The 246657-nt window shown below is 43.2% G+C and overlaps 2 protein-coding genes, 1 non-coding gene and 1 pseudogene across 9 annotated transcripts; 2 read left to right on the top strand and 2 right to left on the bottom strand.

Annotated features, from left to right (window-relative positions):
- The first annotated feature begins 50503 nt into the window (after positions 1 to 50503).
- On the top strand, positions 50504 to 50605 carry LOC114113340 (U6 spliceosomal RNA). Its single transcript, XR_003588394.2, has one exon. It is a non-coding gene; the product is annotated as a U6 spliceosomal RNA (small nuclear RNA).
- Positions 50606 to 55767: 5162 nt separating this feature from the next.
- Positions 55768 to 183969, bottom strand: WIPF1 (WAS/WASL interacting protein family member 1). Of its 6 annotated transcripts, XM_060409756.1 has the most exons (11): positions 183846 to 183969; positions 137708 to 181642; positions 97570 to 117484; positions 92117 to 92202; positions 85405 to 85492; positions 81532 to 81661; positions 74737 to 74916; positions 71015 to 71785; positions 66686 to 66901; positions 65872 to 65985; positions 55768 to 58845 (listed from the first exon to the last, which is right to left on the bottom strand). In XM_060409756.1, the coding sequence occupies exons 5-11, from the start codon at positions 85453 to 85455 to the stop codon at positions 58790 to 58792; spliced, it is 1518 nt and encodes a 505-aa protein (XP_060265739.1). In that variant the 5' UTR covers positions 85456 to 85492; positions 92117 to 92202; positions 97570 to 117484; positions 137708 to 181642; positions 183846 to 183969; the 3' UTR covers positions 55768 to 58789. The 6 variants fall into 6 exon arrangements, with proteins under 6 accessions (XP_060265739.1, XP_060265736.1, XP_060265740.1 ...); XM_060409753.1 differs by lacking the exon at positions 92117 to 92202; XM_060409757.1 differs by lacking the exon at positions 97570 to 117484.
- LOC105609085 (non-histone chromosomal protein HMG-14-like) lies at positions 108484 to 108938 on the top strand (annotated as a pseudogene).
- Positions 183970 to 211556: 27587 nt separating the features above from the next.
- Positions 211557 to 230845, bottom strand: CHRNA1 (cholinergic receptor nicotinic alpha 1 subunit). Of its 2 annotated transcripts, none has more exons than XM_004004575.6 (9): positions 230757 to 230845; positions 225635 to 225780; positions 225480 to 225524; positions 224338 to 224447; positions 221007 to 221202; positions 218274 to 218511; positions 215447 to 215670; positions 213845 to 214084; positions 211557 to 213531 (listed from the first exon to the last, which is right to left on the bottom strand). In XM_004004575.6, the coding sequence occupies exons 1-9, from the start codon at positions 230797 to 230799 to the stop codon at positions 213400 to 213402; spliced, it is 1374 nt and encodes a 457-aa protein (XP_004004624.2). In that variant the 5' UTR covers positions 230800 to 230845; the 3' UTR covers positions 211557 to 213399. The 2 variants fall into 2 exon arrangements, with proteins under 2 accessions (XP_004004624.2, XP_060267083.1); XM_060411100.1 differs by lacking the exon at positions 230757 to 230845 and adding an exon at positions 226529 to 229543.
- Between the last annotated feature and the right edge of the window lie 15812 nt (positions 230846 to 246657).

The following is a 246657-nucleotide window of genomic DNA, read 5'->3' as shown; positions in this document are numbered from 1 at the left end:
GGAATATTTGTTGAGCTTTGACTTATAGCAAAAAACTGGAAGATAGGCCTGGACATGAAAGGTAGGATGAAACTCTAGGAAGTTTCTTAGGTTAGCCTTGGAGTTTGGACCATATCCTCTGACCACAATAAAACCATTAATTTTTTTTTTCCATGAGAACATTGTCTTAGTGATTACACTAATTTTGGATATGCAATCTGGAAGCTTTCCCAGGGTTAGTTGAAAGACTGAAAGCAAGAAAAACTGATGACTTTGGGAAAAAAAAAAAAAAGCCAAGAGGAAATAAAAACTCTGGGGTGGTGGTAATGAAAAGAATGGAAAAGACCTGAGAGACATTACAAAAGAACTGTTAAGACTGGATTATTGAAAGGGCTAAGAAAAGGAAGGAGATAACCTAGGTATTTGCTCCTCCATTACAATAAAGAAAGTGAAGAAAACTAAAGAGCCTCTTAGTGAAAGTGAAAGAGGAGAATGAAAAAGCTGGCTTAAAACTCAACATTCAGAAAACAAAGATCATGGCATCCGGTCCCATCACTTCATGGCAAATAAACGGAGAAACAGTAGAAACAGTGGCAGACTTTATTTTGGGGGGGCTCCAAAATCACTGCAGATGGTGACTTCGGCCATGAAATTAAAAGACGCTTACTCCTTGGAAGAAAAGTTAATACCAACCTAGACAACATATTAAAAAGCAGAAACATTTTAGCCAACAAAGGTCCATCTAGTCAAAACTATGGTTTTTCCAGTGGTCATGTATGGATGTGAGAGCTGGACTGTGAAGAAAGCTGAGTGCCAAAGAATTGATGCTTTTGAACTGTAGTGTTGGAGAAGACTCTTGAGAGTCCCTTGGACTGCAAGGAGATCCAACCAGTCCATCCTAAAGGAAATCAGTCCTGAATATTCATTGGAATGACTGATGTTGAAGCTGAAACTCCAATACTTTGGCCACCTGATGTGAAGAGCTGACTTATTTGAAAAAGCCCTGACGCTAGGAAAGATTGAAGGTGAGAGAAGGGGACGACAGAGAATGAGATGGTTGGAAAGCATCACCGACTCAATGGACATGAGTTTAAGTAAACTCTGGGAATTGGTGATGGACAGGGAGGCCTGGTGTGTTGCAATCCATGGGGTTGCAAAGAGTTGGAAACAACTGAGCAACTGAACTGTCCTGAACTACAATAAAGTAAAGGAATCAAACTAGGGAAACTCTTAATACCCTTACTAGTTGTAAGGCTCCACCCTTTCCTCTCATTCTATTATCTGAAGATGAAGAAATGTTACAAGTGAGGGAAGTGGTTACAGAAGATAATGATTTTGGTTTTAGGCCTAAAATCTAAAATCTCAAGAAAGTTAGTCTCCTCTCTTGAAGAAGTTATCACCTTCTTCATTTATGGTCCTGGAGATTAAGTCATTGGTCTAAGAATAGCCAGCAAGAGAATGGGAATCTAGTGCTCACTGTTCACAACTAATTGCTCATGAAAGTATCAGCACCTGTAAGATTGCTAGGAGATGCTGGAAGAGAAAACAGAAGCTCAAGACAGAGAAAAAACACAGCCAAAGATGTGGTTTGGAGCTAGCTGCACAGAGTGGACAAGTTTTCCGGTACAAGCAGCTGGCCAGGGGACAATGGCTCTAGGAAAAAAATTGTTTACAGAGGAAGGACTTCATCAAAAATCATTCTTAGATAAGCATTTACTGATGAATGCCATAAGGTAAACTTTCAATTCCATTATCATGTCTGCTAGTCATTCTGTGAGATGCTGACCTATATGTACTATTAACTGAAAATAGGAAGTGAAAAGCACAACAACTCAGATAACTTAACACTTTACTGTAAATGTATCACTTTTTCCTATGCATATAAAAATCAGTAAAGAAAAGTAAGGTCATACAATACACATTACTTTTCATACACATGATTTTTAGTAACCTTTTTCATTTGATAATATTTAACATTTTATGCATAAATAGAGATCTGGCACCCCACTCCAGTACTCTTGCCTGGAAAATCCTATGAACAAAGGAGCCTGGTAGGCTGCAGTCCATGTGGTTGCTAAGGGTTGGATACGACTGAGCGACTTCATTTTCACTTTTCACTTTCATGCATTGGAGAAGGAAATGGCAACCCACTCCAGTGTTCTTACCTGGAGAATCCCAGGGATGGGGGAGCCTGGTGGGCTGCCGTCTCTGGGCTCGCACAGAGTCAGACATGACTGAAGTGACTTAGCAGCAGTAGCAGCAGTAGCATAGATCTCTATCATAACTTTCAACACCCGTTGAATATTCCCTATTGAAAAGTTGAGGATTATCTCCCTTAAAATTCTTTGGACTTTCTCTCTTTGGACTCTGGATCATCCATAGTGTCTAATCAAAGGGAAGTAAAGAAGAGGAAGGTAAAACAGTAGAAGTGTTCAGAGTGACTTAAAATGTGTTGTTTGAAGTCACTACTGTGGGCAAGAATTCCTTAGAAGAAATGGAGAAACCCTCAGAGTCAACAAAAGGATACAGTCTCAAAAGTGACAGAAAGATTTCTATTCATTTCCTAGGCAGACCACTCAATATCACAGTAATCCAAGTCTATGTCCCAACCAGTAATTCTGAAGAAGCTGAACTGTTCTATGAAGACCTACAAGACCTTCTAGAATTAACACCACAAAATGATGTCCTTTTCATCATAGGGGACTGGACTCCAAAAGTAGGAAGTCAAGAGATAGCTGGACTTACAGGCAAGTTTGGCCTTGAGGTACAAAATTAAGCAGGGCAAAGGCTAACAGTTTTGCCAAGAGAATGCATTGGTCATAGAAAACACCCTCTTCCAACAACACAAGAGAAGACTCTACACATGGACATCACCAGATGGTCAACACCAAAATCAGATTGGTTATTTTCTTTGCTGCCAAAGATGGAGAAGCTTTATGCAGTGAGCGGAAAAAAAAAAAAAAGACCAGAAGCTGACTGTGCCTCAGATCATGAACTCCTTATTGCCAAATTCAGACTTAAATTAAAGAAAGTAGGGAAAACCACTAGGCCATTCAGGTATGACCTAAATGAAATTCCTTATGATTATACAATAGAAGTGACAAATAGATTCAAGGGATTACATCTGATAGACAGAGTGCCTGAAGAACTATGGACTGAGGTTTGTGACATTGCACAGGAGGTGGTGATCAAAACCATTCCCTCCAAAAGAAAGGCAAAAAGGCAAAATGGTTGTTTGAAGAGGTCTTACAAATAGCTGAAAAAAGAAGAGAAACTAAAAGCAAAGGAGAAAAGGAAAGGTATACCTTTCCAAAAAGAAATATATTTGAATGCAGAGTTCCAAAGAATAGCAAGGAGAGATAAGAAAGCCTTCATAAGTGAGCGATGCAAAGAAATAGAGAAAAACAATAGAATAGGAAAGACTAGCGATCTCTTCAAGAAAATTAGAGATACTAAGGGAACATTTCATGTAAAGATGGGCAAAATAAAGAACAAAAATGGTATGGACTTAACAGAAGCAGAAGAGATTAAGAAGAGGTGGCAAGAAAACACAGAACTATACAAAAAAGAACTTCATGACCCAGATAAGCACAATGGTGTGGTCACTTACCTAGAGCCAGACATCTGAGAGTGTGAAGTCAACTGGGCCTTAGGAAGCATCACTGTGAACAAAGCTAGTGAAGGCGATGGAATTCCCGCTGAGCTATTTCACATCCTAAAAGATGCTGCTGCTAAAGTGATGTGCTCAATGTGCTAGCAAATTTGGAAAACTCAGCAGTAGCCACAGGACTGGAAAAGGCCTGTTTTCATTCCAATCCCAAAGAAGGTCAATGCCAAAGAATGTTCAAACTACCACACAATTCCACTCATTTCACATGCTAGCAAAGTAATGCTTAAAATTCTTAATGCCAGGCTCAGCAGCATATGAATTGAGAACTTCCAGAAATTCAAACTGGATTTAGAAAAGGCAGAGGAACCCAGAGGTCAAATTGCCAACATCCATTGGATCATAGAATAACCAAGAGAATTCCAGAAAAATATCTAGTTCTGCTTCATTGACTACTTTAAAGTCTTTGACTGTGTGGATCACAACAAACTGTGGAAAATTCTTAAAGAGATGGGAATACCAGACCACCTTACCTGCCTCCTGAGAAACTTGTGTGCAGGTCAAGAAGCAAGAGTTAGAACCAGTCATGGAACAACAGACTGGTTTCAAATTGGGAAAGGAGTACGTCAAGGCTGTATATTGTCACCCTGCTTATTTAACTTATATGCAGAATACATCATGAGAAATGCCAGGCTGGATGAAGCACAGGTGGAATCATGTTTACTGGGAGAAGCATCAATATCCTCAGATATTTACATGACACCACCCTCATGGCAGAAAGCGACGAGGAACTAAAGAGTCTCTTGATGAAGGTGAAAGAAGAGAGTGAAAAAGCTGGTTTAAAACTCAACATTCAGAAAATTAAAATAATGACATCTGGTCCCATCACTTAATGGCAAAGAGATGAGAAACAATGGAAACAGTGAGAGAAGTTACTTTCTTGGGCTCCAAAATTTTTGCAGACAGTGACTGCAGGCATGAAATTAAAAGACACTTGCTCCTTGGGAGAAAAGCTGTGACAAACCTAGAGAGCGTATTAAACAGCAGTGGACTGTGGTGTTGGAGAAGACTCTTGAGAGTCCTTGGACTGCAAGGAGATCAAACCAGTCAATCCTAAGCTGAAGCTCCAATACTTTGACCACCTGATGTGAAGAGTTGACTTATTTGAAAAGACCTTAATGCTGGGAAAGATTGAAGACAAGAGGCTAAGGGGACAACAAAGGATAAGATGGTTAGATGCCATTACTGACTCAATGGACATGAGTCTGAGCAACCTCTGGGAGATGGTGAAGGACAGGGAAGCCTGGCATACTGCAGTACATGGGGTCACAAAGAATTGGATATGACTGAGCAACTGAAGGCAATGGCACCCCACTCCAGTACTCTTGCCTGGAAAATTCCATGGACGGAGGAGCCTGGTGGGCTGCAGTCATAGGGTCGCTAAGAGTCGGACACAACTGAGCGACTTCACTTTCACTTTTCACTTTCATGCATTGGAGAAGGAAATGGCAACCCACTCCAGTGTTCTTGCCTGGAGAATCCCAGGGACGGGGGAGCCTGGTGGGCTGCCATCTATGGGGTGGCACAGAGTCGGACACGACTGAAGCGACTTAGCAGCAGCAGCAGAGCAACTGAACAAACAACAGCAATATAATTTAAAATTTCTTTAAAAAAATATTTAGTTTCTTTGAAACTCCCTGTCCCCTTTCTGACAGCACGAATTTCTCCTTCAGTCAGTTAAGTTCAGTCACTCAGTTGTGTCCGACTCTTTGCAACCCCATGGACTGCAGCACTCCAGGCTTTCCTGTCCATCACTAACTCCTGGAACTTACACAAACTCATGTCCATTGAGTCCGTGAAGCTATCCAACCATCTCATCCTCTGTCGTCCCCTTCTCCTCTCACCTTGAATCTTTCCCAGCATCAGGGTCTTTTCCAATGAGTCAGTTATTCGCACTCCAAAGTGTTGGAGTTTCAGCTTCAACATCAGCCCTTCCAATGAATATTCAGGACTGATTTCATTTAGGATTGACTGGTTGGATCTCCTTGCAGTCCAAGGGACTCTCAAGAGTCTTCTCCAATACCACAGTTCAAAAGCATCAATTCTTCAGCGCTCAACTTTAATTCTAGTCCAACTCACATCCATACATGACCACTGGAAAAACCATAGCTTTGACTAGATGGACCTTTGTTGCCAGAGTAATGTCTCTGCTTAGTATCTTGTCTAGTTTGGTCATATGTTTTCTTCCAAGGAGCAAGTATCTTTTAATTTCATGGCTGAAGTCACCATCTGCAGTGATTTTGGAGCCCCCCAAAATAAAATCACTCACTGTTTCCATTGGTTTCCCATCTCTTTGCTGTGAAGTGATGGGACCAGATGCCATGATCTTAGTTTTCTGAATGTTGAGTTTTAAGCCAATTTCTTCACTCTTCTCTTTCACTTTCATCAAGAGGCTCTTTAGTTATTCGCTTTCTGCCATAAGTATGGTGTCGTCTGCGTTTCTGAGGTTATTGGTATTTCTTGGCAATCTTGATTCCAGCAATCTTGATTCTGGCTTGTGCTTCATCCAGCCTGGCATCTTGATTCCAACTTGTGATTCATCCAGCCCAGCATTTCACATGATGTATTCTGCATATAAGTTAAATAAGCAAGGTGACAATATATAGCCTTGACGTACTCCTTAGAGATTTCTCCTTAAAGATTCATATGTTTCCAGAGAAGCTGACCTCGCTGCACTTTCAAAGGTGATGTAACTAACCTATACTAACCAATTAGTATGTTCCATCCCTTTGTACTCAATGATTGAGTCAGGATGGGCATTGGCACTAAGGTGGTTTGGCAGAATGGCTCTTAGAATGCTGACATTCTCTTTGCTGAGAATGCTGTTGTTCTCTTTCCTGTGTAGCAAAAGGAACATACTTGGTAGCCATCTGGGGATCATGGGAAGAATCAGTCTAAGAATGATGCGGACACCAAGGGAAGCACAGCAGAGAGACGGAAATAAATGGGTCCTTGATGACAGTTTGAGTCATAGGATTAAACCTCACCTGAAGCCAGTCAGGAAGCAACAGTTAGAACTGGACATGAAACAACAGACTGGTTCCAAATAGGAAAAGGAGTATGTCAAGGCTGTATATTGTCACCCTGCTTATTTAACTTATACGCAGAGTATACCATGAGTAAATGGACTGGAAGAAGCACAAGCTGGAATCAAGATTGCAGGGAGAAATATCAATAACCTCAGATATGCAGATGACACCACCCTTATGGCAGAAAGTGAAGAGGACCTAAAGAGCCTCTTGATGAAAGTGAAAGAAGAGAGTGAAAAGTTGGCTTAAAGCTCAACATTCAGAAAATGAAGATCATGGCATCTGGTCCCATCACTTCATGGGAAATAGATGGGGAAACAATGGAAACCATGTCAGATTTTATTATTTTGGGCTCCAAAATCACTGCAGATGGTGATTGCAGCCATGAAATTAAAAGACGCTTACTCCTTGGAAGTAAACTTATGACCAACCTTGATAGCATATTAAAAAGAAGAGATATTACTTTGCCAACAAAGGTCCATCTAATCAAGGCTATGGTTTTTCCAGTGGTCATGTATGGGTGTGAGAGAGTGGTCATGTATGACTGTGAAGAAAGCTGAGCACTGAAGAATTGATGCTTTTGAATTGTGGTGTTGGAGAAGACTCTAGAGAGTTCGTTGGACTGCAAGGAGATCCAACCAATCCATTCTAGAGGAGATCAGTCCTGGGTGTTCTTTGGAAGGACTGATGCTGAAGCTGAAACTCCAATACTTTGGCCACCTCATGCAAAGAGTTGACTCATTGGAAAGGACCCTGATGCTGGGAGGGATTGGGGGCTGGAGGAGAAGGGGATGACAGAGGATGAGATGGCTGGATGGCATCACCGACTCGATGGACATGAGTGTGAGTGAACTCCGGGAGTTGGTGATGGACAGAGAGCTTTTCACTTAGCCCAGGTTTATAGCTTTATATAAACATCCTCTGACATTATGGCTTCTTTTTGTTGTTTTACATGCTATGTGCTTAGTGACTCAGCTGTGTCCGACTCTTTGCAACCCCATGGACTGTAGCCTACCATGCTCCTCCATCCATGGGATTCTCCAGGCAAGAATACTGGAGTGGGTTGCCATGCCCTCGCCTTCAGGGAATCTTCCCAACCCAGGGATCGAACCCAGGTCTCCCGCATTGCAGACAGATTCTTTACCATCTCAGCCACAATTTCTGACCTGTCAAGGTAAAACCCTGAAAACTTTTTTTTAAAATTCAACATTGTATTTTTGTAAATACATAGTGGCTTTTTCCCCTTTTCAATTTGCTATTAAAATATTCTTACAAGACTGAGTTGGTGGACATGCGGATGTACCTAGAGAAGGATTCTTCCCGAGAGAGTATGGAAGCTCCATGCTCTATTCTCACATACTGTGCCCTATGCATCTCTTCCATCTGGATGTTCATTTGTATCCTTTAGCATATCCTTTTATAATAAACTAGTAAAAATAAATCACATTTGTTATTGTTATGACTGGAGAAAATAAGAAATTCAGCCACTATAAAAGAGTTATACCATAGTTGTTGGAATATATACAAATTATATATTATATGTATATTATGTATATATGTTTTTTTCCTTAGGGAAAATATAATTTAAACATTTCACCTTGTTACTGATTCTATTGATGTCAGGTGAGACTCAAATGTAGTTAAATAGACAAGGGCTTTTGTCTGGGCCAGCACTTCAGAAGTTTTAAGGAGAAAAACAGATCATGAAACTAAAAGTTAAATCAATGATTTAGATAAGATAAAGTGCAGAAAGTATGCAGTAGCAACACGATGACTTTGGAGCCCATCTGATTTGCCTCAGGATTTAGCGTCTTGACACGGTACTTGTGGTTTTGTTTTGACCTTTTTTTTTTTTGGTAAAAGGTTAGAGATCAGGACAATGAAAATGAAGAACAACAAAAAATACTCCTGTTTTTACTACTAGTTTTTCAGTAAAAAAAGGTGCTCACAGACAAACTTACATAATAGGCAGTCATTCAATAAAGAATCTTATAAATGTGTAGAACACTTTGTAATTTGAATGATCTCTAAGATGAAACACTGTAAAACTAACCAACTTTGTATGATATAAAGAGGAAGTGGCAAAACCTCAGATTTAGTTTTGACTTTGGAGTAAGGTCTTCAGCTGATTCTTGTTAAAACCTGGATGGAACTTTTGAGTTTAATAGCTAGTTCAAAACACAAGTTATCTATCATACCTTCAGCATAACATTAAACATAGATCTCAGATGCCTTCTTCCAGTAGATTTTGGGTTTCAGGAGTTCTACGTTCCTTCCTTCCTCAGAAGGGTAGGCACTTTATCTGTGTTGATTTCTGTGGTATCCTTAGTACCTGGAACAGTGCTTGGCACACAGTAGGCACCAGGTAAATATTTGTTACCCTGCCAACTGTTGGACTTTGGCCACCTCATGCGAAGAGCTGACTCATTGGAAAGGACCCTGATGCTGGGAGGGATTGGGGGCAGGAGAAGAAGGGGACGACCGAGGATGAGATGGCTGGATGGCATCACTGACTCGATGGACGTGAGTCTGAGTGAACTCTGGGAGTTGGAGATGGACAGGGAGGCCTGGCGGGCTGCGATTCATGGGGTCGCAAAGAGTCGGACACAACTGAGCGAATGAACTCAACTCAACTCAACTCTTGGAATGCCAGCTAAACACTTTTATGAAGTTTCTGTATTTAGAGAACTTAGGACAGAAACATCTGCTCTTTCTTGTGCTGATTCTTTCAAATATCAACAAAAGTAACTGAAGAAGAAATATTAGAACTCAAGTCTCTGAGTGGCAGTAGAGGAACCAGATTGTGTTGTGACTCTCAATGGCTGAAAAAGCCAGATCATGAGGAACTGTCATTCCCCGATGGCTCAGCAGTAAAGAATCCGCCTGCAATGCAGGAGACACAGGAGATGTGGGTTTGCCCCCTGGGTCAGGAAGATCCCCTGGAGGAGGAAATGGCAACTCACTCTAATATTCTTGCCTGGAAAATCCCATAGACAGAGGAGCCTAATGGGTTATAGTCTATGGGTCACAAAGGGTCAGACATGACCGAGCGGCTGAGCACTGGACATAGACTAAATGTGATAATGTCCCGAGAATCAATTCTACAAATATTTAAATGTCCCTAGAATTCCAAAAGTTATTTAGACTTTCCTTTTACCTTAACTTTCATGCAAGCTTTCCCTAAGCCATTCCAAAACGTGGAAACAGGACACAGAACTTAAGACTTCTGAACTGTAAAAGCACTACCCAGACTGAGTCAGAAAGATGCCTGGGCACTAGGTTTGGAGTAAGTTGTTCTAAGACTAAAACTGATAAAAGTGAGTTTCTCAGTGCAGCAGTAATTGGCATCTAGGCTTCTATAGCCTATAGCTAAAAGGACTATTAACTATGTGTCAAGCCTGGCTTACGATTGTTCTAATAGCCTAACTCAAGCCCTCTCCCGTGGGTGTACATTTTGGAGACAAGATGTTTATATAATGCTAACTCAGATATTCAGATGACACCACCCTTGTGGCAGAAAGTGAAGAGGAACTAAAAAGCCTGTTGATGACAGTGAAAGAGGAGAGTGAAAAAGTTGGCTTAAAGCTCCACATTCAGAAAACTAAGATTATGGCATCTGGTCCCATCACTTCATGGCAGATAGATGGGGAAACAGTGGAAACAGTGTCAGACTTTATTTTGGGGTGCTCCAAAATCACTGCAGATGGTGACTGCAGCCATAAAATTAAATGACGCTTACTCCTTGGAAGAAAAGTTATGACCAGCCGAGATAGCATATTGAAAAGCAGAGATATTACTTTGCCAACAAAGGTCTGTCTAGTCAAGGCTATGGTTTTTCCTGTGGTCATGTATGGATGTGAGTTGAACTGTGAAGAAAGCTGAGCACTGAAGAACTGATGCTTTTGAACTGTGATGTTGGAGAAGACTCTTGAGAGTCCCTTGGACTGCAAGGAGATTCAACCAGTCCATCCTAAAAGAGATCAGTCCTTGGTGTTCATCGGAAGGACTGATGTTGAAGCTGAAACTCCAATACTTTGGCCACCTCATGCAAAGAGCTGACTCATTGGAAAAGACTCTGATGCTGGGAGGGATTTCGGGCAGGAGGAGAAGGGGACGACAGAGGGTGAGATGGCTGGATGGCATCACCGACTCGATGGACATGAGCTTGAGTGAACTCTGGGAGTTGGTGATGGACAGGGAGGCCTGGCTTGCTGTGATTCATGGGGTCGCAAAGAGTCGGACATGACTGAGTGACTGAACTGAACATGATAAAATTCCTAGAAAAGCCTTAGAAATTTCATTTCATATATTGCCTCAGTAATTGGTTAAGGATCTTTTTACATAATAGTCTTTGTCAAATGAAAAACTGCTATTAAAAAAGCTTAAGCCCAATATTTGCCATAGTGAATGTAATTGTTTTAGAGGCAAAAGGAGATTGTCCCTGAGGGCAATTGAAACCGTATTTAGAAATCTTCAAACCCAGGCAGTGATCTCAGAGAAATTCAGAAGCATCTCCCTGATTCTTTCTTCTCAACCACTTTAATTTCACTCATCCAACCATGTTGTGTCAAAAACTAGAGAATGAAGGAAATGATCACTCTTCTTGTTTGTCCAAAATTCCTCTGCTAACTTTGGAAGGTGGTAAGCAGGAAAAGTGGTAAACTCCCTCTGCTATAGGGAGTTTAGCCTATGTGAATGTAGAGGGTTCCTGAAAGTAATTATGGAGTAATCGGAAAAAGAGCAGTTTGCCTCTTCCACTCTTGGAAAGGGAAATAAGACAACGTAGTATCAGTCTCTCTGAGGGAAGGTGACCAATGGGAGGCTGTTGCTAAGGAGCCAGCTGGTGCACGGATATTGCTCTAGGTGATGTTCTATAACGGATAGAGAGTGGAGGGTTAGGCTTCAGACACTTGCTCCATTTTGACAAGAGCTGTTCCAATGTTTCCTCTTTTAGGCCTTATTCTTGATGTGCTTTCAGGCACTCTATCATTCTTTCTCTTTCTCAGCATGTTCTCATCTTCTCATTTTACTGTTGTTACAGGCATACTTTGGAGATATGGTGGGTTTGGTTCCAGGCTGCCACAATAAAATGAACATTGCAATAAAGTGAGTCACATGAACTTTGGGGTTTCCTGTTGCCTATAAAAGCGATACGTACAGTGTAGTCTGTTAAATGTGCAATGTGTACAAACGTACATAATGTCTGTAAAACAATTTACGTATCTTAATTAAAAAATACTTTATTGCTAAAAAGTGCTAACCATCATCTGGCAATGCAGGGTTTCCACAGACCTTCAATTTGTAAAAAGCAGAGTTGTCTGTGGAGCACAATAAAACCAAGTGCAGTAAAACTAGGTATTTCTGTACATGCTAGCAATTTGGTGCTAGCGAGCTACCTGCTTGCTCCACACATTATTTGTTCAGTATGATTTTAATGTGTAGGTTACTAATCATGAGCTAGGAGCGTCATGTGAGCAAAAGATGGAATAACATAGGGCAGGGATCAACCATGACTGAGGTACAGAAGGGTAAAAGGCAGAACATTTAATCATAGTCAGAAGTCCAAAGGTCTGTCATATTGCTCAATCAGCTTCACACCGGAATCATCTGGGGAATAAAACTTTTTTAAATTGAAGCATAATTTACATACAATATTATGTTAATTTCAGGTGTATAACATGATTTGACATTTCTATACATTGCAAAATGATCACTTGGGGAATGTAATTTTTAAAAATATAGATGCCAGGGCCCCTGTCAGACTTACTAAATCAACATCACTGGGATTGTGTCCATACTTTTCCCCCTAGATTCTGCAGATGATTCTAATGCAAATTTCTGAAAGCGACACATTTAGGGAATAAACTCAAAATTATAAATCTCTTTCAAGGGCAGGCAGGAATATTTGTCTTGGAGGAAGGCAGAAAAAATTTCCAGAGTCTCAGTCCTCTATGGAGAGAAATGTGTTCTTATTATGGGAAAAAGTGTACACTGAGTCTGGGAACTTCCTTTGGAAATCCATCTCAATAGAATTTTTCCTATCAGGACATATTTCTCATGTGAAACCCATTTCTTTTTTGGTTTGTGGACAAAAGAAAAACAAAATAAAACTGACCCCTGTCTTCATTTCTCATATATTTACACTATTTCCTCACTATAGGGCCATTATCAGATTCCAGTCAAAAAATTTGTATTATGGGTAAAACTGGATGAAGTAATTTTCTGATATATTCAGTAACTCAGCCAATACATTTACTGTATTGTGGATAATGTAGCAAAACCTCAGTGCTTTCATTTCATCATCTCTTAAAGCTTCAGTTTTTTAGAAACTCATAATTTCTTCTTCTATTTCTTCAGGGATGTTATTTTCTAAAATATGGCTTTTTACTAATCTTTTATAGTTTGTGCATTTGGTGTCTTATTTAAGGAATCTTCACCTATATCAGGTCACAGTGATATTCACCTACATTTTCTTTTAAAAGTTAAATGTCTTTGAAAATTGTCCTTCTTTGCACCATTTTCCAAATTCTTATACGTTATTAGAGCCCTACTTGAGACTGCAAGTGTAGAAAGTTCCTGCCCAGCACAGAGAAGAATGTTTCTGTAGTTCTTGCTACAGAGTCAAGATCCAAAAATCCTCTATGCAGAATAAAATAAACTAGGAATGTACAGAGATAAAAATCTATCAAATGTGGTAAAAGAAGATAGCAGAGTAGTATGAGCTAATGGAAATATTAATTATCTTCAAGTCAATGTGTATTTCCCCTAGAGATACCTAAGAGATGAGACCTTAAGCCTTAAGAAGGCTGAGCAAGTGAAGGGCGTGTGGACTAATGACTGGTAATCATGCTGTGGTTATGCTTATTGCATGTCTGTCAGACGTCTAGCAGAGGTATACTTATCAAGTGTTTGCCAATATGTCTAGCACCCTCTAAGATGTCCTTGAGGGAAAGTCATTGTACAGTTCCATGTCAGCTCTAAAAAAAAACCAACTACCTGAAAGAAAATAATCTTTTGATGCAATTCCTGGAAGACATCTCATATCTGAACCCCTATTACACATGCAACTACTCCCTCAGGTTCTTGGCTCAACTTTGGAACTGGCTGCTGGACTTGGGGCTCCAGCTCTTGCACTGCTTTGTTACTGTTATTGAGCTCAGTTGTGTCCGACTCTTTTCAACCCTACGGACTATAGCCCGCCAGGCTCCTCTGTCCATGGGATTCTCCAGACAAGAATACTGGAGTGGCTTGCCATTTCCTCCTCCAGGGAATCTTCCTGACTCAGGGATCAAACCCACATCACCTGCGTCTCCTGCATTGCAGGTGGATCTTTTGGTCACTGAGCTGCCAGGGAAGCCCACACTGCTTTGTGAATGTCTATCATCTAGTGTCTTCCACCTGCCTCTTGGATTGTGTCAGACAGTTTTGTCTACTGTGATTAACTTGGCTCACTTGTATCCTTTGCCCTAGCTAATCAGAATCATTCGGCCTCCATGTAGGATACTTAATACCATCTCAAGCAGATGAGAATAAGCTTCTGGCCCAAATTTCCCAACTGTTACCAGGTGGGAACCAGGACTTGCACTAAGAAAGCCAAACCTTTAGGATACTTTCCACATACTCAAATGATCTAATTGACAATTGTCCCAACAAAGAAGGCATCTCTACTGATAAAAATAGTCCCTTTTCAAAGGTGTGACTGTGTTAGGCCACCTTGTGCAAATTAGCACCACTGTTTGTGGGAGGCACCCTCTCGTTAAGTGAATCTGGTAGTTGGGTGTCCTCAGGGGCTGATTCTGCTTCTCGTCAGGAGCAGCTTTCCCTACAGTCCACTGTAAGAAGACGTGACCTTGCCTAGAGGAATGGCCAGACAGAGCAAAACATGACATTTTCTTTTTCCTCCCAATCACAATCTGTTTCTTTTCTGATTATAATAACGGACAGTATGTTACACACTTTAAAAACAATGCAGTCAATACCAAAATGTATATAGTAGAAAACAAAAAATATTCAGTAATGCCAACAGAAATAATCTTTTATATATGCACTCAAAAGAACACATATATTTATTAAAATGCAGAATTTTATAACCTCTTTTTTTAACTCAAAATATTGAGAATAAATATTTTTTTCATTTCAATTCAATCCTTTTTTTTTTTAACTGCGCTATAGTATTCTATATATGTGTGTCATCGTTCATTTACTTAATTGTCTAATGGGAATTTCAGTAAATTTCATGAATATTTTCTTTGTTTTTTTAGTAGTTACCATTAAATTATAAATGTATGAATTTAAGTAACCTTAACAAACAACGAAAAAAACCACCAAAAACCGAGTCTGAAATTAATCTCTGGACCCTTCCTGGACAAGAAAAGAAATTTTAAACACTTCACTATTGAACACAGTTCACCTGTCACTCTACCATCTTCCTTGTTAATATTGTTTAGAATTTTAATTTTTCCTCTTTGAAAAACAGAATAATTCAATTCTTTGAGGTTTAGAAAATGTATTACCTATACATTACTACTTTCTATGCTTTCTAGTGTTCCTGACTCTAATTCCCACCCACTTCCTCCCCCCCACCCTCTGGACTGGAAGCGGCAGGTACATGCAGAGGCTCCAGAGTCAGACTGCCTGGATCAGACCCTCAGCTCTGCCACTTGAAAGCTGAAAGCTGTGTGGCTTTGGATAAGTGACTTAACTTTCCCATGCTTCAGTTTTCTTGTCCATAAAATCAGGGTAATTATAGTAACTAGCTTATCAAATTGCTGTGAGAATTAAATTAATGCCTTTGAACAACACCTTTGCACTAGTAAGTGGCCAATAATTATTTGCTAATATTATAATTGTAGGCTTTCTAGGTGGCTCACTGGTAAAGAATCTGCCTGCCAATGCAAGAGATGTAGGTTCTATCCCTGGGTCAGGAAGATTCCCCTGGAGTAGGAAGTGGCAACCCACTCCAGGATTCTTGCCTTGAAAATCCCATGGAGAGAGGAGCCTGGTGGGCTACAGTTCATGGAGTTGCAAAGAGTCAGACACAACTGAGCGACAAAGCATACAATATCATAATTGTTAGTTTCCGATAGTAGGTTCTCTCCACGAAGGGTCTTTTAGTTCCATACCTACCTCTACCATTATATTTTATATTTTCATACGTTTTAATGTTTCATTCTTTCATTCCAGCTTGAACTCCTTTCAGCATATCTTATAGTACAAGTCTAATGGTGATGAACTCCCTCAGCTTCTATTTGGCAAAGTCCATCTCTCCATTCCTGAAAGACAACCTTGCTAGGTAAAGTATTCTTGGCAGATTTTTTTTAGTTCTTGTACTCTTGAATATACTATCTTACTGTCCTCTGGCCTGCAAGTTTTCTGCTGAGAAATCTTGGTCATCGCCTTCTGCTGGTTCCCTTTATGTGTGAGAATTTTTTTTCCTCTTGCTGCTTTTAAAATACTCTCTTCGTCTTTGGTTTTAGATAGTTATATCGTACCTTGGATAAAATCGTTTAGGGTTGAAATCTTGGGATTTGTTAGCTTCATTGGGCTTCCCAGGTGGCTCTAATGTTAAAGAACCCGCCTGCCAATGCAGGAGTTAAAAGAGACATGGATTTGATCCCTGGGTCGGCAGGATCCCCTGGAGAAGGGCATGGCAACCCACTCCAGTATTCTTGCCTGGAGAATCCCATGGACTGTGGGCTATAGTCCATAGGGTTGCAGAGTCGGACAAGACTGAAGTGACTTAGCACATGTGCCTTAGCTTCATTGAACTTGGACATCCAAACGTATCCTCAGATTTGAGAAGTTCTCAGTTACTGTTTCTTTAAATAAACATTCTGCTCCTTTCTCCCTTTCTTTTCCTTCTGGGACTCCAGTTATGTGTAGATTTTTTTTTTTTTTGATGGTATCTCATAATTCACATAGATTGTCTTCATTCTTTTCATTCTTTTTTTTTTTTTGCCTCTCTGATCAGATAATTTCAAACGACTTGTTTCTTGATTGACTGAGTCTATTTCAGCTCAGTTGAAACTGTTGAATTCTTCAAGCATTGTATTCTTCAGTGCTAAGGTTTCTGTTTTTCTTTATGGCTTCTATTTCTTTGTTTAACTTCTCATTTTCTTCATGCATTATATTCCTAATTTCATTTAATTGTCTATCTTTTCTTTTAGTTTACTAAATTTCCAATATTTTTATTTTTTAAATTATGAGAGTATGATAACACATTTACAGGAAACTTGGAAAACACAGAACAAGGTTACATATAGTTCCACTATATATTACAATTATTTTTAAAAGTAGCTAAATTAAGATTTTTAGTTGGAGTTTTGATACCAAACTCACAAAAATTACTAGAATATATGTACAGAGAAGTAGAAGAATATAGTAGGCCTGAAAAGCACTATGAACCAATTCAACATAATTAAGATCTAAATTTCTGTAAGAGGATTATTATGAATTCTTTGTCAGTTCACAGATCTCCATGTTTTTAAAGTCAGTCATTGGACTTTTAATAGCTTTCTTTGATGGAGTCATGTTTCTTTGATTATTGATCCCTCAGGCCTTGTATTGGTGCCTATGAATCTGAGGAAGTAGTCATCTCTTCCAGTCTTTACAAACTGTCTTTACCAGGCAGAAGTCTTTCACCAGTCAGCCTATCCAGAGATTCTAGGTAGATTGTCTGGTGTGTCTCAGGGCAGGCTTGTGACTGGATTCCTTGAGCAGGCAGGTCTGCTGCCTGCGTCAGCATGTAAGAAGGCTTGGTATTTGGATAAATAGGGGTCAGCTTGGTGCCTGGGTCCACAGTGGCTCACTGGGCAGGCCTGGTGCTTGAGTCCGCGCTGATGAACCTGAGACTGGGTCATTATGGGCAGACCTGGATCTTGGGTCCACGGGAGCCAACCAGGTACCAAGGACCAGAGGGGTAGGCCCGTCATCTTAATCTGTGTGGGGCTATCTGGTACTAGGGTAGACTGGGAGCCTGACTGCCTAGGAGCTGGCCTGAAGGCTGGGACCACAGGGCTACCCTGGCACAAGGACAAGCCTGGAGCATGGGGATGCAGGAGTCATCCTGCCACCTGGGGCCTTAGGGGCCAGCCTGGAAGTTGTGTCTGTGGGTCCAGACGGGTGTGGTATGGACTGCAAGCATGAGCCCATGGGAACCAGCCTTGAGGGTAGGGCCTCAGGGGCTGGCCTAGTGATGGAGAAGGCTAGGAGCCTGGGTCTGTAGCAGCCTATCTGGAGTCTGCACCCACAAGGGCCCGTGTGACATGAGGTGGCATGGGATCCTGGGATTATGGGAGTTGGCCTGGTGGTGGGTTGGATCAAAAACCTGGTCCTTGGTAGTTGGCCTGGTGCTGGGCCCAGCCAGAAGCCAGGGTTTGTGGAAACTCTTGGGAACCCAGAGGCCACCAGAGCCACTCAGGGCCATAGGAGGTGGCTGGTGCTGGCATGTGCCAAGAGGCTGGATTAGCAGGATTCTGCCAGGAGCCTGGGCTGTGGAAGCCCTCTGGGACTTCTGGAGCTGGCTGGCACCCAGGTGGTCTAGGGCCCTGGGTTTGCAGTTCCTCTGGGAACCTGGAACCATGAGAGTCCCCTGGTGCCACTGGGGCCTGCAGATCCTGGAATGAGCTGGGGCCTATGTTCAAGGCAGCCTACAGAAAGCCACTTAAAGGCTGAAGGAGTTAGCTGGGTTCTGGGGAGGGTGGCTCTGGGGTCCACAGGGAAATTGCCTGCTCACTACTTCACTCTCTTTCTCCGTTGGGGAGGTTGTCTGTCTTGACCCAGGCAGTCTAGATTTGGAGGAGGTGTGATGGGAATAATGTGACTCTATCATTCCTACCCTCCTCAATGCATTTTTTTCCTTATTTCTGTGTTTCGCTCAGGTTCTATAATTCATCACCCAGACTCTTGTGAAGGTATTTTTATATGTGGATAGTTGTTCAAATTGATATTTCCAGGAGGAAATCAGTGGTAGAATTTCCTATGCTGCCATTTTGCTGATGTTATTCCCCTCCTGGATCAGGTTTTTTGATTCACTCTGACAATCTCCATCTTTTAGTTGATGCATTCAAACTGCTGACATTCAAAGTGATTATTGATGTAATTGGATTAATAGCTACCACTTTTGTTACTACAATTGACCCTAGACAATGCTGGTTTCAACTGCATGGGTCCACTTATACATGGATACTTTTCAATAGTAAATACCACAGTATTACATGGTCTGTTGAATCCACAGATGCTGAGGGCCTACAAGTTACGTGCAGATCAACCTCCATTGTTGTTCAAGGGTCAGTTGTATTTTCTGTTTGCTGCCCTTCTTTTCCACCATTTATAGCTTTAATTGACTATTTTGTATTATTCCTTTTTATCTGCTCTCAGCATATTACTTATATTTGTTTATTTTTTTCAGTGTTTGTCCTAAAAATTTCAATATATGGATACATTTGGATTTACTAACCCAAATCCACTTTCAGATAACACTATATACTTCTTCATGTGTAGTGAAAGTACCCTATAATAACAAAATAATCCTAATTTCTCTCTTATGTCCCTTACATCCTTGCTGTCATTCATTTTATTTATACATAAGCATACACACACACACATATATATATATAGCTATATGTAGTTGAGTACTGTGTTGCTATTATTTGTTAGATCTGTAAGAATACAAAAATAAAAATTTTAATTTTCCTTCACTTTTTCCTTCTCCAATGCTCTTCCTTTATATAGATAAGAGTTTCTGACAGGTATCATTTTTGTTCTCTCAAAAGAACCTCTTTAAACCTCTTTTGCAAGGCAGGTCTACTGACAACAGATTCCCTTAATTTTTGCTTGAGAAAGTCTTTATTTATGCTTCACTTTTGATGAATGTGAAAGAGGAGAGTAAAAAAGTTGACTTAAAGCTCAACATTCAGAAAACGAAGATCATGGCATCTGGTCCCATCACTTCATGGCAGATAAACAGTGGAAAGAGTGGCTGACTTTATTTCTCTGGGCTCCAAAATCACTGCAGATGGTGACTGCAGCCATGAAATTAAAAGACGCTTACTCCTTGGAAGAAAAGTTATGACCAACCTAGATAGCATATTGAAAAGCAGAGACATTATTTGCCAACAAATGTCCGTCTAATCAAGGCTATGATTTTTCCAGTGGTCATGTATGGATGTGAGAATTGGACTGTGAAGAAAGCTGAGCTCCAAAGAATTGATGCTTTTGAACTGTGGTGTTGGAGAAGACCCTTGAGAGTCCCTTGGACTGCAAGGAGATCCAACCAGTGCATTCTAAAGGAGATGAGGCCTGGGTGTTCTTTGGAAGAAACGATGCTAAAGCTGAAACTCCAGTACTTTGGCCACCTGATGCGAAGAGCTGACTCATTGGAAAAGACCCTGATGCTGGGAAAGATTGAGGGCAGAAGGAGAAGGGGACGACAGAGGATGAGATGATTGGATGGCAATCACTGACTCAATGGACATGGGTTTGGGTGAACTCCGGGAAATGGTGATGAACCGGGAGGCCTGGCGTGCTGCAGTTCATGGGATCACAAAGAGTCGGACATGACTGAGCAACTGAACTGAACTGAACTGAACTTTGAAGGATAATTTTGCAGAATGTGGAATTCTAAGTTGGTGAGGGTTGGGTTTTTTTTTTTTTTTTTTTCTCTCTCAGCACTTTAAATATTTCACTCCACGGGGAAATGTTTTCTTACTTAAATGGCTTCTGAGAATAAGTTAGTTGTAATTCTTATCTTTGCTCCTCTATAGATGAGATTCCCCCAGCCTCATCCCTCTAGCTTCGTTCAGGAGTTTTTCTATATTTTTAATTTTCTGTACTTTGAAAATGATATGCCAAGGTGTAGGTTTTTTGGAAGCTTTAATTCTGTTCAGTGTTCTCTGAGCTTCCTGGATCTGTGGTTTGGTGTCTCACATTAATTTGAGGGAAATTCCTAGTCATTATTGCTTTGAATATTTCTTTTTTGTGTGTTTGCTGTTGTTGTTGTTCTCCTTTTGGTATTCCCTGATGCATAAGTACACCTTTTGTAGTTGTCTCACAATTCTTGGATATTCTGGGGGGGTTTTCTTCAGACTTTTCCTCTTTGTTTTTCAGTTTTGAAGATTTCTGTTAAGATATCCTCAAGCTCAGAGGTTCTTTCTTCAGCTGTCTAGTCTACTAATAAGTCCATCAAAGGCATTATTCTTTTCTCTTTCAGTGTTTTTTATCTCTAGGATTTCTTTTCAGTTCTTTCTTAAATTTTCCATCTCTTTGCTTATATGCTGTCTATTCACTAGACGCTTAGCATATTAATAATAGGTATTTAAATTATAAGTCTGATAATTCCAACATCCCTGCCATGTCTAAGACATGATTTTAAGGCTTTCTCTGTTTCTTATGCCTTTTTCTTTTTCTTGCTTTTTGTATGTCTTGTTATATACATAGAGCTTCCCTGGTGACTCAGATGGTAAATAATCTATCTACAATGCGGGAAACCCAGGTTTGATCCCTGGGTTGGGAAGATCCTCTGGAGGAGGGAATGGCAGCCCACTTCAGTATTCTTGCCTAGAGAATTCCATGGACAGAGGAGCTTGGCAGGCTACAGTCTGTGGGGTCACAAAGAGTTGGACATAACTGAGAATCTCAGTAACCAAGTGTGATGTACTGGATAAAAGGAACTGCTGTAAATAGGCCTTTAGTAATGTAGTGGTAAAATGGGGAGAGTGGGGGAGGAAGGGAGTGTTCTACAGCCCTCACATTAGGTCTCAGCCTTTTAGTGAGCCTGTGCCTCTGGACTGTGAACTTCACATGTGCTTCTCAGTGCCCTCACCCATACCCTGAAATGGAACAGGGTGACTGCGGGGGCAGGGGTGGGAGTGGGGGGCTGGAGGGCGGACCCTGAACTGGTTATTTCTCTTTCCCAGACCAGTTAGGCTCTGATAAAACCACAGCTGGTTCCACTCTGGTTAAATAGTTTCTCCTGAAGGCAGACCTTGTTAAGAAGAACTGAATGTTCTGATTTATTTCAAAATCGTTCCTGCAGAATAGTCCCAGTAGAAGCATGGTGGAGAAACAGGTTGTGGTGGGATTTTTCTTCAGTACTCACTGTGAGAACCTGGAGGAGATCCAGAAGGTAAAACTCAAGACTGTGTGGAAGCCCTCAATGACCGGGTTCCTCTTGAGTTTTCCGAGTTCTTCACACTGAGCCTCTAGCGATTTGTAAATCCCAGTTCAGGTTTCACTACTTCAACACTGGTTCCCACAGAGGTTGCTGCTCCAGTAAGCTCTGATTCTCTGTATTTGCCTGTTGGTTTTTCCAACTTGGTTAGCAGCATTTTGCCCTGTGACTTCATTTCTCTTTGGATCTAAGATTTGTTGATTTTTGTTTTACTTATTGTTAGGTTGGAGTGTCGAATTCCGAGCTTCTTACATGCTGGACTGGAAACTGACATCTCTTTTTACCTGTTCATCTCAGAACTATGAAAAGTCTCAGTGATTCTTTGTGAATCTTTGCTAGGCCTCTTTCTTCTGGCAGTTTCACATCTGTTTCCCTTATTTGCCCTATTATTTTACTGGGGCTCCCAGAAATTATATGTCAGTAGACTTCATATTCGGAGAAGGCAATGGCAGCCCACTCCAGTACTCTTGCCTGGAAAATCCCATGGATGGAGGAGCCTGGTAGGCTGCAGTCCATGGGGTCGCTGAGGGTCGGACACGACTGAGCGACTTCACTTTCACTTTTCATTGTCATGCATTGGAGAGGGAAACGGCAACCCACTCCAGTGTTCTTGCCTGGAGAATCCTACGGACGCAGAGGATGGCAGAGCCTGGTGGGCTGCCGTCTATGGGATTGCAGAGTCAGACACGACTGAAGCGACGCAGCAGCAGCAGCACACTTCATATTCTATTGACAGAATGTCCTTTGGACAAAAATATGGAAAACTTAAGAACTGGAATGGCTTGATCGGTTCTACCCTTTCCAATAAGATTTTCCCAATCTGTCATCCAGTCACCCTACCTACTTCCTTTTGGTTCTTTATGACCCCTCTTCCATTCCAAAAAATAATCCCAAAGTCCTCACTAGTTTATCTTATTTTAACATGTGTTTATTTTTTCTTTTTACCACACTCATGGTTTTGCACAGTTTTATGGAACCTAGTTGTACATTTTGTGATAAGTACTTTGTTTTAAATACGTCTGGCTTTATCTCTGGCTTTACATCTTTTGTTGCTAGAGTGATAATATCTGTTGAATTGTGTCTTCAAATAAATGTCTCTTTGTATGAGGCTTAGGTGTGGCTTTTTATGAACCAATCATTGTAGAAAGAGGAAGGGTTGACCTGACGAATTTAAATCCTAAGACCATTTCTCTCAGTGAAAGGAGCTCAGTTTCTTTCAGTGCTAGGAGTTCAATCAGCTTCTAGACAAACATGATAGAAAAGTTGACATCTGACTAAAAGACTGAAAATTCTGAGGAAGGAGGAATAGGGAAATAGATATTGAGTAATTAAGAAATACCCAGAACCCTTACATGGTTATTTCAAAAATGGTTAAGATGCCGCTTTTATGTCATTGTTCTGATGCCCTAGTCCAACAAAATCTGTCCCACCACCTGTTTTTATAAGATTTTACTGAAACACAGCCACACTTATTTTTAAAGTATTGTATATGGCTGCTTTCACACCACAATGGAGAATTGAGTTGTGGCAGAGACCCTATGGGCTGCAAAACCTAAAGCATTTTATGATTTGATCCTTTCAGAAAGTTTGCTGACCCTTGCCCTGAAAGGTTAAATCTAAACTCATCCTGGATTTCAAAGCGTTCTATCATCTTTCATCACACTACTGATCTTATTTAATCGGCATTATTCACTGTATACAACCTCTAATCCAATCAGATTGATTTATTTACCTTCCCCTGAAAGTGTGTGTTCGTTCCCCACTTTTCTCTTTTGTCTCTGGCCTTTACAGTTTGAAATGTTCTCCTTCAGTCTTATGTATCTTTGAAGGCCTGTCTCAAGTTCCTGAAATTTTCTTTGTTAACTCGGCCCACACTAAAACCTTGTTTGCTGCATTTATTGCCTCTATCACACTATGATGCATTTTGAATCTGTATATGTTTTATAAATATATAAACACATATCTGTCCAATTGAATGCAAAACTCCTGGATATTAAAGTCTTGGTAATATAATATTTTTTGGTGTGTCTTTTTATAAAAATCCAAGCATTGCTGAACAAAGAGAAGGCACGTAACTGATATTGTCAGACTCTGCCTCGCACACATCCAGGATTAGTCTGTTTTTCTACGCCCCTCTCCCACCCTAATTTGAGCTTCCCCTCTTCTCATCTGGCTCAATGCTAGTCTCCCAAGTGTCCCCTGCTCCTTCTGGCCCCTACAGGCATCTCCCCACATGGCAAACAGACTGTGGTGGTTTAGTCACTGAGTCGTGTTCGACTCTTTGTGACCCTATGGACTGTAGCCTGCCGGACTCCTCTGTCCGTGCAGTTTCCCAGGCAAGAATACTGGGGTGGGTTGCCGTTTCCTTCTCTGAGAGGTCTTCCTAACCAGGGATTGAACCCACATCTCCTGCAATGCAGGTAGTCTCTTGCATTGCAGGCAGATTCTCTACCAACTAAGTCATCTGCCTGGAATATTTCCCTTCCAGGTCATGAATGTCTGTTTTTTCTCCTCCTTGCCTGACCACCCAATCTGTACTGACTTCCCCTCACTTCCAGTATGTCACTTTAGCATCCAGTTTCACTTTCTTCATTGTCCTGATCTTGACAAAAATTGTCTTGTTTTTTTGTTTAGCCATTTCCCCCTGTAAATACAGCTCAAGGAGCTTACCTGATTTGTTTATAGCTGTATCTTCAGCCCCTAGAACAATGCCTGGTGTATGAGGTGTTCAGTAGCTCTTTATGGAAAAAATAAAACCATTCGTAGATTTATTTTCTTTTAAAATAGGAAAAAAGAACTTTTGTTCACTCTCAATAACACGCATTTACTAAGCACCTACTTTCATGGTATTACCATTTAGGGTTTTGCACAAACTGTTCTTAGCGGCGGTGTTAGTTTCCTAGCTGCTGCTGCTGCTGCTGCTGCGTCGCTTCAGTCGTGTCCGACTCTGTGCCACCCCATAGACGGCAGCCCACCAGGCTCAGCCGTCCCTGGGATTGTCCAGGCAAGAATGCTGGAGTGGGATGCCATTTCTTTCTCCAATGCAGGAAAGTGAAAGTGAAGTCGCTCAGTCGAGATCATAACAAATTACCACAGACTGAATGGCTTATATAACCTTATTCTCTCACCGTTCAGGAGGCCAGAAATGTTAGCAGGACTGAATCCTTCTGGAGGCTCGGGGGGAGAATTCATCCCATTCCTCTTTCCATGTCTGGTGGTTGCTGGCAATCCTTGGCATCCTGTGACCCAATCTCTCCTTTCATCTGCACATTGCCTTTCCTCGTGTGCTTCTCTGTATCCTCCTCTGTCTCTTATAAGAACACTCTCATTGGATTTAGGGTTCACTCTAATACAGTAAAATCTAATCTTGATCTTTAATTATATCTCCTGTTACCTTCTTCACAAGATCACATTCTGAGGTTCCCCATGAACATGAATTCTGAGAGGACAAAATTTAACCTGTTACAGGGGTTCATTTGATACAGAGACTAACAATCTACTCTTCCTGAAATTTAGTGCACTTAGGTTGTTATTTGAGTGGCCAGCAATCACCTCCCTTCCCCAGAAAACTCCAATTTCTATTAGGGAATTACTTCTTCTGCTTTGTGAACAGTCTTGGTAAAGATGTAAATCAATATTTCTTGTCCCAGCATAACCAAGGAGCCACATTTGACCCAAAGGAAGACAAATGGACGCCTAGGATTTTCATTTCTCCAAATGGATCTTTCTTTATATTTTGGCAACCTTTCAAGATAGAGTTTTTGCTAAATTTCCTATGAGAGTAGCACTGAAAATCTGAATTGACAGAACACATTAAACAATCTGGACTCCTAGAACTTTTCACCTGGAGTAGGGACACACAGAATGGGAAATAAAGGGCGAGTATACACTGGAGCAGCAGCACCTTGACAAGATCTATAAGTTGTTGCTGCTGCCTAGACTTCAGCAGCCTGTCCCCATTCCTGTCTTGTGTCCAGGTCTGGCCCTCTAGCCCCCTGCCCATCCCATGAGTTCCTGGCTAGTACTCCATGGGAGTCTCTGTTTGCTTGTTCGCCAAAATCCATTCCTATCATTTACAACTAAAGAAACTCAGCTGTTACTCTGAGATCCAGGTTTGTTCAGTATTGGTGCAGTTTTCCTTATTTAGCTCTGAATTCTCACATGCTGAGTTTACTACTACATGAGATACTACCTTCAAAATGTCAATTTCAGCTCAAACCTACAAATTAGTAAAGTTACAAGACAGTATATGTTAGCTATTAATTTATTTATAACCCATCTTGTTACAAAAGGATTGCATTTTGTTAAATTATCCTACAAAGGTACAGCAAAAAAAAAAAAGTACATTTAAAATAAGAAACAAAAATGAGACGAGGGAAAAACAAGGATAGAAGAGTGAGATGGGGCCACAAGAGAGCCTAATCCATAAAATGGTTACCACGAAGGCCTAGACAATAGAGAAAAGAAATAATAACCTGAGAGGGTCTACAAGCTACTGTTGTTGCTATGGTATTTGGCAACTATATTTTCCACTTGAAATAATACCTGCTCAACCCACATTTCTGTTAAAAGAACTTGAAATCTCTTTATAGTAAAATGGGACCATGAAATAGTCAACTTGCCAAATAGGAACTGCCAAATCCCAGAAAAGACAATGAATTTGCTTAAAGTCATTATGCTATCACTTTAAAGATGGTTAAAAAAAAAGTCCTAAAACATCAACTTTAATTAATTAATTAATTTATATAGGTCTAATACTCAAAAAACCCTTTAAGCTATAGTGCCTTATTTTATTTTATTGTTTATTTTTAAATTGTTTTAATTTTTTAAGTTTAAAAAGTTATTGGGGTATAGTTGCTTTCTAATGTTGTATTGGTTTCTGCTGTACAGTGAAGTGAATCAGCTGTATGTGTACATATCTATCCTCTCTTGGACCTCTCTCCCGCCCCACTCCATCCCACCCGTCTAGGTCACCACAGAGCACGAAGCTGAACTGTAATGCCTTATTTTAAATTGTTGATAATTTATTTTGCTTTACATAATAGATGGATCTTGGCAAACAATTTTATAACCTTTTGTTGCAAATTAAACTATTTTAAATTCAATTGAGAAATGCTGTTTGAAAGAACACCTGTAGTCAATCTTTTTGCAAACCAAATATCAGTCCCTTATGTATTATTTTAGTGATGTAGCATTTTCACATACTATAGAAATGCTGGTTCCCCTCTTGCAGTTTTTATAAAAGAGGCAAAGCCTAGATTTTAAATGCAAACACTGCATAAAGATATTGCTCATACATAGTAACATAGTAAACATAATCACAAGATACTGATCTCCATTATTATAATGAAGATTTTCCCATTTTAATATTTACTGCATTTTTTTTCCTACCAAACCTTTTCTACCAAAATGGATCTGAGGCAACTATTGAATACATCACAAGTGCCACCTAGTGCTTTCTTTGAAAGTAACATTTTTTACCTTCAGAAACTAGACCGAGAAACAAGATGTGAAAGGCACATATTCCCAGGGCAGAACCTGTTTAAATAGCTCTGCTTCCTAAAAAAAGAACCTGTTTTCAGCCAAAAAGCAATTTGAAAGACTAATTTGGCAGTAAGTTTGACTGTAGTCAGATCTTCCAATACTGGTTGGTTTTATTTCTACGTAGGTACAGATTTCCCCTCTGTCTGAAAGCAGAGCGTGCCTGTGAAACCTTTTGTATGCAGAAATGAAACCTTTTGTATGCAGAAATGAAACCTTTTGTATGCAGCAATGACATAAAGTAGTTGCCTTAGGACACATCTTGCTAAAGGATGCACAGAGTAAATTGAGGTATCCGATGCTGAGTTGCTGAGTGTATGTAGCTCCCTGGCGGGGAGGCTGGTGCCACTCTACTTGTGTGTGCTACTTCTGTAGTGGCTTGCTGCAAACCACGCACTGAACACTATTTTCACTTTTTTGCCTTGTTTTGGAAAAGTGAAAAATCTTTTTTCGGATTTCTTTTAATTAGTGAAAACAGGTACTAATGTAGGTCTTTCGTAAAGATGAAGTAGCATAGAGCAAACTTTGGAAAAGCCGGGGACACCTGTATAGATGGAGTTAAGTAAAGGATACTACAGAAAGGGAAAATGAAGGCATTTCCATACAGAAGTAACAGCAACATTTTCAAAAGTACTTCTCAACTCCCAGTAGGAGCTGATAATCTCTTGGAAGCTCGAATTCTACCATCATTTATGCCCAAGTCACTCCTCTTCCCCACTGTCTTTAAAGGCACTGAACTGTTGTTACCATCATCGTCTCGCCGCTGCCGCCACCACCCCTAGTCATAATCACAAGCACCATCTGAGTAATTCTTGTCGTAGGACCCAGTGCTGCTGTTAAGGAAGCAAACACAGGGTTTAGCTGCTACAATCAAGGCACTTCAGGCCAACTGGGAGAGAGGAATAGAAGAAAGAGAAAGACATGGAGGAGAAATATAAGTGTAACAGTGAAACAGCAATACTTTTAAAAGCCATCACCGTTTGCCCGGTTCACAGAACAGAAATCACTGGAATCATCCCCGCCCTTCACCCGCTCCCGGTGCCAGAGTTTTGTAGCCTCGTCGGAAATGCCTTTCTGCCTGTTCTCTTTTCCTCCTCTATTGTCTGTTTATTCCTCCGCCTCACGCCTGGAAAATTGCAACAGACTCATCCTTTGGCTTTCTGTCTCTGCTCCTGCCAGGCTAACATCACAGCAGTGCTGCCTTTAGCTTTTCATTTTCTTCCTCAGTAACTAGTATGGCTTTCTGTGCTTATCAGACTGTGGACGCAAATCTCTAAGCCCAGAGTAGAAGAAGGCCTTCCATAATTTACATGAACTTTATCCATTCAATCGGATAGGCCACCATATCCGCAACACTAAAATTTTTATCCTCAAAGGGCAGTTCTCTTTTTACTTTGAAACCTAGTGCCACACCATGCTTTCATTTCCTTTTTTAAATTGTGTGGGTTCCCTCCTGCCCACACCAGTATTTCTACTGTTTTTTTTTCCTTTTGTCTTTTGTGCTGTTTGCCTAGTTTCAGCTTTTCCCAATTCTTTCAGTTCAGTTCAGTCACTCAGTTGTGTTCGACTCTTTGTGACCCCATAGACTGCAGCACGCCAGGCTTCCCTGTCCATCACCAACTCCTGGAGTTTACTCAAACTCATGTCCATTGAGTCAGTGATGCCAACCAGCTGTCTCATCCTGTGTCGTCCCCTTCTCCTCCTGCCTTCAATCTTTCCCAGCATCAGGGTCTTTTCAAATAAGTCAGTTCTTTGCATCAGGTGGCCAAAGTATTGGAGTTTCAGCTTCAACATCAGTCCTTCCAAAGAACGTTCAGGACTGATTTCCTTTAGGATGGACTGGTTGGATCTCCTTGCAGTCCAAGGGACTCTCAAGAGTCTTCTTTAATACCGCAGTTCAAAAGCATCAATTCTTCAGCCCTCAGCTTTCTTTACAGTCCAGCTCTCACATCCATTCGTGACTACTGGAAAAACCATAGCTTTGACTAGATGGACCTTTGTTGGCAAAGTAATGTCTCTGCCTTTTAATATACTGTCTAGGTTGGTCATAACTTTTCTTCCAAGGAGTGTCTTTTAATTTCATGGCTGCAGTCACCATCTGCATGATTTTGCTGCTGCTGCTAAGTCGCTTCAGTCGTGTCTGACTCTGTGTGACCCCATAGACGGCAGCCCACCAGGCTCCCCCATCCCTGGGATTCTCCAAGCAAGAACACTGGAGTGGGTTGCCATTTCCTTCTCCAAAGCAGGAAAGTGAAAAGTGAAAGTGAAGTCGCTCAGTCATGTCCGACTCTTCGCGATACCATGGACTGCAGCCCACCAGGCTCCTCCATCCATGGGATTTTCCAGGCAAGAGTACTGGAGTGCATGATTTTGGAGCCTCCCAAAATAAAGTCTCTCACTGTTTCCATTGTTTCCCCATCTATTTGCCATGAAGTAATGGGACTGGATGCCATGATCTTAGTTTTCTGAATGTCGAGTTTTAAGCCAACTTTTTCACTCTCCTCTTTCACCTTCAACAAGAGGCTCTTCAGTTCTTCATTGTTTTCTGCCATAATGATGGTATCATCTGCATATCTGAGATTATTGATATTTCTCCCAGCAATCTTGATTCCTGCTTGTGCTTCATCCAGCCCAGCGTTTCTCATGATGTACTCTGCATGTAAGTTAAATAAGAAGGGTGAGAATATACAGCCTTGACGTACTCCTTTTCCTATTTGGAACCAGTCTGTTGTTCCATGTCCAGTTCTAACTGTTGCTTCTTGTCCTGCATACAGATTTTTCAAGAGGCAGGTCAGGTGGTCTCTTTCAGAATTTTCCACAGTTTATTGTGGTCCACACAGTCAAAGGCTCTGGTGTAGTCAATAAAGCAGAAGTAGATGTTTTTCTGGAACTCTCTTGCTTTTCCATGATCCAGCGGATGTTGGCAATTTGATCTCTGGTTCCTCTGCCTTTTCTAAATCCAGCTTGCACATCTGGAAGTTCACGGTTCATGTACTGTTGAGGCCTGGCTTGGAGAATTTTGAGCATTACTTTACTAGCATGCGAGATGAGTGCAATTGTGCGGTAGTTTGAGCATTCTTTGGCATTGCCTTTCTTTGGGATTGGAATGAAAACAGACCTTTTCCAGTCCTGTGGCCACTGCTGAGTTTTCCAAATTTGCTGGCATACTGAGTGTAGCACTCTCACAGCATCATATTTTAGGATTTGAAATAGCTCAACTGGAATTCCATCACCTCCTCTAGCTTTGTTCACAGTGATGCTTCCTTCCAGGATGTCTGGCTCTGGGTTGGTGATCATACCATCGTGATTATTTGGACCATGAAGATCTTTTTTGTACAGTTCTTATTGTGCCCATCTTTGCATGAAATGTTCCCTTGGTGTCTCTAATTTTCTTGAAGAGGTCTCTAGTCTTTCCTATTCTATTGTCTTCCTCTATTTCTTTGCATTGATCACTGAGGAAGGCTTTCTTATCTTTCTTTGCTATTCTTTGAAACTCTGCATTCAATTGGGTATATCTTTCCTTTTCTCCTTTCCTTTTGTTTCTCTTATTTTTTCAGCTATTTGTAAGGCCTCCTCAGGGCAACCATTTTGCCTTTCTGCATTTCTTTTCCTTGGGGATGGTCTTGATCCCTGCCTCCTGTACAATTTCATGAACCTCTGTCCATAGTTCTTCAGACACTCTGTCTATCAGATCTAATCCCTTGAATCTATTTGTCACTTCCACTGTATAATTGTAAGGGATTTGATTCAGGTCATACCTGAATGGTCTAGTGGTTTTCCCTACTTTCTTCAACTCAAGTCTGAATTTGGCAATAAGGAGTTTATGGTCTGAGCCACAGTCAGCTCCCAGTCTTGTTTTTGCTGACTGTATAGAGCTTCTCCATCTTTGGCTGCAAAGAATATAATCAATCTGATTTTGGTATTGACTATCTGGTGACGTCCATGTGTAGAGTCTTCTCTTGTGTTGTTGGAAGAGGGCTTTGCTATGACCAGTGCGTTCTCGTGGCACAACTCTATTAGCCTTCGCCCTGCTTAATTCATTCTTTCATTATATTGTTATTCTGTCACTTATTACCATTCCCCTCCTCCACCCCTCTTTTTGCCCCTACTGCTCTCCTCCTGGGCATCACATTCTCCTCCTGTCTCTCCTGGTTGCTCTTTCATCTTGCTCAACAGCAAATCATATGGGAATTCCCTTTCCTGCTCTTTGGATTTATTTTGCTGTTTCCTAGGTCTCTGATATTCCTCTTTTTTTCTTCCTTTTGTTGCAAAATATTTTCAAGCAATTTCCCCAGAATGAGCATGTTAAGAGATAAATATTCCAAATCCTTGCAGCCTGAAAGTATCTTCTGCTTTCACACTTAATTGTGTTTGTCTGGATACAATATTCTAGCTTATAGTTATGTCGCCAAAGAACTTGGGAGCTTTTCCTCATTGTGCGTTAGTTCCTTGTTTCTGATAAGAAGTGAAATGTCAGTCTGACTCTTGTTCTTCTGTAATGTGGACGATGAATTGCTTCTGTTTTGCTATTTTCAAGTCAAATCCTAGCAATCGATTTTCCCATTTTAAACCTGAGCCCCAACAGGTCTGTGTTCTTTTAATGCTAATTTATGATATTTCAGAGATTGACTTTGAAAATATAGAACTTCATCATTCGACAAAAAAAATCTAGTAAAGAGATGAAAAAGATGCTTCTTTTCTGCTGCAGCTACGAAGGGAGAGACATTCTTGCTCATCTTAAAATTTGGTCAAAGGATCTGATGAAGCAAGGTGTTATGTGAACTCTCACAAGGACACCAGTCTTGTTTCCTCTGTGAAGTCTTGTATATCTATTTGTAACTGCTACCAGTTCATCATGTTCTGTCTAATATAAATCTGTCACTGAAATTATTATTTGAACAAAGGGCTCTTGTAGATGCTAGAGATTTTAGAAATCATTGCTATGTTATGTGAACATAACCTTCAGTGACCCCTGCCTTACTTGTTAAGGCTTGTTAGGATAGTTTTATATGTTGTCCTGGTGATAATGCTGTAGTTAACAACTATGTTCCCAAGTGGTCTAAACATTATCAGAGAAGGTCCCTTGGCTCTCTCTTCTTCCTGTTGACATAATGGACAAATAAGTCTGCTTTGTTACAACCTTTCACATGACAGAGAGTTTAAGTCTTGTCTATCTACGTCTCCACGCGGCTGTATATTCAGTTGCTTCGGCACCATAGAACATAGTGACAATTTCTCAAACCGAGAACTGGTTTAATAAGATATTTTACTCTTTAATATCGAGTGCCATTCAAAACATATCTCTTTTTCAGTATTATTTGCAACATATTTGTATCATTTCAGCGTCTCTCGGGAATTTTGAGAGGGGAGAGGCAATTGAGCAAGAATTTTAAAAAGCAAAGTGGCAGTTCCTTTAATTTAAAAAAATGTGACTCCCTGACCTCAGATACATATCAAGGTGCAGGAAGACAATGTCCTATAATATTATTCTAAATACTGTAAAAATCTTTCTACCAAAACCAAAAGTATTCTCTATATTACTGTAATGTTAAATCTTTACTACATCTATCATTCTATAAAGTAATCAGTTCCCGGACATAGAACAATAGAAAAAAATTACATTGTGGAAAAGAAACTTTCCTCAGATCCATGTGAATCTCCGCATCATCACTGAAATTGATCAGATAGATAACAGATGAGCAGAACAGAATAGGGTGCAAAAACAGGCCCACATATAGCCGTCTATGGGGTCACACAGAGTCGGACACGACTGAAGTGACGCAGCAGCAGCAGCAGTGGCATGGAGGATTATTTGATTTATCACAGAAGTGCCAATCAAATTCATGGGGAAAGGAATGACTTTTTTATATGGTACTAGTTCAAAGGATGAGCTTCCCAGGTGGTGCAGTAGTAAAGAATCCGCCTGCCAATGCAGGAGACACAAGAGATGTGGGTTCAATCCCTGGATCAGGAAGATCCCCTGGAGTGGGAAATGTCAACCTCTTGCCTGGAAAATTCCATGGAAACACGCTGCAGTCCATGGGATAACAAAGAGTTGGACACGTCTGAGCAATTGAGCAGGCACGCACTGGTTCAAAGGATATTTGCATTTTAAAATTGGGTAAATAGTAACAGATTATTCACCAGAAAGCTAACAGTAACTTATGCTCTCATCAACATGCTTAAGAGTGCTTCATGACCTACTCAATGTTCAAGGATATTTCAAAGGCTGGATGTTCTGTTTATTGAACACAAAGTGCTCTTTCTGTGTGTGTATATAATGCAATTCATTCATTATTCAAGCAACAAGTATTTACTGGATGCCTCATATATGCTAGGTACTGCTCTAGGCCCTGGGGATTTGGCTGACGACAAAATACTTACTGTCTTAGAACTTACATTCTTGTAGGGAGAAGACATAACAAACAGATATAAAAATACAATTTTATAGAGTTCTAAGTTGTATGAGGAAAAAACCCAACAGGTAAGAGCTTAGAGAGATGAGGAGTGAGAGCTCTAGTTCATAAAGGAGAATCAGGGAAGGCCTCTCTGCAGAGGTGAGGAGGAGGAGGCCAAGGAAAGTTTAAGGGGAACGTGTGTGTGTTCAGGCAGAAGTTCTGAGAGTAGAAAGACCCTAAATCAGAAAAGTGTTTGGTGTGCGAGAGACTCCAAGAGAGACTAATGAGGCTGGAGAATGTATGTGAGATACAGAGGTAGGCGGGGGCTGGTTCATACTGACCTTGTTAGCTATAGCAAGACGTTTAGATTTTATTCCAGGGTAATGAGAAGCCATTGAAGGGTCTTCAGCACTGCTGAGGCATAAGCTGATTAATATTTATAGAAGATAATTTTGATTATTGTCAGGAAATGAATGGGAGGGGAAGGAAAGGGAGCAAAATGATCTTTAGCTGTGGCCAGAGGGACAGTATTGGACTAGGTGGGAGCCAGGGAAGTGTGGAAATGTGACCCAAATTGGGACATATCTGGATGTTGTAACAGTTAGGGCCAGCTGATTATTTGGATATTGCGGTGGAGTGGGATCAGGGGCGGAGAAAAGTCAAGGATGACTCCTTGCTTTGGGACCTAAACTGGGTCAGTGGTAGCGCAGCCAGCTGAGAGAGAGATGATTGATGAGGGAGACAGTAGCGGGCACTGGAAGAACTTTGGTGTGCACAAGTGGAACATCCCATCATGCATCGACAGATGAAGAGATAAACAAAGTATAATATATCCGTACAGTGAAATATTATTCAGCTATGAAAAGAAATGACATACCAATACATGCTACAGCATGGCTGAAACTAGAGAACATTATACTAAGTGAAAAGAAGCCAGACACAGAAGGCTACATATTGTATGTTTCCATGTGTGTGAAATATCCGGAATAAGCAAATCTATAGAGTCAGAAAATAGATTGGTATTTGGCAGGGGCTCAGGGTGGGAGGAAGAACTCAAGAGTGACAGCTTAATGGAGGTTTCCATTTGGGGGGATGAAAAGATTCTGGATCTAGACAATAGAGGTAGTTGTACAACACTGTTAATAAACTGCTGCTGCTGCTGCTAAGTTGCTACAGTCGTGTCTGACTCTGTGTGACCCCACAGATGAGAGCCCACCAGGCTCCCCCGTCTCTGGGATTCTCCAGGCAAGAACACTGGAGTGGGTTGCCATTTCCTTCTCCAACGCATGAAGGTGGAAAGGGAAAGTGAAGTCACTCAGTCATGTCTGACTCTTAGCGACCCCATGGACTACAGCCTACCAGGCTCCTCCATCCATGGGATTTTCCAGGCGAGAGTACTGGATTGGGGTGCCATTGCCTTCTCCAGTCAATATACTAAATGTCATGAAATTTTATACTTTAAAATGGTTACAGCGGTAAATGTTATGTTGTTTGTATTTTACCACAATTTAAAAAAATCTGAGACAACACAAATTTTAGGGGAGTTTTTGTATGTAGGGAAAATTCTTGTATGTAGGGAAACTCAAGCATTCAGTTTGGGACATGTTAAGTTTGAGATGCCTGTTGCATATTCAAGTAAAGCTGGATTCAGGAATCCAGAGCTCAGGGGAAAGTTTAGGACTGGAGAAGTAAATCTGGGAGTCGTTAGCATAGGGATGACATTTAAAGACTGAGAACTGGGTGAGACCACCTAGGAAAGTTGTGTGAAAAGAGAAAAAAGAAGAAACTGAGCCTGGACTGCCTTGATAATGGTCGGGAATAGGAGGAGGACCAGCCAAGCAGCTGTGGGCATGCTGGCTCCACAAAGCAGTAGGAGAGTTAGGACAACACGGCATCTCTGGAGCTCAAGTAGAAAGCACTTTGGGGAGAGGGGGCATCAAGTGTCGATTACTGTTGAGAGACGGAGTAAGATGAAGACAGCTGGATTTTGTGCGATGGAAGTCCCTGGGATCTTTACAAGGTTGTTTGTAGTTCAGGCTTCCCTGGTGGCTCAGACGGTAAAGCGTCTGCCTGAAATGCGGGAGACCCAGGCTCGATTCCTGGGTCGGGAAGATTCCCCTGGAGAAGGAAATGGCAATCCACTCCAGCACTCTTGCCTGGAAAATCCCATAGACGGAGGAGCCTGATAGGCCACAGTCCATGGGGTCCCAAAGAGTTGGACACCACTGAGCGACTTCACTTTCACTTTGTAGTTGGTGAGGAAATGAACTGACAGCACAGAGTCGGTCGGGCTCTCCTGTCCCACTCTCTCGTGGCCTCATACCTTGTGCTCTGTAAACAACGATATTGCTGACCTTGGTAGCCCTGCGCCTGCGGGCCCCCTTGGCCATGGACCACTTTGGTCTGTCTTAGTAGTCTTTGAAGCCTCCCCGTTGCTGTCGCTCCTGCTCAGAGAGAATAAGTATGTCTGCAGTCCCCACAGCTCCTCAAGTCTTTTTCTAGCTTCCCTGGTCACGCCTTATCTACCCAAGGTTTAGTGAACAGTGTGAGCAGCAAGACATAGTTCCAAGTGGCTATATGCATTACTCAAATGCACTAGCTTAAAATATTTTTTTTTGTTTGGTTTATGAATTTCTCAAAGAGATGTATTAAGGTTTTCTAACATCAATATAGATTGATCAATCTGTATTTCTTCTTCTAAAAAATCTTTAGTATTTATTTATTTGGCTGCACTGGGTCTTCATTGCTGCATGAGGGCTTTCTCTGGTTGTGGAGTGAGGGGGCTGCTCTTTAGTTGTGGTGCACAGGGTTCTCATTGCAGTGGCTTCTCTTGCTGCAGAGCGCGAGCCCTCCCAGGCTCCAGTAGTGGGAGCACACAAGCTTAGTTGCCCCTTGGAATGTAGAATCTTCCCAGACCAGGGAGGGAACGAGTGTCCCCTGCATTGCAAGGCAGATTCTTAACCCCTGGACCACCAGGGAAGCCCTAATCTTATATTTCTAAGGCCTTCTGCTTGTTGAATTTAAAAATTCTGTATTAAGAGAAAAAGTGTTTTGACTCTCATGTCTTGTTAGTGAATTGTGATTTTTATCATCTGGAAATAGCCATTTTTCTTTTTAATTGTAATGGCATATAGCTGGATTTTTAAAAATCCAGATCAAAACTTGGTTTTTTAATATGGGAACTTAGCTCATTCACATTTTGTATTACTAATATTTAATATTTAATTTAATTTAATATTTTAATTTAATTTAATATTTAATTTAATTTAATATTTAAATATAGTCATATTATCTTGGCTTACGTTTTCTTTTTTTTTTTTTCCTGTTTCTTCTTGCTGTCTTTTATTAGACTGATCAAGTTTTCTCATGGTTATACATGTTTTTAAAATCAGCGTCTAGAATTAATCCATCTTTATGTCTTCCCATTAAATAAGAAATTTTTACTGACTTCCTCCTTCTACCTCTACATGTATAAGTGATTTTACCAAATTAATTTTATTCTAGTCAAGTTTTACTGTTGGTTTTGACTCAGTTTTTTTCTCTTTTATCTCACAGCGTCTGTTTCTTTGGACTATCTTTTGTCATTGTTGTTTTGTTTGAGTGCCTTTTTGAGTACTGTAATTATTTTAGAGATAGCATGATTGTGGCAAAACTTCTGAATCCTTGTATGTTAAAAATGTCTCCAATTTTGCTCTCATATTTGATTGTGAGTTTGCCTTTATAGATTTCTAGGTATGAAATAATTTTCTTTCAGAATTTAGCACCCAAGATTGCTGATGAGAAGTCTGATGCTAATCTGCCTCTTCTCTGATTATAAGTAACAGAAACTGGCTCTGGCTAATCTGTGTAAAAAACATTTTATTGGCAGGTTATTGGGCAGCTCACAGAATTACCTTGAAGGCTGAAAATCAGGCTTGGAAAACCAGCAGGATCCAAGGGGACGACAAACAAGGATACTCTGTAGGAACAGTCTGGTTAGGTCATTGCTGCCAGTCTTTGTGGTCACTCCAAATTCAGGTCCTGGATGGAACAGTTAGCACTCAAATTGCCAAGCCTGAAAGCAGAGTTATCTGCCAGGCACCCAGTAAACACACGTGAGGGGCAGAAAAATGGCTGGAAAGATGTCCATAGCCTAACGCTTGGACATGTTCCTTTAAATGTTCCTTTAAATGGCAAAGAGACTTTGCAAATATGATTAAGTTGGACAATTTGAGAAAGGGTGATTAGCCTGTATTACCCAGGTGGGCCCAATTACATGATTCCTAAAAAGTAGAGAAGCTCTCCCAGCTGTGATCAGAGGGAGACGTGACTAACACAGAGGGGTCAGAGAGACGCAGTGTTACTGTCTTCGAAGATGGGGGAAGGGGGCCATGAACTAAGGTATGTGGTGGCTGTTGGTAGCTGGAAAACGCAAAAACCAAAGTCTCCCCTAATCTCCAGAAAGGAATGCTGGCACCTTGAGTTTAGTCCTGGACTTTTGATCTACAGAACAGTAAAGTAACAAATTTGTGCTGTTGGAAGCCACTGTGGAAATTCACATAGCAATTTCCTATTTCCTATTTACCAGTGCTATGTGAATTTCTTCTTTAAAAACGCTTTGCGCCTGTCATTGTAAGAAAACTGGAGTGCAAGGGAACATGATCTTATGTGTTCACTTCACCATCTTGATCCAACTGATGCCTGTTACTTAGGCTGATTATTCTGAACCTGGGGCTCAGGCAGAATCTGAAGGACTAGAAAGTTCCCTGAAGGGTGGGCCGTGTGGTCAAGTCTCAGCAGGGAGGCACAGGAGGAAGCCAATGGAATACAGGGTTTAGGAGGACCCAGGTGGTGGTCAGGTAAGCCCCCTAACAGGAAAAGACAGAACAGACCTGAGTTCAAACCCCAATTTTGCCCTTTCCAACCAGGTAAACTTAGGCAAGTTTCACCTCTATGAGCTTCCGTTTTTTCATTTTATAATGGGGTTAACACCATCTATCAGACAAGGTTGCTCAAAGGATTAAATGAGTCAATATTGGCAATATGCTTATCATAGGCTTGGCAGTGCTGGGTATTTACTGAGTGCCTTTACATGGATTAATCTTGTTTAATCCCAACTTTTAAACCTATTACATAGATCAGGAAACTGAGGAATAGGGAATTTAAGTAAGCCGCTTAAGGCTGTAATCATAAAGTGGCAGAGGAGGGATTTTGAACCTGGGCAATCTGGCCATCACGTCTGCGCACACACACACAATCTGCTGCAGATTACCCTGTCGGGCTGAGTGCTCTCCTTTGCCTTTCAAAATTTCCTGTGTGGTTTTGGTGGAGGGAGCCAGATTGATTTTAGGAACTAGAAAAGGATTGAGTCAGCAAGAGAGGATTAAGTGGCCCCAGTAACAGGCAAGCTGAAGCTGGTGGACCTTGTAGGTTATTGTTTAGAATCCAAGTTTGTTGGCTTATTTGCTTTTATCATGCACTTATTTTGTGGAGTTAACACTTGCGTGTCAGTAACGTGTACATATCTTAAAGGCACAGCTCAATGAATTTTCACATGTGTTTACACCTGAGTATTTACTATCTGGATCAAGCCAAAGAATGTTTCTAGCTCCCTTGAAGGCTCCCTTGGGCCCCCTCCCAATTGGTACCTGGCCAAGGTAACTATTGTACTAAACTCTATCATTTTGGGTCACTTTTAGTCCGTTTTTGAGCTTTGTATAATCGAATATAGGGTTTGTGTTCTGTCATGTCTGGCTTCTTTTACTCATCTTATTTATTTATTTTGATGAAGAATCAGATACTTAGAATCTGTGAGCAGATGACCACATTCCATGAGCAGGTAGTTAAGGTCTCTGAGTGTGACCCCAGGGGCTCTGTATACAGTATAGCCTTTTGTGCATCTCAGCAGCTAGCTATGGGGGATGGGAAAGAAAAGGGAAACTTGCCCAGGCAGGGCCACCATTCGCTCCTGAAGGCTCTCAAGGTACCCTGAGCTCGAGGGTGGACATTCTGGGTATACTGTGTGTGTGAAGTGAATGTTAGTTCCGTTTTTCTTTCTGGAATTCCCCTTTGAGGTGGGACAGCTGCCTGAGTTTGGTTGAGGGTAGAGCGTCCTTTGCCTTTTTGCAGCTGTGGTGGTGCAGTGGAAATCTCTGGCTTGTTCTATACACTTGGGTGCAAGTCATGTCCATGCCTGACTCCAGCCTCTGGGAACCCATTTTCTCAGGGTAGGGGCATAGCTATCTTCCCTGTGAAACGCTTCCTTCCATGTCCTCCCTCTTGAGGATAATTCCAGCTTCTTTTCTGGAAGAGCCAAGAATTCTCAACCATAAAGGAGCTCTTAAAGTTCTTCCGCCTAAAGCATGAGAGAGTCCTGAGCTTCGGAATAAAAAGCCAGGTTTCCTTCCAGAGAGGAAAGGAAGGGAGAAGTCGTTTTTCCCTTCTATCTAGTAAGTCTCCAACAGAGGTGGGAACAGGGTATAAGTGACTACTCCAGTAACCTCTCCTGTCCCACAGTGCTGGGTTCCAGATCTGCTCTCTGCAAACCACGGGGGAAACCAGGCAAAATCGCGCTCGAATCATCTCTGCCCCAGGTTTTTCAGCTACAAACTGATGGTGATACCAACCTTGCAAAAATATTTTCATTGGTAAATGAAACTAGCTATTTGTAAAGCTCCATATTTAGAGTCCTAATAAATGTATTATTATTATTATTATTCTACAGGAGGAATCACCTGCTTGCATGGAAGCAGGAATAGCTGAATTGGGCGGCCTGGACTGCTGAGAAGCAAAGCACTTTGTCAGGTAGGTGGAAAGCAGGCTGGGGCTTCTCTGTCTCCTTTATGTTTCTGAGCAGGTAAGTGGCATGACTCAGCAGGTACTGGGAGGTACTATGTGCTCTCAACATAGTACCCAAACCTGACCAATAATAGAATTTCATGGAGAGTTTAAAAACATTCCTACCTCAGCCACTAACTTTCTTTAGCCGCTACTCTGGTTAAGGATCTGATTCAATAGGGCTTCAGGACATGGAGAAAAAAAAAAAAAATCCTAGGTGATTCTGATGACCAGTAAGGTTTAGAGACTTGTTCTAGAATATATTCCTGCCCAAAAGTCCGATGGTTTGAAACATTTCCATATTGTCTGAGAGGGGGAGTATAAAATTAGAACTGGGGGTGTCCTAAGTCATCTTAACCACCGTGAAGGAATAACTTTTGTGGAACTGTCTAGATTACATGAACCTTATCACATACATTGTAAAGCCTGTGTCTTGATTTCTGTGACAAAATTTTCATCAAGGTAAAGGAGCAAAGCTCACCAGTACCTTGTTCAAGTAATAGTACGATGCTCCGTCCCAAGCACTAACCAAACTATTCCTTTAACTGGGAATCGTTATTACATTAAATTAAAATGATTAGGCATGCTTTTCTCTTCTTCGTAGCCCTTCCTTAGCTTCTGTTATTGAAGGCATATTAATAACTACCCCTCTAGGATGCAACCTCTGAGCATTCTGATGAGAAAGAACATGAGATGATGGGCCCTTAGGACTGTGAGCTGAGAATGGCCATTAGAATCCTAACATTAAGTCAGCCCGTGGAGAGAATGGGAATTAGAATTCTGATGGGAGATGGCTTGAGGGGATCAACCAAATCTAAGATTCTAGTAGTGATTTATTACATATTACTGTAATTGAAACCTTAATTTTGCAATTTATAATTGAGTTTGGGAGTATTGAAAATTTAGAGAGAGGGAAGAGATGAGAAAGGCTTGGGGAAGCCAGAGGACGTGAGCACAGCACAAGCCCAGGTAGAAGATGAAGAGGATGGAGACAGAGAGTAAGAAGGTTGTTAAGGGAGAACAATACCCAAGATAACAATTGTCTCCTTCAGCCGTGTATGGTCCTTGCTGGACAATTCAACGTTTATGGTCCTTGCTGGACAATTCCCACCCCAACGTTTCCCTGCCACTGGTTACTATTTCACCCTGGTAAAAGGGAGAACTAAACTAGTTTCTTGAGGTAGTCTCAAGATGACTTAAGTAGAAGTCTAGGAGATGGCTAAGATTATAGCCGAGAAAATACCTACATGTATCAGATCCCAGCTTTGTCCTGTATTACGTAGATGCTTCACTGGGGGCCGAGCTCACGGAACTTTTGCGAACAATCTGGAGTTTAGAGGGTGTCTTCCTCACTCATTTTTGAGAGTTTGAATCCTGTCTGTGCTGTTTATCGTGTGTGTGTCGCATTTGTTTTTTTGAATTGAGTTCCTGTTGGAGCAAAATTGGCTTATTGCTGTGAAGAGGTTTGATTTTTGGTTTTGCTGCACTTAGAGAAAACAAATGAAACCTAAGAATTAAGCTTCTTGGTTCTAGGTGAACTAGATTTATCTTATACCTTCTCAGAATGAAGAGGCTTTACTGCTAGGGAATAAGTGACTATAAATCCTCCTAGCTTGTCATTCCCCCAACTTTAACCTCCACCCCTACTCCCACTGGGTTATTTTGAGGCATTTGAAGTAAATCTCGGATGTCATTTCATTTCTGCTGTAAGTATTTCAGCGTGTGTCTCTAAAAGATATGGATTCTTTTTAAAAACGTTTAACTTTGGTTTGGATTAAGTGACTAGCAAAGTAAAGAGGTATACTTGCAAAACAAAACATAGCAACAATACCTTAATAGTACTCAAAAGTATTGATAAAGATTCCTTGATATGATCAAATATCTAATCAGGTTTAATTTCCTCCATTTTTTGATTTTGCTGATTAGTTCGCTGAGATGTTGCTGAACAAATTCTTTTATTCCCTGTACATCCTGTAAGCTGGATATTAGCTCTAGAAGTTTAATCTGACTTGGCTTGATTTTTTTGGCAAGACACTTTGTAGGTTATATAATTCCAAGCTTATATAATTCCACTGGAAAGCATATGATGGTAGCAGGCATTGACTAGGAGATTGTTCATTTTTGACTGCCCCTCAACTTAACTATCAAGCTATACGTACCTTGGTCATACCTCATATACATACCCTCTCCTTTGTACTATTTTAACTGATTAGGAAATGGTTACTTGGTTGTAAGCTTGTCTCACAGAAGGTTCCATTAACCTTCAATATATGTAAGTAACCTTTTCTCAATTCCCACCTGTGGTGATATTGCTAGCTGTCTGTTCAACTACCATCTGTCTCACCTGTTTAATGCGCAGACACAGCTTACTTCCTGTTAAAGAGTCTGGCCACTTTTTCCGAAGTGCGTGGTTTCTGGGAAACTCTTTCCTTCTTTATGAGGATTATTGTCATCTTTGGTTTTTTATATGAGGTGTGAGGTTGTTATTTGGTGTTCAGTGGCCATCTTCTGACCATAGGGAATAAGCTTAAGGATTAACACCAATGTGTCCAGGATGATGGGATGGAAATGTGGGCAACCTTGCAAATGCCATGCCTCCAGACTTCTTATGTGAGATTATATAAAAGGTGTATTTAAACCATTTTCAGTTGATCATTTGCAGCTATAAATAACACACCAAGTGTATGCAAATAAATTTTTTTTGTGTTTCTGTTCACTATTTAAAGCCCCGATATAGGGGGGAAAACCCCTATAAACTTTGATCTTGAGTCAAAGTCTTTGTTAACCACACTAATAGAGCTAAAATGATGATACAGATAGCACAAATCATTGAATCATCAAAATTAACTTGTTTTGATGTCATATTTTAAATAAAATCAGTTTTTGATTATATACAAATTGAAAAAGCACATAGCAACTTAAAAGTAGAGATAAAGGGCTAAACCTTCTGTGTTGGTGGTAAGAATTGGAGTTGAAATATTTTCCCAAGTCTCATCCTCAAAGCACATAACCAAGAGTTGACTTTGAATGTTGGCAACAAAGGGAAACTTTTCTCCTATTAACATTATGCTGGACATAATATTCGTATTAAGTGGGAGAATTGGAATTTCTGAATCCCCTCCTTTGCAAGAAGACAATTTCCAGCATTCAAATTGAATGCACAAAGTTAGCAGGCAGTGATGAGGATTTAATTTTTTTAAAAAGGTATGATGTTTGAAATCTAAGAAGCAGCTATAGAACTGAAAAAAGCAAAGGATAGCTGATGATCTGTCTTGTGCTTGTTCCTGGTTCTATTTTTTTTTAATTGATAAATAACATGATGCTCCTGCTTGTATTTTGCATTCCCAGACTGTTAGAAGCGAAGTTTTATTGTTTTTCGGTCAGTTGTAGATTGCACCTTTGTCCTTGCGAACAAGGTGGTGACAGTGAGTGGTTTCATGAAACCCTTGGTAACAAACCTCCTTTGTGCTGTGTGAGGAAGCCCTGGCTCATAAGTGGATGACATCAGCAGGCTTCCCACCCATTCCTATGGATCCCTCAAAGTACAGAGACTCATTGTTGATAACGTTCACTCTGAACAGCTGCCGGTCTCACTGGCTTCATTCACTGTGAAGATGGTGATCATACCTCCCAGAATTCAAATAATCTGATTTCAGACCATGTGTCAGGCCATCTGCCCTTGGGTCTGTTTAGGAAAATAGGATCACCTTAATTATGGCGCAACCCCTTCCAACTTCTCTGCCTGCTTGGAGGTTTTCCTCACACGTCTCATTGTTTTGGACACGTCTCAGGTGGTGTCCCTTCTCCTTTGCTAAATAAGCAGAATTACCTTTGTGTTCAGTGGAAGCATCCTCCCATAGGGATCCTGCCTAGAAGGCATTTCAACATGGTCAATACTTATATACAGTAAGGCAGAGCCTACCTCCCTAGGAAAAACTACCTGATCAGAATTCTGAGTAAGTTAAATGTCCATTAGCACAATAAAATTCAAAGCCTTTAAAACTGCATAATGTGATGCATTTAAGCAGGTGAGCATAGCTTATCTTGGAAAAGTCACTGAAAGGAAGAAGGCAGGGTCAGGGTTCAGCTTTGGAGATAGGTAAGAGCAAAGAGCAACATTTGAGCCCACTGGGGGCAGGCTCGCTGGTTACAAGTGGTGGATCAGGCAGCAGTGCCTGGTGGATGGGCCAGGCACATGAAATGCGCTCAGGAGATACTTGCCAAACTGCATTGACACATAACTTTTACTTGAATCTACTGTTTGCTACCCCGGATACATGCACTTGCAACCATCTTTCTGGTTCCGAGTCTCAAAGCGGTCTGAAATGCCATAAAGAATGTTTGTACTTAAGGATAATTTTTCATGGAGGTAGGACTTTGATCTTCTGAAAATTTTTAAATCTGATTATGTAGCCAGAATATTAGAAATAAAGTTTAGAAGAGGACAGACAGTTCTTGGATATAAGGAGATTGGTAATGGCTTGGGACAGGTGAATAGATATATTTATCTGGTTCTGTGAGCCTTACCCCTTTTTATAACTTCCAGGTATTTTATAGACACATTTTTCTATTCAGTAGTCAAGCTGTAAACAGACTGAATCTTGATAGTCGTGTTTCTAAAAAAGGAGGGGAAAAGAGAAAAGAGAATCACTGCCATCATTATCCTAATGGAAATACCTTTTTTGTCTTTGGAAGCACTGGCCCAAAGCTGTGGACCATCACTGGGCCTTCACTCCACTTTCAATCCATCCTGACTCTGGGCTTCCTGTAGGTCTGTCCCTCATATGTAACTGTGGTACTCTCAGAGGAAACTCTACCCATTGTTTCCTTAACTGAATCCCATGGTTGTTTTTTTTTTTTTTTACATAAAATTGTAGGTGCCCAGTAGCTATTTGTTGGGTAAGTAAAACAACAAGTGGTGTTTAGCAATATTGGTGAGTGGTGTAGCTTTTCCTTCACGCTCACAAGTTCCCTGGGCTCAGGATTAAATCTCGCCCACCTAGATGTCTCAGCATACATATGGACACACTAAGTGTTTATGTCTGAGTAAGCAGAGCACGGACCGCGTTCAGGAACACCATGGGAGACTGCGCTGTTAACTTTACCCCCGTGACCAGTGTTGCCTGCTGAGCAACAGAAATGTTCTCCCAGGTCCTTTCAAGATCTCGCAGGTTCATGGTAATAGGTGGGAAAGGACCAGAGAGATTTTTAAGCCAAACTCTTCCTTTTATTGGAAAAGCCCCTGATGCTGGAAAAGACTGAAGGAAAAAGAAGGGGATGGCAGAGATTGAGAGGGTTGGATGGCCTCACCGGCTCAGCAGACATCAGTCTGAGCAAACTGTGGGAGACAGTGGAGGACAGAGGAACCTGGCATGCTGTGGTCCACAGGGCCGCAAAGAGTCGGACACGACTTAGAGACCAAACAACAACTTCATTTTATAAGTGAAAAAACTGGGACTGGAGAGGTGGAGCGACTTACGCAAGAATCATATATAGCTAGTCTTTGGCAAAACCAGGAAGAATCTGAGTCTCCTTGAAAGTCATTTTTCTTCCAGAAATATTTTAAAGCTTTATGTTAAAGATCCTCATTTTATAGCTATATATATGCCATCAAATAGTTATAATCAATTACTCCTCAAGGAAACTCTAAAAGCTTTTAGCTAATTATTTCCCATTTGACACATTTCAGGATGTCAAATAGTTCTTACATCAAGATAAAATACATGACAAGTTGCAAAGAAGAGCCATAAAAAGATAGAAAACTTTAAAGGAGTTATCCAAAAAACTGGTAACATGACTCCAATCCTTTGGGTACATTCAAGGTAAAAGGATGGGCCTCTGAGGAGGGCTTAATAAATAGTACCTATCTTCCTCACCTGATTCTGAACAAATTGAGAAACAACAGGAAAGGTAGCAGACAGAGGTCAAAATATCACCTTTTTTACTGAAAGAAGCTGAGTGGAAAGCAGAACTTAGCATAGCAGCCAAGTGGGCTGTTAACTGAACCCCACCTTCTGGGGTTCAGGACCACCTTCTGGGCAGAACCAGTAATGCCCGAGGGCAGGACCATTGCTAAGAGGAAGAAGGGCCAGGCTAAGCTTTCCCAGTGAGTGAATAGTGTTGGAAAGTGGTGCCAGGAAGATTCCAGGATGTTACAGCTGGTGCTGGATTCAGCTATTCCCCATAATAAAACGGGGATTGCAGATGGGGAAGGAAAATATGCGATGAGGTTTCTCTGGAGGAAGATAATCTGAAAGCCCCTCCCACTGCAAAGTTGCTTTTTCCTGGAAAAGGCTTCTTTCACAGAGCTTTACATACACCTCGTGCAGCTTGGAGGTTGCTGGTGGCTGGGGTTTGGCTCCCGCTTGTAAACTGAAAAGGAAAGAATTCTAACAGTGGGGACAAAGGAGAAGTGGCTGGACTGAGTGGGCCAGTGTTGGCAGAGAGAGAAGTAGGAGGAGCGAGGCGGGATGGTGAGGGTGAAGAGAGGGAGGGAGACAAGAAACTGTGTTACTGTCCAATAGGGCCACCTAGAGGGGCTTTCAGGCTTTTGAAAGGATAAGCTGGAGTTTTGACCCAGAGCTAAGGAAGTTTTAGCTGATCTAGGAGAAGGCAATGGCACCCCACTCCAATACTCTCGCCTGGAAAATCCCATGGACAGAGGAGCCTGGTAGGCTGCAGTCCATGGGGTCGCTGAGGTCGGACACGACTGAGCGACTTCACTTTCACTTTTCACTTTCCTGCATTGGAGAAGGAAATGGCAACCCACTCCAGTGTTCTTGCCTGGAGAACCCCAGGGACGGGGGAGCCTGGCGGGCTGCCGTCTATGGGGTTGCACAGAGTCGCACACGACTGAAGCAACTTAGCGGCAAGGAAGCTCAGGTGAGAAAAGGATGGTGGGTATCTGAAGCTCCCCTTGAGAGCTCCCCATACCACAAAGAGGCAACTTTCAATACACTAGCTTAGCCCCCAAATAGAAAAGCCAGTTAATTAAGACCCCTCACCCCCATCCTCCTTTACTTCTTCCTTTTCCCACTTTGACCCTAAAACAACCATATTTAATGAAATGGGGCAGATAATTGGAAACAGTAGGTAGAAAAAAGGAAAAGATGGACCTTGCCCCTGTCCCTGGCTTCCTGACTGCCTGATGCCCCAGAGAATAAAGGGAAAAGTTTCGCTTTTAAATCTGATTCCGGGATTTGGTTATTACACAGGATTGGTTCTTCTCATTTATTAATTGAGACTGTCGGAGACTTAAAGTGGCTGTAGGACTTGTTACCTGGGAGTGATTTAAAACCAGTCCTAGCATAGGGTTATGGAGGTCTTCATCCAGGGGCAGGGAAAGTACATTCCTTCACTGGAAAATTTTAAAAGTGACAATGGAAATAAAAAAAGTTGCTTTCTCCTTTGAGAAGATTAGTTTCTCCTTTAGACTGAACAGCCTGTTGACCTTACTTTGTTGGTTTTTATTTCTCTTGCCCACCAGCACGGGATTGTGGGTGGTGTCTCTACATTTACCAGGGCGTCCCTGGTGGCTCAGACGGTGAAGCGTCTGAATGCAATGCTGGAAACCTGGGTTGATCCCTGGGTCAGGCAGATCCCCTGGAGAAGGCAATGGCGCCCCACTCCAGTACTCTTGCCTGGAAAAATCCCATGGACAGAGGAGCCTGGTAGGCTACAGTCCATGGGGTCGCAGAGAGTCAGAAACTGCTGAGAGACTTCACTTTCCTTTCCTTTCCTACATTTGAAAAAATGCTGCCTAAACCAGTATTTGGGACACTGAGAACCCTGGAAACTCCAGCTAACCAAGGGCCCCCTCCTACTCATGGCATGTACCGCATCTTCCCCAGGTGGCAGGGCACACGCACGGCAACATGGGGCTACTTCTCTAACGAGTTGTGAACTCAAGCAGGAAAATGACCAACGCGTTAGTCAGTAACAGTGGTCTTTCCATGCTCTCTTCTCTTCAGAGCACTCTGCCGGCAAATAGCACTGCTAATTAAATCTGTTGGTGAGTAAACTTAAGGAAGTATATTAAATGGCTCCCTCCAGTCCTGCCCAAAGTCTGGAAGAGGACGCCAGCTTGAGTTTTTACCACCATCTTCCAACACCCTTTGTTATTTGATCAGAATAGTTTCCCTCTAAGATATTAATGATTCCTAGGATTGCTTTAAAAAGTTTCTTTATTATACATGAAGTGATTGAAAACTGCCAATCATGAATCTGGCAATCCCCTCTCATGAGCTTAAAGACTGTTCTGATTACGATAATTACATTTTTATGAATATCCTACCTAGACAGTAACAATTTTACTGTGTCAGACTATACCACACAAAGATACATCAATTTCATCTGCAATGAAAAATAGATCCTAATAGCTCAGTTATATTTATATGATAGTCAAACATCAAGATGCAATGTAAGTACTTCAACTGAAAGAATTCTGATCATTATTTAACCTTGAGATGGTGATTAAGGGTAAAGGCTTGTCAGCTTTCATGAATTATTTTTTTCATGATTTTTGCTGTTTTGATTTGATTTTTTAAACTCTGTAATTTAACACTTTTAACATTTGGATTCTACCCCCACCCTCCATGATACGTGGACAAGGCAACAGCAATAAAAGATTAATAGTTATGATCGATGGTCAGAGGATTAGGTAATTGTAAGACGTAATTATGTTTCAGGAACAACAGTGCCATGCCAACTGGTTTTCTTCTTGCCTAAGTTTCTTCAACCATGATGCAAATAATGGACACAGTGTTCAGGTTTGATGCTATAAATACATATTATTTTAATGTAAGGAAAAAATTGTTCCATTATTACAGACAGTCAACAGTGGTGGTCGAAGTGTACTCTGAGAACCAGTAGCATCAAGGGTCACCTAGAAGTCAGTTAGAAATGTAAATTCTCCCGCCCCAGATTTGTTGCGTCAGAATCTTTGGCCGTGGGGCACAGGACTCTGTCTTAACAAGCTCTCCAGGTGATTCTCTGAGGTTCAAGAACTGCTGCTTTAGCATCTTGTAGCTGTTTCCTTTGACTACAGTGAAACACTGCCAGGTATGGAGGGGTAATCCCAGCAGCACCGACAGTGTTCCCTGTTAACTGTGGCCATGTCTGTTCCAGGGGAACTCAAGTGAACAAGCTCTTCTGGTCAAATTCCTCTTAAGTGGGTTTTTTCTTCTCTTCAAATCCCCAGATGTCACAAACCATAGGTTCTTCCTGTTACCACTTGTTAGTTCATCCTCCCTGGTAGAGGTATGTTTGTGATCCCTTTCTAACGTCAAAAGCTTTCCGCCACCCTGAACCTCTGCTGATCCTTTTCCCTTTGTTACAAAAATTTAACACCCAACATGATGCTCTTTATATTTCTTATGGCAGTAGCTGCACTATATATTTTGATAGCACTGTTAGTCAAAACTATTTACCAGAACGCACCAGAAAATGCTATGCGGAAAGGCCACACACTGTAAGCACACTTAATTCAAGAAAACACCGAAGAACATGCTTAGTATGAATGCTGATGCAAACTCACCAGGACTGTGCAGGGATGTCAGTAACAGTTTTTCTTTGACTGAGAGATTAAGGAAATGTATTGCAGAGTTTGGTAATAGATGACAGAGGGGGAGGGAGGAAGGGAAACAGTTTGAGAGAGAGAGAATTTTGTAATAAAAAAGTATTTCCAAGACTAATAGTATTCTAATGAATCAACATGTGTGGGGCAGTGTTAAATGGAGTAAATGAGTATGACGAAAGTGAATGGCATCTTATGGTTTAATCTTCATATTACTTTATAAAAATACATTCTTATATATATGAGTGTATGCTTTTAAAGACCCAAATCTAAATCCTGAATGTGCATCAGAATGACCCTGAAGCTTGTCAGAACTACAGATTTCCATGCTTGCTATGGCAGCACAAATACTAATAGTCAAGCCTACAGAGAAAATTAGCATAGCCCCTGTGCAAGGATGCCATGAAGATTCATGAAGCATTCCATATTTTAAAAAAAATTTTCTGGGTTCCAAGAGACTTTTATTTTGGTCGCCTGGAGTCCAGGAGTCTGTGTATAAAAACCAGTCTAGGTGATTCTAGTGCAGGTGCTCCTTAACTTTCATTTTGAGAAACATTGCAAATCTCACTCAGAAAGAGGGAAACCTTTTGATTTGTGATTGTGAGGCAGTAAGGCTCAACCAGTGTCACAGTATCTTTGGATCCCCGTGATGCATTAAGTTAAGCTCTTGACTAGCACATGCTTTCTGTCTAGTTCTAGAGTTATTTGTGCACTTGCCTCCACCCCCAAAAAACTATAAGCTCCCTGAGACACAGGAATTATGTGGTATACTGACATTTGTATCTTCAGCTAGACTCACACCCTGCCTTCTCCTTATTGAGAAGATGCTCAATAATTTGTCAGATGAAGGAAGACACTAAGGGTTAAAATGCAATTCAATAAGTGTGATTGAAACGGATCCTTCCACCCCCAACTTTTGAGACCTTCGAGTCAGGTCTCTGTGTCTCAGCCGTGCATTTGTTATGTGGGAGGTCAGTTTCTTCTTCCTTCCTAGGGCTGCTTTGGGGTAAAATGATGTGATGTATGTGAAAATTCTTTGAAATTGCAGAGCCCCTTGTTTCAGGTTTTTGGAGTATGACTGTCTTTTTTTCCCTCTAAACTTCATTTTTCCTGTGAACGAGTGCAACTAATATGACTGAGACAAAGAACACAGCATTCACTTCTGGCAATTATGGGAAAGCGAATCCTATTATTTGAAATTTGAAAGAACCACCTGGCTTTTCCAACTTCAATACTAAAAATTGTAATATAAATAGAATAACTACCTCACAAATAATGGGGAATACAAAGGAAGGGAAATACGCTGGGGAGCAAATGAACTATTCACACTGGTGTTTGATTCTGAGACGGGACTTTCAGAATCTGAGTGTAATGAAGTGATCTCTGAACTTTAGTGGCTCCCCTAAGATCACCTTAAAAGGAAACAGTTGTCCGATAAGATAAGCTGAAAAGTACAAGTATGTAACATCTCTTTCAAAACCTTAAGATAGAGGTTATGATTACTCCTCAAGCTATAAAGAACCAAAGAGTTGAAAGAAACTAGGCATGGCACCCCACTCCAGTGCTCTGGCCTGCCCTATATATGAGGTCTTGATTCTATGATTTCAAATTGAATCTAATAATTTTTTTGATTACTGAAGCAACAGGAATTTCCATTTCCCAGGCCTGTGAAGTATGACGGACTGACAGCACATGAAGTGACCCCTGTCTAGAGTCTGCTTTACATTTCTGATACAGAAATTCTGCTATAATAATGTATAGTTGTTAATCCCCTTCTGGTCAGTTTGGTTCCAGTTAATTTGGGATTATTATATAAATATCTACTTCTGCTAATAGTGTCTACCACTTATTGAGTACTTAGAATAAGTCAGGCTAAGTATATGGTCTCATTTAATGCATTTATTAATATTATAAGATAGTTTCTCACTTTCTAGATACGGAAACTGAACCTTAGAGCAATTAAGTGACTTGAAGGAAGAGATGAAAGCAGATTTTCCTAATCTCTTAACCATTATACTATATTAAGGTGTGTATACAAACACACAGCAGATAATTTAAAAAGCTGTCAAAGCTGGAGACAAGATGGCAGGTAGAAGGACTTGAGTTCACCTTCTCTCATGATAACACCAAAGTCACAACTGGCTGCTGAACCACCACTGACAAAGAAAGATTCAAACCTACCAATAAAGACATTCCACCCCAAAGAAGCCACAACAAGATGGTAGGGGGGTACTTTTGTGATATAGTCAAATCCCATATTTGCCAAGTGGGTGATCTACAAACTGTAAAATAATTATATTGCTGAGGATCTCCCACAGGAGTGAGAGTTCTGAGTGTCAGGCTCCCCAGCCTACAGGTCTGGCACTGGAAAGAGGAGCCCCAGGAGCGCTTGGCTTTGAAATAGGCTAGGCTTGAGTGCACAAGCTCCACAGGACTGAGAGAAACAGAGATTCTACTTAGAGGGCTCACACAAGCTTTCACTCTGGGACCCGGGGCAAAGCAATGACCCCATAGAAGCCTGGACCAGACCTACTTGTGAGTCTCCTGAGGAGGCAGCAGTCAGCTGTGGTTTTCTGCGGAGGCAAGGACACTGGTGGCAGATGTGCCAGGGAATGCTCATCTGCATGAACTCTCCTGGAGGTTGCCATTTTGGCACTGAGATCTGGTCCCACCCAACAGCCTGCAGGCTCCAATGCTGGGACACCTCAGGCTAAACAACCAACAAGGCTGGAACACAGCCCCACCCATCAGCAGACAGGCTGCCTGAAGTCATCCTGAGCCAACAGCTGCCAATAAACACACCCCTTAACATGGCCCTGCCCATCAGAGTGACAAGACCCTGTTCCACCCACCAGTGGACAGGCACCAGTCCCTCCCACCAGGAAGCTCGCACAAGCCCCTGGACCAAATTCACCCATTAGAGGGCAGACTCCACAACTAAAAAGAATGACAATTCTGTAGCATGAAGAATGGAGACCACAAACACAGAAAGTTAGGCAAAATGACACAGTAGAGAAATATGTTCTAGATGAAGGAACAAGATAAAACCCCAGAAGAACTCTAAGTGAAGTGGAAACAGGCAATCTACCTGAAAAAGAATTCAGAGTATTGACAGTAAAGATAACCCAAGATCTCGGAAAAAGAAGGGAGGCACAGACTAAGAGGACACAAGAAATGTTTAATGAAGGGCTAGAAGATTTAAAGAACAAATACAATAACTGAAATGAAAATTATATTGGAAGGAATCAATAACAGGATAAATGAGCAGAAGAATGAATAAGTGAGCTGGAAGATCGGTGGAAATCACAGCAGGTGAACAAAATAACGAAAAAAGACTGAAAAAAAGTGAGGACAATCTAAGAGACGTCTGGGACAACATTAAATTCAGCAATATTCACATTATGGGGGCCCCAGGAAGAGAAGAGAAACAGAAAGGGCCTGAGAAAATATTTGAAAAAGATAATAGTCAAAAACTTCCCTAACATGAGAAAGGAAATAGTCACTCAAGTCCAGGAAGCCCTGAGAGTTTCATACGGGATAAACTCAAGGAGGAATATACTGAGACACATATTAATCAAATTGACCAAAGTTAAAGACAAAGAAAATATTAAAAGCAACAAAGGAAAAGCAAAAAATAATATACAAAGTAATCTCCATAAGGTTATCAGCTGATTTCCCAGCAGAAATTCTGCAGGCCAGAAGGGAGTGGCTAGATATATTTAAAGTGATGAAAGGGAAAAACCTACAGTCAAGAATACTCTGCCTATCAAGACCCTTGTACGGATTTGACAGAGAAAATAAAAACTTGACAAACAAGCAAAAGCTAAGAGAATTCAGCACCATCAAACCAGCTTCACAACAAATGCTGCAGAAACTTCTCTAAAAACCTTGCTGGTATCAAGTGTTTATGAAGACATGGAGCAAGAGGATGTCACATGCAGTGCAGCACAGTAGAAATGAGCGCAACACCTATTAAAACTGACCAGTCAATTCTATTCCTACACACTTATGGACACTAGCAAAATTCTTGCCCATGTACACCAGCAGACGAAAATACAGTTTATAATAGCATTATTTGTAACAAATAAAAAGACAAAAACAACCTGAAATTTCCATTAACAGTGAAATAAATAAACAAAATGTGATATAATTTTAGCGTGGACTACCAAATAGCTGTGGACAGCAAGTAGCATGAACAAGTCTCAGTAATGCTGAGGGGGGATAAAGTACATCCCTGAAAAATATATTCCAGCAGTCAGGAAAAGATGAAATTTTGAAAACTGAGGAGTAAGTTAGACAAAGAGAAGAAAGGACATTGCAGTCATGGAGACAAGGAACAGCAAGAGCCATTTAGGAACTGCAGATGCATGACACCTCCGCTGACGCATGTGTCCCTGACACGGAATTCTGATATACCTGAATTCACTTCTGGATACTTTTGAACCATGAGAAATTCTGTAAGTGAATTAACGGCTTCTTTGGAATAGTTGTAGGAGAAGAGTGAGGTTGGAAAGTCAATAAAAGATAAAGCAGTTAGAAAAGAAATAGAGATGATTACAATTAATTCCTCTCTAGGAACCTAGGTGGGGGAAATTAAATCTTGTGGTTCTGCCTGCCCTCCAGTAGCATCCTAAAGAGGAACAGAGCAAAGGTCAATGTCAGTCATGTTTCAGTGTCAAGATTACCAAGATTAAAGGTAGCTACACTAACCTGGGGGCTTCCCTAGTGGCTCAGATGGTAAAGAATCCACCTGCAATGCAGGAGACCCGGATTCGATCCCTGGGTTGGGAAGATCCTCTGGAGGAGGAAATGGCAACCCACTCCAGTATTCTTGCATGGAGAATTCCATGGACAGAGGAGCCCGTACAGTCCATGGGACCGCAAAGAGTTGGATACGACTGCATGACTAACACACACACACTAACCTGAAGATTGGAAGCTATACTAACCTGGAGATTGAAGAGAGATTTTTAAAGTCAAAGACATCTAAAGCTTTTCTCTGTGCTTTTTCCACCTCAAGCACTTAAGTTATCATGTCTGAGATCACAATGGGAATGATCAATGGTGTTTTTAAAAGAAAATATTTGTGTCCAGAAAGAAAGGTTACTATAGTAACTTAGTACTCAAGTTATTGAAGCTATAAACTCAGAAACTCAGTTTTTACGACTACTTAAATTCAGTTTGTAAATCTTGCTTCTTTTTTCCCCTAAGAAATAGCATAATTGTCCAAAAACAAACAAAAACCAAACAAACAAAACCCCTATTGGGCCTCCTAAATTTCCACTGGCCTTTCCTTATTTATCAGTGTCAGTGATAATCTTTGTAATTACATCTTCCATTCCTTCCACCACCCATTATTTACCTCAGAGTAGAGGCGTTTGCCTCAGGTAAACAGACAACAAATTTTGACTAAGATGCAAGTTCTCAGGAAATACAAGGAGCTTAGAAAGTGGATTGCATTAAATATTTACTTACTCTATGGACCTTCTTCTTTTTTCAGTTTGTCCTTCTTTACCAGAGTATAAAGCAGAAATCAGACACTTGTTTTTTCACTTATATTTACATAGACAGTACTTAAAATAAAACCCACCAGATGACAGTCTTACCATTCTGCTTTTATTTATTGTCTGGCTAATTTACAAAGACGCAGATATCTAGGGTAGGTTCTACCCCACCATATAAGCGATCCTGATGACACAGGTATCAAAATGTGCATGTTTACATAGTGCAGTGGTATGAAAAACATTTTCTTGAAAACATTTACAGTCCCTCACTATAAATAGGGAGAAATTAATTTCATCATGCCAGAAAATTCGGGGCACTTTAACAGTCATCACATTTCTGCTACTAAAATAACAAAATTGGTATTACAAGTTAAAATATAAAGGCCTAACAGTTTTTACAAATATGCAAATAATCTGCTACTTAGACATAAAAAGTCAATTTCTCTCAAATCACCAAGTAAGGCACCATTGGATTAAACATTTTTCTTGGTTTTTACTAAATAAAATGCATACCGAAATAAATACTGAACACTGAACTTTAATACTGTAATACATTTTCATATAAAATGACATGTAAATGTTAAAATACTGTATTGCATCTTGAATACATTTATCTGGAAATTTTATGGGAAAAAAAACATATGTAACCTCTGGTTTCAGGAAAGGACATATTAATTTCTGTTGTCTGCTATAGTTAAAGATTTTAGCATAGAATTTACTCATTTGGACACAATTAGGTTTCTAAATTTCAAAGAAAGGGTATACATGTATTAATGGAATATTCACTTAAAAATACATTTAAAAACATCTCTATCCTGGATGAATAGCAACTCTGAGCTGTGACCCTGTTTCACACTTTAGGATGGTACCTGCAAAGTTGGAATATATAGAGAAACTGGCTATTCTTACTATCCCTTACAAAATTCAGACCCATTTGTTTGGAGTCAGACTTTTCTCTGCCGTATTTGCTAGGAGAGTTCAACTCCATCTTTTCTGAAGTGGGTCAACACGCTTTTATCATAGGGATTTTTACCAACTATTGATATCTGATCAGAGAATTCAAAATAAAATGATGCCATATTATCAAAATATTAGAGATTAAAAGCTTTTTCCTGAAAATACTTTACCAAGTTTGTTACACCTTGATTTTTGTTATTCCTTGATTTTCTTTGGGGAAAGGGTCCCAAGTGAATGTATGAAAGACAAACGGAATGGTAGAGGAGAAGTGGGGAAAAACCCAAGTTTTCTAACGTATTAATAAGCCCAGGACTTTGGCAAGGAAAGTTATAAAAATACAATATACTCAAATGGGCAACTTCATAATTTATTAGACATCCCATTTATTAGAATTCTAAGTTCTTTTGATTTTATAAAAATGAAACAATTATTCTATAAATATGAATGCTTCTTTCAAATTTTTCTTTGGATTGATTTCTTGTTAGCATCTCCTAGGAATACATGAACAATACACTGAAACCATGATACAAAGTTTAGGTAGATATACATATACATATATAGCTGTGAACTTTTAAAAAATAAGTAATGGTAATTTTAAACATAATCAACTATATAAAACATCTAAATGGAAATAATTTTTTCCAAGTCTATAGCTAGATTTAAAAGTCCCAGTAAAGTTTTGTAAACAAAATCATACAAAAAAGGCAAGGCTGGCTCATCCCTATGGTCCTCTGGGGGATCTTTATCTGCATAGATCCAAGGCAAATGATTCTCCCAGATAGATTCAAAACAAGTTCCCTCCAATTTCCAGCAGCAATCTCTTTCTCTCAACCCCATAAGCATCAGATTTCGAATTTTAGAGTTTTGCCCATCAGTTAAAATCTGTTCCCTTCTTCCACACTTCTGATTTGCTACCTTCCCCTGACTTTCCCCCACAGCTATGGAACCTATGAGCCTCCTGCCCTAAGAAACAAGTTGGGCTGGAGAGGAGTGAAGCCACTTGAAATGCACAAGGCAGGAGGCCAACCAACAGGTGAGCTCAAGGAAGCTGGTTCTCAGCTAGAGAGCCCTAACTGGCTTTCAGTTTCTTTTCAATGGCTTTTATTCCACATGACTGTAAACCCTTTTAGATCAATTTCTGACCTTGGTACTGTGACGCAACACTTGTATACATATTTCTAGGGAAGAGGGAAAATAAGGGAGCAAAATCTAAGGAAAACGATTTGCCAAACAAGGGTCCTAACTTTATTTTTAGCTACCTCTTGAATTGCTATAGCTCATCTGGCCTTTTCTGTTTTTGAAACAAGAGGTGTTTGCACCAGGCTCCATCTTACAGATCTGCACTGTCTAACATGGTAGCCACCAACCATGTGTGGCTACTGAGCACTTGAAATGTGACACATCCAAATGGAGATGTGTTTCAAGTGTAAAGTACACACTGGAGTTTGAAGACTTAGTACCAAAAAATATATATATATATAAAATATCTCATTAAAATTGTTATACTGACTGCAAGTTGAAATGATATTTTGGATATTAGGGTTAAATAAAATATATTAAAATTAATTTCACCTATTTTCCTGTTTTATGTTGCTACTAGAAATTTTAAAACTGTATACCTGGTTCACATTATATTTCTATTGAACAGCTCTGTCCAGGGCTTACCTCAGACTGCCCAAGACTGGACATCTTGTAACTGCAAATATTTTATGTGAGCAACTTGTTTAGGTGGTCTGTGGTTCACAGAAACAGACAGGAGGCCAAACATGCAAAAAAGGCATGGAAACAAACAACTCTCAGGGACCTTAATATTGTGGTTTATAGCAAAAAAGCAGTGAACGTTTGAATTTGGTTGGTTGAAAGCTGGGACACAATTTCATCGCTGCCTACTTGTCACAAAAGCGTGTTGATCCCCAAAGCAGCCAACAGGCTGTAGCTGAAGCAAGCAATAGCTTTAAGGATATACACAATATAAAAAGCGAGGTGCATACCTTTACTGCATACGCACCCTACACACACACATTTCCACATCACCTCCCTTCTTCCCTATTGCCACTAGGAAAGGAACAAGGGGGGACAGAGGAGGAGGGTGCGTGACTTGGACAGCAATGACAGAAGGAGCTCTGGGGCTTGAGTGCAGAAGAGCAGGCGAGGATCACCTCGGGATGGGAGGCAGGGGTGGAGCACCCCTCTCTCTTCGGTTAGATCCACCTTGATGAAAAATTAGACAAAATACAAACTTTGGTTAGAAAACTTATGTTGGCACTGTAAAACTCAAGAATGGCTGCAAAAGTACCCACTACCCACTGCTTACCCAGTGGGTAAGCAGTTTATCAAGGCTGTAAACAACGAGCGCACATGCGTGAGAAATGAAAGGGAGAAGCGGGTAAGGACCTGGACAAATTTTACTAGAGAAGGAGGACCTGCCACTAAACTTGTGGGAAGTTAAAGTTCTTTAAAAATTACTTTTTTTTTCCTCATCACAAACTTAGTATATGTAATTATACATATATATATTATAGATTGAGAAAATATGGATGAGAAAAACAAAACAAAAATTCATTAATGCTTGTACCACCTGGAGAGAACCTATAATGTTATGTGTATATCTGTTCTTTTTCCTTCCAAAAACAGGATCATTTGAACATTTTTCAGTCATTCTTTATAAATACAATTATTAATGACATATTGCATTTTATTATAGAAGTATACTATAGTTAATCTAATCAGTTCCCTTTTGTTGGACATTCAGTTATCTTCTAAATACAGTTATCTTCTAAATACTGCTTTTTTGATAGCAGCCGTCCTAATGAATGTAAAGTGTATTTCACTGTACTTTGATTTGTGTTTTCTTAACGGTTAGTGGTGGGATGACGCCACGATGGTGGAGTAGACAGACGTGCGCTCATCTTCTCCTGCCAAGAGCTCCAAAATTACAACTCGCTGCTGAATAACCACTGACAGGAGAATGTTGGATCCCCCCCAAAAAAGTTACTTCAGTATTCTTGCCATGATAACCCCATGAACAGTATGAAAAGGCAAAAGATAGGACACTGAAAGATGAACTCCCCAGGTCTGTAGGTGCCCGATATGCTACTGGAGATCAGTGGAGAAATAACTCCAGAAAGAATGAAGGGATGGAGCCAAAGCAAAAGCAACACCCAGCTGTGGATGTGATTGATGATGGAAATAAAGTCCGATGCTGTCAAGAGCAATATTGCATAGGAACGTGGAATGTTAGGTCCATGAATCAAGGTAAATTGGAAATGGTCAAACAAGAGATGGCAGAGTGAACGTCAACATTTTAGGAATCAGTGAACTAAAATGGACTGGAATGGGTGAATTTAACTCAGGTGACCATTATATCTACTACTGTGGGCAGGAATCCCTTAGAAGAAATGGAATAGCCATCATAGTCAACAAGAGAGTCTGAAATGCAGTATTTGGATGCAATCTCAAATATGACAGAATGATCTCTGTTCATTTCCAAGGCAAACCATTCAATATCACAGTAATCCAAGTCTATACTCCAACCAGTAATGCTGAAGAAGCTGAAGTTGAACAGCTCTACGAAGACATACAAGATTTTCTAGAACTCACAGCTCTATGAAGACCTACAAGACTTTCTAGAATTAACACCCAAAAAGATGTCCTTTTCATTATAGGGGACTAGAATGCAAAAGTAGGAAGTCAAGAGATACCTGGAGTAACAGGCAAATTTGTCCTTGGAGTATAAAACGAAGCAGGGCAAAGACTAATAGAGTTTTGCCAAGAGAATGCACTGGTCATAGCAAACACCCTCTTTCAACAACACAAGAGAAGACTCTACACATGGACATCACCAGATGGTCAATACTGAAATCAGACTGATTATATTCTTTGCAGCAAAAGATGGAGAAGCTCTATACAGTCAGCAGAAACAAGACCGGGACCTGACTGTGGCTCAGATTATGAACTCCTTATTGCCAAATTCAGACTTAAATTGAAGAAAGTAGGAAAACCACTAGACCATTCAGTTATGACCTAAATCAAATCCCTTACAATTATACAGTGGAAGTGACAAATAGATTCAAGAGATTAGATATGATAGAATGCCTGAAGAACTATGGATGAGGTTCGTGACATTGTACAGAAGGCAGTGATCAAGACCATCACCAAGAAAAAGAAATGCAAAAAGGCAAAAGGTTGTTTGAGGAGGCCTTACAAATAGCTGAGAAAAGAAGAGCAAAAGGCAAAGGAGAAAAGGAACAATATACCCATCTGAATGCAAAGTTCCAAAGAATAGCAAGGAGAGATAGGAAAGTCTTCATAAGTAAGCAATGCAAAGAAATAGAGGAAAAACTATAGAATGGGAAAGACTAGAGAGCTCTTCAAGAAAATTAGAGATACCAAGGGAACATTTCATGCAAAGATGGGCTCAATAAAGGACAGAAATGGTACGGACCGAACAGAAGCAGAGGGTGTTAAGAAGAGGTGGCAAGAATACACAGAAGAACTATACAAAAAAGATCTTCATGACCCAGATAACCATGATGGTGTGATCACTCATCTACAGCCAGACATCCTGGTATGTGAAGTCAAGTGGGCCTTAGGAAGCATCACTGTGAACAAAGCTAGTGGAGGTGATGGAATTCCAGTTGAGCTATTTCAAATCCTAAAAGATGATGCTGTGAAAGTGCTGCATTCAATATGCCAGCAAATTTGGAATACTCAGTAGTGACCACAGGACTGGAAAAGGTCAGTTTCCATTCCAATCCCAAAGAAAGGCAATGCCAAAGAATGCTCAAATGCGCAAATGCACTCATTTCACATGCTAGTAAAGTAATGCTCAAAATTCTCCAAGCCAGGCTTCAGCAATATACGAACTGTGAACTTCCAGATGTTCAAGCTGGATTTTTTTTTTTCAAGCTGGATTTAGATGTTCAACCAGAGATCAAATTTCCAACAGCCACTGGATCATAGAATAAGCAAGAGAGTTCCAGAAAAACATCTATTTCTGCTTAATTGACTATGCCTAAGCCTTTGACTGTGTGGATCATAACAAACTCTGGAAAATTCTGAAAGAGATGGGAATACCTGACTACCTGACCTGCATCCTGGGAAATCTGTGTGCAGGTCAAGAAGCAACAGTTAGAACTGGACATGGAATAACAGACTGGTTCCAAATTGGGAAAGGAGTATGTCAAAGCTGTATATTGTTATCCTGCTTATTTAACTTTTATGCAGAATACATCATGAGAAATGCTGGGTTGCATGAAGCACAGGCTGGAATCAAGAGTGCCGGGAGAAATATCAATAACCTCAGATACGCAGATGACACCACCTTTATGGCAGAAAATGAAGAACTAAGAGCCTCTTGATGAATGTGAAAGAGGAGAGTGAAAAAGTTGGCGTAAAACTCAACATTCAGAAAAGTAAGATCATGGCATCTGGTCCTATCACTTCATGGCAAATAGATGGGGAAATCACAGAAACAGTGAGAGACTTTATTTTGAGGGGCTCCAAAGTCACTGCAGATGGTAACTGCAGCCATGAAATTAAAAGATGTTTGCTCCTTGGAAGAAAAGCTATGACCAACCTATATAGCAAATTAAAAAGCAGAGATATTACTTTGCCAACAAAGGTCTGTCTAGTCAAAGCTATGATTTTTCCAGTAGTCATGTATGGATGTGAGAGTTGGACTATAAAGAAAGCTGACCACCGAAGAATTGATGCTTTGAACTGTGGTGTTGGAGAAGACTCTTGAGAGTCCCTTGGACTGCAAGGAGATCAAATCAATCAATCCTAAAGGAAATCAGTCCTGAATATTTATTGGAAGGACTGATGTTAAAGCTGGAACTCCAATACTTTGGCCACCTGATGCGAAGAATTGACTCACTGGAAAAGACCCTGATGCTGGGAAAGATTGAAGGCAGGAGGAGAAGGGGACGACAGAGGATGAGATGGTTGGTTGGCATCACTGACTCTACGGACATGAGTTTGGGTAAGCTCCGGGAGTTGGTGATGGACAGGGAAGCCTGGCATGCTGCAGTCCATGGGGTCACAAAGAGTCGGACGCAACTGAGAGACTGAACTGAACTGAATGATTAGTGATGCTGAACATCTTTTCATGTGCTTATTAGCAATCTGTATATCTTCTTTCAAGAAATATCTATTCAAATATTCAACTCATTTTAAAAATTGGGGTTTGTTGTTGAGGTGTAGGAATTCTTTATATATTCTAGATATTAATCTTTTATCAGTATATGATTTGCAAATATTTTATCTAATTTCATGGGTTGTCTCTTCTCTGTCTTGATGGTGTTGTTTTATTTTATTTATTTATTTTTTGATGGTGTTGTTTTAAAAACTATGCCTATCTGTGGCCTATTAGCACACCATAACTTGGTTTAAAATCCATTCAGAACTAAAAAGTTCATTTGTCCCATGCACATTTTTTTTGAGGATCTTACAGGTGTCAGGCATATAGCCAGGTGCTCAGATGCTGTGAGAAGGTCAATCAGGGACTCGTGTCAACTAGGTAGGTCTGCTGCGGCCACTGTTTTTAGACTCAGGTGGGCTGGCACTGACAGATTCCTCAGCAGGCAGCTATTTTTCTGACAGAAACCAAAATAGCCCACTGAGGGATTTCTGAGTTAGGACAAATCTCTGACCAAGGGGAGGAGTTAGAGGAAAACACTGGCAGTCCATTACCTCACCTCTTCCTCTTTCTATCCCAATCAGGTCTTTTTTTTGGGCAGGGACCTGAAGAAAGACTGCCTAGATGTAAGCCAGCCATCTGTCACGAAGCCCTGACCATCAGTTGAAAACACCACAAATGGTTAGCACATCGAGGCTGGCCTTGTGCAGAGCTGCAAGTAGGTTGTGCTATTTAGGGCTGTCTGGGTGCCCTACCAGGGCAGCTCTGCTTGGAGGCAGAGGCAGGTTCAGGAGCAGGGTAAAACCACTCCACGGCACTTTGTGTTAGAGATATGATCAGTTATATTATAAAATATTAAACATGCTTAATGCTAGAAATATTAAAGGTACAAGAACATTTTTTTGAAAAATTGGTGAAATTAATTCACCAGTTTAAGACATGTTTTTAAATGCCTGCCGTATTTCAAGCTCTGTGCCACTTGCGGAAGATGCAGTAGTGAGCAGGGACATAGTTCCAGTCCTCAAGTTGCAGATAGTCATGAAGACAGGAGGCTGGAGGAAGGAATGTGTTCAGCTATTAAATTAAAAATCTAGAGGGGCTAGAGAGGATGGTTCTGTTACTGACTTAAATATATAAATAGCACAGATAAGGTGGGGTGAGGAGAGAGCAAACTCAATATTTGTCACACGTGAAGACTTTTTTGCCAAAAATTTCAATCACCAACTCCTGCATGATAATTTGATTACAGTTATGCCTCTTTTATTAGGCATTATCTAGAATTCAGTATTCCACATTACTTTTTATAGGACTTAAACTGGTCTTTTCAGTAAAATATTCTGTTTACTTTTGGCATTTTTTCTTAGGGAAAATTTTCTAAAGTATTTTCTAATTCTTTGAGTTCTTCAACAGAGGCACAAGACAAAATTTGTCCGTTTTTAATAACCCACTAGACGTATCTAGCGGAGAAGGCAATGGCACCCCACTCCAGTACTCTTGCCTGGAAAATCCCATGGATGAAGAAGCCTGGTAGGCTGCAGTCCATGGGGTTGCTGAGAGTCGGACACGACTGAGAGACTTCACTTTCACTTTTCACTTTCATGCATTGGAGAAGGAAATGGCAACCCACTCCAGTGTTCTTGCCTGGAGAATCCCAGGGACGGGGGAGCCTGGTGGGCTGCCATCTATGGGGTCACACAGAGTCGGACATGACTGAAGCGACTTAGCAGCAGCAGCAGCAGCAGCAGCAGCAGACATATCTGGTGTTGTCTGGTGATACCTAGCACAGCTCTGTCCCTAGCTCCTCCTTTGACCCAAGACTGCCACCTATCATCTCCCCAAAGTCAGTGATTTCGCTTCTAACCAACCTTGACTTCAGCTGATACTAATCTGCTCTAAGAATGGGAACCAACCAAACCAAAATTAAGAACTATGTATTAAGAAAGAGTCAGTAGGCTCAGAGTATGTGAAGGAGTTCTGCTGGACAGTGAGCACAAGGCTAGGGATACATCACAGCTGTTTGACATGCTCATACACTTTTTCTCCACACATTTGTGGCTTGGGAGTTTGGTTCTGAAGTTAACATTGTTGTAAGACAGAGCCCCATCAAAGATATATGTATATTTCATGCTAATTCTTCCTTAGCTGTATACATTTTTTGTTAAAAAAAAATCTAAATGTCCAATAATGGTAAACTAAATTATTATATGCTGACTTAATGGAATCCTGTAAAATAAAAACCACAGGATAAAATAGGGAAGTATTTACTTAGCTGCTACTAAGTCACTTCAGTTGTGTCCGACTCTGTGCAACTCCATAGATGGCAGCCCACCAGGCTCCCCCATCCCTGGGATTCTCCAGGCAAGAACACTGGAGTGGGTTGCCATTTCCTTCTCCAATGCAGGAAAGTGAAAAGTGAAAGTGAAGTCGCTCAGTCGTATCCGACTCTTAGCAACCCCATGGACTGCAGCCTACCAGGCTCCTCCATCCATGGGATTTTCCAGGCAAGAGTACTGGAGTGGGGTGCCATTGCCTCCATCACCCAAAACCCATATTCTATAATATAATCAGAATTAGATAGATAAAAATTAAAGAGAACCTGGTAAAATGAAAATATCTGTTATGTACAGAGATTATAGGCATACTTAAAATTTTCATGTAATGCTCTGTAAATTTATATTTAAAAGATTAAAATAGTTACAGTGAGTTTTTTAAATAACTAACGAGACATTCTGCCAGTCTCAAAACTAGTAGGAATAGAAGAGATTCTAATCGTGCCATATTTAGGAAGATCAAAATGGGGAAAGATTGTCCAAATAAGCAAAATAATAAAATTTAACCTACTGGCAAACTAAAGGTATTTTGAACTTATAATGACACATTAAAATAATCGCTTCTCATATGCATTCTGGATGTCTCCATTTTCCTCAGTGAATGTAGAAAAGTTTACTAGAATTTAAATGGTTCCAAATCCAGGAGTAATTTCCTGAAATCTCCCCACTTCAGACCAGAGACCTGGATTTCCTACACAATCCTCAGTTGCGTATGACCCAGGCTACTCAAGTATGACGCCATCTAAAAGCCCTTGTAGAAATACTCACTCCGGCTTTCATTTCTCGCCAGTTTACTGGGATAACTTTTGGTTGTTGGTACATATGGCTCTGGAGGTGGCAAATCAGAAATCGGATGGAAGTAGAATCTGCTTTCCCACTCATCTGAGGGAGAGAAACAAACAGTATCTTCAGTAACAGACAATCTGCTCTGAAGACTAATATAATGAAAGACACAGAATGAAATAGAACAGCAGAGATCACATCTGGTTTTACATCTAGAAGTTTAGAGAAAACCCCAAAATGCTACCAATGTCACTGATTACCACAGTGATAAAATGTACTGGTCTGCAAATCAAACCAAAGACAGATCCAAGTGACTTTAACTAGAGTGACTAGGACTCAGCCAGTTCCTCTCAGGAGATGGGGGCTGGGGTTTGGGATACTTTTCTTAATTATTCCTCCACCAGTGGAAGCAGTAACTGATAACAATGGTAGGGATAAGCCGCTCAATACCTGCAGGCCATTAGGCCTCAAACCCACAGCAAACTGTTCAGAAAGGTAGGTAATAAGAAAGCAAGCTACAAAAATGGTTCTTTTCAGAATTCTAGAATCTTTGGAAAGTTAACCAAAATGAGACTCAAACAAGGAACAGAGAATAATGATCTGCCTTTTTGCAAGAAAAAGGTGATTACTGTTTTTCATTTGAAATCATAGTGGGCCCTAGAATGCTTAGATTAGTGCTGTGCAATGTGGTAACAATGGAGGTCACACAAACAAGAAATGTTCATGCAAACATACAAACACACCTGCCACTCAACTGCTGCCCCATTATAGCTTCCCAGGAGCTGGGACCACATCTTACCTTCACATGGAGAATCTTGGAAGCCATTTCTAATTGATGTTGATGGTGGAGGTGGGGGAGGTGCCCCAGTGCCAGGCCTTTCGGGAGGAAGAGGAGGCCGGGGCCCACTTCTGGGACTAGAATCTATTCCACTCCTGGACGGCAACTGAGGGGTGGCAGGCAGGGCCCGAGATGTGCTGCCATTTCTGTTCATTGGAGGAGGTGGTGGGAGAGGGCCTGGAGCCAAAGAAAAATGACATTTAGTGCTATACCTTACATACTATGTTACTATTATCATCAACATGCAGTTACTGAGTGCCTGCTGGATACATGCCCCTTTACTTGAGAAAATAGAGAAATGGTGGAGACTTCCTAGGAGCTTCAGCCAAGAAATGAGGCACATATAAACACAAAAATGCACAAATGTACACACATGTGGAACAAATGCACACTGACGGCTAACTGGCTATTTGGCTTTGAGTCAGTATTGAGATTGGAGATGATGTAGTTGAGAACAGGTAGTCATTTGTTTATACTGACAACTGTGTACTTTAAAAACATTTAAAATTCCTTATAAACAGCTACTGAACTAGTTTCTGTGCCATACTACTTATTAAGTAAATGTTTTAAAAACAAGATAGTTATGAACTTATTTTAGGTCTCCAGAGGAATTAACTTTTTAAATGCAGAGTATTATTGCTAATTATACAAGCATGTTTCTGTGATGCTTATGATCTATTTCCAGACAGAAGAGGGATCAGGAAACCAAATATCAGTCATCCTGAGATGAGCAGGAGTTCCTTCTCGGTTCTTCCTCTTAATCTGGGGAGGCAGATTAACACAGGGAGTGACAGTCAGCTAATCAATGTGCATGGTTATCAATGCTACTGCAGGACACTGACCCCACACAGGCTGATTATCCTATGGAACTTGATTTCCTGTCTACAAAAGAGCACCTTTCTCACTGCACTGTTGCCAGAAACAGTCAAAACGCATATAAAAGGAACTTGAGCATTTCTCATGCAAATCAAAATGGCCTTAGTAGTTATGCCTGATTTTCAGCACAGTGTTCCACTAGCATGATGCTGACATTTTATGTAAACACAACATCTCATGGTGCTGTAAGTATAAATATCTTTTGTTAACTACAGAGTCAAAATCCAACTAGAGGACCTTATACTGAATGACCCACCCATGGAAGATATTCCTGCCTGGAAGTCTTGGCTCAGATCCTTAATGGAGGTGGGAGGCACACCCAGCCCTGGTTCATCTCAAGGAGTCTTCAGTGCCCCACCTGGCAGGGTTTATTTATTGCCCCATCTGCTTCTCAAAGCTGGAGTCCCAGTCAGTATAAACAGATTCATTGTGGGAAGAAGTGGCTCATATGCTGTGGGTTTAAAAGCAGTGGTAGTACTACCTCATACTGTCACTACGTGCAAACTAGACTTCCAATACTATGGGGCCTGGTACTGCGCAACCTCAGCAACCCCAGTATCTCTCTTTAAAAGTAACTGTTCATGTTCCTAACTGCCCAACCTTTTAGCCCCTAGCTACAAACCTAGGCAAGCATAACAGAAAAGAAAACAGATTTCTATTTCCTGTTGGCAGCATAATAAAAATGATCACTGACTCTTGGGAGTTCCTTGGACTGCAAGGAGATCCAACCAGTCCATCCTAAAGGAAATCAGTCCTGAATATTCATTGGAAGACTGATGCTGAAGCCGCAACTCCAATACTTTGGCCACCTGAGGTGAAGAACTGACTCATCTGAAAAGACCCTGATGCTGGGAAAGACTGAAGGCAGGAGGAGAAGGGGACGTCAGAGGACGAGATGGTTGGATGGCATCACTGACTCAATGGACATGAGTTTGAATAAACTCCAGGAGTTGGAGATGGACAGGAAGGCTTGATGTGCTGCAGTCGATGGGGTCGCAAAGAGTCAGACAAGACTGAGCAACTGAACTGAACTACATGCAGGGAAATAAGAAAACTACTCTATACATTTGTCTCATTTAATTCTGATGATAACCCTGAGGAGTGTCAGGATAGCAGGAAAGGCCTCAGAGATACTGGAAGATTAAAGACCTCAAGTCAGGAGGCTAGTGAGTGGAAGAATAGGATATGACTCCATTCTGTCAAATTCTAAAGCACTCCCTTAACAATGAAGCCAAACCTCCTCTGAAAATATAGATGGCCCTTGACGACTTCTCATAGGTTCCCCGTGGAAACGTAAATTGGTGGGAATTTTTAGAGGCCTATTTGGCAATACCTATGAAATCCATAGTTTGCTACGCATATCCATTGTCCTAGAAATTCCATTCCTAGAAATTTTTCCAAAAGAAATACACAGAGGTATGCACACATATTTAGCTCTAAGAATGTATCCCTGCATTATCTGCAATAGCAAAACTCTAGAGATGGCCTGTATGATCACATGACTAATAAATAAGCCAAGGTACTCATGTGGGATTTAATATTATGCAGCCATTAAAAGTCAGGTTGTAAAAGAACAGTTAATAATATCAAGAAAATGTTAGTGAGATATTGTTAAAGAAAATTAGCCAACAATGTATGTAGTGTGATACTGATTTTGCAAACTTTTATATACATGCATTTAAAAAAGACAGGGTATCTAAAAAATGTTACATCTAAATGTTGGTGATGGCAGAATTATAGATGATTTTTATTTCCTTTTATTCTTTTATGCATTTCTATAATAAATAGGTATGACTTATGTAATTGAAAGAAACAACAAATATATATCACTGCCTATCCTACTTTGGGGAATATTTAATCTGTTGATTCAGTCATTTGGTAGAAGAAAATAGCTCCTCAACCATGTTGGGGGTTTGGGATAATGAGAAAACAACACACTTCATTCATCTGACTGTTGTTCTTATTTGTTCACTGAAGCATCTGTAATGAGATGACACAGTGTCTAGATTGAATAGACTAGCCACTTTTTGTATCTGTAGCTGACTCTCCCTGGCAAAGTGGTTTGAAGGAGTGGTTCTCAAACTTTGTGACACCTTACAGTCACTGGGGAGCTCCCTCATATCCTGGTGCCCAGTTTTCAACCCAGACAAATGAAACAAGAAACCCTGGGGGTACAAACCCAGGTATCATCAATTTTAAAGCTCACCAGGTGATTCCAGTATGTGGTCAAGTTTGAGGATTACTGGTGAAAAAAAGGTGTTTATTAGGTTCTTGACGTCAGAGCATGAAAAGTCAGCTTCTCACAGAGAAAAAGGTACCCCATTTCCAAATGGTTAAATTTAAAAATGAGATAATTCTTTTGAATCTGTCAATAACCAACAGAAAACAAAAAAGCACCTATCACAAGTAGGAGAGAGATACAAACTCCTCATATACTGTGAAGGTTCTGCCCTTAGATCCAGGTTTCTCCACCCTGGGTGTGGGCACAGATGGACTTCAGTAGGTCCTCAACCTATGAAACAGCAGGCAAATTGAGTTTATGCTTATGAGCATTTTTATGGAGAGAAGGCGGCCTTATAGGCCTTATACCTTTATCTAACTCTCCAAGGGATCTCTGTGCCCAAGATATGAACAGATAGCAAAATGGACTCTGCTGCTGCTGCTGCTGCTAAGTCGCTTCAGTGGTGTCCGACTCTGTGCGACCCCAGAGACAGCAGCCCACCAGGCTCCCCCATCCCTGAGATTCTCCGGGCAAGAATACTGGAGTGGGTTGCCATTTCCTTCTCCAATGCATCAAAGTGAAAAGTGAAAGAGAAGTCGCTCAGGTGTGTCCGACTCCTAGCGACCTCATGGACTGCAGCCCACCAGGCTCCTCCGTCCATGGGATTTTCCAGGCAAGAGTACTGGAGTGGGGTGCCATTGCCTTCTCCAAAAATGGACTCTACTATGTGTCTTTACTGAGCATGGAAGTGGCCTCAAAGCTTGACCAATGAAGAGATGTACTACAGAAGTTCACTTGCTCTTAAACAACTGCCCTTCTTGGAATAATGGGCCCTCCTGCTGGAGATGGGAATTTAGTTCCCATTAAGACAGCAGAAATTCCCTTCCAGGAGAGGAGGTAGAACCTCAGATGGAAGGTGAGTTGCCTATTCTTAATTTAACTCACTTGGGATCACTTCACTTCATTAGTTACTCAGTCACCTCACTTAAAACATGGACAGAAATATTGGCCTGCGCCTCAGAGGTTTAGGGGAGGTCAAGAGAAAATCACATGGACTATGTGTCTTCAAAGGTCAGAGCAGTCTGAGGGTTCACTGAAGCCCTTGTCGGGCGCCCCTCCCCTGAGCTTGCTGGTGGCGTGTGGGCTGGCTGGGAGGCAGGGGAGCGGCTCACCGCGGTCGGGTCTGGCCATACCTGATCTGCCCGGTGGGTCCCTCACCGGAGGAGGGGGTCTCTCAGCGGGCGGGGGCGGAAGAGGGCCTGACCGTCCTGGTGAAGGTAAGGGAGGCGCCGACGACGACAGGGACAAGTTCCTCTGCGGGAGCCTCGGGATTTCGTCGCCACTGCCGCTGGACACGGGGGGCAGCGGAGGAGGGCCCGGCCGGCTGGGGGGCGGAGGCGGCGGGGCCTGCGAGGAGGAGGAAGGCCGCGGGGTGGACGGCACCGGGGGCTTGCTGTTCTGAGGGGGAGGCGGCGGCACAGACTCCCTGTGGATGGAGGGCCTGTTGCCCACCGGAGGAGGCGGAGGAGGGGGCTTGTCATCCAAGGCCCTGCTCGGAGTAGGAGGCAGGGGAGGCCTAGTGGAGAAAGGCGTGGAGGAGCCTGAGGGGGTGTGACGGATGGAGCCTCCTCCGAAAGCAGCACCGCGGTTTCCGGGGAAAGGGGGAGGGGTCAGCCCAGGACTGGGCTGCCGGGGAGCCCCCGGCACTAGGGGGGTCCCCCGGTTGTGCAGACTTGACTGACTGGGTCTTGGAGTATTAGGCACTGGAGGGGGGATGATATCAGGCTTTGCGCCCACTTCGGGTCTCGGGGGAGGCATTCGGTTCCTCTGAGGATCTGGGGGTCCGCTTCTGTGGCCTGCAGGAGGCACAGGGAACCTCCCTGGGCCGCTTGGGGGTGTGAAAGGTTTGGCGGATGTGGCTCTTCCTCCTGGTGGCAAGATTGGGGGTCGGCTTCCTCCAGAATCTGAAGAACAGGAAAAAAGCCGGAAAGTTAGGAACCTGAAAGGAAATCAGAGAACTAGAGTATATTGCCAGCTACTGGAAGCCCTTTCCCAGATGCTGTAAACTATAGGCAACTATGATTTATATAAATGGGGCTTCAGTGTGTCCTTCCTGGAGGCAGAGGAATAGATCACAGCTCTCTGTTTTTCTTCTAGTCCCAGATTCTACAACCCATCAGCTTTCAAAGGGATTCTAGAGCACTCTCTGGGAATTCTGGATGGACAAAAACCAGGATGATGTTGGTAAGAGTTCTGGAGAGATCACTGTTCATTACAAGAGGTCAAGAACAGAACCGGACTGCTATTGGTGGTTTCTGCTAAGGATTTTCTTTTCTCCCCATCACTATCCCAGTCCCCCAACCCTGTATCTCATGTTTGAAAAATAATTTAGCCATCTTAGGTGAAGTTATCCCAATATAAGTTTCTATATGGGAAGGCTTACCTAGCCCCTTTGTTAAAGAAATGTGCAAGAGAGGATGGGAAAAATATAATGGAAAAATTATGGCTGAAATAAGAAACTGCAAAGGAAAAAAGAAGCTGTTAAAGTTTAATTGAAAGAGCTGACACCAGGAAGTGGTCTTAATCTGGAAACAAGTAGGCAATTATACAGTTTTTTCCCTAGTAGGTCGTTCCACTTCAATAATATAGGACAGAACCACCCTACTACATAATTAATGTTCGACTGCTTTGGTTCAGCAAAGGGCAGAACTAAAGAGGAACCAAAGTTATGGAAAAATTCAAATCACTACTGCAGAGTCTCTTGCAACCCAAATTCATTCTTCAAAAAATGCTTAGCCTGGAAACTCCTACCAGTTTAAACATGCACCAATTATTTATTGAGTACCTGCTATACTATAAACCAACCATTATTCTAGATGCTAGAGGCAGAGGAGTAAACAAAATAGAAACAATCCAGTTCTCTTGTAGTTTATGTTCTTACGGAGATGAACAAAAACCCGGTAAACATAAATATTTTCAGATCATTATAAGTACTAAAAATAAACTAAAATAGGCTGATGACATGAAGAGTTCTAGAGAGGCCAGGATAGGTGGACATGGCTGGGGATGGCTCCTCTGGGATGTGATATTTGAGCTAAGGCCAGCCATGGAAAGGAGGAAGAGAGGTGCTTCAGTTGGAGTGTCAGCAGGTACAGAGACCCTGAGGTGGAAGTAAGCTTAAGTTAAAAAACCAAGGCTCATATGCCAGGGACACAGTGAGCACAGAGGAGAACACTGTCAAATGCAGCCTGAGTGGTCAGCAGAAGCCGGGTGATTAAGAGCCTTGTAGGCCAAAAGGAGTTCAGATTTCACCCAAAAGTCCAATGAGAAACATTTGGCTGGATTTATACAATGGAGTAATGTGAACTCTAGAGAGAATTTTTTGTTTTGACTTTAGCACTAGAAATTAGCTATATTTTCCTTGGCTGTGTGGTATGTTTCTATGTCACCAACTTGTGATAAGTTTTATCTTCAAAGTTTGGATGAAAGTGAAAGTCGCTCGGTTGTGTCAGACTCTTTGCAACCCATGGACTATACAGTCCAGGGAATTCTCCAGGCCAGAATACAGGAGTGGGTAGCCTTTCCCTTCTCCGAGCGATATTCCCAACCCAGGGATTGAATCCAGGTCTCCCACATTGCAGGTGGATTCTTTACCAGCTGGGCAACAAGGGAAGCCCAAGAATACCAGAGAGAGTGGGTAGCCTATCCTTTCTCCAGCGGATCTTCCCGACCCAGAAATTGAACCAGGGTCTCCTGCACTGCAGGTGGATTCTTTACCCACTGAGCTACCAGGGAAGCCCTAAAGGTACAGTTATTATCCATAGCTACATCTACATGTAGGACCCAATATGCAAATTGTATGCTGTGAAAGTATATACTTCTGGTACACCATTTTGTGCATTAACTTCAATTCCATCTTCATTTAATTATTTTACTTCCAGTTGTCTCTGGCCTAAATTTCCTCACTTACTATTAGAGTACTGAACGTATGCATATGTCTGCTGCCTCAAAACCTTTCAGTAGGTTTTAAATATACAAATTCTAAATGCAGGCCTAGCAAGATAAAATCTCTTATATTAGTGAGTCTCCCTCTAGATTTTGACAATCCAAAACTAACATAGTCAGCTAACTCTGAGGATTCAGTGCCTTTATCTTCATGTGAATGTGAGAATTTCCCAGTGACATTTTAAAAGACCATGGAATTAAAAATAAAATTCTTCTAGCACAGTAAACATTAAAAAATAAAATTTCATGGAAAACTTTCTTGAGTTTCTGTCACAATCAGGGAAGAGCCTCACGCACTCTATAAGGTTTTTAATTTAGGCATGACCAGGTTCAGTTTTCTTTCTGCCATTCTGTTCACAGACATTCCTATAGGACCCATTTCCATGGCTTCCTGCAGAGAATACTAGAATCGCTGGCCCTGAAATGGCAAATGTCTGCCAGGCAAAATGCCCTTCTAGATTTTTGTGAGATATGTAATTATATTCTCTAAGACATGCTCCACTGTGTGTTTGAAAAGAGACTCACAAGTATTTACTCCACTAGACAGCTAGGTCAGACTACCTCACAAAGAAAGCTGAATCTGCCATGTCACCAGACAGAGTTTCCATGATTTTTCTCTCATTTGCTCCTTCCTTTTCTTTCCAATCTAGCTCACCCTTTAGAAAAGTACAAAAAAGTACAAGTTTCCCCAAGGACACTGGGCAAATATTTAACAGCTAGATGGAGCTGTCTGATCCTGATTTAAAAAGAAAAAACGATGCTAAATAGAGTCCCTCTTATAAAACGGTGTTAGCGTTTCAAGCAATCTAAAATGTTTTAAAGGGCATAGTGCCTTAGAGGGGATGCCAAATCTCAAACCGCCAGATTGTGCCTTAGTCTTCGGTTACTAAGGGAAGAAAATGCTCTTTACCATTCTCCCTGTTGGCTGTGGATCTCAGCTTCGGCATTCCAGCCTGGAACAGTCCTCCCAAACCGGGTGGTCCACCTCCTCCAAAACTTCCACCACCTCCTCCGCCGCCACCTCCGCCATAGCCGCCGCCACCTCCGCCATAGCCGCCGCCACCACCACCACCAGCAGCTCCTTTAGGTTCTGTAGAAGGAAGAAGACACATTCTTTTCACATGTATGAAGACACTGCCGGAGAACTCCACCAGTCCTGGCCCAGGTAAACAATAATGATACAGCAGGAAGCTGGCTGACCCTAAGCCCATGGTGGACAACTGCGATTTCATTAGAGGGTAGGATTTTAAGGACTCACCCTATCTCTAGTCAGAAAAGCAGAAGAGGGTTCTTTCTACTCCAGGGCTATCTCAAGCCCTGTGGTGGAAGAATTGGTAATAGATAATGTCTTTCCTCCACATGGCTCACTGCCATATGAATTAATAATATCTATTTGCTCTGTATCAGAAAATTTGGCAAATAAAAGTATCTTAAAAGAAAGAATGTGTTAAGGGAGGAGAAGATGCAATAAAAGGTGAGAAGAAAGGAACAGGTAAAAATAGAATAAAGTAAAATATCCCATAATTCTGCTTCATGGAAATACCTGCTGTTTTTGTATATTTTTTCCCCTGCCAGTTTTTTCACTGGATATACTTTTTTTCTTAAAATTAAGACCAAATTCACTACATAGTTTTTAGTCTGCTTTTTTCACTCAATATTGTTAGCATTTCCCATGTTATTAAATATTCTCTGAAAGCATGAGTTTAAAGGATTGCATTGTGTTTTAGAACATGAATGTGCTGTAATTTATTTAACCATTTACTTATTTGATGGCCTTTCAGGTTGATTTCAATTTTTTAATATCATAAAAAGCAACAGTAGACTTTAACATTTTAAAAATTCTTTGCAACTTGAGACAATGTAAAGATTGTTTTAGTTTGCATTTGTTGCCAAAAAAAAAAATTGTGAAAGATTCTGAAATGGGCAGACCAACAAAAAGGGAAAAGAAGAAGAAAGAAAAGGATTACCAAGTATCCAGTTAGCCTTCTGGGTCATTTCCCATTGCCTTTGAGGTAGTCTATAACTCTGTAAGTTGTAGAAAACTGAAAATAATGCGTATTTGTCCACAGAAATGCATATTAGCTGTGTTCAGTGTAATTCAACTGATTATTGACCTATTTTACACCTATTTGCAAATTCATTTCAACACTCACCTGCCTGCATACGTGTGGTACTTATAATTCTCCTTTGAATTGATAATATCATATTGGTTCCCTCATTAAATTAATGAGCTATATAAAATATTTGATATGTTTATTTTATATCCATATTAGAGCCATGATTTTACCCTCTTTAAAAAACTATCTCTTACCAATTTATGTATGTATGTTTTATGAGGCTAAGTACTGTTTAAAGTTCTACCCCTGGAAAACTTTGTTGAGTCTTTGATAAATATTACATGATATCTACAAAATAATCTGAGAGAACTGACACTTTTATGATATTTAGACTTTATGGAAACACACTATGTTTTCCCATGTGTTCTGATTCATTCAGTAAAACTTTATAATTTTCGTAATGAGAGTCACCCATACTTCTTTCAGGGTTACTTCATATACATTTTTGTTGAAATGATGAATGTTTTTGCTACTGTAGTTTGGATATGGTTATTATTGGCATCAGGAAATTTCATTTGACATCTAATAAATCACTTTGCATTTTCAAAATTAAAACTTATTAATTTTTTACCTTGGATTTTCTGAGCTTCTCTGGTGGCTCAAATGGTAAAGATTCTGCCTGCAATGCAGGAGACCTGGGTTCAATCCCTGGATCAAGAAGACCTCCTGGAGAAGGGAATGGCAACCCACTCCAGTATTCTTACCTGGAGAATCCCAGGGACAGAGAAGTCTGGTGGGCACAGTCCATGGGGTCACAAAGAGTCAGACACAGCTGAGTGACTACCACTTTCACTTTGGCTTTTCTAATAGACAAATGGTCTGCAGATCATAAAGGTTTTACCTCCTCTTTTCTAACAGTTGTATATCTTATTTCTCTTTTACATAAGAAATTACTTTGATGACTGAGTTTCCATAATAATGTTATTAATGTTTCATTAATTTAAAGATGATTTATTTTAAAATAATTACAAAGAATAAATATACATTATATATTTATCTTAAAAGTAAATTATTAATGTCACTAGTACTGTAAAACTGAGTAAATAATATTTTGCTTTTAATGAGAATTACTGTAATGTTTCAAAGTTACATATTCACTGTTGGTTTGAAATAACTTTTTTTCTTCTAAATATTCATAGTTAGCAAGGATCATTCTACTCTGGGTTTTTAAGACTATTTTTATAGCATGGAATTTTATCAAATGCCTATTTAGGATTTACTGAGATGGGAATACCAGACCACCTGACCTGCCTCTTGAGAAACCTACGTGCAGGTCAGGAAGCAACAGTTAGAACTGCACATGGAACAACAGACTGGTTCCAAATAGGAAAAGGAGTAACGTCAAGGCTGCATATTGTCACCCTGCTTATTTAACTTACATGCAGAGTACATCATGAGAAATGCTGGGCTGGAAGAAGTACAAGCTGGAATCAAGATTGCCGGGAGAAATATCAATCTTCCTCAGATATGCAGATGACACCACCCTTATGGCAGAAAGTGAAGAGGAACTAAAAAGCCTCTTGATGAAAGTGAAAGTGGAGAGTGAAAAAGTTGGCTATAGCTCAACATTCAGAAAACGAAGATCGTGGCATCGGGTCCCATCACTTCATGGGAAATAGATGGGGAAACAGTGGAAACAGTGTCAGACTTTATTTTTCTGTGCTCCAAAATCACTGCAGATGGTGACTGCAGCCATGAAATTAAAAGATGGTAACCCCTTAGAAGAAAAGTTATGACCAACCTAGATAGCATATTCAAAAGCAGAGACATTACTTTGCTGACTTTGCCGACTAAGTCAAGGCTATGGTTTTTCCTGTGGTCATGTATGGATGTGAGAGTTGGACTGTGAAGAAGGCTGAGCACCAAAGAATTGATGCTTTTGAACTGTGGTGTTGGAGAAGACTCTTGAGAGTCCCTTGGACTGCAAGGAGATCCAACCAGTCCATTCTAAAGGAGATCAGTCCTGGGTGTTCTTTGGAAGGATGCTAAAGCTGAAACTCCAGTACTTTGGCCACCTCACGTGAAGAGTTGACTCATTGGAAAAGACTCTGATGCTGGGAGGGATTGGGGGCAGGAGGAAGAGGGAACAACAGAGGATGAGATGGCTGGATGGCATCACTGACTCGATAGACGTGAGTTTGAGTGAACTCCGGGAGATGGTGATGGACAGGGAGGCCTGGTGTGCTGTGATTCATGGGGTTGCAAAGAGTCGGACACAACTGAGCAACTGAACTGAACTGAGATCATTATATAGTTTTCCTTATTTGGTATGATGGATATATAGGCTTTCTAACATTAAAAATGAGATAAACCCTGGTCTTGGTAAATTATAAAATTATTACTTTTAATACGGTATACTACTGAACTAGAGTCTTTGGGTTTTTTAGTCAATGATCATATGTGGCCTTTCATCTATGATCATAAGTGGTCTATACGTAGTAAGGTTTCTTAACCTTGGAACTACTGACATTTTGGGTCAGATAATTCTTTGTTGTGGGTTCTCTGTTGTTATTCTCTGTAAATGTTTACAGCATCCCTGGCCTCTGCCCACTAGATGTCAGTAGGAACCCCTCCCTCAAGTTGTAATAACTAAAGATGCCATTAGGCATTGCCACATGTCCCCTGAGACATTGATACACAGCTGCCTTTGTCATGTTTTGATATTAGGATCATGTTAGTCTCATTACACCTATCAGGTAGCTTTCCTGTCTATGTTTAGGGATGATTTATATAGTGTTTGAATTAGCTATGTCTTAAAATCTGAATTTTCTGATAAAAATTATCTGGCTCTAAAGCTTTGTAGAGAAAAAGTAATTTGATAAAGTTTTCAACTTTTCCCTTGTTCATTGAGGCTTCATGAGTGATTTCTGGTAAATCTGTACTTTTCTTAAAAAATTTATTTAAGATTTCAAAATGTTTTAGCATATAACTTCATTGTAGCTTCCTTAATTTTAGAAAATCTGCTTTGAATCATTTATTTAATCTGCTGAGTTCTGTTTTATTCACTGATGTTTTCTTTTTTTCTAGATTAGATTTATTGTAAGTCTGTGTTGGCTCTGTACCTTTTCTAGGTGTAAGACTTTCTGGGATACTGATGGGAACTCTGCTAATAGAACAAACAATCTGATAATGAGCTCTCAAGAATTACTTCACATAATAAAATATATCAAATTAGAATAAGTTTCTAGAAGTGTGCGTAAAATTGCTTCCATATAAAATTTAAAATTTTTACTAATTTTAATTATTGCCAGTAATATGAATAATGTCCTTGTCATTCAAATGTCATTCACTGATGAAGGATACATTTTGGAATACTACAGTTCATAGGACACCTTTACCTGGAATTGAACAGTCAAAGAGAATGATGTACTGTTCTAACAGACATCATACATTAGCGTTCTTAACTTGGAGCATTTGTGCTGCTTTAAGATAGGGAAACTAAACTAGTTGAGGTTAGCTAACTGGCTCCAGGTCACTTTGCTAGCATTAAATTAAATTGCTGACCTTGAGGACAAGGCTGACCTCAACATGCATAACCATGGTCAACATTTTAACATAGAGCCCAGGGAGGTTCTACCTGCAAACAATACAAAACCATGGATGAACTTTGCCACTTGTAAAGTGCTTGAGACAACAGTATTAGTGTCTAACTAAGTTCATGGACAACAAGGGCATGCATTGGTTGCATCTGGTGTCCACAAAGCACAGTGCATTCTTAAACATCACTCAGCAGCTGAAAGGGAGAACCAACACTTACTTCCATTTTAATGAGAGAAGTGTATCTTGAAGAATATAATGAATTTCCACTAGTGGATTCAGAACTAGGCCCCAGACTGTCCATTCTCCTTCAACATCTAGGGAATTCACGTCTCCAGAGTCTGCGCTCCCTCTCATAGTGAGAGAACCATTGGGCTCTGTTCTGGAGGTTGGCAGTTTGCAGACGGAGTTCCTCTAGCCCCACAGCAGGCACCACGATTCAATGGCATTGGATGTAGGCTCCCCAGACAGAACTGCCCAGGCTGGGCAAGCCCCTGGGAGAACCTCATGACAAAGATAAGGAACACTAAGGGACTGATTATATAATAACCATACCATTTTGTGAGCATTTTGACCCACTATAGATAAGAGTGTTGAAAGTCAAAGACCCCCTAGTTCCACTGAGGTGTGGTACATTCTGATATGTACCACCCTGCCCAGTAACAGAGCAGCACTCAAAAGCCTTTGTCATGACACTCCTCTTTCTACCTTCTTCCCACACCAGTGTTCTCACCTAACTCTCATCTTTCTCTTCTACCCATTAGGACTCCCTGGTAGCTCAGCTGGTAAATAATCTGCCTGCAATGCAGGAAGACCCCAGTTCAATTCCCAGGCTGAGAAGATCTGCTGGAGAAGGGGTAGGCTACCCACTCCAGTTTTCTTGGGCTTCCCTGGTGGCTCAGCTGGTAAAGAATCCACCTGCAGTGCGGGAGACCTGGGTTTGATCCTGGGGTTGGGAAGATCCCCCAGAGGAGGGAACAGCTACCCAATCCAGTATTCTGGCCTGGAGAATTCCCTGGACTGTACAGTCCATGGGGTTGCAGAGAGTCAGACAGGACTGAGTGACTTTCACTTTCACATCTCATAATTCTCATCTTTCTCTTCTACTCATTAGACACTTTTCCTAGAAACTCTTCCTAAAGCTCTTCTAATCCTCCAGTCGGCTAAAATCCTACATCATTATTCCCTTGTCTACAAAGCTCCCTCTGGTGATTTTTGGGCAGTCTATTTTCTGTTGAGTCCAAGTGGGATCCATAGTCTAGGACAAATTCTGGGCATAGCTGGCTGGCAATGGAAATGTCTAGGAGTGCAAGGAGATAGTCTTGAGGCCTGATAATTAACTTCTGGTAGATTCTAGTCATCTGTAATGTTTCATTCTGTTGTAAATGTTAATAAGTAGCCCTGTATGGTAGGTGCTTGTTTGTTTATACATATCCTATCTTGTTCCAGAAAGTAGCTTGGATTTATGATGGATATAAGCAAAGTTGTGATCTCATTTCCTCTCTCTCCAACCTCCTAATAATCATATCTGTACACGTGAATTATACATTCCGGGCAACATAACACTCTCAAGCATTGTCTCATTTGATGCTCACAACAAACGTGTGGGCAGTGAAACAGCTATTATCTCCATTTTACAAATGGAGACAAAGGGTTGAAGGTGGTCAGCGCTTAAATCTACATCCTTTGATTCCAAGACTAGGGCTCTTTACATATTTCATGCTGCCTTTTGCTCTCTGGTAAGACAAGGGGTTAATTTCCAGAAAGTGTTGTAAAGTGTTGTGAATAATTCAGAGAATCACTGCTGTATGTGTCTTGGACAAAGAATTATTATACTGGCTTCCTGCAGCATTAGAGGGAACCCAGGCCAGAGCCATGGCCTACAATGAATGATACAGTCCCTTATTCTGCTAGCTTCACAGCTGTTGTTAACCAGAAAAAAAAAAAAAAAAAAAAAAAACCACACACAAAACTTTTTTGGTGGGAAGGGTAGGGTTGATTGTTAGGTCATAAACCACTATCTCCGTGGAAAATAACTTTTTTTTACTTACTGTCCAATATTGGTGCACTTCTGTCATTGGTGACTGTCTTCTTTAGTTTCTTTCCTTTGCTGATGTCAGAGAGCAGAGCATTTCTCCCAGCCTGCTCTGACTTACTCAAGGAAGGCTTTTCTGTATTGGCCTGAAAGGAAACCATGCAAACACGTATTCATCTTCTGAATTAACATCATGTACTACAGCACTCAATGGGAACAGCTAGAGTATTGGAAGCTTGTTATTAAGGTTCTTGGCAATAGGCTGTAAATTCTCCACAAGTTTTAGACCCGATGTCATTCTTTTTAAGATCCAGACATTTGGGAGCAGATGCAGCAATAAATTACATTCATTTTTCATGCAGGAAGAGTCAGTCCCTGATCAAAGTCTCTGAAAATTCAGACCACAATCTGGCAGTAACTGACAGAGCCAGGGTTGGGTGGCTAGAGACGAGAAGAGAATTTTAAGTCTGAGAGGAATCTGCAGGATACTGTGAGGCTTCATGCTCTAGAATGTTCTCTGAAGAATATATTCTCTTTCTTGTCTTTTGGAACTAAGCTGGTTTAAGGGGACAAGTGCCTTTAGTAAAAAGGGTCAGCTGTATTTTTTAATGCACCAAAATTTTAGAAAATAATTCCCTCTGGTTTCATTGCCAGATAATTTTTTCTTTTTAATTTAAGGCAGATTGGAGGTATAATACATATAGTTTTTACATTTTAGGTATAGTAAAATTGCTCTTTTAGTGTAAAGTCCTATGAATTCTGGCAAACATATACAATCGTGTAGCCATCAAGATCCACAACATTTCCTTTACCTCCCAAACTCCCTTCACATTCTTCTGGCCTAAGGGGTTCCTCATGTGTAATCCCTTTTTACAAATTATTTGTTTGTTAATTCTTTTCCACTATGATTTATTACAGGATATTAAATATAGTTAACTGAATCCTTTTGAAAGCTTACCTCACAGAGGCTGCACAGTAGACAAAGGTGCTACTTTAAAACCTTTGGGTATTTTCTATGATTTCAGAATTTTTGGGAAAGCTCCTTACTGTGAAATTACGATCTTGTTTTTCCAGAATTCTTTTGAGGAGCAGGGACAATAAGAGCCCAGCAAATGGACTCAGAAGTAGGCGTGTGCCTGTGTCTGTCACACTTGGAAACTGGCTTGGTCTAGCCTGGTCCAGGCAGAGTCGTCTTCCCCAAACCCAGAGGTGCTTCTGGCAGGCCTGAGAGTCCTTCGAGGGACTCTGAAAGGCTCTGACTTCAGACATGCCAGGAAAGGCCACAGGGAGTAAACCTGGGCAAGTGTAGCTTGATACCTGACCCAGCTGTTTATTATAGTTAGAGGCAGAGGGAGAGCTCAGAAAACCCTGAAGCAGGTTAAACAGAAATCTCTGTGTTAAGCTGAAAGGGTCTTAAAATAATTAAGGTATTACTTGCTCATGATAATAACAGCTAACGTTTGCATAGCTTTTACTGTGGATCAGGAATCGTTTTTAGCATTTTCTGTATATTAGTTCATTCAGTCCTCATCAACTCTGTGAGTTTATAGAGTTAAGGAAACTAAGGCACAGGGAAGTTAAATCATCGCTTGGGTCACCCAGCTTGTAAGAGAAGGAGCTCAGATTAAAAGCCTGGCAGCCTGGCTCCAGAGCCCAAGACCTGACAGAAGGATGAACATGGGGTCCCGAATGCCTCTTCCCCAAATTGGGAAGATATTAAAGAGTGCAAACTTGCAACTAAAAGATGACTAAGCTCTGGAGATCTAACTGTAAGCCATAGTTATTAAAGTTAACAACGCTGCATTATGCACTTCAAAGCTGTTAAGAGACCAGAACTTAAATGTTCTCACCACAAAAAAGAAATAATAATTATGTAATAGAGGCATTAGCTAAAACAACAGTGGCAGTTATATTGTAATACATAACTGTATCGACTCAACATGCTGTACACCTTAAACTTACACAATGTTATATGTCAATTATATCTCAGTTGAAAAAAATAGATAAAATGCCCTTTGCCTACTGACCTCCATCCAACCCTCCTCTGAAGCAAGCCTGTTAAGAGCTTCTCGGCAGTCAGTTCCAGAAAGGCTCTTTGCATATACAGTTCACTTTTGCTAATGGGATCACCCTCTATTGCTGAAACTTGTTTTTATAACTTAACCATGCCTTGGACATCTTGGAAAGAGCTTTCTGAATTACCTATTGTCTTGAACCTAAAGATAAAAAACCTGAGGCCTAAAGAGGGTTAATCGGAGAAGGCAATGGCACCCCACTCCAGTACTCTTGCCTGGCAAATCCCGTGGATGGAGGAGCCTGGTAGGCTGCAGTCCATGGGGTCACTAGGAGTCGGACATGACTGAGCGACTTCACTTTCACTTTTCACTTTCATGCATTGGAGAAAGAAATGGCAACCCACTCCAGTGTTCTTGCCTGGAGAATCCCAGGGATGGGGGAACCTGCTGGGTTGCCGTCTCTGGGGTCCCACAGAGTTGGACACGACTGAAGTGACTTAGCAGCAGCAGCAAAGAGGGTTAATAACATGTCCATGTTGGTTTTCTTCATGGTTTTGGGTCAGCAACCCTCCTTGGCCTCCTGTTCTGCCTCAAATTTTATTGATAACTCACTATTAAACCTTGAGTGTGCTAGTTATAATTTTTCAAATACACATTAAAATAAACACATGAGCATTTTTTTTTTTTTAATCAAGGCATGAACTACCCAGCAGTAGTACACAACTATAGTTTTCGGGAAATAAAAGCTAGTTCTTCTATGTTCACCAGATCAGAGCTTTTCAAACTCATTTTAGGGAAGGGTGAATTTTTAAGAAAAAAATTTCCAATCCATCATGGACCGATATTTTGTAAAATAACAATGAATTATTAGACAAAAGAATTAGTTTTAAAAAGATACACAAAATACAATCTTAGAAGAAACAGACACAACACCATTATCAGATTGCTCTAAATTACTCTAAATTTCTGTCTTTATTTTGAGGGGACTGTAACCAGGAGTTGGAGGATTACACTTGGAATAGCAATGAGCTAATTAATGGTCTGTTCTCCCAACTAGGGTCCAGCCTGAGACGGGCTAGAAAGAAGCCTGGAAGCCTGGGCAAAAGACTCTCTCTGAGCTTCAGTTTCCCCGAGTGAAGAGTGAAGGCATCGCATGCTAGGGGGTACTTCTGGGAGCCTTTCCGATGACTGCATGGAGGGCTGATTGGAAGAGGCTTCCTGGAAGAGGGTGCACTAACTTCCAGGACATGTCCATCATGGGGCGGACGGGCCCAGAGAATACATTCCTTCGGAAAGTACGCATGGAAACGTGAGGATGGACTTAAAGGGCAAAATAAGGGTGTGGGGGAGGAAGGCATGGGAGATGGGGCTTATTTGTCCAAAACAGAGTGGGAAGAAAGATGGGGAGAGGCAGAGAAAAAGAAATGAGTGAGTCTGGAGGACACATTAATGGATGCATTTTCAGATAGATGGGCAGACCTGGGTTTCTGGACTGTCCTGCCCAGATGGTAAAGGCCGGAAGCTTGAGTCCATTTGAATGGAAAAAGGGCAAACTGGGCATAATTGGTCCTGTGAACCTGTCCTGGGCCAGCATGTTTGAATGAATAGGATATGTCTCCCTTGATAGACGAGGTGGAGCAAACCTAACTAATCCACATTCTGCATGTGTTCTATGCATTGTATGAGACTTCAGACTACAAAACATTTTTTCTGCTGTATCTCAGCATCTGGCTTACTCCAGCACCTGGAGGGCTTAACATATCATTCATATTTAAGCCAGAACATAAACCCACTGAAAACTAACACATGCGTGCCAGGTTCGAGTCTGTTTAGCTTGCTTCACGCATGGATCATAGATGGGGAGAGCCACTCACCAGAGCAAACGTGGGCGGTGGCGGGGGCGCTGGAGGGGGTGGGACGGGCATCTTGAACAGTTAGCTTTCAACAGTCTGGCTGACAAATCTGTAAAACAAAACAGAGAGAAACAAAGCACCGTCACATATTGGATGTCTCAATAATTCTCTGCCCTAATCTTCCTTCCCCTTTCACCTCAAAGGGACAGTCTGAGTTTCTATAAGAGGCGGAATTCCTTTACAACGTGGCTAGGATGTTACTCTTCTGGAAGGATGCAGCCGGAGAAGATTCTCAGCCAGAGTGCCCGGAGATACTGCGAGCAAAGTGCAGCGCCACAGGCTGCTTAATCTCACCACCACCAAAGCAGGTCGGGGAAGGCTCCTGGCCTGCAGCCCGAGGAAGCCGGGAGGTTATCAGGGAACAACAGCAGTGCATCCCAGCCAAGACTGACTTTCAAGTGGCTCCTCTCCCTCACTTGTCTCCCTGGTGCAGCCCTCTCCTGGGCTTGCCCCGCAGCGTTTCTTCTCCATCAAGAGATTCCTGACATCTGTCTAGGTCTGGGTGGCTGCGCAGGAATGTAAAGATAAATCTATTTCTATTCTTGCCCTTGAAGTTCGTCCAGTCCTCCAGGGAAAGGAGATGGGGACAAGGTAAGATGGGCAAGGAGGCCAGGTTCCTACCTCTGTACTACTTGGCACTTCCTTACAGGAGCCAGAGGGAAAAAGAGAGGAGGACTCCAACCTCTGACTTGGAGCTGTTTACTAGAAACAGGGTTCCTTAGAAAGGCTTTCTGCAGAGTGTGATGCTCAGGGGACAGAGGGAAGGCCAGACTCCAGGCTGTAGGACAGTACAGGGAAGCCATGGTGGGCCGCACCAGTAAAGGGGCAGCCTGGTCAATGTCAGGAGCTAAGCAAAGGGAAGGAAGTGCCCCAGGAGTGATGCTAACCACCAATCCTGGCTTGTTTTCCCCCAGTCCTCAGAGTCCTGTCCCTGGGACAGATGCCCCACCCCTCAGCCACTTTCACACCCTCAGCATCCGAGCTTCTCCCACCTAGACCTTGCTACTTCTGGATCAGCAGGCTCCTGGATCAGTCTCAGACCATCACCATGAGAAACATCACATCTCAGCCCCGCTGCCCACACTCAATTTGTTTCAGCATTTTGATAAGATCCCTGGGTGATTCATATGCATTAATGTTCGAGAAGCCCGGTCACGGAACCTTAAACCAAGAGAGCAGCCTGAGACACTGACCACCTGAATAACACTGTTCTTATGTAATGTGTGTCCTGAATTTCAAACAGCGAAATTATCTTTTATTTTCTCTGAATTGCAGAAAACAGTTTCTTAGAATTTAAAGTATTAATTTAGCTCAATCACTAAAAGTTGAGGGAAGCTTACACCTTGAATCAAATATAGATAGCCCTTGAACAATGAGTTTGAACTTCACAGATCCACTTAGAGATGGATGTTTTTCCACAGTAAACATTGCAGTGCGACACCATCTATGGGTGACTGAATCGAAAGATGCAGAATCGGTACAGGGGACCCGTGGATTTGAGGAGCGACTGTGCATGGAGTATCGGTGCCTCTAACCTCCATATCGATGGTTCAAGGGTCAGCTGTACTTTCTATTGAAGTTCTGCTGGATGGCTTGCTTTCTGTGATGTTAACAGAATGGAAAAGCTAACAGGACATGACTAGACTTGTCAAAGCTTCTGGAAGATAGGAATCAAGACAGTTCTGTTTTGAGTGCCTTCTATAAAGTGAAAGTTAGAAACCTCTAGAGCAGCAGCAGCTGCTCTCATTTATTGACAGTCAGCTGGATAATAAAGGGCACTTTATTTCCATCATCTCAAACACATTTTACAGGGAAGGATGCTGGGACTCAAAAATTAATAACTCATTGAAATGATGTGAAAGTCATTTACATCAAGTCCTTTTGATCTCTGCTCTTTTTAGATAAGCATTTTCAGGCAGGTGAAGGGCTCACTAGTATTACAGCTCACCTTAAACTCGGTCAGAATCTGGTTTTCAAAAAGAGCTTGTCTTAGACAGGGGTCTGTCCCTTACTGTCCCTTACTTCTCTTGACAGAGAAGAAATACTGTGGGCCCCAAGTGGGCAAGCCCAGGAGAGGACTGCGCCACGGAGACAAGTGAGGGAGAGGAGCCACTTGAATGTCAGTCTTGGCTGGGCTGCACTATCCCTTACTTTGATCTTTCCTGGGTAACACCAGTCACCCACAGGGCTGCATGGGCATTGTAAACAGAGTTGGGGGCCTGCATTTGGAGGCTATGAAGGGGGTGCTCCAACTGCAGAGTTGTGTTCCAGGACCAGGAGGAAGAACAAGGGTCTGAAACTGGATTCAGGCCCAACTAACTCAAAGATGCTGCGGCCAAAGCAATGGTATTAACAGAGCTGGAGGAGGCGGCTCATCAAGGAAGAGGGTGGCCAGGTCCACCCAGAGGGTGCGAGAGACAGGTTCCACGGGACAGACCATCCATGAGCTCGGTGGATGAAAGGCTCCTTAATGCTCCAGTTCATCGTGTTGGATTCTGTGCTCACTGACTAGCCTGCCATCTTGTTATCCTAAGACGGAGGAAGAAGTGAATTCTAATCACCACCAGGAACCTCTTCTGGGTTTGGTTCTCATGAGTCAGTTTCTGGTTGCAAAGATCAAATTGAACTTCCGTCCTGTACACCTTAGGGGCCAGGTGATGGAGCAGGGGCGTTCTCAGGAGACTGCCACCCTGCAAGGCCTCTTTAACTCTCTTACAGTTTTCTGTTGCTATTGTGGTTCTCTCTGTGCATTAACTGGCTTATAAATAAACCTCTGGACCACAGAGCCGGGCTTTCCCCTGCCCCCGACCACCTCACATAAACAACAGGGCGAGGATCTGCGGGTGAGCGCGCTTACCTTTCCCAGGCTCAGTTCTCCTTTCTCTCCACTGCTGCAGCTCCCACTGCCCCCCTGCCTCACTCTCCTCCAGAAAAACTACTCCTATGCCTGCCTCCATGCTGAAAGCTGATTCCAGAGGCTGCCATGGTTTCCTGGCTCCTTGCTAGCTGAACAGCTGCTGGTCTGGACTTGTCCAGGCTGGGCCTTGAGGGAGGTTTGTGAGAAGCCCCGGACTCTAAACCTGCCACCCCAGCACATGGGTCAAAGAAGATCAATCTCATGTCCCGCATGCCAGGCCCTTGCTGGATCCCCTTCTTGGCTGTCTTTTCCACCCCACTGTGAATACCAGGTCTCCCCAATACATGGGACATAGTCTCACTGATTATGTGAAAGTGAAGTCGCTTAGTCATGTCCGACTCTTTGTGACCCCATGGACTATAGCCCACCCGGCTCCTCCGTCCACGGGATTCTCCAGGCAAGAATACTGGAGTGGGTTGCCATTTCCTTCTCCAGGGCATCTTCCCGACCCAGGGATTGAACCCAGGTCTCCTGCATTGCAGGCAGACGCTTTAACCTCTGAGCCACCAGGGGCTGGCCACTGATTATGTGGGGGGAGTGAAAGAATCAGGTATCACACACACAAGCCATATGCTGGCCACTGAAACAGCTCCCAGCATCAGCCCTGACCACCCTGGAGCCTGGGTAAAGAACCAGTCCCACAGCAGAGGGGCAGGCCAGCTTTTAGTCTGGGCGCTTAGTTTCTTGACTTCACCAGAGAAGTAGAGTCCAAGGCCGCAGGAAAGCCATGTCAGAACCAAGACTGGGCCTGATGGAAGGGCCTCAGTAGCAGCCTAAATCCTAACAGGCAGGCCTTCCTAGCCTGGATCTCCATACCCACAAGGTCTGTGGACAGAATTCAGGGGTTCATGAATGTGGATGAAAAAAGGGACATACTTATTTCCCCTAAATTCTAACTACAATTTAGCATTTCCTTCAATTATAAATGTAGGCCACAAACCACACCTGAAACCTTTTCACCAACAGTTTTTCACTTGATATTTTCACATCATAGTATGCTTACTGCAGATCTCTTTGGAAGCTGGGGCAATGATCTGCTCCTAGGCCTTGCTGTACCTATTGCACTGCAACTGGTTTCCTTGGTAATCCTCTGTATTTTGTTTTACGCATTTAACAGCAGTCAGGGAAGAAGTTAGAGTTTGGGGGCTTTACCAGATGCCAGTGTGGCCTACGGATGAAAACAGTTAGAATCTCTGTGAGAACATGAGTCCTGGGTCAGGAGAACATAATTGTTAATTTCTGCTCTGTGGCTAATAACCTGGGATAAGACTAAGCTCTCTGTTAAATGGGGTTGTGGAAAGGATGAAGTGAACCAGTACAGCAGGGCTGGGCAGAGTAAGCAGTCAGCAGATAGGTCCAGAGCTGTGGTCCCTGAGGTGAGCACAGGTCCTGCTGGTGTGAGAGCCACTCAAGCACCTGACAGAGGGTGGCCAGGCTTGGAGACTGAGCTGAGGCCCTGGCTCTGCCCAGAGTCCTGTGTGGGTGTGGCTGCCCCCGTGGGAATGAGGCAGCCTGAGGGCTTGGCCTCCTGCATTTCCATCTTCCCTCAGGAGATGGAATCCCACAGGAAAGGCAGCTCAGTTCCCTGGGTGGGAGGGGCTCTAGAAGAGAAAGAGTGAGTAGGACAAGGGCTCCCAAAGTGTGGGCTGTGAGCTCTCGCATGGGAACCAGGCTCCCTGGAGTTGGAGGACCGCAGCCCTACCCATTTAATGATCCTTGCTCTCCCACCCTCTCCAGGCACTGAACTTTTAACAATATACACTTTTGAGAATTAGCTGCTTTTACAGAATCATTTCCCTGTTTTTGTGTGTGTGTGTGTGTGTGTTTTGGCTGCCTCGAGGCATGTGGGATCTCAATTCCCTGACCAGGGATTGAACCTGTGTCCCCTGTAATGGAAGCACTGAATCTTAACCACTGGACCTCCAAGGAAGTCCCTCATTTCACTGATTTTAGTTGTTGTTGTTTGTTTTAAAATTAAGACAATATATTTAGTCCACAAATGATAAAGTTTAGTATAAAAATAGTCCTTCTATGTTGTAAACATTCAACACAGCAAACAATACTCTTCACAGTAAAACAATCTATTAAAGAAGAAAATGCTTGAATAAATTAATCCATACGAACATAATTAATTTTCAACAAAGTGATCAAAGCAACTTGATGGGGAGGTCTTTTGAAGGTCTTTTCAATAAATGGTACTGGAACAACTGGATGCGCGTATAAAGGTCTCAGGGCTTCCCTGATGGCTCAAGTGGTAAAGAATCCACCTGCAATGCAGGAGATGGAGGAGATGCGGGCTTGATCCCTGGGTCAGGAAGATCCCCTGGAGCAGGAAATGGCAACCCACTCCAGCGTTCTTGCCTGGGAAATCCCATGGACAGGGCAGCCTGGCGGGCTACAGATCACAAAGAGTTGGACATGACTGAGCATGTGATGGCTTCTGAAGTCTCATTTCACTGTTTAAGTAACATTGATCACAGGGAGAAAACCCAGACTTTTCTGTAATGTTCACCTTGTGTGCTGAATTTTATGTGCACAAAGAAAACCACACGGATGGAAATGGGTTTTTTGTTTTCACACACAGTGTTATGGGTTGAATTTATATGTTGAAGCTCTAACCCCTAGTACCTCAGAATATGACTATACTTGGAGAGAGGGCCTTTAAAGAGGTAACTAAGAGGCCCCCATTAGTCTGGGCCCTCATCTGATATGACTAGGGTCCTTGTGAGAAGAGGAGGAAACACTGGGGATGCGTGAGCACAGAGAAAAGGCCGTGTGAGGACATGGGGAGAAGGTGGCCATCTGCAAGCCTAGAAGAGAGCCCCTGGGAGACACCAAACCTGCTGACACCTTGATCTTTGACTTCCAACCTCCAGAAATGTGAGATAAGAAAAGTCTGCTGTTTGAGACACCCAGTCTGAAGTACTTTGTTATGGCAGCCCTAGTAAATGAATAAACACAGTTTTAACAATACGTGTTACCTATCATGTCTGTTATCCACTGTGGAAATTAGAACAGTTTTTGAATAAAATCTGTCCATTGATTTCTCACCCAAACCATCTCTGGATTGTCTGTCAAAAGTTAAAGAAATTAAAAATCAACCTGAACCCTAGGGTATGTGATTGATTACCAAAGTTTTATTTAGTCGCTGAATGAATCAGTGATTCAAATTTTGGACGTCCCTTGGTGGTCCATTAGCTAAGAATCCACCTGCCAAGGCAGCTGACACAGACTTGATCCCTGGTCTTAGAACTAAGATCCCACATGCTGCACGGTGTGGCCAAAGAACACTTAAAAAAACTGTAAGTCTGAAAAACTGAAATTTTAGGTGGAAACTACTGAGGTGAAAGGAGAGATCTATCAATAAACCTTTTATTAAGGAATTGACTCTGAGGGTTGAGAGAACAGAGTAGAATATCTTATATAAATTATTTCAAAATCCACTAATTCGTTCTTCATTGTCACCAACGCAAATACACACAGTACACATCAATATTTAGAAATTCTGGAATTTCCTAGTTCTGTGAGAGAAATGAATGGTTTTGATGGTTTTACTACAGTTCTACTAGGTCAGCATCATGGTTGAACTCACAGTGAACAGCATCACACACTGACCCTAGATAACCAGGGCAGCTTGTGGCCCCAAGCCATTTGCTGTGTAATATTGGTTATGGGGGACACCTGTGAGAACGAGTGACTTGTTCCCCACCGTACAGCCGCATATTCCCCCAACAGCATGGACAACTAGTCACTCACCCAGAGCCCAGAGGTCAGTCCAGAGCTGCCCCAGGAAACTGAGGCTTTCTTCTTCAGTGTGTTCAACTAAGAAAGCAGAATCATCTCTGAATGTGAAATGACCAGGAGAATTGACGAGTTACTTAAATAAACTGTTTCTTAGTTTCTTGCAACCAACGTCAAGTTCATTCCAGATGATGCCACACGAGGCCCATTTTACAGAACAACAGGAAGAGGGGAGAGATTTCCAGCGCTATCCAGTGAAATAACCCGAAGAAGGCCAGCCTCTAATTCTGAGGATGTGTGTGTGTGTGAATCGGCCAAGTTCTAGCAAAGAAGATAAGAAGCAGGTTTATTCAGTTACGTTTTATCACCTTTTTGGGCTATTCAAAATTAAAAAGCATTTTGCTATGCAAATCTTGCCAAAAGTCACCCTTGAATACTATTCTGTAAAATGAATGAAGAAAAAAGTAAACTTTTTTTTTTTTTTTCCAAAAAGATTGAATTCATCATTGTGGAGGGGGGCAGGGACAGGGAGTAGACATAATAGATATAATAGAATTGAAAAGATGCTAAGGTCCAAATGTTCTCTTGCCTTCATTACTTTCTATTCTGTATCTTATTTTTGTTTACATTCACTGACATTTTATTTCATATATATGTTCTTAACTCATCTTCATGTATGTATTTCTTGTGTGCTCTTGACTTCTTCAGGTTAGACTTTGAGAATTTTTTTCCTGCTTCCAAAATGATAATGCTACTTACCACTTATCTACTTACTAATTTAGAAAACAATAGATAGGGACTTCCCTGGTGGTGCAGTGGATAGGAATCTGCCTGCCATTTATATATCATTTATATAAAATGCAGGGAGCATGGGTTTGATTCCGGGTCCAGGAAAATTCCACATGCCTTGGAGCAACTAAGCTCACGTGCCACAACGACAGAGCCCACGTGCGAGGGCCCACGAGCAGCAATTACTGAGCCTGTGTGCCACAACCACTGAAACCCGTGTGCCTAGAGCCTGTGTCCTGGAACAAGAGAAGCCACTGCAACTAGCGAGAGCCCAAGCAAAGCAATGAATACCCAGACCAGCCCGAAAGAAAGAAAGAAAATAATAGGGAACACTAAAATACAAAGATGAAAATAAAACAGGACACTTGTGTTTAACCACTGAACAAAGCATTTGATGATAATTAAATTTTAGCTGAAAAGGGTTGGAGTTAATAATATTCAGAGATAATTCTTGTCAACATTTTGATGTATATTTTCCAGTGTTTATACACACGCACACGTACACCTCTTTGTATCTATATAAATACACACATGCATAACTGTTTCACCAAACAGTAACAGAAGGAAATTTATAATACATATAACTCAGTAGTGTTTTAATAAGGCCCTTAAATTCATAGAGTTACCACAGCCATAAAAAAAAAAGTGCAAAGGCACTCATTATAAAGGTAATAAATCCACTCCAAGTTACACTGTAAAAATAAAATCATTTAGCAAAAACCCAAATTGCTGCCAATTGTTGTTTTATGATTCCAACTCAGGATTATTTTTGGTTCTATTCTTTGGAGACTCCTCCATGAGGCAAACTTGGTTGGATGTGTTGAAGATCTGAAAACCATCAGAACTAATTAAGATGAAGTCGGCTTTGTTCTTCAACTTCCTGTAAAAATGCTCAACAGGAAAATTGATGCTCACAGCAAACCACAGCCATCCTGTTTCTGTCGCACAGTCGTTCACAGCTGCAGTCGCCCGTAGTTTCTATTTTCTGACACCAGGCCCAGTGCCCCACCCCCAAGCATGGCGTGTCCTTTTGGCCATTTTAGAAACTTTTAATATCTTTGCATAAAGTTTGTTTCTATTATTGTGACTCTTCCTCTCCTCAGTTCAAGCTCTGAGGGCTGCAGGCAATGAGGCAATCAATAGAGGAGGAGAAACAAAAAAGGATGCTCAACCCAAGAGGAAGCCAGAGGTACAGAAAAGAAACAAGCGTTCCTTTATAAGCAAAGCAACTGCCTCACCTAGTTCATGATCATTGTTTTTCTCAATCTGAGCTGAATGTGGCACCCACGCTTACTGTACATGGGACCCTTCATTTCTCAGAACGTACTTGCTCTTTTCTCAGCTGGGCATCAATTAAGGCAATAGCTTAAGTGACTGTTGCTTACGGGTTGTGTTCTCAGTGGTAAGGGTTTGTGTCTCTGTGGTACTTGGAGGGTCCTTGGCTATTTCAGAAACACATTTTTTACAGTTCTTTTAGATAAAGAATTGATAATTCGGGGAGTAGAGGGAAGGCATTTTTCAGAGAAGACATTCTGAAGCATCTACGTCATTATGATTAGTTGGGAGCTTGGGCACAAACTCAGTTTTGCTATAAGAATAACTGCTGGGGAAAATAAAGGTTTCTATGAAGTGAAATTATTTTTAGAATACACAGTCCTACATGTTTAATTACATGAAAAGTCAGCATAAATTCACAGATAGCTAAACCCTCTCAAAAATGAGAAAAATGAAGGTAAGTTGAATGACCCACCTGTCCTTGTTTAACTGAGAAAAGAAGGTAAATCTTTTCTACTTTATTCACTTAATTAAAAAGTACTGATTTTCCTCCCACAACTTCCCATCTCTAACAAGTACTTTTTTTGTCTTTTTTTTTTTTTAGTACTCTCTTTAAGGGGCTCAAATTTTAAAGTTAAATCCTCAGCACCACATTTAGTTTTACCAAATCTGCCCCTTCCTATTCCCCACTACACACACACACACACACACACACACACACACACTCTCACACATACACACACACGCACAACACAGCATATACGTCAGCATACTCAACATATTTTATTAACTTAATCATTGAAAGTATAGCCTTGCATATATATATATATATACACACACACATATATATATGTATGTATATATAAGCAGAAGCGTCACCAAATTTACTTTTAAAAAGGTCAAAAGACTTTAGAAAGGAAATGGTCTTACTTGAGATTATTCACTTAAAGTTATTTACTATTGCTGTGACATTTTAAAACAAAGCATTTGTACAATCCCAGATTCTCAGGATTAGAAAAGGACATCTCATGGCCTCTAAACTGTACTTATGAAAAAAGCTCTTGAAATTACAGTTAATTGTTAGTGGCCTTGGGCAAACTGCTCAGCCTAAGTCCAGTTCCCACAATAAAATGGGGAGAAGGGTACCTACTTAATAGGACCATTGAGGAATTAAATGAGGTGATTGCTGTCAGCCATTTTTTAAAAAAATAAAATAACCAGAAGTCAAGAACCTAACAAATAGTGAGTGCTCAATAAACATTATCTTTTCCTCTATTTAACCATGAGAAAGAGAAATCATGAGTTGATTTAAAGCCTAGCCCACATGTGCATACCCATGTAATTTCTGCATTACAAAAAAATGGCAAAGGGAGGTGTGTATAAAGTGCATTTAAAATTTCTCAGAAAAGGATACTAAGGCATTTCTTACTCTAGTATTCTTTTCTCCAGTCTTAATTTTCAGAACTGAGGGTTGCCAAATTACAGACAGAGGTATTTAGTACTTATGATAGTCCAAGGGAAATGTTCTTTTCAACAAGAGGTAAATAAGTGACAATTTGGAAAAACAAAAATGAGTCAAACCTTAAACCAGAAGTGGATCAAAATTTAAATAGCCAGAAACTCCCAACAAAATGACGTGTTTACGAAATGCTAAGCAGACTTCAAAGAGTGTAAACCTTGAAAGGTCCAGGAATTAGGTAGCTCACTTCCTTTTACATTTTAGCACAGGTCGGGGAACCTCTAGCTTATAGGGCATATCTAGAACTTGATTTCAATAAATGATCAGAGCGAAATTGCTGCTGGACCCCAGGGAAAATTCTTCACCCTGGGGAATTCTCTGAATACTGCTGTTCATCCAGAATATGCATGATATTAAGGGTTTAGTGCTAAATCGCTCCAGTCATGTCTCACTCTTTGCGACCCCCCTGGTGGACTGTATAGCCCACCAGGCTCCTTTGCCCATGGAATATTCCAGGCAAGAATACTGAAGCAGGTTGCTATTTCCTTCTCCAGGGGATCTTCCCAACCCAGGCATCGAACCCTTGTCTCTTACATCCCCTGCAATGGCAAGCAAGTTCTTTACTGCTTCCTAGCGCCACCTGGGAAGTCCCTCAAAGTTCAGACATTAAGAGTAGTTGAAGAGCTGTGAGAAATGAACCAATGGATGAAGTTTTCGAAAAGCATTAGGAAACCTGACTCTGATTTTAGATAGATCATTTAAGTGCTTTAGATTATACAAGGGAGAATTTTGACTAAATGTTATTCTAGTTCAGAAACAACATAACTTTATGAAGTTAATGCATAAGATTAGACCCACAATCCAAGTGACCAGAAAGGGTATGGTTTCCACCCTAATGGTCCTCAAAGTCTTTTTCAAGCTTCTCATCTTCCTCTCTCACTATCCTGACTTACTTTCTCCTGCTTCCTCACTTTCTCTCAACCAAGCTATCCTACTTTTTTTAATAAGAATCTTCCTGCAGCCTTTTCTTCATTTTACTACTTGTCCACTTTCTACTGTACACATTAGTTATGCCATTGAATTATTTAAAAGAACTTATACTTATTGACCAAAGTTTTATGTACCCTCTTTTTAAAGCTTTATTTTATACTTCTTCCTGGGGTAAAAGGAATATAAATCAAGTTGCTTTCTCATATATGCTCCAAAGGAAAAAAAGCATTTTTTTTAAAATACAAAGTTTCCTTAATTCTGCTCTGTAGATATTTGAGTACACTGCTTGGAATATGAAAATTACAATGCTTTGTGTCACAATATTAATTGTATTAAATGTAACTGTTTATAGTGAATGCTGCAGAATTTGATCAGCAATAATTAATTGTGCACTACACTGTATGGATGTTAAGCAGAATGGTTCTAAAAGGCAAACTGTCTTTGTCCTAAAAAACTACTTAGAAATAACTTGGGATTTGAACTTAAGTAACAGGTCTACAGCAACAGACTGGCAAGAGCTGAGTTCCATGGTACTTTCCTTTGAAGTTTCCAGTGACTCCTTTTGCTTTAAAAGCACTTACTGTTGCTGGCCAAAGTGAGAGTTCAAAGGTAATCATGTGGACAAACTGTACCATCCACTGAAAGGGTACAGTTAGCGACATAAATGCCATTTTAACCGGGAGAAAAAAATTACTGTGGATCCACACTTGTCCAGTGGTCAGGAAAAATTCTGCTGAAAATCTCGCTTACATGTTTGTTCAAAGCCTAAGTTCTAAATTGCCCACAGTCACCACAGTGGTGAAACTAGTCTCGTGAGCAACAGGAGGACCACACGGTGCTCTACTGAAAAATTACACAATATTATCTCAGCATACAGTGGTCCACTAAAAGCCGCTTAGTCCTCCCCACTAACTGAATAAAGGAAATACACGGAGTTTGAATATAATTTTCTTACCGTTAAGGGATATTGGAGGAAGGCATGATCAGGGACACAAGCAGGCAGGGATCAAACGAGGAATGAGAGAGAAAACCGTCGCTGTGAAAGCCATCGTCTTCTAACACAAACAAGGGGTCATTTCTGGACCGCCATTTTGGACAAGCTCTGGCCTCTTGTTAAATGTGACATACTGAGTCAGAGGCAGACGTCCTTCTGTGGTTATTCACTTCCTGTCTGATTAATCTGTTGCTTGTTCCTTCCTCCTTTTCTGCAGAAAAAGGAGCTAGATTGGTTTTACTTAAGAAGCAAGCAAAAAAAAAAAACCCTAAATTTGGAAAATTTAATGTTTCTCCTTCTCACCAGGTGTAACATACCTTTTGGTACAGGGACAAGAGGAGATAGCAACTTGAGCTGGTTAACAGCTCAACTTTGTTCTAGACACCTCCACAAAAATAACTGCTCATGGAATGTGAGACTCTTTCAGGAAATTTCATTTTAAAGTATCACTCTTGATATTGATGATAACATTTAGGATTAAGGAAAAGAGTCACTCAAGATCTAAAAGCTCCAAATGACACTGATAAATAAGGTAAGTGATTCTTCCTCATCTACAGAGCAGTCAAGTGTGTAGGAAGTAAGTTACAAATGCCGGTGAAGAAAGCCAGTCAGGTGTATGAAGGCAAATGAGTTTTTGAAATGTGATTCTGGTGCCCAAGCCAGAATACATGATATACAGGCTCACATTTTATTGTGCTTTGCAGATATTGCATTTTTTTTTAAACAAATTGAAGGTCTGTGGCAACCCTGAGATGAGCAAGTCTATTGGTGCCATTTTTCCTTCAGCATTTGCTCACCTTGTGCCTCTGCTTCACATTTTGATAATTCAAGCAATATTCCAAACTTTTTCATTATTATTATATTTGTTATGGTGATCTGTGATTACGGATCTTTGACATCACTACCACAATACCTTGACGGCTCAGACGAAGGTTACCACTTGAATGAAGTTTTTCCAAACTGAGGTATAGTTGGTTTACAAGAGCAATAAAGTAGTTATTAATTTAGGTATGTATGTAGATTAACATTTTTTGCTTTTTAATTATTAGTTTTTGTTCTGTTTTGTTTTTAAAATTTTTGTGCACTTTTTTAGACATGAGGCTATTGCATACTTCATAAACTATAGCAGAGTATATGCACTGGAAAACCAAAAAAATTGGTGTGGTTTGCTTTACTGCAATATTTGCTTTATCTTGGTAGCTTGGAGTAGAATTTGCAGTGTCTCCGCAGTATGCCTGTACAGGTCAAGTCAGGTGAAGATCAGAGTTTTCCACACCAAAATATTTTGTTTCCATCCTCCACACTTAAATGGGGGTGACAATACTCTCCCAGAAGATGCTTAACAGAAAAGCAGTGATGATGAGCAGAAGGAAGAAAGTCAGATTCCTCATTATTAAAGGACTCTGAGAGGTGGGTAGGCAATGGAATATGCATAGAAAATACTATACCAAAACTTGAGGAATGTATAAAAATCTGAAAATGCTCTCAACTTTTTCTCAGTCTGTCTGAATTTATCTATTCAGACATTTTTGTGGCACATGCCGTGTAGCTCTGAGAAAACAGTATCAGCTGAAAAAATGAGAAAGAGGCATATTTTGGAAACTAACATCATTGTAAAATTTGACTCTAGGGTCCTGATTCTGCTGGGTTCAGAGGAAGAAGGTATGAAAAGATCATAAGCTGCCTAATATTCCATTATACATACAATGATGGGACTGGGTGGATCAGGGGGCTGTTGGAAACGTGTGGAGGCATTTTCCGCTGGGTGGGTTGGAAAGGGGTGAGGAAGATTTGTAGGATTCATGGGTGGAGCCAGGAATATGAAGTTTCCTGTGATGCTTAGGACAGTGTCACTCCCAATACCCGAAGTACTCCTAGAGTGGAGTACTGGGATAGTTGACTAAGTACTAAGTACTGGAAGTTAACTAAGGTTCTTTTAACTCTCAATTCTTTAAGATAGGCTGCACAAGGAGTTTTGTGATGCCAAGTTATGGCAGAATTCTTATAAGTGGAGGTGGTATAGTTGCTAAGTCGTGTATGACTCCTGCGACCCCATGGACTGTAGCTTGCCAGCCTCCTCTGTCCATGGGATTTCCCAGGCAAGAACAGCACAGTTGGTTTTACCACTGAGTCAGTGGGGATTCCCACTCCTAGAAATGGAACTTCCTAGGATTAGTGATCTGGACTCTTCTATTTTGCCCAGTGCCACTGGAAGGCACAGACTTTATTCATCTCACCTAATGTAGGATCTGGAGTCCAAGAGACACTTAATACATGAAAAAATACACACAGACGTGGGGCTGGACAAGAGGGGGAGGCCTGCAGTTATTATCTCCTTCGCCCTCCACTAACCTTGGAAAAACAGAAAACTTGATCAACTACTAAGTAAATGCCTGAATGACTCTTTGGGGAAGTCTAACTATAGTTGGGTCTAAAAAGAGAACATAGGTAATATGGTGATTTTGCTATGTGTTTACAGAATTACTTTTTAGTTCTCTAATAAGTAATGCCCCTCAAACACACACACACACACACACACACACACACACACACACACACACACACACACACACACACACACACCCAGGAAATGATAGATCATGACTATCCCCATCCATTAGGAAAAACTCAACAAGAAGGGAGTCCGTCACTTAGAAGTCTGGGGCCCATGACACATTCAAGGGAGTAGTTGTCTAGGGTTTGCGTCTATTCCACCTTTAATGAGAACTTGTAAGCACAGTCAACTTTGGACACATTTATGAGGTGTCTACTATGCACCACAGGACATAAATCAGATAATGTTCCTCCCTGCTTAAAACCATCTGATGGTTTCTCATTTCACTTTAAAAATCCAAGCTCTGCCTAGCCCACAAGGACTCACAAAATCTGCCCACCCACCTGCCCCCAGCTCTCTGACCTCATTTCAAGTAAACTCTGTCTTGCTAATTACCTTCCAGCCCTTTCTATTCCTTAAATGCACAGGCTCATTTGCTTCCTGGGTCTGACACTTGTAAGCCCTCTTACCTTACTCCTTCCTGGTTCCTTCTCATTCTCCATTTGTCAGCAAAAATGCCCCCTCTCGTGTCCCGTCTCTGCTGCTGTTTCCTTTATCCATTGCACTTGTCACCATCTGGTGTTTTTTTTCATTTATTTAATTACTTATTTACTTGTACATCTCTCCCCACTAGAATTCAAGTTCCATAGGACCTTGTTTCCTGTTGTTGCCTTAGTATCTAGAATAGTACCTGGTGGGTGTCAATGAATGTTATTTGTTGAATGAAAGAGAAAATAATTAAAAATAGTACCACAACATAACATTCCTTTAAAAGCCTGAGACTGTTTCCCCTAAAGCAGTGACTGAGAAAAGTTAAGGACAGACTTGAAGCCCCTTCTTGGGAAGGCTTAGGCTAAAGGGAAATCTTCCAGGGAAAGGATACCAGAGACCAGCAGGGAGCCCTTTAGCTCACTGAGGGGCTTGGCAATGCAGGCAGAGTCTCACGCAGTGCAAGTGGTTCATGTCATTGAGCACTGAGGAGAGAAAAATGGGCTGAGAGAGTTGAAGGCTGAGACAAAGGGAAGAGCACGTGGTGGGCGGGGGAGGGTCCGACAGCATCATTGACAAGGCAGACCTGGAGGCCACCCTCTGCAGCAAATGCCTCACAGGCAGATGTGAGACGTGAAAGTGCTTTCCGTCCCTTCCTCTGTGCCCAGGTGTTCCCAGATCAGCGTCGGTTTCTTATAAGGAAGTTTAAGGATGAATGAGACTGCAGAGACCAGAGTCCACACCATCATTTACAGAAGAGGAAATGGGAATCCAGAGAGATTAAGTGGCCTGCCTCTGTCACACAGCGGGCAGCAGCAGAGCTGATGCCAGAAGCCGGTCTCTCTCTCCATGGTCCAGTGTCATTACGGCCTTAAGCTCAGGGGAGGATTTACTTAATTCCTCTGTATAAGCATAAGAAGAGGCGGAAGGAAGAGGGGTGGGGAGAAGGCTGTAACATGGAGGGGAGCAGTTGATGGCAGTATTAGTATTGGTTTTGGGGATGTTTGTATTGATTTTGAGGCTTCCCTGGTGGCTCAGACTATAAAGAATTAGCTTGCAATTCAGGAGGCCTGGGTTTGATCCCTGGGTTGGGAAGATCTCTTGGAGAAGGGCATGGCAACCCACTTTAGTATTCTTGCCTGGAGAATTCCATGGAAAGAAGAGCCTGGTGAGCTACAGTCCATGGAGTCACAAAGAGCTGGACACGACTGAGCGACTAACACTTTCACTTTTTCACTGGGTATGTTAGTATAATGAAAGGCTGAAGAAAAGTGGATTGAGAACCTGAGGCAAATAAAGACAACCATGATTCCAGACTTCAAAGGGAATTTTAAATGCATAGATTACCTTATTCAACACATGGACCAGTCCTAGCATAAAAACAGAGCAGAACAATAATCAACAGTCTCCAGAACAATCAAGTGAAGAATCTTTCATATTAATCTACAGAAACGGAAAATGAAGAGCACACAGAGATTATAGCACAACACTGTGGTTCTCACCTGGAAAAAGCAGTGAAGAATCACAGCCAACGACCCTCCTGTGGAGACCCCAAATCAGCAGAGACTGAGTCGGGCCAACAGTTGCCACGAATGAAATATAAGGACAATTGATTTCTTTTCATTCCAGTTTTTCAAACTGTGTTTCCATGACTACCTGTTATGGTGCAGTATTTCCCCAGTAGTAGAAACATGTTTTGGAGAAGGAAATGGCAACCCACTCCAGTGTTCTTGCCTGGAGAATCCCAGGGACGGGGGAGCCTGGTGGGCTGCCGTCTATGGGGTCGCACAGAGTCGGATACGACTGAAGCAACTTAGCAGCAGCAGCAGAAACATGTTTTAGAATACTGTACTCCTTCCATTCTAAAACACCATTTTCTTCAATAGCAAAACACCCCCCTTATCTTATAGCTTTTTATGGGGAAGAAGAAACAGTACCAGACTAAATGTACGCATTTATTGTAAGAGGAAATCTACTTTCAAAGTATTAAAATATGGGAATCACATGATTTAAAAGAGCAGAAACAAAGGAATTAGCTTCTTGCCCATAAACCTATCAGTAATTATATAGAAGGCTGATCATTTAAAAATAATCTCAGAAACAGAGAAATTGAGAACTAACATCACACTATTCTATGTCCTGCTAATATAAATTGGTATAACCTTACTTGGGGAAACCTTTGCAACATATTTCCTTGTGTTTTGGCAGCTCAGCATCCACTGACCCTACTTACAATGATGTTCTTCAGTTTTTGTTTGGAGACACATCTCTCCCTCCCTCCCTCCCAGACCCTGTGGGTCCAGAGGAATTTATTCCGATTCCAGATACATGAATTGCTGGTTCATGGGAGCCTTGCATTCACACAGCCCCAGAGACTTTTCTTGGCGATAGCCTGTGGCCTCATCAGAACCAAGGGAATTTGTGTCCAGAAGACAGAATTTTTCCTGAGGGATGGAGCTGGGTCTGTGAGGATGGAGGGGCTGAAACTGACTCACTCATCCTCTGATCACATGGGGTCTGACAATGAGACCAACAAAGTGAGAAATGAGGGATGGAGAAAACCAGCTGCTGATGTTATTGGCAGAATCCTTCTATACCTGAAGCTAGCTCTATTTTGGACTTTTAAATTATACTAGCAAATAAATTATATATTTCATGCAAGTTAGTGTGGTTAGGTTTTCTATTACTGGTAATACAAACACTTATGTGATACAGAAATCAGTACTAGAAGTGAATATTGAATGTGACTAACCCTAAAATGTGCAACTGGCTGATTTAAGGTTGGGTGACAGCTAGCGCAGGCTCTCCTGGGCTAGGAAGTTGGCCATCCTGGTTATGTGATGGCATCACTGCTGGTTAGGCTGCCACCTACTGAATCCTGGGTCGAAGACCACAAGCCTACTGAAGGTGCGCCATTAAAGAATTCAGAGAAAAAATTAGAAGGTTGGAGTATGTCGGCTACTTTCAGCCTTCAGTAAGATACATAGGAAAGAGAAACTTAGGATGAAACTTATTGGAAGCCTGGTGGAGAGGGGGGCAGGGAAGAGGTTTGTCAACAGAGGCCTTTTTTTTCCCCTATGATGTGCAACCAAGATGTTTGAGAGTCAAAGAATCTGGAGCCTTGTGGGGTTAAAAACCCCAGTTCTCTACACTATGCTAACATTAGGCAGAACAGGGCCAAAAGATAACAACAATATCAGGAAAGAAGTCTGACATAAAGAAGAAGCTGAACTTCCCACTGTCTCCTCCAAAGACACTGTGGTCTCTCATCTGAGCAGAAGGCCGTTACCTTTCTTGTGATATACTGGGTTCCATCTCAGGAGCAAGGAGTAAATTAACAGTGGCTTCACCACCTCCGGCCACTGTTTCAACACTGTACCTAATCAGAGACTGAGATAAAGGCCACAGAACTTAGGAGCGGAGGGTGGTTCATTTGCTGGGAGACAGAAGTGCCTAGGCTTGGTTCCACCTTCAAAGACTGACTCAACACAATTTTGAGTTTTGTTCCCAACACGATTTCGAGTTTTGTTCACTAGTCCATGGAGCTTGGGGATTCTAGAGAATCTTATCATGTTTTTAAATACTAGAGGATAAAACCCTGGAATGGTTGAAAACAGCTTATGATTGCTCAAATCCTAAGGCAATCCCTAGATCCGTGAAGCCAGAGAACAAGGCATAGGCTGTGGAACAGGTGCGACCCTGCCCTAGAGACGGCTCTGGAAGACAACGGCTAAGGAAGACCCTCGAGGAAGAGCAGAAGGAAGTTAAGCCGCTGACTCACCCAAGTTCCATACCATAGCCACACAGGGAGAATCTGCTCACTGGGTTATAAAATGTGCTAGAGTCAGGTGACAAATGACTCCTCTCCTTTCCCAAATGGAAGTTTAGCTGTGAAATTCTTCTACTGTCCCGCCTCCACCATTGTGCACTGGGTGTTTCATTTATAACTGACCGCTGGACCACGATATACGACATTTGGGCTGACAGACAACATTGTGGAAAGTTTGGTCTTGGCACTGGACTTGGACCTCAACTGTCCACTTTTTGTGGGGAGGAAGGTGAGTGATTTATTCTGTGGGGGCATTTTTGAAACTGTGTGTGTAAGACGTGTGTGTATGCATAGGTGTGTGTGTTGGACAGGTAGACAGAGTACACGCTGGTTGCTTTGGGGCTGCCTACCATTCATTCCCCTAAATTACAGCAGAGCCTCAGACCTGGGTAGAGAGGCATCCACTGACCATTCACTCCTGCTCTTCCCGCTTCAGCAGGAAACTATGTTCAGAATCATGTAATAAACCAAAATGGAAATGAACATAAAAAAGAATATATATATATATATATATATATATAAAACAGAATCACTTTTCTGTATATCTGGAACTAACACATTATAAATTACTGTGCTTCAATAAATAAATGAGATAGCTGGAAATCTGAATATTGATATTTAATAATACTAAGATTATTGCTAATTTTAAAGAGTGATAATATTATTGAAGTTATGTTGTTTTTTATAGAGTCTTTAAAGTTTTAGAGGTACACATTGAAATACTTGTATATGGAAAGATATGATGTCTAGGTTTGCCCTGAAATGAAAAAGGGGGAAAATAGGTACAGGTTTAAAGAACACAAAATTGGCCTGAAATCATCATTCTTGAAGCTGGATGAAGCATACGTGGCAATTCATTATAATGTTCTGACTACTTTTCATATACATTTGAAATATTTCTATAGCAAAAAGTTTAAACAATGATATGAAAAGGACTTGTGGCTCACTCCCAAGAGGCCTCATCCACTAGAGGCTGCTCACTGTTATAATCATGTTCAGACCTGGGAGTTTTACAGAAGTTACCTTTTTCTCCTCAAAATGACCTCTTTGGTTGATGGATGGATGAAACGGAACAGAGACTGAGGGCTCCCTTATACTGATTCAGAACCCAAGTAGTTCTTCCTAGAAAGCATCCAGTTCTCAAACTTGGGGACTGTATTAGAGACAACAAAACAGCAAAAATCTAAATCCCAATATACCAACCAAAGGACAAAAGAAAGCAACCCTTCTCCTAGATTAGAACTGTCCATCAGAAATAAAATTTGGTCTATATGTGCAGTTCCGTATTTTCTACTAGTGACATTAAAAGGAAAACAATATAAAATAGCAATATTTTATTTCACACCCTGTTTCAAAAATACTATCACTACAACATGTACCCACAATAAAAAGCCTATTAGTTAGGTATTTTGCACTCTTTTTTCCTATTAAGTCTTCAAAAACAGGAGTGTATTTTACTATGAGTGACATTCCAAAGACTCAAGAGCCACTACCACACTGGACAACACAGTCCAGATGGTGAGGGCCTGGTGAGAAGAGGCTTCACCATATTCTAGGTGATTTAATTAAAATGCAAACACTTCACCCCACTCCAGTACTCTTGCCTGGAAAATCCCATGGACAGAGGAGCCTGGTGGGCTGCAGTCCATGGGGTTGCGAAGAGTCGGACACGACTGAGCAACTTCACTTTCACTTTTCACTTTCCTGCACTGGAGAAGGAAATGGCAGCCCACTCCGGTGCTCTTGCCTGGAGAATCCCAGGGACGGGGGAGCCTGGTGGGCTGCCATCTATGGGGTCACACAGAGTCAGACACGACTGAAGCAACTTAGCAGCAGCAGCAGCAGCAGCAGGAGGCTAACTACTTTACAATATTGTAGTGGTTTTGCCACATTGACATGAATCAGCCATGGGTGTACATGTGTCCCCAGCCTGACCCGCCCCATCTCACCCCTCAGGGTTATCCCAGTGCACTGGTCCTGAGCACCCTGTCTCATGCATCAAACCTGGAATGGTGATCTGTTTCACATATGGGACTTTCCTAATGGTCCAGTGGTTGGTTAAGTCTCTGCATTTCCATTGCTGAGAGTGTGGGTTTGGTCCCTGGTCAGGGAACTGAGGTCCCACTGGCCCCTTGGCACAGCCAAAAAATAAAGAGAAACTAAAAGCAAACACCGTAAGGCTTCCCAGGTGGCACAGTGGTAAAGAATCCACCTGCCAATGCAGGAGAGGCAAGAGATGTGGGTTCAATCCCTGGATCAGAAGATCCCCTGGAGGAGGGCGCGACAACACACCCCAGTATTCCTACCTGGAGAATCCCATGGACAGAGGAGCCTGGCAGGTTACAGTCCATGGGATCGCAAGAGAATCAAACCTAACTGCATGACTGAGCACACTTCTTCACAGCCCCTGCAAAGTGCTCACTTTTATCCAACAATTGCTTGTATCTTAAGTGAAGGAAATGGAGACAGCATTTATGTCCTAGTGATACTTTATAAAGGATAAAACTGTTTTTCTTAAAAATCTTAAAAAAAATAAATGCAAACACTTTCCAGGTAGTCACCAACATCCAATACACGTGCTCAGACAGTAAAGTGTCTGCTTATAATGTGGGAGAACCGGGTTCAATCCCTGGGTTGGGATGATCCTCTGGAGAAGGAAATGGCACCCCACTCCAGTACTCTTGCCTGGAAAATCCCATGGACGGAGGAGCATGGTAGGCTACAGTCCATGGGGTCGCAAAGAGTCGGACACGACTGAGCGACTTCACTTTCATAGAGGGAAAAAACCACGTGAGATGGAAGAAGTTTCTTACAACTTAAGGGGCCAAAGGGAGGAAAGCCCTGTTTTCACATCCTGCCAAGTATTTGCTTGTGCACACACCCAGAGAGAAGCTGCTGGCATACGGATAGTTGTGTGTGCCTTCTGGATGCTAATCTGGTGGCTTCATCAGGTATGAAGCTCAGGATGGGGTCTCTACCATGATTTGTGGAGTGGGAACAATAGCCATATTGCTCCCTATCCGGTCTTCTCTCCAGCCATATAGCTGGTTACTCCATGTCTACTGCCAGAGGATAGAACCACGTGGACAAGAAAGCCCTCCCCCGACTCCTTAGGAAACAAGGGTCTATCCAGCTCTATGCCTTTGGGCCTGAGGCCACGCAACTGAACCCTGCAGAAGGGCTCACTGACTTGAGACTTCCCCGGGGGCCCCTGGACTGCACGGAAGCTGGGCTTGGCTGGTGCAGCTGCTACCTGGAGAGGCAGACCCAACCCTCCTGCATGTGGGCAGGAAATGTGGGTATTTGTGGGTGTCAAAACAATGGGGAGGCCCTCCTGGGATGCAGGCCAAGGATGCTAGTCAATCTGCAATGTACCAGACTGTCCCACTCAATAAAGAATTGACCCACATAACCTTCAAAGGTCCTGGTGGACATTGATGTAGGTGAAAAAACTGTTTAGTAATCTAAGCTGACAAACTCCATTTTACACGTAATTCCAAGTAAATAAATACTGTTGCATTAGTCCCCAAGTTTCCTAGTAATGCAACTATCATACACATGAAATAATATTCTTTGCACAGCTCTTTACCAAGAGTTGTTCACCTTGGCTGGAAAATGTGTCCCAATGCATTGCCACTTGTGGGAATGAAGTCTCTCTTACCCAAATTAGTCTGCAGTCGCAATGCCCCACTCACGATAATTAGTGCAACTGCAAAACCCTGACCACTTCATTTTGTTTGCTAATGAGTAGTACCTGATTGCTTACAATTGAAGTTATTTTATAATAAATTACATTCCTTGTATTAATTAATAAATTATAATTGTAATTAATCCTCTCCTTAATTACAGATAAAGATTACACAGATTTAGGGAGGAATGATGTGTGAAGTCAGATTATTTCCCTGGTTAAAGTTCACTGACATTTGTGAAGGGGACATTAGAAAACCCTGTTACTCAAAGTGAGTCCAGGGTCAGACAGGGTTGTGAGCCATTGCTTCTGCACATGCCCCTGACCGACTTCCCTTTGAAGCATCGCTGGGGCGGCTGGAGGAGAGGCCAGAGGCTGGGCAGCTGGCTTCGCAAAGGCTCTCAGCCTGGCTTTGCCATGTCTGCGAGGAAGGCCAGTTCCACCGAGGGGCGGCGAAGGAGGAGCTCAAGAAGGGATGGGCGAGGTTGTCCCCTAAACTGGCTCCCGCAAAAGTGGAAACAAAGCCAAAAAATGTGGCAGGAAAGGATACCTCTTCAGACAAAAAAGTGCAAACAAAAGGGGAAAAGGGGAGCAAAGAGGAAATAGGCTGAAGTGGCCAGAAACTAAAGAAGACTTACCTGTAGAAAACAGAGAAACTAAAAACCGAGGAGAGCCCAGCCTCTGATGAAGCAGGAGAGAAAGAAGCCAAGTACGCTGAGTATTATCACACACCCAATCCAATCAGGGGTCCCGTCTCCCTTCTTGTATGATCCAGAGATCTATTTTTATCAACCGTTTGAAATGCACATTTTCTTTACATGTTTTAAATATAAAATTATTTATTTTAATCAAAGGCTAATTACTTTACAATATTGTACTGGTTTTGCCATACATTGACATGAACATTTTTTAAGCAGCTCTAGAAACTTTTTTTAAAATGAAGGAATCCCACCTCATTCCATTTTTTAAGTGTAAATGCTTTTTCTTTTTTTAAAGAGGCGGAAGCATTTGCTGGTGGTTTATTTTTCGGTACAATAAGAAAACAAGTGGGATGTTGAGTATCCGAGGCTTTGATTGTCTTGGGTGTCAGTTTAACATTCCATAGATGAGGGGTTCCTTTTATATCCTATCCTATAATACGAAGCATGGCAGTTTTGTATTATACTGCCATATATAAATTGCGGTTTGGAGTCAGTTGTATATTTAATGTCTTGAACACTTTACTTCTCTTCATGTTGTTTTTGGTAGAACTGTTGCCTAAAGCAGACCACTCACTTCTTGATCTTGGCTCTCTGGGACAGAATTTTGCACACTCTATAACATCTTTGGTCTAACCCAGTGATCGACAATTTAAGTATGTTGTGCATATAATTTAAGCTGTGAATTCATGGGACTTGCAGTGTAACAGCATGTCAATATTTGAAGATATTGGTCCTTGATATTCTGTTAAGGAAAATCTGCCTCCAAATTTTAAGCTGGGAAGTTGCTGGAATAACTGTTCAGAAAAGAATCACAACTGCATGATTTTTTAAGATTTTTCATATGTATATTGAGAATTGTGAACAAACTGAAATGTCTGTATACTGGTCCTCAAAACAACAACATGAATTTTTAGATCTTTGCTACGTATTTTAAGAAGTATGTGCAAACTGAAATGTCTCTGTACTGATCATAGAATCTCAATTATGAAAGAATTTCTAGAAGCACATGAAAAAAAAAAGTCAGGCATGGCAATTTGACGGCTCTGCTCCTCCAGCCTGGGGAATGGGGAGAGAAGCCCGCAGGGACTGTCCCAGCTGCTCACCTACAGTCCTGGGAGGGACTCGCAGACTGTTTCCCAATGGTCACAGCTGCGTGCAGGGCTTCTTCCTGCTCTTCCTTAGCAGCCCCTGCTTCTCTCAGTGGTTTGGCTGAAACAATGTGTTCTACTCGAATGACCCCAGATTCCATCTGATTTTGCCACTTCAAGAACTTTCCGCCTCCCATTTGGCTGCTCTGGAGTCTGAATGACTGACTGGGAAAACAGACTGTTGGAAAAACACCTCCAGGTTGTCTTAAAGGGATGGCTGCCCTCCCCCCAGGCCACTGGAAAGGCAGTGCAAAGTGCCTCCCTCTGGACCAAAGGCATGTACATTGTTCCCCCAAACTCCGAAGACAGGTGGAGGGGCAAGGGATCACAAGAGGTGCGGCTACAAGGTGACCTGCTCTACCACTGTGCGTGTGTGTTGTTTTTGGCTTATTGGGGTTTTTTGTGTGTTTGCTCAGTGCTGACTAAAGGACTCCTCCCCCTGCTGCATGGAAGCTGCTTAATTCAGTCTTGGATCATTTCATCCTGTTGAAACCATTCCAGCAGAATGGACAGAACCATCAGCTGGTGGCTGGTGTAAAAAGCAACTCCATGACTACATTTAAATATTGACTAGTTTGAGAATAGCAAACCACAAAGACGTGAGGTGTAAAAACTACATGTGGTTTATATTTTATAGGACACCCTCAGGAAGGTAAATGGACATAGTTTTAGAAAAAGGCAAAATGGTTTCTCCCTGCTTCACCCCTACCTACCACCATTAAAAAATAATAAACAAAACAAGACTAAGCAACAATTAAACTGAGCCCAACCTGGGTGTTAGACTTGGCTTTGGGATGGCAGCTCTGTTCTAGCAAGGCAAATATGTAGCTGTCTGGGTTTCACGGCCAAGGTCAAACATAACCTTGACCTGTGGCCTCCCAACTCCAGCCACTGCCCGTCCTGGTCACCACAGCTGCCTTCCTTATTCACTGGCCCGTCTGGCCCCACACGCAGCCTCCTGGCCAGTCTTCTGCAGCCAAGAAGAAATACACACAAGGAAGATTATTTTCCAGAAGTAAAATCTTCTAGGAGCTTTTATCTGCTCTCCCTGTGTTCCTGTCTCTAACTACATGGCTGACCAGGAGCGGGAACACCGTGAGGGCTCCCATGCAGTCTCAGCGTCTATGGTGTGCTGAGTGCTGGTTCAGGTGTTAGGGATGCCACAGGGATCAAATGGTGAGATCACACAGTGATCACCACGCTCACGGAGCGTTCATATCGGAGTTGATGATGTGATGGATGGAAAGCAATTTATCTCTCATTCTGTGCAGCACAGGTGTTACACAGAGTAGCCTTAAGGTCACACCCAGAGGAAGGGCTAACTCAGGCAGACTCTAGTGTACATGTGCAGTGCATCAAAGAATGGCGGTAATCAGCTCTATTTGAGAACCATTTCCATACAAACATCCTTGAGGACACCCTGCCAGGCCAGCCCACAAAAGTCTTATTTAATTCACAATCAGTTCAGTTCAGTTCAGTCGCTCAGTCGTATCCGACTTTGCGACCCCATGAATCGCAGCACGCCAGGCAACTCAAACTTTAGTTTCAGTTCTTCAAGGGAGAGGGCTTCATGGCTCTGCTGTACCAACCTCAGCTTCTGCCCCATCCCCAAGCCAGCCCTATGCTTTCCCTTGACCCCACTCCAGATGTAAGGGGTCCTGTCCCTAAGTACTTCTTACCCAGCAGTCCTAACTCCCCTCCATAGGGTAAGATGATCTCATCAAGATGTCAGGAGGAAACTGACTTGCTGCCTTTTACTTTTAAAGACAGAAGAGTTGTTAACCCAAGTTAGTACTCTTTTTGTTCAGAGAAAGGAAGACATTCAGGTGGAGGGAAATGCTGTCTGGGGTAAACTTAAGTTTCTCCTACTTTTTATAGTTTTCTTCCTTAAAATAAATACATATTATAAAAAAGTCATATGTGAAAAGTTTAGAAAATATGAATAATATAATTTTAAAATGACCCATTAATACTCAGAGAAAACCAGTTACCATTTTAGAGTTTCCGTCCAATCTTTTTTCCTGTGTATGCATCTGAAATGGGATCATACTATATATATATAGCTTTATATATACTTTACTACTATATATATGTAGTTTTATATTCATCTTTCTCACACTCCCCCATGTTATCAAATATTAGCCTAACATAATTTTAATAGCTGCATGTTTCATTTTTATGGATGTTCTATTACCTATGTAAATATTTTTCATTGGTAGACATTTAAATTACATCCAATTTATTATTATAAATCCTACTATGACTAATATGACAAATATGAAATGTCTGTGATCCTTTCAGATCATTTCCTTAGGGTATATTTATTAGAGTACAACAACTAGAAATGGAATATATGAAGTTTTTCCTTTTTCCTCTTGATACATATTGTTATACTGTTTTCTCAGTTTTACCATTCTTATTCTCACTAGCACCCATCTCATTTCTTTTCAAAATGCACTACTGTCACTTTTCAAAATCTGCTAATTTGATAGACAAAAAAATTGTATGTATGAGCCATTTTAATTTTCATTTCTTTGATTATTAATGAGGTTGACAATGTTTTATGTATTTACTATCTTCTCCATTTTTAGAATGTCTTTTCCCATTAGCTGTTATCTGGATATTTTTTTAAATTATAGGCTTTTAAATCTTTTATCTTATTTCTTCTGTTTTTGAATTTGAAGACCATCTAAAGGCTCCATGACTTTTCATAGAGAAAATAAACTGTTTTAACCATTGGGAGACTGGGTGGACAGTGGTGACTATTTCTGTGTGTTTATAAAGCAAATTTCATAAATCAAGAATCACCCCTACTCCCAACAGATAATATGCTTACAAAAGAATTCCCTGAGATTGCAACTGTGGCAACTGTGGAGCCTCTGAGAATGTTCAACTTCTAAGCAATGTTTCCATCCCACGTTGAAAGGAAAGAGCAGGACATCCAGGCACATCTGACCACAGTTCCTCCTGTCTCAAAGGCAGAAGTAGGAGTGCCCTGATTTATGTTATACACGTGCAGACATGTGTAAACTTCTAACATCTGAGTCCAAAAAACAACCATTATGACCCTGAGTCACCATATTCCATCTTTCACAAGACTGAAGTTCCCAGGAACTAAGGAGTAATTTAGGCTGCCCTAATAAGCATTGGAGAAGGAAATGGCAACCCACTCCAGTATTCTTGCCTGGAAAATCCTATGGATGGAGGAACCTGGTAGGCTACAGTCCATGGGGTCGCAAGGAGTTGGACACGACTGAATGACTTCACTTTCAATAAGCATCCAAGCTTCCATTATCTTTACTATCTTCCTTAGCCATTCTGTAAATATTCTGGAAAAAGTAAAATCTAACTTAGATTTTTTTTAAATTAAAAACTTGGTGATAAAAACCCTTCTGAGCCTACGTCATTCATTCAAAGTAACTACAGTTAGCTATTTGATAATTAACCAGAAGACCTGGGCTGGAATGACACCCTTCTGAGCCTACGTCATTCATTCAAAGTAACTACAGTTAGCTATTTGATGACTAACCAGTAGACCTGGGCTGGAATGACATCCTTTTCACCTGGGTCTTCCCAAGTCAAGAGCTGTTCCTCACTTCATACAGTTTTCTCTCCTGGACTTTGCAAATGTTCAGTGTGTCTCAGTGAGAAAGGTATATGCTTTGGGGTAAAATGTCTAACACAATACTAAACACTCAACAACATCAGCTATCACTATTATTATTAAGTGAGTTCAACTTCTCCCTAGTTATACTTGGTAAAGGAGGGGACACAGCAGGTGAAGTGGCTCCTTTTATTTCTAGAGGGATAATTCGATGTAATTTAAGGATAAGGAATATATTCCATATCATAGTTAAGAAAGAGCTTCCCAGATGAAACAGTGGTAAAGGATCCTCCTGCAATGCAGGAGGTGCAGGAGATATGAGTTCTGATCCCTGGGTCAGGAAGATCCCCTGGAGGACATGGCAACCCACTCCAGCATTTTTGCCTGGGAAATCCCACGGACAGAGGAGCCTAGGGGGCTACAGCCCACGGGGCTGCAAAGAGTTGGACAAGACTGAGCATGTGTAAAATCATTAAGAAAACCTGGGTACTCATAATTTCAGAGTCTCCATTTTATGTTGGTTCTACAGGTAGTTTTCAGGTCTACTTAGGCCTGTCTCAAAAACTTGGCATCAATCTACACAATTTGTGCTTGTTCCATTCTCATTTACAAATGCCTCTGCATTTCTGTGCAATTTTAAATGTCACTGGACTCAGTGGACACAGACTCAGAAAAAATGCCCCAGAAACTGCCTAAAAAAACAGTTTCTTGTAAAAGTTAAGAAGAAATAGGAACTTGTAAATTGATTTTGTGTTCACTTTTTTGTTTTCATTTCACCTGGAGAGGCTCCCTGCCAGTTGTCAGTTAAAGTTCCAAGAGGAGGACGGGGACCCCAGATCCGCTGTGCAGAGGCTGGACTTGTCTTCAGTGCACTATGAAAGGGTCCCAAGGCCCTTTAAGACTGTCTCACCCAACTGGGGAATGAAAGACAGAGGTTCTTATCAAGCCTGCTTTATTCTAGTGGTTGGGAAGTACAGAGAGAATAGAAATGGTCTGTGAATGTTTTCAGACATGGCACACGATGAACTGAAAGAAAACAGGCCTTGAGACAAGATCTAACGTCTGTGAGCAAGTGAGAAAACAAAACCACGATTCCTATCATTACGCCCAAGTTCAGCCACCACAAGCTGAGGGACTCTGACGCGAAAGCCAGTTGTGCCAAGAGTCAAGTGAAGCTTCAGCAAAATTTAATACCATACAGAAAACACTATGAGGATCCAACTCCTGTTGGCAGGGGATTCATGGAAAACCAATATGAATATCACCAATGGGAAATTTTATTTTCCAAGGCACAAAGGCTTCTGAACACAGAATTTTATATTCATCCAAGATTTGCTCCTACCTCGTTGAAAATACTCTCTGGAGGTATATTTTTAATATTCTTCACTAGTGGGGTCTACTGAATTCTCTTCAATCTCTAATTGCACAAACGTGGAGATGAGGTTTTCTTCCCTTGCTTTCCACCTCCTCCCTATATATCTTGTAAATATAGATGGGAATTTCTCAGAAGTGCTGAGAGACACAAAGTTGAGGTATCTCAAAGTCTTTACAGGCATAAGTTGTACAAGGTTGAGCAATGGAGAACAACATATATCATATCCTGGATTCATTAACAATTACTTAAAAACAATGTAAAAGACAGTGAACAGGGCTTCTCAGGTGGCTCAGTGGTAAAGAATCCGCCTGCTAATGCAGGAGACACAAATTCAATCCCTGGTCCAGGAAGATACCACGTGCCACGGAGCAACTAAGCTCGTGGGCCACAACTATTGAGCCTGTGCTCGAAAGCCCAGGAGCCGCCGCTACTGAAGTCTGATTCCCTAGAGCCCAAGGTCTGCAACAAGAGAAGCCGTTGCCGTGAGAAGCCAGTGCACCACGCTAGAGTGGCCCCCACTCGCTGCAACTGAAGAAAACCCCAAACAGTAACGAAAACCAGAGCAGCAGTAAATAAATAAATACATAATTATGAAAGGCAGTATACAGTATACATTGCTCAGGGAAGTAACTGGGACCTCTTGCTGCTTTGCTAGAATTTGAGCTTTTACAAAAATAAAGTCCATAGCAGGGTTGGGTCAATTCAGTGGTGATTTTCCTTAAGTGTAACTCTCCCTATTCCCTCCCCCTATGCAAGAAAGCAGTAACATTTTAAAAAGTATAAAATCAGAATTGGAGGCAAGTCAAATCAGTTTCCTTTAAATCCATAAATCTGGGAATATAAAATCACTATAAACTTATTATGGTTGTATATTTTAAATCTCTAGTCCTATTTTCCTTAGCATAAGCATAAAAGAACTGAAAGGTTTAGAATTTACTTGTAAGATACTATAAAATATTACTATCCTCAAAATAAAAGAAATGTATGAATTTATGGAAGAGGAATAATATTTATAAAGCATATTAGTAAAAGCACTATATGTTTGCACATCAACATTCAAGAGCATTCAAAGGTCATTTATTTAAAAATATTTAAAGTATAATAAAAGGAAACTTAAGAATGACTTTACTCACACTTGCAGTTTCTAAAAATTTATCAGAACCAGAGAGCCTGGAAGGATCAAAGATTACATAGAAATCCACAGTCAAGAAGGTTCCATGGCATTCTCAGAGAGAGTAGGCAAAGGGTCATCTGAGGACACTATTTCAGCCTAAACTTTGAGTATCATTCAAACAGGGAGCCAGTGCCTGATGTTAACAAAACGCAGTTTTCTACTGGTAAGGTCAGATGACAGCCCATCCTGTCTGCCAAAATTCATGGATGAGGAATCATTTCGTGAAGTCATGCACAAACATGAAATACACCGTGAAGGTCTGCTGCCATCCCTCAATCATCGCTTGCTTGGCCAAGCTGATGGCCAGCAGGAATATCTCCCTCTGCAAAGCTGTTTCAAAGTAATGACTTGGAGGAAGTGGTGTGCTGATACCATGAAAAAAAAAATCCCTCAAACACAAAGATAGTTCAAAAAGCATCTGTATATGCTCAGAGGAAACAAACAGCTCAGCTAATTTCAACTCAAAATAAACCCAAGAGACCAGTTTACCTTGGCCTGAGTCACACACACACACACACACACACACGCAGGAAAACTGAGGGTCAGCAATTATCCAGTGATTTCGTTCTGTGTCAAAGGGGATGAAAGGGGGAAGACTATCCATCCTGGGGCAGGATGGAGTGAGGGAAGACACCCTACCCCCATGGCTTCCCACCCAGATTCCCACGTATGTGGGAGGACTGCACACCATTCTCTCCACGAGACCAGTGGGCCCTGGAGTCTGACTTCTCATGCTGAAGCCAGTAGTACGTCAGAAGCCATTCTGCGCCTCTAACACCTGGTCTGTCCATCGCTGAAGCCTTGCCATGGGTCATCCTTCCGCAATGTTGTCCTTACAGAGCTAAGAAAGGAGCAGGATATCTAAAAGCTTTTTCCCTTTGGTCAACCTTAGGCTGAAATAGATCTACAGTCTTTTAAACTGACCAATACTGAATTTCCAGCTTTCAAGCATTTATAAATATTCTTCAAATTAAGTGAACAAATTAGCAACAAAGATCACATTATATTTGGTTTTGAAAACCATTTGGAATTTTCTGTAAAATCGGCTACTTTTCTGACAGAATAGGTGATGACTACTATGAAAATCTTAAAAAGATCCTAATTTTTTTTTTCAAATAACTTTCATTTGAGAAGATCATTAGATATGTCAGCAAAAATCTTTAATTTTTTTTTTTCAGTCCTGATTCTGTATCACTGTTTTGATGTCTTTTCTTGCTGACAGGGTGAAGGAAGTTCCAAAAGCCCTTCAGTTCTGATCATTTGAGGAAATTTTCACAGCTGAAGACATATTTATTTTATTTCATTTCCATTTTTCTGAGAGGAAGACAGAAAAGAGTGATTGACTTTTAATATCAGAAACATGTGTCACTGACAATCAACTGCGTAATAAGATTTTTAGTTTAAAATATTTAGTACCCAGATGACATGTGGGGACAATTAAAGTATTTTAGAAGATGCTTTCCCCTTCCCCTTCATGATATTCAGGTTGGGAGCAGGAAGCAGAGATTCTGTCTCAGCTCAACAGCCCACCCAAGGGCAGCTCCCCCCTGCAGTTTTTGATGTCTGTCCTTCTAGGTGGAACACCAGTCGGCAATCCTCTGCAGCTCATAAAACCCAACATAACCTTTTGAGCTTCTCTGGAAAAAAACACATTGAGTAACAAGGGATAGAATGCTTTCTGTTCAGTGTTTCCATTGCTATTCTCTGGCCAGAAGAAATACCGAATCATAGGCATCTGGAGAAGAGAGATGGCCCAGAAAGAACAATGGTCTCACACAGCTTGCGAGCTCTGACCCCCTAAAAGTGGGCTTCCTGCTGCCTTGCTTCCTGTGGAGCTACAGGCATTGTAGCAAAGAGCCCTTGCTGTCAGACCTGACTCAGGGACCGACTTCTAGAGCGGTAGTGACTTCCAGGGAGCGCAATGTCATTCTGATCACCTTGAAGACACAGGAAGCGGCAAAAAGACGCAGGTCCACGGCAGCGGCAGTCAGAAGAAGTGTGGTCCATGAGGGTGCATACCATGTGATATTAGCTTCTCCCTATGAACTTTCCTAAAGGCATCATTCAGCTTTTGAAAATAATCAGAACACCCATCACCATCTTCGTGTTTAGTTTATACACCACACAGTGCTTTCTTGGCTTGTCCATGGCACGGAAAGAATTGAATAAGGTACCAGAAAGTTGACATGCCACACTGTGAACTGATGCAGAGGTGGAAAGGGCATGACTTAGAAAGGCATAGGTTCAAAAAAGTTCTCTGAGGTTTCATTTCCACAGTTCTTAGTCACATAATTTCCTTTCTGGATCTTAACAGTGACTAACAGGCCTTAGAAAATGAATCGGCGTACTAGGTGGAAAATGCCATAAGTCACTGGATCTCTTCTACAGTGTGAAGTTTTTTTAACCCTTTCTTTATGAGTCCTCTTTTCAGAATAATTTAAAATTCCATAATTACAAGTGTTTCTCTGTGCCTACATTCCCCTTCTGAGACCAAATGCCGCTAGCCTCACCTTGTGAGTGTCTGCCCAGTTGCTCAGTCATGCCCGCCTCTTTGTGACCCCTTGGACTGTAGCCCTCCAGGCTCTTCCATCCATGGGATTCTCCAGGCAAGAATACTGGAGTGGGTTGCCATTTCCTCCTCTAGGGGATCTTCCAGGCCCAGGGACTGAACACACATCTCCTGCGTCTCCTGCATTGGCAGGCTGATTCTGAGCCACCAGGGAAGTCCAACCCATGGCCAACTATACAAGAACAGCTCCCAGGCCAGGAATGGCCAGTCTTCAGGGTGGGGAGCACTTTGAACTGGCTGGGCATGAAAACCTCCACTCAGATGGGGCAGTCAGGCTCCTCCCAGCCTCAGAATGATGAAGTGGGGGATCAAGGAGAGGGAGGGGCAGTCAGTTGATGCAACCAGACAAGAGACAGAAAGGAACAGCTGAACCAGTTAAGCAGTGGACATGAAGAAAGAAGAGGCGACTGGTCTCCTGGTGCATCATGGTTTTTCAGGTCCTTAAACTGCATCCAAGCCTTCAGTAATTTTAATAGTATTAATACTAACAACACCAACAATAATAGTGAACATTCACTGCACCCTTACTGTGTGCTAAGGAGCATTACAAGTATTGTACAAATATTGATTCAATTGTTTTCTCAATAATTCTATGAAGTAGATGATGACGGCAATGGGACACAGAGAAGTTAAGTAACTTGACCAAGGCTACATAGCTTTTAAGTGGTAGAGACACAGCCCGAACTCAAACGGCCTGGTCCCAGAGTCCATGCTTCCAACCAATATATGCCTCCTTGTGGAGCTAGTCCTGAGTTCCCCCTTACTAACCTTCCTATAATAAACTCCCTTTATTAGTGAGGCCTGACAGAGGGTCTATTTCTTGCTCCCCTACTGTCTCACAATTAGCATTTTCCTTTGCACCACTCAACAAAAATCTTAGTAACTTAAGAACATATTTATTAAATCAAGAATCATTTAATGCTTACTATGTGCCAGGAAATGCTATGAGCTTTGCAAGCTATTCCAGCTTTCTCATGAACTTTTCCTTGATGGAAGGGGACTTGGTCTGCACATTCCACCACACTAGAATGTGTTTCTGATATCTATTTTCTTAGGTCACACTTCCATGACCTTATGCATGATATATACTATGATGCCCTATTTTTGTACATATTGTATTTTCTTTCTGTATAATACTATGTTGTTTCCTGAGCTCATTGATAAAATAATGTCTAAAAAGCACATTTTTAAAAGCAATCAATACTTAAAAAACTAAAAATAGAGTTACCATATAATCCTCCAATCCCATTCCTGGGCGTATAGCAGATAAAACCATAATCCAAAAAGATACATACACCGCCCCTCAATGTTTACTGCAGCACTACTTACAATAGCCAAGACATGGAAGCAACCTACATGTCCATTGAAAGATGAATGGAAAAGAGATGTGGTACACATACCACAGACTATTACTCAACCATAAACAAGAATGGAATAATACCATACGCAGCAACATGGATGGACCATATTAAGTGAAGTAAGAGAAAGACAAATATCATATGATATCACTTATCAGTTCAGTTCAGTTACTCAGTCATGTCTGACTCTGCAACCCCATGAACCGCAGCATGCCAAGCCTTCCTGTCCATCACCAACTCCCGGAATCCACCCAAACCCATGCCCATCGAGTCGGTGATGCCATCCATTCATCTCATCCTCTGTCGTCCCCTTCTCTTCCTGTCCTCAATTTTTCCCAGCATCAGGGTCTTTTCAAATGAGTCAGCTCTCCACATGAGGTGGCCAAATATTGGAGTTTCAGCTTCAGTGTCAGTCCTTTCAAACAACATTCAGGACTGATTTCCTTTAGGATAGACTGGTTGGATCTCCTTGCAGTCCAAGGGACTCTCAAGAGTCAACACCACAGTTCAAAAGCATCAATTCTTCAGTGTTCAGCTTTCTTTATAGTCCAACTCTCACATCCATATATAACCACTAGAAAAACCATAGCCTTGACTAGACAGACCTTTGTTGACAAAGTAATGTCTCTGCTTTTTAATATGTGTCTAGGTTGGTCATAACTTTCCTTCCAAGGAGTAAGCGTCTTTTAATTTCATGGCTGCAATCACCATCTGCAGTGATTTTGGAGCCCCAGAAAATAAAGTCAGTCACTGTCTCCACTGTTTCCCCATCTATTTGCCATGAAGTGATAGGACCGGATGCCATGATCTTAGTTTTCTGAATGTTGAGCTTTCAGCCAACTTTTTCACTCTCTTCTTTCACTTTCATCAGGAGACTCTTTAGTTATTCTTCACTTTCTGCCATAAGGGTGGTGTCATCTGCATATCTGAGGTTATTGATATTTCTCCCGGCAACCTTGATTCCAGCTTGTGCTTCTTCCAGACCAGCATTTCTCATGATGTACTCTGCATAGAAGTTAAATAAGCAGGGTGACAATATGCAGCCTTGACGTACTCCTTTTCCTATTTGGAACCAGTCTGTTGTTCCATGTCCAGTTCTAACTGTTGCTTCTTGACCTGCATATGGGTTTCTCAAGAGGCAGGTCAGGTGATCTGGTAGTCCCATCTCTTTCAGAATTTTCCACAGTTTATTGTGATCCACATAGTCAAAGGCTTTGGCACAGTCAATAAAGCAGATATAGATGTTTTTCTGAAACTCTCTTGCTTTTTCGATGATCCAGCAGATGTTGGCAATTTGATCTCTGGTTCCTCTGCCTTTTCTAAATCCAGCTTGAACATCTGGAAGTTCATGGTTCACGTATTGCTGAAGCCCGGCTTGGAGAATTTTGAGCATTATTTTACTAGCGTGTGAGATGAGTGCAATTGTGCAGTAGTTTGAGCATTCTTTGGCATTGCCTTTCTTTGGGATTGGAATGAAAACTGACCTTTTCCAGTCCTGTGGCCACTGGTGGGTTTTCCAAATTTGCTGGCATATTGAGTGCAGCACTTTCACAGCATCATCTTTTAGGATTTGAAATAGCTCAACTGGAATTCTATCACGTCCACTAGCTTTGTTCATACTGATGTTTCCCAAGGCCCACTTGACTTCACATTCCAGGATGTCTGGCTCCAGCTGAGTGTGAGTGATCACGCCATTGTGATTATCTGGCTCGTGAAGATCTTTTTTGTACAGTTCTTCTGTGTATTCTTGCCACCTCTTCTTAATATCTTCTGCTTCTGTTAGGTCCATACCATTTCTGTCCTTTACTGAGAACATGCCCATCTTTGCATGAAATGTTCCCTTGGTATCTCTAATTTTCTTGAAGAGATCTCTAGGCTTTCCTTATATGTGGATATAAATGAACTTATTTACAAAATAGAAACAGACTCACAGACATAAAAAAACTTAAGGTTACCAAAGGGGATGGGGGTGGGTAGGGGGCACAAGAAAGATAAGCTAGAAATTTGGAATTAACATATGCACACTATTATATTAAAATAGATAATCAAAAAGGACCTACTGTATAGCACAGGGAACTATACTCAATATCTTATAATAATCTATAATGGAAAATAATCTGCAAAAGCTTATATATATGTACACATATCCATATGTATAACTGAGTCACTTTGATATACACTTGAAACTAAAATAATATCGTAAATTAGCTACAATAAAAAATAAATCACCCAAACAAAAACAGATGTGGTAAAGATGGCTCCCCGCCCTTCCCCAGGGTTTGAAACATCCTTCCTAAGTTTCAGAGGTCTTCCTTCCTCGGATTCCGGGTCAGAGTGAGGCCACGGGGAGGGCAAGAAGTGAAGCTCCTGCTGGCTGGGCATGGCTTGGAAACAGTACGTGCCTTGAGGTGGTGCTGCCGTGCTCCCCCCAGACGCTGTAGAGCTGCAGTGGTTCTGGCAGGGCCGCTCAGGAGTGTGAACCATGGCCTTTTCTCTGACCTGCCGAAGCTCACGGGCAGCTACTTGCTCACTGTATGGAACCCCATCACCACTAAATGATGCTCATACATGTCTGTAGCACTCGCAAGACGGGAGCTCCCAGACACTGGGGTGTTACACTGTCTCACCTCTACACTCCAACGGCACCCTGCTCTTCCTACTGAGTAGAAGTATACTCTGCTAACCCTTTGGATTCTCTCTTTTAGGTCCCTGTTTCTCTCTCTACATGTAAATATAAACATGTGTGTGTGTGTATGAAATGTGCATGTGTATAAATCCTAATTAAAATTAGGATTATAATGTATCCAACTCTTGAATCCAGTTTTTCGTTATTCTTTCGTGCCACTAAATATTCTTGGAAAACATGATTTTTAACGACTGCATGATATTCTATGCCAAACTTTATTTAATATTCTTCTGTTGCTGGTCATCTAGTTATCTCTTATTTTGCTTTTATAAATGTGCCAATATCAGGATCATGACATGCAAATTCTTGGGCTCAGCTAGGATTATGCCACAGAATAAATTTCAGAAACAAAAATACTGAATCAAACAGTCTGAACAATTTAAATTCTCTTGAAACACAGTGCGAAGGGCTTACACTTCCTCTGGCATCATAAAGGAGTGCCCTATTCACCATATTCTTTCCAACACTGAATATTACAGTTTTAGAAGAGTTTTATCTTAATCTGCTCTCTTCAATGTGTTAGAACAGAATATATATTGAAACTCTATACTCCCGAGTAAATGTCAGAAGGGTCGCTTACAAACAAGAGTAAAACAAGCCTATGATCAGCAGCCCCATCTTCAAGCCCTTGAAACCTTAAAATGCTTTAGAATTTTAGAAATGGAAATTACTTCAGAGATCACTGAGTAAACTGTTTCGGTTTACAAATAAGGTAACCAAAGCTCCCAGAGGTTATGGACCTGGGAAATGCATTCAAGTTAGAACTAGAATCTAATTGTTTTGCCTTGTGAGTCATTTTTTTAGAATAGGTTGAAACAATTTAACAGAAGCAAAAACCATTGTTACCAGAGTGAAAGCATAAAGGAAAAAAAGCATACAATATTTTTCAAGAAGGAAACCATTTCTGTTCTAGATTCTATTTTATCTTCATCAAGTCAGAATAACTTGTTTTATAGACAAAAGCAAAAGTTCACATCTAAGTAGTACTTTGATCTTGAGATCCTTGCTTAAATCTCCAACAGATTTTTTTCCCCACAAGCATGAAAACATTCAGCATTGATCTATTATTTTCTCATCTAGCCAACATTTGCTAAGAAGATATGCTGGCCAGGGACTGTACTGGTGCTGGGGTAGCAGGGGGAAGTATACCAAGGTAGGAAGAGAGGGGTTTGTTCTTGGGGGATGGGAGGCAGGAAGATATTGTAAGCAGATAATCATAAGCATGTGACTGGGGTGGTGACATGGGACAAAGGTGCCGTAAGGGTGGCAGAGCAGTGGGTATGGAAGGCTTTGCAGAGGAGCTGTGCTTGAAGACAGTCTGCTAAGCAGAGGAGGGAGGGAAGCCTCCCTGGCCATGAGAGAGCAGGGCTGCTCCTGAGACGCAGCTGGCTGGAAAGGTACTCTAGGGTCGGATGGTGTTCAGGAATTTGGACTCCCAAACTGGAGGTGTTGGGGCCCCATGGAAGATGTTTAAGCAGTGGTGCCACAGTCATATCCGTGCTTTATCAGTTCACTCCGACAGCAGTGAGGTGAAAGGCCAGAGTCTTTAAAGGCAGGAGACTCACCTGCACTGGTCCAGCCTTCAGTCTCTGAAGGTGTAAATCAGGGAAGAGGCAGAGGAAATATAAAAGGGGAGATGGATTCAAGTAATACAGCATGTTATTTGAGAAACAGCAAGACACAGAGATTGATTAGACAGGGGGTGCCATTTATGAGATGGGGAAGGCAGAAGGAGGCCCAGGTTTTAGAGGAAGGGCATTGAGCTTGAGGTCTGGCAAGATATCCAGTATATCCAGAAAGCAAATGGAAGCACAGTCTGGAGATCAGGGAGGGACAAGCAGAATCACAGCAGGTTAGCACAATCAGTACAGGGCTAACCACCCCACCCCACACCCCCGCCTCCGCCACCCCCCCGCCTCCGCCACCCCCAAAACCCCCGCCACACACTTGGGTACTTTCTCTCATCTGCAGGCAGGGAGAGCAGCTGCCCATTAGAAATACGCCAGCCACATATGCAATTTACAGTTCTCTACCGGTAGATGAAATTAACTTTAAGAATATGTTTTATTTAATCCCATATATCTAAAATATCATTTCAACGTGAATGAATGTAAAGATTACTAATGAGATATGTTACAGCCTGCCATACTAAGTCTTCAAATCCTGCGTATACTTTACACCTACAGCCCACTCCAATTCTAATCACCCACATTTCAAGCGGTCACCACACGGGACTATGCAGGACTAGATGGTGGACCACAAAGGTGATTCAGGCACCAACATTTTTCTAGGCCTGGAAATTAAGTTACACAGAGCTTGATCTCACAGATGAGAGGACAATGAGGAACCTGTTGGGCCTCCCAAGTCACTCCCCATCCCATCTCCCCCTTCTCATGCTCTGGGGGGCAGCAGCAAAGGGGCAGTGTGACATGTGACTGGAAGTTTGGGAGAGGTGCAGACTACCCCTCTGTTAGGTTATCAAATACCCTGGAAGCAATCTGATTGAACTTACACTCCCCCTTCCTGAACTTGAACTGTTATCTCTTTATCTGTTTATGCGTCTGGCCTCCCAGTAAGTTTCCTAAGGCAGTGGTTCCCAAATGTCAAACATTTGCAAACCAACTTCATAATTCTGGGATGACTGCATACCACCCAAACTAGATCATTCACTCAATATTTTTATTTAAGTCAACTGACCTTAAAAAAATACAAAGCCATAATTTAGCACCATCCTAAGAAACTAGATCCATGAAACCATTCATCTCAGGTGTCATCATGTATTTTTTCTAGCAGACATGATAACTAGGGGAGACTCTCCTTCCAAGCTCACTCACATGTTCCTCGCCGGCTATTGGTCAAAGGTCTCCCTTGGTTCTGGGCTGTGTGGTTCTCTCTATGGGACAGTTTAGAACATGGTAGTTGACCCTCCTCACAGTGAGCAAGAGAGTGAGAGAAAGCCCCCAAGATGGAAATCATATAATTAAATCTCAGAAGAGACATGCCATCCTCTCTGCTTCATCTTGTTCACCACTAATCTAGCTCACATGAAGGGGAGGGATGTAAAAAAGGGTGTGAATTGCAGGAGGTGGGGAGCCTTGGGGACCATCTTAGAAGCTGCCTACCATTCAGTGATGTAAAATGTCGATGACTTCTATCGGGGATGCGGTCACAAATGCTGCTACAACTCCTGAAGTTTGTGGGCTACGTTCATACTCGAGGGAAATGCAGATTTTTTAGTTAGAGGCTAGCGGAAATAAAGATGTATTATGTCCACTGATTTCAGGTTAACCACCCCCCTCCTCCCCTCCCGCAACCCCATGTTAAAGGACTCAGCACACCTCGAACCACCTAAAAATTAGTCTGACGCTTTGTGGATGTGCACAACAACTCCTCACATACCCCTGGAACCACCATGTGTGGGCATTTGCTGTGTTTGTGAAAGAATCCTTTTTTTTTTTTTTTTTTTCCCTTAACCATGTGGTACTGCTAGTCCAACTCAGAAATAAATCTGCTTTGAAAACTGTTCCCACAGCTGCAAAAAGCAAGTGTTTGGCACTAATAAATCAAGATTAGGAGAGCTTGGCTTATAATGAAACTTTCACCTCCTCTGGGCAGGTGGTCAGCAACTGCTCTAGCGGGGCAAACAAGCCATGTTTCACAGAGATAACCATTTTTTTTCATGACAGGTAGGAGAGGAGTAGAAACCAAGTGGAGGAGAGATGTTATATTCCTAAAAAAATCCAATCTTCTGAAACTGGGGCCCCCTGAAAACACTAGACAAAATTATGTTTCTAGGGGCCCTGCGTGACCTCTACTTATTACCTTCCCAATGACAGCCACTGCAGATGCTTTCCTTCTAGATGATAAAAAAAATAGCCTGGGATGCTAACCACAGGCCCAGAGCAGAGAACCAGTGATTTGGGGAACAATTATAATTTCAATGTTGCCCTCCTGGGCCCCCATCAAAATCATCGGACTTCCATGATGGTCCAGCGGTTAAGAATCTGCCTGCCAATGCAGGGGACATGGGATCAATCCCTGGTTTGGGAAGATTCCACATGTCAAGGGGCAACTCAGCCCGCATGGCATGACCACTGAAGCCCATGCTCTGGAGCTTGAGCTCTGCAACAAAAGAAGCCACTGCAATGAGAAGCCCACGCTCCTCAACTAGAGAGAGCCTGGGCGCAGCCGTGAAGACCCAACACTGCCAAAATTAAATAAGTAAATAATTTTTAAACATCTGTCATCACCGGCTCAGTGTTCTGTTTTAGTAGGGATGAGACAAGAGTTACAGTGAAAATATCTAACAGCCCATAAGGCACTAACCAATCTAAACAATGTTAGATTCGGGAGCAGGGTCCTGGGGTACCTCGTGCTGTGCCGGGCACGAATCCTTGGTTGCTGAATTATGAGCGAGGTCTTGGGGTGCTGGGAGTGCACTGGGGTGACTAAGGTTGGTAATGAGTCACCAACAGGTTTTGAAGCATCTTAAGTGTTTTAGTAACCAGCCCAGCTGCACCAGGGCAAACAGTCTGACCATCATCTGCTGAGGTGGGGGCTGTTCTTCCCCACGGTCCCCATGGAAGGTTCCAGTGTGGGAACTGACCCTGTTGCCCTTCAGCCCTCCGTCTGGCTTGCACTGGAGGGACAGAGTCCAGCCCTTCTAAGCCTGGAGCTGAGGTCAATGCCTCCAGTTCCTGGACCACTTCCAAGGCTCTCAGAAGCCCCTGTCAGGCCTCCTCAGGGCTGGCTGGCTTCAGACTCCCAGCTCCCAGGCGCCTTCCAGGAGCAGTGTGGACAGCTGCTGTCAGCTGGCTCCAGGGGACTTCTACTCCAGAGAGGGTGGGGCATTTTCCTGCAGGGCTGATGGAGGGGCATGCTCTTAGCCCACAGCCATCACACCACCCAGGCAGTCCCACCACTGTATGGGGGAGAGATGGAAAAAAGAGAGTTTTTCTCATGTATCTTCTCATTTCAATGACTGCTTTAGCAACTACCTGAAATTTTTGAGAGGAGCCCCCTGTTTTCATTCATGATAAGGAGGTCATTCTGTGGTGCCACTCGGTCTACATTATTTTACTGAAATGCTCTGGTTAGTTTATTTTGCTGATGCTTCTGGAAAGCAGAGTAGGGGAGGCTTTGGATACTGGTAGCCCTGGGTCTGAATTCTGGCTCCAGGGACTATAGCCCTGTCCCTTCCCTTCTGAGGCAATGTATTAGATTGGGTAAAAGTTCATTCATGTTTTTTTGTAACATTGTACAGAAAAGATCGGAATGAACTTTTTGGTCATCTCAATAAATCCCACACAACACCTGGTTGAGGGTCTAAAGAGACACAGCACAAGACGGAGAATAGAAACATTTAGTCTCCGTTCCAGGTGGGAACTGCTAGTGTCATTCCCGTGAACCAATTTAGGTCTCTTAAAAATACACCCTTTATTTCACCCAAGCTGACTAAAAAGCAAACAAAGAATGAATTTAGAGGTCAAAATGTTTGTTTTGTACAGACTTCGATCAAACCCATGAGAACTCAGAATTCTCCACACTGAGTGAAGTTAACATATTTCCTTTTTTTCCAGGAAAACAGCTAACATACTTTCACTCATTCATATTTGTGTAACTAGCTAACATTTGCTTAAATTACCATAAATGCAACTTCAATTATCAAGATAATAGTAATGTATACATAAACACTAAAAGATGCAAAGAACCTTACAAGATTTTCTTCAGTTGTCTTGACAGAAACACAAAGATAAACTTGATTTGTTTAAATACTGAGCATCTGAACAAAAATAAACTTTGCTTTTGCCTACTTTGCTAAAAATTTCTTTTCTTAAAATAAGAATGATGGGGACTTTCCTGGCAGTCCAGTGATCAAGACTCTGCATTTCTACTGCAGGGGGAGCAAGTCTGATCTCTGTGGAACTAAGATCCTGCATGTGGTGTGGCCAGGAAAAAAAAAAAAAAGAAATATGGAATCCCTGAGGCTTAAGCAGTAAAAGGCAAGACCTAAAACAAAAATCCTGATCCTTCCACTCTCATTTACTTAAGTAAACAGTCTCTGATTTCAGTTTCAGAAATCAATGACTAAGTCCTTAAGCAGAGTCCTAGTTCGTGTTTTTGTAGGAGTTGTAGAAGTTGCAGATGTATTTAGAAGTAACATCCAACCATTAAGACCATTAAGGAAGACTAAGTTCCTCTGGAATTCTATCTCCTACGTGTAGACACATATCCAACTGCCTACTCAACACCTCCATGTGTTGTCTATCTAACAGACCTCCATGCTCAGCACAAGCTAACCTCCACAGACCTGCCCTCCACTCCACCCACCTTGCTCTACTTACAGGCTTCCTCATCTCAGTCTGATGGCACTTCGATTCCTCCTAGGCCTAGGGCAAAGTCCTTGGAGTCTTCCTTGATTCCTCTCTTCTACTTACCATCATTCAATCCAACAGTTAATTTTGTTCCACCTTCAAATCAACCAGGCTCTGCAGTATTCACAATAGCCAAGACACGGAAGCAACCTAAATGTCCATCATCAGATGTGCGGACAAAGAAGACGTGGTCCACATATAAATGGAATACTACTCAGCCACAAAAAGGAATGAAATAATGCCACTGGGAGCAACAATGATGGGACCGGGGATTATTATACTAAGCGAAGTTAAGCCAGACTGAGGACAAATACCATATGATGTCACTTAAATGTAGAATCTAAAATGCAGCACAAATGAACATATCTTCAAAGCATTTCTCTATGTCTGTGTCACAGACACAGAGAAGACTTGTGGTCGCCAACAGGAAAGTGGGAAGGGTTAGACTGGGAGTTTGGGACTAGCAGATGCAAACCATTATATATACTATGGAAAAACAACAAGGTCCTATTGTACAGCACAGGAAACTCTATTCAATATCCTGCAATAAACCATAATGGAAAAGCACATAAATAATAATAATAATATATATATATATATATATATATATATATATAACTGAATCACTTCGCTGTACACCAGAAACTAATAAACATTGTAAAACAACAATACTTTGACCAAGAAAAACAACAAACAAAAAAGAGACCTTGATTAATCCTCACCATCTCTAGTGTTGCCCCCCTGGTCCACAGCACTGTCATCTCTCACCAGATATTGAAATGGCCTCTCTCTTCAACTCTTGCTCTCCTGTACTGTATTCTCAACATAGGAGCCAGAGGCATCCTCTAAAGAGCAAAGTCAGACCATCAACTCTCCCTGGCTCAAAGTCCTCCCAAAGCTCCCCCTCACTCTTGAGTGAAAGCTAGCATCCTACATGGGCCTATAAGGCCCTCCAGGACTCCTCCCTACTTCCCTCCTCCTCACTGTGTCCAGTCACACCAGCTCCTCCTCATTCCTTGAATATACCAGATTTGCTCCGCCTCAAGGCCCTAGGTAACTGCAAGGCGAATTCTCTCACCTTTTCCAAGTTCTCACTCCAATGCCACCTTCTCTGTGACAATTACCCTACCTGCCCCAGTTAAATCTGTATGCCCACCAACGCCTTCCCGCCCTTCCTACATTGCTGCATGTCTTCCTCAGCCCTTGTTACTTTCTAACCTTGGAACAGACTATGAAACATCCTATTTTATTAGGTTTACTATTATTATCCACATCTCCCACCCAGAATATAAGAGCTACATGGAAGGTGCTCAAAAAATATTTCTGAATTAAGGGAAAATGCTCCTCGAAAGGCAAACAAAACAAAACAAAAAAAACCCATAAAATATCAAGAGTCCAAAAAGGGCTTGTAATGTTCAATTGCAGGACCTGTATATTACATTTTATTTTCTTTATAATACTTTCGGCAATTTAAAGAAGAGGGACAAAGAAACAGGACTGACACTGAGGAGAGTTTGCTGCTTGCCCAGGAAGACCCTGTGGAGGGGCATTCCCGGGGGCGGCGGAGGGTGGATCACCACACTTCCAGCTCAGGGACTTCACCTAAAGGTCCCCAAATCTTCTTACCTAGAGGCCCCCAAATCTCCTTCTTATTGGGAGCCAGAGGGCTCAGACTCAGAATGACTGACCCATCTTACAAATTTGCGAGAGGCTCCCAGGCACACCAGAATTCACAAATGATGGCATGACTTTCCAGTATGATGGCCACTGTCCAGAATATACTCCTCTGAGATAATGGTATCCAGGAAACTGATGTACTTTTTCTGAAGGGATCTTGGAATCAGGGCTAAGGCTGAGTAAGCCTCTTGAAGGCTACTTAATCTGGGCCATGGTGAGTCCTAATCTTCATCCATGGTACACAAGGGACAACCCCCTCTTACTCTACAGTCCTGTCCACAATATTTAGGGTCTCTCTTTTTGGCCACACCTGGGCAACACTGGGGACTTTTCCTTTCTGGGCTGTCCTTTTCTTCGCTCCATGGGAGCCATCATGCATACAAACTTTCTCCAGGTAGGATAGATTAGGCGTCTACTGTCAGGGTTACACCCATATTACTGTGGCTCCTTCCAGAAACACAGGTCACTTAGCTGGCATTTTGTGAGCTCATAAACTCCTCAGTCTCTTGGCCTGCCCCTTTTTAGGCACGGGTCTGGCCTCTGTAGAGCTCAGAGGGGCACTGACATCAATGTCAAGTCCTTGGGAGTTCTCAACACTGCTGCCCATGCCAGAGTCAGGAGGCTTGACCCACGCCCACCACTGTCACTAACTAGCTCTTTCAACCAAGACAAATCTCCCAGCCATTCTGGGCCTCAGTTTCCAAATCTAAAAATGAGGGGATTGAACCTGTGACTTATGTGTGTTCGTCTCTCAGTCCTGTCTGACTCTTTGCGACCCCATGGACTGTAGCCTGCCAGGCTCCTCTGTCCATGGAACTCTCCAGGCAAGAATGCTGGAGTGGGTTGCCATTTCCTTCTCCAGGGGCTCTTCCTGACCCAGGGATGGGACCCTGGTCTGCTGCACTGCAGGCAGATTCTTCACTGTCTGAGCCAGTGATTGAACCCGTGAAGGTTCCTTCTATTTCTAAAAACCCAGGGTTCTGTTTTTTTCACCTATCTCTTTAAGTTTTGAATAGTGACAACAGCATCCAAAATCCTCTTTCTGAAACTTTCCCCAAGGCCAGATGTTCCTGGCACTGAAGTAAGAGAAAAAAATGGTTTTTGAATAACCTAACATTTTTGTCTTTTGGAGCAAATTATCCTCTGGCCTTTTCAATTCCCCTTCCCCTATTGCTACTTCCTTATGAATCCTTAAAAGCAGTTTTTTAAAAGCAAACTGTCTACCCTTCCAGATTCACCACGATCTATCTTATAATAACATTATTTCCTCCCCAATTATTTTCCCTACATAAAACCTCTCAAACACTTTGATTCTGGCAACTGTGCTTATTCATCAGCCTTGATTTGCAGGGAAAAGCATTAAATGCTCCAAGGAAGTAGAACATAAAGCTTAGAGGCAGGGCTGGGGGAGGAAGTAAGCTGTCCATGCAGGTGAGTTCCTTCCAGAGCCTCAGTTTTCAGGAGATGGTGGGCATTTTAGGCGGGAGTGAGTTAAGCACAGAAAGAAGAGGGGCATACAAAAGGAAGGAAGGAAAGAGTGAAGGCACAAGTCTGCTTTGAAAGAGCTTTCAGGCAAAGCCCTGGTGGCAGCCCATCAAGAATGCTCAGTTGGGTAAATGACTTCTGGAACTGAGACTTTCCTAAGAAGCCACACCGCAGTGAGAGGGCGGAGCTGGCGCCCTCTGTGCAGCTGTCTGCGTAGCAAGCTGCTGAGGTATTGGGCAGCCCCTCCACTGGTCCCACACCCAGTTTCGAGGAGGCAGGATCATTCTACAGGTCTCTAAAGCCTTCAAGGAAGACTAGATCTTTTTGTAGCCAGCCTGGAAATAAAAAATGCTCCAAACCACCCCTTAAAAAGTCAGGTATTTATTGAAAGAATAGCAATTCACTAGCAGACCGTCCAAATAAATCTATAGGCATAATACATGAATAACTTCCTAGCTTGAAGTTAGCAGCATATTCTAAATAATTGTAGGTGCCAAGATATCATCTAATGACTTTTAATTGGGGAAGCATCTCCAGGAGATAGTGAAGGATAGGGAAGCCTGGCATGCTGCAGTTCATGGGATCCCAAAGAGTCTGACACAACTTAGCAACTAAACAACAACAACATGTATGTATGGGTGGCTGCATGTGTGTGTGCAAACATGTATCTTAATATTAAAAAAAAACAAAAGACTGTTTGTTTTTAAGTCACACTATGATTACAAACCAATACAATGAGTGAACCTAAAATATGACATATTATTAAAACCCAGACACAAACAAAAGTAGGAAGCAAGCCTAACTCATACCAGAAAGTATCAAAAACAGACACTCTGGTAAGTATCCAGCTAGTTAGTCTCAAAGCAGTAACTTCTAATTAGTATTGAGAAATTACAATGGTGGTGGTGTATGAATACCTCCTGGTGAAACTGGCATAGGACGTCATGTACACCAGGAAGAGCTGCTGCTGAAGTTTGCTCATTTGTTGCATCATAACAGGGTTCCACCTCCAGGATTCACCTTATTTATTTATTTATTGAGAAAAAGTTTTCTCTGTCTCTCACCAACAAACAAATCCAAGCATTTTGGTCATTTTCCAGTACCCTTTTGAGACGGGTGGAGAAGAGCACCAATTTTCTAACTGATGAAGACGTGGAGGGAAACTGAAATGGCAGAGGCAAGAATCAGCCAGGTACACAGGCAGTCCGTTCCCTCATCTCAACGGTACTTCATTTAGGAGTCAGCGCCTCCAGCAAAAGCAGTCCTCACAGCAGTATTCCTCTGCCCATCACATCTTCCCTACCAGCTCCTTCCTGAAAGTCTGAACTCGAAACAAACACCATGGCCACAACTCCAGAAGAGTCCCACTGCTCTTGTTCCTTTTCCTGGGACAACAGCTTAATTCCTCTTTGGGTCCTTACTACCCAGAAGCAAAATACCTTTTTTTTTTTTTTTTTTTTTGAGGCATTCATGAAGAAAAATGACAATGGTTTTGTAATCTGAGGTATCTTTGAGTCTGTGCATTTGGAGGGAGGGTGGTATAGGAAGACATAATTACTGGATGATTCTCAGAAAGTATTTTTATCCCAGCACGGAGTTCAGTTTTAGTCAACAGAATTGAGGATAAGGCTTTTTCCTGAAGTTTACATAGCTAAAAAAGTATAAAGTATAGAAAGAATAAAAACCACTACCCTAAGCTCTTCCCTTTCTTTCCCTTCCCTTCACTTTTGTCAGTTTTCAAAAACCAAACTGCTTATAAGCTGAGACTTTGTGTAGCACTCTGAAGAGTTAAGATAAAACTTATACTGTTGAAAAAAAATATTATTGAAATTCAAGCTCTTTCCCAAGGGTGGAGGTCACAGGAGGCAGCTGGTGCCAGTAGACGATACGAAAATTAGAACCTGCACATGTAATACTTTAAAAAATCTATTGTCCTCTAAACATCCAGAATATATAAAGAACCTTAAGGCTCAACAACCAAACACCAAAGAACCTCACTGAAAAACAGGCAAGGGGCTTGAACTGGTATTTCTCCAAAGATGATATACAAATGCCAACAAGCATATAAAAGGATGCTCAATATCACTAATTGTTAGAAAAATGCAAATCAAAACTGAGATATCATCTTACATCCTTTAGGATGGCTGCAATGGGAGGAAAAAAAAAACAGAAATTAACAAGTATTAGCTAGGTTTTGGAGAAAAGGAAGCCCTGGGGCACTGTTGGTGAGAATGTAAAAAGGCACAGCTGCTATGGAAAACAGTATGGCAATTCCTCAAAACATGAAAAATAGAAATACCATATGATTCACCAATACCACTTTGGGGTATATATACAAAAGAACTGAAAGCAGTATCTCAGACAGGTATGCATATACTCCTGCTCACAGCAGCAAATAGCCAAAGGCAGAAGTAAGCTAAATGTCACCCACAGATGAATGAATAAAGAAAATGTGGTATATATAACAGACTACACTATACAGCCTTACAAAGGAAGGAAATTTTGACACATGCTACCACATGGATGAACCTTGAGGTCTTTATGCTAAGTGAAATAAAGCAGTCATAAGAAGACAAATATTGTATGATTTATATGAAGTATCTAGAGTAGTCAAACTCACAGAAACAGAAAGCAGAATGTGGGTGCCAGGGGCTGGGGGGAGGGGAAACGGAGAGTTGTTTCATGGCTACAGAGTATCCATTTCTCAAAATGAAGAAGCTCCGAAGGTGAGCTGTACAAGGTAAATACAGCTAATGCTACTGAACTACACACTTAATAAAGATGGTAAATTTTATGTGTATTTTACCACAGTTGAAAAACCAAATCTCTATGCTCCCAGTATGGCAGTGATGATAACAATACCTCTCCCATGCCCAGGAACTTTTCTCTGAAAAAGCCCAGAGCGATAGATGGCCTACAGACCTGCCTGCTGATGCCAGCGCAGAAAGACGGCCAAGGATGAATTCAACTGCAAAGGCTGCACTCATCAGCTTTATTTCCTTCTTCTCTACCAGCATGAATATTTTGTATACCTCACCCTTTCACTCTCTGAAGCCCAAGCCTCTCCAATATCTGTAGATGCTGATTCTGAAGTGTTACCCTGTATTATCTGAGATTCTGGGGAAAAGAGGCCTGCCTTTATGTCAGGGTCCAGGAGAAGAGGGATTGAGAAGTCAGCCCCTTCCTCTTCTTATTTAGAGAATTCAGTGACATGCCCATGTAGTCCCTCCCCATAAAATTCAGCATTTTTCAACTCCAGGTATAAGGTCATCATTTATGTTTCTACTTTTGACCTCCACATTGAAGTGGCGGCACTTCCTGTCTAAGAATTACATGTGAGATTAACATTCCAGGTGTTATCCACCATCCAACAGGATCTAGCATCTTCTGCTCCTCTGAGTCCTTTTTTTTAGAACCACTTTCAGGTTTGGGGATCAGAGACTTTGCTCAATAACAACCCTTTATAAACCTTGTCTTGTATCTCAAACATAAAGGAACACAGGGAATGTGGAAAACTAGAGGAACGGATGGGCAGAGAACAGATGCCCCAAGGAGAAAGGGAAAGAGCTTTCAGAAGGACGCATTCCAAAAAAAGATGTCAAGTCCATCTGGAAAGCATTTAAAGAAATAAAAAACCCTTTTCTGCTATGAGCAGCAGATTAGCAGAATACAAAACTCTCTGAACAATAAACCTCTAGGACCAATTAAAAAATCGAAACAAAACTGAAAGAGCTCCTTCTAGGCATGTCCAGCTACCACGAAGATGTAAGCCTCTTTTTGCTGTTCAGGGGTGCGCCTGGTGCCATATGCAAGAGACCTCCCCACCACAGTTCCCTTCCATGTGGCTCCTCTAGGCATTTGTTTGTGCAGAGGACTCCAGTAGCAAGAAAGTCCATGGAGACTGGAAACACGGGCTGCCTCCCTCAGAGCCAGTATAGGGTTTCTAAAAGCACTAGGCCTGAGATCTCTAACTTCCAGTCCTCCCACAGTCTGTCAGCTTCCTCCCGTCTTCTTGCACAATGTAGTAGCAAAAAATGAAAAAAATGTGGCAATCTGAGGACATCATCAACAATTTTCTCTTGCCTCATAGTTTTGGTTATTTTGCATTCCTAGGATATAAACAACACGTGAGTCCGCTAACCCCTCACCCCACTGTTGTCGTCTTTCAGCAGACCCTTGTAGAGCCCTCTGGGCTGGAAGGGAGACAGGAAACAGGAAGCTCCCAAACCTGGGCTCTTCTCTGCTTTTCTCTCTCTACCTCTATTAACACATGAACGTAGCTACGAAAGAAGATCAGTCTGTTTTCAAATGGTCCAGAAAAGAAACTCGACACTGGCTAACCTGTTCTAGTGCTTAATAAGAGCCCAAGAAGGTAGTGACTTCCTTCCTGTCACGCAGATTTGAGACATTTTCCTTTTTCATTCGGGTCTGAAAGTGGCAGGCCATTGTGTAAGAGCCTTTTATTGAAAGTTCCTTATTAAACTGCCCCACAAGGGCTATCAGACGAATACTCTTGGGCCGTTTAGCTGTATCTGGGCTCTAATGTCCAATGCTTCAACCAACCATCTCTTGGGTTCTGCCGTAGACGCCTTCTTCCTCTCTGGAGAAGTACAGGCTCAAGACACAAAGCTCTGGTGGCAGGCAGACCTCATGGCTCTGCACACCCAGAACGTGACAGCTCCAAGCCATGTTCGCAGAACCCGGGGTGGGGGCAGGGCAGGCAGGGGACTTCCTCATCCCACATTCAAACTGCCCGCATCCCTTTACTTCTATTTTCAATAAAAGAAGGAAATTTTTAAAACAACAGTAGAAGACAAGTAGGAAGGAAGAGAGTAAAAAAAAATTTTTAAGGGAACTTAAGAATTTATAAAGATATGAGAAACAATTTTAACAGGAACTACAAGCCAAAAGATTCATTCCATCAGAAGAAAAAAGTGCATAAAAGCAGCAGACCTTTGCATAGTCTTGTAGCCTGTCTGTCCACACAATACTGCTGCATTTTCTACTGCCCTCTGAACACACTGTGACTGCCTGCAAACACAAGCTGATGTGTCCCGGTTTATGCCAACAGGTGAACTTGATGAGAGGCTTAGCTAAATTCCATGAAATAAGTAATTTAAGGACCATGTAAAGGTTTGTTTTTTAGGGCACAGAAGTTCTGAAAAGGGAAGCAAGAGGCTCTGAGAATTTCATTTTCGTGATAAGGGCTTGATGCTTGTTCCTCTGACAGCGCGTGGCCACCAGCTACACCCTGGCTCCTACATTCAAAGCTGGAGCAAGTTCTTCATGTTGCAAAAAAGCGTTCACGGCAGTTTAAGGAAAGAGAACCAGTTCGGTATTTTAGAGTGGCTAGGAAAGATTTTTCGGGGGGAAAGAAGGAGCACTGACCTGTTCTAATCCGCTGAAAACGGCCAGGTTCTCAAGCTCCCCTGCCGTCCTGCAGTCGGCTTCCTGTAAGTCTTGCATGTGACATCAGACTTCCTCACTGCACCTTCTCTGACTCGTTCAAGGAGCAGTCAGAGACATGTGATAAGTTCGCCTCCCTTCCTACTTCACGCTGGGGTAACCCTGTGTCTCAAGAAATGGCTGTGTCCCCACAGGGGTCCCCAGCTGGCCTCAGACATCCCCAGGGCTCAGGTAAAGAGGAGAGAAGCAAGGGGGTGGGGTGGGGGAGGCAGGGGACAGTGGTGTCTGGGCTCCTGGCTCTTCTGATGCCATAAGGAGGGGGAGAAAGGGACAGACCGAGGCTCTTGTAGCCCCACCTTGGGGAAGGGTGGCCCCTGGGAAGGGCAGCCAGCTCACGGTGGAGCCTGGAGCTTGGGCGCCAGCCTGTCACCAGAATGTGCCCAGCGCCACGGCCCTGGGGACTGCTGAGGAAGGGCGGCCATGTGCTGCACCCAGGGCGCCCCCAGGATCCTCTCTGGAGGGCACCAGCACGGATGAGCATACCCAGGGCCTGGCTCACGTTCTTCCGCCTCGTGCAGCCACAAGGGCCACTCAGCCTGAGTATCCTGGGCCAGTCTCAAGTTCACGTCCAGTCTAGTTAGTCCCGCTGTCGGACAGTGTGCCCTAACTTTGGGTTCAGCAAACAAAGCCACGGTACTCTCTGCCTCCCAGGGCTACATAACTGGTACACATTTCCCCCCTTGCTAGTCTCCAAAATCTGCCAGCCTTTTGGTTTCCCCTGAAAGGGTTGACTTCATCTTCCTGTGGGAGGGATGGGGTTCCTAGTGGCATGTGAGCCCTGGCTGTGGGGGGCCCTGATGCTGGCCCTGCCAAGAGCACCAGGGAGAGTGCCCCTCTGTGCTCCGAGCAGGGGCGAGGCCTGGAGCACAGCCGAGGCAGGACCAAGCAGGAAGCTCAAGGGTACCATTCTAGCCTGCTTGTTCCTGTGGTGAGTCCCCTCCTCTATCCTTTTATAATTCCTCGAGCTCTCTGGAGGGCCAACACACTGGAATTTATGGATGTAGGCAGTGGTGTGTGGAAGTGAAACAATGTCCTGGAGCAAGGGGAAAATAGTCTGTAATTTATACAACCTGACTCAGTGCAGAAACCCCAGTGACTGTTTCTATTTGGCTACCCTGGCGTAATTCTTTTTTTTTTTTTTTTAAATGATTTTAAAGGGATTTTTTTTCTTTTTAGTTGTTTTTTTTATAAAGGTAACTGTAGACAAGCCTACTGTTCCAAGTCTTGAAAATATGACCCTATAATTCCCCAAAGAAGTTTTCCATGTGAGAACACCAAGTGAGGAAATGGATCCTGGGAGTCAGGACTTTGGATAACACGAAACTCTGCAGTCTCACCACATGAGTGCCTTTCTGGCTTTGAAAACACACTTAACTGTTTTTACCATTCTGACAGCTGATGGCTGGTTTTCTGACTGAACTGTACAGTTAGATTAGCCATCTGAGTCAACATGGCTAAAAGCACAGCCATCACTTTAAAATAAGAATAATGGTAAAACTTGGCCATCTTGGAAAAACAAAATACTCCATGGATGATAAATAATAATGAATCAACTTGAATATATTTAGAAGTGTCATATTCTGGGCTAAGCTGCCAGTTCCATTTTTTTTTAACTAAGCAGTTACATATGTTCTACTTCAATCATGCTCTGTGCGGAATTTTCAACGGTCTCAACAAAATACATTCTAATTTCCCTTAAAATTCCCTAACCTGGCCTCCTGTCCATGATTTTTGTTTTTTCTGTTTAGGCATTAAAAGAATTTTAACAACTTTGTCTTTTAAAGCAGTTGTAGATTTACAGAAAAATCAAGAAGACAGTTGGGTTCTCATTCTGTACCCAAGCTCCCTGATGTTAAAATCTTACATTTAATATGACAGATAAATAGCAATTAAGAAACCAAAACTGATACATTATTAACTAAGGACCATAGGTTATTTTAGTTCAGTTCAGTCACTCAGTCGTGTCCGACTCTTTGCGACCCCATGAATCGCTGCATGCCAGGCCTCCCTGTCCATCACCAACTTCCGGAGTCCACCCAAACCCATGTCCATTGTGTCAGTGAAGCCATCCAACCATCTTATCCTCTGTCGTCCCCTTCTCCTCCTGCCCTCAATCTTTCCCAGCATCAGGGTCTTTTCAAATGAGTCAGCTCTGCGCATCAGGTGGCCAAAGTATTGCAGTTTCAGCTTCAACATCAGTCCCTCCAATGAACACCCAGGACTGATCTCCTTTAGAATGGACTGGTTGGATCTCCTTGCAGTCCAAGGGACTCTCAAGAGTTCTCCAACAAAACAGTTCAAAAGCATCAATTCTTCGGCACTCAGCTTTCTTCACAGTCCAACTCTCACATCCATACATGACCACTGGAAAAACCACAGCCTTGACTAGACGGACCTTTGTTGGCAAAGTAATGCCTCTGCTTTTTAATATGTTGTCTAGGTTGGTCATAACTTTCCTTCCAAGAAGTAAGCGTCTTTTAATTTCAGTGCTGCAATCACCATCTGCAGTGATTTTGGAGCCCAGAAAAATAAAGTCAGCCACTGTTTCCACTGTTTCCCAACTATCTGCCATGAAGCGATGGGACCAGATGCCATGATCTTAGGTTTTCTTAATTTTTCCCCATGTCCTTCTTCTGTCCCAGAAATCCTATCCAGGATACAACGTTACATTCAGTCATCGAGCTTACTTAGGCTCCTCTTATCTGTGACAGTTTCTCAGACTTTCCCTGATTTTGATGGCCTCGACAGTTCTGAGGAGTACTGGTCAGGCATTTTGTAGAAGGTTCCACAATTGGGATCTGTTTGATGTTTTTCTCATCATCAGACAGGGTGATTGGGTTGTTTAGAGAAAGACCACAGAGGTAACATGCCATTTTAATCACATTACATCATGCATATTTCCTGTCAATGTAATTTAACACTGTTGATTATGGCCTTGATCACCCAGCGTAATGTTTGTCATGATTCTCCATGGAAGGTTGCTCCTCACCCTCTTCTATACTATTACACTTTGGAGAGGAAAGCTTAAGGGTGGAGTATCTATATAAATTATTTTGAATTTTTCTGCACAGAAGACTTATCACTTCTCCCCATATATTTTCAGTCATTTTTTTATATCAGTATGGTCTCACAGATATTCATTTCATACTTTGGGTTATAATTCAACACAATTTTACTAACTTTGTTGCTCAGATTAATCACCTTTGGCTGGTGGGAGCTCTTTCAGGGGGCTCTTTGTTCCTTTGACATTCTCCTGTCAATATTCTGTTTCTTGGTTTTTGTTTTCAAGCACTTCATTATTTTCTGGCACTAAAATACACTCCATGCTTATCAAATATAGTACCTCCCCAGCTGTCCATGACACAAATGAATGAAAGGAAATAAATCTATGGGCCTGAGAAAACTTTTATGTGCCTTCAAGTTTCATTAGTTCGGTCCTGTGTATTAGTAAACACTTTTTGAATTTTTGAAGGCTTTTTTCATATGTACCATTTTTAAAGTCCTTATTGAATTTGTCACAATATTGCTTGTTTTATATTTTGTTTTTTTGCCACGAGGCATGTGGACCCTTAGCTCCTGGAGCAGGTATCTGACCCACACCCTGTGCATTAGGGAAGGCAATGTCTTAACCACTGGACCACCAGGGAAGTCTCTAGTAAATATTTTAAAAATTGCTTTTATAAACTTAGTCCTATCTTCTACCAGCAAGAAAATACCAAAACACCAACTGAGTGAGATTCTGCATTTCCTTAATTCCAAGACACATGTTTCTTTTTTTCTTTCATATTCTAACATTTCTGGAAACAAAGTGTACATTTAATACCGTATCCTTGCCCCTACCTCACCTGTCATAAATTTAATGGTATACCTTACAGCTGATGGTGTCTTGGGAATGGAGGGAATACAACAGTTAAGTAGTTATTTGGACTATAGACATTATTTAACTACTTTCACTGATTTTTCTTCCCCCCACTGAACAAATACTTTGACTAAAGTGGTTTGATGTGTAGCATCTACAGATTTTTACCTATTTCCAGATCCAATCTAACTTTACCCCAAATCCCAAATTCCCATCAAGTGTTAAATTCTTTTCAACTTTTTATGGATTTAATATCTGACTCCTTTTATGTCTACCATGTCACTTTTTCAAGATCTTGGAATCCATCATCATGCCTGAGGGGCCTGACAGTGACGCTAAGTGGCTGCAGGAGTGATGTCTCACTCCTGTGGATGAGGGCTAAACGTGCTTACTGGTCAGAAGCAGATCAGAAAGGCCTCCTTAGTTCCACCTTTCCACTCAAGGAAGCCACCCAACTACAGAATGGCAAAACTGGCTATTCTGTTCTCTGTGCCCGGGAACTCATGAACTGCTGCTGCTTTGGGAGTGTCACGCTTTATAGTTTTTTTGTTTCTTTTAATGGACAGAAACTTGTTGACCCTATCACCATGGCCATATCTCAGTCTCAGATAAAATGCCCAATCTTTTCATCCAGGCAGTAGAACTTGGATACTCTAAATACTATTTTCTGTCCTGTGCTATGCTAAGTCACTTCAGTCGTGTTTGACTCTTTGTGACCCTATGAATCGTAGTCCGTCAGGCTCCTCTGTCCGTGGGAATCCTCCAGGCAAGAATACTGAAGTGGGTTGCCACGCCCTCTTCCAGGGGATCTTCCCCACCCAGGGACTGAACTCGGGTCTCCTGCATTGGCAGGCAGATTCTTTACCATCTGAGACACATGTGTAAAATGTACTAAGATTCTGATAGTGCCCTAGTCATCTCACTAGCATTCAGAAGAGGTTGGAAGAGTTGCCACACGGACTTTTTAGGCAGCTCTTACCACACACAGTTGTCCCTTGGTATCTGTAGGGGATTGGTTCCAGGACTAACCCCCGCCCCCACCCTACCCCCACAAATCCGAGGATGCTCAAGTCCCTTAAGTCAGCCCTATGTATCCATGGTTCCACATTGGTGCATAGAGAGGGCCTAGTGTACTTTGATTTAATTCTCACAGCAATCCTGTGATCCCCACTTCACAGAGAAGTAGCTAAATTAGAGGGGCTAAACAACTACTCAGGGGCCACTGATAAGTTTGAAGCTGGAGACTCAGAGCTGAATGCTATTCTTAGCTGTAGTTTACCATCTATAACTCACAAACGGGCACTCTACTGAATGCAGTCCTATTCTCTAACTAATTTTTGCACATGCTTTTCATCTCAGCCAAAGCTAAGTGACAGTGAGGACAGAAGCAATGTCTTTTGCTTGTTTTGGCCACATTATGCAGCATGTGGGATCTTAGTTCCCCAACCAAAGATCGAACCTGTGTCCCCTGCATTGCAAGGCAGATTCTTAACCACTAGACCACCAGGGAAGGCCCTGGGACAGTGTCTTTTACCCCATTAACCCTCATTCCAGCAACTGTCCTGTTAACTCTGCACCTCTGCCTTACTGCTAGTCAAATTTGTTATTAGAAAAAATTCAGTTTTTCTAATAAAAGTAAATAATTAAGCTTCATAATTTCCCGCCCCACTACCTTACTGTTTTATTTTTCAGTTATTAGCTTCTTAAATTTTAAACTTATTTTATTACTTTTCAGTCCTTTAAATAAAAGGCTTAACTTTTTATCCAACTATATATTTAGTATAATCCCCCATAATTCAATGTACTCTATTTATATTGTTAATTTTAAAATAGTCTATAGTTGCAGTAGTGATTTCCTTTTTGATCCAAAAATTATTTCAAAGGATCGTATCTCAGTTTCCAAGTTCTCAGATAGAGGTGGAGGTAACAGCCATCTTGTCTAACTTTCAATGCCATGTTTTTGTTATATGTCTACTTTTGGGTTAGTTTAAGTTGCTTTGTGGTATAGTATTTCATCAATTCTTGAAATTATCCATGGTCTTTTGAAAAACTGCATATATTTCCTATTTGTTGGGTTAGGTTAATAACTGTTATGTAGATCTTTTGTTCTGGACTTAATTTTGTTTGCTTGATCAAATTCTGAAAGTATTCTGTTAAAGTCTCCCACTATGATTATGGAAAACTTTATTTGTATTTTTAAATTTTTATTTCATGTATAGTTTTAATTTGCGTTATTTTGCTTGTATCTTTTAACAAGTTTTGCTTTATCTAATTCAGTGTTAAATGTTCAGTTTCATTGTTATTGAAGCTTCTTGTTTAATATCTTTTGTTTTATATCCTGTTCAATATCTGTTTTACATTTAATCCTATACTTTTTAGAGTTAATATTAATACTCCTATTTTTGTTTGTTAGAATTCATCAACCTATCCCTTTATTTTCTGCCTTTCTGTATAATTTTGGTATATAAACACTTCCAAAGACAGCATTTAGCTAGACTATCTTTTTAATCAATCTTATTTTAATAGAGGGATTTAAACGTGACTGAATCACATTCACTGTTGTATGCTTATCTTATGCTTGCCATTTTATCATATATATTCTGTCATATTGTTTTTTGGTTCCCTTTTTCATGATCTTTGCTGACTGACTATGCTTTATATTATGTAGCACCCCTGTCTCTGTAGGTGTATTTTAATATCTAATGGTTTAGAAATCCTCCCTGTTATACTTTTTTCTACAGGTTAAAATATATGTAACCTTTCTTGGTGAACATCAGAGAACTGCATAGTAAGACCCTGTTAATCGTAAGGTCAATCCATTGTTTGGGGAAATTTAATGGTAGGTTCATGTCAAAAACAATAATACATTTTGTGTATACGGGAATGATACTAGACAGGCATTAGAAACTCTTCTAAAGAGTATGTGGCCAGGTCTCCATTCACTTCCATCCCTGCTTCCAACAACAAGAACTGGCTATAGCTTTCGCAAATCATGTGGATGAATGTGGGTAGAGGGGCAGTCAAGAACCTAGTGGCTGGGACGTAGCCAGGAACATCCTGAGGAATGCTTGTGCAAATTTGGGACTCAGATATGCAGGCACTTTGGAGATCTGTAGAAGGGAGGCTCTCACGGTGAACTTCCTGCTGTCTCACTTCCAATCACTAGAAGTCACCATCAGCTGAGAAATCTAATCTAGAATTAGGTAAGAGCACCAAAGTAAGACCACAAGAACATAAACATATCCTTGAAAGACATGAAAAATCCAAATTGAGGAAATAATGTTGCTAGACCTGCTCAAGAGGCTAGAATTCTGTTTCTTAGTGTCTAGTTAAAGAAAACTCAGTATTCAACAAGAATCCACCACTTTTCCCCTAAAAATAAAGTGTTTTCCACTTTTTAAAAACTTTGATGTAGGTGAAAGGGTGATGGGGAAAATTCTGGCCATAAAATACCTAAGCAGGTATTCTTTGTACGTGTTTCTATTTGTGCATGTGTTTGAATAAAGGTTAACATTAAGATCCCATATTTAATTTTTTATGGAGAGTCCCAGTGGGAGGACAGCAACAAGTATAAAGGTGAAACAACTTTTTGAAGACCTGCCATTATTAACTCTCAATTTACTGGACTGAGATCCTGGTTTGAATCACAAGTGATTAAATACCTTAAAAGAGCATTTCTGTTCTAACATAACATATTTAAAAAATTAATTTAGCCACATAAAATTTTATGAAGCAAATCTTTTTTAAGTATTCTCATAATACAAAAGGGGAGACTATGGGATTCCAAGAGTTGAAGGGATTTGTTCAAACAAGTAAGTAAGTGATAGAACTGGGGTTTAAACCCAAAGCTTCTGACTGCAAGACCAGTGTCATTTCCAATATACACCAAAACTTTTTTTTTTGGTTGGCATGTGGCATTGTAGCTCCCTGATCAAAGATTGAACTCATGCCTGCTGCATTGAGAGTGTAGAATCCACCACTGGACCAGCAGGGAAGTCTTACATCAAAACTTCTGTCTCAGAGAAAGCTAAACCCGTGCACACCACACACATGTTGTACAGAGAGAAGCTGCAGCGAGGTACACCCTTGGTAGTCAATGCTTCACGATGTAGGCCAAACAATTCAGCTGGACCTAGAACAACTGTTTCTGCACTGACCCTGAGTGACTTCTGGAGCATTATGTCATGCCAAAGGCTTTCCTCATTAGCAATCAAGCAAAAAAAACACCATGCACCACATTTCCGAGTCCTAGGAACAGCTACAAAGAAGAAGAAAGGTCAAAAAAGTTCTCTTGCTGATGCACCGCGCTTGGTACATTTGATTATGTCCTTGTAATGTAAACGAAGAGTCATACTATAGGGCCTGATATCGACAAACTGACCCTTTCCAATATCATGCAGTTTAATTCCAAATAACTAGGCCCCTCACTCATCTTTGTTATTGATCAAAACATCGAAAAGATATGGCAAACTCCCTTACTCATAAAAAGACTGGCTAGGGACACAAAGAAAGCCTTGCCATTCACCTAGGATGAGTTTTAAGAAGCCTACAAATACAGAACTCCAGAGGTGGTAGACAGTATTGAGAACCAAGACCCTCTCACACATCTGTTGCTCCATTCTTTTAGGTGGAAGAGTGAAAAAAAAGAATGCAAGGCAATTTAAAATTCAAAAGTGAACCAAGGTTATCAGGAGAGATTATGAGTGGGTATTATGCAGATTTGTAGCCCCAATTCAGGATTTGAGTATGGGTACACATTCCCTACACATATCTATAACATAGGACCAGGAGAACAGTTAATTGCCTATTTGTACAATCTTCCTACTCAGATGTAACCCTCTCTTCCACATTTAACAGCATATAGAATAGGGGAGAATTGGTAAACATGCTCATGTCACTCCTAAAAGGAAGGATTCTGGAAACAAACTACCTGGGCTCAAATCCCAGATCCATTACTTACTAGTTGCAGAGAATTACTTTATTGTTTGGGGCCCAGTTTACTCATCTGTAACATGGAGATAACTTTCTGAGTACTGAGTATGACAATGCATTCAAAGAGCTTAGCCAGTGCAGTGCATAAATTGTGGCTACTATTACTGTTAGTAGGTGGAAATCTTATTAGGAAATTCTACATTAAAACTTCTCATAAGAAATGTAATCAGAGTCAAGCAATGGGCTTTATCTCTGGGTACTGTGTAAGCAGGAAATAAAAGATCTTCAGAAATCAGGGGCAGTGGAGTTACAAGTCCTCCAGTCATCCTAGAGAGGCACAGTCCAGCCAGGAAGTAGAATAGGAAGCCTGGAAGTGGAGTAGCATTTATGCTTCTAAATTTGGAAGAGATGGATATATTTGTGTCTGATCAAAAAATGAGGAAAATGGTTTGTGAATTATATCTCCATTAATTTTTTTTAAAATGATGAAGGTTTCGTAACCACTGAAAAACTATGTGGATGAGAAAGAGATGTTTAGAAATGGCCGTGAGTGTAGGGAGAGGAACAGATGGCTACACAGGATTTGGAAGACACTGTTTACGTGGTGCAAAGTGTAACACTTTTAAGCCATGCCTTTGGGAAAAACTTAGATGAAACAGATATGTCACTCTTCAAGGCTATCTGGCTTTTTGATGTTTTCTGTGAATGAGACTCTAAGCAGGATCTGCACCACGTAGGGCCTCAGGATTTATTCAGGTTACAATTAAAGTGTGGGTCATATCCAGCTGAGCAACATCAAACCCAACCACATCTGTTTATCACATATTTTCTGGATTATGATTTGGATTTTGAAGTGGCTACAGACCGGCTGAATTACATAATTCTATAAATGAAGTAACCTTTCCAATGATAAATATCTCTCAAGATTGTATTAATATTTACAGGCATTCTGAATAACAATACATTGTATATACCATTATCTATTATTTTGTCTAGAAATAAAGCTGGTGCTTTGGGAAGTACCTAAAATAAAAACAAGGTGCTTTTTGAACTGGGCTTCCCTGGTGACTCAGTGGTAAAGAATTTGCCTGTCAATGCAGGAGATGTGGGTTTGATCCCTGGGTCGGGAAGATCCCCTGGAGGAGGAAGTGGTAACCCACTCCAGTATTCTTGCCTGGATAACCCCATGGACAGAGGAGCCTGGTGGGTTATAGTTCATGGAGTCGCAAAGGGTTGGACATTTGCTGAATTACTGTTGCACATCTCTCAATGATATACTTCCTGCACTGAAAGCCACATAGCAACTACTAATTAACTTCCAAGCACAAACTGATGTACAACAATGATCAAACATCTCTTTATCTAATAACAGTAGTGTGTTTATTGAAATGTTTCCTGAACATCTTATATAAACTGCATTTTAACCTTAGGGCATAGTGGATCATTAATAACACTGAAGGAAGTGGAGGCAGAATAGGAATTCATGGAATATCACAATGAACTGATTATACTTTTTGTTTTAATAAATTATACTTCCCTTTTTATTGAAAAAATGACCACCATGAACTGTAATACTCATTAAAATACATTGAGATTTTTAGTAAATAGGTGTAAAACCTTCCTAAGCAATAAGGAATATGCAGGGGGCAGATAAGTTGTGACCAGCAGTGTGCTACCAAATGTACCACTAAATGTATAAATTCAGGTTAAAAATAATTCATTTAGCTTGTTCAAGACAAGCATGTAAGGTTACAAAAATAAAAACAAATAAAGCAAGGCAACACCAACACCACCCTGGGCTGTCATTAATGATAAACTGTGTTGCTATCCAAATTGTAAAGGGAAAAAAATCCAGGAATCCACTACCAAACTGTGCTAACAGTGCACTGACACATCTTGGGGTTATGTTTCTCATCTGCAAAGTTGCAATAACAGATATATTTTATTTACAGAAGTCCAACTCTTTATGCTTGAAAGAGAAAGAATAAATACATACACAGTGGCAGCCATTTCACTCACCATTCTGTACAATCTCTCTTGAGATGAAAGCTGCGAAGCTATGGTTGTCACTGGCATGCCATGCTGGGTATAGTACCAGTCTTCAAAAATACGTATCATTCATATTCCAGGGCTGATAAATGGCAGCCGGCCGCTTCATGTGGAAGTCAACCCCCAGTGACCAAGAGTAATTCCCAATAGAGGGAATTTCTACCTTAGCCACGACTGTAAACTTCACTGAACTCTGCTGGACCACAGATGTCTTGATCTCACCGTGGTTCCTCATCCTGACAATGGCAGCTCAGAAACTCTGCTGCTGCAGGGACTCCAAGGCTCAGTTATAAGCCACATGCCTTCCCTCGTGTTCTCCTTACACCAAATGATGAAGTAAAGGCTTGAGACAGAGTTTAAAAAAAAAAAACACAACCTTTTATTGTGGCCCAGTACCTGTGATAATTTCATGTCTTTTAAAAGGAAGTTTGGAACATCATTGCTCCTTTTAAAGGAAAAGAGGAGCAGGTAGGCTCACGGAGAGATGAACGACTATCCTAACACATGAAAATGTCCTAATGAAATGCTCCCCACCAGAGTCTTAAAAAAACATGGAACAATATGTACTGAAATAAAGAAATGACGTTCCACGTCTCAGTATGTCTCTGCAGTAAAGACTGACACTTCAGGCAATAAGCACCTGAGAGAAAGGTGTTCTGTCTCCTGCAAAGCCAATCTTGGCCTTGGTTCAAGGTCAGCCTCTTCCTTCCAGACCCTCCCAGTAGAGGCTTGCCCGCTCCCTGCACTGGACCAGGGGTTCCCTTGACCCCTCCTACCAGTCCACCTGGGGGTCGGGGGAGAGAAACGGGTTTGGCACCTTGCTGGGGTTTACTGAATGAATGAAAGATCACTGCTTCCCAACAACAGAGAAGAGAGGAAATCCCTCATTCTCAAATACACAGTCCAGTTTACTAGTTTCATAAACGGTCTACTTCATGTATGCACAGAGTATGAAAACTTCAAAATGAAAAATGCTGATGCCAATTCTAAGTTAACCTGCCTAGTAACTTATATATCTTAAGGCAAAACTGGACTTAAAAACTCCCTCTGTCCCTCCTTCCGTGACCTCCTGTACTTGCGCTTCTTGGACCTTTTACTTTTACTGAATCATAATACAATCTCAACTGTTCTTCTCAAAAAAGAATTAAACTCCTTAGCTTCTCAGTTTTCTTTCTAGGATTAAACATAAGCAGTACACCTCCTGACAATATTTTTAACAGAGAAACAGGAAGCCAAACAAGATAGAAAGTCTTTGACAAACAGAAGGCAACCAATCTATCTTCAGCCATCCTGTGCTGGTGACCACTATTCTGGTTCAAGGTGCCCATGGGCTACCTTCAGAAGGGTGGACAATGAGGAATGGCCAGGCAGGGGCCTGCCGTGAGATGGCCAAACAGCATGGATGAGATAAGCACTATGGTGAACTTACATGTATATGGACAGCCTAGTTTCCTGGCATCTCATGTGCTGTGAATTGGCTCCCTCTGATCTAGAAACATGAGTTCTGACCCACAAGGAGCACTGAATTTCTCTGTTGCTGGCTGGCTAAAAAGACAACAATTAGAAAAAATAAAGATTTCTCCACACAGCCTCTCAGAAGGGATCTGTCCTGTGATCTGCCATACCCTGATTTTCAAAATTCAAATGGATTTATCTGTTTATGAAAAGACCACTAAACTGATTGTAAATCTAAGTACTATTTTACAGTTCAGCTGCTTCTGAAGCAGTAGCTACCTCGGGCCCTAATAGCCTAATTTTCCTGTATATGCTCAGATTGCTTTGTAAATGCTCTTAATAGCACAAACTACTAGCATTATCCATTAACCTAAAATATAATAATTATGACATTAAATGTTTATGTGTATCAACAGTGTTACCTTTAAAAAAAAAAGAAATCCTAAGTGCTTTCTAATGCACTGCCTAATTCATCATCATTGAAGAAAGCTGCTATTTCTACTTGGAGGTGGTGACATGAACTTATTGCTAAATGAAAAATAGTAACATATTCTCCCGAGCAAACTATTAAATTGCACACATATCTGTTAACTGATTAGCTCACTCTCCCATGTTTTTCTTATATGGAAAAAAGCTAGCAGCAACATGGTACATTTTGATGGGACCAGGTGGTTCTTACAATCAAGATCCTATAAACACAATGGTGTGATACAGTAACTCCCCAAGCTATATAGCCAGGCCACCTTAGTGGGTGAGCGCTCTAGTTATCTACTGCTGTGTAAGAAATGAGCCCAAAACTCAGCTTCATAAAACAACCATTTCATTATCCTCATGAATTTCCAAAAGGCATGATGGAGACAACGCTTCTCTGTTTCATAACATCTGTAGTCTTAGATGGGATCACTGATAGACAGGGCAAGAGAAGACTGGGGCTAGAGAATCTACTTCCATTACGGTTTCATTTATCTCTGTTGCAAGGCTGGGAAAGCTAAAGGGTGGGCTCACCAAGGCTTATATCTGGCCTTTCTAGCATCTAGCTGGACTTCTTACTTGGTGGCTCAAGCATCCAAAAGCAAGTGTTCCCAATAAGGCCAAAGTACAGCCTTTTATGATCTAACCTTGAAAGTCACATGGGACAACTCTGTCTTACTCTCTTAGTCAAAGAAGTACAATCCCCTTTCCCCACCAGAGTCAAAGGAAAGGACACAGATGTATCTCTCACTGGAAGAAGCATCAACATACCTGTAGCCATGATTTCAATATCTACAATGAGTCCAGTTTCCTGTGACTGGTGCAACAACATTTGGGACTTGAACTTTTATTCATCAGCAAGTGTGTTTTCAGAATTAAAACCACAAATGATTGCAATTATATTTCTAAATAATCAGTTTCTCGATTGTAATATAATGCCAACTTGGGTGTTCAGTTCTGTCAGTTCAGTCGCTCAGTTGTATCCGACTCTTTGCAACCCCATGAATTGTAGCACACCAGGCCTCCCTGTCCATCACCATCTCCCGGAGTTCACCCAAACTCATGTCCATCGAGTCGGTGATGCCATCCAGCCATCTTATCCTCTGTCATCCCCTTTTCCTCCTGCCCCCAATCCCTCCCAGCATCAGAGTCTTTTCCAATGAGTCAACTCTTTGCATGAGGTGGCCAAAGTACTGGAGTTTCAGCTTTAGCTTCATTCCTTCCAATGAACACCCAGGACTGATCCCCTTTAGGATGGAATGGTTGGATCTCCTTGCAGTCCAAGGGACTCTCAAGAGTCTTCTCCAACACCACAGTTCAAAAGCATCAATTCTTCGGCACTCAGCTTTCTTCACAGTCCAACTCTCACATCCATACATGACCACTGGAAAAACCATAGCCTTGACGAGACGGACCTTTGTTGGCAAAGTAATGTCTCTGCTTTTCAATATGCTGTCTAGGTTGGTCATAACTTTCCTTCCAAAGAGTAAGCATCTTTTAATTTCATGGCAGCAATCACAATCCGCAGTGATTTTGGAGCCCCCCAAAATAAAGTCTGACACTGTTTCCACTCTTTCCCCATCTATTTCTATGAAGTGATGGGACTAGATGACATGATCTTCATTTTCTGAATGTTGAGTTTTAAGCCAACTTTTTCACTCTCCACTTTCACTTTCACAAGAGGCTTTTTAGTTCCTCTTTACTTTCTGCTATAAGGGTGGTGTCATCTGCATATCTGAGGTGATTGATATTTCTCCCAGCTATCTTGATTCCAGCTTGTGCTTCTTCCAGACCAGCATTTCTCATGATGTACTCTGCATATAAGGTAAATAAGCAGGGTGACAATATACAGCCTTGACGTACTCCTTTTCCTATTTGGAACCAGTCTGTTGTTCCATGTCCAGTTCTAACTGTTGCTTCCTGACCTGCATATAGGCTTCTCAAGAGGCAGGTCAGGTGGTCTGGTATGCCCATCTCTTTCAGAATTTTCCACAGTTCATTGTGATCCACACAGTCAAAGGCTTTGGCATAGTCAATAAAGCAGAAATAGATGTTTTTCTGGAACTCTTGCTTTTTTGATGACCCAGCAGATGTTGGCAATTTGATCTCTGGTTCCTCTGCCTTTTCTAAAACCAGCTCTAACATCTGGAAGTTCACGGTTCACGTATTGCTAAAGCCTGGCTTGGAGAATTTTGAGCATTACTTTACCAGCGTGTGAGATGGGTGCAACTGTGCGGTAGTTTGAGCATTTTTTGGCATTGCCTTTCTTTGGGATTGGAATGAAAACTGACCTTTTCCAGTCCTGTAGCCACTGCTGAGTTTTCCAAATTTGCTGGCATATTGAGTACAGCACTTTCACAGCATCATCTTTCAGGATTTGAAATCGCTCCACTGGAATTCCATCACCTCCACTAGCTTTGTTCGTAGTGATGCTTTCTAAGGCCCACTTGACTTCACATTCCAGGATGTCTAGCTCTAGGGAAGGGATCACACCATCATGATTATCTGGGTCATGAAGATCTTTTTTGTACAGTTCTTCTGTGTATTCTTGCCACCTCTTCTTAATATCTTCTGCTTCTGTTAGGTCCATACCATTTCTGTCCTTTATTGAGCCCATCTTTGCACGAAATGTTCTCTTGGTATCTCTAATTTTCTTGAAGAGATCTCTAGTCTTTCCCATTCTGTTGTTTTCATCTATTTCTCTGCATTGATTGCTGAGGAAGGCTTTCTTATTTCTCCTTGCTGATGCTTATATCTTTCCTTTTCTCCTTTGCTTTTTGCTTCTCTTCTTTTCACAGCTATTTGTAAGGCTTCCCCAGACAGCCATTTTGCTTTTTTGCATTTCTTTTCCATGGGGATGGTCCTGATCCCTGTCCCCTGTACCATGTCAAGAACCTCCGTCCACAGTTCATCAGGCACTCTACCTATCAGATCTAGTCCCTTAAATCTATTTCTCACTGGTGTTAGGTAAATATTAATTTGGAATAGCAACAAAGTATTATTGGAATAATAACAATGAATAACAACAGGCAGATTTGTTGGCTTGTTTTGCCTTTAATTTTATAAAAATTATTCAGTTGGATCAAAAACATTTTCCCCTATTTCCATAAAGGTTTTATAGCAATCAGATGACCCAAGTTATATCAGAACACTTATGGAAACTAAGTTAAAACCAATTTAACTTTATAGAACTAACTTTTCAGCTTGAGGTGGCAAGTCTAAATTTCTATCCGAGCAGGCAGAGAAGTAAAAGCCGACGGTAATACTGCAGACTGGGGTTAACTGGAGCACATGTCCTTAAGACATCTGAGTTCAATTGTTTTAGAAAATACTGCACTTTTCAGAAATGGCTCTTAGACCACAACTTATGATCTTTGATTCAGATTAGGTGCAGATATTTGTTAAGTTTACAGTTTTTTGTCCTGGTTCTATTGGTCTATTTCACACTCCTCTGAGACTGGAAAACAAACACTCAATACACAATTCGCTAGTTAATAATAAACACGTATTGAGCATTTAGCATGTTTCAGACACTGAGCTAAGCTATTGACATTTGTATCTCATTTAATGTGCCACAGTCCTTTGGGGGTATTACTGAACCCATTTTACAAATAGAGAAATTAAGCTTCAGGGAGGTTAATTAACCAGACAAAGGTGAAACAGCTTGTGAGTAGCAGAAGGGGGTTCACACCCAGATGGGGTTTGATCCTAATACCTCTGCTCTCAGGCACTGCATGGTATAATATGGTGCTTTTGGTGAATGTGGCTCCCCTAAACCATAGATGAGTGGTACATGAGAAGGGGGATGTGTAAACACTTGGTTAACACTTCTTTGGCTAGAAGCCATCCAGTTACACTAATTTGGGGATGGAAATGGAAGTTTACCACTCAGAATCCTGTAAAACTGTGTAAAGGTCACTGTACTCCAGCACCCAGACCACATCTCTCTGGACACCTGGAAAGAGATCTGAAGTCTCAGGCTTCTAGAAGATGGACAGTGCCTCCACCACTGATCAGCCTGATAGAATACAATCCACTAGCAAGGCACAACTCACGTATTTATCAAATGAGCACAAGATACGGGATCAAGGAAATCAGCACTTCTGTGCTTAACACCATCTCCTGGCAGATCGTCACTTGATTTTCCCTTTAAAAAAAAGAATCCTCCTCTATTTCCTTGAAGAGAAAATTCAGAGAGTTCTCATACATCAAACAAATGACAGAGGCAGTTTTTAATCATTTAAATTATTTATCCTTCATTGTTTAATGCTTTATACCACTCCCCCATGCATAATTTACTACACCATTTGTGTTTATTAAAAATTGATCACAAGTACATGCTCTCTTCCCATCCTCTCAGGCTACAGATATTTCTCTGTCAGATCGCTTGAGAACAGACAACAATTTTTTTTTTTTTAATTGACTCTAATGGTTTGTATGCAGGTCCTTTTCTAAAATTCCTTTTCTTCCACAAAAGGACTAGACGTTACCTTTATGAATTAATACTCGTTTCCCTTTTTATATAACAAGAATGTTTACCTGAAGACCCACCGAGGCTTTCAGGAAAAAGGTTTATGTTGCTTTTCTAACTTTTAGAATACAGATGTGAAAAGGACGCATGAAAGAACAGGATTCTAAAGTCTTCTGTGACAGAGGTCACAGCTGTGGAGCCGTCTGTTTCTCTTTGCTTTTTCTATTCTGTTCTGTATTTCCTCCACAAATGACTAATTTTCCTTGCCTTAACTGGAGAGCTTTTTTTCTCTTCTCCTTTTCCAATTTCATCCCCAACCCCCTTGCCTTTGCACTTCTCAACTCATGATTTGTGTTGTTCCCAGCAAGTCACCCACCCCACTCCAGTACTCTTGCCTGGAAAATCCCATCGACGGAGGAGCCTGGTGGGCTGCAGTCCATGGGGTCGCTGAGAGTTGGACACAACTGAGTGACTTCACTTTCATGCATTGGAGAAGGAAATGGCAACCCACTCCAGTGTTCTTGCCTGGAGAATCCCAGGGACAGTGGAGCCTAACAGGCTACTGTCTATGGGATCACACAGAGTCGGACATGACTGAAGCGACTTAGCAGCAGCAGCAGCAGCAAGTCACCAACTGTAAATCCTCTAACTCCCCATCACCAGTGTTACCAACCCACTGCCCTAAGAATGAAATGTTCAAGAAGGTGACATCCTTGGACACTCCTGCCTCACACCTGGTCATTCCCCACAGGAGGACAAGAGAGAAGCAGAAAGCAATGAGGAGGGTGAGAGGTGGGGAGGAAGGAAGAAGAAGCAAGGTTCTCACAATGTATCAGTCTGAAAAAGGTTCGCAGTGGACTAAACCCCAAAGTAATCAAACTTGGTACATTCCAGCTGGCTCTCCTTGGTTCTTCCAGCCCACCCCAATGGGATCCAGCCCTGTCCCTCTTCCAGGGATCCCTGCTGAAGCAGATGGCTGGCCACCCAAGCCAAAAACCTAAAGGTAACCCTCACCTCTGCCCTTTCATTCACTCCTATAACCAATGAACCAGTTACCCAGACTTGTAGATTCTCCTTTTCAGTATCCCTGGAGTCATCCCCTGAGCCATCTACCACTCTCCCCGCCTGGCCCCAGAAGTTTCTTGAGGTCTCTAGGCCCAGGTCCTTCCATTCTCAGCATGATGTAGCTATGATCTCTCTGAAAGGCAGATCTGCTTACAGTTCTCTTCCTATCACAACTAAAGCCAAGTCTAACCCTAATATGGCTTACCAGGCTTTCAATATGTGATGAGCCTCCTGCTTAGCTCATGGGCCTTTTGTTTCACAAACCCTAGGTGTGACTCCTCCTCACCCCCACAAACACACCCAGGCAGCTCTACTCTCTACACCCCATTCTCCAGCCACACAGAACTTCTCCAGTTCACAGAGGAGCCATGTTTCCTCTTGTCTCTGGCCTGGGGAGTGCGCCTCCAATGAATGGTGTAGGAGGGCGCCTCCAGTGAATGGTGTACAGAGGGCGCCTCCAGTGAATGGTGTACGGAGGGCGCCTCCAGTGAATGGTGTACGGAGGGCGCCTCCAGTGAATGCTGTATGGAGGGCGCCTCCAGTGAATGGTGCACGGAGGGCGCCTCCAGTGAATGGTATATGGAGTGTGCCTCCAGTGAATGGTGTATGGAGTGTGCCTCCAGTGAATGGTGGCCTCCAACGAAGCTTGGCTCCCGGTATTCACACCTTGTATTGTCCCCTCTCTTGGAACTGGGCTGTACTTGTGACTTGCTTTTTTTGAAAAAAGAAAGTGCAGAACCTACTAGTCATGGTCTGAGACTTAAGAAGGCCTGGAAGCTTCTGCTTTTGTGCTCCTAACTACCATGGAAAAGGTCCAGCAATCCTGCTGAAGAGGCCACATGGAAAGACCACATGAAGAGGCCCCTGGGAAAGTAAGAGGTCCTGCCATTTCCTGGAGAAGAAAGCCCAGCTCAGTTCTGCCCCAGCTAACCTGCCATCTGAACGCAGCCCCCGTCTGACCATAAGCAAGAACAGCAGAAGAGCTGCCCAGGTGAGCCCAGCCAGACTGCAGAATTGCAAGCAATGAAATGATCGACGTTTTCAGCCACTAAGTTTCGGGGAGGTTTGTTACATACCAGGATATAACTGTAATAAACTCAATGTATAAATGAAAGGGAATACAAAATTATTTCACAGAATAAATTTGATGCAATGACCAAGTCAATATTTCCAACAGGCAGATCCAAAAACAAGAGCAGAATATTAAAAGGATATAGAGGAACTCACACCACCAGCTTCCATTTAGAATATATCACAATTTTATTCTGTCATTTTCTTTGGTTTTAAAGACATTTTCCAAAGAAAAATTTTCCTACTTTATTTTTTTTTAAGGATTCCAGGTCTGACATTAAAGCTAAGGAGTCCAACCAAGGCTGTGATGTGAACATTAAGACACAAATGGAAACTAGCATGTGGCCAACCCATCCTGCTCTTCCGTTTTCTCTTACTTACCAGTAGTGTAGCTCCAAAGCTATGGATGAAGGCATGGAGATTGCTGTGTTCAGGGCAGACTAGAACATTGTGGGGGTTCCCAGCTTAGCTGGACTGAACATCAGTCCAATTTCAGCAACAGTTCAGCTCAGCGTGAAAAATCACCCAAAGAACAAAATGGCCAATTTTGACTCATAACTAAAATGATCACTAGAAATAAAACAGCTACCCATAACTTCAGCCCAGGCATCCAATCAATTACATACACACACATACTCACACACTATACTGATGCCCCATGGAGACAGCTGAGGCACTGTTACATAACCCAGGATATGGCTAGATTATTTTCAAAAGCTCTGTAGCTATGAAGAAAGAAGAGAAAGAGTGCTAACTTTGTAGCAGCTTGGTGGAACTTTGGATTGCTGCTTCTAATAATTACTGCTCTTTCAGAAAGAAAAAGGATCATTATATAAGAAATAGGATCTAAGCAAAGTATCTGTCTTTCACAAAAATCAAAAAGCAGAATGTCAAAAATATTTTCTAACAGTTTATACTGGACTGATGCTTTGATGTTTCTGAATGATCTCTTGTAGGTAAAATTATTGATGTATGTTTTGCAATGTATCACATCTTTCAAAACTATCTCCAATTAATAAATCTTACATGGTAGAGAATGAAGAAGTAGGTTTAAGAAAAATCTGGTGGCCTAAATGTCACATGTTTAGAAAGAGAAGGATCAGTTCTCAGCGATTGCAAAGCTGCAGATACTAAGCAGGAGAAACAGAACCTTAAGCATAAACACAAACCTTCAGCATTTATTAAATGTTCTGTCAGCTGATGAAACTGAGCATGAGCCCCTTTTAAACACTACTGAGAGAGTGCAAAATCTAGACTTAAAAATGGGAACTATTTCCCACTCTCTTTTTTTTCCCCCTAGATAAGGGGGCTCAGTGAATAGATGCCACTTGGCTGCTCCCTGTGACTCAGCAACCCCAGAGAATGGAAAGCTTGTTCTCTAACTTTCCCTCTTCTGTGGAGTAACTTCTGGGGGGAGATAGACTTGTGCTTTGACTACGGAGAGAGGACAGGATATGCAGGCAGTGAAAATGAGCCAAGAACTCATTTTTACCTTCAGGGTAAGAGAAAAGGCTGGCTTAAGAGCAATAGACTTCCCTGGTGGCTCAGACAGTAAAGCATCTGCCGACAATGCGGGAGACCCAGGTTCGATCCCTGGGTTGGGAAGATCCTCTGGAGAAGGAAATGGCAACCTACTCCAGTACTCTGGCCTGGAAAATCCCATGGATGGAGAAGCGCGGTAGGCTACAGTCCATGGGCTTGCAAAGAGTCAGACACAACTGAGCCACTTCATTTTCCTTTCCTTAAGAGCAATAGGGTCTCTCAAGAGAAGGGACCTGGGAGATTGTCATGGGGAAGGCAGTCATCTCAGACACAAAGAAAGAAGGGGTACTATGCTTTGTAGTAGGGATGGAAACTCATTTTCCTTACGTGCCAGTTGCTAGGCTGGGCTTGTTCACGTGATTTTATTTACTAGGTAGTTAATAAGTGTTTATTGGTGGGTGGAAGAATGACGAAGACAGGCAAGTCATATCCAGAAAGGACACGTGAGTCTGTAAATGGTACAGGTGGGGCTGGGATTCAGCAGAGCAAAGTGGAAAAACAAGGTGGGGAGGGCCATAACTGAGCCTTGGAGGGTTAGGGGAGTGTGTGGATGGGGTGGGGAAGGAGGGAGTCAAATCTCCTAGCAAAGACTGTGTCCACACAGCTGACACAAGTCCCACAAATGTCTGATCAAATGACTTAGAACCACAGGTAAGCTTATTAAATGCAACACATTCATGTACAACAAAATTGTGCAGGATCCCATGAGCATTCTACACGCTTGCAAAGGGCCAAACAGTGTGAGGCACCTGGGAAAAGTGCAAGGTTGTTCAAACCATGTTCGGTGGGAGCTTGGGGTTCCATAGATCCCCTCACAGAACACCATGCAAGACACCAGAGAAGCTTCCCTTCTGCTTGAGAAAAATGAGTTCTCTGCTAAGAAAATGCAAACATACTGAAAACTACTGGTGCGGCACAAAGACTGTGTGTGCTGCACGTGGGATAAGGACCCCGGGGATGTAAATCTGAGTTGCAGCCCCACTACTACTAACCAGCTGAGTGTCTTCAGACAAGTCATTTTGTATCCTTGAGCCTCTGTTCCAACATCCAGAAAACTAAGGTGACACCTATCTTACACGGCCATTTGAGCATCTAATGGGATAAATTATGTCAAAACACTTGGCAATTATTTCGGAGACACAGGTTTTAGGAAACATAACATGTAAATTTTTTTTTTTTTTAATAAATTTCTCAGTAAGTCAACAGGCACTTTCTATGGAGGTCATTTTCTGTCTCCTATATTTCTATCAAAAAATCCACGGCTCTAGAAGGAAAAGAAAACAGAGCTCGCCACAACTTCACTGACGGCCCCAAAGCAGACAAGGTGATCTTACTCTCAAAATCTACCCTTGGGGTTTGGCTAATAAGCTGGGAGAAGAGCTAAAAACGTCACATTCTATGTTCACGGCTTCAAACACTTTCACTTGCATAGGGAAGATTGACATGGGATCAGAGTTTTAGAACTAGAAAGGACTTCCAGATTATCAACCTCTATTTTACAGATTAGAAAACGGTGAGCCAGGGGTTGGAGGTGACTCATCCAGGGTCACAGGAGCAATGTTGGGACTTGACCTCATACCCAACACTGTTCCATCAAGAAGTCTGACTAATGGCAGGCTCCTGAAACCTGATTTCCCATCAGTAGTGTATCTGTGTAAGCTCAACTTCTCCATAATCCACTTGAACAGACTGCTCAGATGGCACGCCAAGTGGCGGCATTGCTGCTGTGGCCTGGGGGTAGGGTAAACCACTTCCTGGCTTGCCCAGGACAGTCCACATTTATGCCTGTTGTCCCAGCATAATTATTAACTGTACTCCCTTGCCTCTCCCAAGTATCTGGATTTGGATGGAGAATTATAAAGCGCTCTTTGTGCTTTTCTGGGAGGAAGAGGGGGACTCAGAGTAGAACTGCTCCTTGGAAGCTTGGTGTGGTGGTTTGGAACCAAAAGAGATGTGATAACTGTCTTCAAATATTGACAGGTCTGTCCTATGTTAATAAAATCAGACCACTCTGTGGCTGCAAGGGATAGAGTATGGACCACCATGTGGAAACCACAGGGATGGGAATTCTTCAGTATAAAGAAGTATATACTCTAAAGGGTCTCCAGAGCCAACCCGCCTGGGTCCAAATTCTGGTTCTACCATTTACTAGCTTTGTGACCTGAAGCAAGTTGTGCTTTAGTTTCTCCATCAGTAAAATAAGAATGAAAAAGAAAGCCAGGTCCATAGGAAGTGTTTCATAAACACTTGCTCCTACTATTATTACTGCCTGTTATTTGGCAGGTGGTGGATGTGCCCAGAGTGGAGGTTTTCACAGATGGACTCAGAAAGGACTGTGTGGGGCTCATCCTGGAGAGGAGTGAGCACCAGCTTAGCTGGTGTTGGAGATGCCACCTTAACTTGGTGAATTCAACAGGCCTGTTCATTTCTTGAAGTCAAGTGTGTCAGCAGGGAGCGTCTGGTGAGGGCTGCACCCTGGGCTGGCCACTGCGGAAGAGGATGTCGTTCAGGACTGCCAGGTGGTGGGAAGGAACAGCCCTGCCCACTGCATGCAGCAGTAGAATGCAGTGATTTAAGAGCACGGGGCTATCAGGCTATCCACTGTGAACCTGGGCTCAACCACACATGCTAGCTGGGACTCTGGAAAAGTTACTTAACCTCTCTGCGCCTCAGTTTCCTCCACTGTAAAATGGGGATGGCAACAGAGCCAATCTCAGAGGAGTGAGTGTGATACATTTTAAGCCCGACACAAAGCAAGTACCTAACAGATGTTGCTGCTGCCACAGTGCTGCTGGCCACTGAGGCTGACAGCTGGAGAGCAGCTGAAAGAGGGGGGACTGAAGGCAGGAGGGGTAGCAAGTCTGTCCAGGGTCTCACAGCCTGTGAGCACCTCGCTCTCTTCTCTGCCCAGCGCTCAGTCCGGCTCAGGGCAGACTGACTCACCCATCCTCTGAATCCCCAGGCATGGCTGGTCAGTTGGTCCTGGGACTGCCTGAAGTCGGGCGCAGACACGGTGAGGGTGGGGGGCAGTGCACAGAGCAGGGCCAGAGTGCAATGGGCAAAACTGAGGGCACCCTATCCAACAAGTGGGGTGAGTCAGGATGTCAAGCCAGGAGCTCCAAGGCAGGTGGAGATGGGATGGAAGCAAGAATGATTTTACTGAAACACACATCAGGTGGTATCACTCCCTGGGCTAAAACCATATGAGATTCGAGCCTTTAGAGTACCTGGCTGGGCCTGCGTCTCTGACTTCCTCCTCCCCCCTCTCCTCACAGCTCTCTTTCTTTCCCTGGGACCTGTCTAGCTCGTCCTTACCTCAGGGCCTTTGCACTTAGCCTTACCTGACGCATGCTTCTCCCCAGATACTCAGTCTGGCTCCTTGTCATGCATATCTCAACTCTCATAAAGTTCCCTGAACAGCTGTACCTCAGGGAGCGTTCCTACCATTCCATCCCATCAACCTGTCAGCCTCTTCCATAACCCCTATCACTACTAATTAATCTAAGTATTAATTAATTGCTGAAGCATTCACTAGTCTATCTAAGTAGTTGCTTGTTTGCTGTTTCTCCCTTCTAGAACACACATTCCACAGGGACCCTGCCTTCAGCAAGCTTCAACAGTGAGTATAAATGAGAACAAATGCTTGGTGAGTGATGAGATGAAGCAAAAAACAGGCTGCAGAGGAGTGAGGAGGTTTGGGGGTGACCGACCTGGAGGGGGGTTCAACTGTATTGATCAGTGGGAGCCTGGGGTGCGGGTGGGTGTGGCTGCGGCTGCATTAAAGATAAGAGGCCACCCTAGGTGGGGAAGGAGTCCCTGGAAAGAAAGGACAAGTGAACTGAATGGTCTTCGTCTTCTCAGCAGAGCAGGAGGTGGCATCACCCTGGCTGGCACAGGGCACCTTCCTGGCCCCAAGCTAACACTGTACACGGGGGTGGCAGGAACAAGCCTATGCTCAGAACTCTTCTCCTGGAACGTGGTTTCAGACTTTTAGCACCTGGTGGACAGGAGGTGGGTCAGCTGAAGTTCTCTGAATAGTGCTGAAGAGAATCTAGCACCTACAGAGATGGGCTTAAACATTCCTGATTATGGTTCTACAGAGAAGCAAAGTTTAGCTGCTTTAAAACAGGCAGGAAACTCCACAGGGTAGGAAATGTATGTGTGGAATTACAACCCTAGTTTCTGAGTGTCCTGAAACAGGGCGGCCAGGCATGTGAGGTTCCCAGAAGTGTTTCTTTCTTCATGTCATGCTTGATTTCTGGCCCTCCGCGGCAACAATCCCAGATGAAGTAAACCAGAGCCGTAAACATGCTTCCTCTGAAGGGGAAAAAAGGGCTGCTCTGACAAGAAGGCTCCGTGCTTGGAGACCCAGCAAGAGCAACAAAAGAGAATGAGGTCCCCAAACGAGTTTCAGCATGCACCAGCCTATGTCTCGATTTTGAGAGTTTTTTTCCAAAAAAATTACCTGTGATAATTTTAGTGATAAAATTAGGAATTTAGTGATGAATTTAGGAAGTGATAACCTTAGACAGTTATGAGAACATTGATGCCACAGTTTTAACAAGCATTGGTAAATGTTCATAGAGCTTTAATTACTCAGATTTCATTTCTAGGAAGAATAACATTAATAGAATTAATATGCTTTACAGATTAATTTTTAAATGTTAACATTGATGGGGGATTAGGCAGTAGAGAAGTTAAGAGACAGACGGAAAGGGGAACAAAAAGCATTTCTCTATAAACATGTCCTTCTCAGTAACCTTCTTTCCCAAGAACTGAGGTTAAGGGTGGCGAGAAAGAAGGAGGAAATAAGGACCTTAGGACCATTTATGGGGACCAGGACCACAGATGAGGTTTTCTCAGTAAGGTCATGTTCTAGGAAAAGTCGCTCTCCTAACCGCTCCTAACCAAAATTTAGGAGTAAGTGTTTCGTGCCTCCAGTTTACAAGTGACAAGATCTACCACTCAACCGCTACCAAAACCCCCGAGGAGCTCAGAAGAGGAACGTCAGTAAAGGGTTGCTTGGCAGAGAAGGAACTAATAAAACATTTTCCCCTTCAAAGCACTTGGCTAATGTTTCCCAATTCAACTTCACAGAGAATCTTGAAAGCAGCCATTAATAGTCCTCATTTTAACAGACCGGAGAGAAAGATTACAATAAATGTGGGAACAAAACTCTGGAATTTGCACTCCTCCCCAGCCTCCAGCCAGAAGCTTGCAGGGGGAAAAGGCAGGGGCCTTCAGCCTCCAGGGAGAAGCAGTGAGCTCAGCCCTCTCTCGATCTTTATCAGGATTTTATCTGTGGAATGCCCCAAAGCCACTGGCACATCCCCAGACAGCACGGAAAGGCAAATGGCATGAGGGGATTTCAGATGCAAGAGTGCACGTTAAGAGAACGCACACAGGCTTTTTCTTTTCCCATTTTCCACCGCCGCGCTCCTCTGTTTCAGTTGAGCTCAGCAGCACAAGTGCCTTGGATCATCTAGAAATTGCTTCCATATGTGGGCACAGGAAAGAATGTACTCATTGGCTGCCTGAGAAGGAAGCTCCGGGCAGCCTCTCTTTCCTGCCAGAAAACGTTCCCTGGGCTGCGGACAGCCACGGGGTGTTTGAGCTGAGGGAGACCAGGGGGAACATCTCCAACACCCCCACTCCTTAGCCCCCCAATTTGCCAATGAGGACACTGAGTGGGCCAGAGCCACATAGACGGGGACAGAGCTGGAGTTAGAACCTGGGGCTCCAGGCCCATCTTTCGTACTTTGAATGCTCTTGTGCATTTAGATTTGATCTTATCCCAAAATTAAAAATAGGTGTAAATAAAGGCTTTGCCTGCAATGCAGGAGACACAGGAGATGCGGGTCTGATCCCTGGGTCAGGAAGAACACAGGAGACTCGAATTTGATCCCTAGGTCAGGAAGATCCCTTGGAGGAGGAAATGGCAACCTACTCCATTATTCTTGCCTGAAAAAACCCACGGACAGAGTAGTCTGGCCGGCTACAGTCCAAAGGGTCACAAAGAGCTGGATACCACTGAGAGACTAGGCACACACAGGTGTAAATAACTACGCAAATTATCAAACCCAGACAGAGCTTGCAAGGTGGACCTGCCATCCTGCGAAGCCTTTCACACATCTAAGGTCCCAAGCCCGTATTCAAGCTCCTGAGCCAAAGGGGAAGCCGTTCTTTGTGACTGGATCCCAGTTCCCAGTCAACCCGCACTATTCTCTCTGGGGCTGGGCCATGGAAAACTTGAAAAAATGTCTAAGATGAACAGCAATCACCCTGAGGTTGAATTTGTCCACTACTTTCCAGGGTATCTCCTTAGTCCAAGCTCTTCAACTGAGAGGACCTCATTTGGAGGGAAATCATCCTATCCGAGTATTTTTCTCAGGTCACCTGTCATCCTTCCCTCCGTTCTCCTCACACCCCTGCTTCCCTGCCTACTCCCCACTCCCCCACCCTTCACCCCACAACTGCATGGAAGAAGGTCCTGTACCTAATTCAGTTAGCAGCTGGTGGCAGGTTGGGGTCCAGCCCGCCAGGCCTCGCTGGGCACTAACAGGAAGTCCAGCTCAGAGAGCACCAGGGAGCTCCTCTCACTCTGCTGTGGGACCCACACCAGGGTCTCCACAGCCCCTAAACGCTTCTGTCTTAACGCCCAGCTAGTCCAGAACTTCAAACAAACACTCTATTTATGACCTAACACAGTGGGCTGCAAGCACCTTCCTCTCTCCAGAAACCTACCACCCAGGACCCTGGGTGATTCAAGCCTCAGCTACATCCTCTTGAACTGCCCAACCCGAGTGGGTAAACTCAGCAGCTTCAGATGCTCAGGGGTGGAAAGTCAGAATGCACTCCTGCCTGTGGTCCCTGCTCAGCCAGGGCCAGTGACCCCTCACCACTGAGACGTCTCACCTCCAGGCTTGTCCCAAGGTCCACCTATGAGACAGACACTCAGATGTACAAGTCAGGCAGACAAATCACAGCATCTTAAAGGCTTGCCATGTGGAGAACCCAAAGCCTGGTGGGGTTCAGCAGTTCTGCTCTTTAATTTCAACTCTTGGGGGACTTTCTTAACTGTCCTATCCCTTGTGATGCTCGAGTGTGTTAAAGTGCCCTATGAAAATGTTTTCTTTATACTATCAAAGATAATTAGAATTATGACTAGTTTAATTGCAAATATTAATTAGCTAACATGGTCTTTATTGGGTTTCCCTGGTGACTCAGATGGTAAAGAATCTGCCTGCAATGCAGGAGACCTAGGTTCTATCCTTGGGTCAGGAAGATCCCTTGGAGAAGGGAATGGCAACCCACTCCAGTGAGGATGAGATGGTTGGATGGCATCACTGACTTGACGGACATGAGTTTGAGCAAGCTCAGGGAGTTGGTGATGGACAGGGAAGCCTGGCGTGCTGCAGTACACCGGGTCACAAAGAGTAGAACACGACTGAACGACTGAACTGAACTGATGGTCTTTATATCAAACATTTATTGAATACTTATTCTATGTGAGACATAAAACTAGAGATATAACACTGAACATACTCTTGCCTGAAACATGGCTCCTGCTTTTAGGAAACTCAGAATGAAGGGGCTTTGGCTACCATGGAGAATCCAGTTTACATTTCCATTTTACTGCAAATCTGTTGGAGCATGATGAGTGCACGCTCATTCAACTGTGAGCACCCTTGCATGATGAACAGGGTTTGTCTTATCTGTGCCAGGACAAGGCATCACGGACACTCAGTGTCCTCTGCACAAGCAGAAATAAAACTCCACTTCCTCTTCTTCCATCAACCATTGCCCCTCCCCCCTTCCCTGGTTCTCCAGCTCCAACACCACCTCACTAACACCCAGGGATCGGAAGAGCGAGGAAAACCTCTTCTAGGAGCACAAAGCCTGCGTTACTGCATCACCTTCTGCAGAGATCTGACCAGAGCAACAATGACAATTGGTTTCTACATGCCTGACACATTTTTGTTTAAATCAGTTATTTCTCAAACTGCAAGTTGCTGCCTATTCTCTGGCAGTCAAATCGATATTAAATCAATTTGCAATGAGCTGCTGCTCCTTTTTCTTAAAAAAATATAATAAAAATGTATTGCATTTGGTAAAGATGGGAATTGTTTCATGACACTTCTGTTTCTATTATCCATCTATCTATCTATACTAGATATCAAAGAAGAATGCATTTCTTACTGTGGGTTATAATCAAAAAAGGTTTCAAAACGCTAGTCTGGATAATGCTTCTTTATATGGAGTACTCACTGTTCACAGAGATTCCTTTTCCAATACTGCCAGATGCAGTCTTCCCTTCACATCTGATATTCAGGGATCAGGGCACTCCAAGCACGCTTCTTGTTGTTTTTTAAACTCTAAATCACGTGTAGTCTCCAATTCCCAGACCCCAGAATCTACACAGTACGGGGTTCCTGCCTGTGGGCTCTGCACCAAGACCGAGTTTTGTCGTGCAGCTTTCGTGGCTTGGGTCCTTCTGAGGTGCCTCATGGGGGGAAAAGGAGGAACTCACTGGGCTGACTTACGTAACCGGGTCCATTACAGCACACCCTGCCCTCCAGTTCCTCCTGGCAAGCAGGCCATTGCTGGTTTCATGAGAGTTCCTGAGTTCACGCTGGAGCTGGGATGGTAAATTCAGGAGAAGGTGGGGCTGCTTATACCCGTGGGGGCTAGCCCACAGCAGTCCCCTCCGTACCTAGGACCAGACAGAAGGGGCCGGGAAGCCACCTTCCTACTCTGCATACCATCCAGGTGTAAGGAGGGGTGAGGAGCAAGGAGACAGCAGCCCGCACATGCTCGGCAGACAGGACAGGAGGCGGCGGCTGCAGGCACAGCACTCGCCACCAAAGCTGTCCTCCTAACCAAGCACAAGGCACGGAGACCACGGGTCTGGGCACCAGAACCTTCTACGTTCGAATTCCAGCTCTGCCTCTGGTTTCTTGCTTAACTCTACAAAGGGTTCCGGATCACATCACTAAAACACAGAGATGCTACTGCCCTCTGACCTCTGGATTTGAGGTTGGAAAGGCCCTGTGGGGCTCTGAGCAGTGCGCCTTCTCACATCAGACTGCACTTGAGAAAATGGAGGGGGTTCTGTTTTACCTCCTCTCTCCGGAGAACTCTATTCTGTCCTTCCCTGGACTGGAAAAGATGATTAGATAACTGGCCAGCAGAGACATCGGCGGAGCCGACAGCACTGCAGGGCCTGAGGGAAGGGAGGGAATAAGGCAGCCTGGCCCTTGGCCTCCACGAGGAGGGGACCTTGGAGAGCTGCTGTACCAGGTCTCTGCAGGGGCTGAGGGGAACACCCCTCAGTTTTCCCCAGATGCTTTTGCTGAGGGTGTGAGCACACTGACCAGGATTGAAATCACCGCCTGGTGGCTCAGCGGTAAAGAATCCACCTGGCGATGCAGGAGACGTGGGTTTGATCCCTGGATCGGGAAGATGCTCTGGAGGAGGAAGTAGCAACCCACTCCAGTATTCTTGTCTGGAGAATCTCATGGACAGAGGAGCCTGGCAGGCTACAGTCCATGGGGTCGACTCACACACACTTAGGAATTTCACCTTCCAGCCCAGTCTGGGCTTACGTTGAAGGACTATGGCCCAGAGGTGGGGAAGGGAGCTCCGGATGCCCTTCCAGGCTTGGGTTTCTGTCTTTATCTTACTTCCCCCTCTGCATTCCTGCCTGTGGAGATCCCCAGGTCACTGCTCTGCAGTACAAAGGTGACCTGGAGTCGTCCCCGTCCGCAGAAATGTCTGTTGAGCCCTGTGGTTGAGCCCTGTGGTTAGGGCTGCAGACAGGGGCAGGACTGCCCAGCTGCTGGTAATACATGGGGCTCCCCAGGTGGGCCTCCGCAGGCTGCTGGAGCCTCTTCCAGGAAGGGCTAAAGTTCTCCATCCCACCAGTGGAGTCAGCGCCCTGCAGCAGCAGGCCTCTCAGGCTCCAAGGCCGATCAGGCCAGAGCTTGGCTAAGGTCTGGCTGCCTGACAGCAGCAGGGCTTTGAAAAATATTCTTCACTACGGACAGAAAAGGAACCATTTCCTCTTCTCCCTCATGTCCCTCACAGAATTCTGCTATAAACCGAGTCAGTGTGATCCCTTTACCTCCAAACAACTGCCTTGAGCAGAGGGTGCTGGGGACCACCTAGAAAGCAAAGGCTCGGCACTGCAAACTCCCCAGGAGCAGCTGCACCTGGGAGCCTGCCTGGCCTTCTCCTCACCTGGGTTTACTGCGTGCTGTACCTGAAGGAGGTGTCCAGCTGCATCCCTTCCATCTGCAAGGCAATGCTAATCTTGGCCCCACCTCAGAAAGAAACAGACCATTCTATGTTTCATCTGTAATTTGCCAGGAAAATAATTTACAGAATATTGTATGCAATCTCAGGCAGGGGAGAGAGAACTGGACTGGAACTTGGGTCCAGACCTGGGTTCTTATCTCAACTCTCTTACCAACTAGCCACTGGACTTGAGAAACTAACTTCTCTGAGGTTCTCATTCTAATGGAAAGTTAGGCAAAATGGTCTTCATCTTCACTTGGCTTCCCATGTCTAACACTGGAATGAGATGCTGCATTTTATAGTTGAATATTATACTCTTTCCCCACGGGCTGAACATCATTCATTTATTCTTAAGACCATCGTGTCACTAGTCACTGATACTAGGCAGCATTTGTGACACTCTGTGAAGATTTTCTTCCTCACTAGAGACCGCTGAATTCTTAGGGGTCACTGAGAATGTATGGCTGTGACAGGTGTCAGGTATTAAGTTGGGTGATTTAGAGTAAAGTTAAGGTGGGACTCCGAACGCCATGCAAAGAGCAGATCTTTCTGCTGATAGCTCAGCTGTTGGTCTTTATTTTTCCTGGCTGTCCTTTTTGCAATGCATTGGTGACACTAACCCAGAAGTATGCAGAGAAACAGGAAGTCCAGGTTACCTCCCCAGAACACTGTATCAGTGGTCAACCATCTGCATGAAGAAAATGGGGCCACCTAGGTCCTTTACTATCGAATCTCCTTCATTGAAGAGGCCAGTGGGTATCGTGGCTCAGCACAGGCTCTGAAGCCAAATGGACTGGACGGACTCTTGCCTCTGCCACGTTAGCCATGTGAACTTGGGCAAGCTGGCTAACCGCAAATTCCTCATCTGTAAAATGAAGATAATTGTGCCTGCCTCACAGGGTAGCTATGTGGACTCAGTGAGTTAATTCAGAGCGCCAAGAACATTACCTGGCACATACTAAGCAATATCGATGATATTAGATGCTGTTATTATTTACTGCTTGTCCGAGCATCATTACTAGAAATCAGAAGCAGAATAATTCATTCCTGACTTCGTGAGTGAACAAGAGAAGGCAGGCAGCCTGTTGTTTCTGCTTCCTAATGACTTCTTTCCAAGGGCAGCCACAGCCTTCTCCAGCTCCCCATGTTTCCCTGCCCTGCCAGGGCCCCCACCCAGCAACCGTCTTAGGTCAGGAAGCTTCTCACCCTGCAGAGGATCCAAGCTCAGGATCCATGTCCCTTCACTCCCACTGCTGGGGCTTCTTCTCCCTTTAGCTCAGAACCAGCAGATCCTCTTCCTGCGGTCACTGCTGACCTCTGCACTCTCTCCACCACCAGAACTTCCTCCCACTTCCTCTCTCCCTCGGTATTGCTAAGGCTAGAGCTGAAGGGGACAAAGGGGAAGTTTTACTAGGCCTCCACCTTCCCGTGGGCATCTGGGTTGGAACTCAGAAAGTTTCTTCTCCTCGTCACAACCTTATCTGCAAATGGTGGTTGGGCTCCCTCGGACACCAGTACTAAGGTTCGGCTTCCCAGGTAGACGTGTATGGGCTCATGGGTGCATGCTAAGTCACTTCAGTCGCATCCAACTCCTTGTGATCCTATGGACTGTAGCCCGCCAGGCTCCTCTGTCCGTGGGATTCTTCAGGCAAGAATACTGGAGTGGGTTGCCATTTCCTCCTCCAGGGGATCTTTCTGATCCAGGGATCGGACTCGTGTCTCCTGAGGCTCCTGCATTGCCAGTGGATTCTTTACCGCTGAGCCACCAGGGAAGCCCTCCCAAGTAGACAAGTTTGTCTAACCTCTCTGTAGAGCAAAGAGTTCACAGGAGCCCCATTTACCAGTGTGTCAGTCCAGGATCTTTCCACGCACAGCTGAAGGCCCTGGAATGTCAGCACCAATCTCAAGAAGCAAGAGCAGTGTGCAGTTTCTTGGGTGCCATCCAAGATGATCTGCCTCTGAGCCAAAACAGCAATGTGTTGCTCCTCAGACCAGGAGTAAGAAACACAAACAAAAGACTCAACCAGCAGTGGTCACAACCGTCCATCAGTGGCCACTGCAGAACTCCCAAGGCAAAGCCCCACGCAGGCATTTTTCCCCACCCCCTGGGGAATCCCCACCAGCAAAGGGCACACCTGAAGCATACTCGTACGTTCACCTGCATACAATGCTTGGTCTGAGACTATACAAAGGGCACAGGACTGAGCAATAGCCTCTGCCTTCTGAGAATTTGCAAAAGCTGATGATGTATACAAAACTCAGCAATACGTGTTTTCCCAGCAACGTTTAGAATCGGTACTTCCTGGTTCTGTCTGAAGCGTTCTTTAAAAGGGGTAAGCCAAAGACGTGTGTGTGTGTGTGTGTGTGTGTGTGTGTGTGTGTGTGTGTACATGCACCTGTGGGTGGCAGATGGTGAGGACACATGGTTTAAGGGTTAGGACCATGTGTGCACTAATACAGGATAAGGTGCGTATAATGGATGAGTGTAGGCACATGTGAGCTAGTGTGATTTTCACTGGATTTAAGAAAAACAAGATCTGCCAGACATACCTGGATTTATCTGGCTCATATCTCACTCCCACAAATAACATTACAAGATAATCTAATGGTCTTTTTCTAAGAATAAAATAAAATTGGAGTATAAATGAAGAACCCTATGAGTTACACATAATACAGCCACCCTATTAGCTAATGAGAAATATGACATCTATTTCTTTCCCTTATTTATCAAATGCTTAGTCAAAAACAGGTAAAGTAACATTTCAGACTTAAACCGACTTTCCAACTGATGAGTTAAGCTGTTAACAACTGCACTGTTTAGAAGCACCTTATCTGGAGACATCAGGTGTGTGCCCATCACAGGCATTGCAGACATCCTAGCCTCACCCTTCTCCCCATTCTTACGATTTCCTTTACTCTTTGCACAGCACTTTATTGCTGTCAAGGTCATACGATGACTAGGCAACAAAGCTGGGATTATAAAACAAGTGGTAAACGCCTAGCCTATGGCTTCATGGCAACCCACTCCAGTGTTCTTGCCTGGAGACTCCCAGGGACGGCGGAGCCTGCTGGGCTGCCGTCTATGGGGTCGCACAGAGTCAGACACGATTGAAGTGACTTCACTTTCACTCTTCACTTTCATACACTGGAGAAGCAAATGGCAACCCACTCCAGTGTTCTTGCCTGGAGAATCCCAGGGACGGCGGAGCCTGCTGGGCTGCCGTGAATGGGGTCGCACAGAGTCGGACACGAATGAAGCGACTTAGCAGCAGCAGCAGCAGCAGCAGGGCTCCTACAGCTCCTCTCACTTTACTCCTCTACCTTTAGCAGGGGATTCAGTGCAAAAGCAACTAAGTAAATGAGCTAGCTGATATCAGGTCTTAACATGGAAACGACTTGACATTCAAGAGTCTATCTCTGAGGATTGAGGGACATCCAAGAACAGGGGCAGAGTGAAAGTGAAGGTAGGGCAGTAGGGACCCATGCCCTCAGGCAACAGCATATGGGAGCCCCAAGAAGATGAGTGTTTGCAAATCCCCAAACTGTGATCAGTGCCCAGTTCCCCCCAGGCACCACCTTCCCTCACAGTCACTTTGGCTAAAACCTAACGCATTTCCCTACCAAGGCCAAGCAGGTACCCAGAACCAGTCCGGCCTTAGGACTCTGGCAAGTTGGGGGCCAGCAGATTTCTGGCCTCGAGAAAGACCTGTGTTTTTGAGAGGTGGAGAGTTCAGAGTCCTGTAGGACTGGGCCAGCCCTGCAGACTCAAGGTCTAGAGATCTTTCTGTTCTCATCAGACTTCACACGTGACTGCACTGAAGTCCACCTTAAGACTAACAGTGAGAAGCACACGGACGAGGTTGCATTCTTTGAGCTCACTCAGCTCTGGTGGACCTTTGGGCTCTGCAAAGGCACACATTCTGAGGAATTCCTCTGGCTGTGTTATGCCAGGACTTCAGCCTCAGTCTCACTGGGGACCATGCATTTCTCCCTAAGGCAACGAGGCTCCCTCCAGGTAGACATGCCAGTGAGACCATCTGGTCTGTGGTCATTTCCCAGCAGGAGGCCCTTGGCTTATTTCGGCCCTGACAGTTTGGCAGGAAGTACAAACTTATCTTTCCGGGGACACTGATCTGGACAATTCCACCTCATTCAGGAGACACAGCTCTCCTCAGAGGGTCCAATTCAGATGTGTTCTTTCCTAAACAGGACATCCCTTTGTGAAGTTTTCTAGCCTTTAAAACACTCACATTAAAAAGACAGCAACAATTTATTATGGGAGACATCAAGGGCTCGCAAGCTTTCTTAATTTTCGGTTCCAACGTCTGCTGCCCAGACACAATCTTTTTGCCATCTGTGTCAGGTTAGTTACAAAGCACTGTTATTATTCTGGGCTACACAATGTTGGCCCGACCTCATCGAATACAAGAAATTTTGCGGATTGATTTAGCTATTCTGTTCATATAAACGAATCCAGTTGTACAGCTGTTTCTGATTAGTCAATGTACTGCTGGAGTTATATACAAATAATTTTATAATGAACTCAGCAACTACAAGGACAGGAGCAGTGGAATCGAGCCTCACCTCCCAGAAAAACAAGCAGGAGCATAAGAGCAGGGGCTTTCACTCACACTCCAGGTCTAAATTCCTATCTGCCGTGATTCACTTTTTCCTCTTGATGTAATTCAGCATAACTTATAAGTAATGCTCTCAAAGAATGCTTGTTTTCAGACTTTAAGAGTCAAGAGGGAAACAGTTGTGCAAGCTTAAAACTCCTTTAAAATTTCCCCTCTTTGCATTTTATAAGTTTCCATTTTTTCCTGTTAAAACATTTATAGTTCCTGAGATAATTTCTTACATATTTCAAAGAGAGAAAACTGAATCAAAAGATCTATACTGACTTTGTTATATGCAGATATCAAGTATTTTGTTTCATTTTGATACAGAACAATTAAGCTTGGTGAGTCTAGGCTGAAGCTTCTCTTCTCTGGGTCTAGAAGACAGACCATACGCACCTTAGAAACTTCAGGAAAAGAGAGGGCATGAATACTTCAAATGAATGGAATTTTTTTTTTTAAGTGACAAGTGCTCCCGAAAGAAATAATGTGAAACAAAACAGGAAAAAGAGATTATAAAGTTTATACTTCTAAAATGAATTACATTGGCAAGGATGTGGGGAAGCAGATATTTTCAAATAGTTTTAGTAAGACTGAATTACTACAGCTTTTAGCAAGTAAGGACTTCCCTGGTGGCTCAGACGGTAAAGCGTCTGTCTACAATGAGGGAGACCTGGGTTCGATCCCTGGGTTGGGAAGATTCCCTGGAGAAGGAAATGGCAACCCACCCCAGTACTCTTGCCTAGAAAATCCCATGGATGGAGGAGCCTGGTGCAGGCTACTGTCCATGGGATTGCCAAGAGTTGGATACGACTGAGCGACTTCACTTTCACTTTAGCAAGTAATACCACTTTAGGAACTCTGACAGAAATCAAAGCTTCTGTTCAGAACACACGGATGTACAGGGAAGAACTGTAGTAGCACACAACTTGAAACAATTTGAATGGTTAAATTATGGAATATTAATCAGCCATAATATAAATGAACTTTTAATTTGGAGGGAATGTCTGTAATGTTCTGTTATGTGAAAAAAACTCTTGTGGATAGCAAAAAGCTATCTTCACCTCCATGTTTATAGTAGCATTCTTTACAATAGCCAATATAAGGAAACAAGTGTCCACCAATGGATGAATGGATACAGACAATCTCTGTCTTACACCCACATAACTGGAATATTATTCAGCCAAGAGAGAGAAGGAAATCCTTCCATTTGTGAAAACATGGATGAATCTTGAAGGCATTATGCTAAGTGAAACAACTCCAAAAAAGACAGATACTGTATCGTCTCACTTATTTGCGGAAACTGAAAAAAGCTGAACTTGTAGAAACGGAGTCGAATGATGGTTACCGGGGCTGCTGGGGGGAGGGAGTAAGAGAACTGAAGCACGTTGGTCAAAGGTTATAAGGTTGCAGTCGGAAGATGAGTAAATTCTAGGGATCTAATGAACAGGATTGTGATTACAGTTAACATTTCTTTAAATACTTGAAAGTTGCTAAGAGACTAGATCTTAAATGATTTCAACACAAAAAAAGATAATAATTTCATGACATGATGGAGGTATTAGTGAACTTATGGTGGTAATATATTACAATACATGAGTGAATCAAATCAATGTGTCGAATACCTCGAACTTATACAATGTTGTATGTCAATTATACCATAATTTAAGAATCATGTAGCCTAATGTGTATAATGTTTCTATTCTTAATAGAAAGATATATTTACATATATATTTGTATATAGTTTTATAAGCAAAGAGAAAAAGAAGGCCATATCCCAAATTGATAATATCAATTACCTCAAGTGGTTAGATTTGAGAGACATAGGAGAAAACTTATAAACTTTTTCTTTGTATACTGCTTTCTCATGTATCTTACTTACGTCAAGCACATAATACTTTAATAATCTCAACAAGGTAAAAACTATAATTTATTTTTTTAAGTGATAAGAAACATATTTTCAGCAAAAACAAGGAAGCAAAGACCGAATTATAAAGACTGAGAACCTGGCTTGGTGGTTAACAAAAGGGACATGTTTCACCACAGCAGAGATGATGTATACAATAATCCTGTACAGAAAGGAATGCTACAGTGAAAATAATGCCATAATAACTCCTGTACAGTCCTTTAACCAACTTGAGAATTGTTTTTTTCTTTTTGTTCTCCCAGTTCCTCATCAAAGGGAGAAGATTAAGGGGGAAGGTTTACAATATTTAATTAATAAGGTTCTAGCTCCAATAGCTTTGTAAAGTATCACGCAAAGTAAAGTAATTCCCAATGTTAGCAATGATCTAACTTTTAATTTTGTCTCAAATAACATGTGAGGCCTTTTTTTTTTTTTTTAAACAGTGCTAAAACTCTAGGGAAAAGAACAATGTGGAATTTTACCCACAAAATCTGAGATTATCTAAACTGATGCTTTGGGTTGTATCTTACCATCAATCCTCAAGCTTTCCGGTACCAGAGACCAGTTTTGTGAAAGACAACTTTTCCACAGACCGGCAGGTAGGAGATGATTTGGGGATGATTCAAATGCTTTACATTTATTGTGCACTTTATTTCTATCATTATTACATCAGCTACACCTCAGATCATTAGGCATTACACTCCAGAGGTTGGGGAAAAAGTGAAAGTGAAAGTCGCTCAGTCCTTTCCCCGACTCTTTGTGACCCCATGGACTACACAGTCCATGGAATTCTCTAGGCCAGAATACTAGAGTGGGTAGCCTTTCCCTTCTCCAGGGGATCTTCCCAACCCAGGCATCAAACCCAGGTCTCCCAAATTACAGGCAGATTCTTTACCAGCTGAGCTACAAGGAAAGTAGAGGTTGGGGACCCCTGTTTAAAACCATGCATGGCAATCAAATTCTGGCTTTAATAGATAGGAAAAGGCACTGCTAAAGTAAATTACTACTTCTGAAAGATTTTCTTTAAAAAGATCTCAACTCTTTTGCCTTTTTCTAGTTACTCAATTTTTGAATTAGAAATTTCAGTACCATCTGAAAACTCAACTTAGTGTCCCTCAGCCTGCCTTCTGGGGCTTGGGAAAGATAACAGGTTTTGTCTTTTATCCTTCCTGCTCCCCTTCTTTTCTCCCCATCTCTTTCCTGGAAGTCCCTCCCACAGCACATATATGTTCTGCTTACATTATATAAGCCTCTTCAAGAACAGCCCATTTCTTTCCCCTTTTATCTTGGGCTGATCTGACTGCCTCCACTCTTTAAATATCCATCCCCATAACACAAGGCTATTGTGGTTAAGACACTGATCTCACTGTTTACATTTTTTGAAAAAAAAAAAAAAAAAAAAACAACCAGCTAGGGTACACGTTTTCTCAAGATATTCTCCAAAGTCTAAAGGTTCTCTGCTTTCAAAATCTATTCCCCTATGCCTAAGGGAAAAAAAGTTTCCCAGTTTCCTGAAATATTATTTGTTAACATATTCTACACTTTAAAATGACATCATTCTAAGATGTAGCCAGATTTCTTTCTCGGTCCTTCCCAGGCCTAAATCTTCAGTCAAGAGATCTTATCTCCTGCTTATGTCTATAGAAAAATGCTTGGGAAGTTTCAGAAATGGGCTGGGTGACACACAAGTAGTTGAACAGCAAGAAATTCAACTAACTGCTGATTTGGTCTGTTTTATAATTATACTGATGCTGTCACTGAATTGGCTGGTTCTTTAACTTGACTCAGTGGACGAGTTGTCTGGGCATCATTAGCAAGAGCTAACAGCTGGGAAGATGGTCAGTGAACAGGCATATATATTCACCCAACAGTAGAATCCCATGCAGCTACTAACAACATAGTAGCAATATGTCCAAGAAATACTAAAAAAATCAGGCAATCAAAATGCAAATATCCATAAAACACAGTCTCCAATAAGAGGAGTGGAGGAGGGAGAACAGGAGGAATGTAATCAAGCCATGTTTAGCTGTTACAGTGAGGTAAGGTATACACATTATATACACAATATTTAAGGTAATCAAGTACTGTCTATGAGAGAAAATTAAATTTAAATAATGTCAATGTGCATAGATGTTCAATCCTGAATATTCATTAGACGGACTGACGCTGAAGCTGAAAGTTTAATACTTTGGCCACCTGATGTGAAGAGCCGACTCATTAGAAAAAAAAAATTGGCCACCTGATGCTGGGAAAGACTGAAGGCAGGAGGAGAAGGGGACGACAGAGGATGAGATGGCTGGATGGCATCACCGACTCGATGGACAGGGGCTCGAGCAAGCTCCAGGAGAGGGTGAAGGACAGGGAAGCCTGGCACACTGCAGTCCGTGGGGTCGCAAAGAGTCGGACATGACTGAGCGACTGAACAACGACAACAACATAAATATACACAAACATATATAGATGTGTGTTGCCTGGAGAAAAATAGAAATTATATAAAACTAACTTTTATTTAAAACTGTAATTGACTCCTCTGGCTCAGGAAACTATTTGGACCTCAATTTTCCATTTTATTCACAATTTCCTTCCTCCTGCAGACAGCTCTTACCTAAGAGAACTATTTATCTTCCAAATACAAAAGAATCTGTGGCCGTCTGGGGAGAGGCTGGTGTCCTTCAATTCTGCTTATACTCCTTTCTCAAGTTTCACATTGCAACTGATGTAAAAGAAAAAAAGAAACGAAAAAGATGGAAAAATCGGTGGGTGGGAGAGTCCAAAATCTCACTAATGTGGAAGTGAACCACGTACAGGTATTAGATCAGGAAATGTTACTTCTTAAGTTCTACAATAATAATTTCCATATTCCCCACCAGACCACGATCTCGTTTCTTTATTATTAGGATCATTGTTATTATTCACTTGGAAGATATACAGATAAACAGCATTTAAAGATAATTATGTATGTGATAAAAAGTAATGTTGTACACAGATCACTCATGGTGAAGGATGAAATCACTCTTAGAATGAAATGAAACTTGTTCCCCAGCATCTTCAGAAATCAACATCAAGATCTACTTTGCCTTCATAAAAAAATTCACTCACTTCAAATCTCACAACCAGAGTGGTACAGATAAACTGCCATTCAACAAATGTTAACTGAGAACCTACTATTTCTGAGAGAATATTTTTTAAGTTTTTTTAATGTATTGCCTTCAGAGAGTCTCCAATCTAACAAGGAAAAAGAAAAAAAGCATATGCAAATGATTCCAAAACAGAATAAAGTAGATTCTGAGACACAGGTGAGGCCCAGACAGCCAGCCATTAGAATTTACCGAGAAGAGGAAGAAACAAACTTTAGGAGAGCACTTCAGCTTCTGTTAAGCATTCCAGCATGTTTTTACAATGTGAACCACGTTCATCGAAACCACTAAAATTCGTCGGTGATCGTGTCTCCCGTTTATTTTAGCTAATTCTTCTTTTGGGTGGTTTAGTTGCTAAGTCGTGTTAGACTCCTGTGACTCCATGGGCTGTAGCCCACCAGGCTCCTCAGTCCATGGGATTCTCCAGGCAGAAATGCTGGAGTGCGTTGCCATGCTTCCTCCAGGGGATCTTCCCAACCCAGGGATTGAAGCCAGGTCTCCTGCATTGCAGGCAGATTCTTTACGATCTGAGCCACCAGGGAAGCCTGGTGGCTAGCAGGCAATGCTAAAATGTTACAGTCAGCCCTCCACGCCTGCAGACTTTGGCCTCCACAGGAGCTCCTGGACCACCCCTCCTCGAATACCGAGGGATGACTACTCATACAACATCACAGCAACATGGCTTCACAATATGAACCATGTTTCTGAAACTTCTGAACTAATGAAAATTGTAGATGACTGTGTTGCCTGTTTACTTACTTTAGCTATGTTCTTTTACTGATTATTAGCAGAGTCAATTATTTTTGACTTCTCCCCAAGTATGGATGCCTGACCTGAAGCCTGCGATGCCGAGCAGGCTTGGCCATCACAGAACACGAGAGCAGTGCTATCCCACCCTGTGGACGTGGGTGCTGTGCCTGTGACCAAAGCAGCTCGGCCTGGAGCAGGCAGACCCCCTGGTCATCCCACGTGGACAATGACCACTGTGTGACCGACCACCGCAAAACGTTACCCTGGTACTGCCCGGTGCCAAAGTGGCAGGAGGTAGCACTCTCCTCCTGCCCCACTGTGGCCCCCCACCTTAGCTGCCCCAGTCATCTCGGTGAGCAGCTCGAGTGGCTAAGCAGATACCACAGGCTGGCAGCCCCCCTTCCGCCCATACTGACATTCTCCTCTGTAACATCCCTCCTCCTCGGCTGTGAAGAGAATCCATGAGGTGATCACTGTGAAATGCTCCGTTGACTGCAGACGGCGGAGGGATTATTACACGGTAATTTATATAAAAAGCAGTTCCTGTGTTTAGGCTCTTTTTGTAGTTCCATATGGAAAGGAGAATACCAACCCAGTGTTCTACACAAGCTAACACTGATGCTAATAAAGACCCACAGATGCCTAGCAGCAGCACTGTCCTGGATAATCTGCCAAGTGAGGCACACCCATGACATCATCCGACCCTCAGCACAACCCCAACAGCAGAGACGGTTACTCTGATACTACAGATAAAGAAGCATAAGTTGCAGGACATGTAAAAGACAGAGCTGGGACTGGAAGCTCTGCCTGACGTCCTGGCCCATGCTTTTACCTTTGCAGAATTTTGCAGGTGGTATGACATCAGTACTACCTGGGGGGCTTTCAAAAATAGATTCCTGGGCCTCACCCCAGCCTTATAGAATCAAGACTCTAGAAGTCACACCCTTGACTAAGGACCGAATACTGCAATACTGGTTAAAGTGTGCCAGGTGGCAAAGCATTACTCAGCTAACTGAAGGTGTTCTGGGGAACTGGTGAGCCTCAGAGTTTTTATTATTCCAAAGTATACAAGAGACAGTGTTAATTATTTTAACCTGATTACAATCTCTACATGGTAAGGAACAATTGACAGATGTTGGGCTGGGCAATGAAGTGGGTAAGAAAGTGTTTATTTCTTCCAGGAAGGAGACAGCTGCACGTTTCCTTGACTGGAGCAAGGAAGATGGAACACAGCGTACACATGCCCACGAATCTCCCCAGGCCTGGCACACAGCAGACACTTTAAACACTTGTTAGGTGGACAAATGAAGGGAGACTGACTCCCTCCAGCTGGAAGTAATTTCATCCTCCTCTACATTCCCTGTATTTCATCTGTACCTTTTTTTCATCTTATTTACCAAATTCTGCCCTGCATTCCTGCTGTTCAAACCCGTATCTCATCTCCACCAGAAGGTAAGCATTCAGGGCCAAATTTCACCTCCTTCTGAGTCAGGTCTCTTCTTCTCCCCCTGACACAGAACACAACAGTGATCCCCAAAAGGAACCCTCAGCGCCAAATGAGCATCTTACTTGTTTTCACCTGTGACTTGATTCACATATGCGGGTCCTGCTTATTCACCAGGCCCATCAAACCTTCCAGCTGCTGCTGCTGCTAAGTCGCATCAGTCGTGTCCGACTCTGTGCGACCCCATAGACGGCAGCCCACCGGCACCTCTGTCCATGGCATTTTCCAGGCAAGAGTACTGGAGTGGGTTGCCAATGCCTTCCCCAACCTTCCAGCACTGTAGCATAATTGTGGATTGCTGGGGCACGGTGGTAGAGAAACCTCTGTATGAAAATCAGGAGGAATCTGGTAGACCTCATGGGAGGGTGGGCTTCAGGAAGATGATGGCTGGGAGACAGGAATCCAAACAATAGATGCTTAAAAGTGAAGGGGTTACAGCAACAACAACAAAAAGACACTTTGGTTTAATTCTGTTCTCCTGATGTGCAATGTAAAAACCCTATAGGTTCCTAGAATTACAACCATAGTGTGGACCATCCTGAAATATTTAAGGCAGTGACACAGACCAAATAAGAAATACTTCCCAAAAGAGCGGGCTCATCCCTGGCCTGGGCAACTGAGACAGTACAAGACAGTAAGTTTAAAAGGTAAAGGCGCCTCACCTTCTCGTCACTGCCCTGTGCTGTGCTGCTTTCTGCTGTTTCACACGCCATTGTCATTATTCCACTTGATCCTCGCACCAAGAGATAGAGGAAGAGCAAAGATTATCAACCCCAATTCTTGGATGAGATAAGTGAGGCTCAAGGCACACCTAACATGCATGATATGCCGAAAGTGAAAGTGGAAGTCGCTCAGTTTTGTCCAGCTCTTTTGTGATCCCATGGACTGTAGCCTGCCAGGCTCCTCTGTCCATGGAATTCTCCAGGCCAGAATACTGGCGTGGGTAGCCATTCCCTTCTCCAGGAAATCTTCCCAACCCAGGGATCGAACCCATGTCTCCCTCATTGCAGGTGAATTCTTTACCATCTGAAACACCAGGAAAGCCCATGATATGCCTAAGCAACCAGAAAGTGGTTGAACACCCAGTAGACATTTAATTGGTGAAATGAACAAACAAGTGAAAGAAGGCATGAATCTCCACCCCTGGAAGTAACCCCATTGTCTCTAAATGTATCAGAATCTGATCTTAACTTGCTTACAAATGTTTCTGTTAGTCAAACACCACTGAAGCAACTTAGCAGCAGCAGCAGCAGGGAACCAAAGCTATGGCAAAAGTTGGGTAGGTCCCGAGGAAGAAGATGATTTTAATAACATCTGCAGAGTCTAGTCTGCACAGTTCCACTCAACAAGTGACTGAGGATTTAGTCCCTGAGAGACTCAACCAGGAGATATCAGGCAGGTAAAGATACACAGCAAGAGTGGAAGGCAGAGTTATAAGCACCCTAAAGAAGGGTTAGGGCTTCCCAGGTGATGCTAGTGGTAAATAAAGAATCTGCCTGCCAATGCAGGAGAGGTAGGTTCAATCCCTAGGTCCAGAAGATCTCCTGGAGAAGGGAATGGCAACCCACTCAAGAATTCTTGTCCGGAAAATTCCATGGACAGAAGAGCCTGGCCAGCTACAGTCCATAGGGCTGCAAAGCAACCGCCACGATTGAGCACACACACACTGATGGCCTAATGAAAATTCTTTGCAGTTATTTTATCCGTTACAGAAAAAGGCATTTTTGAAAGGGAAAAATATGCCAATGACTCAAACTGAAGCTACAGAATTGTTTTGGAACTGTGTTGGGAAACTGGCAAAAGAAAACCCACCACGGGCGGGACTCTGTCCAGGGTTCCGTGGCTGCACCGCCTTAAGTCTGCGACTAGCCACGGCCGGCGGTCCAGCGACCATCCAAGAGACAACAGTGGCACACACTTTTCAGAAAGAGGGACCAAGTCCATCCAGTTACTGCTGACAACCTGAGACGCATCCCAGAGAACTGAGATAAAGTCAGGAGCCCAGGAAAGAATATGTATTACTCCGGGATCCAGCAGGACCAGAGGATCTAACCAGGCTCGGTTCCTCACAGACACACCCTTTGTTAATCTCAAAAAGTTCAAAGTCTAACCACGAACTGAAGATTTGGGTCACCCTGACTGGGTCAGCTGGTTTCTTTTACTTATCCTTGCAACTTTAACTGTTCTCTTTTTTTAAAAAGAAAAAAACAGAGGGAGTGAGACTGCAGCGAAGCTGTCCGGAAAGTTCGGGAGAGGCCCCGGGAGAAAAGCGCTGACACCGATTGGAAGTCCTCTAAGGTCGCCGCACACATCGAACGCGCGCCCGGGGCGCTAGCAGCAGTCTGGGGCACCCGGCGGGAGGAGAGTTGGGGAAGCTGGATTGCGGGATGGGCACAATTCCCTAGCGAAGAAGGCGAGGCGGCTTCGGAGCAGAAACTGGCCCCGGGGATGCCCGAAAGCCCCCATCCGTCTGAGCTGGGGCTGGGAAGCAGTAGGGGGAGTCGCGCCCCAGCGCATCCCGCGAAGCCCCTGCAGCGGGTACCTACGGCGCGAGCGTGGGGCGAGACCCCTGGGCGGCCCCAGGCTCGACCGAGCCCAGCAGCGCGCCCAACCCTGAAAACGCCCGCGTCCGGAGCCCACCGGCCCGCGGCCCCTCCTTCCCCCACCCGCCGGCACCCGGAGGACGCGCGATCCGCTGGGCCCGAGTCGCGCCCCTCCGGAGACCGCGCGCCCGCGCCCCCGCCCGCAGCGGACGCAGCCCCGACGCTCCCCGGCCCCCGCCCGCGCCCACCCGGCGCCGCGCCGCGCTGCCCTGCCCCGCCGTCCAGTCCGACCCCTCCCCGGGGTCCCCGCGGCTGCGAGGGTCTCCAGGGGCGCTGCCCCGAGTCCCCGGAGCCCGATCGCACTCTCGGCGGCGGCGGCGGCGCGTCCCTTACCGAGCAGCGGCTCCGTGCGGCTCCAGGGCCCCGCGGCGCGCCGGGCATTTTTTTCTGGGAAACTTCTCCCCGGTCCGTAGGGCTGAGCCGGCCGGGCAGGAAAAGCGCTCAGCGCCGGGAGGCTGAGACCATCCGGGAACTTCGCGGGATGTAAACCCTCCCCCTCGGCTCCCCCCACCCCGCCCCGCGGCCCCGCCACATGTGGACGCGCGGCGAGGCCGCCGCCGGCCCTTCGCCCGCCTCTCTGCGCGCCGCGCCCGCGCTCCCTGGGGCCCGCGCTCCCTGGGGCTGAGGCTCTGCGTCCCACAGACTGGCGAGACCCGAGGTACACGGCAGGAGTGGGGCGATTAGGAGGCTGGGGCTCGTACGTCGCTCCGTCCACCTCCCTGCGCTTGCAGAGGAGCGGGAACTGGAAGGGGTGTCCAGCCGAGGGCCCTTTCCCCCGCGGACTGCTAGTTCTCCAGCTTTCCGCTGTCGGGGTGCCCCCTCTCCAACCCCAAGCGGAAGCCCTTTCTCCTCGCCTTCTCTGCTCTCCAAAGAGGGATCGTGCTTCTGGACACCTTAAATTCAAATTCATCTTAAAAATGAATTTTAATATGGAGTGGCACCCTCGGAGGCCCGCATCTGTCTCCCTGACCACTGCGTGGGGAAGCTGTGCTGCTCTTCTCGTGGAAAATGCCCGTTGTCCCCACCAAGAACCAGCTGGGGTTGAGTAGTTTTGCTCCTAGTGGAGATGGATTTATCGTCAGCCACCCACATCTTCAAATACGGTAGCATCCACTGCAAACATCTGGAGAAAGCTGAGGTTCTCCTCTCTTGCTTGAGCTGTTAGTGGCCGGCTCCGAAAGCCGCCACCTCCAGGCTCCAAAGAAAAGTTAACACTCACTAAGACGACCCATGTTAGAACGTGTGCATTTGAAAAGAACAAGTTATCATTAATACAATAACCATTTAATTATAGTGCTAATATATCAAGGCCGTGTATCCCCTTAAATGAAAGCAGAGAAGTTGGGAATATATGCACTTCGGAATTGATGTCCTGCACTAAGGAGGTGGTCGGTCCATCCTTCACTTTAAGCCGTCTGCTCCTATGCCAGTTCCCATGTGTGCACTTGTACCTTGACATGCTCTTAACAGATATAGTAATTCTTCTGACAAAGAGATTAGTAATATGGGAAACTTCTCAATGACAAATTTTGTCCCTAAGAGTACCCATCTTTTAAAGCTTCACTGTATACTTCATCATTCCATCATTGGAAGCTTCCCTTTTTCAACCATTTCTATGATGATATGCATATATTATGTTTTATATAAAATGAAGACAATTGATTTCATATATTAGTATATTATTCCAGACTTGAGAAAAAAAATCATTAGCACTTAATCACAATCATGGAAATTAAGCCCAGGAGCTGCCTCCCATCAGCTCTCTGTCTCAATTTTTGCCCTGGGTTCCCTGGTGGTTTAATGGTGAAAGAATCTGCCTGTAATGCAGGAGACACGGGTTCGATCCCTGGGTTGGGAAGATCCCCTAGAGAAGGGAATGGCAACCCACTGCAGTATTCTTGCCAGGAAAATCCCATGGACAGAGGAGCCTGGCAGGCTACAGTCCATGGTGTCACAAAAGAGTTGGACACAACTTACTAACTAAACAACAAGTGTAAAGGCAACTGGTTCACTGCAGTATTCCCAGCACCTGGAACGTTCCTAGTATTCATTACCATGGGATGAAAGACTAATAAGCATTAACCCAGGTCCTTTTAGCAGTACATCTATTATCTCATTTAGTTCTAAAGGCAAAATTGGCTAACTAGGTACTTGTCACTGTTATACAGATGAGGGACTTCCAAAGGAATGAGGTTTTCCAAGGAGGGGTGGTGAGAAGCACAAGTCCAGAGGAGTTTGATCTGACTGCTAGTTTCTGGTGCCCCAACAGGAGCTTCCATCCAGGCCAGAGAGGAAGGTAAAAGGCCTTAAACTCACAGCTTCTGAGTAAATGTCTCAAGGAGATCATGTGGGCTGTAGGTTTTACTCATGGGGGGAAGGGACTTAATGCCATGAAAGGCATTTGTTCTGATGACTCTGATGGATGATGAAGACTTGCTTCTTGGTCAGGTGTCAGGACAGGTACCTGCAAAGACCTTGTGTATGAGAAGTTGCTTCAGTTGTGCCTGACTCTCTGCGACCCTATGGACTATAGCTTGCCAGGCTCTTCCGTCCATGGGCTTCTCCAAGCAAGAATACTAGAGTGGGTTGCCATGCCCTCCTCTAGGGGATTTTCCCACCCCAGGGATGGAACCGGTGTCTGGAATCTCCTGCACTGATACGCAGGTTCTTTACTGCTAGGACTTCCCAGGTGGCGCTAGTGGTAAAGAATTCACGTCCCAAAGCAGGAGAAGTATGTGGGTTTGGTCCCTGGATCTGGAAGATCCCCTGGAGGAGGAAATGGCAACCCACTGCAGTATTCTTGCCTGGAGAATCCCATGGACAGAGGAGCCTGGCAGGGTACAGTCCATGGGTAACACACAGTTAAACACAACTGAAGTGACTTAACACTACCTGGGAAGCCCCCTGAAAAGACCTTAGGGTCTCCCAAAGTCACAGTGTTTTCTAAATGTCCTCCTCCCATCACAAGAATCCAGGCTCCTAACTTCAGTGAGTTGCGGCTACACAGCTGGAGGACCAGGAGAACCAGGAAGTACGGCAACCCCAGGACTCTGTGGGCCTTTTCCTCCACACTGTCAGCATTCTCAGGGAGTCGTGCACAAGTGTGGCCATGCTGGAATGTATTCCACGCTTTACTCTGTAGGAGTGGAGGATGCTGGGAGAGGGCAGAGAAGGCTGAATTTGTTTGCTTTATTGTGGCAAATTGATAGTTATTTTAAAAAATGCCTTATGAACATGCTGTTAAAATATGATTGATCTGGAAGACAACTCTTTAAAAGGTGAAGTGGGCACTCACTAAAATATCCCAAGAGTATTTTGAAGAATGATAATATGTCATGAACCCAAGCAAATGATGAACTCAAATTTCTGCAGTAGGTTTTAAAAGTTAAAGAAGTTAAATATATATAATATCAGTTAAGCTCAGTCTCTCAGTTGTGTCCAACTCTTTGCAACCCCATGGACTGCAGCACTCCAGGCCACCCTGTCCATCACCAACTCCCAGAGCTTACTCAAACTCATGTCCATTGAGTCGGTGATCCCATCCAACCATCTCATCCTCTGTCTTTCCTGTCTCCTGCCCTCAGTCTTTCCCAGCGTCAGGGTCTTTTCCAATGAGTTGGATCTTCACATCAGGTGGCCAAAGTATTGAAGTTTCAGCTTCAGCGTCAGTCCTCCCAATGAATATCCAGGGTTGATTTCCTTTAGGATTGACTGGTTGAATCTGCTTACAGTCCAATGGACTCTCAAGAGTCTTCCCCAACACCACAGTTCAAAAGCATCAATTCTTCGGCGCTCAGCTTTCTTTATAGTCCAACTCTCACATCCATACATGACTACTGAAAAAACCATAGCATTGACTAGACGGACCTTTGTTGGCAAAGTAATGTCTCTGCTTTTTAATATGCTGTCTAGGTTGGTCGTAACTTTTTTTCCAAGGAGTAAGCATCCTATAATTTCATGGTTGCAATGGCAATATGAAATATTTTGAAATAATGATAATAAAATTAGCAAATGGTAGAATCTATGCGATGGGGTTGAGTGAAAATCTGTAATTTGAGATTTATTATCTGTGTGAAAGTACTTAAAGATATTCCTAAACTTAAAACTTTTAAAAACTCCATGTATACTTCACCCCCCAAAAAAACAAGTGTTCTAAATTTGCTTTTTCCTGTGATAATAAATGGCCATTAGCAATATGCTACCTATTCAATAGTTTAGAAAAAAATAAGTTCTCTTAATCCATCCTTTAATGTAAAGTGACATTTTAATGATGTGAGAAACAGCCTTTGAAAAGAAATTTGTACTCTAGAAAGTATTTTTGAAAATAAATATTTAGAAGTATTTCTATCTTCCTATAGTTTTATTTTTTTTAATGTTTATTATCTATTTACTTTGAAAATTTGAAGAATTTTAGACCTGCCTAAAAATCTTCCTATCAATGTATCTAGAAGAGAGAGGGACAACTGAGTTCTTTGTTAAAATTGTGACATGCATCCAATTCTAATAAGCTTGCAATAATAAATTATTGACCACAGGGAACAGAGAAATTTACCAGCTGAATGTCAATAAATACATTTACATAATAGGTGAGTGAGACTGAAAAAAAATCACTGTGATTTCCGAAGTGTACTCACTGCTGTTCTTTGTGGGGAGTCAGTAGCTGTTTCAAGGCCTCTTCTGCTAGGTCAGTCACATGGTTCACAAGCAAGGAGTGTGCTTTGAACTGGACCTTCAAATCCAATTTTATCACAAAGGGTTAAACCAAAGTTGTAAAAAATAATGGAGCAGTAAAAAGATCTACGGCTGCCAGAGGTTGGGGGCAGGGAAGAGAGATGAATAGATGGAGCACAGAGAATTTTTAGGGCAATGAAATTACTCTGTGTGATACTGTCATGGTAGATTCGTGTCATTATACATTTATCAAAGCCCAGAAAACGTACAACACAAAGAGTGAGCGCTAATGCAAACTATGGACTTCAGCTAATAATCACGTATCAATATTGCAGTGCTCCACGCCTGCCCATAAAACGTATCATCATTTTATAACAAACGTACCATACTCAGATGAGCTGTTATTAATTGAGAAAACCAAAGAGGACACGGTTTTGAGCAGGTATGTAGGAACTCTTTGTACTTTCTGCTCAATTTTTCTGTAAACCTAAAACTCCCCCTAAAAATAGTCTATTATTTTTTAATGAAGCATATTCAGTTATAGCTCTCTCAAAATGGTTTCATTGCGTCTTTAAGTGAGAGCAATATTTTTTGTACTTTAATAAGTAAAACATTTGGAAAATACCGTTCATCTCTAACTCATTTGCTTTAATTTATGCATTTACGTATGTTTGATAATACACCATGGATTAGTACAGTAATACCTGATTATAATTTGTAAGTCATTATCAATCTGTGTGTGTTTGTTCGTCCTCAAACATTTTGTTGACATTACGCACGTTCAAAATGTTGGTTGCTCCCTGAACTAGTGCTTCCCTGTGGAGAAAGTCGGCTTCACACGGCTCAGTGACTGTCTGGCAGCGGCTTAATAAGCACTGTTGGAAGGTGGTGCAGGAACATGAGTTACTGAGGCTGCCTTCCCGGGGCCGGGGTGGCAGTAGCCAGGCAGCCTGCAGGGAGTGTGTCCCACTGAGCAGCAGTAGGATTAGGGGCTGAGGGACTTGGCTTCTGCGGAGAGCATAAAAGAACTGGAATATTCATGACCAGACCAAGTGACAAGCAGGCTGGGAGGCAGGCTGGGAGCACTGCAAAAGCCAGGGCCTCTGGCAGGAGGAGGGGGATGAGATTGGCTTACCCCCAGGCTATTAATCAACATGGTAAGTCATGGTGGTCATGGGTAGGCCTAGCAAAGCTATAAAATAAGTAGATTTCACCAGCAAGGTCAGGTCAGGCAGCATGATGGGGCCTGTCAGACCTGCAGTATCAAGGGTCACTGGAGTGATAAAGCCCTTAGGGCTGGGCTTGAGAGACTGGACTCAGAGGAGCTGGCAGGGCCGATGTGGCCAGAGGAGCCAGTGAGGGCTGAGGGGGTCAGCCAGTCATGCCAGGCCAGCTGGCTCAGCCTTCCCTTCAGTCGGGAAGGAGAGGTGGCTCCCACTTCCTTACTCATCACAGAACTGAATTAGGAAATGAAATGGCCACTTCTTGGGGCTTCCCTGGTTGGAGGTCCAGACAGTAAAGAAGCTGCCTGCAATGCAAGAGACCTGGGTTCAATCCCTGGGTTGGGAAGATACCCTGGAGAAGGGAATGGTTACCCTTTCCAGTATTCTTGCCTGGAGAATTCCACGGACAGAGGAGCTTGGTGGGCCATAGTCTATGAGGTTGGAAAGAGTCGGACACAACTGAGCTACTGATACTTTCTCTTTCATGGCTGCTTCTTGGCCCGTAGACAGTGCTGCTGGGCTATCTACCAGCTACAGAAAACCCCCAATGCAGCCTCTCCCAACCCCTGAAGGCCTGAGTTCCTTTCAGATGATGCCCCATCCTGTACAGCAGTGGTCGGTCACGCCTTTTAAGAGCAGAGCTCTTGCTTTACACAGTTATGCAGAGCACCAAAAGTATAAGGCCACCCAAGGCATAGCTGCCCTGGTGGAAGGGAGCTCAGACGTCTGTCCACGCTTGACTTCCAAAATAGACCCCCAGGTGTAACTTGAGAACCTCGGTCTAGAGAAGCAAGTGCAGGCCCCATGACACTCCTATTTCACTCTCCAGGCTTGTCCTTGGCCACCCCTTGCTTTGCATTTTGTGCTCTGAAGCATAGCACTGTTCCCACACATCCGGGCTCTTTCACGTCTCTGCCCTTTTGCTGTTCTTCTGCTCGGGATGCCTATCCACTGGCTGCCTCTGGCCCAATGTTCAGAATTCTACCTGTGACAGCATCTCCTCTGATAAGGTCTCTGGGCTCCCATAGTGCCTTTGAGGTGTCTACATCTGAGAAGTTACCTCTTTCTACTGAAATACTTCCTGTATCTGTTACCCCACTAAAGTGGAGACTTCCCAAGGGGCAGGAATTCCCATTTCTAGCACCTGGCATAATTGATACTATTGTTTAAACACTCTCAGTCATCAGTTTAGAATGCAAAGCGTCCTTTCTGGAAAGCATGTGGGAGAAGACAATGTGTAATAAAGAAGGGAGGGGGCACAGTGCCTGAAAGCAGAGGAGAGAGGAGCTCAGGGGCTACAGGGAAAACAAGCATGCCCTGTGGGTTTTTGCATAAAGTCACTGGAAGTTTATTCCCAACAGGGCTTGGGCCTGACCCACCTGGCACCGCTGCTACCAATTAAACCTGGTAATAAGTAACTGAGAAGCTGCGCTCTGGTGTGCAGTAGCAGAGCCTTTCCAGGAGTTCTGGAGGCTTCGGATCAGTTCCCTGAGATGCTGCCGGCCTCCAGGGATTCTAACCAGCATAATGGACTTTAAAAAGGGAGACAGCTGAATGAGGAAGATTCGTTCAAGTCCCAAGGGAATGATAATGGTTTGGTTAAGGACTCCTTCAGATCTGTCTGAAGGAAGAAAACTCTTACTGGAATTGTTTGTTCATGGTTAGGGAAGGGGAGAGGGAAAAGCCGTTGGATTTTGTATTATGAGAACCAGATGGATCCCAGCCTTCCTTTAATATATTGAACAATCTCTCTACCTTGATTTTCTCCATATATAGAATGAGCTAGCAATGCTCACCTTCCAAGCTTCCCAAGTGCATTGCAAGAGCAAATAGGACCAGCCCTGCCACTTGCTGGGCTTGTGACTTTGAGCAAGCTTCTTTAAACCTTGTGAACCTGTTTCCTCACACTTCAAACGGGACACTAATTGTATCCTAACTCCTTTAATTAATGAGGTAATCCACAGGAAGCTCTTGATACAGGACTTGATATAGAGTGAGCACTCAATAAAAACTAGCTAAAGTTATTACCCACACACTGAACCATTTGGAGAAGTTTAATTGAGAATAAAAAGGCAGATGAACTACCAAACAGCAAAGTGTTTAATATTATAAAGCTGACCCTTGGGTCAGCAGCATTAGCATCAGGTGGGAGCTCCTTAGCAATACGAGGTTTGGGGCCCGACCCCAGACCTACTGAGTATAACCAGGTCCCCCAGGAGATTCTCATGCACACTAAGCTAGAATGGAGAAGCACGGGTGCGTCTGACACTCTGTCACTGGGGCAGGTTCCTTAATCTCCCGTCTCCTTTGGTCATCTGTAAAATCCTGGCTCACAGGGCCGAGGTGGTGGCTAAACGATGTAATCTGTGCCGAGTGTCGAGGATGGCACCCGTGTAAGTGCCCTTCAGGATTTGCCGCTCTGCTCTTCAGCCTCCCGCACCCGCCCCAGCCCCTGCCCAACAGCCTCTGCGGCTCCGCTCTCCTGCCTGCCCCTGCCCGCAAGAGCCTTGCACCTGGGGCTGAGGTTCAGCAGGAGCCAGACTGCCAAGTTCGCGTCCCGACTTCCCGCATCCAGAGCAAAGTCTGCCTGTGCGGCCTGGACAGCTACCTCTCTGCTCCAAGGCTCAGCGCCCTCTCTAATAAAGTTGGATCAGTGATTGTACCTAGCTCTCAGGGATGCTGAAGCACTGAGTGAGATGTGCAGCTGAGGCTAGTGCTCAGCTTTATCCATAGGCGCCTACTGAGCAGAGTCCACGCTGCAGGCTCAAGGGTGCCCCTGACCCTCTGGAGCTTGTTGCCTCTTGCTGCCCAACCAAAAGGTGCAGGAATTCCCTTGGTACCAGGGATGACAGGACCCACTCCCTACCAAGCAAAGAAACGAGAGAGGGCAGGCTGGCCTAGGTGAGTAGACCTGTCTGACTTCTCCCTCTGGCCTCTAAGCCCCATGGGGTAGGACCTCATCTGTCTAGCTCACCAGCAAGCTTGTGGAGGGTCTAAGGAGCCTAAGTTTGAGGAGCGTTTTGCCTCCACATAATGAATGCATGTTCTAGGTATACCTGTGGATAAAGGACAGAAAAGCATCGAAGGTATGCGTGGCGACTAGCGAGGAGACCCATCCCCACCTGTCTGTCCTGGGCCAGCTAACCTGCTCTGTTAGGACTGAGGGAAAGACGATGACATCACTCCATGTCCTCATTATTGCCTCTAGCACCCTATTGTCACAGCTCCTCTCAATGACTCTGGTGTCACCACAAGAAGCGTGTCCCTTTAAGGAATGAACAGTCTCCTGAAAACCCAGCTGGCTTCTTTGAGGTTAGGTGAGAACTTTTCATCTCTGCGGTTAATCTGGTGGTGGGATCTCATTGCCTGGCGAAGAATCTTGTGTGCAATGAAGGGTGTGGGTTTTTTTGGTGTGTTTTTTATTTTATTGAAATGTAGATATTTATAATATTGTGTTTACTTCTGGTGTACAGCAAAATGATTCAGTTATACATACATCTACATTATTTTTCAGATTCGTTTCCATTATAGATTACTACAAAATATTGAATATAGTTCCCTGTGCTATACAGTAAATTCTTACTGTTCACCTGTTTTATATACAGTAGTATGTATCCCAAACAACTTATCCCTCCCCACTTTTCTTCCTTGGATAATCATGTTTGGTTTCTATGTCTGTGAGTCTGTTTCTGTTTTGTAAATAAGCTCATTAGTATAATTTTTTTTAGGTCTCACATGTAAGTAATGTATATTTGTCTTTCTCTTTCTGACTTACTTCACTTAGTATAATAGTCTCTAGGTTCATCCAGATTGCTGCAAACGGCATTATTTCATTCTTTTTTATAACTGGATGATTTTCGGTGTGTGTGGGGGTGTGTGTGTGTGTGTGTGTGTGTGTGTGTATGCCACATCATCTTTTATCCATTCATCTGTCGACCGACGTGAAGGTTGCTTCCACGTCTCTGCTATTATAAACAGTGCAGCTGCGAACATTAGGGTGCATGTATCTTTGCAAATTAGAATGTTTTTCCAGATACAGGCCCAGAGGTGGGGCTGCTGGATCATATGGTAGTTTCTGGTTTTAAAGAACCTCCATACTGTTTTCTGTGGTGGTGGCACCGATTTACATTTCTGCCAACCATCTAGGAGGGTTCCCTTTTCTCCACACCCTCCCCCGCATTTGACTGTGGTCTTGTTGATGACGGCCGTTCTGACCGCTGTGAAGTGATGCCTCATTGTGGTTTTGATTAGCATTTCTCTGTTAGCGATATTGAGCATCTTTTCACGTGCCTATTGGCCATCCATATTTCTTCTTTGGAGAAATGTATATTTAGGTCTTCTGAAAGTGGGCACAGGTTTGATTCCAAGTCCAGAAGGGACTGTGACTAGTCAAGGGAGTGGGCCCTGTGGAAGCTGGACTTCTGTTTGCACCAGCTCCACGGCCTCCCTCCTGAGGGGGCGGTGTCTGCCCCCGGAAGGCTCTGAGTGGGCAAGACTGGCCACCTCTTGCTTCCTGTGTGACATTAGGCTAATTATTTCTTTCTCTTGAAAATCAACCAGCCTGTCTGCATAATGAAGGTAATGAAATGTTCTTGTGTTGAGTTGTCATGGGAATGAAAATGGAACTCGCTTTTAAGTATCCAGAGTGGAACGCCTGAGAGTGTGAAGAGGGCACTGTTAGCAATTCCCCAGGAGCCTGGCCTGGTGGCAGTTCCCCGACAAAGCGACATATGTGTTCTGCAGAGCTCCATGAACGGTATATCATTTCTATCATTACATCTACTTAAGAAGGATCGCCAGATTTAGCAAAGAAAGGTGTGTCACAGTGCCCAGCAAGTAAGGCCAGGTGAGAATTATGGGGTTAGAGATAAAGAAAATGTAGCCAAGATTCAATTCATGAATCACTGGGTTTATTGCACACCATTAGCATGAAACACAGGTTATCAAAGTAGGGAGGAAAAGAGGGTAGGTCATAAACCAGTCCCAGGAGAAGCTTGGGAAGGAGGTGCCTAACAAGGGCAGTAGCCTCCGGTCCAGCAAGGGGTCTAGCAAGAAGTGTGAACAAGAAGTCACACTGCTCCAAATGGGCCCCCGGTGCCCCTGGATCAGCTCTCAACAGCATGGAGCCAGGTCCTCCAGCAAAGAGCCTTCAAGTCACCGGACGCGGTGATCCCCTGTTGCGGAGTCTGCCAGAGGGGAGTAAGGCTGAGCCCTGGGTGTTCCTGTCCCTACCAGTTGCTCCTTCGTTCCAGTGAAGTTTTCCTGAGCACGTTACTAAACAATTTCCTTATCTAAAGTGACACTCTTAATTTATCACACTAAGACACCACAGTCCTACACCAGATGTTCCAAAACAACTAATAAGGAAGTTCATGTTGGCCACTGTGACTCCATCTTGAATGAACACAGCTCAAGTTCTGCCAGAGGAATAGGAATCATGGCATGAAAGAAATCTCATCATAACACAGGGTCTGAAATATTGCCTGGAATGTGCTTACACTAAAAAAAAAAAATGTTGTTTATCTGAAATTCAGATTTAATTGGCTATACTGCACCTTATCTGGCAACTCTTGTTTAAGAGCCTCGGGTCACAGAGAGTTAAGTGACCAACCAGACGATGTCATAAGAGGGAGTGCCTCTTAGAAACGTCCTGTTGCATCGGTTCTTTTCTCCCAGTAGCCACTGGGGTTGTTTCGGAGCCGGCCTTAGGAGAAAGGGGAAGCGAAACCAGAAGAGGGTGAGGGGAATGGCGGCAGTGATGCAAGGCTCAGGGACACTGGAGGGAAGATGTAAGATCTCCTGAGGAAGGAATGGAGACGGCCTGAGACCCTTTCAGAGCTTGGAGGTTTGAGAGATGAAGGACAGAATGAACCTTTGAGGGAAAGATGAAGAGGGGTTTGAAAAGCTCAGGGTGAGGAGCTGAGCTGCACTTGCAAAGGCCCCAAGGCATGGAGGGTGGTTCCTGGTAACTGGGGTAAAGTTCCAGGCGTTTATCTCGATCCTGACATGTCGGCATGTTGGGTTATTTACCAGAATGTTCAGAGGAAAAGATTGGCAGGTCTGTTTGCTTTTGTTTTCTTTCATTTGCTGTGGTTTTTTTTTTTTTTTTTTTTTTAAGCTAAAGAAGGAAAGAAAGTGAAGTCGCTCAGTCGTGTCCGACTCTTTGCGACCCCGTGGACTGTAGCCCACCAGGCTCCTCTGTCCATGGGATTTTCCAGGCAAGAATACTGGAGTGGGTTGCCTTTTCCTTCTCCAGGGGATCTTCCCAACCCAGGGATCAAACCTGGGTCTCCCGCATTGCGGGCAGACGCTTTATCCTCTGAGCCACCAGGGAAGGTTTGGTGGGGTTTTTTTTAGCTAAAAGAGGTTTAGAAGCGAGGGAGATGAACCACGGCCTCCTACACACCAAGTGCTGCAGGCACTGGTGAGCCGGCTGTGCTGTGGTAGGGGTAGGGCCGGGGGCTGTCCGACGGCCAAGGCCAGGGCTCCGTCTTGGTCCTGTCCGACGCCGAGGGACACCTGCTTGTTAGAGGCAGGCATGTCCTGGGACTCTGCGGAGCCGGGACTAATGTGAGCCCCGAGGCTGTCATTGTTGCAGATGGAGTCTGGGGAGGCTGGCCTCTCTTGGCTGGGACCTTGCCTCGGCATTGACCCCTCCTCGAGGGGCCCTCCGTCTTTGGGAGAGGGTGGTATAGTTAACGTAATTTAAGAAGTGATCTGGTGGATGCAAACAACAGGTTTATTTCGCGTGAGGGCCCACAGACATTCAGTCTGGGTTAAGCCCCTGTGCACACACATACACATACGCATCCCCTTATTCTGGGTGTGAGAGAAGCAGCTGAGCCCTTCTCCTTTCCTAGATGAATCCTGGTGTGGGAGGGAGAGATCTCCACTGTCAGCTCCTCCTGAGATCAGATGGCTTGCTTGTGTGGGGATGAAGGAACTATCTGAAAGCCTTTTGAGAAAGCAGAGCGCTTGCGAGCTGCGAGTTCTTACTCTGCTGTTTTTACTCGTGGTCGGGAGAGGAGAGAAATTTGCTTCCAGCAAGTGGGGTCAAGTCCTTCTTCTCTCCCCTTCCTCCCGGTAACCCACACAAGACTGCCCCAGGCATTCCCCTACAAGTCAGCTAACCAAACCACACATTGACCAAGAAACGGGAGCGAGAAAGCGGAGGGTGGAGCCAACGGCACACACCCGTCGCCCATCTTCCACCCGCCTTTCTCTATTGCATTCAGACTTTCTTTTCATTCGGCAATCCCCTCACTCGAGTTTCAGCATCAGCTCGTTTCCACCTGAGCTCCTGTTCCCCAGGGGTGTGACTTCTTGCTCATTCTCACGTGTGACAAGGCAAGCGTGAGTGAGGGAATTGTCAAATGAAAAACTCCGAAGCCGAGAACGGAGAAGCGCGGGCAGAAGATGGGAGCCCCCTATGCCGTAGTGCCTGCCCTCCCTTCTCTCCCCGGTGTTTGGATTCAAGTGTGCGGCCCAGATCTAGAGTTAAATGTACTCAGTAGGAAAACAAAAAAAAAGCTTATTTATTCTGAGATTATGCCCTTCCTACGTTTTGGTGTTAAAAAAATTTTTTTCCCCATAAAATGAAGGTCATAATAAATGATTTTAAAACTGTTCATAGTAAGCAAATGTTAGCAGCCTCATATCAGTCCTTGGAAACAATTTCTTTAAAACATTTTACTCTTACACCTGAAATCCCAGAGTCTGGGAACCACTGGTTTGGAACCTTGGCCACCGCAGGTGGCTGGGTCCGAGCCAGCGTTCACTTTCAGGTGCCTGACGTGGTGCCCACGGGAAGACCTGTGTGCTGCACTATCCTTTCATGACCGGTGGGAAGGTGATAGGGCAGACTCCTTCTGACATCATGCGTTCTAGGCTAGAACAGATCTTACCTCCCTCTGATGTCCTTATCATACCATCTAAACTGATGAGAAGTTCAGCATGCATTTTGGCAGCCACAAAACGCTATCTGCTCTGGTTGGGGGCTTCCCTGGTGGCTCAGACGGTGAAGTATCCACCTGCAATGCGGGAGACCTGGGTTTGATCCCTGGATTGGGGAAGATCCCCTGGAGGAGGGCATGGCAACCCACTCCAGTATTCTTGCCTGGAGAGTTCCATGGACAGAGGAGCCAGGTGGGCTACAGTCCATGGGGCCGCAAAGAGTCGGACACGACTGAGCAATTAAGCACAGCACGGCATCTCTGTTTTTGAGTTATATGCAGAAAGAACCTGAAATAGCGTCTCCACTGCAATCTGTTTTTAATTAGCTCTGTTGCCTTCTAATTTAAATTGAACAAATATATATTTGAATACTAACTGGGCAAATGTGGAATGAGGGGCTGCGGGAAAACTGGTAGGAGTAGATCAGATGTGGCCTCTGCCTTCCAAGAGGTTACAACCCAGCAAGGCGGTAAGACAAGCAAATGAGCAGTTTCAATAAAGAGAGGACCACGCGGGAGGCATGAGATGAAGCAATCTCAGGAGCGGGGTAGGGAAACAGGGAGCAGTCAGAGGAGACAGAGGTGACGGGGGACTGGCAGAAGCCTTATGAGAAAGGTGACATCTAAATGGACCAAACTATGTGAGCATCGTGGGGGCAGCAACTGTGTGATCACCCTGGTGTCCCCAGATCCCTGTACGCATATTCTCAGTCACCTCAGTCGTGTCCAACCCTGTGTGACCCCATGGACCGTAGCCCGCCAGTCTCCTCTGTCTATGGGATTCTCCAGGCATGAATACTGGAGTGGGTGGCCATTTCCTTCTCCAGGACATCTTCCTGACCCAGGGATCGAACCTGCATTGGCAGGTGGATTCTTTACCACTGAGACACCTAGGAAGCCTCAGGGGTATTTTCTCACATTGCAATTCAGCGGCTGCAGTACTTATTTGCCACCACAAGAGAGAGCTGCAGCCCAGTTTATTTAACTAAAATAGTATTTCTCGGGAGTTGGTGATGGACACGGAGGCCTGGCGTGCTGCGATTCGTGGGGTTGCAAAGAGTCGGACGCAGCTGAGCGAATGAACTAAACTGAGGTTTACCCATACTGTGCCATTTAATTACCCTCCCCCTGAATAGCCCACCAAGCCAAAATTTATCACAATACAATAAAATTATTATTGATGTATAATTTTCTGAAAGGAATATCTCCTAAGTTACATGATTTGTATGTGTGTGTGTGTGTGTGTGTGTGTGTTTATTTAAACTGTTTTATAAACAATTACCTTAGACCAGGCTGGAATGTTCTTCAGGTCCTAAATAATCCAGGGTTTCCCTGTTATGAGAACTTTGCTTATAAAAATGCCTGAGGACCTCATATGTGGGCAACAAATCTGAGTTAACAATCACTTCTAAGTGCCTGAGAATTCATGAGACTCAACGTCTAGGAGAAATGTCAGTTGAGTACAGACTTTTGAACTTAGACGTGCAGTTTCATTTTGCAAAGAGCTACAAAACATAGAGGGCTTCCCAAATGGTGCAGCGGTAAAGAATCCGACTGCCAATGCATGAGACACAAGAGACGTAGGTTGGATCCTTGGGTTGGAAAGATCCCCTGGAGGTGGAAATGACAAGTATTCTTTCCTGGAGAATCCCATGGACAGAGGAGCCTGGCGGGCTACAGTCCATGGGGTTGCAAAGAGCCAGACACAACTGAGCCCAGCCACAAAGTATAGATTACAAAGTAGTCAAAATACAGGTGTGTCTTAAATAAAACCACCTGGAATATATAGTAACCAGAGCTTAGAAAGAAAATTAGCAAGTAATTGTGTATATAATTTCAAAGGACTTCTTGATTTATAAAGGATTCTTTATAGGGCTTTTCCAACAGAAAGCTTCCTAGTACTGTACATTAAAAAAAACACACTTGAATTCCCTAAATCGAATCTACACACTATTTTTCAGCAACATTCTTTTTGTCAAATAAAATGTGTTCAGTTCAGTTCAGTCGCTCAGTCATGTCCGACTCTTTGCAACCCCATGAATTGCAGCACGCCAGGCCTCCCTGTCCATCACCAACTCCCGGAGTTCACTCAGACTTACTGTTATCTAAAAATAGCCTCTATAAATGACAGTGTTTAGATAATTTAAATGTGGGAGGTAGCATTGTTAAGGTAAACTGAGATCGATGTGTTTTTAGCTGCCTGAGAATGAAATAATACAGTTTAAAGTGAAAGAATATTTGCCCAATTCATAACCAAACTCGACCTATGTAAAGAAATCTGAATTTCATCTTCAATAAGGAAAACCACCCCTCTGGTCCTCCCAGAACTATTTCATTACTGCCGATTCTTCTGGAACACTAAGTCCCAGCTTTCGGCCGTCACCAGTGGCCACACTCTCCCTTGTGTGAATGCCCGTGTTTGCATGTCACCTTTTCCCTGTACTGTTGGTCCACACTCTTCACTCCTGGAGGACAAGTACCAGGGCGTCTTGGTTTTTGTGTCACCTGCAGAGCCGAGCCGAGGGCCGGTGGTGGGCTCTTCAGGTGCTTTTAGAAAAGAAAAAAAGTCACAGCCAAGGGTGACTGATTGTTAAAAAGGAGGAAGAGAATGGGCTCTTAAAGCTTAAGGTTATATGTTTGCTTATTTCCTGGGTGCTTGGGTGTTAAATCGTAATGCTCCCGTCAAGAGGCAGCTCCCGTCAAGGAGCACAGACCCGGGGCTCGAGTCCCAGCTCTGCCGCTGCCCGCTGTGTGTTCTCCTGAAAGAGTCCTATCCTTTTCACGTGTCTGTTTCCCGTCATGTAACATGGGATGATGCCGATGTGGATATGAAACTTCCCACACAGGGCTTATTCTTTATAAAACACACAGAACAGGGTCTGACACCTAGTAAATACTACCAGTGATTATAAAATAGAATAATTATATTGATTGAGATGTAGTCAAAGTGTACTTTGATTTATTAAAAGCCGAAATAAAGCTTTTAAAAAATGTAATGGAGATGGGGTGATGAAAGTTTGGAATTATATAGTGGTGATGGTTGCATAGCCTTGCATACTAAAACCCACTGAAATGGATATTTTCAAATAGTAGGTTTTACAGTATGTGAATTATATTTCAATTTAAAAAATGTAGTGGAGGAAAAGTCAACAAATATTTATGGACACGTAGTAGATACTCAGCCATCTCCTGGGCCTGGTGGAGGGTACAAAGCAGTTTAGGACATAATCTTTGCTCTGGAGGGTGTCGCTGATGGAGCACCTTCCCCAGCAACCTGGGTGATGCCACTGTCCACGCTGCTTGCTGTGAGACTCAGAAGGGTTAGATCGATTGCCCAAGGTCCCTCAGGAAGTATGAGTAGCAGGAACCGGCCATCTTCTTCCAGTAGGGACAGTTTTATTGAGGACAGATGACTTACATCTCTAGAGTAACTAGTGAAGCAGACATCACAAGAGGTCGTGCGCCTGTGCGTGCTAAGTCGCTTCAGTCGTGTCCAGCTCTTTGCGACCCTGTGGACTGCAGGCCGCCAGGCTCCTCTGTCCATGGGATTCTCCAGGCAAGAATACTGGAGTGGGGTGCCATGCTCTCCTCCAAGGGATCTTCCTGACCCAAAGATTGAATCCGGGTCTCTCTCGTCTCCTGCATTGGCAGCCAGGTTCTTTACCTCTAGTGCCACCTGGGAAGCCCCACAGTAGGCCATCAGGCCCAATAAGGTGAGATCAGGAAAAGCCGAAGAAGCTGCCAGCGACAGAGAGGATCTCTGGAGGCAAAGGCCTTCAGATGGGTCTCTATAGAAAGGGAAGGTTTGTGCATGTCAGTCACCGTGGGAGTAGGTGTCCTGGATGTGTAAGAAGTGCTCACTGGCCAGCTTTTCCTAGGATTATGCATACTCTCAGGTTGAAAGCCTTACATGATCACATAAGCATGTTGTGGATGAGGCATTCAGATGACATAGCTGAGGCCGCAGGCGTTTGAACGAATGACACCAAGGTCGGGTACCAATGAGAGAACGCGAGGATCTGAACGCAGTTGAGCTGGCTTGACTCACCACCCATATGCTTCTTTCACCATTTACTCAGTGCATTTCGTTGTTGTTGCTGTTGAGCACCTACCTAGTACCTGAGGATAGAAACACACACAAAATACAGCATTTGACTTTGGGGAAGACTCCAAGCAAGGAGTTGACATCAGACAGATATACAAGAAAGCAAAGTGAAGTGATAAGTGATAGATAGCAGAGGGCTACAGAAAGGAGAATGGGAAACACTACATTAAATTGATGTTCAAAAAATAAAGTTGTTCATGAGGTTTATTTTTCTGGCTAAAATGTTTTATGAAGTACCTAAGCAGAACCTTCACCCGCTGATGGAAGGGTGAGAAGGATTTGAGGAGGAAGAGGTGCCCAAGGGCCTGGAAGAGACGAGCGATCTCTCTTCACTCTGCTCTTGTGGGCTCTCTGGGTGGTGGGTGGGCTACTTGCCCCAAAGTGGGTTTAACTGTGAAGTGGGGTGATTTCCCATCCTGAGGGGAAATATGTGCGGGCCTGGTTGGAGGAGGGAGTCAGGCTCCCTAAGGATAGGTGTGGAGAGCAAGGCGGTTCATCTCCCCCAAGAGGGAGATAGTTTCTCTCTCTAGGCTCCATTTCACCCTATCCTCACTCAGGGACTATATGTCAAGGATAAGAAAAGAGCAGTTTGTGATTTAAAAAATCAGCACTTATTATTGTGGCAAAATACACGCAGCATGAAATGTATCATTTTAACCATCTTTAAGTATGCAATCTAACAGCATTAAGTACACTGACAAGGTTATGTAACTATCACCACTCTCTATTTCCAGAACTTATTTAGCATCCCAAACTGTACCCAGGAAGCAATAACTTGCCCCTCCCTCCCCCTCTGGTAATCACACTCTACTTCCTGTCTCTCTGAATTTGACTACTCTAGATGTCTCATTTCAGTGGCATCATTTAATATTTGTCCTTTTGCATTTGGCTAATTTCACTTAGCATAATGTTCTCAAGGTTTATCTCTACTGTAACATGTGTCAGAATTTCTTGCCTTTTTAAGGCTGAATGCTATTCCATTGCATATATGTATCCCATTTTCTTCATTTATCCACTGGTGGACACTTGGCTTGTTTCCACCTTTTGACTGTCATGAATAATACTGCTATAAACATTGGTGTACAAGTGCGTGTTCAAGTCCTTGGTTTAAATTCCATTGGTTTATGCCTCAAAGTAGAATTGCTGGATTGTATGGTAATTCTGTTTAGCTTTTTTAGGGGGGAACCACCAAACTGGTTTCCATACTGCACTATTTCATATTCTCAGTAACAATGGTCAAGCGTTTCAGTTGCTTCACATCCTTGCCGATACCAACTGCAGAAGAATGTGAAGAGGATCCTGAACTTGAGTTGAAAGAAGTCAAATACCACTTCTGGCTTTTTAATTATTCTTCCATACTAAAGGAAAACAGTCCTGAATATTCATTGGAAGGACTGATGCTGAAGCTGAAAATCCAATACTTTGGCCACCCGATACAAAGAACTGACTCATTGGAAAAGACCCTGATGCTGGGAAAGATTGAAGGCGGGAGGAGAAGGGGACGACAGAGGATGAGGTGGTTGGATGGCATCACCGACTTGATGGACATGAGTTTGAGTAAACTCCGGGAGTTGGTGATGGACAGGGAGGCCTGGCATGTTGCAGTCCATGGGGCTGCAAAGAGTAAAGAGTTGGACACGACCGAATGAACTCAACTGAATCCTCCCTTCCCAGCTCTGCTTTTTAAAAAAATTATTTTATCTTTTGGCTGTCCTGGGTCTTCACTGCTGCGTGGACACTTTCTCTAGTTGCAGCAATCAGGGGCTGCTCTGTAGTGGGGATGCACCAGCTTCTTACAGTCGCTTCTCTTGCTGTGGAGTACGGGCTCTAGGTGCCTGGGATTCAGGAGCTGCGGCTCGCAGCTTCTCGGGCTTAGGCTCAATAGTTGTGACTCTTAAGCTTAGTTGCTCTGCAGCATGTGGGATCTTCCCGGATCAGGGATCAAGCCTGTGTCTCCTGTATTGGCAGATGAACTCTTTATCACTGAGCCGCCAGGGAAGCCCCCCAGCTCTGCTTTTTAATAATGTTTACTTGGGAATACTTTTAGATTTACAGAAAGTTCATAAAGGCAGTAAGTAGTCTTTGTCTGTTTGGGCTGCTATCACAGAATATCATAGACTGGGTGACTTATGAACAATAGAAATGTATTTTTCACAGTTCTGGAGGATGGAAGTCCAAGATGAGGGTGCTGGCAGGGTTGGGTCCTGGTGAGAAGGATCCGACTGCAGACTTTTGCTGTGTCCTTACCTTGTGGAAGGGGTGAGCTAGCTCTCTGGTGCCTCCTTAATGAGGGCATCGATATCATTCATGGGAGCTCCGCCCTCATGACTAAGTACCTCCCAAGAACCTGACTCCCCGACACCTTCATATCGGGCATTAGAATGTCAACATATGAACTTGGAAAGACACAAACGATTAGACCATTGTAACAGTACAAAGAGTTCCCACATGCCTTTCTCCCAGCTTCCCTCACTATTGACACAGCCATGGTACATTTATCCAAACTAAGCAGCTAAGATGGGTATAATACTATTAACTAAATGATAGGCTTTATACAGATTTCATCAGATTTCCACTAAAGTGCTTTTCCTGTTTCAGAGTCCAATTCTGAATGGCACTAAGCAGTTCTCCTTTTTAATTTCTTTTTTTTTTTTAATAGAGGTGGTCCGGTGGTTAAGGGTCCGAACTCTCAGTGCAGGGGCACGGGTTTGATCTTTGATTGGGGAAGTTCTGTATGCTACGGGGTGTGGTCAAAATAATAAGTAAATGTTCTTTTATATATTTTTTAAAAAGAAAACTTAAAAAATCATGGTGTAAATGACATGTAGCACTATGTTTCGGGCTCACAACATAATGATTTGATACTTGTTTACACTGCAAAACAATGGCCACAGTAAGTCTAGTTAACATCTGTCACCCTATATGGTCACAAAAATTTTTTTCCTGTGATGAGAACTTGTACGATGTATTCTCCTTAGCATTTTCAAATACGCAGTAGGGTATTATTAACTCTAGTCACCATGCGGCACATTGCATCCCCAGGACTGACTTATTTTATAGCGGAAACTTTGTACCTTTTGGTTCCCTTCACCCGTTTTGTTCCTCTCCCCTCCAACTGGCAACCACCAGTCTACTCCCTGTATCTATGAGCTTGGCTTTTATTATAATTATTTGTAGATTCCATATATAAATGAAATCATTCAGTATTTGTCTTTGTCCGGCTTACTTCACTTAGTATAATAATCTCTAGGTCCATCTATGTTGCCACAAAGGGCATTATTTCATTTTTAATGGCTGAGTAATATTCCATTGTGTGTACGTGTGTGTATAATATATATATATATCTTCTTTATCCATTCATCTGTCGATGGACATTTAGGTTGCTTCCATGTCTTGGCTATTGTAAATAGTGCTGCTACGAATCTTTTTAAATTAGAGTTTTTTCCAGATACATGCCCAGGGGTGGGATTGCTGGATCATAGGGTAGCTCTATTCTTAGTTTTTAAGGAAACCTCCATACTGTTCTCCATAGGGGCTGCACCAATTTACACTCCCACCAACAGTGTAGGAGGGTTCCCTTTTCTCCACATTATCTCTAAAACTTGTTATTTCTTATCTGTTTGATAATATCCATTCTAACAGGTGTGAGGTAATGCCTCATTGTGGTTTTGATTTTCATTTTCCCGATGGTTAGTGATGTTAAACATCTTTTCCTGTGACTGTTGGCCATATGTATGTCTTCTTTGGAAAAATGTGTATTCAGGTCCTCTGCCTGTTTTAAAATAGGAATTTTTTTTTTTGCTATTGTATGAGTTCTTTATATTTTTCGGATATTTCAGTTCAGTGTGTGGCCTTTTCATTTTGTGAATGGTTTCTATTGCTGTGTAGCAGCTCAGCAGCTTTTAATTTGCTGAGACCCTTCTGACACGCTCCTCTCCCAGCCTCAGTTTTCTCACATGTGCAGTGGGAACGAGGGTAGCAGTAACCTCCACCCCGAGGGACCTGATGAGGATTGAGGGGCTAGAAGAGGTAAGCGTGTTTTGTGGGCCATTAAGCTTCATGTCCACAAAAAGGATCGACATTGAAGCGGAAGCATCCCTCCTCTCACCAGCTGGCCTCCCTGCCCTACACCAGATCTTGTTCCTCTTGTTGACTCAGTTGCCAGAGGCCAATGGGAGGGAGGCTGTCCCCTGCTTCCCCCGAGGCCTGCCCTGGTCAGAGGAGTCCTGGTACTCCTGACCCCACAGGGGACACTGACCTGATTGACCGAGGGCTCTGGCCTCCATCAGGGCCTCCTTCCAAGGCTTCCTGTGTATTTAAAAAGCTCCCCCAAGTGCCAGCAGCTCCATGCTTTGGGTGGAGAGAGGCTGGGGTGGTGGGAGGTTACAGACTCAGCTCTCTCCCTGGGTGTCTGAAATGGCAACCTGGGATGCCCCCAGCCACAAAGGGAGGAGGGGACCTTGAGTTGGCTCCGCTGCTTTGTAACTCTCTCCAGGCTGGGGTCTTGGGCTTAGGGGGCAGGGGTGAGTGCTGAATCTGCTCGGAGAGATGTCAGGGGTTGAGCTCAGTGTGCTCCCGCCACTCCTGGCTCCCCCGGGACTTCCTGGGAGGACTCCTTCTTTGCTCACGGCCACTCACTCCCACAAGTCTTCTTGGTTAGTGCTCAGTAGTGGGTTGAATGGTGGCCCCCCAAAATCCGAACCTCTGCTACCTGTCAATCTCACATTCTTTAGAGACAGGATCTTTCAAGGCAAGCAGCTGTTTCATGACTCACCTAACACATTGAGTGGACCTGTTTACAGAGGAGTTCCCCCTTTTTGCATGACATGCAGTTCCAACCCACAGAGAATCCCTTTATTTGTAAATCGGAGGTGTGTATTATGCCTCATAGAGCTTAAATTCAGAAGTTTGTGCAGTTTCAGAAATTCATATCTGAAACAAAGGGAAATAACACACCCTGTTTAAGAGTACATAAATACCCTCAAAGTGTTTATTTTTAAAGATTCTTTCATGTAAACAGTTCTGTTGAATGTCATAAATAGGCTGGGGGAGGGGGAGGAATCTTCTAGAAACATGCATATGTTGTTTACTAGCAGATGACATCTACAAAAGCTATTTGAAAGATACCTGAAACTTGTTTTTTTTTTTTTTTTTGTAGGTTAACTAGCAGGTCTAATATTTTAAAAAGGTAATTCTTCTAAAGGACAATTTTTGTACTTCAGACTATCTTGATTGTCAATGTGTACAAACTATAATTTTAAAATTTATACCATCACATGATTGTAAGTTTTAGTTGTCTTAAGTTAGGAATCAGTGAAAAGCTATGTATGCTGAATATGGGTCAAAAATGACTATTATTTGCAAAAAAAAGTATAAAGAAATGGGAAGAAAAGATACTGTAAGGCTCAGATACTGGTTGGAAATAATCTTCAAGTTACCCTCAATCTCCCATTGTTTTTAGTTTCTCAAAATGAATGAATGAAATGAAATATAGCAAAATATTAACCCATGTAAAGAGGCTCCCCTGATGGCTCAACAGGTAAAGAATCTGCCTGTAGTGCAGGAGACACAGGAAATGTGAGGTTGATTCCTGGGTCAGGAAGAACCCTGGAGGAGAAAATGGCAACCCACTCCAGTTTTCTTGCTTGAAAAATCCCAAGGACAGAGGAGCCTGGCGGGGGCTACGGTCCATGTGGTATCAAACATGACTGAGCGACTGAGCAGCTGAGTACATCGCGGCACAAAAATGAAATGTATCCAAATATTGTAACGTAAGAAAAAAAGAAATAGGATCTTTGCACGTGAAATCGAATTAAAGATCTTGTGATCAGATTGTCTTTCGGATCCACCCTAAATTCAAGGACAGGTGTTTTTTTATAAGACATAAAAGGAGACAACACAGGTGGGGCAGAGGAGAAGGTCACTGAAGACAGAGCCAGAGGCTGAGTTATGTTGCCACAAACCAGGGAACAGCCAGGGCTGTGGAGCCTCTACAAGCCAGGCGGGAGCTGTGGAGCCTGTCCTTCCTCAGGCACCAGGGGGAACCAGCCTGCCGACACCTTGATTTTGGACTTCTGGCCTTGTCTTATTCAGCTCTGAATAAAGCACAACAGACTGGGTAGCTCAAACAACAGAAATCAACTTCATCACGGTTCTGGAGACTGGAAGTCTGAGCTTAGTGTACTGGCCTGGTTGGGTTCTGCTGTGGGCCCTCCTCCCGGCTGGCAGACCGCTGCCGTTTCACCGTGGCCAGCACATGGCAGAAAGAGAGACAGGCAGCAAGCTCTCTGGCGACCCTCCTTAAAAGGGCACTAATCCCATTATGAGGGCCCCACTCTCTGGACCGCATCTGAACCTGAATTCCACAAGGCCCCGTCTTCACATACCTTCGCCTGGGGGGTAAGGGCTTCCACATGAGGACTTTGAGGGGACATAAGGCAGGCCATAGCAGAACTCCAGAACTGTAAGAGAATGGCTGTCTGTTGTTTTAGGACACCCCAGTTTGTGATGGCAGACTTTGGGACCTGAGACAGTAGTCCTCCCAACTCTCCCAGCACCCTTCCTCGGTGAGACCACCAGTCCAAGAGAAGATTTAGGGGCTCAGTGGGGCCAAGGCAGGTTGTGTGCAGCTGAGGCTGTGGGCAAGTGGTGTGACAGCGGCCTGGGCATCCTGGGTCCAGATTCAGTGGCCTCGGGAGGATGGGCACTGGGTGGCTGGGGGCTGTCATCGATGCCCCCTGGCCTTTGGCTATGTCACTGAGGGTGGGGGCTGGGCCGTGCACTTGGCGGTGATTTATCAGCAGGAGCCCTTCCTGGGTTTCCTCCTAGGCTTGCATCCTGGGCCTGCCAGAGGCACTGGGCCAAACAGCCCAACATCTGGCAGCCACCCTGGGGAGGCATCCAGGGTGCAGCAGTCCTACAGAGTGGGTGCCACATTGCACATGGTAGGGCATGGGGCCTCATGGTAGTGCCCGTGGTTGGCCATGGGGAAGCTCCTGTGCCCGTCTGGTACTCCGCGGAGCCCCCCAACCAACCTCACTCAGAGCGTGACCACACACCAACATCAAATGCCTCCTGTAGTCTTGTACCTGGAACCTACCTGGAGAAGAAAGAGGAAAGTGGAGGCGGGGGGTTGGAAACTGCAGCCCTAAGTTGAAAAATTTGAGGTCATACCCCCATCCATGTACCTCCATCCTTGAAGATGGAGAGACAGTCCAGCTGCTCCCAGGAGGCCAAGCTGACCTCAACAAACCAGCCCACATGGGGCCGGAGTCTCCACTTGGCAGTGGAGACCTAAGCAGCTGACTTGTGAGAGATTGTCCTGAGGGCAGGGTCAGGCCCTGCTGCCCCCTTGTAGGCATGTACACACCCCTGTACACAGCACTGATCCTTCACACCCCATCCTCGCCTGCTCCCTCCACTCAAGGAGTGTCTGGATCTGAGAAAAGGATGACAAACCCAGCTTCTGCAGTTCAGTTCAGTCACTCAGTCGTGTCCAGCTCTTTGAAACTCCATGGACTGCAGCACACCAGGCTTCCCTCTCTATCACCAACTCCCAGAATTTACTCAAACTCATGTCCATCAAGTCGGTGATGCCATTCAGCCATCTCATCCTCTGTTGTCCCCTTCTCCTCCTGCCTTCAATCATTTCCAGCATCAGGGTCTTTTCCAGTGAGTCAACTCTTCGCATCAGGTGGCCAAAGTATTGCAGTTTTAGCTTCAGCATCAGTCCTTCCAATGTATATTCAGGACTGATTTCCTTTAGGATAGACTGGTTGGATCTCCTTGCAGTCCAAGGGACTCTCAAGAGTCTCCTCCAACACCACAGTTCAAAAGCATCAATTCTTCGGCGCTCAGCTTTCTTCACAGTCCAACTCTCACATCCATACATGACTACTGGAAAAACCATAACCTTGACTAGATGGATCTTTGTGGACACACTAATGTCTCTGCTTTTTAATATGCTATCTAGGTTGGTCATAGCTTTTCATCCAAGAAGCAAGGGTCTTTTAATTTCACGGCTGCAGTCATCATCTGCAGTGATTTTGGAGCCCAAGAAAATAAAGTCTGTCACTGTTTCCATTGTTTCCCCATCTATTTGCCATGAAGTGATGGGACCAGGTGCCATGATCCTGATCTTCGTTTTCTGAAGTTGAGCTTTAAGCCAACGTTTTCACTCTCCTCTTTTGCTTTCATCAAGAAGCTCCTCAGTTCCTCTTCACTTTCTGCCATAAGGGTGGTGTCATCTGCATATCTGAGGTTATTGACATTTCTCCCGGAAATCTTGATTCCAGCTTGTGCTTGTTCCAGTCCAGCGTTTCTCATGATGTACTCTGCATATAAGGTAAATAAGCAGGGTGACAATATACAGCCTTGACGTACTCCTTTTCCTATTTGGAACCAGTCTGTTGTTCCATGTCCAGCTCTAACTGTTGCTTCTTGACCTGCATATAGGTTTCTCAAGAGGCAGGTCAGGTGGTCTGGTATTCCCATCTCTTTCAGAATTTTCCAGTTTATTGTGATCCACACAGTCAAAGGCTTTGGCATGGTCAATAAAGCAAAAATAGACGTTTTTCTGGAACTCCCTTGCTTTTTTGATGATCCAACATATGTTGGCAATTTAATCTCTGGTTCCCCTGCCTTTTCTAAAACCAGAGATGAAAACTGAGACAACGGGTGGAGGCAGACCTTAGACAGAGGTGGAGACAACGCTCGTAGTGATTGGCAGGCAGAGGTGAGGGCTGGTGCTCTGGGGGAGCGAGAGATGAGGGATTCAGGTGGTGGAGGGCTCGGTGGCTCTGCCTACTGAAGAACTGGAGCAGACCTGGAGCTCAACAACAGCAGTGGGAGAACGACCTTGAAAGTGGTGAGCTGAGAACCAGGAGCAGGAAACTCAGGCTTCAAAGCAGACCCAGTAGCTGGGGTGTGAGGGGAGACCTCTGGCCATGGGCAGGGAGGCCGCCTGAGCTCCCCTGCGCCGCCTCTCACCCCCGGAATGAACATAATGGCATTGTGGTCCACAGTGATCAGGGCCAAAACTGAATACCTCCCACCTCAGCCCCAAAACTTCTCACCATCTGATTTAATTGTTCATACATTTTCCAATTTAATAAAATCCCAGTTCTGACGACTAGAACAGAAAGAAAAAAAAAAAAAAAAACAACAACACAGGGATTCAAAGTCTGAACAATTCCTCCTTCCATCTTCAGTCTGAAACAGCCTCCCTCCTCCCCACCCCCAAGAACTCTTGGCTTGTTCCAGTTTGAGGATGCTCCTTATTTTCTCCAAAGTCACCCCTTTACCCAGACACACCCATCGACAGAGCCACACAGGGGCAGGACAGGGCTGGGTGCTCACCTCTAGAGGGGACAGATCCCAGAACCGTCTGTCTCCCCTCCCATTTCATCAGGAAGGAAGGGAAGGAAGGAAGGGAAAGTCGCTCAGTCTTGTCCGACTCTTTGCGACCCCATGGACTGAGAAGCCTGGTAGGCTAGAGTCCATGGGATTTTCCAGGCAAGAGTACTGGAGTGGGTTGCCATTTCCTTCTCCAGGGGATCTTCCCGACCCAGGGATCAAACCCTGGTCTCCGGCATTGTAGGCAGACGCTTTACCCACTGAGCCATCAGGGTCAGCCCTTAACGAAGGGAAGAGACTCCAAAGGTGAAAGTCCTCAACTTGGTGACAGATTGATGGAACAGGTATTTAGGGGCTGATGGAGCTTCACACTGTGACGTTCATTCCTAGTCAGGGCCTCCCTGCTGGCATCCAGGCCAGGGGGTGAGCAGGGAACATGTTGGAAGGTCTCACTGTTGGGAGACAAATGGGCTATTTGATATAAAGGAAATAGCACGAGAGCAGGAATTTAGAGAGCTGATTTGTCACTAACTAGCTCTGTGACCTGAGGGAAGTCACTGATCAGGGAGCCTCAGCTTCCTTGTCCTTAGAATGGACAACATGACTTTCAAGTTCCTTCTCTGAATCGTTAGTGAACCCTGGGGGACTGCGATAAATTAGGCAAGCAGATTTAGGTACTGAATCTCTCTTCCCCTCTTTTTTATCTAATTGTTGTAAAATATACAGAACATGAAACTTACCAATTTTTTATTTTTTATTATGGTCAAATGCACACAAAATTTACCATCTTAACCATTTTTAAACGTTCAGTTCAGTGGCATTAAGTACATTCACGATGTTGTACACCCACCACAACTATCCACTTTCAGAACTTTTTCATCATCTCAAATTGAAGCTCTACCCACTAAGCAATAACTCACCCCTCTCCCCAAACCCTGGTAATTGCAATTCTGTTTTCTGTCTTTATGAATTTGACTACTCTAGGTACCTCCCATAAGCAGAACCATACAATATTTGTCCTTTCAGATCTGGCTTATTTACTTAGCATAATGTTTTCAAGATTGATCCATATTACAGTATTTATAAAAACTTCCTTCCTCATGCATTTGCTCTTATGCTGATGGACAGGGGTGGTTTTTTACCTTTTGACTATTATAAATAATGCTGCAGTGAATATTGGTATCCACGGATCTGTTCAAGTCCTGCTTCCAGTTCTTTTGGGTGTATATCTAGGAGTGGAGTTGGTGGATTATATGATAATTCTATGCCTCGATTTTTGAGGAAATGCCAAACTGTTTTCCCTTTAGTTTACTCGTAAATCAGGCACTCAGTCCTGCCACGGGTGTGTCACGGGGAATGCCAAGGAGACATAGATTGAAATCGCCTGAGTTCAGACAGGTGGCCTGGTACTGCCATTCCCCACTCTCTCTGGGACTGATGTGGGTCAGCTGTGTTCTGGGGATGATGGTCATTACTGAGCCCAGGGCTGTACACTTGCTAGTACTGGGGTGCACTGCCAGTAGGTTGCTGTGAAGAAAGGAAATGCACTTCCTCTCCTACTCATGTGTCCAGAATTGTAGAAATGATGATATGTGCACACATTTGCGATTTCATTTATAGAACTAGAACCTCAAACAGGGTTGGGATAAAGACTGGGGGAAAGGTGGGGGGTTTAACTGGGAAGGCAGGAAGAAGGCTAATCCTAGGACTGAGCCTCCTCAAACACACTGACCAGAGTCACAGGATGGCCCAGATGCAGCCAGGGTTGATCCAGAGAGCAAGTGAGCGATGAACCAGCCCAGCTCAGAGCTACTGTGAATCCACATGATCCGGGTTCAAAAGTCAGTTCTACTTGCTAGTTTGGATAATGAACTTAACCTCCCACAAGTTCAGTTTTCTTATTTGTAAACTAGGGACATTTACAGAGTTATGAGGATTAAAAAAAAAAAAAAAAAACATGTGATCTCATTCCCACAGTGCCTGGCCCCAGACTCCATTCAGATTAGTTACTCTTTTCCCTCAAATCCCAAACATCAAACTCAGGTGCTGTGTTAGATTGGAAGACATTCCCTCACCTCCAAATTCCAGAACTTCAAAACTTAGGTTTTTGAGGCAGTTTGTATTTGGGTGGCCATTCTAGAATTTTCCTGTTGTCTTTCTATTGCTTTCCTTCTCTCCAAGTCAAATGCTTTTTCTTTGGGGGACTGGCAGATGAGGCTTTTTTAGTAAGTACAAAACTGACTATTAAGCAAAAAATAGACTCCTTGCTTAAAATTTAAAAAAAAATTATTTTTAAACTATCAGAAAACCTCAGTTATCATGGGCAAAATTCTTCCAGATGCTGCTGGAAATGAACGCCTTTTGTAGCAATCCAGGTTCACTTACTGCAGAGGATTCACTCTCCAGGCAGCCGCAGCAGGAGTGAAGGGAGAAGCAATGTGAACACGCTTGGAGGCCATAACCTTATGTAAACATAAACCGTTGCCATGAATAATAAATACAGAAAATTAAATATCTGATAAGTGAGCATGTATCCAACTAGACAGATCTCCCTGGTGCGGAGGTTCAGCCCAGCTTTCCACTCATCCTTGCTGATTTAATTCAATGAGCCGACCTGCAAACACAGCCAGGGTTCCGATGATGCAGACGAGCATGAAGACTGCCAGGAGAATGTGGTCCATCACCATTGCGACGTACTTCCATTCCTCAGCCGCCTGGGAGAGAGGAATATGTCAGAACGTCCTGAAGGTGATGGCGGACTCACAACGCACTCGTGCTATCCGTCATCCAGGGGCCCCTTGACTGTGGATCCTCCCTCCACTGGCACCGTGATCTTTATCTTTTAAAGAGGTTATTCACAATGTGACAACTTGCTGAGATGGCCTAGGGAGTCATCAGGCACATCTTACGTCAGTAGCTGCCCCTTGAATGCCAACCTTCCCATCAAGCCAAACCTGTCAGACACTCTGTGCTTAAGCACGTGACCCTTTAAACCCCAAGGTGTGGATCTCAAGCCACAACGCTTACGTTATTGGACTCTCGGTCTGACTTCATGGTCTCTGCGATGTATTTGATGCCCTCAATGGCACTTTTCACCTCGGGGTGTTTGATCAGGGGAGAGTGGAAACCCATTGGTGGAGGCCCTGGCTTCCCAGAAATGTCAGAAATATCGATGTCTTCTGTAAAAATCTTTGTGTCTTGTTTTTCTCTGGATGGTCTTTTCATCGTGGAGAAGAACATGATATTTGGGATAGTGTCGATAAAAACCTAATACAAAAGAAGTCCAGGTATGGGAATTATTGTCAGCAGGGCAAGCATCAAACTATGATTGTGAATAAGCAATGAGACCTTAGGCAAGTCATTCAGGTTCTCTAGGCCTCAGCTACTTTTGTCCCTAAAACAAAAGGACCATACTAGATTTTCTCAGATTCATCGGTGTCCTGTGGCCTGTTAAATGACTAAGGCTGAGATGATCCTGTAATGCCAGTAGTTGGCCACTGGAGGGAGCAAGTGTGCAGCTATTGGACTCCTAAGAAACCACTGCTGCTTAAGCTTCCAGACCCCCAAAAGCACTTGCTTTCTTCAAAGCCCCTATTCTCATGACCAAAAGATTAACGGGCCCCTCCTGCCAAAAAAATAAAATAAAATAAATAAGGTTCCAACCCCACAAAACAGCTAGACTGTTTTCTTCTGTTTCTGGTTCCTGAAGAAATGCAGCATGGGTATTTCTGCACTCGTGCTCAATCGTGTCCGATTCTTGGTGACCCCATGGACCGCAGCACCCCAGGCTCCTCCGTCCATGGGATTCTCCAGGCAAGAACACTGGAGTGGGTTGCCATTTCCTCCTCCAGGGGATCTTCCTGGCCCAGGGATCAAACTCAAGTCGCCTGGGTCTCCTGTATCGGCAAGCAGGTTCTTTACCTCCGCGCCACCTGGGAAGCCCTATAGGTATTGCTAGGAGTTACTTAACAGCCTTTAGAGAAGCAGAGACTACTTCTCCCAAAAGAATGCATTGCAAGCAGCAGTTTCTCTGTCAGTTCGTGGCAAACCTTTTGCACTGTGCACAAAAGCCGGGACATTCGTGTCTGTGTGAACGTGTATGAAAGAACTGATACACCTGAAATGTTAACACATTTTAAAATTCAGTAAAATAAATATATGAGACCAAGTCCTTCATTAAAACTTAACTTTTTGACAATCTCTTCAAGCCCAGCCACCTCACCCTACCCACCCCCGCCCCGCCAGTCTCCAGCCCTTATTCTAGTCTCAGCAGATGATTCCGCCAGCAAAGAAATTATCAGTCTGTTCACATACAAACAGGTCAAGGTTTCAAGGTATTTGAATTAAAAGATAGTGATTTATTTGTCTTCTATAAACAAAGAGACTCTTTAAGGTTGACATTGAAGTGGGCTTTGTTAATTCTGGTTTTCTTATCTCCCTGGGAAGGCTACATGAGTTATTCATCTTTAGCCAGAGTCCAGAAAAATTCCTCCCCCAAAGCCCTTACAGCCCAAGAAAGCCTTTTTGTTTCCAAGTGTCTAGCAGGGTTACCTAGGACGCCACTGGCCGTGTGGAAGGGCAGACTTGCGGCTGCCCTGTGCAGAGTGTCCCGGTGCCTTGCTCACTCACCTTCCGCACCCACTCGGGCATGACGTGGGTGCTGGGGGAGCGGTGGTGCGTGTTGATGACGATGACGGTGATGATGATGGATGCAATGACGAACACCATGGTAAACAGCATGTACTTCCCAATCAAGGGCACGGCGCTGGAGGTGGAAGGGATCAGCTCCACGATGACCAGAAGGAACACGGTCAAGGACAGCAAGACAGAGATGCTCAGGGTCATCTTCTCTCCTGGACGAAACGAGGAGGAGGCAGACACAGCAACCCACCTGTTAGGGGCTAAACTGCTCTCCCCCCACATCTATAGGTCTTCCTACGTGGTTCAGCCGGTAAGAAATCTGCCTGCAGGGTAGGAGACCTGGGTTCGATCCCTGGGTTGGGAAGACCCCTGGAGGAGAGCACAGCAACCCACTCCAGTCTTCTTGCCTGGAGAATCCCATGGACCGAGGAGCCTGGCGGGCTGCAGACCATGGGGTCACAAAGCATTGAACACAGCTGAACAACTGACAGTGAATTTATATGTTGAAGCCCCAAACCCCAGCACCTAGGGACTGTATTTGGAAACAGGGCCTTTACAGAGGTAATTAAATTAAAATGAGGTCTTAGGCTGGGTCTTTGGTGACTGGCGTCCTTATCAGAAAAGATTAAGACACAGACAGAGAGAAAGGCCATGTGAGGGCGCAGGGAGAAGCCAGTCATCTGCCAGCCACGAAGAGAGGGTTCAGAGGAGACCAGTGCTGCTGACACCTTGATCTTGATTTCCAGCCTCCAGACCTATGAGAAAATAAATTTCTGTTGTTTAAGCCACCAGCCTGGCATCCTTTGTGAAGGCAGACCTAGCAAGTGAACACACCAGTGAAGCCCAAGGGTGAGAGAGGAATGCGACTGGCCTGTTCTCAAAGCCTCACACTGGGAGTTTCTTTCTGCAGTATTTCCTATGAGACCCTGGCACTTAACTCTGCTGACAATGGCAAGTGGCAGGTATTTCCGTCCGATGCTGCCAAGCAGGAAATGCTACTTCATCTCACGCCCCAGAATTCTATTTCTTGGTGGAATCCGGGGAAACCAGAGAGGTTCTGGGTAGCAAGTGAGAACCCAGATGGCAGTTTTTCTGTCTGCAGCAGAACGTCTTAAACCTCACAAAACTGAACCGCAGCCTGGCCTACTTGTTACTCAGCAGATGGATGTGTAGGTCAGAAGTACATGTATCTTTCTCACCATGGAAGCAAGCTGCAAGACCAAAGCTGAGAAAGGACAAAATCAATGATTTCACACCACTCACTTTCTCATATTCTCTAAGGGGATGACTTGTTTTGTGTGTGTGTGTGTTTTGATTTTTTTTTTTTTTTTTTTTTGGTCACATTAAGGGCCAAGGGATTCCCTTTCCCCTGAATCTTTTCCCCAGGCCCTACAATTTCAGGGCAAACAATTCCCGGATGGTGTCTTGCCTGGACAAGTAAACAAGAAAGCCAGGGAGTGAATGACACTGGAATAGTTTTGTGGGGATTGATCAGCTCTGAGGCAGTAAAGAGCCTTTGGAAGGGACTTTCCTTCGGCTGGTCTTGCTGTTTTCGTCCTGGGAAACCCTCGTACGGCCCTGCTTTCCAGTGTGGAACTTTGCCCTTTCTGGACGCTTTCAGATGTTAGTGATACACACAGGATCCAGTGTGGAGGCAACAAGAAGTTGTCAGTTTCTGGTGCATAGGAAAGTCTTCAAAAGTAAAACAGGAAACAGAATTATACATGTAAAACATGGATCAAAGTACATCAAATTTCTCAATTAGTGATAATAGTAGCTGACACTTCTCAAACTGTCTCTGTTCTAAATGCATTCCTGGCATAAATCATCTAATATTGACAGAAACTCTGTTTAGTTTCCATAGTGACCCACCTAGTGTTCTCTCTCTTCACTTTGAGAAACTTCATTTGATTATAAAGTTGAAAAAATATTTGTGATCATTTGTTTAAGAACAAATACAATCCCCTAGAACATACAATCTGTGGGGCAAATTCTGCCCTGTTCTTTACCTTATCCCTGTCTTGCAACAGTTGTTTAAAAGGTATCTGTTGAGTGAGTGAATGTGTAAGCTTTTTTTTTCCTTATTGGAAAGTTGGATTTAGACTTTTGTGGGGTTTTTCCTGTGGCATTTTGATTCAGTTGTTTTCTGGCATAAGTTTGAGGACTATCTTACTATCTTTCTTCTTCTCCTACTTGTCTGCCTTACATTGTTTGAGAGCAGTGATTTGCTGGCAGACATGCGTGTTTCCTTACCCCCTTCTCTCTAGATCGTTGGTGTCTGGTGAAATTATGTCACAGATGTGATTACTCAGCAGGAGGCCCAGGCTGATACAGGGGAAAGAACTGCCACTTGGGAAGTATGGTCTCATGTATAAAGATACTGCCATGTGGAGAAGAGATACACAAAAGCTATTTTCAAGCGGCAAGCAGTAGACGAAAGAGGCAAGACCTGGGTTAGTCACAGAGAGCAAGCGACTTCATGGGGGAAGGGGCCCTGGAGTGTCTGTGGTCCACGCCTTGCCCAGCGTGTCTCAGGGCACACAGCAGGTATTCAGCAAACAGGTGCTGGTGGTTATTCACTTAACCCACTGTGTGTGCGCCTCTTCAGGGTCACATTCAGCTCACACTTCTGCCGGCCCTGTGGTCTGCCCCAGAGGCCTTCACCACGTGGCCAGTGATGCACCCTTCCAGGGCTGGTGCTTCGGGTCTGTCCGCCTGTATCTGTTCATCAGCCATGGTTATTCCTGGCTTCCCCTAAAATAGCAGCGCGAGATCCACCAGCGGCAGCAGCCGCCACCACGGCAACTGCACCCACCTGAGTCTGTGGGCAGGTAGAACACCAGGCCGGTTAAGAAGGAGAAGAGCAGGCAGGGGATGATGACGTTGACGATGAAGTAGAGGGGCAGGCGCTGCATGACGAAGTGGTAGGTGATGTCCAGGTAGGGGGTGGAGGGGCAGCAGGCGTAGAACACCCAGTGCTTCCAGCCCCGCGACTCCTTGATCACCCATTCTCCACTCTCCATGAAGTTGCTCAGGTCCGGCTGGTCGCTCTCCTGAGGACACGGAATGAAACTGTGACATCCCAGCCTTGTCACCATGAGGAGGGGCAGGGTTTCCTAATCAGCTGCGACAAAGCAACAGACTCCACTGCTGTTGCATACCTAGGAGGGGATCTTGTGTATGTTCCTTTCCTGTAAAAGAAGGGGGTTGGGGACTTTCCTGGCAGTTCAGCAGATGGGACCTCACCTTCCATTGCAGGGGGTGTGGGGTTGATTCCTGGTTGGGGAGCTGGAGTCCCACATGCTGCTCTGCCAGGGAACCAAAACAGCACAGAGGTGATTTTGTAACAACTCAGTAAGGACTTTGAAAATGGCCCACATCCAAAAAAAAAAATCTTTAAAAAAATAAAAAATAAGTAGGTTGGGACTATTGGGATTTTTTTCCATGTTGACTATACATTCAAGTTTCCTGGGAGCTTTAAGACTAGCAAGGAGAGACAAGAAAGCCTTCCTCAGTGATCAGTGCAAAGAAATAGAGGATAACAATAGAATGGGAAAGGCTAGAGATCTCTTCAAGAAAATTAGAGATACCAAGGGGACATTTCATGCAAAGATGGGCTCAATAAAGGACAGAAATGGTATGGACCTAAGAGAAGCAGAAGATATTAAGAAGAGGTGGCAAGAATACACAGAAGAACTGTACAAAAAGATCTTCACCACCCAGATGATCACGATAGGGTGATCACTCACCTAGAGCCAGACACCCTGGAATGTGAAAGCAAGTGGGCCTTAGGAAGCATGACTACGAACAAAGCTAGTGGAGGTGATGGAATTCCAGTTGAGCTATTTCAAATCCTAAAAGATGATGCTGTGAAAGTGCTGCACTCAATATGCCAGCAAATTTGGAAAACCCAGCAGAGGCCACAAGACTAGAAAAAGGTCAGCTTTATTCCAATCCCAAAGAAAGGCAATGCCAAAGACTGCTCAAATTACCACACAGTTGCACTCATCTCACACGCTAGCAAAGCTCAAAATTCTCCAAGCCAGGCTTCAACAATACATGAACCATGAACTTCCAGATGTGCAAGCTGGTTTTAGAAACGGCAGAAGAACCAGAGATCAAATTGCCAACATCTGCTGGATCATCGAAAAAGCAAAAGAGTTCCAGAAAAACATCTATTTCTGCTTTATTGACTACACCAAAGCCTTTGACTGTGTGGGTCACAATAAACTGTGGAAAATTCTGAAAGAGATGGGGATACCAGACCATCTGACCTACCTCTTGAGAAATCTGTATGCAGGTCAGGAAGCCACAGTTAGAACTGGACATGGAACTACAGAATGGTTCCAAATAGATAAAGGAGTACATCAAGGCTGTATGTGGTCACCCTGCTTATTTAACTTATATGCAGAGTACATCATGAGAAACGCTGGGCTGGAGGAAGCACAAGCTGAAATCAAGATTGCCAGGACAAATATCAATAACCTCAAATACGCAGATGACACCACCCTTATGGCAGAAAATGAAGAGGAACTAAAAAGCCTCTTGATGAAAGTGAAAGAGGAGAGTGAAAAAGTTGGCTTAAAGCTCAACATTCAGAAAACGAAGATCATGGCATCAGGTCCCATCACTTCATGGCAAATAGATGGAGAATCAGTGGAAACAGTGTCAGACTTCATTTTTTAGGGCTTCAAAATCATTGCAGATGGTGACTGCAGCCATGAAATAAAAAGACGCTTACACCTTGGAAGAAAAGTTATGAGCAACCTATATAGCATGTTGAAAAGCAGAGACATTACTTTGCCAAAAAAGGTCCAGCTTGTCAAGGCTATGGTTTTTCCAGTAGTCATTGATGGATGTGAGAGCTGGACTATAAAGAAAGCTGAGCACCGAAGAATTGATGCTTTTGAACTGTGGTGTTGAAGAAGACTCTTGAGAGTCTCTTGGACTGCAAGGAGATCCAACCAGTCCATCCTAAAGGAAATCAGTCCTCAGTGTTGATTGGAAGGACTGACACTGAAGCTGAAACTCCAATACTTCGGCCACCTGATGCAAAGAGCTGACTCACTGGAAAAGACCCTGATGTTGGGAATGATTGAAGGCGGGAGGAGAAGGGGATGATGGAGGATGAGATGGCTGGATGGCATCACCGACTCAATGGACATGAGTTTGAGTAAACTCTGGGAGTTGGTGATGTACAGGGAGGCCTGGCATGCTGCAGTCCATGGGGTCCCGAGGAGTTGGACGCGACTGAGTGACTGAACTGAACTGGGAGCTTTAAAACCTATTGGTGCCCTAGCTCCACCCTAGGCTGATTCAATCAGAATTATTGGGCCTGAGTAGTCTGGGCATAGGAAATTATGTAAGCCCCAGATGGTTCTCTTACGTAGCATGTCAAGAACTTGCCCAAGCAATTGAAAAGCATGAAGGTAGATGATCCCCGAAGAGCTAGTGGACGCAGCGAGCCTGTGACAATGTAGGGGCAGAGTTGGAGACCTAAGTCTTGCTTTTGCTGCATCCCAACTCCTCCCAAGGGGTCATCACGTACTGGGTTGATGACCACCACAGAGCCGTCATAGGTCCAGGTGCCCAGCTTCATGGTGCAGTTCTGTTCGTCAAAGGGAAAGTGGGTGACGATGATCTCGCAGTAGCTTTTGAAGATGGCGGGCGGTGTCCATGTGATGTGGCCAGTGTAGTCCAGGAGCACTTTGGTGAACTTGACAATAGCAAAGTCACCATCTGCACTACAGTTGGGATAAAAGAAGAACAGGGCTCCAAGTGACAGATGAACCTTCAGTTCTGCTTGGGGATGTTAACAGGAGACAGCTGGTAATTATTCAGGTGCTAATTATAGAAGCTTTCTTTTGAGCAGCATTGCTTTTTATCTATGGCCGTGTTTTCCAAATTTGCCTGATAATAAGGATCATGGGGTGCTTGTTTAAAATACAGATTCCTGAACCTAGAAAATAATACAAGTGAATCTGTATACAAAACAGACTCACAGGTATAGGAAGCAAACTTATGATCAACAAAGGGGAGGGGGAGGGACAAATTAGGAGCATGGGGTTGACAAATACAAACTACTATACTTAAAATAGACAAGCAACAAGGATTTACTGTGTATTACAGGGAACTATACCCAACATCTTGTAATAACCCATAATGGAATTTATCTGCAAAACATCCAAATCACTATGCTGTACACTAGAAACTAACACATTAACTCTACTTCAATTTAAAAAAAAATTAAATATAGATTCCTGAGCACTGAATCTAAGCACTGAATCAGGATATCTGGGGATGAATCTGAGAATCTATAGTTTTAAAAAACTAACTGGTAATACAGATCCGCTGCATCCCAGACTTTTTTTTCCCCCAGTCCTCAGTAGTATTTGTAACATTGAAAAAGTGAAAAGCAGAAGTGTTAGTTGCTCAGTCCTTTCCAACTCTTTGTGACCCACAGACTGTAGCCCGCCAGGCTCCTCTGTCTATGGGATTCCGCAGGCAAGAATCCTGGCGTCGGTAGCCAGTCCCTTCTCGAGGGGATCTTCCCAACCCAGGGATCGAACCCAGGTCTCCTGCACTGCAGGCAGATTCTTTACTGTCTGAGCCACAAGGGAAGCCCCAGTCTCCATCTGTGCCCTCTCTGATATACTTTAAAAGTTGATTGGGGATGCTTCTCTGGTGGCTCAGTGGTAAAGAATCCACCTGCCAGTGCAGGAGACAGTTTCGATTCCTAATCTGGAAGGATCCCACAGTAACTAAGTCTGTGCCACAGCTAGTGAGCTTGTGCTCTAAAGCCCATGAGCCACAATTGCTGAGCCCACATGCCCCAACTACTGAACCCGCTGCACCCGAGAGCCCGGGCTCTGCAACAGGAGAAGCCACTGCAATGAGAAGCCGCAACTAGAGAGGAGCCCCCGCTCTCCTCACCTAGAGGAACAGTCCCTGCAGCAGCGAAGAGCAGAATAATCAATTTTAAAAATATCTTTAAAAGCTCTTTTACAAAAGTTAATTGGGGGAAAAATCCAGGAATTTTAAATAAAAATATGGCTAGTGGGTCATTACTGTGATAAGCATGTTAAAGAGGGTTCTATTACCTTTGAAAGAACTATTTAGACTCCAGTGGAGCAGAATCAAACTCAGATGCCTCTAGGCCAGGCAAGTGAGGAAGGAGGGAGAGGTGAGCCTCACAAAGCAAGAGCCCTGCACCCCGGCAAGGAAGTGTGTCTGCGTGGGAGTGAAGGCTCCATGTTGCCTGATATTTGATCCTTCCTTGGAAGCTGGAAATCTCGATTTCTAATCCAAAGTTTTCATATTTTTGAATGTTGGAATTTTCTAGAGAGGCTAAAGGGTTTCCAAGGTGGCCCTAGTGGTACAGAACTGTAGGAGACGTGAAAGACATGGGTTTGGCCTGGGTGGGGAAGATCCCCTGCAGAAGGGAATGGCAACCCGCTCCAGTATTCTTGCCTGGTGAATTCCATGGGCAGAGGAGCCTGGCAGGCTGCAGTCCATGGGGTCACAAGACTGAAGCAGCTGAGCATGCATGCAGAGGGGCTAAAAATTCAGGTTTTGATGTATTTTCCTATTTTCAAATGTTGGCAATAATTTCTCATTTGAAAAAACAGCATGGCGGATACTGAAAGATAAGAAACTCTCCCTGCAGATCTACTCGTCCCCCAAATGGCCTGTCCCCTAGGGCCTTAGCAGAGAGCAGGATAGTAAAATTAGGGGCTGAAAAGTGAGTGGGGTCTGCCTGGCGCCCCATAGGGGATATGTCATGCCTCATTTTATAAACCAAGAAATTTTCTCCCCATTGATTTTTCCTTGGGACTGAGAAGAGGCTCTATCCAGAAAACTATGCTGCTTTAGATCCTCCCAACAGAGCTGAGGGGGAGGATGGTCTACATTTCTCCTTCCAAGCAGGTGAAACGGGATTCTCTCCCCTGTGAGAGTGTTTATGACTGAGCTGATCTAAACGACCAGAGGGTTTTAATTGCTTCGCTTAGATTCTAAGTGAAAGATAAACTTAACCCTGAGAGATACACACTTCTTCCTTATCAGCACACCTGCCCCAAAGTTTACACAAAATGATGGGATACTTTGGCTCAAGCTTGAATCCCAGGTCTGATTGGAAAATACGCAATAAAATATCAAAGTTGGGGAGGGTCACCTTAAAGGGTGTCATGTCCGCTAACTAGCCCTGGCCATCTTCCCTGGAGAGTCTGCTAGTATGCACAGCCTGCTCGCCCCAGACGCGTGCTGCAGACTGTCAGGCCACAAATCCTCTAGGCCAGTGCTGCTGCCTGGAAGGATGCTGTTTGCAATGAACATTCCCTGACAAATGAAGGGCGTATGATAATAAGCGTGTCATTAAAGCAGAGTGTCTTGAATCACATTATAATTTCACAATGTGCAGTCTGTCGCAGAGCCCAGCGGACGGGCTACACAGGCATCCCGGGCCATCAGCAGCACGCAGCGTCCTGGGATGCCGTGAGGAGGTGACGAATAACAACCCCGCGAGGTTCAGACCTATTGGTCGGAAGGACATTTAATTCCAAGGAACTCAGTTATAGGACGTTTGGGTTCCTTGGATAGTTGCCACATACCCTTCAGGAGTTCTCAGGGATTAAATGTCCCCCACCCCACAGCCCTGGTTCAATTTGGCTCTGATAATTGTTTCTATTCATACCATGAGACACCATATGGCACCCCTAGCATGTCAACTTGGCTGTTGGTTTTTAAGGGTTATTTAATGGGAACAGTGGTGAAACGCCTACGGAGAGCGGCAGCCCTTCCGTGAGGGCACTTGGGCTCCCCCTGCCCTCCCTGCCCCCCCCACCGAATGTCTGCCTTCTCATCCTGGCTGTTTTGCTCACTTGTTATAAAGAACGAAGTCTGGGTGCCAGATCTTTTCCGAAGGAATGTGAATCTTTTTCACGCCACCATAGTCATCTGGATTCCATTTCAAGTTGTAATCCACCCATTGCTAGAAATGAAGACATTTTTAATCGATGAAAAACAATGAAAAAATCTGGGGTTATCAAGAGCTCTGATGGACATGGTAATTCAGGTATGGACAGAAATTGTGCTCTGGTAAGAAGGGTTTGATTCAGAGTTTGGCTTTCACTTGAGTAAGAAGTAAAATCACATACAGAGCATCAAGTACATGCTGGCACAATTCTAGGCGTTTCAACCCATATTCATCATTTAGTCCTCACAATGTTCTCATGGGGTAGGAGTGATTATTGACCCCATTTTACAGATGAGAAAACAAAGGTAGCCCCAAGTCATGCCATCAAGTACACTGCCCACCTTAGCAAAGGAGAATGACCCTATTGTGAACATTTTCCTCAAGCAGGCAACCTCACTTTTTGAAAAGTGCTATATTTTTTCTGCATTATAAAGTTACATATGCCCAATGCAGTAAATTATGGATAATACAATGTTGAACTGTCTCCCCCAGATTAATACAAAGTTCTAATCCCCTGTACCTCAGAAAGCGACCTCATTTGGAGATAGGGTGTTTATAGAGGTAATTAAGTTAAAGTGAGGTCATTAAGGTGGGCCCTAATCCAATATGACTGGTGTCCATATAAGAAGGGGATGTTGAAGAAGATGTATATTCAGAAAGAAAGTCATGCGAACTTGAAGACAGCCAATTCTAAGCAAAGCAGAGAGGCCCGGAGCAGGTTCTCTCTCACGACCCTTAGAAGGAACCAGTTCTATCAACACCTTAATGCTGGGCTTTTGGCCTCAGAAACTGTGAGACAGTAAGTTTCTGTTGTTTAAGTTGTCTAGGTTGTGACTTTGTTCCAGCAGACCTAACGAAGTGATACATACAGGTAAAGCACAAATGAAAATAATAATAGGAATGAACACAAAACAGCCCACTACCCCAAAATATCTGCTTTCAACATTTTGGTGCATATCCCTGTTACCCAAATTGACTTCCTCTGAGCCCATGTTAAATTTCAGAGTGAATAAGAACAACGTGAACACACTTATCCAGCTGCCTTACCTGCTTCAGACGAACGTTGGTTGTCACGATCTGATTCACTTCATCCTGAAAAAAAGATAAGGCCCGTCTTTAGGGGGACCAGTGGGGAGCTGGAGAAGATGCCCTGGACTGGGCAGTGTGGGTGCTGTGGGGTGCTGGGAACTCTCTTGTCTCACCACGTTGATGAGCTGTATCAGCTGCAGGCCCACCGTGACCTCCACAGGCTGGCGGTGGTCTTCCACGGGCCGTACCACACTGTTGTAGCCTTCAAAGAGCTTTGCCACCAGACGAGTCTCATGTTTGGAGCCCAGGACGAGGCCAGCTGAGATGGCAAAGGACACACTCACTGTCAGAGTCGACTCCCACACACCACACACACTAACGTGAATATATATATCTATCTGAATCATTCTGCTGTATACCTGAAACTAACACAATCTAATAAGGCAACTATGCTTCAATTAAAATACAAAAAAGCAAGCAAAAAATGTGTACGTGAATGTTCATAGCAGCAATATTTTAACAGCTATATGGTGAAAATAACACAAATGTCCATCAACAGATAAATGAATAAACAAATTGTGGTATATCCATACATTAGAACGTTATTCAGCCATGAAAAGGAATGAAGTTCTGATACATGCTGTAACATGAATGATCCTTGAAAACATTATGCTAAGTAAAAGAAGTCAGACACAACAGGACATGGATTGTGTGATTCTATTTATATGAAATATCCAGAATAGGTAAATCCATAGAACAGAGTCGATTAGCAGTTGCCAGGGACTGTGGGGACAGGGAAAGGGGAGAAACTGCTAATGGGCCCAGGATGTCCTTCTGGGTGATGAAAGAGTTATGGAATTAGATAGTGGTGATGGTTGCCTAACACTGTGAATATACCTAATGCTACCGGATTGTGTACTTTAAGATGGTAATTTTATGCCATGTCTATTTTACCATGGTAAACTTCACATTCATATTTATGCATTTTTAACATAATTTAAAAAATAAAAAAAATCATCTATGTCCCAATTAAGTTGCTAAGAGAGAAAATCACATATTCTGTTGACCTGGATTTGGGTCTCCTGTTTGGTGCATATTAAATTCCAAGGAATCTTTACTACATTTTCCTTCAGGATGAAGGGCGATATCATGCGGTATTCTCAGAGCCCGCAGCCTTCAGGCGTCCAGCGTGACACATCTTCCCTGGCGAGCAGGCAGAAAGACATTCTCACCCGAGGTTCCGAGGGGTGCACTGACCTGTCTGCGGTCACGCGGCTAGGGAAGACCTCAGGTTAGAGCCCGTCACTCTGCACCGTGCTCCTGAACTCACTTTTAATATTATGAGCGTGCTGTGGGCTGTCCTGGAAACTGTACAACTACATGTGCTGTTATTCCTACGAGAAAATGTGTTCCAAATTCCAAGCGCCTTATGAAGGATCCCTGTAACTCAAGCCCTGGTGGTTTGGGGATTGCCTGTTCACGGCTGGGAGAGGAAATAGACACACAATCCATCTGCCCGGATTCGTGTAACCAGATCTCCCCTTTCCGCAGATTACTGCTGAAACCACACCTTTTCCCCGGGCCAAGACAACTTTTAAAATGAAATGAGTGAGACACTTTCCCTTTTTCCCCCCTCAGTTGTGTTCATATTAACCGATCACCTCTAAGGCAGGTCATTATTATTTTTTATTATTTTTCTGCTTGGATCTAAGTTTGGAAGGGTTTGTCAACAAAACTATTATTAAGTAAAAAGTAGTCCCCTTTTCTATTTCTATTGATCAACAAAAATAATCACATATCCCCCTTGTTTTGTGTCAGATACTCCCCTACATGCTATACGTACTAAAACTTTCAATCCTCGTAACAATGATAGTATATACTGTCATTATCCTCAGTTTACAGATGGGGAGATTGAGATCCAGATTTCATCGGTGGTAGAGCCAGGATTCACACCCAGAGTCTACGCTCTCCACCACTATTTCTCATCCTGAGCTTAGATCAGCTTGAAATGACTAATGCTGTATAATGAGCTGAAACATTTTCATCCACCCCAAAGTATGTTTTAATTAGCCTGTCGGGCTTTATTAAAGGTCCTATATTTGTGTTACGTTATTGAATCCTTATAAAATTCTATGAGGTCAGTCTTTACTCCTATTTCACAGATGGGAAAACTGAGGTCGGAACAGCAGAGACGCATGTCATGGCTCCCAGCTAGCTACAAGTGGGATTCTAAGTGGAGGCAGTCAGACACAGGACCTGTATACCTCACCACTTCCCTAAAGGCGAGCGTCTTGTGTCCATTCAACGTTTTGAAGCTTTCAGTGTTGCTAAAATATCTTCATTATGACCTTCCTGGGCTCTGTGTGTGGAACTCCCAGCTAGCCTAGCTTTTCATTTCTAGTTTCTCGAAATGTCTGAACCCAAAGGATTCATGCAGAGCTTTCACATGGCATCTCCCCCCGCCCACTGGCATTGGAGACCCCTCAGAGCTGCATATTGTCCGTGGAGTTTTTGCGGTGGCCCCTTGGGACACAGAAATCCTCTGTCTTCTACGCTTTGTCTACCCCCGGCCCCACCCAGCCCACAGTGGGGGCAGGGGGGTGCTGGCATGGATCACTTCGAGCCTCGGCCACTGGGTTTCAGGTTATTGCTTTGATGTTATCTTGGGCTGCTTATTTTTAAGTGACAGTTTATTCCAGTTTGACATGAAGAACATGCTAGAAAGTAGCAGAGTGAGCAGATGATCAGCATTATGTGGCAGAAAAATATGCAGGCGGACCCTAAGGTCACCTAGGGAGAAGGGAGGACTGGGGAGCCTGGCACGGATGGCATTTCAGGGATATGACTCCCTCCTTTGCGCCCTTGCCAAGGACAAGGGTGTCTGTGCCTTCCGCCATGAGTTTCTAAGGAATTCCTGAGGAGGTCTCTATTTCTTAGGACACATTCACTGGTATTCTGTTCTTTTTCCCTCCTCAAAGCAGGGCAGAGTATCACTCAAAGTTTTATCACATAAAACTTAAAGGACTGAACTCAGAATTCTAGGTTTTGTTCCCAATTCCAGTGTGGTCTGGAGAAATGGATAATTTCTTCACAGATTCAATAAATCACAGTAAATACTTTCTTTGGAAGGCAGGTATAAACTGACAAACACACAGATAAACGCATAAATAACGTCAAAGTTCCCTTTTTCAGCAAAATTGAGTTGGTCATTCTTATTCAGATGGGGGCAACACTAACTCATTCATGTATTTGTCCAACATTTGCTGCACGCAAAGCGCTGTTTGAAGAGCTTTGAGGTTTTCAGACATGAATCTGACCCAGATCCCATCTTCCTACTCTCATGGACATCGACATTTGTCTTTTACATAAATAACTGTGAACAAGTTGGAAAGCAATATGCCATAAGGAAGGTGGCAATGAAGTGCTTGAGATTCCTGAGCTGGGAGAGAGGAAAGATCGTAATGAAAGTGCTGTATAAATAGAACAGAGATCATTATGAGTTAAGCTAATACCGGAAAAAGTGTCACTGTTATAAATGAGAATTTTGCCCCCAAGGGATTGAATCAAAGTAGGGGGACCAGCCACAATTTCAAAGTGTTCTTTTGTATTATACTGGTCCAATCTGTATTTTTATTTGGGCGACAGCTTGCTGGGTTGGGCCAAAAGAATTCTGTCCTTGTCTTCCCAGGTAGCTCAGTGGTAAAGAATCCACCTACAAAGTAAGAGACAAGTTTGATCCCTCAGTTGGGAAGATCCCATGGAGAAGGAAATGGCAACCCACTCCAGTATTCTCACCTGGGAAATCCCATGGACAGAGGAGCCTGGTGTGCTATAGTCCATGGGGTCACAAAGAGTTGGACATGACAGAGCGGCTAAACAAAAACAAATAGTCGCCCTGGGTAATTCTTATCTTGACTGGTGCTGTGCCTCTGGCTACCTTCCCAATTTCAGGCTATATTTTCTGACTGTGCTCATAAAAAATGGAGTCTGATCACATTCCGAAGTTTATACCTCAGGGGACTTTGGGATGGTCCCAAAGTCAGTTTGAGATGGTCAGTTTATGTCTCTTAGCTTCAGTTTCCCTACAATAAAAAAAGAGATGTTGGATTGCCTCATCTCGCCCTAAATTTCCATGAATCATCCCTGTGAACTGACATCAAACTCTAGGTTTGATCTACATACATATCACATACTTAAAAAAAAGTAGTTAAACATGAATTTCTGGAGGTTTTTGGTGTCCTAAGAGATCTCTTAAAGATTTTTAAGTGTAAATATATCACTTAAGAATTTCCATTGAGTGTGGTGTTTGCAAACATACACACATACACACACCTCACCACCACCATCACCACCAGGCCAGCTTTGGTTGGATTGAGTCCAAATCCCACAGGATATAATTTACCAGAGTTTAGGCTATTTCCGTCAACTCTGCTATTGAAAAACACTAATAATAAAACTCTTCACCTCCTTTGCCCAGAAGACCTGTGTTTGTCAGAGCAATATTGGAGAAGGGAAATCACAGCATGTCAGTTGTCTTGTTTCTCAGCTGGGATGATATCACCACTAAACTTTTATATGAAACAATCAGCCAACATCTATTTCCCTCAACCGGAAGTTTGGGATTCAGGATAGCATTTCAGTGGCTGTGTTGTGACACAGTCCAGAGTTGAATGCAGGTCAAGGGCTGTGCAAGATTTTTATGGGTTCAATTCACATAGAGTAATGTCCTTTAAAAAAAAAAAGGGCAGGAATGCATTCATATGAATTTTTTTTAGCTTCAGAAGTTTAAGAGATTAGAAAATAGTTCTTCTCTCATGGAAAGTTTGGTTGTGGTTGTGAATAGGTTTTTCCCTCCAGCACATGGAGCTGTCAATCAATCCTCTTCATTTTCAGAATTCTCCCAGAGCCATAAAAGGACCAGTTAACTGTATTACTTGTGATCGTAAGTCACCCTGCTAAGTCCCTATAGTTGTTCAGGTATGATAGTGACTTCGGGATGGTAGCAGAGGCGCTGGATCCCATCATCCAGGTGACTCATACAGACACTGATGGAGGGAGAGAATGGCAGGTTTACTTTGTAGCTTCTGAGCAGGCAGCTCCTATTTTAATTGGATAACCCAAGCAAAAAATCTTTATCCGCTAACACAATTAAGCCAACATCAGTGAGGAACTGCCAGAAGAGCCTGGGACTGTTGAAGCCCTGCCATTCTGTATTTGCATCAAAGAAGCAAGACACTGGTTTGGGGGCTTCTAGAGCCTCAGCCTCACAGGATAGCTCCCGGCCCCGGCACTTACCTGAGCAGAGTCCAAGGAGCAGGAGGAACGGCCGGGGCTCCATGGGCTGGTGGTGGAGTGACAGCCTGCACTGCTCGCTGGCACTCTCTGGAGGGACACTCGGCTGCCGGAGGGCTTGGAAACTGAGTTGGCTGAGCTGAGCTATTGTTTTACACCACCTGTTAGTGGCAGTAACAGCTGGGCTGCCCAGAGTTCAAGAGCCCAGGGCTGAGGTTGTTAACATTATTACAGGGTGTATGTTTTACACAACTGCTGGACCTTTGACAAGTTGAGTGTGTACTGCACTGTGTTTTAAAAGGCACCGTGAGTCTGGTCTTAATGGAAAAAAAAAATAAGTTTCCCTATGGGAATAAATTATTTTACATGATGAGCAATCCCGTCCCTTTTGTACAAATCAGAACCTCATCTGTGTGGATTGATCTGATCAGGACAACTTGGTCTTAGCAGATAGTCAGCTGTGTGTGTAAGACTTTATCCTAAATCACAAAAGTCCACATTCTACTAAAAAAGGAAAATTTTCTTGTTCCTTCTAGGCTGAGAGGGCCAGGGACTTTGATGACTGAAAGAATCTGAGAAGAGTTAGGTTCATATTGAATCAGTTGCTGGAGAGAATTCCATGTTTGATTGGGTTTGGTTCTAAACAACAGTGACTTCTTCCGCAAAATTGATTTTACGATGGCCCCCAGAGTGCCTGTTCCAACCCGTCTCTGTAGCAGGCAATGCCTATTCCGCAGTGCGCCATTGGTGACAGCCAACAGCCCACCTCCTATGGCCTGTTATTCAAGTGAAAAGTAACTAATGGGAAAGTGCCCCACTGCATAAGCGCTGCTCCAGGCTCCTCCTTCCTGCCATCATTCCTCTGCCTACCCTCACTCAGGAAGCAAGGAGCAGAGTGGTTCAGGTTCAGGTTTCAAGTGTTTGTTTAAAAAAAAAAAAATCTCCAAAACCTGCCGTTGGTAATTGCTCAGTCTGAGAAGGATTTCTTTCTTTCTTCCTTCTTCTTCTTCTTTTTTTTTTTTTTTTTTTTTACCAAAATAGAAAAGGGAGCAGTTATTTAAAGACACCCTGACCATTCTTTCCTTGCTTCCTTCTTAAATTGAATGAGGTGAACAAGGTCCTTCACCTTAAGGTCAAGAACAGCATCCTGGCCAATTCCCCTATTCCAGTGAGTCCAAAGAAATAATTACAGAAAGATTTGGAAGTGTAGTGGAGAGAGCTTGGGGTCTGCAATAAATTTACTCCTTGGAAGGAAACTTATGACCAACCTAGATAGCATATTCAAAAGCAGAGACATTACTTTGCCAACAAAGGTCTGTCTAGTCAAGGCTATGGTTTTTCCAGTGGTCATGTATGGATGTGAGAGTTGGACTGTGAAGAAAGCTGAGTGCCGAATAGTTTTAATTCAATGCTTTTGAATTGTGGTGTTGGAGAAGACTCTTGAGAGTCCCTTGGAATGCAAGGAGATCCAACCAGTCCATTCTAAAGGAGACCAGTCCTGGGTGTTCACTGGAAGGACTGATGTTGAAGCTGAAACTCCAATACTTGGGCCACCTGATGCGAAGAGCTGACTCTTTGGAAAAGACTCTGATGCTGGGAGGGATTGGGGACAGGAGGAGAAGGGGATGACAGAGGATGAGATGGCTGGATTCGATGAACGTGAGTTTGAGTGAACTCCGGGAGTTGGTGATGGACAGGGAGGCCTGGCATGCTGCGATTCATGGGGTCACAAAGAATTGGACACAACTGAGAGACTGAACTGAACTGATTCTTTTAAATTGTGGGGGATGCACTAACTATCCACCAAAAAGATTGGTTCCCTCCTTTCCGTAGCATAGCACTGTGACTACAAAGCCAGGAATACATCTTTCTACCACGCCCCTTACATCTAGATGAAGCCATGGGACTGAGTTCTAGAAAATGAAATAGGAGGGGAAATTTTATGAGACTCACCGTCCTCCCACTGGAGCTTATCCATGCTCTTCTAGTCTCTGACTGGCTGGAAAGGACCTGGAATGGATGTGACTCTCAGGGTGACCTTGGACACCCACATATTGAAAGGGGCTTTGATATCTTGCATCTTTGAATGACTCCAGGGAGGAGGGCGGCACATTGGCCTGGTCACCACCCAGCTCTATTTCATAAATGGGAACAAGATTTTTATGGTGTTAAGTCCATTGAAATCTGTACAGCAGATGGTTTTATCATTATTAATATAAATTTTACTCCCTTGGATTGGGGATCCTAAAGTAGGTAGCACAGTGGAGGAAGGCAAGAAAATTGGTATTGGAGGCAGAAAAGATGAAGATAATGCTGCTGCTGCTGCTAAGTCGCTTCAGTCGTGTCCGACTCTGTGTGACCCCATAGACGGCAGCCTGCCAGGCCCCCCTGTCCCTGGGATTCTCCAGGCAAGAACACTGAAGTGGGTTGCCATTTCTTCTCCAATGCATGAAAGTGAAAAGTGAAAGGGAAGTTGCTCAGTCTGACTCTTAGCGACCCCATGGACTGCAGCCCACCAGGCTCCTCCATCCCTGGGATTCTCCAGGCAAGAGTACTGGAGTGGGGTGCCATTGCCTTCTCCAATGAAGATAATGGCAAATTACTTAATAAAACTGTTGTCTTTGATTCATGAGCAAAATATGTGACAAGCCAGTGGCTTTAGAAGAAGTTGGAAAATGCAAAGTTAGTGTTTTTTGTTTGTTTTTTACCAAGCGGCACAGCCTGTGGGATCTTAGTTCCCCGACCAGGGATGAAACCTCTGGCCCTGCTGTGGAAATGAAGAGTCCTAACCGCTGGTGGTGGTGGTGGTTCAGTCGCTCAGTTGTATCTGACCCTTTGCGACCCCATGGACTCCAGCACGTCAGGCTTCCCTGTCCTTCACTCTCTCCCAGAGTTTGCTCAAACTCATGTTCATTAAGTCACTGATGCCATCCAACCATCTCATCCTCTGCTGCCCCCTTCTCCTCTTGCCCTCAATCTTTCCCAGCATCAGTCTTTTTCAGTGAGTTGGCTCTTTGAATCAAGCGGCCAAGGTATTGGAGCTTTGGCTTCAGTCCTTCCAATGAATATTTAGGGCCGATGTCCTTTAGGATTGACTGATTTGAACTCCTTGCAGTCCAAGGGACTCTCAAGAGTCTTCTCCAGCACCACAGTTTGAAGGCATCAGTTCTTTGGTGCTCAGCCTTTTTTGTTGTCCAGCTCTCACTTTCATACATGACTACTGGAAAAACCATAGCTTTGACTATAGGAACCTTAGCTGCTGGACCACCAGGGAATTCCCAGTTCTTGTTGGTTTTGCTTAATGAGTCTGTGCAAGGAAGAGTCAAACTCAGACAATAATTGGCTAGTTCAAGAACAGAAATGAAGGGGATTAGAATGAGTCCAGAAATCTGGAGCTTTCTGCTTTGAACCCTAAGAGTAAGGGATAACATGGGGAAAAGGCTTTGAGCAAAACAAAGCCCATTAGGATTTCTCGACAGTCTCACCACTGTAGCAAAAGTCCTTTAAGGCTATGCTCTTCATGCTCAGGCCCATTTCTTTCCCAGAGGAGCTTTAAGGCGGTTTCCACTAAGTTGGGGGAGAGAAGCCTAGGGGTTAGGATGCAAAGAAGTAAATTGGGCTTGGGAATTGTGTCTGGTAGAGAACCCGAGGTATGCATACAGGCACGTAAAAATGACTGCAAAAGAAATTTTCAGTTTACTAAGTATTTGAAGGAATTCTACGACCAAAGAGTTCTTGAATTCAGACTACAAAAAATTTTGGTTGCCTAAGCCTTCAATGAGTCCTGCCTTGGGTGCCCCAAAGACGCAGCGGCCGAAAATGGGCTGCAACCTCCTCAGTCTCCGCAAGAGGGCAGTCTCCGCACTGCTCACCTCGCAGGTGGCCTTGGAGGTCATGGACAAGGTAGGACCCGGCAGGGGCCACATCCACGAGCCACGGAGGATAGGGAAGCTCCGCCCAAAGAGCGAAATCAGAGACTAACCACGGAATCACCGCAGGCCCTCTCCGTGCTCAGCCACGTCCCCTTGGCCTTCATCTCCACTTGGAGGAACCTACTGACTGCCCACACCTGCAACCCTCTGCCCGAGGCTTTTTTTTTTTCTTTTCTTTTTTTTCTGGCTCTGAGAACACAGGGGGCGTGTTGGAAATTCGAGGGAGTTAATGCCCTTAGAAGGAGCCCTCAGCAGCTGTCGGAGGATAAATTCCCCTCTCTGATGGGGTAACCGGGCTTGCTCTGGGATGCAGTGTTCGGCGCCCGTGCTGGAAGTGGCCTGACAACCCTGCCTTTATTGGCTTGCTTCTCTCTCTATCTCACTCTCCCCACCCTGCCACTTCTCTGATCAACTACTTGCAGGGTCTGCTTCTGGAGAAACTCAAATCAAGACAGAATTTCTCACCCTGTCTGGCCAGGGAATCATCACCATGTCTTCAGAATGGTGTGAGTGGGTGCCTTCCCCCCATTTCCAGCATCGTACCTCCTCTCTTTTATAGGTGAACCATTGGAACTGTAGACTAAAAAATTATTAAAGCTGCTATCATCCTCAAGAGTAAACCTGTTTTTTCAGTGAAAAGCTTATTAGTCAAATAATTCAACTTTATTATAGGAAAATTAGAAAACAGATGAACAAAGAGAAAAATGCTTACCTATTAATCTTCTACCAGAAAACTTATGGTTAATGGATTATTTTATATGCATAACCCAGTCTCTTTCCATGCATTTATGTATGTATTTCCGTATTTGTGTATTTATTTTCACTATCCCCAAACCCTGTTTTGTGTTACTTGAAGTCAAAAGATTTCCCATAATTTTTAAGTTTTTATGGATTAACCACTGCTAGGGAAATGCTATTTTCAGGAGAAGATTAATCTTTTTTGCAGTTCTACTGAGATATAATAAAATTGTAAGATATTTAAAGTACATAATGTGATGATTTGATACACATATATACTGTGAAAGGATTCTGTCCATGTATTCATTTATAAAAAAATTTTGTCACTGGGCATTGCTACATGCTAGGCACAGTTCTAGGCATTTGGAATACATCAGTAAATGAAGTGAAAATTTCTGTTCCCCAGGAAAAATGCATTCTAGTTGGTGGAAATTGTCAATAAAAATATATACAGCGAGACAGATAATAAGTGGATTATTTAGTATCTCAATTGGTGAAAATGCTATGTGAAAAGGAAACAATAGAACAGGGTTTGGGGAGGACCTGCCTCTTGAGAAACCTATATGCAGGTCAGGCAGCAGCAGTTAGAACTGGACATGGAACTACAGAATGGTTCCAAATAGGAAAAGGAGTACATCAAGGCTCCATATTGTCACCCTGCTTATTTAACTTCTATGCAGAGTACATCATGAGAAACGCTGGGCTGGAAGAAGCACAAGCTGAAATCAAGATTGCCAGGGAAATATCAATAACCTCAAATATGCAGATGACACCACCCTTATGGCAGAAAATGAAGAGGAACTAAAAGCCTCTTGATGAAAGTGAAAGAGGAGAGTGAAAAAGTTGGCTTAAAGCTCAACATTCAGAAAACGAAGATCATGGCATCGGGTCCCATCACTTCATGGGAAATAGATGGGGAAACTGTGGAAACAGTGTCAGACTTTATTTTTCTGGGCTCCAAAATCACTGCAGATGGTGACTGCAGCCATGAAATTAAAAGACGCTTACTCCTTGGAAGGAAAGTTATGACCAACCTAGATAGCATATTCAAAAGCAGAGACATTTCTTTGCCAACAAAGGTCCGTCTAGTCAAGGCTATGATTTTTCCAGTGGTCATGTATGGATGTGAGAGTTGGACTGTGAAGAAAGCTGAGTGCCGAAGAATTGATGCTTTTGAACTGTGGTTTGGGAGAAGACTCTTGAGAGTTCCTTGGACTGCAAGGAGATCCAACCAGTCCATTCTAAAGGAGATCAGTCCTGGGTGTTCTTTGTAAGGAATAATGCTAAAGCTGAAACTCCAGTACTTTGGCCACCTCATGTGAAGAGTTGACTCATTGGAAAAGACTCTGATGCTGGGAGGGATTGGGGGCAGGAGGAAAAGGGGACGACAGAGGATGAGATGGCTGGATGGCATCACTGACTCAATGGATGTGAGTTTGAATGAACTCTGGGAACTGGTGATGGACAGGGAGGCCTGGTGTGCTGCAATTCACGGGGTCGCAAAGAGTGGGACACGACTGAGTGACTGAACTGAACTGAACTGAACTGGGGAGATCAGGACAGCTGGAGAGGGGATTGCAGCTGTAAGTGTGGTAGGTCGGAGGGTCAGTGAGGATGAAGCATTTGAGCAAAGACTTAATGGAGGCACAGATACCTGTGGGATGAGCATTCTGGGCAGAATGATCAGCAGTAGAGGTCCCCAAGGGGAATGGGTCTGGTGTGCTGAAGATGAGCAAAGAACCCAGCCAGGCTGGAGCAGACTGAGTGATGGGGAGCTGGCTGGATGAGGTCAAGGTGTAGCCTAGGAGTCAAGGGGACACAGCGCCGCCTGTAGACTTTCATTCTGTGTGAGATGTGGAGTCCAGCAGGACTTTAAGCAGAAGAGACACATGTTGTAAAAAGGCAATTCTGGCTCCTATGATGACAGCAGCTGCAGGGGAGACAATTTAGGAGCTACACAACAATTCAAGTAGATGGTGGTGGATGAGACCTGAGCGGATAAGGGAGGCAGATGAAAAATAGCTGGATTTGGGAACTATATTTTGATGCTAAGGCTAACAGGATTTCCTGAGGATTGGACCTGGATGCAAAAGACAGAGAGGATGATGATTAAAGATGATTTGCAGGGTTTTGGCTTGAGCATTAGGAAGGCTTTAGGTGCCAACAAGTGATTTAAGGAAGGCTGTTGCTGGAGCAGGTTAAAAGGAAGGAAAATCACGAGTTCTGCTAGTTTGAGGTGTCTATCAGAAGTTTGGGCGGGCAGTTGGATGCAGGAGTCAGGAGTTTAGAGAAGTCTAGACTAGGTTAAATGGTGCTTAAAACCACAACTGAGTAAGATCAAAGGAATGAGCATAGGCAGAGAAAAAAACTGATGTCAGGACCACAGTGAGCTAACACCTCACACCTGTCAGAATGGCTAGCATCAAAAAGACCACAGATAACTTTTGACAAGGACGTGAAGAAAAGGAAACACTTGTGCACTGTTAGTGGGAATGTAAATTGGTGCAGCTGCTGTGGAAAACAGTATGGAGATTCCTCAAAAAACTAAAAATAGAGCTACATATGATTCAGTGATTCTACTCCTAGGTATATGTCCAAAGGAAATGGAAACACTAACTTGAAAAGATACATGCACCCCAACGTTCATAGCAGCACTGTTTACAACAGCCAAGATATGGAAACAACCAAAGTGTCCGCCAACAGATGAATGGATAAAGAGGATTGCCGGGGGCCAGTGTGAGGAACTCCGCCCATGGCAAAGGTCATGAGGAAGGAGGCTTGGCATACGCAAAGGCGTGATCAAGCCTCAGGAAACCCCCTGTTCCCGAGCATCTACCCCAAAACCAGAGTCTGTTTTATGCTCTCCTCCATAACCGTTTTTCTTGGAGAAAGAGTAAACGTGCAGCTCCAAGGCAATAAAAATTCCTGGGCGTGACAAGAGTGTTTCAATTTACGGACTCCTCTGAAGGTTATCCAGCCCTCCTGTATAGGTTTGTCCGGCCACATGTGATTGTTTACAGCCTCCCAACCTGAGAGGCATGAGATGTTTTCGACTTATTAAAGGCAAATTCTTTTGGGGAGTTAGAAATTATTAGTATAATAGGTTGGTTAGGAATCATATTGGTGAAGGGTTTTTCATTTGTTGTGTCAATAATTGCTGCTAATTCCCTGCTCCGGGTGGGACAAGGATGTTTCAGGTCAAACCTCTCTGCTGACAGACTAGCTTGTATGACAGAATTATCCATACTCCTGCCACATGATTGGTTACTACCTCTCAACCATAAACAGCACAGAGAGTTTTGGAGTATTTTGAGAGTCTTAATTAGCATAGGGATTTTTCTTCTTGTTGAGTCAATGATTGCCGCCAGGCCTCCATATCCTTAAGCACCTGGGAATATATTAATCAATGTATTTGGAATATAGAAAAGGAAATACAGTAGTTTTTGATGTTAGCAATACTAGACTTTTTGAGTTAATGGATTTTCTCTTTTGTAATAGATCACTGTGCTTTGTTATAAATCACTGTGTCCTTGCTATGTAAAAATGTAACTTTATCATATCTTAAGACTAAATAGATCTTAAGGGGAGCATTGGTGAAAGGGTTTTCAGTTGTTGGGCTGATGTTTGCTGCTAAATCTCCATGTTCCCTACCCTTCTAATGAATATAACTAACATATAGGAGAAATAAGTATTAACCTTTAAGACTAATCATGTTAACCTTGGGTTAAATAAATTCCTTTCTTGATTGTAACTCACTACACCCTCACCCTATAGGAATGCAACTTTATTTGGAGGGTGGTGCCTGGTTTAAGAAAAAACACACTTGGAAAAAATAAGTTTTTTGGTTATCAGAAAGAAAGGATCATAAAATGTCAGCAGGTCTCACTCATGGCCAGAAGATTGATGTAATATCCCTAAGACCTCTTTTTATACATTTATGCGAAGCACCTGATTTTGATAAAGGTCAGGACTGCTGACCCCCGCATGACTCTGTATTCATCCCTATGTGTAACAAAAGGTATATAAGCAAACCCAAAAATAAAGAAATCGGATCAGTTTCCGGAAAGACTGATTCCCCCATGTCGCTTCTTTCTTGCTTTCCTGGCTGAATTCCCATCTGGAGCATGGATGCTATTCCACGTAATCCAAGTTATTCAGCCTCTTTTTCTCCACTGATCTTCCTACTACACTATCCATTTCTAATCTCTCTATATCTGTGATTAAATATGTATTTTTCCAAAGATGCCGACTCCGTCCCCCCACCTTCGAATCACCCTGGATCCACCGGGGCTGGACCCTGGCAGAAGATGTCACACAACACAGACACACAGACACACGCGCACACACACACACACACACACACACACACACTGAAACACTACTCAGCCATGAAAAAGAAGGAAATTCGCCATTTGCAACAACATGGATGAACTTGGAGGGTATTGTGCTTAGTAAAATAAGTCAGACAGAAGACAGATACTGTATGATATCACTTATATGTGGAATCTAAAAAATATAACAAACTAGTAAATATGACAAAGAGCAGATTCACAGATACAAAGAATAAACTAGTGGTTACCAGGGGAGAGAGGGAATGGGGAAGGAGCAAGATAAGGGTAGGGAATTGAGACGTATAATCTACTGTGTATAAAATAAATAAGCTACAAGGATCTATTGTACAGCAAAAGATACAGCCAATATTTTATAATAACTATACATGAAGTATAAGTTTTCAAAATTTGAATCACTGTGTTGTACACTTGAAACATATAATGTTGTGCATACTAAGTCACCTCAGTCGTGCCTGACTCTGTGTGACCCCCATGGTCTGTATCCCTCCAGGCTCATCTGTCCATGGGATTCTCCAGGGATGAATACTGGAGTGGGTTGCCATTTGCTTCTCTAGGGGATCTTCCTGACCCAGGGATCAAACCTTATGTCGCCTGGATTGGCAGGTGGGTTATTTACCTCTAACACCACCTAGGAAACCCCATATAATGTTGTAAATTATATATATATATAAAATAAGATTGGGAAGAGGAGGATGAAGCAAAGATTGAGAAGAAGGAAGCACTGAGGCAGGAGGAGATCCAAGAGAGGGTAGGTTCTGGAAGCCAGGTGAACAGCTCTGGAGGAGGAGGGAGTGGCCCACTGTGTTAAATGCTACTGTTGGAAATGAACACGGGGCTTAGCAATATGGCAGCCACCGGTGACCTTGACTTGCACAAAACCTGACTGGAGTAGGCTTATGAAGGGAGGGATTCGAGGCGCTTTATTGCAAAGCATAAGGAGGAAGTAAAGTCATAGCTGGTGAGAGAGGTCATCAATGGAAGCTTTTTCTTTTGTGCCCTTTTGTGGGGATGGGGAAAATAACAGCATATTAGCGTGATGATCATAAGGACCCAACAGTAACAAGAAAAAGAATTGATTATGGAGTAGGGAGCTGGAAGAAAATACCCATAAAAATGTTTTTAAAAATGAAATTACTATGTATACTTTTCTGTAGCTTGGAGTATATTAAAAATAGCTTCCCAGTCAAATAATGTGTCTACATTTTCATTTTTAATGGCTGTAGAATATTCTGGTTTTGCATTTATGATAATTTGTTTAAACAATCCCTTATCACTGGACTTTTGGATGATTTCCTTTATTTTTTTATGTTTTTGCTTTTATAGACAGTCATACAGTGGATATTCTTATAAACCAGGCCATTTTCTGGTTGTTACCCTAGGATAAGCTCCCCACAATGGAAGACTGGGTGAAAGAATGAAAAGACTAAGTAGTGTTAATGCATATCAAATAGCCCAAAGCTCTGTTTTAGGATTGCTCAAAGCCATTCAGGCTTGCCCTTATCTCTCTTTATTTTTCTATTGTATGTATCACAGTTGTGTACCGTTACATTTATTCGCGTGATGATCTGATTAGTATCTCTTTCTCCCTCTAGATTGCCAACCAGTGAGTGCAGAGACAGTGCCTGATTTTGCTCACTCTTGTGTCCTCAGCGTTCGGCCCAAGAGTTTGTCCCAAGGTAGGCATTCAGATAATAACTGTTCGTGACGGAGTGAATAAATGTAAAGCTTAATTCAGTGCATGGGGAGAAGATCACACTGATCATGTCATCTGAAGGTGCAGTGCGGGCTGGCAATCCATTGCAGTGCCTCTCAGGCTACCTGGCCTATAGTGATAAAAGTGCTTGTAATTGACTAATTAAATAATGTATGAATGAGGGTACTGCTCTTACAAAAGCCCGCCTTCTTGTGGGATTAGTGAAAGGAATAACTGTGGATCCTCCCCAGGTCACTTACTTGGAGAAAACCCTGTCTGTGTCTATATTTTGGTGGATCTGGCAGGAGCCTGGCTGCCCCTCAGCCAAACCCTCATTTCCTGAGCCGAGCACCTCCTTCTATCAGCCAGCAGGTGGCAACAGTGGGTCACTGATGTGTCGGTGGGGCGGCTCTCCTGATGAACACCAACCGGAATCCCTCATGGAGTCCCAGCTCACGTATGTTCCCTGGGACCCCAGAGCAGTGGCTTCCCTTCAGGAGAGTCGGGAAAGAGGGGTCAGCTCTCAGCCCCCAAGAGAGTCCATTTTACAGTTTACAGGCTCAAGGAATCCTTACCTGACAGCTCAAGAGTCAAATGAGCCTCATTTGAAAATCTGGACTTCCCAGGCCCTGGGACTTTATCAGCTCACACCCACTGAGCTGCCTCTGTTGCTGTTTCAGCCTGTCTGAGGTGCTCAGTGTCTTTAGATTCAATTGTTTTGGTTTTTTTTCAGCCTACCTCAGTGCCAGGTAGCTTGTGTGTAGGTTGCTCAGTCGTGTCTGACTCTTCGTGACCCCATGGGCTGTATAGCCTGCCAGACTCCTGTGTCCATGGAGATTCTTCAGGCGACAATACTGGAGTGGGTTGCCATGCCCTCCTCTGGGGCATCTTCCAGGCCCAGGGATCGAACCCAGGTCTCCCTCATTGCAGGCAGATTCTTTACTGTCTGAGCTACATGGGAAGCCCGGGCAGCTCAGGCTGACAGTTTTGTAGGAATTACTGGTCTCAAATCATTGGGTTATAGAAATGCTTCTTACAGCGTGCCAAACAGGTTTCTTTCCGTTCCATGTGGTCCACCCCATCTTGGTTTTATTCCAGGGGCTGGGGTGGATTTGCCCCCGTCTGTCCACCTTACTCTCTCTCTTCTGTGTTCCCTTGAGACTAACAGTAGTGAGGAAATCACCGTTTGCTGAGATCCGGCCGTCTACCATTTCACCCTCACATCCCCCCAGTGAGGTGGGTGTATGTCAGTGTGTCTCAGCCCACTGGGTCTCAGGTAGCAGAGACATTTCTGATTCCAAATATGGTGCCACAGCCATACACTCATGGTCCATGCTGTGCTCCCCAAGGCCCCTCAGCGGGGGGATGTGGCCTAGGGGTTATGCCTCTGGCCTCCCACCCTTCATCAAGGGCAACTGTACCTGGGCTTAAAAGGAAAAAAAAAAAAAAAAAGTGTGTGTGTGTGTATTCTCCTTCTAAAGGGAAAGCGTCCGTGAAATTTTACGTACATCTGTAAAGTATAAGGAGAGAGAAGTTCTGAGCTTCACAGGATATGTTGATGCGGGGTGCAGTCTGACATGGGACTCACGGCAGAAGCGTGCACTGTGGCTGTAAGACAGAAAACAACGTTCACAGGAATTACAGCAAGGCCGTGGCCCCCACAGCTCCAGGGCCTAACCACTTGATTAATTCAGGAAATACTTTGATGACGAAATCCTTCTGCCACTGGCTTCTCATGTTCTCAGGAACAGATACACATCAAGAAAAATGAATCTGATATGAAACTGAACCTACTCTGATGCCACCCTCCTATAACGAACGGTGTGCTTTGGACTTTTCTTTGTCACCCAGAGTCTGGGTAATAGCAATCTGATGGGAATCTAAGGAAACCTGGGAGGCCAAGTTGAAGGACAAATGGAAAACCGGGGTAGAGAAAGAACGGGTGGAGATGGAAAAGCCTGGGGCTGGGTATCTGGTGTGGCGAAGGGAGAGAACTGGTCAGAGAGAGAGGACTCCAAAGAGTATCATTAAGGAACTCTGCTGGAGATTTTTAAAATTTATTTTTAACTGGAGGATAATTGCTTGCAAAGTTGTGCTGGTTTCTGCCATACAATAATGTGAATCAGCCATAGGTATACATATATCCTCTCTCTTGGACTTCCCTCCCACCCTTTACTCCATCCCACCTTTGCTGGAGATTTAAAATATACGCCTACCTTTAGCATTTTCTCAAGAGACAGATAAGATTTGAATTGCTTTAATTATATTTTCCTGCAGGACTGGGTCCAAGACTGGACTATGTAGGATCCTTGATTTATATCAGTTACATAAGCAAAACTTCAGTCTTTGCTATCATTTGAAAGAGTCAAAACCACGCGTGTTTTTGCTTCCTCTCGTCAGCTGCTTGAGTTTCTATTCTGAGAGGTGCTAACTGTTAAACATTGTTATTCACTTGTGTTCCCTAAATAAATTTTAATTAGTTTTAATTTGGACCAAGTATGTTCTGCCGTTGACATAGTGACAGGAATTATCAAAAGTAAAATTAATAATGAACTTCAGAAAAAAAAAAACCCTTGCACTAACATGGTATTTTATCATTTCTATCTCAACAGAGACACAGATGATTTAAATTTTGGTTTTTCAATGACTTTCCTCAAAGCAATAATTACATTGGTAAAAAGGTTACTTAAGCATTATTTTTCACTTCTCAAGCGGTTTTCACAATGGAATTTTTGTGTTCTATCTCAGTGAAATAAATTGCATTAATGCAAGAAATGCGATCAAAACAGCAACTGTATGTAGCCTTCGAAACCTCGCATCAAGCTGGATAATTACTATTTTCATTACATAGTGGAAAACAGGAGCAGTGACACTTTCACCTAAAAAATTGCCAAAAGAAAAAGCTTGTCAGGGCTCTCAGAATATCATAAAGCAGACAAGACAAGAAATGTTAAAATATTGTTGGAGTTTTTAAATCAAGTCACTTCTCTTCCCTCTCCTGTCCTTTAGGACAATGGTGTCAGTTGTCCCCTAACCGTTAGTGCATAATTCTAACAAAGACCTGTACATCCCTCCAGCTAAAAAGCGGAATATCACTAAAAAGTCAAATATCAAACAGCTACTAATCTTGAGGTCAGCCCCTTTTCCAAAATGAGTAAAGCCTTTTGAATCCTTTGGGGTAAAAATCTGGCAAAGATCACAGAGAATTCAGTAAAGGTTTCTGATACATCAGTGGACTATCCTCTGAGGATTCTGCCCATGGGACTAATCCAAGCATGCTCTAGTTTAGTCCAAACACTTATAAAGTCATAAATGCATGAGGGAGTTTCTTTAGTGAAAGCCTGCAGACCTGCAGGGTAAACTTGCCAAGTGCAGCAATCAGCTGTGATCCTCTCTACAGTCTCATCTTCATTGTGCTCTTAAGTACTATGTAATTTGGTCTTGGGACCACTTAGCTAATTACAGATTAGAAGGATGGGGTTTTAATGTTACTGAACAACTGACAGAATTATTTAGCATTCTGCAGTTCAGTGGGAAAGAGTATAGATGTGCTTGAATATTTATGAAGTTTTACCTTCTCTTTTTGTTCTAGAGATCTTTCAACAAATTAAAACATGTGTGTCAGCAACATAAGGATTTGCCTAGACTTTTAAAGAGTGGCAAGCCAAGACTGACTTTTATTCAGACCAGCACTCTCATTTGCCATATTGCTGGAACTGAGAAGGGCTTGTGGGCCCGCAGTGCAGAAAGCCAAACTTTGACCGTGGGTGTTTGTGGCAAAGTCAGCGTTTATGTCAGGGCTCCACGCAAGGGATTGGAGACAAGCATCCTACCAGGTTTTCTTAAAGGGGAGGAACAAAGAAGCTGGGGTTAATCATCGCCTTGTGACATTTCTTAATCATAGTCTTGGGAGTCAGGATGCCTAAGATATATGTTGCTGGTCTGGCACTCCATGACAAGGGTGGTAGGTGTGGGTGTGTGTCTGTTAGCTCACCTTGCCCTGGAGAAACAACCAATTATATTATCAATTATGTTATCAACAACAACAGTTTCAGTCATCTGACTCTAGTGCATTAGTGTGCAGTTAGCACGGGATTGAGGTTGGGTGGGTGGGAGCGAGGGGGCGGGGAAGAGAATAAAGTTTTGGATAAAGAGATTAATCATAAACTCAGCAAGGAAACTAGGTTTTAGGGAGACTCAGTTTCACTGATTTTAAGTATTTTAGCTTACTGTATGGGTGTGACCGGTGCTATTTAAATTGCCAATATCAGTGTATCCCTTCTGTGTGCCCTGACTCCTTGTATCGGTGGCAGTAGCTTAGCTTTGTCACAGCTCTGGGCACAGCAGTAGTCCCTTGGAGAGTCTGGAGTTCCTAGATAGACACATCTGCCCGGAGCTTCAGTTTCACTTGAAGACTTGGAGAAAACAAAAGTGATCAATTTAACCATTTATTTAATGTGCTGCCAGTTCTTTATTTAATTTGCTGTGAAGCAAGTAAAATTATGCATTGACTATAATTAAAAACTCAATATTGGCTGATACTTGCAGTGAGAGAATAACAACCTGTAAACCAAGAAGTGTGTCTGTTTAGCTGTCAGAGCTCCAGCCGGGAACCAACCGGTGACATGGAGAAAAATCTGACGCCATTTTTTCCTGGGAGCGTGATGGGCCAAGGTCCCTCCTGGCCCCCAGGTGAGGCAGCCCAAAGCTGGCTCCTCCGGTCTCCTGTCATTGGCGGGAACTCTAAGACTGCTGGAAGGAGAGGACCATTCTGTTCTGTGAGATCCTGGAAAACCTGGACCAGCTGGGAGTGGCCAGAGCCATTAGAGAAGTTCCCTCTCACCTCAGCGAGGCCTGCCATGGGCACCTGACATCCTCCAAGAACTGGCCCCCTTGCTCTCCCAGACCTGCACAGCACCTCCCAACTCCGGAGTCCCCACCTTGGATGGGGACCATCCGTAGCATGACCCCGTGGTACCCTTCCCCTCACCCGTCTACTGCATTATGGGCAGCGGGGCCTGCTCACTTCCGGCCCTTGACCCTGGCCCAAGCTTCAACTTCCTGTCTTGTGTGATCCATTCCCAGGAATAAGGACTGAATCGTCTATAGCCTGATTTCTCTGTGAAAATAAATAGGAATGCAAAATTCACACGACTGGGAAGATCTCAGAGAAGATGGGTGCTATTTCG

The sequence above is a fragment of the Ovis aries genome, chromosome 2 (assembly GCF_016772045.2).
Source record: "Ovis aries strain OAR_USU_Benz2616 breed Rambouillet chromosome 2, ARS-UI_Ramb_v3.0, whole genome shotgun sequence".
Lineage (NCBI taxonomy): Eukaryota > Metazoa > Chordata > Mammalia > Artiodactyla > Bovidae > Ovis > Ovis aries.
The sequence above is the reverse complement of the archived record's forward strand: the minus strand, read 5'-3'. Positions and strand labels throughout refer to the sequence as shown.

Coding starts and splice junctions, on each gene's coding strand:
- WIPF1 (XM_060409756.1), bottom strand. CDS start 85,455: ATGCCCGTCCCACCCCCTCCAGCGCCCCCGCCACCGCCCACGTTTGCT. Junction 74,917..81,531: donor AAGTGCACCAATATTGGACA/GTAAGTAAAAAA, acceptor TTCCTTCTACAG/AACCTAAAGGAGCTGCTGGT. Junction 65,986..66,685: donor CCAAGATTCTCCATGTGAAG/GTAAGATGTGGT, acceptor TCTCTCCCTCAG/ATGAGTGGGAAAGCAGATTC.
- CHRNA1 (XM_004004575.6), bottom strand. CDS start 230,799: ATGGAGCCCCGGCCGTTCCTCCTGCTCCTTGGACTCTGCTCAG. Junction 224,448..225,479: donor CCAACGTTCGTCTGAAGCAG/GTAAGGCAGCTG, acceptor CTTCATTTCTAG/CAATGGGTGGATTACAACTT. Junction 215,671..218,273: donor CTACCTGCCCACAGACTCAG/GTGGGTGCAGTT, acceptor CGTTTCGTCCAG/GAGAGAAGATGACCCTGAGC.